This window comes from Eubalaena glacialis, chromosome 10 (assembly GCF_028564815.1).
Source record: "Eubalaena glacialis isolate mEubGla1 chromosome 10, mEubGla1.1.hap2.+ XY, whole genome shotgun sequence".
NCBI classification, from domain to species: Eukaryota; Metazoa; Chordata; class Mammalia; order Artiodactyla; family Balaenidae; genus Eubalaena; species Eubalaena glacialis.
This window is the reverse complement of record NC_083725.1, coordinates 5604779-5893136: the sequence shown is the minus strand read 5'-3', so window position 1 is coordinate 5893136 and position 288358 is coordinate 5604779. Positions and strand designations below refer to the sequence as shown.

Genomic DNA, 288358 nt, shown 5'->3' with positions numbered 1-288358 from the left:
CCGCACAATCAGAGAAGATAAGTAGCCACAAAGCTTCATTCTGTTATCAAAGGTGCAGTCAAATGTTACACTTCTTAATTGTGGCAACGAGACACACCCTGGAGAGAGCAAGCTTTACACCTTCACAAGAAAACAGAGAAAACAAGAGGTCTCGGGATAGCTTGTACCAACCAAGAAAAACGTGTCGTAACGTTGAACACCCCACTTGAGAGTGAGCAGGACCATGCCGTGATGACATGGAGAAGCTGGTCCGTCCTGATCCACTTTCCCCCTTTTTCCAAATGGACGTCTGAGCCTTTGAGCTACTGCACACAACTCAGCTTCACACCAGGGCCTCCCATCTCCACCTGCTTTCTTCAGTACTTCAGGCCCAAATTTCCTGACGTTGGATCCTTCACAAAGAACCTGCCCGAGGCCCATTCTCCCAGGACACAATTCTCCAGCCCTAGGAACCAGTTCTGCCAAACCATCCATGTCTATTAACCTCGACTGTGATATCCATCTTAGCGACCTGCTTTGTGTGTAACAAGTGAACTTCTGAAGATACCATCTTATGTGAAAGGAATGATTTTAGTTGCAGAAATGACACACATAATGGCAAGCTGGCAGAAAAGATTAGTTGTAGACAAAACTCTGAGCACCTGTAGAATCATACCATACAGACAGCTGCCCACCTGGCCCCGGCATGGATTCCGTGCTGTGGAAGAGGATATACTCTCACGCTGTTACAATTTCCTGGCGTGGTGGTTCAGTCAAAGGAAAAGGGGTCACTGTGCTGACACTTTCACCCTACGTCTCGAGCCTGTGGAAGCGTGAGACTAAACTGAAGGCGAGGTAACCAACCCTTTATGAGCAAAAGTAGAAAATAATATCTTGGTACACAAATGCTCTCAATTTCATGCCTCTCTCTCTCTCTCTCTCCATCCCCCCCACCCCCGTATCTATTAAACACTCCAACATTACTGCTGTACGAACATGACAACTGAAACCTGGGCTTAAATTGAGTACTAAATTGAATGCATTTGGGCATTCAGTTATTTGCTAATTAAATTTCTGTTACATAAGCATGAATTTAACCAATGCTTATTGAACACCTACCTTATGCTAGGCAATATTCTGGTCTCTGGGGATATAGAGATAACAAGGCATAGCCCTGTCCTCCAGAAGCTTACAGTCTACTGGGCAGACACGCAGGAAGAGCAGATTAAGATGCAGTCTTGATAAACTCTGGGTACAATGGAAACTTAGAGCAGGGGCACCTAGAATAGTCTAACAAGGTCAGGAAAAGCTTCAGATACAATGGGGTATCTACGTTAAATCCTGGAAGAAGCCAAGAAGGGCCTCCCGTGAAGACAGACCAAAGGTTTGATTCTTGGCAGTGAGTCCATCCTAAAGGTAAGCAAGATCAGATTACGTGACAGACACGGTGAGTTTTCCAGCATGACCGGACACAGTAGGACAGGGAGAATTGAAAGAGATGAGTTTGGAGAGAAGATCTTGAGGAAGATCATATTGGGTCCTGTGTGCTTTGGTATCATTTACAGCCAAAGGCCTGGCTGGGTAGAACTTCTCTGAGCGTGCAATTTGAATGACTAAGGTCAAGGAATTATAACGTTAGAAGGAGTTTAGAAGTAACATAACACCTGATCCCAGTGCGTAAGTACCCTGCATAACATCTCAACAGGTCCCCAAGCATCCTCCCTAGGAAACACCTCCCATGAGAAGATAGGAGAGTGAGCTGCAAATAGGATGAATGTTGAGCTACACAGAACAGGTAAACAAACCTTGTTGACTCTCGAATCAGCTTCAGCATCGCTTTTAAGTGAGGGTCGGGGGCCTCCCACTGGTCTTGGGATGGAGCAGCTCCTATTGGGGCACGTGTACACTCAATATTGCACCAACCAAATGGCACTTTGAAAACCTATTGGTAGGAAACACATGGTGTCTTTTATAAAGAAAATCACTCTCCCTCATTTAATGGATGTCTTTATGCTTTGAGTGTGTTTAAACAAATTCTTTTCTAGTAGGGATAGTCTCTGTAAATGATACCAAAACTAAGGAGATTGGGGACAGTCCTGGAACCCAGATACCGTGACAACCAAAAAAGGAAGATTTTAGGAGCAAATGAGACTATAAGAACATATCACATCTCATCCCATAGAAAATTGTTCATAGATTAATTTCTATCCACTTTCTATCCTCATTTTGGGTATAAATTGTGTGCCCATTGGGTCCTCCGTACCCATAAGTGCTTTTTGGCTTTTTAAGAGCAGGTCTCTGTGATCAAAATTAGCGTGGAGTTTCAAGCTCTGTAACTCCGTTCTTCTGCTTCAAGAGGAACTTTTTTTTCTACGGATGTTTAGAAAAATCAGCAGCTTGATTTGTGCCTCAAATAATAGGAATCCCTTCGCTTCTCAAATAATCCAGGTCTTCCACCCTAGGGTTTCAGAACTATCACTGTGTGACGTTTTGGATGGTATAGATGCATTGCCAGACACTAAGTTTGTCACAGCACTGGCTTCATGGGGTCCTGCCACTGTGTATTCATTTTTTATTGCTGCTGTCACAAATTGCCAAAAATTAGTGGTTAAAACAAAACAAATCTCATATCTTGTAGTCCTGGAGGTCAGCGGTCCTAAAGTCAATGTGTTGGCAAGGCTGCATCCCACTGGAGGCTCTAGGGGAGAATCTAATTCCTTCCCTTCTTCAGATTCCAGAAGTTACCTGCATTCCTTGGTTAGTGGCCTTTTCTTTCATCTTCAAATCCAGCAGTTTAACATCTTTCAATCTCATTCTCACCCCAACCTACCGCCCTTTTATGAACCAAATGGTAAAAACATACAGTCTGTGCCCTCCTGCCAGAATATAATCATTCTGGAGGGCAAGAGATGACCCCTGACTCTCTCATGTTCAGCATCATTCTGTATATCAGTAGCAGGTTTTCTCCATCACCAGCTTCTCTGGGCAGGTCACTAGGCATTTGCAGAACTCTGAAGGCAGGTCCCAGAATTCCTGTAAATGGCACCGTGTTCCTGACGACAGGCCACACTACAGACTGTGTGGATTGATACTTCTGTCCCAGCCAGTCAATCAGTTTATCGATAATCAAGAAATATGTATTAAATTCCTATTATTGTACCTAGCACTCGGCTACATGCAAGGGAGACAGTGGTGAAAACTTCAGATGTTCAAGCATGATCAATAGAAAGTATCAAATAGGCAAACAGAATAGCAAGTGAAGTTCAGCTTCTCTTCAGGCAGAAGTCAGACTGCAAAATAACATCATGCAAAGCATGAAGGTTGGTGTCTACCTGTATAATAAAACTACTGGGTTATGGGACTTCCCTGGTGGTCCAGTGGTTAAGACTTTGCCTTCCAATGCAGGGGGTGTGGGTTTGATCCCTACTCAGGGAGCTAAGATCCCACATGCCCCTTGGCCAAAAAACCAAAGCATAAAACAGAAGCAGTATTGTAACAAATTCAATAAAGACTTTAAAAATGGTCCACATCAAAACAAATCTTTTAAAAAAGCCAGAAATGTTAATAAATAAATAAATAAATAAATAAATAAATAAAACTACTGAGCTAGTTGCTCAACAATAATAGATAAGCATGAAAAGACTTAGACCCCGTGTGCAGAAAGTTTGCAGGGCAACTGGGCAGATTGGATGTTATCCATAAAGGGGCGTGAGAAGAATAAGTTAATTATAAGCACAAATCAAGAGCAGGAACGAAGGCACAAGAGGAAGAATTGTTTAGCAGAATGAAGGGGCACTTTATGAAAGCACAGGTTGGAGGAATAACGAAAGCAGGCTGAAGAGGTGTGTTCGACGCACAGGGGAGCCAAGGAAGATTTGGACACTCCACAAAGAGTTCTCGGTGTGAGGAAGGAATTGCTGGCACTCGGATTAAACTGTTCTGCCAACTGCATCCACGTGCGTGTGGACAAATCTAGATGAACGTTGCCCTAGGAATGTCAGGCGTGGTAACAAAATGTATGCTCCTTGAGAGATAGGACCGTGTCTCACTCTAGTAATAGGACCCAAAGTAGTGCCAGGCACAGAGCAGGCCATCAGTAAACAGTTGTTGAATGAATAGATGAATTAGTGAATGAATATAGAGATAAAGGGGTCAATAAGGAATTGCACCTCAGGTCAGGGACATTAATAGGCAGATCTGGCTACCTCTCTGAATGCAATATTACACGCCCAAAAGTGAGCTATGATCACTGCCTAGGGAGCCAAAGAAACCCAGGTCCAGAGATGGGGGGCTTTAAATCACAGACACAGCTTGTGCCTATAAAAGTTCTTATGGGCCTGGCTTGAGAATCCCACGAAAATGAGAATGAGTAAAGGAATTGGGGATTATTTCTAGAAATTCCCCTGCACTTCCAGCACCCCATCCTTATCTCTGTTAAGCAACCTGCTCTCTCCCCTGGTCTTTGTGGTATAACCTCCACCACCCACCCCACCGCAGGACTGAGAGCCACTGGATGGACCAAGCCATTGGCTGATGGAAGAAAAGTCTGCAGACAGGGAACTGACAGAGTGAAGTACATTAGACTAAATTTTGGCTTTGAATGAAGTCCCAAAGCAACTAATTGCCACACTCTTTTTTTTCTTAATTAATTAATTTTTTTTTATTTTTCTCTGCCCTGGGTCTTCGTTGCTGCGCTCAGGCTTTCTCTAGTTGCAGCGAGAGGGGGCTACTCTTTTTTTTTTTTTTAATTTTTGAACTTTATTTTATTTTTTTATACAGCAGGTTCTTATTAGTTATCCATTTTATACATATGAGTGTATACATGTCAAACTCAATCTCCCAATTCATCACACCACCACAACCACCCCTGCTGCTTTCCCCCCTTGGTGTCCATATGTTTGTTCTCTGCATCTGTGTCTCAATTTCTGCCCCGCAAACCAGTTCATCTGTGCCATTTTTCTAGGTTCCACATATACGTGTTAATATACGATATTTGTTTTTCTCTTTCTGACTTACTTCACTCTGTATGACAGTCTCTAGATCCATCCACATCTCTACAAATGACCCAATTTCGTTCCTTTTTATGGCTGGGTAATATTCCCTTGTATACATATACCACATCTTCTTTATCCATTCGTCTGTCGATGGGCATTTAGGTTGCTTCCATGTCCTGGCTATTGTAAATAGTGCTGCAATGAACATTAGGGTGCATGTGTCTTTTTGAATTATGCCTTTTTCTGGGTATAAGCACAGTAGTGAGATTGCTGGGTCATATGGTAATTCTATTTTCAGTTTTTTAAGGAACCTCCATACTGTTCTCCATAGTGGTTATATCAATTTACATTCCCACCAACAGTGCAAGAGGGTTCCCTTTTCTCTACACCCTCTCCAGCATTTATTGTTTGTAGATTTTCTAATGATGGCCATTCTAACTGGTGTGAGGTGATACCTCATTGTAGTTTTGATTTGCATTTCTCTAATAATTAGTGATGTTGAGCAGCTTTTCATGTGCTTCTTGGCCATCTGTATGTCTTCTTTGGAGAAATGTCTATTTAGGTCTTCTGCCCATTTTTGGATTGAGTTGTTTGTTTTTTAAATACTGAGCTGCATGAGCTGTTTATATATTTTGGGGATTAATCCTTTGTCCATTGATTCATTTGCAAATATTTTCTCCCATTCTGAGGGTTGTCTTTTCATCTTATTTGTAGTTTCCTTTGCTGTGCAAAAACTTTTAAGTTTCATTAGGTCCCATTTGTTTATTTTTGTTTTTATTTCCATTACTCTAGGGGGTGGATCAAAAAAGATCTTGCTGTGATTTATGTCAAAGAGTGTTCTTCCTATGTTTTCCTCTATGAGTTTTATAGTGTCCAGTCTTACATTTAGGTCTCTAATCCATTTTGAGTTTATTTTTGTGTATGGTGTTAGGGAGTGTTCTAATTTCATTCTTTTACATGTAGCTGTCCAGTTTTCCCGGCACCACTTATTGAAGAGGCTGTCTTTTCTCCATTGTATATCCTTGCCTTCTTTGTCATAGATTAGTTGACCACAGGTACGTGAGTTTATCTCTGGGCTTTCTATCCTGTTCCATTGAGCTATATTTCTGTTTTTGTGCCAGTACCATATTGTCCTGATAACTGTAGCTTTGTAGTATAGTCTGAAGTCGGGGAGTCTGATTCCTCCAGCTCTGTTTCTTTCCCTCAAGACTGCTTTGGCTGTTCGGAGTCTTTTGTGTCTCCATACAAATTTTAAGATTTTTGCTCTAGTTCTGTAAAAAGGGCCATTGGTAATTAGATAGGGATTGTACTGAATCCGTAGATTGCTTTGGGTAGTATAGTCATTTTCACAATATTGATTCTTCCAATCCAAGAACATGGTATATCTCTCCATCTGTTTGTATCATCTTTAATTTCTTGCATCAGTGTCTTATAGTTTTCTGCATACAGGTCTTTTGTCTCCCTAGGTAGGTTTATTCCTAGGTATTTTATTCTTTTTGTTGCAGTGGTAAATGGGAGTGTTTCCTTAATTTCTCTTTCAGATTTTTCATCATTAGTGTATAGGAATGCAGGAGATTTCTGTGCTTTAATTTTGTATCCTGCAACTTTACCAAATTCATTGATTAGCTCTAGTAGTTTGCTGGTGACATCTTTAGGATTTTCTATGTATAGTAGCATGTCATCTGCAGACAGTGACAGTTTTACTTCTTTTCCAATTTGTATTCTTTTATTTCTTTTTCTTCTCTGATTGCCATGGCTAGGACTTCCAAAACTATGTTGAATAATAGTGGTGAGAATGGACATCTTTGTCTTGTTCCTGATCTTAGAGGAAATGCTTTCAGTTTTTCACCATTTGGAATGATGTTTGCTGTGGGTTTGTCATATATGGCTTTTATTATGTTGAGGTAGTTTCCCTCTATGCCCACTTTCTGGAGAGTTTTTATCATAAATTGGTGTTAAATTTTGTCAAAAGATTTTTCTGCATCTATTGAGATGATCATATGGTTTTTCTTCTTCAGTTTGTTAATATGGTGTATCACATTGATTTGCGTATACTGAAGAATCCTTGCATCCCTGGGATAAATCTCATTTGATCGTGGTGTATGATCCTTTTAATGTGCTGTTGGATTCTGTTTGCTAGTATTTTGTCGAGGATTTTTGCATCTATATTCATGAGTTATATTGGTCTGTAATTTTCCTTTTTTGTAGTATCTTTGTCTGGTTTTGGTATCAGGGTGATGGTGGCACCATAGAATGAGTTTGGGAGTGTTCTTTCCTCTGCAATTTTTTGGAAGAGTTTGAGAAGGATGGGTGTTAGCTCTTCTCTAAATGTTTGATAGAATTCACCTGTGAAGCCATCTGGTCATGGGCTTTTGTTTGTTGGAAGATTTTTAATCACAGTTTCAATTTCAGTGCTTGTGATTGGTCTGTTCATATTTTCTATTTCTTCCTGGTTCAGTCTTGGAAGGTTGTACTTTTCTAAGAATTTGTTCACTTCTCCAGGTTGTCCATTTTATTGGCATATAATTGCTTGCAGTAGTCTCTCATGATCCTTTGTATTTCTGCAGTGTCAGTTGTTACTTCTCCTTTTTCATTTCAAATTCTGTTGATTTGAGTCTTCTCCCTTTTTTTCTTGATGAGTCTGGCTAATGGTTTATCAATTTAGTTTATCTTCTCAAAGAACCAACTTTTAATTTTATTGATCTTTGCTATTGTTTTCTTTGTTTCTATTTCATTTATTTCTGCTCTGATCTTTATGATTTCTTTCCTTCTACTAACTCTGGGTTTTGTTTGTTCTTCTTTCTCTAGTTCCTTTACGTGTAAAGTTAGATTGTTTATTTGAGATGTTTCTTGTTTCTTGAGGTAAGCTTGTATTGCTATAAACGTCCCTCTTAGAAGTGCTTTTGCTGCATCCCATAGGTTTTGGATCGTCATGTTTTCATTGTCATTTGTCTCTAGGTGTTTTTTAATTTCCTCTTTGATTTCTTCAGTGATGTCTTGGCTATTTAGTAACGTATTGTTTAGCCTCCATGTGTTTGTGTTTTTTTTACTTTTTTCCCCTATAACTGATTTCTAATCTCATAGTGTTGTGGTCAGAAGAGTTGCTTGATATGATTTCAATTTTCTTAAATTTACTGAGGCTTGATCTGTGACCCAAGATGTGATCTATCCTGGAGAATGTTCCTTGCTCACTTGAGAAGAAATTGTAATCTGGGAGTTCCCTTGTATGTTATTTGTTGTTTTTCCCTTGTTGGTTTCAATAATTTTTCTTTGTCTTTAATTTTTGCCAATTTGATTACTATGTGTCTCGGCATGTTTCTCCTTGGGTTTATCCTGTATGGGACTCTCTGCACTTTCTGGACTTGGGTGGCTATTTCCTTTCCCATGTTAGGGAAGTTTTTGAATATAATCTCTTCAAATATTTTCTCGGGTCCTTTCTCTCTCTTTTCTCCTTCTGGAACCCCTGTAATGCGAATGTTGTTGCGTTTAATACTGTCCCAGAGGTCTCTTAGGCTGTCTTCATTTCTTTTCATTCTTTTTTCTTTATTCTGTTCTGCAACAGTGAATTCCACCATTCTGTCTTCAGGTCACTTATCCGTTCTTCTGCCTCAGTTATTCTGCTATTGATTCCTTCTAGTGTGTTTTGCATTTCAGTTATAGTATTGTTCATCTCTGTTTGTTTGTTCTTTAATTCTTCTAGGTTTTTGTTAAACATTTCTTGCATCTTCTCTCTCTTTGCCTCCATTCTTTTTCCAAGGTCCTGGATCATCTTCACTATCGTTATTCTGAATTCTTTTTCTGGAAGCTTTCCTATCTCCACTTCATTTAATTGTTTTTCTGGGGTTTTATCTTGTTCCTTCATCTGGTACATAGCCCTCTGCCTTTTCATCTTGTCTATCTTTCTGTGAATGTGGTTTTTGTCCCACAGGCTGCAGGATTGTAGTTCTTCTTGCTTCTGCTGTCTGCCTCTCAAGTAGGGACTATTCTTCATTGTGGTGCATGGGCTCTAGGTGCATGGGCTTCAGTAATTGCGGCACGTGGGCTCAGTAGTTGTGGCTCATGGGCTGTAGAGCGCAGGCTCAGTAGTTGTGGTACACAGGCTTAGTTGCTCCACGACACGTGGGATATTCCTGGACCGGGGCTCAAACCCATGTCCCCTGCATTGGCAGGCAGATTCTTAACCACTGTGTCACCGGGGAAGTCCTGCCACACTCTTTATGTAAACTTTTTTTTTCTTTCCTTCCTTTTGCCTCAGCAGGTCTTATACTGTCCAGAGGCCCTTTGAAAATTGCCCTCAGCTTCTTTCAGTTTGGTCCCTTAGAACCGGGAATGCCTTTTAGCCATCATCACAGTCAATGGGGGTTTTTTAAATGGATTTTTTGTGAATGAAAATGTGAATTTTTTTGTGAAAAAAACCTCCAAAACAGTCAAATGACCCTGTTCTTCCAAAAAACAATTTTCCATAACAGGCAGGGAACTTAAAGTGGGAGAAAGTGGCAGTGATGGAACTAGAGGTCTTGTTCCACAGTCTCTGCTGTTTCCTAGAAGCTAATACCTGAGCACCTCCACCTTTTTCCACCTTTACATTCCTCTACTCCTTCATTAGGAGAAACCAAAATGTTGCCCAATTACACAGAGCAATTCCCAGCAAGGGACAAGAAGAGAAAATAGAAATGAAATGAAGACCTAAATGGGAGGGGACAGAAGGGTAACAGTTATGATGTGAACATGGAAAATAGCTGTGGCCTCAGGTCTCCCACCCCAGGGGCCTCCCCTTCCTTAGCCAACAGGCCTGGCAAAGGCAGTGGATGCAGCTTTGAAGGGGAGCCCTGGATGTAATTGCTGTAACGGTGTTTGTGGGCCCTTTGTCTACAGGGAATGAGTGCTGATGACCTGCTCATCACGGTCAGTGGCAAGAATCAAATACAATAAGTCCCCTACATACAGATGAGTTCTGTTCTGAGAGTGCATTTGTAAGTCCAATTTGTTTGTGAGTCCAACAAAGTTAGCCTAGGTACCCAACTAACAACAGTTGGCTATAGAGTACTGTACTGTAATAGGTTTACAATACTTTTCACACAAATAATACATAAAAAACAAACAAACACAAAAAATAAAGAAAACATTTTTAATCTTACGGTACGGTACCTTGAAAATACAGTAGTACCAGCTACATCACCGCTGCTTTTATGCTTGCTTCCGGACATCCTGGGCTTGAAATAAAGATACTGTACTACTGTACCCTACACAGTACGGTACAGTAAAGTACATAAAAGCACAACCACTTGTAGTGGATTCATGCACATGACAATGTACTCTAGACATGTGAACTAACTTACACAATTGGACGTGCGAATGCACGTTCGCATCTTTGAAAGTTCACAACCTGAAGGTTCGTATGTAGGGGACTTACTTTATGAGAAACTAATCAGGGAAGCCCATGAGGAAAAGTGGGACAAGGCTGGGTGGTGAGAAGGGAGGAGGAGAGCGTAAATGGGCACCCCTGTGAGGAAGAACCACTTCTCCACCAGCGTTTGCATCATCTCGCTATCTCTAGAGTGATGGATGAACCATTAACAGAATGACTCTGTTTAATGAATGTTTAGAAAAAGGAGGCAGCAGCCCCAGCAGAAACTGGCTCCATCCCTCTTTGGACTCAGGTCTTGCTCTTGGCTCTGGCCTTGAACAGCTGCTGACACTTTCATCTTCTGGACAGACTGAGGCTAGAAGTTCAATCCATGCTATCTGGTGAGGTCAGTACCTCCCCCTGTTTTCATTTCATTGGTCTCTAGCCTCACTTATCATGGTGCAATTAAAGGGGCTGTAACTTTGCCTGTCTTGGCTTGCCTACTCTTTGGGGATTTTCCTATAACTTAAGCATTTTTAATCAAAATTCAGTTACGTGGAATTTTTAATTAAAGTCCCTCCCAAGGGAAGAAGAGGGGTAAAATGAGGTCCTTGATAGTCTTGTGCATTTTAACTTGTAGAGGGTCTCTTTCTGCCTGAAACTCTTTTTTAGTGAATTGTCCTAGTTGACTAAACCCAGTGTTTTTTGCCCCATCACCACATACCCCTACAGGACTTTCAGAGAAATTCTTCCTTTCTGTACACTGATATAAGCATCATACAAGCCTAAGTTTTCAAATAAAACAAATAGCCTGGAATCATTTTAATTAGAAAATATCCTATAGGTACAGTGTATGCATTTAGCTTAGGAAAACTAACAAGCAGATGGAAAAAAAAGGGTTTAGGGCTCTGAACAAGGAATGCTCTATATAAGGGTATTTGTCTTTGCACATTGAAGAAAGCCTGGGAGAGCTCAGGTACGCATCCTAAGCACACCTGCTCCCAGCATGTGCTATTTTTATAATAGGTGAGGTTTGGGACTGGGTATCACCAAAAGGAGCCAATGAACAAGAAAATGCAGTGAGTTTGCTTGGTTCAAGGACACCCTGGAAAGTAGAACTTTAAAGACACTCCACAACTGTTTCTGGGTCCACAGTTATGCAGGGCATCAATTCAACACCATCTTAGTTCAAAACACACACTCTCTTGTGAGCCACGGTGGGGTAACTCACGTTATGCTCACGAGTCTAAAGGGAGAAAACACTAATCTGGGAGAGAGGGCACCAGCAGCCCATGAGCTCCTGTATCACACAGTCAAGGTCTAAATCCCAGCTCTGTACAATGCCCAGCTTGTATAATGCTCATGATTTGAGGCAAGTTACCTGATATTTGTATGTCTTAGTCTGCTTCTCTTGTAAAGATAACAACAGTGCCTACACTGTAAGTTTATTGTGAAGGTTATATATAAAGACATAGAGGAGAGCTTAGCCCTAGTTAGTATTCAATAAATCTTAGCTATCATTGTTAATCTCCCCAATAAGATTTCTTGTATAAGAAATGTTCTATTATCAAGTTACTCAGAACTCTATGGCATCATTTTCAGCTTATGTTCAATCAATGGAAAGTTTCAAGAGAAATATTTTAATATAAAAGTCTTCTTAATCCCTGTCCTCTGTCCTATTAGGCTGTAAGAAAACATTAGATTATCTCTTATAAGTTTTTAGAATGGATTCGGTTTTGCCACTGAATGTAACCTGCACCAGCATAATGTAAAAAGTGCATTGATCAACCATAACTTTCCAAGAATCTTAACAGCTTTACATTTTTATAATAGTGGACCCAAAGTAATCAATTTAAAAATGGAGATAACAGTTAATGACTGTCTTCTGTACTATACTCACTTTCGTTAATAATAAAAAAAAAAAATAGGAAGCCATCGTAAGCAGAATTGAAACCTGCAAAACACATTAATCTATATGTAAGGCTAGGGGTGCCTTCTACAATCTATAAGGCGCCGTATACGTAAGATTCTAAGTTGCCCAGTATAATATGATCCAGAGCAGCCAACACTCCCTTTACGTTATCTCGACACTTCCTCTGATTAGAACTCTGTCCCATCTGTGTCTCACTAACATTACCATTTACAAAACAGCCCTGTCCTACAGAGTCATCTAACAGCTGCTTTTCAAGGGCTCAGATCTTTAGACTGTCCGTCATCAACACCACCTGAAGGGTCACGGGGTCTAAAAGTCCATGGGTTCTTTCCTCCCAAGGAATTGGTTGTCTGAGCTCATGGGATGTGTGTTCTGGTCCTGACCTGGGGACAAGGCCAGGCGCCTACCCACGGGTCTCTGGCAAACTCTCCAGTCCATTCCCCCTACTGCAGCCATCGTGACTGTTTCAAAACAAAAATCATATCAGGTTACCTTCTATAAGACCTCAAATGTTTAAAAGAAACGAATCATCTTCCACGGAATCCCACTGTTCTTAGGATGAAAACCAAGTTTGTAACATGGTCTACAAATCCCTATGGATCCCGGCCTAAATCTCAGATTCATTTTGGTAGAACTGTCCCCTCACCCTGGCCAGACAAGCTATAGTTTCAACTCTTAACTTCACTGCCAAGAGCACTGACACATCTTGTTCCTCCCTCCTGGAACACTCTTTCCACTGCCCCCTTTAGTCCTGGCTCAGGGAGCTCGGGCATCCGTTTTTTTCTAGCTCAGGTCTGGTTTGGGCCCTTTGTGGTATGAATTCATGGCACCAATCTCAATGTTTAATTACATATTTATCAGCATAAGTCTTTAATTAATACATTAATACTCTCTCTAGGATACAAACCCCAGGAGAGAAGAGACTATTTGTCTTACTCATTATTGCATCCCCAACACTTAGCATGTGGTTATCCTTCACAAGCTATTTACTGAATGAAATAATTTTTGTCCTGATTCATTCAGTTTTATAGATATATACAACTCTTTAATTAAAAAAGTTAAATCAGATCAATTTATACATTTCATCATCAATCTTCTTTACTAAAATAAAATTGAAAATTACCCAAGACCATGATGTTCCTGAAATCTTGCCAGTGTGAGAGTCTTTAACCCAACATTACTTTCTCGGTGAGACTGCCTGGCAGCTATTTCTAAACCTTAAATTCCTGCCTCAATACTCTCTCTTCCTCTTCACGCACTTTAATTTTTTTCCTTACCATTTATTAACGTTTAAATAAGTTTGTCTATTTTATTGTCTGTCTCCTACTGATAGAATGTTAACTCCATGAGGGAGGAAATTTTGACTTTTTTGTTCACAACTGCATTCTCGGTGCCTAGAACAAAGCTTAGAACACATTAAGAACTCAATAAATATTTGTTATCAGATACTATATTTCAACTCAGCACAATTAGACCCACCAATTCGGGTACTAATATCTTCTCAACAAAACCATAGATACCATAAGAAAAACAGATAGCTTTCTCTGATGTGATGGGTTTTACAGACTGCCACTGTCCAAAATAGTAACCACCTGCACATGTGGCTGTTGAACTCTGAAATGTGACCCGTCCAAATTGAGATGTGCTGTAAATATAAAGTATACACTGGATTTCAAAGAATTCGTACAAAAATAAGAATACAAAATATCTCATAATATAATTTTATATTAATTGCATGTTAAAATGATAACATTTTGGATGTACTGAGTTAAACCAAATACATTCTTAAAATAAAGTTTTTTCTTACTTTTTAAATAAGCCTACTAGAAAATTTTAAATTACATATGCGGGTCAATTATATTTGTATTGGAGAGTGCTGTCCTTGAATATAATATTCCAACGCCTAAAAATATTTTTAAGGGGGCCAATTTAAGGATGCAAATCAAAACGTAAAGAGCCCAGTCTCTTAATCCTCTTTGAAGGAGTTCATATTATTTGCAGGTAAGGAAGGAAGGTTTTAGAAAATGAATTCATTTTACATGGAGCTTTAATCTCTTTCTTTCCCAGATATGAAACAAAGGAATTTTGGTCGAACATAGAGTGGGCTTTGGAGTCAGATAATGGTAAAAGGATTATTTATTTGTCCATTATCTGGCACATAATCACTGAATTCACAAACGAGAGTGACCTAGTTTGTCTTAATTCTTTATTATTCTTGTTATGTTTCAGAATTATATTCCTCCTAAAACATACATGTGGGTTCTTTAGAGGTGTTATCTCCATTTTATAGTCTGGACTAAGAAACTTCTTTTCTCATGGGCTACTCATCCAAAAAGAGTGGATTAAATCAAAAAAGAAAACACCTGTCAAGTTCATCAGTAAGCATGGCATAAATGAGTGTCCAAGGAATTTGTCTAGAGGTAATGTACTCAACACATTTGTAAGTACTTTTTCCACTGGTCAGTAGAGTTTTAAAATGATAATATATTAAGCCTATCTTTGAAGAGTGCAACCTTTTGTGTTTAGTGAACACATAAACAGTTAATTTCAACATCATGTGGTAAATTCTCTGATAAAGAGAAACACAGGGTACAATGGGTACACCAAAAAAAAAAGAACCAGACCCTGCTTGGTTAAGGCCTATGTGTGTGCGTGTGTGTGTGTGTGTGTGTGTGTGTGTGTGTGTGTGGTAGGGGTGGTGGGAGGGGTAGTCAGGGAGGAACTAGTGCTGTATCTCCAATTACAGATCAATGTTATTGATTACTTAATAATTAGACCTTCTTTGTTTATCGCCATCTCAAGACAGATGTGCTAGATTAGTTTGAAAGTGATGACTTCCTCCTTATCAGGACTTTCACTCTAACTGTCCTGAATGGTTTGTGCTAATAAGGAGTAATGAGATCAAGGGGATAAGACAGCTGTGATGAAGATACTCTACATTTTTTTTTTTTTTTTTTACTTTCTACGAAACTCTGCCATCCAAAAAGGGAAGCTGTCTTTCTTCCTTAACTCTGATGCCATAGTGTTATGGTTACTCATCTGTACATCCACTCAAGCACCTCTCTGAGCATTTGAACAAATCTAAGATGGCTCTTGAGAGAGTCTTGGTCTTGCCTGCAGGATTCCCCAGGGCTCATCCTCGGAGGGGTTGGAAGTCCTTTTATTTGGTGAAAGAAGAGGCCACTTTCTCAAAAGCCTAATAGAATGCCCAAACTTTGTCATCTGCATGTCCAGTATCAAAAGCTTGTGGAAATTATTCCTTCAGTCCGGAAGCAGCTCTGGACCCAGCTACAGATTTGAAATGTAAATTGTTGAATCTCAACTCCTATCTAAATCATAGATAAATGAATGAGTGTTCAAGGAAAAGGAGTTCAAGGTATTCTAAACTTAATAATTTTTATCAAATAGGATTATCAGAAAGCAACAGGCCTACTCTCCTTCCCCCCATGCAAAATGTCATTTCCTAAGTTAAGTTTTCAGGCTATGTCCTTGGCTTATGTCCAACATTTAATATAGTTAAAATATAATAATAGTAGTAATGTTATTATTATAATTAATTATATAATTATTATTGTTCTACATTTTCCATTAAGCCATTGTTAAATAGATAATTCATTATGTAGTTCAACGACCTTCTTACATCCAAAAAATCATTTTAACTTAGAATATGAAAAAACTAGGTTTTTATTTGATGAAGAAACTATAACCCATCATGTTTCTTTTAATTGCCTTGCCTGCCAGGGATCCCAGGCAGAGCTAATGTTCTAATAAAGCAACTGCATCAGCCTAGGTCAGCATTTCCCAAAGAGATGCCCTGTAGATCACTACTGAAGATGCTTTTCACAAAACACATCTAATGGCAACGAGTGTGAGAAAAGAGATTTACAATTCCATTAGCATATTAACCACCCTAAGAGGTCCAGCAATCAATGTTTGAATTTGTTTTATCCAACATTTCCTAAATTTATTTGATTACAGAATTCGGCCTTTGCGTAATTATCCTGAAGCACAGAAAGTTGGGAAAGCCTGACCTAGGTCATGGAATGACTTTTTTCTCTCCCCCTTCTAGAGGTGTTATTTTTCTACTTCTGAATCTACATTTTACATGTATATTATAAGGCACAGATGCTAAATAAGTTGTGAGTATGGGTGTGTCTACATGTGTATGTGTGTATATATGAACACACACATACAGGAAGGTATGACTTCTGTCCTTTTTCTTTCTTATCTCTGTAGCTATCTTTTACTTATGTGTTGTGTTGTATATATTTATTATATAGAAGGCCTCAGTTTCAAACTGGCCCGCCTGGCACTTGATCTGCAGTCTGTTCCTGGCAGGATCTGTACATGAACAAGAGCCTTCTAGGGAAAACCCAAAGCCCTTCAGGAAGTGGTCTGAGATGATGTGATGTAGTAGCTGGTGAGTTTCTTTCTGAGTCAGGGCTGCCACAGGGGGTCCCCAGGAATTGACACCTCTCTGAATAGATGTAAAGATGTTAGCGCTGAGGTCATGACCGTCTCTCCCTTTGTTAAGGGCCCTCTAGGGCTTTTCCCAAGCCACTGATATTAATAGAATCCAAACCAGATTTCAGCCCAGGTCCTCCTCTCTTGCTGAAATCCCCTGCTTTCCTGTTTCAATACTTCCTTGAAGTCTCTTGGGTTGCCCGTTTTTGGCTTCATGTGCTTCCATCATGAATGGCACGTTCCTATACTACATCCAGGGCAATATCATAAAGAAGTCCACCGACCCTGGGTTCATTTTACATTTTCTCCAACATCTTTTTCATGAGAAGACTGAGTTGAAATGATGCTTGAAGAATAGCACATGCCTGGTGCAGTCTTAATGAAGCTGCTTCACACGTTTATAGACCTTTATACTCTTCCCCACTATACTTAGTCTCAACGCTCGCCTTTAGAGGCTCCATTCTATAGGGCTATGTTGGGCTGGTTCCTACAGAAAATACTCCCATGCTGCTTTGTAAGTACCCAATGTTGCCGTCAAAGGATCCTAGAACTCTTGACATTTAGTCAAAACCACACTTAATTCATGCAAAAATCATTTGCAATTTGAAATAACCACTGCTCTCCAGTGTACTTAGAGGTGTCCTTATTTTTCCCCTGGCCTGCATGTGTTTGGAGGGCAGAGGTTCTTGTAAGCAAGCTCTGCATCCCCATTGCCTAGTAAAGCTCAGGTACATGCTTAGTTCTTAATAAATGTGTGTTGGGTAAATGAAGAAATAAAATTAGCATTAGTTACTTGGGAAACCACAGCAGATTCATTCACCTGGGAAAGCAGAACCAGGGCACTAAAGATTTGGGTCACCCACTGTTATATCAAGAAGTGCTTCAAGTCTAAAGTACAAAGTACAGCAGCCAAAGTGCATTTCTTCTGTTTCTGTCCTCTGTGATGACAGAAGGCAGATGTCACTTGTCTGAATGGACCCTGTGTTCTGACAATACCAGACAAACAAGGGGTAGAGAACCTCACCCCCCTTCGTAGTCCTTTCAAAGCTTTTCTCTGTTATTGAATCTGCTTCTAAGATTTCAGAAACTCTGACCAATTTCTCCTTTGTCAGCTGCTGTCTGGAAATTCCTACCTGGAGAACAACTTTACATCCAAGAGCTCCTTCTCTCTAGAATGCTCCAGATAACTCCAAGACGTCTATTCTATCATTCTTCTTTGAAAGTTGGGGAACATTAGGCCCAGTGAAAGGCAGTGAATCAAGACAAGATTCAGCATACAAACCCTCAGTGTAAGGCCAACTTTCTCTCCAACAGCCAGCACTGTTTCCTGGACTAAATCCATCATTTGAAAAAAATCACTATTTCTAAAACCTTGGCCCAGTGAACCAGAGTCTCCTGGGGTGCTTACTAAAAGATTGTATTTTAGCAGAAAAATCAGTGAAATCTGAAGAAAGTCTGTAGGTTAGTGAATAGTAACGTGCCATGGTTATGTAACAAATTAACATTAGGCTTCTGCGTACATACCCAAAATAATTAGTAATTGAAAGCAGAGACTCAAACGGATATTTGTACACCATGTTCATAGCAGCACTATTTACAATCACCAAAAGGTGGAAACCACCCAAGTGTCCATTGATGGAAGGATGGATAAACAACAGCATGTGGTGTGTGTGTGTGTGTATGGATTATTATTCAGTCTTAAAAAGAAAGAAATAAACCAGTCACAAAACAGCACATATTGTATGATTTCCACTTATATGAGGTCCCTAGAATGGTCAAATTCATACAGACAGAAAGTAGAATGGTGGTGTGTCAGAGAGCTAGTTGGGGCAGGGCAGGGGATGGCAGGTAAGGAATGGAGAGTTGCTTTTTAATGGGTACAGAGTTTCAGATGGGGAAGATCAAAGTGCTCTGGAGATGGATGGCGGTGATGCTTGTACAACCATATGAATGTATTCAATGCCACTGAATTGGATACTTAAAAGTGGTTAAGTGGTAAATTGTATGTTATATGTATTTTACCAAAACTTTAAAAAAAAAGAAATTAACGTTAGGGGAAATGGGATGACGGGTGTATAGAATTCCTGATGCTATATACATTTTTGTAAATCTGAAATTATTCCCGCTAAATGTTTATTGAAAAAAATAACCATAAGAAAATTATTGGGTGATTGGACGAACACCATCACCACCAATAACAAGAAAAAGATATTTCTGGCCTCCACACTTAACTGTATCAGAATATCTGGAGTGGAGCTATAGGGGTATAAAAAGCCTCATTTTTAATAACTTCTAAAATTTAAGAACAACTATTTTAGGACATTCCTAACAACTGTTTTTCAAATTATCTTCTTTCTTCCTGTCCCTTTTAGTCAGTGGCAGAATAAAATCTACACTGGAATTCCTAGGCAACCAATTTCTTCTGTGGGTATTGTTTTGCCACCATGCTCGGGTTTGGCTGTGAGCTTAACACAGGCCCCTGGGGTTGTGTGTAACCCTGGAACTAATGGTGTGGCCAGCTGTCTACCCCTTCCCTGGATCCTTTCTACTTTCCCTCCACTTCTACTTCTTGACCTTGTAAAAAAAGGCTCCAGTCCTGAGAAACTTAGTAACCATGGGCTGATTGGGTCATGACCAAGCCGATGTTCTCTTTTTCCTCACCCACTTTCGATGACCCTTTTCAACAAGGGTCAGAGCCAGATTTGTAACCGAATACAAGAACAACAAGCAGGAGAGGGTGACGAGAACATACAGTCCTGCCGGGCTGCTGTAAAGCCTTCCTGTTTGGATGCTACACTCCATAACGAGAAAGAAAGAGGCTGCCCTAATGGTCCTGGGCGCGTGAGGCTGGGAGCTCTGAGGCCAGAGAGCAGACCGTTCCCCCACCCCCCCACAAAATCCCTGCCACTTCCCTCTCCGCACCTCTGTTTACCATTTGTCAAGAGACAGAATTAGAAGAGACAGACTCTAAGGGCTTCTCCAGCTTTGAAACTCTGTGACTGAATAAAACAAGACCATCCTGACCTAAAATATTTGAATGGCCACCCTCCTTGGGGGTGAGACTTGCATTTTTTGCAGCTCAAATTTTTTGAATAAAGTTCTGGCCCTAGGATGACTCAAACTAAACTTCTGAAAGCCAGGAAATGATATAACTTACTCAACGTTTCCACTCCTCTGAAAGGGAGGAGTGTTGAGAGGAAAGAGGAAAGTGGCATTTGAGGGACAGTCAAAACTGACGCCTCTTTCATGTGTGTGTGAATGGCTCTTATCCTCTTTCTTATTATGCTTGAAGCAAAGGAAACTGTGACCAGAACAAGTTGGGTGTTCAGAGAAAACGGTGGAGGTGGGGTGATTGATGCCCCTGTGCTCTCTCCCCGCTTTCCTCCTGACCAGTAATTTCTGACCCTTTTTGCAAACAAAAACTCCTTTGGAGAATCTCATGACTTTGATTAAGGTGATCAATCTTTGTAACTTTGGAATCTGGGATTCTGAGATTTGGAGGCAGTCTAGAAAGAGGGAAATAGGCCAACTGCCAAGTGACCCCCAGGCCAAAGGAGAAAGGGACAAGAAATCAATGCAACAATCTCAGGACGAGGCTCCCCTTTGCTAGAGTTGCCCTTCACAGGATGAGCCCAGTGATAGAGGCATAGCGACTTCCTTAAGTATCTCCAAATTACCCTTCCTGGGCTCTGGGGTACAGCAGTACCATATGGCTTCCAGAATTCTGCCCACCACTCCTCCTGCTTCCTTGGTTCTCTTTTAGAATTGGAAGATTATTCTGCCTGGTTTATGGACCCCTGATTTCATTCTTGCTGCTACTGGGGCTGCTGCAATGGTTGGTGGATATCTTGGGGCTTTGGAGGATGGGCAGGGGATGCTTCCACAGTTACAAACAGGGTCATCTCAGGAGCACGGTATTTCTCTGACTCTGGGGACCAAAGGTGAAAACATGCACACTGGACCGACCGTCTGTGCCTGAAGACAGTGGCTCAGCCTGGAAAGAAGCAGGTGGCTGTAGCCAATGGATGAAAGGCCTCAGCACACCCCTGTGGGAATGGCTGCAGCTTCCCAGCCCCAGAAGATGCCCAGGAAAGAGGGCCCAGCTCTCAGGCTGGGACGCGGATGACCAGAGGCCCTGCTATGGGTTGCGAGCTCTCATCAGGCTGAGTTAGAGCCTTGTCTGTCTGTTTTGCATTTCAGACGTGGGGCGGCAGCGTGAGTGACAGTCACACACAGCATCATCCCCGTGACGACCCCACTACTTATTGTCTAGTGACCCTGGACGTGTTACTCACCCTCTTCAAGCTTTAAATTCTCCATCTATGAAACAAAGTGCAAAATACCTCAATTCAAAGTTAAGGAACCTAGAACATTGTAGATGTTCAATAAAGGCATTTCTCTACGCTTCTGTGTGACCTTTGATAATTTTGTTTTTCAGCATCTTTCTGAAAAAAAATTAAAATGAATAACTTCATCTCATGGATAGACGTCTTTTATAGAGTTAGGGGAAACACAGTTCCCTTGCCATGACAACTTTCTTTTATACACTCACTGTGTATCCCTGATCCAGTCAACTTTCTGCTCTTTGCCTTGATTTTCTCATCTGTGAAAAAAATCCCCGCCACCTACTATCCTCAGTTCAACTGAACAAAAGTCCCTGAGGCGTCCACCACACCTAGCCCTGGATCCCATGTCTTCTCCTAAGTACAAGTGATTTCCACGGGCTCCTGTGTCCGGGGTTGTCAGCTTCCTAATATCGAGTGTTGCACCATCAGGCCATGTCAGTTAGAGTTTACTGAGTATGTCTTTTTTGTCATAAAGATTAGATCCAAATGATTCCTGCCCACAACACGATTACTATCTAATCCTGCCTCAATCAAGGGTTACTTGTCTCTTTGGAGTCAGACAGAATCCTTATTAGAAGAAAAATAAAAGCTTGAATATCCTATCAGAAATACCACCAGCTGCACCAGCCCCCGAATGGGCTGCAGGGGCGGCCGGCCCTCCTCCCTCTGCTTTAGATGATGATGTGTGTGTGACTCTGCCCGCGAGCTCAGAGGCAGAGACGTGGCTTGGAGGGAATATTTGTAAACGCCTCAGCCCAGAACCTGGTTCAGTATAAACACTCACCACGTGGGAAATTTGTCTTGATTATTGTTATTAGCAGAGGAGGAGAAATAGCCAAGGACAGACATCAACAACGAAAGTGACAAGGTATCAGTTTTTCTAGGCCCTTTTCTGGGTCTGAAATGCACCCTCAGGCCCGCCCCCCCTGGAAACTCAGGCGTGCCTCTTACCAGCTGGGGGAAGGTGTGGGGCGCCGGGGGAGACCGGCACCACCAGCAGCCCCGTGTATGGGGCTCAGCATCACCTCGGTGCAGAGCACACTGAGGATGCCAGACCGCTCACCGCCTTCACGCTTGATCTTATCGGCCCCGCCGGGGAGGTGAAGTGCATGTGTCAAGGGGTTCGTGCCTGTTCATCACTGTGGTTGCCCCAAACTGGAGCAGGCAAGGTAACGCTTGAAGCCATTTTTGCAGAGAAGTGCATAAACAGCAGCGGCTGCTGACAGTCAGTGGTTCCATTGCAGATCGAGAAAACACCCACAGATGGTAAAGGCTGCAAACAAAACACCACAAAACACAGAGCAACGTACACACGTACACACACACACCCCCCAAAACAAAGTCTCAGAACTCAGAACCCCAGAGTCTCAGAACACCAGAGGAAGGGGTTCATGGGCCAATAGAGAAGCCAAAAATGGAGACGAAGGGCTGGCTGGAGGGCAGAGGAGTTGGGGGACTGAGGTTCCGCTGCAGGTCGGGGATGCAGGAGGGTTTTCTTTGAGGAGGGTAGTTCTGAGAGGAAAAGAAAACCGACAGTTCTCAGGACTTGAAACTGAGAGTTTCTACTTCAGAGAAATGAAAACGATTTCTTTCTGAAGATGAAGTTCGATGGAGAAAGAAAAGTCCAAATTCGGGCTTTCAGGGAGGCGATGGATATTTTCAATCTGCTAAGCAGTCGAGTGGGTGGAAACTGACCGGGGTTGATCATTCTTACAATTATTCTTGCGTAAATAAGATTTTTCCATAAAGATTGTATATACAGAAGTTTTTTGTTTCTCAAAGTAGAAAGGCAAATCATGGCTTGATTGGCCTTTGAAACATCTAAATGTAGGCTTGTTACCTTTGGGCATTCATCTATTTGGCACACATAGCAGCAAAGTGAATGAGACAAACTTAGCCTTATATAGTTTTTTTTGTATCTAGGAGGGGGTAAAGACATTAAAGAAGTAGACACTGAAATACATAGTTACAAATGGTGATTAGTGTTTCGAAGAGAGAGTGTGTAGCGCAATGAGAGAGAATATCTATTTTTACCTGGAGGTTTGAGTCTATTAAACAAGTATTTTAAAACCTGTTATTATGTGTAAAATGCAGAGATATATAGAAATGACTGAAATATGATCCTTACTTTCAAGGAGCTCAAAACCTTTTTAAGGGACTAAGGCATGTTGTTACATAAAGAATAATAATATTTGAAAGGAGGAGTGAGAGATTTATCATTAAGTTATTTTAGAAGCTACACTATTTTTTTCTAGAAAAGAATGCAAGTGGGCTTCCTGCTATAGAGATACCAGCTTCTTTCAGTTATCTAGGTCTGGGAGATTCTTTATCATTAAGATTAAAAGACGTAAAAGGCACCACCGTTGACCTGGTGGAAATCATCCAACCCATGGGCACAGTGTCTTAGAGCTGAGCTTCTCAAACTTTAATGTATGTACCAATCACCTGAGGACTTGGCTAAAATGCAGATACTGATTCAGTTGGTTTGGAGTGAGCCCTGAGATTTGGCACTTTTGGTAACAATTGCACAGATAATGAGGATGCTGGTGATCTGGGGACCACATTTTGAGTAGCAAGGTCTTAAAGGAAGGAATCAAAAGTCTACAACATTAGGTTCAATTAACTTCTTTCATTCCACATAAATTTACTGAGTATTACCTATGAAGTTGGCTCATATTAAGCATTAACCAGCCCTTCCTTACTGAAAAAAAACATGTTCACCAACGAGAGATTTCACAGATTACAGTTGTTTGGAATCTGGGTTACCATTTTATATCTGGTGTAAATACTCAGAGAATCTGTGAAAGGAAATCAACGAAGATGGCGATGGCAGTATCCAGACTTCCGGATCCCTCATTGTCTTTGTCAATGGTTTCTCTGTGGTGGGTGACATAGATTGATACGGATATACATTGATATGGCAGAGGTTGGTCTGGAACTCAACACAGCTACGTTTGGAGCTCAGTGACCTCTCAGTTACCGTCAGGTGAGACCCTTCTTCCAGAGCCCAGAGAGGTATTTGCCATTCTCTCCCCACTCCCCACCATGTCCTTCCACTTGGCCATCTCGTGGGCAGGCTGACGAGCAAGGCTGTGGGCTTCCCACCATGACATTTATCACCCAAATGAAACTTGACAGGAGAATTGTCATTTTAGTGAGAAGACGATAAAACTCATTTAACCTTTCCACTCTATAGGCTGACAATTCCCTCTGTGCCTGATGAAGCTTGGTGAGGTTTTCCAGAAGAACAGACTCAAGTTACACGGGGTACGCTGATGCTGGTCTTTCCTTTTCATGTTAGGAGCTCATTTCTACCCAATCATTTGCAAACTTCACCCAAATGGAATTTCCAAATTTGGATTGGAAGAAGGCACCTTGATTTCCTCCCACTGACATCGTGAAGAACATCAAAGGCCTTGGTAAGTGCTGAAAGGAAGTAATATTCTAAGCACAGATGAAACCCTTCCTCCACTCCACTCGGACTGTCAGGCAAGTAATTGATGTGTCTCCCAGAAGAGCAATAGCTTCACATCACCAAAGCCTTGTGTCCCACTGGGAATTAACCCTGTCACTTCATCTAATTCTCCATTGGAGAGAAGCATTCGCTGCCGGAGACTTGTCATTGAGGGTGTCAATGCCTGCACTTGATGACAATTGTAATATTTAATATTCCTCAAATGAGGGTCAATCCTGAGAATATAGGAAGGATGGAACATTTTTTTTTTTAAAGGAGCAATTGTTCTTCATTTTCTAACTCCAAGTGAACTGCTGTTTACACTATTTGAACTAACTGATTCAAACCCAAACCAGAGAGGAAGAGCCGGTCAGAGATTTGAGAAAACATTGGAATAAAATGCCTCCAAGTATGCTGTTGTTCATCCTCGTAACAAATATTTTATGAACATTTCCCATGGGAAGGCACTACTGCAAACCGCGTCCACTGTTTTAGGGGGAAAATACCCAGAAAAGGGGGAGGAACAACTAAGAGAAGACGCAAGAGATGTAAAATGCAAGAAGGAGAGTATGATGAAGTAGAAAAAGCCTTGCGTTAGGGGTGAGGGACTCCAGTCCTAGTTCTACACTTAGCTGGCTGTTAGAATTTGAGCTGGACTGACTTGGCTCCTAATTCCTTCATTTGTAATTAGGAGAACTGGGTCTTTGGTAACACAAAAGTTTTATGGCTTCATGTGGTTAAAACCTTCCCATCTTCTAAGGAAATTGTGTATCTTCCAGTCCTTTATCTTGCAGGTGATTGCTGCCTTGATACTAAACCACTCAACATGTGAGATCTGGAGGATGTGATGTGAGCTTCATCCCCAGAGCCCTCACAATATGTTCTGTCTGTCGCTCCTTCACAAACCAAGGGATAATCTTACACAATCGAAAAACAGATGTCTACGGAATAAAGACGCAGACCTACTAGAGAATGGACTTGAGGATACGGGGAGGGGGAGGGGTAAGCTGGGACAAAGAGAGAAAGTGGCATGGACATATATACACTACCAAACGTAAAATAGATAGGTAGTGGGAAGCAGCCGCATAGCACAGGGAGATCAGCTCGGTGCTTTGTGACCACCTAGAGGGGTGGGATAGGGAGGGTGGGAGGGAGGGAGATGCAAGAGGGAAGAGATATGGGGACATACGTATATGTATAACTGATTCACTTTGTTATAAAGCAGAAACTAACACACCATTGTAAAGCAATTATACTCCAATAAAGATGTTAAAAAAAAAACAAACACGTGTCTAGATATCTCTGAAGGTGTCTACAGAGGGCATACTCTTTCCATGTTAAGAAAACAAAAACTAACAAGATGACCATGTTCAAAATAAAATTATACTCTCCCAGTCATTTTACTCTGAAATAAATTTGAATGCTTAGGGCAAAGCAGCTTGAGACAAACATCTTAATTGTACTCGGTGTCATTTTTGGTTTCTGAGTTTAACAGGGTAGTCGTGGAAAAACATAGACATAATATAATACTAAATTCAAAATTTGTCTGCCCTATCTCATTTAACTTTCACAATAATCCTATGATGAAAGTTATATCCTCCGATTTGTAGATAAAGAAACTGAGCTTGGAAAGGTTAAATTACTTCCCAAATACCATGCTGCTTATATATAGTAGAGACAGGACTTGGACCCAGATCTAGCTATTGGGAGTCGACCTTGAATGTCTGCCTCAGCTTACTTACCTATAAAGATGCATCCATAACACCTAAACTACAGTTTTGTAGAGAGAGTTAAATGACATGATGTATATCAAGTGTTCTCCTCGGCAGAACCTGCGGCATAACAGGCACTCAGACTTCATTGTCTTCTCCAATGCATGGCATTTCGAAATAAAGATTCTCTCTGCAGCATGGAAAGAAGGAAAAGAGCACTGATGAGGCAGCTGGGTGAACTCGTCTAAGACCTTTCTCCAAGTAACTTATCTTTCCAAGGTTCCTGTTATTACTTTCCAAAGGCTTTGTGCTTATGAAGCAGATATGGACTGAAAGGGGTGGGCCGAGTCCTACGCTTGTTCTGCAGCCTTGCTTGTGTTGGGTCAGCAGGCTCATACCTCCATAAAGGGTGAGCACCCTTTCTGGAATCTTGGCAGGAAATGCACCCCCTGCAACTCCCCACCACTCTCTCCAAGAGTCATGGGTGATGAAGATGTTTCCTGCCATTCTGTACAGGACAGAGAGTCACTTAACCTTGCTTTCATTATCAGTGGGATAGCCGGCAATTGGACCTCCGCCCCCTAGAGCGAACGAGCTGCCAGGACTAGCCCTTTGGCATCACCCTGTCTTAGTTGCAAGCAAGCAAACCTGTCACCTTCCTGTTTTATCTACACATGGTGTTTGCTTCCTTTGACGTGGATTCTTACACTCGGGGTGGGAGGGATTTCTCGAAAAACAACATTTGTTGTATGCCTCTGATTCCCTGTCTCCCCACCCCTTTCTCTTTCCTTTTCAAGGCTCCAGGAATTGCTGAATGGCACGTCCTGAACACCCAACACTCTTGGCTAAAAATACCCGACCATGTGCTTATCTACATTGGTACTTCCTCTCCAGGGGCCTTACAGACGTTATCTCATTTATCCTTGAAAACACCCCAAGAGATAAGATGTAGTCAAAGAGTGCTCTTCCAGAAAGGTAAGGAAGGCTTTAAGAGGAAAGGTCAGCATTTGCGGTTCTATTCCGAGGCCCAGGAGACAAGCTCAGGTCTTTAACTTCTCAGTTTACAATCCCAGTCACTCTACATTCTACCCTTGGAACCATAGGAGTCCATAAAAAACAAATACAAACCCAAGGATCCAGGCATATAGGAAGAGGCCAGGTTAAGATGGATTTGGAAGCTTCTGTGTGTCTTTGGAAACTTCTTCTGATTGCCTTTGCTTCCACCGTATCTTTAAAGATTGGAGATCCCCCAGCCCTTAGTCATCACTTTAAATCACGCTACGTATCCTCCCCAACTGCCTCACCATGGTTTTAGCTCTCACCTGTATAACTCATGGTAACTATCAGTTTTCCCTATCCCTCACCTTCTCTTCTTAGCTGAGCATACAATAACTACATACTAGATGTCTTACATGAATTTGTCACACGCACTTCAAAACTGCGTTCCAAGCAGAACACATCATGTTCATCCTCATTCTGTACCTCTTCCTATATTCCCTATTTCGGGACCTAGAAATAATGACCCATCCGAAAAACCTGAGGCTCATGGCAGATTCCATGCCCTGCCCCTGCCCCCCACATTACTATCATATGTGAGTGCTTACTGAGCCAGACATCTTCCAGATGCCCCTCCATCCAGAATCACTCCCCGCTTCCAAGCATATGCCCGAGACTGACTTATGCAACATGAACAATAGAGCTCCCTTGACCTCTGGCTGCCAGTTGGGCTTGGCCTTTGGTGAGCACTGGCCAGAGATTGGAAAGAGGCAGGAGAGTGAAGGTACTTTATTTATTTCCCTCCTCCTTCCCTGTGGGGTCACCATGGACTGACCGTATCCTGGACATAAGGCCAGATCCCATCACAATTCCCTTTCCACACAGCTCTTTCTGGGTTCTAATAACCATCCCTTCCTGCTGCCCATCAGGCTTGGAGGTAGTAAAGCCTCCTCGCCCCTGATGTTACCAACCTCAGGGCACTGCTCAATCCCCACTCACACACTCTGTAAGTCATGCCTATATTGCCAGAGCTAGCCTGTACCACCTCTTTCCTGATGGGACCCCCAACTATTATATAGTCACCAATTCTATCTTTTCCATCCAACTCAGATGACTGCATTTTAAGCCCTCAATACATCTGACCTGATTGCTATGTTACTTCCACATCTGTCTCCCTATAGGCTTCTATCCACTGTTCAGACGGTCAAAGTGTCCTCTCTAAAATACCCCTGTAATAACATCAATCTGTGTAAGTCCACCAAGGGCTCTCAGTGCCCTTCACCATTTACTTACTTATCTGTCTGTCTGTCTTTCTAGAGTAGGTCTTTTATCACTCCTTCCAGGGCATCCTACCCTCTATAAATATTTATTTAACAAATGAGTATTAAATGGGTCTTAAGGGAACTCTAGCTATTTCCTTTTACAATACTATTTTCTATTTAAGTGCAGTTTCTTGTCCTACTGAATGAGTCTCAAGGCTATGGGAGTACAAACACCTGGGACTAATGTGATACCTTTCGATTGTTCAGAACTCTTATCAGTGAGGGGTTAGATCATGATGAAAAAGCAAAGGCTCTCAGTTGGATTTCCTGGATTCAATTCCCGATTTATCCACTAGTCCTATGACCTTGGGCAAATTACTTAACATTTTATGCCTCCATTTATTAATGTCTAAAATGAGGATAGTAATATCACCCAGCTCATGGGTTTGTCACAAGGATTAAAGGAATTAATTAACACATGCCAACACTCAGAAAAGTGTCTGGCACGTGGTGGGTGCACCATCGATGTTAGCTCTTATTTCTTGACCTAGCCTTGGTTCGCCAACATCATCCTATGGTGTCTGTCTGTTTGTAGTCTGTTTAGCTCACCCTTTCATCAAAACAGACCTCTACCTGAAAGCCTTCTAATATCAAAGACCATGACAACCCCTAGCAGCTGTGACCATACGTTCCTCCCTTCAAGTTGTCATGTGGCTGCCACTTCCCACAGCCTCTGCTAAAGACATTCTTCATTCACGGCTTAGCAGCAAGGGGGAAAAAAGAGTGTGGACACTTAGAATGTCTTCCTATTTTATAATTGTGATTCCCTCATGATCTTTCCCAAAACCAAAAGAATATTTCCTTCAACAACTGAGCCTCTCTCCTCCTCTCTTTCTCCTCCCCTTTTTCTTTTTGAAGAGACTCACTCCTACATCTTCATTCCTTCCAGAGATTCACAGAGAGACATAAATTTGGAATTTTAAAAGTAAACTTACCAAAGCAAAGCTTTTAAAAACTGATTATAAAATATATGTTTATAAATACAATTACACTTTTAGAAAAAGCAGAAAAAAATACCAAGAAAAAAATAGTAAACCACCTTTCTAACATCCTGAAAGCATCACCGCTAATAGTCTATAACACTGTTTACAGTCTTTTTTAGATTTATATGTGTTTTTTCATACTTGAGAATATATTCTGTATATATTTTGCAGCCTGCATTTCCCCATTTCATCAAATAATTTTCACTGATCCAAACTATGTGTAAAAGTTTTAATGATACCGTTAATTTAATTAATTTGATTCAATGACATCCTAATATTCTACTCTTTTTTACACTGGTATTTTAATTAAATATCCCGTTATTAGAAAAGTTATTTCCTACTTTTAAAATTATTACTGTAAAGCTATAATAAACATCTTTGGTTATAACTTTTGTCTGAATTTTTATGAAAGAGTCCCAGGATAAAACTGCTGGGTTGAAGAAGATGAATATTTTAAGGCTTTTGATATACCTTATACAAAATGGTTTGCTAGAAAGTCTATGCCTGGTTATACTGTCACCAGCAGAATATGTAGAGTTAGGATACTCTTAGCAAGCTCTAAATTTACATTTTGTTTAGTATCTTCTTATTGAAAGGCAAAGCTTATGGTTTCTTTAATGTATGTTTTAAACAATTATTAAAATAGATATAAAGTGGCTTAATCTCCATTTGAATTTCATATACCTTTTATTTCACCCCAATTTACACAATGCTTTAATTAATTATATATGTCATGAGATATTTAAGACTAGGTCCTCTGCTAGCACAGTCAACTCTGTGGTCCTGGGGGGCACTCCAAAGACATGCCCATGGTTGAGCCTTCCTGGATCTGGACCACTGTGCTGAGGGCCCTGTGATTAGCACAGCTCAGATCACAGGGTCCAGGAGGTTCCTGGACCAAGAGGCTGTACAGGGAGGGAACCCACCAGCAAAAAAAGCGTTCTTCCCCTAGTCACTCAATGAATATTAACTCAGGGCCAATTTCATGGGAGAAACTGTGCTGAGCCCTAGGAAAACCACATCAACAGGAGAGACCTAGCACCTGCCTTCGAAAAACTTACATCTCAGAGAAAGGGATGACCATGAAATAATTGAGTATCCAATTAAATGTTTAATCATATTTACAATGAAGTGCTGGAAAACAGAATAATAACAGAGAGACAGAACATTCAATCTGGTGAGTTTACAATGTCTACTTGAGGCATAGTCACATGCCACAACTACCTTTGTACATGGAAATTACCTTTTTACTTATAAACACCTGGTAAGATTAAAAATGCCATTTGATGACAACTCCTCTCCTTTATCCCTCTTTGAGTTTCATGCAATCACACAGGCCCCAAGAACAAATGGAATGTGTGATAGCCTCCTTAACACAGTCTACATGTCAGGACAAAAGATGAACTTCCAATGCTCCACATAGATTGCCTGAGCAAAGATGAAAAAAAGAAGGGGGTACCTAAAATACTTTTCTTTCCATAAATATAGCATCATGATCCTCGATAACATAGCCCATGTAGTGAGGGAGAATTAAAGTCCCCCAAATTTTCTATCCCAGTCATAGTTTATCATGATAAGAACTAGGAACTATCCAAAGAAACAAATAATCTAGGTCCTTTGGGCAGCATTACAAATAGCCACTCACTCACCTGCTTGACCAGCAAGTCACAATTCATGCTGGACAAGTGACAAAGACTCCTACTTCGGTTTATTGCCTTTCCCATAGCCCTTCACCTGTTTGGATTCATTTGCAAGGTTATAGTCTGTAGCTGCATCTCCCTATGTGGCAAATGAGGGTGATATTCTAATCTATCCGTCCCCATCCACCTCACCAAATGCATCGAGGGAGATTAAATCAATGAGCAGCTAGAGGAGCATTGCCTGTTACACTCTATCCCTTCCACAGTGGGCTTCTCAAGCTTCCTTTGGTGCCTATTTGCTTAAAAAGATGAACCCAAGGCAGAAAATGTGGCCAAATAGCCCACACTCACGGCTGGTGAGGGATAGCATCCTCTGAATCAGGAGTAGCTTCCGGTAAATAGAGCAAAACAGAGATCTTTGACACGTAGGGGTCAGGGAGAAGTTCTCCAAGGAACAATGGGACACACCGTGGACTATTTACAGAATCCGCTGCCCTGTGTTGTGGCTACAGAGTTGCCGGGCAATTTGTATTGTTTGGTTCACAACCCCCAGGCCTCCCTCTGCACCCGCATCACCCCCGCAGCTGCCTGCTCAGCTATTGTCATTGATGGAGTCATCCTGGCTTCCCCACCCCCAGCCCCACTGCCCTCCATCATCATTTCCCCTATTGTTCGCCGGGTCTGGCCCTGACCCCTGGGTATTTATAAAGGCCACTTCCCGCTGCATCATTGTGTGTTCGGTGGCCCTCAGCTCCCCACATTTCCTGACAATGAGGCGGGTGGGGGGGGCGCTCGGTAACAGCCCGAGTCCAGCTCCTGATTTCCGCCATGTCCTGTTTACTGCATTCTGCAAGCATCTCTCTGGCCACTCCTCCAGCAGAGTCCACCGGCGCTGATTTATCCCCGCCTGGGCTGCAATCAGTCTAGCAGAGCGCCTACACTAAACCAGCCCAAAGAGCGAAGGGCTTCCGTGTTGTAGGCTGGAACCTTGAAAGGTGTTTCAGTCTCTGGATTAAGTTGCTAAAGTCCCGAGTCAAAATCAAAATCAAAGATCTTGGCCTTGGAGAGATACACACACAGCCTATTTCCTTCCGTTTCTTAGTATATGAAACTGGTGACCATTGCAATCTCCATTTTACTCTTTGGGTCCTCTGCAGTTTAGTGTCTGATGGTATGTACTGCCAGAACCATCATAAACTCCAACAAAAAAACCCTTCTCTTGTAGACAAACATCAGGGAAGGCAAACATGTCCTTTACAGAAATATGGCATTTCTCTGTTTTCTAGGATTTGTCTTTGTTTCCTTTTATCCCTGACTTGCTCTCCTTAGAAGAATTGTCTCCGATGCAGGATGAGTGAATTCAATCACACACGCTGGTGAAGGGAAAGGGCAGTACTTTGTGTATCTGTGACTATCATATTTGAAACTTTTCAGTTCATTGTCTGTTTTCAAACTTAATTCGATGGGGATTTCCTTCCATTTCCCACAAGCAAGATGAGAACCAAAGCTCAGTCCGTGTGATTAACAAACTTGCACTAGGTCACGAGCCAGTTGCAAAGCCCGGGTCCAACTTAGAAACACGATGGTTTATCGCTTTGGTCATTGATTCGTTCTTAATCTTGCCCAAATCCTTTCTTCCCTCTGCGTCTCCACCATCTCCCCATCGCCTCCTCTCACCATTCATTTACCCTCCGGAACAGGATAGGATACCTGAGGTAATGTCTACCAAAGTACATGACCTCCTCTTGGAAGGATTTATCATTGAGTCCTCCAGGCCCTCAGCTGCTGGAGGAGAACTTTCAAGGCTCCATCCACTGGGACGAGCTAGCTCCTTGTTAAATGAGGTCCTAACCTGGGCTGGCTTTTTGTAATGTTTGATCTCTCCCACCATGGAACCCATCAGGAACTGAGATCTGGGCTGCTCCCTGTTGTTTATTATTGCAGTCAGAGCTCTGCATTAAAAGAGGAACACAGGCAATGGTGACCGGAGCCACCAACATATCAGCCAAGGTTGCCCCTCATGCCTTGACTGTTTGGTTTGGCAAGGCTATGATCTTTTCCTCGCGTCTGGGTACCAATAGCCAGACACTTTTCTCCTGGGGGCCCATCTGGCCACTGTCTTTGTCCGAGATCACGATGCATTCACATTTCCTCAAGCCCTCAAGTTGAGCACGTATGTGTGTTTGGTCCCGGCTGCATCATTCTCCAGTCTGACGGTCTCCACCCTGCCCCCTCTCCCAGCAAGCATCCTGTTTCATTCCTGGCCCAGCTGCTGTTCCAGACCGTGCAGCTCCCGACAGGCAGTGGGCCAGTCTCGGGACTGGTGACAGGGTGAGTAATGCACAGGGTCAGAGGGCAGCCGCTCCTGGGATTGCATCTCCTGAGATGAGGAGGCCCGCTCACTGCGATCGCCCAGTGGAATTAGTTCCCAGGGCTGATGGGCAAGATAAAGCACATTAGCGAAATGTGCCCTCTTTGATTTTATGCCACAAGGGCAAGAGCTTGCCTGGAGGACTTGAACTCATCACTGACCCTCTCCTAAGGCTACTGCCACGATGTGATCATCCTTATCAGCACCGTAGTCATCATATAACACTAGAGTGTCAAAGCTAGAGGGGGTGCAGTAAACCCTTCTTTAATAAATGAGGGAAAGGAGGTCCAGAGGGCTCAAGTGACCGGCTGGAATCTGCACCAACTCTCCTGTCCACCCCAGTGACCTCTTCAACTACATTATGTTGCCGTGTCTGGAAAAGGTCTCCTTGGGCAGGAGGGAGAGGTTGAAAGTATGAGCTACAGATACGGGGCTCTCCTTATTTCTCACTTAGCTTCAAAAGAATAAAAAGAATGAAATGCTGGAAATGAGCTCCCCACCCCAACTGACACACCCCTACTTGCAGGTAGGGGAGACAAGGTAGACCACAATCACCAGTCCTGGGGACCAGTTTCCTGTCTACCCTTCCCTTCACTCTAATCTATTCCATATAAAGCTAAAGTCATAGAGCCATGGCAATAAATACTAGAAAGAGGAAAAGAACACACAAAAAAGACAACAGCACCATCACCAAATAACCCTTGTTAAACCCATAAATATGTACCTACCTGTGTAGTCATGCCAAAACCACTCAACTCAAACGAGAAAGTACAGTCCCTGACATATAAGGTATTCACTGATTCATCCAATCAAAGAGTCAGTCATTCCTTCAATCCTTCACTCAACAAAGAGACATATTATGGTTCAGTCTACATTTATGTATAATACACTTTATGCTAGACACTCTACTAAGTGGCAGGGTAATTCTTCTGAGGAATAATACATTGGAGCCTACAGTTTGGTGGGGGTAATAGACACATTGAAAACAGTACAGCCTGGTGTGAATATATATATAAATTCACACACACACGTACATAAAATAGCGCTGTATGCAAAGAGCCTAAAAGTGCTTGGGATGGATGAGGAGAACATCAAAAATACCTTCATAGAGGAGATAATGCTAGAATGAGTTTTTAATAATGACAAACTCTGGGGGTGTAGGCTGAGAACTGGGAGGCACAGCAGAGAAAGGTGTTGCCTGTCAAAGGAGCAGAGGAAAGAGGGGCCTCAAGCTGCTCAGAGAGCCATGCAAGTGCAGCATAAGTGGGGCAGGAGAGGAGAGTGGCTCTTGAGGTGGAGCCCAGATCCCAAGAGGCCTGGAATGCCATGCCAAAGAGCATGGACGTTACCCTCAAGGTACTGGAGCTCCATTAAATAATCGAGTAAAGGGAAGCCTAGGATTAAGTTTGCAATGAACAAATATTCCAGGTCTCAAGCGAAAAATGAAGTGAGGTGAGACAGGCAGCAAGGAGGCTGTGGAACAGTCCAGATGAGCACTTTCATTCGCTGAATGCTTGACCGGTACCAGCATTGCTGTCAACAAATACTAATGAGAAGCTCCGAGTTCCCAGGCCCTGTTCCAGGCACTGTGGACACAGTGGTCAACAAGAGTGACGGAGTCTTCCTGACAGAGCACTTCCTGAGAACTCACCGTACATCAGATGAGTACGTTACATGTAATGTGGTACTCAGGCTCAAAAGAAACCACAATGTTGGTTACTATTATTTTTCCAATTTTCCTGATGGGGAAATCGAGGCTTAGAGAAGTTAAATGACTTGCCTAATTCACACAATTACTAACCAGTAAAAAACTGATCTACACCCAGACAGTTTAATTCCTAAGCTCACAGAGATATTTCCTATTCTATGCTACCCTTCATGAGAACTCTCAAGGGCTTGAACTTTAAATAGCTTTGTCTTTCAAGATTCTCACAGGCCTTGGGGGCTTTTATTTTCATAGATCCTTTCTTATGTTTCATACTAAAATACCCCTAAATCATACATTGAATGTAGTACATACAGAGCTATATGAATTAAGTTTCAGTAGACTAGATTTAAATAATGTAACACTTTGTAGATATTTAATTAAGCATTTATTAATTTTGATTCGACTCAGCTCAGATGCAGTCTGACATAAAAGAAATTGAATGTTATCACAGGAAGCCGAAGACCACTGTTTCTAGTGCCAATTGGTGGAGTTAGGGAGTGCTTCTTTGGAGATGTGAACAGGGTTTGGAAGCATGAAGAAGAATAAGTCAGACAGAGAAAGACGGCAATCGGTCCAAGAAGAGTCCAGGAAGGCTGTGACATGTGTGTAAAGAGAAAAGTATGAGAAAGTATGGTGGATCTGGGAAACTTCAGGAAGACACTCAGACTCTATGGAAATAGCTATCATTCCAAATGACATTTCTAAGCAACAAGAAATGCAGCTTACTTATATGGAGTTTTGTTCTTGAAGCCAAAAGTGCCAGAATAAAGCAGCCAAATGAGAGGGTTCCGCTCCAAGAAACAAGCTTCAGGGTATGTCATTCAGGGGTGCCCACGTTAAATAGGCTTCAAAGCCTGAAGCACATTTTTCTAAATCTCCTTAATACTGGTTCATTTTTATCCTTTTAGGTATGAATTTGATCTCTGGAGAGAGCATAAATCTCAGTTAGAGCCCAGGGTGAAGAATACTAATAGCAATAATGCAGGGCGAACAATTTTTGTTCAACAGAAAAACAAGAATTGCAATTAAAATTTTGATGAGTGCTTTCTGTGTTCCAGGTACCATACAAAATGACTTTTCTCCTTCAAAAAATTCTGTGAAGGAAATACAATTACTTTGATTTCTACCTTATTAATGAGAAAAAGAAGCTTGAGTGGTTAAGAACTTGCCCTAGGTCATATAAAAATTCTGAATCATAAGTAAGTGTGAATCCAGGACCTGAGTTCTTTACCTTCATGCTGTTCTATTCCTCTGCAATTTAAGATTTTAAAATGATGTCTCATCACGTAGGCCTGCAGCAGGGCCATCGTATAACCTTCCTACAAATTAAGCTTTCTAACTACTGGAGGCCCCACGTCGTAATACATCAAACATATGATAGTGTACCTACATCTTACATAACTAGGGCTTATAAACCATCTCTGTGTTGGATCGCTATACATTATTTGGCATAATAATTAATCCATTTATTATTTTTACTTATAATTTTATTTTTTCATTTGGAGACCGGGAACTTCTATCTAGTCTTAAATATTATCTTTTAGGGCCTTAAAAAACTTGTAGACTACAGGGGTACTATAACTGTGATACCTTCTCTGTAGTTTTTCCCAAGGAGTGGCCCCAGAAAAGTTTAGAATCCCATAGTTAGAATAAGTACATATTCTCCCAAAATGAATACTGTACTTTGAAAAACAACCTGTAGCTCCATTATTAAAAAGCCGCAGAATTCAGAGGTAGGATATCTCATACCGGGAGGAAATGCTGAGGCAAGTCCCTGGTAATTGTCTTGCTTGAGTTTCCTCGCCTTGGCTCTGTTGCCTGAAACCCCATCCAATGTGTTCTTTTAGTTCATCTAAAGCCATTCGGAAAGCAGACAGAATCGCCCTATCGCTCTGAATTATTCATGGGCAGAGCCTAGCGCACCCATCTCCCAAATCACACTTTAGTTTTAAGATTTCTACATTTTACCCCCCTACCTCCGCCCTCCCACCCCCCCGTGTATTTTTAGGAGCAGGGCAAGCCTGTTCTGCGGCTTCGTTTATTTGCTTTTGAAAATGGAAAGAGATTTCCCTAAGCACTGGAAAGAATGTGAGCTAGGAAAGAGAACACCAGAAGAGAAACAAAACTTCAGACGAAGTGTAAAGGAAGGAAGTGGAACCAGAGACCAGATGAATTCTGCTCCCCTACTTTCAACCTGAGACTCCTCCTGGAGCTGTGGATTCCCCGGGCTGCAGGGCCTCCAGCCTGGATCCATGTGCACATTTGCATTTCAAAAGGAAACACACGGACTGCAGGGGTCCTCAGCGAGAGAAGAGCTACCCTGGGAAGAGAATGTTGGGGGGCTCCTGGTCACACATTTACAAATAACTCCAAGCTCGAGAAGCTCAGACCGCATTTTTCTCATCCCCAATTGCAAATCATCTATTGACCAACCCATCAAGCCATCCCACCCTTGCAGTGTCACTTACCCCTTTAGGAAATACATTTCAGGACGGCTGGGCATAGCCCATGAGCAGAGCTAAAGTAAAACATCTCAGAAAACACAGCTCTATTCTACCTTTCAGGTCTCTAAAGGAAAACTAGTGGCTTCCGAGGCCGCCAGGAAGAGAAGTATCTTCCCTCTGCTGTTTACACTCTTGGGATGTTGGAAACAAAGAAGGAATCTATTTTCTGAACACAGAAATCTTCTGAAACCTTTCCTCCCCTCCAACTGGAGCTGAACCCACTCACAGTAAGAACGGCACAAGTTGGAAAAGAAGCAGGAAACAGCCTAGATGCAAGAAACCGGGCCACTGAGAACCCGTTTCTGAACACGGCTCCCTTTGGGAGAACGCACTGATGGGGTGGTGGAAGCATCGGCACAGCGGCTGCGTGTTGAGGTGGAAGGCGAGTGAGCCGTGCACAGCCCCCAAGGAAAATCTACATCCATCAAGGTGGCATTCCCTCTGAGGGTCAAAAAATCAACTTCAAAATAGCCTCTGCAATCAAGCTGCCTGGGTGGAGCATCCCCTGCCCACTCCAGGAAGTTCCCTCCAAAGCTATTCATTAAGCTGGAGCTGTGCAAATAACGTCTCCCACTTGCTTGTAACCCTCCCAGGCTGAGAGCCCAGGCGATGTGTCCAGGTGGGACCATCAGGCCATGTTTTGGGCAGGCAGCTCAGGCATTACCATAGAAATGGGAGGCTTTATTTATTTTACAAAAAAGAACAAAACACCAGACAGCTGTTCTTTAGACAATAGGATCAGGTCATCGGAGCCCCTCCGTGCCCAGGTGACAAGCCCAGCCTTTCCTGGGCCTCTCTACCACCGTCTGGAGGAGGTGAGCCCAGCAGGCTGCTCTCGGCCAGGCCGTCTGATGCCGAGAATGTGTCACTGAGAAGCTGCCCTTACAGATGTTTCCTGGGCTGAGCCCGAGCGAGGCTGAAAGCAGAGGTGTCGGCAACAGGAGGCAACCCTGAACTCTGTGTCCTGATGGTCTTCACTGAACATGCAGGCCAGGTGCAGGGGAGACAAAACCTGCCCTGAAAGGCTGTTGTTGCTTTGCTGAATAAAAGGACTTGGAGATTGAAAAGAAATACCACCTTTATGGTTGACAACAGACTGTACCATGTTGATGACTAGCTCTGAGAGCTTGGGGAAAACAAAGTACAATATGCCTTCTCCTGGTGTCCATTATTCAGGATCCAAACTCCTGTTCTACCTTCTGCAGGAAGCTTCCTCCTGTTACTCCGGTTTACACAGAACTTGCTTTTTTCTGAATTTCAACAGCATTTGAAACAAATTGCTAACTAAAGCTTCCTGAGTATCCACTGTACACCAGGCATTATTCTAAATATTCCACATAAATGAATATAACTACGCCCCCCAACAACCTCAAGAGATAAGTATTAATACTATCCTCCTTTTATGGGTCTTGATTCTGAGGTACGGAGAGATTAAATAACATATCTAAAGGTCACGCAGCTAGTATATGTCTGGATTTGAACCCAGATGTCTGACTACAGAGCCCTGATCTACCCACTTCACTTACTATCTCCCGTTCATTAATTGACTAAAGCATTCTCTCTTTTATTTTTTAGTTCACCAAATATTCTGGAATATCCAACATGGCAAGATATTTGGCTAGACACCATGTGAGACATGAAGATGGACACGGAACAACCTGAAGCATATACTCAAGGTCCTTACACTCTGCAGGTGCATGTGATACAGGCCCAAATCAGGACATGGTGAGGACAGGTGAGACCCACATCGCAAGGGATGGCTGTCACAGGAGATCTGTTATAGGCCTTGTGAAGAACCCAACGCTTACGCGGAGACTTGAGGAAAATAAAGCCAAAAGAGAAAGCACTTCTGCCAGGAACATGTCCAAGCATAGCACAGCATTATGCATGTCTGTGGAGAGCAGCTTTCTAGAGTGCTACGTGTGCCATACGTATGAATAGAACCGTGAGTGATAAGGACAAAATTGATAGGTTATGGCCAAACGATGAATATTACTTAGTTTAAGGTTTGTTTGTAGCCAAAAGGAAGTCAGTAAAGGTATTCGAGCAAAAGAATGATTCAACAAAATTGTGCTTTGGAAAGAGTAATCTGCAGTGGGCGTGATGATTGAGATGAAATAGAGAGAAAAAAATGGGGCACCAATTGAGTGACTATCACAGAGCTGGCAGGAAATAAGTCAATCCACAATGAGATGGTGATAGGAGTGGAGAAGAAGTGATGGGGAACACACAGGGGAGGCTGAATTAAAGGACCTGTTGACATGTTGCATGTACGGGCCCACAGAGGGGGACGGTACCCAACTAGGGAGCTGGGGGATACTGTGCTATTAAGAGAATGAGAAAAGTTATAAAGGTGATCTGGTTGGCGGAGGAGAGAGGAAGATATATGTGCATAGTCTCAGAGAGTTTGAGCTCAAGATACATGTAAGTGTGAAAAGCAGAAAGTTGAAAATCTTAGACCACAGCTTAGGAGAGATTTCAAATGTCCTGAAAGAGACTAAAGCATCATCCACATAATGGTGGCAGTTATGATGGGAGACAAAGGTGAAACTGACATGGAAAAGGGTACAAAAATTGCAGTAGATTTTTTTATCATAGAAAGGAAAATAATGCCAGATCTAAGCTCCCTGACGGCATCACATTTCCCTGTTGTGTACCCAATGCCTTAGATCACAGCTTGGTACAAAACAGGCACAAAATAGATATTTGTGGAAGGAATAAAGCTTTGTAGACTCAGGGCAAATTAGAAGAATAATCTATTTAGACAGCTGCAAAAACTTTAAATTCTGCCCTGTACAACATACTAGTAGTAAAACTAAGCTAATGTGTGTGTTTTGTTTTGTTTTGTTTTTTCAGAAAAAGTATTAGGAGAATTCATATTAGATCTAGAATCTCCCCTTATGGGGATAGCATCAGAATTCAGAGTTACGGGAGTTTCCAGGCCACACAACCACAGAACTGAAAATCAACGCGCTTCATGTGTGTTTTTCTCCTCTTAAGCCCTTAGTGATTTTCAGCTCTAAAACATCGGCGTTCCACATCCCATCTATAAAGTGGGGACAGAATTCCCAGCTTCAACCTGGCAAAAGAACATCTTTTCAGACTCCTGGCAGAGAATTTTAGATATCGTTCTCGATGACAGAGTAATCTTTAGATAATGTATTTGATATTTTGTATAACCCATTTTATCTCAGGAATCGTTCCTAAGAGTTGCTTGGCCTGGTTTACAGATTAAAGAGGGTGGATTCTGAATAAGAGCTCCAGCCAGCTTTCCCAAATCAAAGAAAATTCAGTAGGAAGATTGTGTGTACATTTGAGATGGGTGGGTATTTAACGATGGCCAAGATCACACTGTAAGCAATGCATAGCTCCAGTCACGGAATTTCCATCTTAATTTTCAGGTCAGCTCTCTAAGATATATTTGGGGCAACATGATGACTGTGCAGTGGTTTTTCTCTGGTGGTTCTGTGTAGATCGAGGGATGTTTCAGGAGATAAACAAGGAGACAAACAAGTGTTACCACAGATACCTGAATTTGTTTTTTCTCATCAGAAAGATACTCACCGCACACTGGTTCTTTTTCTCTCACTGGTCCCTACCAAAGGCACTGACATGCATGCTCACCTAATTCTCACATCAAACTTCTGAAAATTTAAAATTAAAAAAAGATTGAATTCACTACTTCATTGCACCATTCTGTCTCTTTCTGTTCTTGTCTTTACATTTCCTGCTTCCCTGCAGAGTAGATGATGAAGTTGCCTCACCTCAGTCTTATCTGCCAGGGGAAATGTTGAAATTTGCTATTTTGGTGGACCTAACGCTTCAGATGTAGATTAGTTTCATTGGTTTTCTTCTTCAGACCCAAAGGGAGATCAAAAGCCTTAACTAAGATCACCCAGCAATTGGGGAGCTATGGCAGGAAATATAATTCATAGCTACTGTATCCTACGAACACAAAATATGGGAAAATGAAGGATCCACCTCATTATCCTCAACTCCAGTAAGTCACTAGCTTAAAAGGTTAGAAATAATTATAATGAGAAGAATTTTTAAAACAAGGTTAAAGTGTGAAAGTGGAATTGGGTTTACTGTGTTTTCATAATATTTAGATGGGGAGAGGGAAAAGGGATGGTCCAGTAATCTACCCTGAGTCCAATTTAACCAAAATGTCCACACTTCTACAAACCCACTTTTCCTCTTCTCTACCAGGCATGAGAAACACACAAACCAGAAGTATGGAGTCGGCCTGAATACCCTGCCCCCTTTCCTTGTCCTTCGTATCTCATCATTTTTTTCCCCCAATGTACTCATGTTTGGTTTTAAGTTTACTTCCCAAACACACACACACACACACACACACACACACACACACCCTATCCATCTATCATGTCAAAACTATGGACACCAAAGGGGAATTTTGACCCAGAGAAAGGGTATTTTATATATTTAGAGTGTTGTTACAATTACATAATCAAGAATAACAGTTTGTATGTTTTCAACTTAAGACGTTTTCATTAAAGACACCCACGCCTACGAGTAAATGAAAGTGAACCTGTTTTTCCACGAAGATGTTTGAAATTCTTTCGACTTGCATTTTGCATTGGAGACACAGGTTCAATCCACACTTTGGGGTGAAGACCCCCATAACGAAGTTGTAGAATCTCATTTGAACTGACAACCAAGAATCCTACCCAAGGAAAATAAAAATTTGAATTTTCTCCTTGTTCTTCAGGACTGATGAATGTAAGGAACCCATACAGCATAACTTATGTTTCCTACATAGTAAATACTCCAGAGCTACACTGAAATCCAGTGTTGGGCTGCTTCCAATTTATGGTGAGAAACCATCAATGGCAAGAAAGCGCACTACCTGATTCATAGCCCATTTCCAGGCGTGGTGCAAATGGTCTTGTGTCCACACCCACGTGTACTTTCACACTGTCAATTGAGAGTGGTGAGTCAGGAGCTATAACTTTGCAGCCAGCTTGCCAGCAAGAATGACGCTCTCAGAAACTCAACAGCTTTTATTGGTATAGAAGTTTTAGCCTTACAGACCATGGGTTGGTCTGAGACAGAAGTAAGCCCTGTCGTTGTCTCAGGATCCTTAATGCAAGAGCGGTTCACCATGGAAAGTGCATTTATGACAGAGCTGTAACAGAATGTGACATCACCCCTGCACCTGAACCTCTATGCCTGGAAACACCAGACCACACAGAACAGGCTTTTGTCAACATGTGAAGGCCTCTGTTCATTTGAAGAAGAGCCTCAGGACCATGGAAGTGTGGGTGGAGCCTGAGGGAATGGTAAAATCTACCTGTCACTTTTGAATTCTCAGAATACAACTATAAATACCCTCAGAGCTTATGGGACAAAATGTGTGTAAGTTAATGACTGTATTGTTTGTGGATCTAAAGTAAAGCACATGAATCAAATCTCATCCGTGTGTGTGCTAATAAGGCTCAGACGCATTTCCCTAGAATCTGCACAGTCTCAGAGCTGAAGGGGCCATCACCAAGCCAGGAAGGGTGCTGCATGGTACTGTGCAAACAGTACTCATCTTAAACTTAGAAGACAAAGGTTGGGACTCCCACTTTACCACTATCCGCAAGCCATTTTCCCCTTCTGTACTCACTTTCCTATGGATAGAGAGGATTGAATTTGTCAACTTTCAAAATTCTTTCTGGTGTGGAATTTTGTAGCTCTAAGTCACTAAGTCCAGCCATGCTAGTAATACTACAATATTCTAGGCTAGTGGACTTCTATGTTTGCTCCTCCATCCTCAGGGGAAACTGACTGTAATCCAAGTCTTTTCCATTTTTTTTATTCTGTTTTTATTTATTCAACCATCTCCATTCAGCAAATATTTAGTCAAATGCAAGGCACTGTGCAAGATATTTTGTACCCAACTAAAAATTCTCCAAAGCCTGGCATATATGTTATTTTCTTTGTTCTCATAATAACCTCGTGAGTCTAGGCAAGTCAGACATGCCTATTCCCACTTTAATAATGAGAATATTACTAGGAACTGGTGAGATTAAATGATTTAGCAATGATTATATGTCTAAAAATTATGAGAGATGGGGGCAGTAACCACATCTTTTGTCTCTTGGACTAATTTCTGATCCAATATTCCGAACACTCTCAACAGAAAAATATTTTGCATTTTTAATTGAACATTATTCAATATAGAATACTCTCCAAAAACTCTCAATTGAGAGTATGAGTCAGTAGCCATAACTTTGCAGTAAACTTGCCAACAAGAATGATGCTCTTAGAAATTCAGCAGATTTTATTAGCACAGAAGTTTAAATATCTATTTTATCTTCACAAAAACCCCACAAAGCTCTATGATATGGCTCAACCAACATGACCAAACCTGAGGTAAAGACTTGAGACGGTGTTATGGTAAACTCAGCTACCGTCAGCCACAAACTCAGCTGAATTCTCACAGGCTGAAAATGAAGACTATCAATCATTTAGTTTCTAAAATACGTCAGGCAGCCACTGTGCTATTTTCTCTTTTTTAAAAAATTGAATTATAGTCGATTTACAATGCTGTGTTAGTTTCAGGTATGAGCAAAGTGACACAGTTATACATACATATGTCTACTTTTTTCAGATTCTTTTCCCTTATAGGTTGTTACAAAACATTGAGTATAGGTCCCTGTTCCAGTAGGACCTTCTTGGTCCCCTATTTTATATATAGTAGTGTGTATGTGTTAATCCCAACCTCCTAATTTATCCCTCCCCACCCTTCCCCCTTTTGTAACCATAAGTTTGTTTTCTATGTCTTAACATATATTTTTTTTAATGTCTACAATAACCCTGCAAAGTAGGTTTTATCATTTGACAGATGAGAAAAAAATCGAGGTTCAGTTAATTAATATGCACAAGGTCACAGAGTTAATAACTGACTGGAATAAAAAAACACAGGAAGGTCTGGCTGCAAAATCCAAGCTCTTCCCAGAGTTTGTAGGGAGATTCTATGATTCCAAATTGAGCAATTAGTTTGACAGCTATCCTTCAAGAGGCAATGAGTCTACAGATATAGAGAACAGACTTGTGGTTGTCAAGGGGATGAGGGAGGGGGAGGGATGAACTGGGAGTTTGGGATTAGCAGATGCAAACTATTATATATATAGAATGGATAAATAACAAGGTCCTACTTTATAGCACAGGGAACTATATTCAATATCCTGTGATAAACCATAATGGAAAAGAATATGAAAAAGAATATATATGTATAACTGAATCACTTTGCCATACAGCAGAAATTAACACAACATTGTAAATCAACTTTACCTCAATCAAATAAATTTAAAAAAAGAAAATAATAACTGTTAACCTCAAAAAAAAGAGGCAGTGATCTGAAGAGGTACCTAACTATGTTACATCTGGATTGGAAGTGTGAAGAGGTGAAATTTGGGGAAGAAACACATTCAGAAATAGGATAATCAAACAAGTTGGGTGATGAGAACTCAAGGATAAGTAAATCCTTATGCAGTCTTGTAGAAAGAAGTTATCCAGCTAGCAGTGGTCGGTATCCTTTCTTAAATGTATCACACAGCCTCCTATACTGGCAAACTCTTCTTCAGCAAAATGGTACCAGCCAATTACATTTTCAAGAGTTCAGTGCTTGAGGCTAGAAGTTTCCTAGCTGTGTTAGTCAGGATGATTAAGTTACGCTGCAGGAAGAAATTAACCCTCAAAATCTCAGTAGCCCAACCACAAAGTTTTATTTCTAACTGTGCAAAGTCTGTTGCAGGTCCAATGTCCCTTCAGGACAACTCTCCCCCAGGAGGTAGTTCAGGCTCCAATCTATTTCTCCAACACCTACAGCACACATGACCTCCAGGTTGCCAGAGCAAAGAAAGAGAAAGCCGCAGGGTCAAGTGCTGTCCCTTAAGTGCTTCAACCCAGAGGTCACATATGCAACTTCCGCTCACAGCCCATTTTTCAGAACTAGTCACATGACCTCACTTGGCAAAAGGGGGTTGAGATATTTGGGGAGCACATGTGTTTTCTGGAAGCTGTAAATATCTCTGCCAAAGTACTTTTCAAGGCTAGTAAATCTCGTCTTCGGCCATAATGAAAAATGGATTTTTTTCCTTCATTTTTTCCCCTTCACCCCTTACCCTTCTCCAGCCCTGGAAGGCTGAACCATGCACACTGCATCAAATGCTCACCTGCCCTGTGACATCCTCTTGTGTCTGACCAATAGGGAACACCTGCAAGAGAGGAGAGTGAGGTCAAGAGAACGATTCCTTTTTATTTTTGTGGCATCAACAGGAGTAGGGCTGAGATTCTACCATTCTCCACTTCAGCTCTGTGTGCCTGGGTTCCAGAAGACACTCCCACCCCTCATCTCTTTGGGGAAGCCAAAAACCTACTCTCATGAAGCTGAAAGTATTATGACATTTCTTTTGCTTTCCCCACACTCTGCCCACGTCTTTATGAGCTGTCTCTCTGCTCAACTCTAGCTGCCCAGTTCAAGTATTCCTTTTGTTTCCTGCTGAGATCCTGACTGATACAAGGAAACTCTGAGAAAGGATTATACATTTTAACTGTTGAGAAGAACCTTTAGTATGCTTTATTATACTTATCACTTGAATTAGATGTTTGTTAACCTTTAATAGAATCTACTTATAATAACCTCATAAATTGGTGTTCTTTCTCCATTTCCATCCATCCTCACCATCATCAGAAAATTGGGTTTTTTTTCATCTACGTGTGTCTTTATAAATCTTCTAGTGGCTTCCCATTACCATAGAAATACACCAATGATGTCCATCTGCATTGATGAATGTGACCTTCTTTACTCAGTCTTCCAACTTAAATAGTAATCTCTTCTGGAATCACCCTCACAGACACAACCGGAAATAATGTTTTACCAGCTATCTGGGCATTTCTAAGCCCAGTCATGTTGGTACATAAAATGAACTACCACAGACCCACACCTTGTCAGCTTGGCATCAGTACTTATCTCCTTAAACCATACTTATTCGCCAAATAAAAACAGTAAAAAGGTCACAATTCTGCCCAACACGAGGCAACTATCCTGTACACAACTAAAAGCACACGGATCTCTTCCCCAGAAGAGGCCAACTACTTGAATGACATTTACTTTTTCTTAATATCTCAAAACTTAAGTATTATGGTGTAAAATTAACAGCATTTAAATACTAATATAAAGTCATCTTATGTTACATGATAAAAAATGAGAGGAAAGAAAACAAATACATTTGCTTAATATATGTGTGTGTGTATATATACACACACAAACACATTGATAACAAAATAAGAGGAAATACTCATGACAATTACAATCTTCATTTGTGTAATTGGTCTCATGCTCCTAACTTGTATTTATAACTCTCTTCTTCTTCTACCCATTCTGTATTGCCTTTTGCCTTTAACAAGCACTTCAGCTAGTCATGGTTCTTTACCTGGTGGGGTGACCCAGACCTTCATTCCTGAAGGGTCTGGGCCATTAGTAGTCCTGCCTGGATTGGGTTGTTGTAGTTTTTCATTGGCCTTAGTCACAGGACTTGGTGAGCCCTATGGATTATTCCAGGCATACTCTTCCTTACCCCCATTGTGAGTAGCTGTCCAATTTCCCCCAGTAGTCTGGATCAATCACCCCAGCCAATTCCTTTCTTTGTCTGTTGGTTCAGAAGGATGAGGAGCCCAAAGTGGCCGGGGGGCCATCTTAACTTCTAGTTCAATGGAATCACTGTTGTGTCTCCCAGTGAAAGCATTCCTCTCTCTGGAACTAAGACCTCTAGGCCAGCAGGGCATAAAGTCATAAGAACAAGAAACTAAAATTTGGCTAGTGGGTCACTAAGGATAATAGTACATGGTGTCCCTCCCATTTCAACCCTTCAGTTCCTAGACCAGTGAATCCTGGCTATTAGAGAAACAGCCCCAGATACTGCACACTGTTACCAGAGCACACTCTTGTTATACCTTATGATGGATTTAGCTGTTTTCATGTATGTTTGTCCTCATTAGATTTGGAAAAAAAAAACCTGAACACAAGAATTTCATTTTAAGCATCTTTTAGTCTCCTTTGATACTTACATGGTGCCTGGAACACCTTAAGTGTTAAGTAATGGAATACTGAGTGAATGCGTGTCTACAGCAGGAGAAAGTATCCACTGCTCCCATAATCAAAAGGTTACATGGAGGGAGGAGGGGAACTGGAGGGAGGTGGTCAAAAGGTACAAACTTCCAGTTATAAGATAAATAAATACTAGGGATATAATGTACAACATGATGACTGTAGTTAACTTGCTGTATGATATGTAGGAAAGTTGTTTAGAGAGTAGACTCTAAGTTCTCATTACGAGGAGAACTTTTTCTTTTTTTTTTTTATTGTATCTACATGAGATGATAGAGGTTAACTAAACCTATTGTAATCATTTTACAATACATGTAAATCAAACCATTAGGCTGCACACCTTAAACTTATACAGTGATGCATGTCAATTATTTGTCAATAAAACTGGGAAAGTGAAAGTAACATGCTCGTGGGTCCTAAAGGTTCATGAAGAAACTGATGTCATTTGATTGTTCAGGAATCTGAGGGAGAGACAGAGAAAACGGTAGAAATTTTATGTCTTCAACACATAATGTTGCCTGTGGGAAACCAATAACCAGCTCTTCCCATCTACATCAAGGAGACAACAGAAGCCTATATTTGCACAGAAGCAAAAATAATGTATATTAATGTTGTGAAATAACCCCAAGACATTGTGGAGTGGTGTGAGCTGGAATCCATCAGTTAGGGAACAGTGGGTGACACTGGGGGATGTTCCAATATGTTTAAGCACCCATCACATTGTTTCCATTATTAGCTTCATCAATAATAACCACACTATTTTCCCTCCATGGAAATAGTTCTTTAGGGCTTTTGATGCACTTTCACATCCACTTCTTGCTTTAAATGAGAACAATCTCATACCTTAAGTAACTTGTTCTGATGTAGGGAAACAAATAGAAAATATCATAAAAATAAGATCTCAACCAAGTGCTCTCTGGCTTAAAACAGTTCATGTAATAGAAAATGGGCAGTGGGCAAAATTTGGAGCCTCTTGTCTATTCCACTTTTGATTTATTTGTGGCAGTGAAAGGCATTCATCTTCTGAACAAAAAAATATTTTGGACAAGTTGAATACTGAAAAAAATTGCAAACACCTCTTCTTTGCTTCACCCAATTCAGTTGAAACCAAAGGAATAAACGTTCCTGAGGGAAAAAGCAATACACACAATATGGAGGATGTAGATTATTAATAAAGTCACTTACCTGGCTCAGATTTGAATTCATTTAAAACTTTCTTATTTTTCCCACTGAAAATCCATTTGTAAAAAATTATTTTTCTCCTTTCTCCTTCCCAATGACTATACCCAGGTTAAAAGGAATAAATAGATAAGAGAAAGGTGCTGTGGATCATATAACAGGAAAAAACCTTGAGCTATTACCTAGGGTTGTTTTCCATTCTTCTCTCTTGTACTCATCACCTTATGCACTTTCCGCTTTTTTTTTTTACTGCCATTCTACCAGTAGTAATAATTTTATACATTATTCTGCAGAAAGCAGTTGATTCAGCTCAAATCCAAGGGTCAAATTCATGGCATTAAATTTGAAAATCTGCCCTGAAAACCCCTATCAGTGATAAAAGTATCAAAAGTCAAAGCTTTTGAACACATAAACCAACGTTTTGAGAGGCAGGAGAAAAAAATACAAAAGAGTGCATCATGATCTAATAACAATCTTCCCACTCAGAGGAAGATAAAATCTGACCACAGGTAAGAAGAGATGAATCAGAGAAAGGTGACTGGAATTTCAGTACCTCTCTGATAAAGAACTTCACAATTTGGAAAAATGTCCAGGGAGAGATAAGAGACCAGAATCCCCAGGGGAAACTTCAAATCCATCTGCTAGAGGTAATGAAGGGACAATCCAGAGCGACGGAATGACTGCCTAGCTTTCCAATGGTATAGCCCTGGGGAGCTGCAAGACTTAAAAAGAAACCCACTATTGACACGTGAGCTATAAATTAGCCATTATTGGCAGTCAATGACAGTTCCATATACAGGGCCCAAAGCAAGCCCAAACCCAACGAACAGAAGTGGTGGTTATCTAGAGAGTTCATGAAGTCCCCACCCCATCCTGAAGATTCCACCCATCTTTCCCTTTGCCCAACAAATAGACTTCCCTGGCAGTTAGCTAGTTCAAAGCCCTCTCTCCACATGGACACATTTTATCAGAGAATCCATGAAGCAGCAACTATCTTCAGCAGCGGGAACCCAGAAACATCTGGGTTGCATCTCAAGCTGTCTGTCTTGCTAACTTATTAATAACAGAGGGGGAGAACTAAAAAAACTGGATAAAAAGTTATCAGCTCCTCTTCTTTCCTTCCTAGCATCTTTCCGATGGCCTTGATTGATGCCAGATTGCCTGGCAAGGAATGGAAGTGCTATTTTTAGTTGGCTCTTAATCTGAGGGACTTTTATTTCTGCTTGTGAACCTTTATAAATATTTAAGAGAAAGGAAAAGCATGAATGGAGGAACATGTGGTCTCACAGATATCCATCAAAGCTGTCTGTAGAATCATAGATACGTATGTGTGTGGAGATGGAGAGCTGTCTGGAGGTACAGAACTGTGTGTGGATGAATAAAAGAAAACTCTCAAAGCCTTGGAGAGAACTTCAAAGTTAAGAGGAAATCAAGGCTAATAAGGTGCATATTTTGGGTTCCTTATTCAGCTGCCTTCACCACCTTCAGTCATAGACCAGGCATGCTTACCTTCTTCCTCCTGAGAAAGGTGAAAGCCTGAGTGTGAGAGGAGGTCAAAGAGTTGGGTTCAAGTTTGGGTTTGCAAATAAAAACCAAAATTGAAGTGTTGCACAGACACGTAAACATTATGTGTTTGCGTGGACGAGCGAAGCATTTCACCCACTGGGTCTCAGGATCCCCACATGTAAAATGAGGGTAGGGCTAACTTCCAAATCTAAATTTGTGCTTGTAAAGAAGCCCTCTTCCTTCTCATGACCTTTATCCAAATTGTTTCCTTCATTTCAGAGAAATCTCAAATGTTCTGCCTTTTGTTTTCTTGTATGGCACATTGAAAAGTCAAATCAACAGGCATTTCCTGAGTGTCTGCTACACAAAAAAACCCAGTCTTGGCCTGTGGTAGAAAGGAAGCTCAGGGAAGGATGGTGTTCTCTGGTAGAAGAATTAATGGGCAAGGTTCTCTTCTGGTCCCTCAGGTACAACTTCAAAAGGCAGCAGCTTCCTTCCAGAGAGAACATCCATCATATTCTTTTCCTCGGGGGAAGAGCTCCAGTGGATCCAAGTTTTAATCAAGATCTCACCCGTCGTTTCCATCTCAACAAAACCACCAATTACATACCTGCAGGGCCAGAAGGGAGAGTCAGGCCAGCCACACATCCATCCCATGAATTGTTCAATAATATTGATTGAGCACCTACTAAGCTAAGTACTGACTGTAACATCAAAGGAACAGCAGTCACAATTGTCGCTGTTGTGGAAGTTACAATCCAGTTAGGAATACAGGCTTTAAGAAATCATTACAAACTTGAGAGGCACACACAGAGTGCCACGGCATGGCAGCCCATAAAAGGGGTTCTAACCATTGGCCACAGGCAATTCTTCAAAAGCATCACAAGTATCTGAAACCAGCCCAGGAAATTCCTCCAGACTTGCCATCCTCTCCTATAGCTACTTCGAACTTCCTGTCGGTCCTGTCGGCTTAGGTTTGCGTCTTGGACCCCTTCTTTCATCCACTCCATGGTCATGTATTCTGGCTGCAGACCAGCCACTGTGGTTCTCATCTGTCATTCCTTGAAGATGCTGGTTCCAGCCTCCACCTCTCCACAATTCAGGTGAGTGCTAGCATAACTGTATATCCTGCCGTTCCACCAGCCCCAGCTCTGTGACACCACCAGTCTCAGCCACTTGACCTCCCAGCCCTGAGTCACCCATGGAAGAAGGCAGCACAGCAGTGAAGAACCTGTAAGTGGTGAAATAAAGGGTGTGGACTCGACCCTTCGAGGATCGGCTTTTAATGCCTGACTCAGACTTGGTACAAAACTCTTTGCTCACGTGGACAGAATGTCAATAATCTTCTGTGGGTATGAAGTGCTAAAAGGACAAATGGAAGAGAGAGATGAGTTCTGTGAAACTTCGTGGGACTTCTCAGAAACACAGAATCAACTCGGACTTCCTTTTATTGAGACTATTAAAGCAGTGACAGTTTGCCCCCGTATCTCTTGCTGCTTGATGGGCTTTTAGCCCAAACTGCAGGTTCACACCTAGGCGCTCTTCCCCTCCAACTCCTACACCCTGCCCAGTCAGCAAATCCCTACATTTCTAGCAACACTGTGCACATGTCACTCCCCTTGGGAATTCTTCCCTGACCACCGCCAGCCAAAGGAACAGCTCATTTCCCAGCAACATTTCTCCTCTAGCACTTTATACTTTTATTGGCATGAATTCAATCCTTCAACAGAGATTTATTGGGCCCCTACCACACTGCAGGTCCTAAGATGGGTTTTGGCAGGATGCTCTCCTCCACCAGGCTGAACAACTTGGGAAAGAAACCATGTCTTTCCTCTTGGACTAGTGTACATACCTCGTACATATTAGGCACTCAATATATGCCTGGCCAACCAATGGGATACTGCAAATTATTTTTCGAAGGGCCTGAGGGACATGAATTGGCAGAAAAAAGACCTGAATTGACGTCTAGGGAATTAGACTCTGTGAGCAAGATGGAACTAAATTTGATTAGATGAGTCTCTTGCAACATCGTAATTCCATTCCAAAGTAGAAGTCTCCACTTTAGGACAGCTAAGCTCTCGTTTCTAAGCTTCCCTCAGGGACTCCAGAAAGGGATGTAATCTATTCCATAGGCCATGTCCTCTTTCCCCTTTTGGCCTCTGATTCTTAGCATTGCAGAAATATTACTCCCAGAAATAAACTGACCTTTTGAAGAGTAACTGAAATCATGCATTCCAGCTGAGGACAAGGAACTTGATGTTTAACAAGAATATAAGTTTCTGTGCCAACATAATGAAGTCGTTGGCTACTACTATGTTCTCTCAATTTTGGAATAAACATAAATGTGACTCCCAAACATTTGTTTTAATAAAAACACTTGGTGTTTTTTCTGCCTACCTTAGGAAAATGTTATTGAAGGTCCAGGGGGTGCTTAAACTCTCCTTTATATCCCACTTTGAGAGTCATTAAGACGATGGAGTGTTCATTTCAGAACTGTGACCACCTCCAATGACTTGTGTCTTCTGAGATAGATTTGGAGGTGAGTGCATGTGATACAAATTTAATTCCATGATGATAAATGTAGAAGGGGAAACACAGGGTTCTTTGCTTTGAGTCAAATTGATTCTTTAATCGCTGATGAAAACAGCAATGAATATTGGCACAGTGCCTGACAGTTTACTAAACTGTACTTACTGGTGTCTTATATAATCCTCCCCAAAGAGGAAGGAGGTGTTTTCATTGTTACTATCGTCATCTGTATCTTACGGATACAGAAACTAAAATTTGGAAACATTATATGATTTGTCAAAGGACAAACGTAAAACAAGTTTGGAAACATGCATGGTGGCAGAAGGAGTCTGGCTCCAGCCAGACAGAACTTGGTTTGATTCTTGGATCCTCTACTTACTTACTAGTTTTGTGGTCTTTAACCATAATATTACAACAAATATTTATTTAGTGCTCGCCATGTGCCAGTCAATGTTCTAAGCACTTGGCATGTCTTGTATTACTGAATCTTCGTAAGAGCTTATGAAGTGAAATTCCATCATTATGCCCACTGATGACTGAGGAAACCAAGACACCAAGGGATGAGAAACGCACCCAGAATTTTCTAACTGATAAGTGGGGGGGGGGGGAAAACCATGATCTGAACCCAAGCAATCTGCCCCCAGAGTCTAGGCTCCTAATTGCTAGGAAGTACTTTTTCCTGCCAAGTGAGTTTCTCTCTCTTAGCCTCAACCTTCTCCTCTATAAAAGAGAGGTAATGTCCCTATTGCTCAGTATGGTTACAAAAATTAGAAATAATGTCCATCTAGTACCTAGTCAAATTCTTGAAACATAGGGAACCTTCAATAAGTTTTCAGATTTTCCTCACCCACATGATATTTTTTCATAATATGCTATGCCAGAACTTCTTATCCTGAACCCATAAATGGGTTCATAAATGAACTACAGAGAAAAAAACAGTCCCTTTGAAATAGCATCCAAAGTTCCCTCTCCATCGTGTGTGTGTGTGTGTAAGTATGCATGCATTTTTCCGGGAAAACTATCTATAGTTTTCATCAGACTTAAAAATAGCCATGCTCCCCACCAAAACACAGTAGCACCACTGTCGAATAACCTTGAAAAAATTCATACATGCTCTGCATCTATTTTTCCATGTGGAAAATTTAAATAATTTCTCCAGTCAACATCCTCAATAGAAACACATTTGCCACTTCTACTTACTGCTATCCAACTTTTAAGCACAGGTTATAACAGAATCCATTTCTTTAGATGGTGTAATAGAGTTTGAGGGTTTGAGAAAAGGAGTTTTGCTGTGTCTTTGCCTTCCATACTGTCCACTGGCTCCATTTGGTGGAGACAAGTTTTCATAAGCACATGTGAGTGTGTGTAAACACACAGGCCCTCGGAGTAAGTGATTGCCGTGAGACAGGCTAAAAGCCTGGTCTCAATTGGCTGTCCTCCACTTATCCGAAAGCAACGTGCATGTTTTTCCTGTTCCCTAATTAATCTCATCCTAGCAGACAGCAGACTACCACAAGCAACTTTACATCTCACGACATTTGGCCACCACGTGGCATGCTGGTGAGTCCTTGTGGCACCTGGCTTTGTTTGTTCCCAGACCGGGGTCACCGACCCACCAGAGACCGTGCCCCGCTGGGCTCTGCCAGACTGATGAGAAGTGGGTGTCAGTGGCCCTGCAGCCAAAGAGCCTCAGTTGGAATGGACAGAGCCAGGGAGTCCAAAACCTCACACAGTCAGAGGACAGCAGAGGCATCTGACGCTAATTTTTATGAGATTTCCAGAAAGTTCAAACCAGCCCCGTCCTATTTTTAGTGAAGAAGTTGGTGGTGTGATTACAAAGGGCCTTATTTAATAAATCACCTACTCAGAGAATTTGAGAGTAAACAAATGATATAAACAGTGTGAAACTGTGATCACCCCTCCTGTTTTACACTTGCTTTCTCACCTTTTCTGGTCTTCTATTTCTGCCTCTCTGTCACCACTTCTGCCATTTCCTTCAGCTAGTTCTTTGAGAAAAACAGCTGGGTTTAATGAACTCAGTGAGTAGAACTAAATATTCCTGGACAAAATCAAACTATGACATCCCCTTGAGTAAATATTCAAGGGTTCTTATGAGAGTCCGGGGAAGTGGATACAGGCTCTTCTCCAAACTCTCTTGCTCATCCATACTTAGTTAGCACTTTGCGGTTTTGATGTTGTATGCATTTTAACGTTAAAATTATGATTGTTCAAATGTATACAGCTCGATTTACCAGCGTCTCTGAAGTTATTGTAATCATCTGTAAGTTATGCAAAGGAGAATAAAATTGATGAGTATTCTTAAATGGTATAAAGCTTTAAAGATTTTAGACCCCCATCATATTTTCTAATCCATGACCTAAGGTGTCATATTTTCACATACAACACCGCAAACTTTTAATAATCATTTAAGATCCAATATTAATCGAAGAAGTCAGTTAATAAACAAAGTTTCACTCTTCTGAAATTCTAGATAACACTTAGTGGTGGTGAGAATAAAACTTCCAATTTCTGGTCTCCTTTATCTTCAAGAAACTCTCCCCAAATTTGCTTCCCACACAAACTGCTGTTTCACCTCTCACCTGCCCTTCTCAGCCACATCTCTCACTCTCCACCCACGTGTTCCCATACTCTTGTAACCAGGTTCTTCTTCTTTTTTTTTTTTTTAACATCTTTATTGGAGTATAATTGCTTTACAATGGTGTGTTAGTTTCTGCTTTAAAACAAAGTGAATCAGTTATACATATACATATGTTCCCATATCTCTTCCCTCTTGCATCTCCCTCCCTCACACCCTCCCTATCCCACCTCTCTAGGTGGTCACAAAGCACCAAGCTGATCTCCCTGTGCTATGCAGCTGCTTCCCACTAGCTATCTATTTTACATTTGGTAGTGTACAAATAGATGGAGAGATATACCATGTTTTTGGATTGGAAGAATCAACATTGTGAAAATGACTACACTACCCAAAGCAATGTACAGATTCAACGCAATCCCTATCAAACTACCAGTGGCATTTTTCACAGAACTAGAACAAAACATTTCACAATTTGTATGAAAACACAAAAGACCCCGAATAGCCAAAGCAATCTTGAGAAAGAAAAACGGAGCTGGAGGAATCAGGCTCCCGGCCTTCAGACTATACTACAAAGCTACAGTAATCAAGACAGTATGGTACTGGCACAAAAACAGAAATATAGATCAATGGAACAGGATAGAAAGCCCAGAGATAAACCCATGCACATATGGTCACCTTATCTTTGATAAAGGAGGCAAGAATATACAATGGAGAAAAGATAGCCTCTTCAATAAGTGGTGCTGGGAAAACTGGACAGCTACATGTAAAAGAATGAAATTAGAACACTCCCTAACACCATACACAAAAATAAACTCATAATGGATTAAAGACCTAAATGTAAGGCCAGACACTATCAAACTCTTAGAGGAAAACATAGGCAGAACACCTCTATGACATAAATCACAGCAAGATCCTTTTTGACCCACCTCCTAGAGAAATGGAAATAAAAACAAAAATAAACAAATGGGACCTAATGAAACTTAAAAGCTTTTGCACAGCAAAGGAAACCATAAACAAGACGAAAAGACAACCCTCAGAATGGGAGAAAATATTTGCAAATGAAGCAACTGACAAAGGATTAATCTCCAAAATTTACAAGCAGCTCATGCAGCTCAATATCAGAAAAACAAACAACCCAATCCAAAAATGGGCAGAAGACCTAAATAGACATTTCTCCAGAGAAGATATACAGATTGCCAACAAACACATGAAAGAATGCTCAACATCATTAATCATTAAAGAAATGCAAACCACGTTCTTCTTTCATCACATATAGGAACTCGCTTCTTAAGAGTGACCAAAAATAGAGTCACAGGTGTAGAAAGCAAACTTATGGTTACCAGGGGGGAAAGAGGTGGGGGTAGAGATAAACTGGGAGATTAGGATTGACATATACACACTACTGTATATAAAATAGACAATTAATAAGGACCTACTGTAGAGCACAGGGAACTCTAGTCAGTACTCTGTAATGACCCGTATGGGAAAAGAATCTAAAAAAGGGGGGATATATGTGTATGTATAGCTGGTTCACTTTGCTGTACAGCAGAAACCAACACAACATTGTAAATGGCGTGGACATATATACACTACCAAATGTAAAATAGATAGCTAGTGAGAAGCAGCTGTATATCACAGAAAGATAAGCTCGGTGCCTTTTGACCACCTAGAGGGGTGGGATAGGGAGGGTGTGAGGGAGGGAGACACAAGAGGGAAGAGATATGGGGATATATGTATATGTATATGTATAGCTGATTCACTTTGTTATAAAGCAGAAACTAACACACCATTGTAAAGCAATTATACTCCAATAAAGATGTTAAAAAAAAAAAAAGTGACCTAACAATCTTCCAGTGCCCCTTCCGATCTCAGGCCTCCTTCCCGGTTCGCTGCGTCTGAACAGAGGTGACTCTTCCCCCCCTTCCTGTCACTCAGCAGGGCTGGTTGCCCTGCCAGGTATTTTGACTTTTCTATCAGCCCATTTTGTTGAAAGCTTTATCTTACTCTTCCCATCAAATGTACTCATAATCCTCAGTTTCCGTTTATTCATTTACCCAGTAGTATTTATTAAGTACCCAATGTGTTAAGGCTGCTCCCCAGCCATAAGGCCAGCTGAGAATCTGAAAACCTCCCACCTACAAAACCCCTAGAAACACTGGATAAATACCAAAGAAATTGCTGAAATAAGGGGAAATTCCCAGGAGACTCAAAGGTAGGAGGAAAATCAAAATCAGTATGCAGGGTGTTAAATCATCCTGCAGCAGTTTTCTCAAAACCAAACTCATATTTTGACCACCTCCTGCACAGCCTCCTTTGACGATGTCATAAAAACCTCAAACTCGACATGCTGAAAGAAAGAGCTAAACGTCTCTCTCCCCAAATGTCCCTTCTCATTGGTTCTCAGTCTAAGCAAATAGAACCCCAAATCTTTCAGTCATTCATTCCCATAATTTCTGAGCACCCTTTACCTTCCTTCTCCCCAGGTTCTGCTATAACCTGGTATTCAGCAGACCTGAGAAGAGGCCTGGCATCCATATGTCTATGGGGTAAATTCCTATTAATCCTTCCCATTTAATGAGCCCATGTGGCTGGGCTTCTGCCTTGGTTATCTTATCCATTCTCCAAATCCTCTGATGAGACCAAAGTTCTTCTGTGCTAAGCAGGGACCCTGACACTGTCTAATTCTTACCAAACTCTTTCTTGGGGTCTTTTGTGCCAGAGTGACCTCAGTGATGCTGCCACGTCACTTTGAGCATCACATTTCCCTAAAGATCTCTACCAGTCACACTAAGCCTACAACTTCAGATCCCCAGTCCATAGTCCTTAGCCTGAACACTGATGTCAGCAAATTTAGCAGCTTGAAAGATTGCTGCCTACACACTTTTTCCTCAGTCCTAGAAGGGAAAAAGATATAGACTTTGTACACGTATTTCAACTTCAAGGAGTTCTCACCTCCCCCCTTTCCACCCAGTAGGCTTACGTCTCACTACGATTCAACAGCAGCACGTTCTCATTGCACCTTTCCCCACCCCAAAGTAGGTTATCAGCAAGAAGTTATGGCAATTCATGATGGAGTACAAGGTCATGCTGTGACAAGCTAATATAGTGTACACACATCCACAACCTCCTTCAGTGTGGTCTGGTCAAGCAACTGAGGATTGCTTAATTATAATTAGCTCCCCTTACCTGTCTTTCAGGTCCTCCTCTTCCTCTTTCATTTCTCTTTATTTTCGCACCGTGGTCAAAGGTGTGTTTTTCCATCACCATCCCTTCTACCTCTTCAACAATGTATGCATCCTCACCTGTCCCAAGATGACTCTTGGAAAATCAATATTGCAAGTATGCCATGAAATCTACTCTGATATCCTGCTCTAAATAACCAATGGATGGAATGACTGATCTAAAGGCCAGCAACTAGTTGAAGACAGAGCAGAGATGATTCTAAATATGTAATCTCTCCCTTAAGCAAAAGGAAATTGATCGTATATTGAATTATACACACTTGATACTGACAGAATAGCTTACTATGCATTTAACATAGTAGAGATGCTGAATGAATACCAGATGGAGTCATACTGTGGCTTCTGATCATAACTCCGGAGAATGAATGGACCCCAGTGTTTCTAAGCACCCTGGACAGTTCCTTTGCTCTCATGGTTTCTACCCCTTGCATCTTCCCATTTGGATAAATGGGTCATATTATCACTACATAGGTTTTCAAATCATTTGTCAGAAAGTAACTCAGCTGTCATCTACCAAAACTCCTTTTCTGGGAGGTGAAGACACTGAGACCCAGGACTGAATTGCTTTGTTCAAGGTCACTGCAATCTCATCTGGAATAAAAAACCCTCAAGTCTCAAAAGTCCAATTCTGAAACCCTTCTCTACAACATATCGAGGTTCCCTAATTCCCTCTTAATAATCACTTGAAAAATAAGACAAGCCAAGAAATTTAGGAGACTCTAAACGTATTTATTTGCCAAAGTTAACTTTCCTTTCTCACTCATCTTCGTAATCTGCAAGTGTGGTCTAGAAAAGGCATGTGTTACTATTTCCATGTTCTCCATACCTAGATGAGGTTAAAATTCATTCTCTGTCTTATTTATTTATACTTTTGTATACTTTTATACTTTTTATATTTTTCCCCCATGCCTCTGCAGATGGCTGGGATATTAAGTTGTCAGAAAACAAGTGTCTCCAAGAGGCATGACCTTTAAGAGATTATCTTATATGTACATAAGATATGGTTGATTTGAAATGCTCTTAACCTAATAATAAATCTTTGAATGCTAATTATGGCTTGATTCCCAGCACACGCTGGTATCAATAACCTCACTTTAAAATCACTAGGGTCTTTTGCTGCTGTTATTTTGTTGAAAGCTAACGCTGGAGATAATGTACCTGTAGGAGACTCTAAAATATAACATTTTTTATGTAGCATTATTTGCACCAATCCATTCTTTCCTCTCTGCATTGCCACCCCACTGACAACTTTTCAATCAGTTTCTATTAATGAATGTGAACACATCACATTTTAGGCTAGGCTAAGATAAAATACTATCAAAATAAATACATGTTTTCAACAGCCATCTTCACTTCCTCTCTCCCATATTTTCCTATTACAATAAAAGTTTTCTTCCTTTTCTTTAATGTCCTTGGTTTTGACATTTTCTTTTACTTACCGTATTTCTAAAATGCCATTTTTTTAACCAATATAACTATGCTAGAATACATTTATTCTCAATGTTTATAATCTTATATATCACCCTCCTAGTTCACATTTCATCCTTTTGGATCAACTAAATTAAAAGCCTCCACCAACTTCCCAACCCCTATCCCCACCCCCAACTGGCCTTTCTTATATTCCGCAGAACCAGAACTATCGCAGGAGTTCTTTCTGCTGCTAGAAAGAAGACTATAAAAACAGTGGATTTGACACAGTCATACGTTTATTTTGTAAGCCGCCCCTCCCTCCATCTAGAATCCAGACTATCTTCTTTGACTATAGTATGGAATACAGTCCTCAACAACACATACTTTTTTGAGCACCAACCCTTATATAGAGACACAAAAACTATAAGCCATGACATACATCACCCAAAAGCCATAGGCAGTGTATGAAAAGATAATTCAGTGCAAGGTAATGGAGTCAAAGGTGATTCAGATGATGAGTAATCCACGATGAATAAAAGGCTCAGAGAAATCCTTCCTGGTCCCAATAGGAAAATGTGGGAGAGAAGAAGTGAAGATAGATGTCAAAAAGGTGTATTTATATTGATAGTATTTTATCTTAGCATATGTAAAGCATCAGGCTTGAATTGGCCCTGAAAGGAGGAGAGGACATAGCCAAAAAGAAAGGAAGAAAGGAAGGAAGAGGGAAATTATTCCACAAGTTATTTCTTGCTTTTAAAAACTCAGTTTTTAATACAACATTGTAAAGCAATTATACTCCAATAAAGATGTTAAATTAAAAAAAAGAAGAAAGAGGATTAAAGTATGCTATTTCCTTTTCACCAATGATTAAGAAAAAATAAATTCATATGTAATTATTTGTACAGGTATATAATTGTAATGTGTCACAGTGACTTAGTTGAAGAAGAGCAGCGTGTACGACTTCCAAACCACCAGAAGAATCAAAATTTGATAACATTTGCATTATAATCATCAGGAAAATAGGAAAAGTATGTATTAAGAATAAAAACCAGAATGAGGCAAGTAAGATCAGTGGCATTTCTAATGACAATAGTATAAATAGTTAATTGGAAAAAAACATTATCCCCAAAAAATAATAATAGAAAAAATAATTTAAAAAAATAAAACCTAGGTTTTATAATATTGATAGATACATAAAATTGTTCTATTCAAAAAGACTTTCAAAATTATCTCTAAAAGGCAAAAAATCATATATTTGTGTCCATTAAAGCAAATATTTTACAACTTTCTTATACCAATTTTATGAACATGAAAAAAACTTTTGCAGAGTAATTATTCTTGGCTTACTTTTAAATACTTTAATCAGTTTCTTAGACATAGCAGCCTCTAAAACTGTCACAAATACGTATCTGAAGAATTTATTTTTATTACGGTAGTAATATTATTTTTAATTTTCTTCTAAAGTTTCCAACAGTCTTCTTAAAAGTTGAATTTTTATTAAATAACTTTGAAATCACTGGAATTGTCAATCATCTCTTCTTTACACCATATTATTTTTAACTGAAAAAACTCTATAGATGGTTGGGTGAGGTCAGAACAAATTCTGCTCCATAGGGGGATATTCTTAATTCTAATTCTTTGTAAGAAAATGTACAAATATTTCAGCTAAATTATCTTTAAAGTTTCTGTCTTTTGGTTTCCATCCAAATTACTTTCATTGATAAATATTTTTATATTACCAAATTCTTCGAATAAGATGTCTCTATCTACAACATTTAAAAATGATTCACAGAATGTAAATGCTGCAAAGTTTTCAGTCTTCTCAACTTCATTTCCATTCTGGTAGAAAATATGAATGCATCTAATTAAAAATAAAAGTTCCATGAAAAGAACCTTCTCCAAAATTGAAATATTTCAAGGTCTCATTGAAGTTCAGAATTAAGGCTCATACAGTTTGAGCTCTCACAATCTCATTGGATGAGATGTGCCCCTACATTCGTATGCAAGATCAATTCTTCTGCATTTGTATTAATGTTCAAGATCTTCCTGCTTGCAAATTTTGATTTTAGTAATTGCAATTTTCTAAACTTTAAAAAAGCTGATGTTTTCGAAGGCTCAAGTTTTCTGGTGTGCCAATTATTGAAAGCTTTAATAAAAGATGTCCAAATGATTTGGAACAAAATGCAATTAAAACTAGAGAACTTATTTACAAAAACATTTCATTTCAATAACTTTATGGGACATGTAAGTCAATTACATAGTTTTAAACATTTGTACATTTTGATTTGTGAAATGTAGCAAGAAAATACCTTTTATTTACATTCTTGAATTCAGCATCGGCTTCATAACAAAAAATTAAGTTTAATTATTTTAACCATATTTATAAAAATAGTTGTAAATGCTGTCAGCAATAGCTTTTATTTTGACTGTGGAATATTGTGGCTTGTTTGGATGGACACAATTTGAATAATACAATGCCTATTAATTCCATATACATTTCTGTTCTATAAGTTTCTCCATTTAGTGACAACACTGACTGTATCATGAGGGTGTGCTTCACCAAACTTTGAATTTGTAATACCATCACAAAGCACATAATTTTGTCTCAATGTTGGAATTTTTAACTGAATTTATAATAGTATCCAAAATAATGTCAGAAATTTCACCTTTAAAAGAATGAACCTCCAAAAGCTTTATTTGATTCTATGACTAGGTGGAAGATGATTTTTGGTATTTTGGGTATTATCTTTATGGATTTTCAATTTGAAACATGTGACTCAGGCTTTTTCAGCCAGGGTTCTTTAAGAGAATGAAGCTCTAATACTCCAAGGCATTGGTTGTATGTCGTGGTATGCACATCTGGAATGGCACTAGTTATGTACTACCTTTGGTTGAATTGAGAAAACAGTCTCTCAAATCAGTTTTCTGTGTTCTGTGGCTCAGATGAGAAACCGGTTGATCACAGTAATACAAAACTGTCATCATTTAACTGCTAGTGAGTATTTTCTTCTGTCAATGGAGCCAACACAGTAACAGTATTAATTCAGTTTTTGTACTATGTACAGAAGAAAACTAGGAATTAAAAAAATAAGAGAAATTAATTCAGAAGAACAATTATTTAAAAAGTGTACATAAAAAGCCAAGCTTCACATTATTATATGTGAACACACCATCTAGACTGCAATGATTAAATTATTGCGTTCAGGAACAGTCTTCTTAAGCTACTAATTCTCTTGTGGGTGTTGATGCTTATTCAGCAGATTTGTGTTTTTTTGTTTCCATGTGGTCAGTGATGGCAACACAGCTTCCGAGGTGGATGGTAACTGTGGACAAACATTTTGTGAAAGTTACACATTCATCATCAACTTTCTTGAGAATGAAAATTTAGTACTTAAATTTTCATTACAAGGGCACTTTTCTTCCTTTTGAACTTATTTCTGTCAAAAAGGTTTATTGCAAAAAAAAAAAAGTATCACCAAACAATTAGATAGTGGCTGTAGACCTATACCATACACGGGGTGACAAAATCACCATGGTGAAGACGTTCACCCTACTCACAATGCGATCTACACAGGACCGCCCAGCTTCTAGCTCACACACATTTTGTGTATGTCTAACAGAATTTCCCATGTTTGTCACTGATCCTGCCAACTGGTAACATGGTCGCTTGGAGCATCTCTCAGGCCTTGGCAGGAGTCCTGGCAAGCCATGTCATGACTGGCTGGCAAATGGAGTGGCCACCAGGGCAGCAAATTCAAATGCCTCTCCCAGCACCATTCAAGACCAGAAAGGCTTAGCCATCCCACACTGCTTGTATCTGAACACATTTCTCTTTATCAATGAGCACCTGACATTCCTCCCTTGAAAAGGAGACATCTATTTGTTGTGTCTAAAAAGAGTGATTTGACTACACCTTAAGCTAAGACCTCTGTTCACTATGCATGTAGCTCACATACTGCTAAAAAGCATCAGAGCAGATGTTAGACACAAAGCAGAGATCAACCAAAACCAACCTAACAAGATGGTATTATTCTGTTAATGCAGCGGTTAATACTAATACTTTGTTTGAGAAAAATCCTGAGCAAATGCTAAAACAGACAGAATGCTTGTCAACAGGCAAAACCTGGAGGCTTACGGGCAAACTGGGACATAAAATTACTTATACTATAAGCAAATAAACAAAATCATCTAAGCAGAATTTTTCTTAAAAATCTTTAAATTTCTACATTACAATGTTCAATAAAAATCATGGTTTTATTACATAGTTTCTCTACTTTAAGAAAAAAAAATCTCTGCTGAAATGTGTATATTCCAAATTGCTTTACAATGTATTAGATTGAACCTTGGCAACCAAGTTGCCATCTTCATACTTCAAAAACAGTTGAATGTCAGCAACTTCGTATTAATAATCTTAAGACTTTGAGACCACCCATAGTTCAGAAGACATGTTAAAGAAGAGCAGAAAGAATTTTAGAGAAAACGTAAAGCATTAAGAAAATACATTCCAGAAGAGACTTAGAAAAAAGAAGATGAAGAACTATGAAAGTTGTATAAAGGTTTTAGCTTTAATTGTGTCCCTAAACTTTTATTAAATGTGTCTTGAGCAAGATTTACCTTGAAATATTCTCAAGAGGGTATGAGTTCCGAAACCAATAAGAAACCAGAGGTTCATAGAGGATACCAGTAATTTGTCTGGCACTTTGCAAAGTGAGAAAGAGAATTGAAAACTGAATGGGATTGATTAAAGGAGAAAAGGAAGAAAAGCAAGAACAGATTCTCAGGGAAGATTGGGCCTTGCCCTGAGGTGTACCAGTCACGCACTTAAAACCTTTAACATCAAAACCCTGTTTAACACATGCTAACGTCCAGCTGGATATGATTTTCAATTCTCCACTTAATTTTTCTCAGGTGCTGAACTTGTAAGGACCCAGCTACATGGAGCTCATGTCGTGGTTGAACCGTCTAACTCTATGCCATACCACAGAGGTATTTATTGCAACAGTGAGTTATGAAGGACACTGTCTTAGTTTAATTGAGGACAGTAGACAGCATGCAGTATTGGGGGGAAAGGTACTGGTCTGAGCTCTGATCAGTCACAGATCTTTCACAAACTAGCTGTGAGGCCCAACAGATCACCTCCATTCTCTAGACTTCATCGATAAACGGGGTGCTTGGACCAGGTAAACTCTCAGGTAATAGCTCTGTGCTATTTTCCTGAAATTAGGATATCGCAAAACCACCAAACAGGTTCTGTTCCAGTATTTGTGTTCTTAGGTGGCTCTCTGAGAAAGGGAGAAAAAAGCAAAATCCCAGAAATCTTTAATTAATATGGAAGAAGTTACAGAATAAGCAGAGTCAGGGAAAGGCAAAAAGATGAATCTGTCTATTTTCAAATTACTTTTTACCAAACCTGCCTCTGGGAGCTGTGGAAAAGAAACATCATTTAAAGAGTTTATTTTTACTTCTTGCTGAGATCCGTGTGACTGAAATTCAGCCTTGTTTTTTTATCCTCCTGCTGTTTTTCTGTTTATTCAGAACTGAGCATTTGAGAGATATTTCAACTCCGAAAAAGGAAAAACAAACAAAAAAAAACCCCACCAAACTACAGAGTAAAGTTCCGTTTTTCTTATAAGTTCTTCTCTCTTTTTTTGTGTGTGCATATTTGAGGAACTTCAAAGCATGTGTTGGTAATCACTCTATTAGCATTTCATTAACATTTACAATTCTGACATTAAATCTAAATGAAATCCTTATTGCAGACATGTAAGACATTTAATACAGTATATAGCACAATATGCTATGAGTACAGTAAGATGTCCACAAGGACGGAGGAAATAAATTTCTATGCATGTCTTTCAGGGTCGCTTTCTTTTCCAGAAGGAGATCCTCCAGGAGCAAGAAATGTCATTGTTCGTTGTTTGTTTGTTTGTTTTTCGGCCACACAGATATTTCACCTGCAGTTAACTTCTTTGTGGATAAGGTCGTTTCGATTAGAGATACTAAATGGACCATAAAATGATTGTTGGCTCCTCACTGTCTAAATGGGAAACTGAAAGATCAAGAATATGGGCTTTGCCAAAGGTCACACAGGTAGTAAGTAACATAGTCATACCTTCTAACTTCTGGCCCTTGGTTTACCCACTACATAAACTAAATGATACTCACTTTTGAAGGTTCCATCCTAGATTTGCTGTGTCACCTTAGATCCCACAACCATTTGATCCTCACTGTTTTTTGGTTTTGTGTTTTGTTTTCCAGTAACTTGGAAGTTTTCACCTTTCTCAGCGGAAGGTGGAGAATTAGAACAAATGAGTTCATCTTTCTAAGACTATATGAAAGAGAATCAGGCGGGAGGGGCCAAGGAATTAGCTACTTTTTATTAAATGTTTTTTTATTGTGGTGAAAATCACATAATATAAAACAGTACTATTTTAACCATATTCAACTGTACAGTTCAGTGGCACGAAGTACATTCGCATGGCTGTGCAACTCTCACCATCATCTGTCTCCCGAATTCTTTACCTTCCTAAACTGAAACCCTGTCCCCATCAAACACTGCCTCCCCATTCCTCCTCCCCACCCCCCATCCCCGGAGGGGAGGCCAGGGAATTAGATTTAAGAACAGTTACCCCTGCCCTTTTTCCCTAAGGATTCTCTCTCTGGATACTTCTCCACTGTTCCTCCAAAGAGTAAACTATTGAAAAATATGGAGCCTGTTGGTAACAAAAGTCTATTAGCATTAATCCAGCCTCATTTTCACTAGTGTGCCTACGAGCCCTTATTTGCCATTCTGAAATCCAAAAAACAACTCTGAAACTAAATGTTATTTTTAGTAAGTGAGTCACTAAAACTCATTTGGCAACAAAAGCTGATATAGACTGATAAGTTTATAGCTAGTTTTTATTTTTCCTAGCGAGTAGGAATATTCAGCAAATACTGATGCATTTGTTTAAAAGGGTGTAACTCCAGTCATTGTCGGGGTGTAATATCATGGTACAGGCATCATATTATATTTCACAAAGTCTCCAATTACAAGGTATATCTGGCAATTTTGAATTTTGAATAAGAAATTGTGGACCTGTATATGAGAGTTCTGTGCTTTCAGAGCCTTGGAAAAATTCAAAGTATGATTTATGACACTCAAATGAGATGATCTAACTAAATTTTCAGCCTTAGAGCTAGGCAAATGTCTATTTTGGGTGACAGTGTCTTGTATGTATGCAGAGCATATGTTTCTGTATCATACAAGAAGAAATCATGTTGACTCTCTCAGAGGACATTCCAGGGAAATTCTTTCCAAGAACTGAAATTCTTTTTGGAAGAAATTCTTTCCAAAAGCTCCATAGCCTAGATCCAGAAGTATTTCTGCACTTGGAGCATACACTTATGAAAATTCATAAACTGATGGGACTCAGTATATACAACAGAGTTAACAATTACACTCGTGAAAAATTTCCCAAACGTTTTTCCATGGAAAACTGTACTGAGATGGAAAAGAAGACTGCAATCCAAAATGCTTGAGAAGCCCCAAATCCTCTATCCTGCTCTTGGAAACGGACAGTGCACATTAGCCTATTAAATACTCTGGAAAATCCTACAAAAACAATAATACAAGCAATAGCTGTTTAGCTCATTTGACCACAAAACTCTTCATTTCCAAAAATACCTTACAGTACCTTGAGGTACATTAACATTTCCATAAAACAAACACTGAAAAAGTTACTCACTGCCCATTGAACACTGCTAATAATTCTGAGTTCTCTGGCATTCCCAAACCGGATGTCAGATAGAGAAGGGCAAATTAAAAAAACAGGTTATGTAGAAAAGGTTATAGGCCCTTGAGTGGGGAGATTAGTCTGGAAAAGAGAAGACCTGGAATCTTCTGTTCCCTCACTGATTATTGTCTTCAAATGTCTCCATTAGTATCACAAGAGCTAGAGGTGTAGAAAGAGTCCTTTAGGTAAAACTTTCTGGTTGGCCTATTTCCGCTGAAACACATTTTTAAAAATTATGGTAAAAATACACATAACATTTACCATCTTAACCATTTTTAAGTGTACAGTTCAGTGGCATTAAGTACATTCACATTGCTGGGCAGCCATCCGCACTATCTATCACCAGAACTTTTTCATCTTCCCAAACTGAAACTCCAAACCCATTAAACAATAACTCCCCATTTCATCCTTCCCCAGCCCCTGGAAGCCACCATTCTACTTTTTGTCTCTATGAATTTGACAACACTAGGGTACCTCATATAATTGGAATCACACAATACTTGTCCTTTTGTGCCTGGCTTATTTCACTCAGAATTATGTCCCTAAGGTTCATCTATATTGTAGCACGTGTCATAATTTCTTTTTAAGACTGCATGATATTGTATGTATATACCACATTTTGTTTACCCATTCATCCATCCATGGACACTTGGGTTATTTCCACCTTTTGGCTCTTGTGAAAAATGTTCCTATGAACATGGGTATACAAATATCTGTTCAAGTTCCTGCTTTCCATTATTTGGGGTATATACCCAGGGGTAAAATTGCTGAATTCTATGGTAATTCTAAGTTTAATTTTTTTTAGGAATTGCCACACTGTTTTCCATAGCAGCTGCACCATTTTACATTCCTACCAACAGTGCACAAGGGTTCCAATTTCTCTATCTCCTCACCAACACTTGTTATTCTATAGTTTTTTAAGAGTAGCCACCCTAATGGGTGTGAAGGGGTATCTCATGATTACTTTGATTTGCATTTTCCTAGTGATAAGTGATGTTGAGCATCTTTTCATGTGCTTATTGGCCATTTATCCGTCTTCTTTGGAGAAAAATCTATTCAAGTCTTTTGCCCATTTTTAGTCAGGTTACTTATTTTTTGTGTTATCGATTTACAACCTGAACACAATTTTTAAAAATCATTAGCTCTCCCTAAAGGTTGCATTCACTGCCCCTGAAATGGCAGAAAAAGAGAAACTTCTGGCAGCAAAGAAAGACTAATTTACCCTATCTGAGAAAGGATCAGGAATTAGAGAAGATATTTCTGAGAATAGTGGTGGAAATAAGACTGAAAGTAAGATGTCTGATTGGAAGTCTTTATGCAAATAGATTCCCAGATCCCTGAATTTCTACCCCTTCCACTCAGCTGAGCATCTGCTCATCCTTTCTTCCAGCAGAAGAATAAGGGGTTGTTTTCTGTGTATGTTAAACCAAAGACATTCTAGAGTTGAAAACATGACAATCAGGAGAGTGTGGGAATACCATACTGAAAACAGGAGTATTAAGTTAAATCACACAGCATGATAAGAGGAACCTCTCTGTGTTCCTCCCCCCATCTTGGCTTCCAAGAGGTAATCCAATATATTCTTCCCCTACAAAAAATCGGAGGTTCCTCTTTGGGGAAACAACACTTAATCCATTAGAAAATATTCTGATACATGGGAAGTCTCAAAAAATAACCAATCAAATCACCCCACAGTGAAGCCCACCAGTCCAGAAACCCCACTCAAGTACAAAGAGATTATAAACAGATTTTAGTGCATTATTTTTAAATATGAATAGAAAACCAAGAACACCAGATAGTTAAGGCAATTCTGTAATCTGAAAGACAGATCAAAACAAACAAAAACAATGCAGTTAAAGAAAACAAAGTGTGTGTCTATAAATGAGATCCTAAGACAGATAAAAGTTAATGAAACAAAAACATACAGCTATAAAAAGAACATTCAGAGAGGTTTTTTTTTTGGTTGTGTCGGGTCTTAGTTGTGGCACACGGGGTCTTTGCTGAGGCATGTGGGATTTTTCGTTGTGGCGCAGGCTTCTCTCTAGTTATGGCGTGCGGGTTTTCTCTCTCTAGTTGTGGTGTGCAGGCTCCAGGGTGCATGGGCTCTGTAGTTTGTGACACACAGGCTCTCTCATTGAGGCACTGGAGCTCAGTAGTTGTGGCACGTGGGCTTAGTTGCCCCACGGCATGTGGGATCTTAGTTTCCCGACCAGGGATTGAACCTGCCTCCCCTGCATTGGAAGGCAGATTCTTTGCCACTGGACCACAAGGGAAGACCCAGAGAGTTTTTTTAAAAGAGCTTTTGATTATTAAAAGCCTCTACACTATGTTTAAAAAAAATATATCAATGGAACCATTGAATGAGATTGAGGAAATCTCTCCCAAAGTAAAACATACAAACTAACAAACGACAGAAATAAAAAATAGCAAATAATTAAATATAACTAAAAACAGTCCAGAAGGGCTGATATCCATAATAGAAGATCAAGGAAGAGAAAATGAGGGAAGGAAATTATCAAAGAAATCATACAAGAAATTTACAAGGGAACAAAGGACATGAGTTCCCAGATTGAAAGAGCTCATTAAGTACCCAGCATAGACACAGGCACACACCAAATCACACCATTATGAATGAATTTTAGAATACTAGTGGTGAGAAATAGATCCTAATAACTATGAAAGAAAAAAAAGTACAAAATAGGTCACCCACACAAACAAAGGATTCAAGTCAGAATGGCACAGAGATTCTAATGCCAATCTAACTGATAGAAAACAACAGGAAAAAATGCCTTCAAATTGTGAGGGAGAATGATCTTCTACCAAGAAATCTATGCCATCCATATTATTGATTAAATGTGAGCAAAGAATAGAGATACTCAGCATGCAATTTAGAACAAAAGTACTTCCAAATATTTTTCCAGGATCATGGGACTACATTTTTCCATCAAAATGAAAGGATAGATCAAAAAGGAGGAAGACAGAAGATAAAAGAAACAGACACACCAACAAAGGAGAGGAGACGGCAATTCCCAGGATGATATAGGAAAGCCCAGGAAGACATATGGTCACAGGCAAATAAGACAACCAGTCCAGACTGGAAGAGGATGGGAGATCACAGGAAATATTTCTCCAAAAAGAAGACAAAATTGATAGAGCATCTGGTATGTTTGAAAATATTGAGGGAAAATTAATACTCTTGACAGTGTTTTGGATTGGTTTTGTTCCAGGTATGCAGAAAACTAAACAAAAAAATCATAAAAATTATTAATTCCAGAGGAAGCACAAATGTATTGTTCAAGAAAGGAAATAAAATCATAGTAGTCTACATGGCTCAGCTGCACATAGTATGGGCACAGTCATGGAAAAATGTGGAGATCAAATACTGTGCTAACAAAAACTGTCATAGAACTATATTGCAAGAAAGGATGGGAAAATATGTGTATATGGGAGAGAGGGTTTGATGACTAAATCATCTTTCATAATAGGAAGTTAATAGAAAGTAGTTTAACATCCTAGAAAATGTATCATATATTGTATTGTCCATGATCACTTTGTCTAATTTTCACTTCCCTTTCATAAATACCCCAATACTAAAATCCAGCTTCCATAGGTGTCCATAGCAAAAGTCACCAATGATCTCTTTATTGCTGAGGCCAAAGGACACGGACATTTTGTGTGCCTTCTCTGATGCTTTGGACTCTGTTGACTTAAGCTCCAGTTATAAACATCCAACTGCCCTCTAAACATGTCATGGATGTCTCAGAGGCTGACAGATCAAAAACTGAATTCCTTGACCACACACCAATCCCCACCACCCCACTCCCAGATTTATTGCTTATCCCACCTTCCCCATCTTAATAAATAACACTATAATCCAAACCATCATGCAGCAGACCAGACAAAAAGTTGTTCAGAGAAAGAATCTTTTTTTTATTGAAGTACAGTTGATTTACAATGTTGTGTTAATTACTATGGAACATCAAAGTGATTCAGTTATATATATATATTTATATATATATATATAAATAATGTAATATATATATACATTCTTTTTTTACATATTTTTTTCCATTATGGTTTATCACAGGATACTGAATACAGTTCTCTGTGCTATACAGTAGGACCTTGTTGTTTATCCATCCTATATATAAAAGCTTACATCTGCTAAGCCCAATCTCCTACTCCATCCCTCTCCCAACCCCCTCCCCCTTGGCAACCACCAGTCTGTGAGAGAAAGAACCTTTTGCAATAGCTAAAAGATTACTGGAAACAAATGGAGAATATCCGCATCTACCAGATTCCCTCTCAGAGAGAAATGTCAAATATATCTCTTGTAGTAGAAGGTAAGTATTCGGGCTTCCCTGGTGGCACAGTGGTTGAGGGTCTGCCTGCCAATGCAGGGGACACGGGTTCGAGCCCTGGTCTGGGAGGATCCCACATGCCGCGGAGCAACTGGGCCCGTGAGCCACAACTGCTGAGCCTGCGCGTCTGGAGCCTGTGCTCCGCAACAAGAGAGGCCGCGATAGTGAGAGGCCCGCGCACCGCGATGAAGAGTGGCCCCCACTTGCCACAACTAGAGAAAGCCCTCGCACAGAAACGAAGACCCAACGCAGCCAAAAATAAATAAATTAATTTAAAAAATTTAAAAAGAAAAAAGAAGGTAAGTATTCAAAAGAGATGCTCACAGAACATCCTTCCAAAGAGAGACGGTTGCTTAATAGATGTCCTTTTTTATTTTTCTTTTAGTTTGGGTGGAATAAGATGGTTTGAAGCCAGAGATGACTTGCTTAGGACAGTAGAGGAAAGGCTGAGAGCATTCACGAGGTGCCCTACTTCTCCACCTAGTGCAGAGTTGTCTAACTAAATATCAAACAAATACGTAAAATAGATGTTTGACTGGACACTACATTATTCACCCACTGAAGACGTCCAGCTATCATAGTCTGGTTTACCATTACCCAATCAGTCACCTAAATCACAAACCTGAGAATTACCCTTTTCCCACAGGCTGTCAGTCACTACTGAGTCCATCTTTTCAGTCTCTTCTAATCCACCCAACAACTCTTTTACCCCCTTGACACGATTTCAGTTCCTCGGTTTCCCCCTCATCTTTCCCACAGATTTTCCAGTAGCTCCCTAACCAATTTCCTTTGCCATCAATGTTTTTCCAGTCTCATCTCCCCATCCATCCTTCATATAGGCTTCCAGTGATTTTTCTAAGATGCTAATCTGATAATGTTCCACACAATTTGTAATCCTTTGCTAAATGAAGTCCAAATGTCATTACAAAGAAATTAATGTTTTTCATGATTTCTACTGCTTAGTTTCACCAGAACAATTTATTGCCAATCCCTGCACAGATCTGTACATACTCAGTTTGTGCCCAGCTGTATATAGATACACACCTCCACCCAACCCTTTGATTGTCTAACCCCTGGGCATCTGGGCATTCACCCCTACCCACTGCCTTGAAGTGCTGCACTCACTTACACCTACCCCAGGTAACTTGTAACCTGATCCAAGGGACCGACACAACTGTCATGTCTAGAAAACCTTCCCTGTACCCCCAGCCTGTGTCCGCTGTCACTCTTCTGTGCCTTCACAATATTCTGAGTGTGCCACTATTTTATATGCTATCCCACTGACTTGCAATTTTTTGTTTGTTTGTTTGTTTTTCTGTCTTCTTCACTAGACTAAGTTCCTTGAAAGCTAAAGTCACTTAATATTCCCAGAACCTCATACAGAGCAATTAAATAAATTAAAATACATTGAGTGGACCAAATGTAAAATAGGTAGCTAGTGGGAAGCAGCCGCATAGCACAGGGAGATCAGCTCGGTGCTTTGTGACCACCTAGAGGGGTGGGATAGGGAGGGTGGGAGGGAGATGCAAGAGGGAGGAGATATGGGAACATATGTATATGTATAGCTGATTCACTTTGTTATAAAGTAGAAACTAACATACTATTGTAAAGCAATTATACTCCAATAAAGATGCTAATAAATAAATAAATAAATAAATAATACATTGAGTGGATCGTTGATCCTCACAACTTTGAAGGGTATGTAAAAATTATGTTTTAATATTTTAATTTGGAAGATGAGCAAACTGAGTTATGAGGAATGATGGGCCCCAAGCTAATAAAGTCAAAGTGAAAGACCAGAAATTGAGTCTTCTGATTCCCAGTGCAGGAGCCAGATGTTCCTGAATTGTGTGGAAGGCTACGCTTTCATTCTTTGGTTAATCAGTAAGACCGACTCAATGAGCTCTTGCTCTGTGCCAGGGGCTGCTCTAGACGTTGAGAGAAGAAAACCATCAAATCTCTTACTTTTCACGGAGCTTACATTCTAGAGAAACTCAAGGTTTCTATGCTTCTAAGATTTTGCACTGCGACACCCTAATTCAAGGATGACGCATCTCCAATTTGCAGAAAGAAGAAAAGCAAAATATCTTCCATAGCTATGGAAGCAGAAGAGTCAAGGAAAAGATTACTTTGTTTGGAGAAGCAAAGGTACTTATGCTTCCTGAATGTGCAGGTTTGTGTTGGTCAGCAAGCCACAGTTCAGGAGAATGGGACACACACCCAGAAACCACTGAGTCCCAAAGATGCTTCTACCAGGTACTCCCCGCTCTCCTCTTGGAAGCATGCCACATTTATGCTGGCCTCGGGGCTTTTGTTTATGATTTCCACATCTCTCCTTTCCTCTTTTCTATTCAAGTTCTACCCAGCCTTCAAGGCTTAGCCCACATCATACATTCTAGGCAATACCCAACTCATTCTGAAGCCTCAATAATGAACAACTCTTTCCCAAAACTCAAGAACAACAAAAATTGCTTTAATGATCTGAGTCCATTATGGGCAGGACTTTCTTGCCAAGTAACATTGAAGTTTTCTCAAGGAATAAATCATGTCTTCTGCTTCCTTAGCATCTATTACCCCCTGGAAACGTGTGGGACATATGGGACGTAACTAAACAGCACTGAATGAATGAATGATTCATGGCTGTGTTGCCAGCCATTTCCCATCTGATGCTCTCCTAGGAGGGATGTAAATGCCTCCTGGGAAAGGGATGCTCTCAAGACCATGGTCATGCAGAGCACCCCACTCCAGTGCTGTTGGCCATGACTCAGTTCTTCTGAGGGAAACATCAAAGGGGAGGCAAGACAGGCCTGGCACACAGAAGCCAGCCTCTCACTTGCTCTTGATTCCTCAGACAGCAAAGTGCCAGAATGAATCTCTCTTCTGAGCCATGAGGTTAATGTGGCCATTTATAGATAGAAGGGGGAGATTAGGTTTGTTGAAAGGGGAAGGTTTTTATGCTTTGCTTTTGATCCCGTCTGGCACGCCTCAGCGCTGCCATGTGCCCTACACCTGATAAATACTGTTCTATAAATGGCAAAGAAGGGAATCTAAAGCCATAAATCTATCCCCACCCGCCTCGATTTTGTATGGATCTAAAGGATAATTAAAGACATGCCCTTGCTTTGCAAATGAAGCCTCATCTTTCTGGCAGCCCCCATTTCAAATGAACTTGAGGCAGTGGTAGTGCAAAGGGCAGCCGTGGGTTGATGCTGTCCAGGCTGCCAGGGAACACCCTCTGGCCTTGCAGGTCTCAGGGGGTGCATGCAGCCCCCCACTCCAGGGCTGCTGCGTGAGCAAGGAGGGCCGCACTCCTCTGCCTGGGCTTTGAACTTGGTTAATGCATGGGGCTAATGAGGGTCACTTTAAGTTTTAGTTCTTTTCAAAGGAAAAAAAAACTTTTTTCTTCGGACATCTGCTGCTGCCCCCAAGCTTCAACTTCTTTTGGTTCTTCATAGACACTGGGAGACTGAGAAAACAAGAATGAACGGATCAGGACTTCCAAAGAAATAATGCAAAATACTAATACACAGCCATTAATTGAATCATTAGAAAGGTTACGTAATGTCAAAGAAAATGTCTAGGAGGCAGCTATAAGCAGAAAATGCGTACTACAAAATGTATCTACGTTATGGCAGAAAGTAAAAATAAATCATTTTTACAACATTTTCAGCTATCAAATGACAGTGTGTGCACAAGATTGAAATAAGAGATAATAAAAAGGGCTCACACAGGATAGGCCTCTGTCCCCATTCCTCCAGCCCACTTTCCCTCCCCAGAGCAAATATTTTTAACTCAGGCTGTTTTCTCCTGGGGGTTAGTGCCATATCTCTAGATTGTATGTTTTACCCCTACTTCTGATTCATTCTATCCATTATCTTTTGAATTGCAGATGCGATAATTAGCTCACATAACCTCACCCTATCTTCCCCTGCACCCAATATCTTGGTAAATCATTATGTTATTTCCTATATTCTTTACCTTTTTATCATTTCTTCTTCTTCTTCTTTTTTTTCTTGTTCCACCAACTAAAGAGAGTATCTTTTGATTGCTTGTCTGGCCACTCTGTCAGATAAGAATATTAGCATCCCTGCTCTTTCCTTGAGCTCTCAGGTCTTCTCCCCCATTTGCCTCTCCCAATTTCTCACGTGTGCACTTCTTTCATACTGTCAAAAGTGATTGCTGTTACCTTTCTTCTGTAACCAGCTTTCGCTGATGGATTGATTCTGGAAGTTGAAAGTAACCAATAGTGTCCCTGGTTTCGTGGCCATGCCAATATTGAACACAGCAGAATTAAGTAGCATTTTTATGGTTGTATTCCTTTCTTATAACACTTTTTCTAGAATTTCAAATGCCTATTTGTTGCCATTATCCTAACAAAAATTTTTATCAAAACTTATTTTCTCTTTTTACACAGATGTCTCCTACCTAGGCCCCTCTGATCCAACCTAGACCTGGGCTCTCTGGGTCTTGTGCATGGTTCTTCCTGAATTTCTCCTTTCTCCTTTCCTGGATCAGTTCCACCATACCTGGATCCTGTCTTCTTTATTGGTTTAATCCCAAATTTGCTGCTGCATTGTAGCAGACACACATCCCTCTTTCTAACGAAATCTTGTTTTTATTCCAGTGTCCCACCCTTCTGCTGATCCTACACTTTGCTAAGTCGATCATGTTAATACTTCTCCCCTTGCTAACGACTGGTTTGAGAGTGAGCATATATTCCATTCTGAACAATGAAACACGAGGGAAAACTTGCTGAGGGATGTCCCAATGAAGTATTTAATTAAAAAAAGAAAAAAACACCCATAGGATAGAATGTTCTTTCTTCCTCTGTCCATTATCGTATCCATATGTAACATCTAGTTGCAGAAATCATCTTCTAACAAGAAGGGAGCTATCCAAGGACTATGCAACTCATCAAGAATGACAGAATAGGAAGATGGGAAGAACTTAAACATTTGGTGATATAGTTGTGAATCGGAGAGGGCCCTATGGACAGACCCCCTCCGCCAATGTCCTCAACCTGCCTTTTGTCTGTAGAAAAACTTTAGTCAAGGAATAAATTTAATCAGACAAATGAGAAAATGCAGAAACAAAGGAAAAGCAGTCAAACAGGGAAAAATAATAATAGTTTAGTCAGTAAGCAAAGTCAAGGACTTTTAGTTCCTCCTCAAGGGCTGTAGACACTATTCTGAGCCATATCCTTTGAGCTGTTCTACAGATACTGAAACCCCTACCAGGTGGAAGAAGTTAACTACATGATGACCAGGCTGTAGCCATGACATAAGCTGCCACAATTCTGAGAACTGGCCTCAAAGAAATGGGAACAAACTGACCCTGGAACTGAAGACTAATTGTAATTAAATTTATTTTATTTATATTTATTTTTGGCTGTGTTGGGTCTTCGTCTCTGTGCGAGGGCTTTCTCTAATTGTGGCAAGCGGGAGCCACTCTTCACCGCGGTGCGCGGGCCTCTCACTATCGCGGCCTCTCCTGTTGCGAAGCACAGGCTCCAGACGCGCAGGCTCAGTAGCTGTGGCTCACGGGCCTAGTTGCTCCGCAGCATGTAGGATCCTCCCAGACCAGGGCTCGACCCCGTGTCCCCTGCATTGGCAGGCAGACTCTCAACCACTGCGCCACCAGGGAAGCCCGACTAATTGTACTTAGAACAATCAAGATGACACTGATCAGACCACTGCATGACCAATTTCAAGATGACTGTCAGAGCTGACTGTGCTGTTTCTATGTGTAGCCCCCTCCCTCCACTGGTGCACCCCTGAAACTCTCCTTTAAAAGTTCTTGCCCACTGATCAATAGAGGAGAGTTAGCCTTTGGACATGAATCTGCCTTCTCCCACAGTTGTCAGCCTCTGGAATAAAGCAAACTTTCCTTTCTACCAACACTTGCCTCTCAAGTATTGGCTTTTGAGTGGTGAGCAGCCAGACCTGAGCTCAGTAACAACTGAGTCAACCATCCACTTCTAGATTTCTGTTATTTGAGGTAATATGTGTCTTTCTGCATAAGCCAGTTGAGTTGGAATTTTATGATCTTTCACTGAAAGGCATCCTATCCAACAGAGGCATTTCTTCAAGAAGCTTCATAAAAATGAGTGTGTGAGGAAATTTTTCTTCCTTAAATTGAAAAATTATATTTATTTTTACCAGAACAATTTACTGTTTGTTTGGATATAGAATTCTAGGCTGAAAACTCATTTTCCCTAAGAAATATAATGCTATTAATGCTATTGCTCCAATATCTTCTATCTTGTTTCTTTTGGGGATAAACTATTCATGCGCTCTCTCTCTCTCTCTCTCTCACTCACTCACCTTTTATAATCTCTCTTTATTTTGGTATTCTGTGATTTCACAATAATGTGTTTAAGGATGGCCATCTTTTCATTGATTGTACTAGACATTCAGATGTCATTATAATTGAGGTGTATCCTTTAGATCTGGATAGTTAAATTAGTTCTTTGATAATTTTCCCTTTATGTACACAGTTCTCTCTTTCTGGAAACTTGTTAATCAGATATTGACTTCCTGGATTTATCTGTCATATCTCTGACCTTTTGTCATCATATTTTCTATCTCTGCATTTTATTACACACTCTTGGAGATTTCTTAGACTTTGCTATCCAATCTTTTTTAAACTTGTTATATAAAATGACATTTTTAAGTAATAAGAGTTTTTTCTTTGATTATTTTATTTTATCATAGCACTTGTTTTTGTATTATGCCATATTTCCTCAAATATTTGTTTTTTCATATTTAATAGAAAAGTAATTTTTAAAAAAACCTGATTGGATGTTCTGAATACTGTCAACCTTTGAATTAGGTAATCAAGCACAAATTGGACATTACACTGGGGGTCTCCTAAGTGAAAGGATGTGGAAGTCACTTCTACCAGGAATGATTTGCCCTCCAGGGGATATCTGGCAGTTTTGGAGACCTTTTTTGTTGTCAAAACTGAGGGGGAATAAATGCCAATGGCATCTAGTGGACGAAGCCATGAATACTACCAAACACTCCACAATGCACAGGGCAACCCACTGCAAAAAGAATTGTCCAGCCCCAAATGCCAGAAATGCCCAGTTGAGAAGTCCTGCAGCAGAGCCATTAAATTTCTTTAGAAAGGCGCCTCTCCACATTTGTTTGTTTGATCTCCTAGAGAAGAAAGCATCTGGCTTATGTAGGCTTCATTCATTTGAGAAGAGAAGAAATTATCCGATGTACAAACTACACGTTAATTTCTTTGTTTAGTCTGTATTCACTCTTGCTCACCATATTTCCAACATCTGAGATTCTCTGTGGTCCAAATGGGCTGATAACTGCATCCTTGTGCATTTTCATCCATACATAGATTCACTGTGGCTCCCTTCCCTGACTTCATCAGTTATTCTCCTGACATGTGCTTTCCATCTTCCAGAAATTTGTCAAAATCCCTGATAACCCTATTCCTCTTCCTTATCTTTTAAAAATTGTTTTATCTTAAGTTTCATATACTCTGATGAAATAAAAGACAAATCCATGCAATCAGGCCTCTATATTTGAACAGAAGGCTTCCCTGCTTAATTCACTTATTCCTTTTATTTAGCAGTGACAGTGTACTCGGTTTCAGGCAGTGTGCTAGACACTGGGCATGGGACGATACCCAAATCATACGGTCCACTTTAAAGATCTCTGTCTGGTGCAGAATTAAAGAAAATGCATAACAGTATAGTGCACAATAAAGAGCATGGAGTCTTAAACCAAAATATTTGGGTTTTAATCCCAGCTCTACTTACTGGCTGGCTGATCTTAGGCAATGCATTTCAAGCTATAGGATCCTCAATTTTCTCAAAAATAGAATAAAGATGGTAATAATATTTAACCTCCTTAATGGATCACTGTGAAGATTCAATGAGATAATTCACTCAAAATACTTTATAAAAATCTGGTGGGACATTATCATACCAATTCATTTTGTGCTCTCAATTTAGTTTACTGAGGCTGGGTAAAGGACCTCAATTGTATCCAATATTTAGTCTTACTTGTTTGGATATTTATCTTCACCCTAAAGAGTTTCCTTTAATGTAAACCTCATGCCATAGTTCAGACTGGACCATTTTCACTACTCTTCAATATTTCCCTCTGATCTCTATTTTACACTGAGCTTGGGATTTGATTTTTCTTCTGTATTAGGATTTTACTAACTTTGTACAAATGTGTTGGTCATTCCTCTCAATATCCCCCTGCCCAAAAAAAATAATACAGACCGGAGTATTATTATTCAATCATTTTATTCTATTACTTCTTAATCTGTACTATAGAGACACAGACACACTGAAACACACACACACACAAACACACTTACTTGTTTTAAGTTCTCTTTTAGTAATTATCTCAATGACCTGAACAAAGTCACCTAGATCCTCTGTGCCTCAGTTGTCTCATCTCCAAATAAAATTAGAGTAATATTTTATAAGAATTTGTTGAGATTAAATGAAATAATAATTACAAAAGCACTTTGCAAGCTATATGGGTGCTAAAAACACATCAAAGTTCCGGCTCTCGCCTTTTTGTCTTTTAAGTAATATATTGTTATGGGCTGAATTGTGTCCCCACAAAATTCCTGTGTTGAACCCCTCATATCATATTAGGAGATATGTAATAAGATTTCGAGATCCAAGCCCCCGCCCCCCCCCCCCCCCCCACTGCTCGGGGGCGCGCCCCCGTGTGCAGAAGCGGGCGGGTGGGGAAGGATCGCCAGCGAGGTTCCGAGGCAAGGCTCGCGCGCCCGTCCCCGCCCTGGACCCCAGCGCCCACCCGGTCGGCCCGGCCCAGCCATGATCAAGGCGATCCTCATCTTTAACAACCACCGGAGGCCGCGGCTCTCCCAAGTTCTACCAGCCCTACAGTGAAGATACGCAACAGCAAGTCATCAGGGAAACATTCCATTTGGTATCTCAGAGAGATGAAAATGTTTGTAATTTCCCAGAAGGAGGATCATTAATTGGAGGATCTAACAACAAACTGATTTATAGACATTATGCAACATCGTATTTTGTCTTCTGTGTGGATTCTTCAGAAAGTGAACTTGGCATTTTAGATCTAATTCAAGTATTTGTGGAAACATTAGACAAGTGTTTTGAAAACGTCTGTGAACTGGATTTAATTTTCCATGTAGACAAGATGCTTGGTTCTGCCTGGTAGACCTGTAATTGTTAAAAAGTGAAGTGTAGGACTTCCCTGGTGATCCAGTGGTTAAGACTCCATGCTTCCAATGCAGCGGGGGCAGGTGCGATCCCTGGTCTGGGAACTAAGATCCCACATGCTGTGCGGTGTGACCAAAAAAACCCAAAAAACAAAACAGTGGAAAAAAAAAAAGATTTCGAGATGAGGTCTTTAAAGAGGTGATTAAGTTAAAATGCTGCCATTAGTATGGGTCCTAATCCAATCTGACTGGTGTCCTTGTAAGAAGAGAAATTTGGATGCACAGAGAGATACCAGGGACACATGCAGAGAGGAACAACTGTGTGAGGACACAGAAAGAAGGCGGCCAACCATAAGGCAAGGAGAGAGGCCTGGGACAGTTCCTTCCATTGTGGCCCTCAGAGGAAACCAATCGTGCATGTGTGCGCCTTGATCTTGGACTTCCAGCCTCTAGAACTGTGCGAAAATAAGTTTCCATTGTTTAAGCCACCCAGTCTGTGTATTTTGTTATGGCAGTCCTAGAAACTCATACATACGTAAATGTTATGCATTATATACATTACTGGCTCCTCCTTTTCCCGCTATTGTTTCATCTCCCTTAGTAGAGTTTAGACCTTTTATAGCAGAAATACAAATAAAAAACAAATATTCTGTTTTTGAAATTTAAAAATAAAATTTTTAATAAAATTTTGAATTCTCCCCAAGATAATAGCCTTGAACACCTAGTATCATCATGAGAGAAAAGTTTTTTCTAAATTCTTTAAGCTTCTGTTGATAAATCACTGACTAAGTGACTTAACTGTTAAGTTGCCAAAAGCCAGAGTGAAAAGAACTCAGACGTGTGAGGTAAAGGGAGTTGGGGAGAAAATACAGAGCCAGGTGGAGTCCCTTCCTTTCTGGCTTTGGAGAGGAGAGGAGGAAGCAGGACGTGGATGGAGAAGTCACTGCTCGTGTCATCATCTCCACCTCCTGCCACAGTGAGGAACCTCCAGTGGTAGGCTGCACGTGATGGGAACACCTGGATGGGCAAGACATACTCCAAAAATGCAAGGGCTTGTGGCCCATGCCCTCATGTGGAGGCTGGGAGTCTCTGGACAGTGGTTCTCAAACTTGGCTGCCCATCATGTCCACGGATCCAGACACACCACTTACAGTGTAATATCTGGACATAGGATCTAGGCATCAGGATTTGAAGAAACTCGCCAGCTGATTCCCATGCATGGCCGAGGTCGGGACCACTGCTCTTTGAGAAAACTGGCCAGAAAGAGAAAGACAAATACCATGTAATATTGCTTATATGTGGAATCTAAAATACAATGCAAATCAACGTATCTATGAAATAGAAACAGACTCCCAGACATAGAGAACAGGCTTGTGGTTGCCAAGAGGGATGAGGGGTGGGGGAGAGATGGAGTGGGAGTTTGGGGTGAGCAGATGCAAACTATTATATACAGGATGGATAAACAACAAGGTCCTACTGTATAGCACAGGGAACTATATTCAATATCCCGTGACAAACCATAATGGAAGAGAATATGAAAAAGCATATATATATATATGTATATATACGTGTGTGTATAACTGAGCACTTTGCTGTACAGAAGAAATTAACACATTATAAATTAACTCTACTTCAACAAAATTTTAAAAATAAAAATAAATAAATAAATAAATAAAATTTGGAAGCTAGGAGCCATACTTTAATGTAAGTTAATAATTGTATTCTAAATATTGCTGGCATTAAATTTGTTAAGAATTTAAAAAAGAGAGTGAGAGAAGACTGGCAATCAGCTGAGGGTCGCTTACAAGCCGGCTTGAGAGAGAGAGCACACAGCGCCGGATGAGGCGGGTGGCTGGAAAGATGGGCTTTGAGACCCTGCTTCTGTCTCTCCTCAGTGTGTGTGTGTGGAGAACAAGAAGGCCTGAAGCCCCACAAATCTCAGGAGAGGAGGAACGAGAAAGTAGAAGAACATGGAGTTTCTACCCCCTAAGTAATGGGACCAGATGGCTGGGACCGTAGACTTTAGCAACGGGAGCCAGAACAAAGCTCCAGGAAATGGAAAAGAACCAGTCCTGTCTCAGGGGGGCATTAGTCCAGCCTGATGACCAGGCTGAACTCTTCAAAGCAGCCTGTTCTTAAAGCAGAACAGCAAGAGTTGAGGCCGGCAGGTAGGTCCGAGGCTCTCTTTTCCCCCCTGTCTTGAGGTCACAGAAGCATTCCCATATACTATCTGGGGAAGAAACAGGGAAAGGGAAAGGGAATCTGAAAGACCAGGTATTCAGCTGAAAGACTATTTACCAAAAAGATCCTCTAAACCAGAATTTTGATGCATTGTTTTCTGGCAAGTGTAAGACACACATACGCACGTGTGCACACACACACACACACACAAACACACACACACTGACCCTACTAAATGTACTAAATGAACAGTGACTCATGCAGAAGAATAGACTAGAAGCAATATTTTCCTATACATCAGGACACACTGCATAAATTTGGGATTCAGCCACAAATGCGTGTGCTTGCGTGCACACCTACAACCATATATATTCAGTAACACACCCCTCAGCCATGAACAATCAAGACCAAGCACTCGGGGCTGGATTCTTTCAGCGCTCCTAAGAGACCAGTCTGCTTCACTTGCAGGGACTGCTACCTACAGCAATGCTTCTTAGAGAAGGATCTGGACAATTAGAATATTCAAGCTTGCTTCTCAGCCAGCAAACAGATCTTTGTGTCCTTTGTTCCCTCTCGATTCTCATGTGAAAATGTCACTCTCTGTCCTGCTTAAGTGCCGCTCCTGGCTGCCCTACCCTTTCCATCTCTACCAAACCCTCACCCTTTGGACCTCAAGGGATAAAGGTTGAAAGATTCTATCATGCACACACTATATGCCAAGCTCTGTGCTAGCTGTATTACTTAATAATCTATTTTAACCACCTGGGAGGTAGTAATATCTTTATTTTACAGATGAGCAAACAGGCTTAGAGAGGCTAAATTTTTCCAAGTTCACCCAGCTGGAAAGTAGGAGCCCAGATACTTCTGACGCCAAAGATTTTACTAGTCAGCACTGCTTCCCTGAAACCCTCACTTATTCACCCGAGTGTATCCATCAGTTCAACAGAGATGTCTTTTCTAGAGCATATCTACTGTCAAACATCCCCTACCAATCTCTCCATTAGCACCTTTGTGCTGGTCCGTGTAGCCCCATGTTTAGTTTGAAAAATAGCCTGCTTGAAAGCAGCTCCACTCATAGCTTTGGTATACTCTGATTTTTTGTGTTTTTGATTTTTCATTTTGGTTTTTGGATTTTTGGTTTCTTTTTTTTTTTTTTTTTTTAATTCAGTCTTACTTCTTGTACAAGAACAGGCCAATTTCCGGAGGTAGAATCAGTCACGCTATATTTTAGAACTCCAATTCCTTATCCTTTATCCATCTGAATATTTGATAGAAGAAATCAATTTCTCTACCTTTCTTCTTATTTCTTCATTTACCTCTTTATTATCTCTCTCCGCAGTAAACTGTAAGCTCCGTAAGGACAGAGTCCGTGGCTCAAACACAATCACCAGGGTACAGATACACAGGCCTAGCATATAATAGACCCTCCATAAATGTTTATGGTATAAACAAACAGTTACATGTATGGTCTCAAAGGGCAACAAGGGTATTCTGGCGCTTATTCTGAATCTCACACACAGGGCAAAATCTTCCACAGATTTCCACACTTACTAGAGGAGCAACACGATTAAAGGACAGTTGTCCTAGCCAGTCATTCTGGCCCCCCTGCATTTCTCCACATCAGGCACGTGACTCCCTCCCGATGGCCCCTCCCTCCCATTTTACAGCTTTGTTTGGGTTTGACTTTGGGGGTGTGAAGGTCTGAATTGTTTGGCTTTGCTCAGCAATAGAGGCCTATCTCAGTGACCCTCATTGCTTCCCTGCACTCACCCCCCTTGCTTATCTGCAGCCCCAGGTTTTTGATCTCCGTGATACCAGCAGCACTTTCCCAGAACCCACTGGAATGAGAAAACTGGCTCAGAAAGTGAAAAGGGATCTGCGCTTAGCACGCGCTGCCCTGATGAACACAGCCAGCGACATCAGACAGCCCGGGCTTCCCCTGACAATTAGCAAGGGTTTACTTTTTGCTCCGCTCACCCTTCCCATTCAGCCTGATTTTTTCCACTCACTCGGCATCCTGTCACTGGGTTACAAACACTCCCTGTTCAACTCCGTGTTCACATCATCCTCCGTTCATCTTTTCTTCTCTTTCCAGTGCATTAATTCATACAAAATATATATTGATCACCTATGACTTGCCAGTCACTGTACTGGATGCTGAGGATATAATAAACACACACACACACACACACACACACACACACACACACCCTCCATCCTTACAGATCTGCCTCAAGCTCCATCTCCTCCAAACAGCTTCCTCAGATCTCCACAGCATCCATCATCACTTATTACTAAGTGCCACATAGGCACTTAATACTAATCTCTTTGACATGGTTTGCCATGGTTTCACATGGTTTAGTTCTGTCTTCATAACTAGATTATAAATTGCTTGAGATCACAAGTCACCTCCTTTATTCCTACTGTGTTTCCTTAATAACCACTAATGTAACTATGGTGGGCTGCCTTACCCCTCCAGCCAGTAAGCTTTTTCAGTGAATATGGTTTGTTTGTTTGTTTGTTTGTTTGATTGAAAGCTCTTTGGGATGAAGTATGAACTGCAGAGAAGGACGAGGAGATGAAAGAAGATTCTGTATCTCCCTCCCTTTTATTACAAACAATTCAACCCTGCATCTAGGCATGCACCCTCAACTACGACCCAAATGATTAAGTGGAAGGGTGGGGATGACAATTCCGGAAACCATGCAGCTGATACAAGGCTAGTGTCAAGAAGCCTCCCTAGGTTCTGACTATTTGGAGACCTAATGCTTCAAGCAGATTGGATTCCTTGGCTACATGTGCGTGCCAACATTCCAAGACCCAAAGGTCAGGATGAACACATGTGAGTAGCAAACAGGCTCTCACTGAGTGACAAGAGTGGGACCAGGCTGGTGAGAGCCGAGCACCCTGGTGCTAGGGGACAGCCTCAGACTCTGCAGCCACAACTGGCAGGGACCAGCAAAGTGTGGACAGGGAAAAGAGAGAGGCCCCGGGGGCTGGAAGAGAAGAGGAGGTCTCCCTGTCTTGACCTGGTGTGGGAACCAAGGTGAAAGGGGAGATCACTGGGCCAAGGCAGTGACCCAGAAGGCTTAGCCAGAAGTAAAAACAGATGTGAAACAGAAGCTGTCAGTGTCCTGTGGGCCACGGGGCTCTGCCCTGAAGGAGATGACCCCAAGGAAGATGTACTGTCATTGATGAGGCTTCACTGAGCTGGCACTTAGCAATTAGGCTGGACAGCCATGGGCTTGAAGAACTGACCAGAGCACACAAGATACTTTGTCCTTTTAAATCAGCAGGGAAGGGAATATGCCCTATAAGAGTCTGGAAGAGCAGCCTCCTTTCCAATAATTCATTCATTTGACAAATACATGCTGTGCTCATTATTGATTTAGGATTGCAGGGATTCTGAATTTATAAGACACGGTCTTTGTCCTCAGGTTATTTATTAATCAGCAGCACCAATGACAATAGAAGAATTCAAAACTGCTGCCTCTTGCCTGAGAATAATAAAGAAAACTGCCTCTGTGGGGTAAGGGCTTTGCAAGGGAGAACTGGTGAAGCTTGACCACAAATCTCGAAGGTCCTATAATTTATATTGCTTAATCAAAGATCAGAGACTCAGTCTCACTTCTAGGCTGTAGTAAAGCATTGGCTTACTTCTAAAGAAAAGTAGAATGCAGCCCTTCCATTCCTGATTTTCCTCATGCACCAACCCTGGGCCAGCCCACCTTGTACCCAATGTTCCTTCTGTTCCAGAGATTACTATGATTATTAGCAGGATGCATGTCAACAGGACCCCCAGGAGACATCCCAACTCTCACGCCAAAATCTGCAGAGTACTCCCCAGCTGGGATTTAGAGGAATTTAGGCCTGAAGTCCCACTTTCAAAAATCATTAATGTTTAGTTAGTGCTTTATTTAGAATTTAAAATATGTGTTTCAAATCCACTATTTCATGTAATGGTCATGCTATTATATTACTATCCCCATTACATAGAAGAGGAAACTAAAGTTAAGAAAAGTAATGTACCCAATAAGTAGGTGACAAAGTTAATTCTAAAATCTAGATTAGAGGTCTTCATAGGTCTCCATTCTTCTGCACAAATCATCTCCTCCAGTCATGGTTTCCTCCTTTCTCCTGGTAGACATTTGCTAATCCCAGGTTAAATACCCAGGGTAAATGTCACCTCTGTGAAGATTTGCTCAACTTTTCCTCCAGAGACCTGCTTCTTCTTTTAGATCTGCACCCTTATTGGATTAAAGTATACTGGCTAAATTTCAGATGACATGATTTTATATATAGAAAACCCTAAAGACTCCACACATACCAAAAAAAAAAAAACCTATTAGAAATAAAAAATACAGTAAAGTTGCAGGATGCAAAGTCAATATACAAAACTCTGTTGTATTTCTATATGCTAGCAATGAGCTAGCACAAAGAGAAATTTTAAAAACCACTCCATTTACAATTGCAACAAAAAGAATTAAATACTTAGGAATAAGTTTAACCAAGAAGATGAAACACCTGTACACTGAGAACTGTAAGACATTGTTGAAAGAAATTGAAGAAGACACAAATAAATGGAAAAATATTCCATGCTCCTGAATTGGAAGTATTAACATTGTCAAAATGTCCATATTCCCTAAAGCTATATATAGATTCAATGCAATCTCTATCAAAATCCCAAGGAAATTTTTCACAGAAAGAGAAAAAAAAAAGTCAAAAATTTGTATGGAAAAACAAAAGACCCTGAATAGCCAAAGCAATCTGAGAAAAAAGAACAAAGCTTGAGGTATCACACTTCCTGATTTCAAATTATATTACAAAGACATAGTAATCAAAACAGTATGGTATTGGCAGAAAAACAGATACGTAGACCAAAATGGAACAGAATTGAGAGTCCAGAAATAAATCCACACATATACGGACAATTAATTTATGACAAAGGAGCAAAGAACTTACAATGGAGAGAGGATGGTCTCTTCAATAAATGGTGTTGGAAAACTGGAGAGTCATATGCAAAAAAAATGAAACCACTACTACCTCACATCATTCACAAAAATGAACTCAAAATGGATTAAAGAATTGAATGTTAGACCTGAAACCATACTACTCAAAAAAACCATGGGCAGTATGCTCTTGGACATCAGTTTTAGCAATATCCTTCTGGATATGTCTCCTCAGGCAAGGGAAACAAAACAAAAATAAACAAATGGAATGGAATTACGTCAAACTAAAAAGTTTCTCCACAACAAAGGAAACCATCAATCAAATAAAAAGACAGCCTACCAAATGAGAGAAGATATTTACAAATGATATATCTGATAAGGGGTTGATATCCAAAATATATAAAGAATTCATATAACTTAACAACAACAACAAAAAAAACCAAACAACCTGGGCTTCTCTGGTGGTGCAGTGGTTAAGAATCCGCCTGCCAATGTAGGAGACATGGGTTCGAGCCCTGGTCCGGGAAGACACCACATGCTGCAAAGCAACTAAGCCCGTGTGCAACAACTACTGAGCCTGTGCTCTAGAACCAGTGAGCCACAACTACTGAGCCCATGTGCCACAACTACTGAAGCCTGTGTGCCTAGAGCCTGTGCTCTGCCACAAGAGAAGCCACCACAATGAGAAGCCCTCACACCTTAATGAAGATTAGCCCCCGCTCGCCGCAACTAGAGAAAGCCCACGCTCAGCAACAAAGACCCAATGCAGCCAAAAATAAATAAATACAATAAATAATTTTTTTTAATCTTAAAAAAAAAACAACCTGATTGAAAAATGGGCAGAGGAGTTGTATGTTGTCTACATGCTTTCCAAAGAAGACATACAGGTGGCCAACAGACCCATGGAAAGATGTTCAACATCACTAATCGTCAGGGGAATTCAAATCGAAACCACAGTGACACGTCACCTCACACCTGTCAGAATGGCTATTATCAAAAAGACAAGAAATAACAAGTGTCAGTGAGGATGTGTAGAAAAGGGAACCCTCATACACAGTTGGTGAGAATGTAAATTGGTGCAGCCACTGTGGAAGACATTATGGCAATTCCTCAAAAAGTTAAAACTAGAACTACCGTATGACCCAGCAATTCCACTTCTGTGTATTTGTCCAAAGAATATGAAAACACTAATTTGAAAAGATATATGCATCCCTATGTTCATTGCAGCATTGTTTACAATAGCCAAGATATGGAAACCACCTAAAAGTGCCCATCAATGAATAAACGGATAAATAAGATGTGGCACATATATTCAGTGGAATACTACTCAGCCATAAAACACAGGAAATCTTGTCATTTCCCACAACAGGAATGAAACTTGAGAGTGCTATGCTATGTGAAATAAGTCAGATGGAGAAAGACAAATATCTTAAGATTTCACTCATACGTAGACTATAAAAATCAAATAAACAAAGAAACAAACAGACCAAAATATAATAAATAAACAAATCAAACTAAACAAAAACGAAACGAAGATGTAGAGAACAGAGTACTGGTTACCAGAGAGGAGAGGTGGCGGGAGAGCAAAACCAAGTGTGGAGTGACAGATGGAAACTAAATTGTTGGTGGTGAGCCTGCTGTAGGGGATATGGAAGTAGAAATATAATGTTGTATACTTGAAACTTATGTAATGTTATAAATCAATGTTACCTCAATAAAAAATAATAATAAAAGAATAAATAAATAGTCAAGTATCCTGGCTAACAGTGATTTTAACACATTGTCTTGTTGCTGTATTTTGCACAACTATCCATTTTCCTGCTATAAATTTTCTGAGAATGTTGGCTGTGCTTTGTCTATCCCAGTGTCTATCTCTGGTTGACACACAATAGGTGCTTAATACATGTCTGTTGAATCGACATCTTTCTGGCTCCAAATCTCAGGTTCTTTCCCCAACAGAAAACTCCCTCCCCACTCCCCAAAGGAAAGCAGAGATAGGCCCACCCAGAAAATACACTCAACTTATTCCTTCTGAGTTAGCTCAGCAGATCAAGGGGCCTGAGTAATTACAGCAAATCTTCCCCAGCCTCTCTTTTAACATCTGGGGGCTTCAGGCAATAATGTAAATGGAGAGCAACACACCATAAGTTTAAATATTCAGACACAGTGTATCAAACTAACTGACTGCCCATCCTTCTATCCTACCACATTTACCCTCATAACAACCTACAAGACCTGGATTAACTTGAGTTCTCAACCTCCGCCAACTTCTGCACCAGGACATGGCAGCATGAAGAGTCCACCACTGGCCCACGCCCATCTCTTCCTACCCCTTTCTCTGTCCTCCAGCAAGGAAGCTCAGCCTCCACCTGCATCCCCACAAAGGGCTACCCATTGGCCACCCGTCAGGCTTAAGATATACACAGCATCCATCCTCCAGAGAACACACCCCAGGAAGAGGCCCAGAAAAAACTCTTCTAAGCAGGCTAAAGGCCATTTTGGCAAGGAATTCTGGGGCCACAAATATCCGGAGTGTGACCTAGAAGGGGTGGTGTGAGCTCCAGGTACAGGGTCAAAGCTGAGCCCTCTAAACAGGTCCTATTGCCCACACAGGGGTGATGCTGACTCCCCCTTCCCTTGAATGTATATCCAAAAAAAGTCCATTTCTCTTGGAAATGATTGACAGAGTATGGCCCAAATTCCGGCTTCATTTCTGGCAGAGCTGAATTCCTGAAAAAGCCCAGTTCCTATCCCCTGAGAGGAGGGAGAGTCCACCCCTTCTCACCCTGGGGGCAGATTGAAGTGAATGCTGGTTAGATTTATGTTATCTAAACCGTTTTTGTTACTGTGATAATAGGTCTGAACAGGGAGGGAATTTCAAGAGCCAACAGCCTGGGCATACAATCTGTTTTTCCAATGTTTTTCCTGATAAAAAAGGGGTGGAAAGAGCATAAATGCTTCATATCATTCCCAATAAGTTTCCATCTGATTTGGGCGTGGGATGGGGGAGAGGCAAAGAAAATGCTATGAACTCAATCAGCAACATGGTAAAAACCAGCTATCTCGTGCCCTGGAGGCACTTTAGAGTTGCCTCCAAATTAAAAAAGAAAAGAAAAGGGAAAAAATTAATAAAGGCCTGAAAATAAGTCACGATAGAAACTGAAATCCCAGAGAACAGGCCTGCCACCATCTCTCTTCTGCCACAAGGCCACCCTGCTCCCATCTACACCTCACAGGGATAAACAGGGTCAACCCAGGGCAGGGAGGGGATGTGGGTGTGGCCTGAGTACAACTCAACTTTATCAAAAACCGAGTAAGAATTTGAGCCATACTCTTGGTTTCCCAAGAAAAGTGTCTCCTGAACCTTCTCTATAAATACCAGAAGACTCTACTGAATTTCAGTGGTCCTGTTGGACTCATTGAATTTTGAGGATATTTTGAAGGGCTCATCAGACAAGCTCCTAAGGCCTTGCCAGGCCATGAGTCACTTCCTGTTAGATGATCATTATCCATATTTTAGAGATCATTCCCATTACAGAGAAGAGTAAGAGACAGAATATTTATGGAGTTGTGCCCTACGGTACAGTATGGTCATTTCACAGTATCTACCAACTATCAAAACCCTTTAAATCAATTCACATGTCAAAAGGGAAAGTCTGCATAATTAATTACTTAGCAGAATGATTTGCATTTTTTACTGTTCTCAGTCTTTTAGTTGGTTGTCATGTTCATACAAACTGAGTGAATTTTCACTTGACAGTTCTCCTTGAAAGAGACCAATGGCAGGACTCCCCATATTTTAACACTTTGTTCTTCACGTCCTTCTTTAATTTACTTGTCGGTCCCCCATTTAGAGGGGCAGTGTGTCACAAAACACATAGTGTTCTGCTTTTTCTTCTGCTTGTTGGGTTGATACTCAAGGCAAGCTAATAGCAGAGAGGACTTCGTGCTTCCGTAGAAGCTTTTGCTCTCTGATTTGGCAAGAACGGGGAGGAGGGAGAAGATGAGGATAGAATAACCCAGAGGCGGGTTATTGGCAAGTTATTAAAAGTCTCAGGACAGTTTGGGGGCTAGTGGAATATTTTTGGCAGAAATTAACTTTCAGAACCATTTATAGGACTGATTTCATTCACTCCTAAAATATGTATCATGTCTACATTAGGTAATAGATCTACAAGAGGAGAGAAGGCTTCATAGAGGAGCTTTGAGCTGGGAGTGGACGCATGAGTCAGATTTCTAAAGTTGGAAAAGAGAATTCCAGCCAGAAGAAATAGCTGGCCTGGAGGCATGGAGGCTCCAACGTTCTTGGCATTTAAAGCAATACTGAGCAGTAGTGAGAGGGAAATTATCTGGGTATTTTTGAAAGCCAGAGGCTTCTGACTTTGGTCCAGAAGAAAGAGCAGTTGTAGGGGTGATATTTTTGCTCCTTGTACAGCGCCTCCAACCCCAGCCAAGAAAATTAAGCAGTCCCTTTCATTCCTTTGGCCCTTGTTGATATCTCCCTCCCAAAACTATTTATGTGCATGACCACACACACACACACACACACACGTGCGTGCACGCATGAACACATGCGCACACACACATTGCCTTGTACTAGTAACCTGCCCAACATATAAAGTTTTGTCATTGTATAAGAGACAAGTTTCTGGAAGACAGAAGTCAGTAACCATCTCTCATCCAACTGTAAACTCTACAGTCTCAATCAGTTTTAAGCGCAATCATACACTTAATAAATATTTGGTGAGTCGAAGTGAATGAGATCAGCTGGCAGGATAAGACATTGTATATGCAAAGCCTTCCCTTGGGCTTCCTAGATTTGTATTCATGTCTTGGTTCCCAAATACACAGAAGACTGGTGAGAAGCCTGTGTAATCCTTTGCCTGAGTTCAAAAGCAAAAGAATGAAACTAATAAATATTGAGTGTCTTCTACATATTTTACTTGCACTCCTTTCACTTTATTTACCTAAAATTTTCCCCGTGTGATAGTCAAGAAAACTGAAGCTCATGAAGGTAAAGCAACGTTAAGACTGCACAGCTGGTCTGTGATAGAATTAGGATTTACACTCACATCTGCAGTTTCCGAGGACCCTTGTTGCCTTGGGCTTTGCACCTTCCTCCAGGGCTTCCTGGGAATCTAAGCAGCCTTTCATTTTACTAAAATGAAATTCCTAAAGTTCCCTTTTCAAATGAACGTTTTTATCTCCATTCACAAAAAGGAAAAAAAAAAAAGAAAAGAAAACTTCCTCTGACCAATGGAAAAAATATTCCATTGCTTTGCTTACTGGCAAAAAGCCCGATCGTTTGGGCCAGGCTGTGAAAGAGAGGGATGGAGATTCTCATGGAAAGCAAGCACTCCACCCACTCATATTTGTGTTTCTCTGAGGTTAACCCAGGGCCCCCCACCACCGCCCAGTACATCCCTCTGGTGACTGTTCCCACCATCAGCATCCAGATAGCACAGAGGGCTGAGGCATTAGAATCTTATCGTCCCTATTAAAAGATAAACCCGAAAATTCAACCCTTATCACTCTAAGCTTTGTGCACTCCGTTCAGCGCTTTCAAGGAAAGCAGACAAAACGTTTCTGTTTGCAGCTCAAGTTAGACCAGGCAGCATTTGCATTGCTAGTGCAGCCTTGAAAAAGGTAATTAAAAACAGAGTAGAGTGCTTTGTTTTGATATTGGCCAGACCTTCTCTTTAGGAAATATATGGTAATAAAAGGGATGAAATAAGGAGTAAAAGGAATGAAACCAACATCCCTTCTCAAAGTCAACCAAATGCTTTGTGAACGTGGACAGTTCAGTTAAATTGTGATCCCAGCCCCATGGAGCTCATTAGCCCATACATGCTTCATCCATCCATCCAACGGTCATGTTGTCACTGAAATAGAAATCTGAATAAAACAAGATCTTTCTCTTAGAGAGAGGAGAGGATAAGGGATATAAACAAATAATATTTTTGGAGTGAATCTTGGGCAACCTCTCCAGGTTTAACTCACAGTTACCTTGAGCCACTCCCAGCCCCCATCCCTGCAATGTTTTCACACTATGTTCTCCAACCATCTTCATGGTTTGCAGCCTCACAAATGTGTCAACCCTTCTCTTATCACCAAGGTGTGCCCGCTGTTTCTCCTTTTGCCATTTGCTTGCTATCCTGTCCTCTCTTCCCGTTTAATTCTTCTTCATCCTTCAAGACTCAGCTCAGAAGCAATTTACTCAGAAGCCATTAATGACATCTTCTCCCCATAGGTTAAGGGTCCCTCCCGTCTCCTCCCAGAGCATCCCTAAATTTCCCTAACAAAGCCCTTAATATTTTACAGTGTAATTATCTGTATATTTTTCTTTCTCCTCTCCGATATCAAGAAAACTAAGAGGAAAATGGGCCACGTTCCAATTTTCTGGAGCCTAGCAGAATATCCAACATGTAATAAGTGCTTAATAAATATGGGAAAAATTGTTTCTGTATATGGTATAAATATAGCACGATGGAGGGAGTGGTCAGCTTTGGAGTAAGGGTCAGAGAAGGCTTCACAGAGACTATTGAACTGAATCTTGAAGAATTAACATGAATTCACCAGATGAACAAGTTTGTAGAAGAACTTTCCAAGGGGAACAATATATGCAAAAACAATAAAGAAAGACAACATACATCCAAAGAAATGTAAGCAATCTAATGTGGCTAGGGTGTTGATGTGGAAAAACAGCTAGAAATGAGATTGAAGAATGGGAGTGGAATAGACTATAGAAGGCTTTGAATATAAACATAAGAAGTTTGTATCTTATCCCATATGCATGCAATAGAGAATATAATCCTTACTGTTTCTCCCTGCCAGCATATACCCATAAGATCATTTTAACACCCATAATACAACATGAAAAGTAAATCTAGTATAGGAAAAATAGCCTATATTTTATTTTGAAACAAAACAGATACAACCTTGGATTATTCACTGATTTGATTATCTACTATTTGATATTTCTACTCAATTCCAGCAACATACGTAATAATAGATTTTTTTTTTTTTAAGCTGTTTAGGCTCCATCCTGAATCAGATCAACCGACATGCATGCTTCAGAAAATCTTCACAGGTAATTCCATGCACAAAAAATAATCTTCACAGGTAATTCCATGTACAAAAATTGAGAAACACCTAAGCAAACTGGGCCCACGAGAACACACTTTCTGAACCCATTGTCCTATCATCTGTCTTCACTGATATGTTAATTGCTTTAAAGTGATGGGTTTTGAGTCTTGCAAAATGACACATTTTTCTCTTGCTTACTCTTTGTTCTCAAACTAGGTTTTAACACAACCCATTTGATATTTTAAGAGGCTGAGTGAGACAGACTGTCAAGGTCAGAACAAGCAAACGTCATTTTGGGAACTAAAAGATGGATGCGTGTTCAAGGGAGATGTGATTCTCTTTCTCATATTGGGGAAGAGCCATTAGACAAACAAACCATCGGGGCAAGTGCAGAGGTGCTGGACTGGGCACCATCTGCTAATGTGCTGATCACTGATGGACATCAGCCAGCTGGCAGGCAAAGGCTCCAGTCTAAAGGGAATACCTTACACTCAATTCCTCCTCAACAGAGACTGCCAGCCTCTTGTACAGTCAAGGACTCAGCTAATTAAATTTTCCTCTATAGGTTAAAGCTAAACTTTACACATATCTCTCATTGCCACTTATTCACCCAACCCACACTTAGGAATGTTTGATATACTTGCAATATTCCATAATTCTTAATGCCAATGAGGACAAATGATTGTAGACCTATCATTAAGATAACTAAACAATGAGGTCATTAGACTGAAGTGGCTTCAATGCCTTTGTTGCCTGCGTAAGCAAACCAAAACCTAAGCCTGAGCCAATTCCTATAAATGCACTTGTTTCCGAGAAAACAAAATTTAAAGAACGACCAATCACAAACAGCCAAATAAGGCAACTGTTTAAGCTAGAGCCAATCAGGTTATTTCCTTGCTTTGCTTCCACATCTGCTCTATAAAGACTTTCCCCTAGCTCCTGCTGGTGGAGTGTGCCTAACAACCTCTGGTTTGGCACAGCCCAATTCAAATCGATGTTTTCTCAAATAAGCCTTGAGAATTTTAACGTACCTCAGTTTATCTTTACAGTATAATGTTCTTTTAACAATACAATATTCTTTACAGGAACCATCAGAGAAATGCAAATCAAAACCACAATGAGATAACACCACACCTGCTAGGATGGCTAGAGTCAAAAATATGACAATATCAAGTTCTGGTGAGAATGCAGACAAGTGGGATCCCTTGTACATTGTTGATGAGAGTGTAAAATTGCACAGCTGCTTTGGAAAACTCTGAAAGTGCCTCAGAAGTTTAAATATAGTTACCAAATGACCAAGAAATTCTACTCCTAGACATATAACTAGAGAAATAAAAACATGTGTCCACACAAAAAACTTATACAAGGATATTTGTAGAAACATTACTCACTATGACCAAAAAGTACAAACAACCTAAATGTCCCATCAACTGAAGAATGGATACATATAATGTGGTATATCCATAGAATGGAATATTATGCAGCCATAAAAAGAAATGAAGTACTGATGAACCTTGAAAACATTATGCTAAGTGAAAGAAGCTGGTCACAGAAGACCGCATAAGATTCCATATACATGAAATATTCAGAATTAGCAAATTTGTAGAGACAGAGAGTAAGCTACTTACTGCCTAGCCTGAGGGGAGGGGAATGTTGGGGGTATATGGGGAGTGATTGCTAATGTGTACAGGGTTTCTTTGGCAGGGGCAGATGGACCTAGAGACTGTCACACAGAGTGAAGTAAGTCAGAAAGAGAAAAACAAATATCGTATATTAACACATGTATGTGGAATCTGAAAAAATTGGTACAGATGATCTTATTTACAAAGCAGAAATAGAGACACAGACGTAGAGAACAAACGTGTGGATACCAAGGGGGAAAGGGTGGGGTGGGATGAACTGGGAGATTGGGATTGACCTATATACACTACTAATACTATGTATAAAATAGATAACTAATGAGAACCTACTGTCTAGCACAAGGAACTCTACTCAATGCTCTGTAGTGACCTAAATGAGAAGGAAATCCAAAAAATAAGAGATATATGTATACGTATAGCTGATTCACTTTCCTGTACAGCAGAAACTAACACAACATTGTAAAGCAACTATACCCCAATAAAAAAATAAAATAAAATTGATTGAGATGTTGGTTGCATAACTCAGTGAATATAGTATAAAAAGAAAACATTGAATTGTAGACTTTAAAAAAATAAACTAAGAGAGTTGTGAATTTAAAAAATAATAATAATAAAAAGGTAGCTACATGGGAATAGAACAGAATATTTCAGTTTAGCTCACCGATAAAGCAAGGTTCATGGAGTCTCCGTAGATAAACATGATAATGACCTCCTCCCCTGGCCTCCAAAGGAGCCAGAGGACCACTGTTCTTTCTTACTTTGCATCCCGTTTTGGTCAGCCTTCATGACGCAACATCAGGTCTCAACAACAACGCCTCCAATCAGATGTTTCTTCAACAACAGATACAAGTAGATGAAAAACTTCTCACTTTGAAAAAAACTCAGGGGTAATATTCCAACAGCCACCAGCCAATCAGCACAGATTCCAGGCAATCAGAACAGAAGCCCAACTAATCAACACTTCCACATTGTGAAGTGCATGCCAGCTGAATATCAGTCCTATAAATAAGATTGATTTCTCATAGAGAGTGGACATTTTTAGAGTAGATGCTATTTGTCTCTTGGAAAACTATTCATCTTTTATGTCCCTTTAAATTATTAAGAACATTTGAAATTGTGTTCATCTGTATTGTTAATTTGTCCCTCTATGGAGACCAGATCTGACAGCAGTGTAATAATGAAGTAGTTGGCAATTGTTTCCTTGAAAGAGTCATTCTGAAAAATCTTGTACTAAAGTAACTTTTTGTTCATTATATTCAGTTAAATATTTTGAGAAAAACATTTTTAAAAGATGTATTTTCAACCTAAAATTTCTTGAGTACGATGTGTTTTTTTAAGTTTATTTTCAAAGTTTTGCCAGATTTGGATGTGACAAATTTTAGGCCACCTCAATAGAATTCTAATCTACTATAGAATATAAATTTATTCAATAAAAATTAGGACCCATATCAAAATATCTCTCTCAAAATGTTTAACAGGGATATATTATAGAATTTCAGAATTAAAACTTGTACTTTATTCAAATTCTCATAAATCATTAGTTTTTTTTCCTCTCTTGCTTTTGAAGTAATAAATTTCAAAGTATTTCTGTAATATGAGCTTGTTTACAAGCTTTTTTTCAAAAATTACAATTATCTGAAAGCTACAAAAGATGATTTGATTTCTCTCTTTTGATTTTTGGTTCATTGAATTCTTTGATTGAAGATTTACAACTAATTTTGAATCAAATGTGATCAAATGTAGAGGACTCACATATGAAAGGTTCAATAGAATTTTAGCCTACTGAAGTTGACTTACAAAATACTTTTTTGCAATTTCAAAAACTTTCTAAAATGCATTTGTTGCCAGGCAGCAAAAAGTGAAAGTGTGTATCACTGTGCTAAAGAACGATGATGATGATAATTCAATATCAGCTTCATCACACACACAAAAAGATATTTGAAATAAAGATATGTTTTTTCAGACGCAAGAGGGAAGAGATATGGGGATATATGTATATGTATAGCTGATTCATTTTGTTATAAAGCAGAAACTAACACACCATTGTAAAGCAATTATACTCCAATAAAGATGTTTGAAAAAAAAGATATGTTTTGTCTTGTTTTATTGTTAAATTACCCATAGTTCTAATGATTCAAAAATGCTCACTATAAATTTTATTGTATTTCCTTCCAGTCTTTTTCCCATTACATAATCTATTTTTAACAAAATTACCAATTTGATATATACCTTTCTGCCTATGTTTTTTTCTTATTATATCACAAATATATTTCATGTAAGTACATACTTTTCAAAAACATAATTTTTATGGGTAGAAGAAACATCATTGGACTGCTCCATAAATTACTGAACCTCTGACTTACTTCGTTATTTTAGGTAAGTGATAATTTTCACTATTTTTATAATACTATAATAGACATCTTTAGGTAAAAGATGTTGGCTTTGTTTTCAAATTTAGGATTATTTCATTAAGGAAGAACTCTAGAACTGGAATTGCCGTTATCATTGTTAAGGGTGAATTTGGACACATTATAATAAATAGAAGGCTATCAGGTTGATTAAATAAATCCTGAGACTCTACTGCTTACCTTAGGTGCCTCACAAAATCAGCATAAAATTCAGCATTAAACCCCAGACACTTGGATCTGGAAGGGGTATTTATTCAAGATCACTGCTTGGTTGTTGGTGTGTGTGTGTGTGTGTGTGTGTGTGAGTGTGTGTGTGTGTATGTGTGTATGGTTTGTTTTTATATATAAATATAAATAGATAGATGTACATATGCATAGATAGAGAGACATGCAGAGAAATACAGAGGGAGAAACAGAGAAAGAGACAGAGAAAGAGAGACAGAGATAAACACTGAAACCTTGAGTCACTGAAAGCTTGAGTGACCCAAAGACAAAAGCAACTTAGCAGACTTGGATCAAAACAAAACACTATTCTTTCTCATCCTGTGTTGTTTCCACTATATCACAATACCATGTTAAACAATTTACTTTGAATCACACATAAGGAGGTAAATTTACTCAAATATTTAAGAACAACAAGTGAACTTTCACAGAAGAACCTAAAAGAGGAAATTAAAGATGCAAATTGTTTAAGAAAACCTGTATTTGAGTCAGAAGCTTGAAACCAGTTTCTTCAAAAACTTGTTGAAAAATAAAAGAAAAAAGAAATATATGTGGCACTCAGGGTGTATTAGCTTTCATGATCATAAATGCTATGCCAAGTTAGACCTGCACATGCCTCATCATTTCCAGATACATTAGCTGAGGTTTAGATTTGACATTTATAGTGATTGATCTACAACTTTTGCCCAAAGAAAGAAATGCAATGTTCCAGACATTTACTAAATATTTTATATTATTCTCTACAATAACTTTAAGAAACCTTGACTCCGGTTATGTAGACCAAGGTGACAAGAACCCTTTGCATCATCAACTGTAATTAAGTGAAATTCTCTCTTCAGCACATGGTACCCATCAAATGCAACACAAAACAGGATATGACTGACTCAGTATTATTTCATTTCCATGATTCTAAACCAAGAATCTCCAAGAAAGCCTGGGCTGCAAGTTCCAGGGTCAAGTTGAAGACCACTTGCAGAGAGCTGGCTCCCTGGTGTATTACAAGCACAGACAGTTCTCCAGGGTAGTCTGCTTTAGATACGATGATCATATGTCTTGGATTTCCCATGATGCCTATTTATACATTTTGCTCCAGAATGTTTATGATGGTGCCCTCTTTCTCACTCAAAGCATTCTGTTTTACCACAAAAAACAAATGTTGGCAAGAATGCAGAGAGAAGGGAACCCTCATACACTGTTGGTGGGAATGTAAATTGGTGCAGCCACTATGGAGAACAGTATGGCAGTTTCTCAAAAAACTAAAACTATAACTACCATATAACCCAGCAATTCCACTCTTGGGTATATCTGAATAAAATGAAAACACTAATTGGAAAAGATACATGCACCCCAATGTTCATAGCAGCACTAATTACAGCAGCCAAGATATGGAAACAACCTAAGTGTCCATCAACAGATGAATGGATATATGTGTGTGTGTATATATATACACACACACACACACACACACACATATACATGCAATGGAATACTACTCAGCCATAAAAAAGTGGAATTTTGCCATCTGCAGCAACATTGATGAACTTGAAGGATATTATACTAAGTGAAATAAGTCAGACAGAGAAAGACAAATACTGTATAATATTACTTATATGTGGAATCTAAAAAAATCAAACAAACTAGTGAATGTAACGAAAAGGAAACACACTCACAGATGTAGTCAACAAACTAGTGGTTACCAGTGGAGAGAGGGAAGGGGGAGAAGCAAGAGAGAGAGGGAATTAATAGGTACAAACTATTATGTATGAAATAAATAAGCTACAGGGATATATTGTACAACACAGGGAATATCACCAATATTTTTAATAACTATAAATGGGGTATAACCTTTAAAAGCTGTGAAACACTGTGTTATACACCTGTAACTTGTAGAATATTGTACATCAAGTATACCTCAATTTTTAAAAAGTGTTCTGCTTTGAAAGGTGAATTATAAGATATTTATCCTAGCCGCATGGAGTATGGTTACTCATTTACAGTCAACATTTAACAAGCCACTCCCACACACAGCCCTGTGGTTAGGGCTTAACAGAGGTTATTAGGCAGACCTAGTTTCATTTTACCAAAGTCATTCTATTTTAAAAGAACTCAAAACCTGTTTGAATCTTCAGATTAACCCCACAGCAGACACTGGGTGGCTTCTGGAAATTATTTATCCTCTACTCTTTACTCACGTAACTGTGAAATGGGAATAATTGCATCAACCTTGCTACACCAGGTAACAAATAACGGTCTAGCAAGTAATGAGGCTTAGGAATTGGGTAGAAACTGAGCAAAATGCTTAAGTACTAATTAGCAATATAGCTTAGCAGAGTGTGGTTGATGGATGTCCAAATGCATACAAAGTGAGTAGCACCTTGTTGCTTATCTTGTTTTAATTATATATGTCTCCTAAGTGCTTTCTCTTTAGAAATGATCAATGCTGAACCGACTGGGCTAGATGCTGTGTTTTTTCCATGCTTTGCTGGGCATCTGTTGACCCTAACAGTAAAGGAGTGTTAGAATGGCCAAAGTGATTCCATATCATCATAAATATGATTCTGTCAGTGTGAAATACCTTACATTTTCATATCACATATGTTTATATATGAAGTTTGAGTGAAGAACAGCTTTGTGTTCTTGGGCCGTGTCAGCCTTCATGCTTCTGAGATGCTTCCCAAATAAGACAAAATCTAGAATCAGCTAACCTTTGTCAAGTGCCTGCTGTGTTTTGGGGTTTGGACTAGACAGATGATTATGTCTTTTAATCCTCATTAAAATCCTGTGTGGTGAATATTCTGATTCTCATTTTGCAGATGAGTTCACTAAAACTTAGAAAGAAGGTAAGTACTTTCCCCAAAGTTACAGAAATAATAAAAGAAAGAAGTATAAAATTTAAACTCGGGTCTTTCTTCTAACTTCAAGACTAGTTCTCTGTCCTCTGTAACACGTGGCCGACAACAGTGTGGCTGAGACGAGCAACTGAAGTGAGGAGGTAGCCCCCAGATGGAGGGTGTGTATTTTCCAGGTTGAAATAGTTAAATCTCTTGCTACAAGAATGGCCTATAAATAATAAAAAGCCTTTTCTCAACATGCTGCTCTAGTGCAGATGCTTAGAAGTTCTGATTCTATTTTTAATTCTTATGTTTTTCTGGTTACTGAATTCCTGTGCAATTAAAAAAAAGAAAAGCAAGGGGGTTGGCGGGGGAGGAAAATATGCTTTGGAATTTCTTTCATGCTCCATTCCCAGCCTGCGTGTGTATTTCTTAGTGTGTTTGTAAAAGGTTGCATTGACTCAGCCACAGGATAGCCAGCTACGTGACAGTTCATCTCTGGTTTCTATTACCCATGATTAATGCCAGGGATCGTGTTTATACTCGGAGTCTACACACCAGTTACAGGCTCAGTGAATTTGGTTCCAGCTCTGATAAAAAAAAAGAAAAGAGTGTAGGGGTGGGGTGTGTGAGTAGTATGGGGCCAAGCAGGTAAGCAGAAGGCTGCAGGCATTTCACTGGCCTTAGGGGTGAGAGCTGATGGGCAGGGGAAGGAGGAACTCAGTGATCCTGGATTCTGAGTGAACAGTGCATCCTACCCTGTTTTTGAGGACTGCCAGACTCCATTCAGGGACACTCTTAGGAGAAGATCATGGAAGTCAGAGCTGAAAGCTGTGTCCTTGTCAGATTAAAGGGGCCATAACGATCATGCAATTAATGAATGAGTCCCTCTGCCAGCCATGAGTTCATTACAACCAAAACTCAGGAGTGGGGTTTAGCGGTTGCTGGGGGATAAATGACTGTTGAGAGGCTGCTTTGAAAGGGCACCAAACTTCATGTTTGTTCTCTGGGCACTGGTCCTTTCGATGGTTTATAAAATAACTCTATCTCAGTGTTGATACAGACTTTGAAGATCTCCTAGCCCAGCTCACATTTCATATCTGAATGTCTTCTATCATGTCTCACCAAAGATCATGTCTGGATAATTCCAGGAATAAAGAAGCTCAGTCCATTTTGAGGCAGTTCTTACTGCTTGAAAAACCATTATTCGTACTCATTCAACAAATATGTCACTAAGTGACAACTAAGTGTCCAAGCTGTATTTTAAACACTAGAGAAAAGCTGTAAACAAGCAAACAAACCAAAATAAAGTCCCTACCCTCATGGACTTGACTTTCCTTACATTAAGCCAAAAGTTGGTTAAACCTCTTCCCCACTGGGCTACTTATAACCCTCGAGGTCCTCTTTTTAGGAGAAAAAATATGTTTAATTATTTCTCTTGTAAATATTTGAAGACAATGGTAGTGTCCCCATTTGGTTTTGTCTGTCCATTTCCCTCAACTATCCCTAGTTACAGAGTTCCAAGACTCTTTGCTACCTGCTTCCAAATTTCTGAACTTGTTCTGGTTTATCGATGTTCCTTTTAAAACGTGATGCTCAGAAATAATTAAGATACTCACTCTGAGTTCTGACCATCACGGGATGCAGCAGGCACAGCATTTCTTCATTCTAGTTCTCAGTTGTCCATCATTATGATGAGTTTACATTGCCATTTTTGATATCACATCTTACTTCTGACTCATATGAAACTCAGCTAATTTTTTAAACCCTGTTATTACGCCAGGGCATATATCTGAATTGGAAATAAGTCCTGTTTTCACTACTAACCAGCAGAGATTAAACCACACAATGAGATATGCCTGAAAAACGAGATTGGGGCCCCTCAGAGGTCTACACTAGATTTTCAAACAGCCTGAGGACCACAAGTGTGCCCTGGTGCCAGAATTCTCCTCTACTGAGTGAGAAGTTGCAGATCCCAGTTGTAAATGTCAAATCTAAACCTCAGCTAAAGTACCTGGAAACGATGGAGCAAGGGCAACTCTAACTTGGCATAGCATTTATGATAGTGAAAGTTAATACAAATGCAAATATCATTTCATTTAATCTTCACAACTGCCCTTTGAGGTGGGTACTAAGTTTACCAATACCCTGATTTATGGATGAGAAAACCGAGACAATGAAACTAATAACTTGCCCACGTTCAGACAGATTTTACGGGAGAAACAGGGCTTAAACACAGATTGTTGGACTCCAAAGCCCATCCACCTGGCCGCTATATAATCACCTGCCTTGTCACAGCCATTGCTGGTGGTCCAGAAATGTTCTTTGAGAAGGAAGGAGACATATCTGCCCTAACACATTATTCTTAAATTCTCTTGAAAAAGGTAATCATCAAGAAGAAAAGAAGGAAGGAAGGAAGGAAGGAAGGGAGGGAGGGAGGGAGGGAGGGAGGAAGGAAGGAAAGAGAAAGAAAGAAAGAAAGAAAGGAAGAAAGAAAGAAAGAAAGAAAGAAAGAAAGAAAGAAAGAAAGAAAGAAAGAAAGAGAAAGAAAAGAAGGAAAGAAAGAAAGAAAGAAAGAGAAAGAAAAGAAGGAAAGAAAGAAAGAAAGAAAGAAAGAAAGAAAGAAAGAAAGAAAGAAAGAAAGAAAGAAAGAAAGAAAGAAAGAAAGAAGGAAAGAAAGAAAGAAAGAAAGAAAGAAAGAAAGAGGAAAGGCCTTAAAGATCTATGGCATTGGAGGGAAGAGACTGGCTTCTCCCACAGGGTCTGATCAGCAAACACACTATCTGGGATCCTTTTACGAAAAATCCTCTGATTCTGACCTGATGAATTACAACAGTCTCCATTTCAGATGTCAAATAGGGATCGAGCTTGACAATAAATAGCACTTTCCTTGTTTCTGCATCTTTTCGCATAGTTCACAACAGGAGTTCACTGCATTTTATCTGATGGTTTGACTCAGAGGATGGGCTCTAGATTAGGTGGTTCACACCCAGACGGTGAGCTAGCCGAAAAGTTCTGATGTCAGTCTGCTCAGCTAGACCATGCAGCCTGACTCTGTCCTGACCAGGCAACAGCAAGGCTGTAACCCTCTCACCAACTTCAGGGCACCCAGGCACCGAGGAGGGACCTTTCACAGACTGGAAAGAACCCTCCATTAATCAGCGGTGAAGAAGAGGGAATCTTGGATTCTATCCCAAAGAGGACAGATTCAGTCATGTACCGAATCTCATCCCTCCCTCCCATGCTCCCCACCGCCCCCGCCCCCGCTCTGTTTCACAGGGGAATTCATTTTCTTTTATTTTTCCACCTATATATGAGGATTCATTTTTTTCCTTCTTATTTTTTCTGTGTTGCTTCTCTCTCTATGCCCTCTTCCTGTACTATGTACCCCCAACGGAAACAACCAGACCATGTAACAATAAAATTAGAATTATTAGTTTGCTGGAACTTTTCTATTGATTACTGAGATGCCTGATGGCCAAAATAATTGAGAAGCAATCTATGTTATAACAAAAGTAGAAAACAACAGTACATTTCTTAAACATTTACAGAGAGTTTAGATATAATTTTTTACCTCCTTTTTATTCAATTTAAACTGGAATTCAAGGTCTTTTCTCATGAAAGAGCCCCAGTTTGCTTGCTAAAGACACTATGCTTGGTTACTAATTGAGACCCAAAGGAGTTGATACCACATAGACTGACTTATTCTTTCAATAATTTTGCTTTTGTTTCTATATGGAAGTTACTAGATAAAGTGCCGTAATCTTACAGACTCAATGTGGCATAAAGTCAGATAAAAATAATATGGGTTAAATGCAATTCTTACAGAGATCTACAATCACTCACTCAAAAATTCACTCAGACAAGAACCAAAGTATCTTTTCACTTGAAAATTCTTTCAATTTATGTGGTAAAAATTCTGTGACTATCTAGAATAGCAATGCTTCCTTTAGAATACTAATCACATAGTATTTCCCTATGAGGGAAAGCTCCTCACAGGGGATGAGAAAGCCACAGGGAATTCTTGGCAGACTCTAAAATCTAGCTAGTTCTTGGAAGGACTTGTTCATCCCAGAGGTATTGCAGATGATAGAAGAGTTTTCCCACTTTAGGGTAGCTGACCGGGCAGTAACAGCCCCAGCGGAATGCAAGATGTTGAAGGAAGATGTGGTCCATGGTGACAGCAGTGTGGAATGGGAAGGCAAGTGACCCATGTGAGATTTTTCAGTCTTAATCTGTGCCATTTGACCCTTGATCCAAAGATAGGGGTTTGTGCCACTTGCTCCGTGAGACAAATTTGTTCAACTGTCCCCAGTCTGTGCACTATTAGCCCCTGAACTTGGTTCCTTAGAAATGCTATTGACTGTCACCTTACAGATGCTTTGGTCCGTTTTAATGGTAGATTGATGATCTCCAAGCTTTGGGTGGCTCAGAATCACAGATAATCATGATGATGATGGAAATAAAATAACCTGAGTGTGGCTTGCATATGAACCCCATTCTCTCAAGCCAGCAAAGAGATCTTTCTGACCTCAGATGTGGCTTTCCCATTCATCCTAAGGAGGAGTCTTCTTTCAGTGGTTATCTCCTAACCCAAGACTACAAGAGTTCCTTGTGTACTTTTCCTACGTCTCAGTGTGGTTTTGAAAGATCTTTAGTGAATTTAATCTTTTTTAGGAAGCCAAACTTACTGAATCTGGACCAGAACCAAACTTCCCAGCCAGTTCTGCCCAGAATTCAGTTACTTCCTGGGAGTATGGTACATCCTTCTAAAAGTCAAAGGCATCTTGGAGACCAGAGAGCCTTAGACTGACAAAGATTTTCTATCCTCAAAGTTGACATGTTCTAGTATAGTTGCCAGGAGTAAGCGGTTGAAGTAGTACTATTCCTTTAAATACTGACTTCTACCATATGCATTAAATCCATTACATAACTTAACTATTTCTTCCTCCCAACAATTATATGGAATTAGTCCCACGTTACTGATGAGGAAATATTTAGGATAAGTAACTAAAGTCACAAAACTGGGAAATGACAGAGGCTGTATGAGCTCAGGTATTTAACCCTTATGCCAGTGCTGCCTTGAAGATGCCTTCAGATGGCGGGCTCACTCCATCCAAAATCCTCTTAACCAGTCATAGGCAGTGACTTGCCCAAGGAGGCGGTGGTGGACAACGTCTACCCTCTGAGGAGGAGCATTTTGTCTCTTAAATTGTTTAGAATTCCCAGTGCATGGTGGTAATAAAAATGCAGATTGACTTGTAGTGAGTTTCATCATTGTTTTTAAATTCTTGGTAGAAAATGCACTCTTTTATTGCCTGCCTCTGGGCAGATGCTCTCATTCTCCCCTCAGCCTTGCCTTGGAGTGACTCTAAGAATGGCGAGCGGGTATTTTTTTAAGGACTTTACGTCTGGATGATATTTGGACTGTATCATCATGCAACTCTTGCCTTGGACCTGCCCATGTTTCCTGGACCAGCTCTTATTTACAGGCTTTTCCTTCTGAACCTTTGATGGAACCACCTTTTGGAGGGTAGGTTATACTTCAGGAGCCATGTGTTATGATCATCAGGGAAGGAGTTTGGGCTGTAAAGAAATATTTAGCCTCAGTCTTTTCTCTGGGGCTATAGACCTGACATTTAGCAAATCAAATAAAAGCTATGAGAAACATCGGCCCAACAAAGTCAGTTTCCTATCACTGAGGTTGAAGTTCCATTTTACAAAGTGAGATAACTTTACAGTAGAAAATCCTAGCAAACCCTGCCTTAACCAACTGATCGAGGTAAACTTTGCCAGTGATAAGACATATCGATAACATGGACCCCCTACTATGATGATGAGGAGAGACTGTCAGCTTTATGGTATTCTTCCCCCAAACCCATAATCCCAGTCTAATCATGACTAAAACAGCAGACAAACCCAAATTACCTGGTCAGTACTACTTAAAACCCTAAAGATCATGAAAAACAAGGGGAAAAAACTATCACAACCCATAGTCAACTAAGGAAACATGATGACTACATGCAATGTGAAATCCTGGATTGGATCCTGGATGAGAAAAAGGCCATGATTGTAAAATCTGGCCAAATCTGATGATAGTCAGGAGCTTAGTTAATAGCAATGCACCTTGTTGGCTTCTTCATTTTGATGAATGTACCATGATAATGTGAGATGGTTAGCATTAGGCGAAACTGGATGAGGGGTAGATGGGAGCTCTCTGCATTATCTTTACAACTTTTCTATAAAGCAAAGCCATTACAGTAACAAGTTTATTGTATTTTTGAGTGAACCCTTGGCAAGAATAAGGAACGCAGAATAAGAAAGCTGGGAGTCTTAGTGTGTAAGGGCAGCGATACAGCCCTAATGTTGGCCGTGGCAATCAGAGTATAGGCTTATTTTTCTGTTATATTATTAATAGCACCAGTTTTCACACTCAAAAGTATCTTGATGGGTGATAAAATCTATGGTCATCTATGATTGATTTCCATGTCTTTGGAGATATCTTGCACACTAAAACAAATAAAAAAACAAACTAGATAGATAGATAGAGATAGATAGATATAAAATAGTACATATTATACACACACGGAACCAATAAACAAAAAGATGTTCAGCAGTTCTCTAAACAATTAAATAAATGCAAATGGGTACCAAAAGTGTGATTATCATTTTTAACCTCACAGATAGACTGAACTACCTCTTGAATGACATTTTATTTTTCAGGTCTTTTGTATTTTGTTTAGTTCGCTATAGCTATATATGTAGATTGCATCTGGTTCTCAGGTTTTATAAACAATATTGTCAAGACAATTTTATACCTAAATCCATGATTATTTACTTAAGAATAGCTAAAAGGAACCCCAACAGCAAGCACTTGATCTGCAGATAATCCTTTTACTAGTAAATAAAATCCCTGAATCCAGAGAAAAGGGACAAACAAAAAAAATATATTCAGTAGAGGAGAAGCCTCAGAAGAGAAATGCCAGAAGCTGCTTCAAACAGTCAAAAGAGAACAGTTCAAATTTAAATTTGTATGTTCTTTCATTTGATCCACCCAGTGGGCCTGAAACAAATTATTCTTCTATAGATGAGAAAGTGGATGTTCAAAGTAAATAAACAACTTGCCAAGTGTCTTCTGACCTCCAAACCAATATCTCTCCACTGACATTCCCATCCGCTGAAGAACTGACATGTGAGCGGTGAGTGTGGCATTGATCTCTCGGGGCCCTTTGTTTAAAATGCAAAGGGCTGGTTCCTCCTTATTGGTAGTCTGATTTTCTCCATCCTTGCACTCTCCTCCCACCTTTCCCCCACCCAGATTCTGGCTCAGAAACACCTTCTCAAGGGAGCACACAGTATTTCTACTGCATAACTCGACTTCCTAGGCAAATACCCTTAAGAAACACTCTATACGTTTGCACTTTGGCAGGCTCCTTTGTAATTCCTAGTTGTTCTTTCAATCAACAAACGTGGATGAAACCAATACTACTGGAAAAGCAGCCTTGTGTTACATGTGATGGGAATGTAAAGACAAGGTGTAATCCCAGCCTACAGTAATTTCTGTCTACCAAGGTAGATTTATTGATCCATTCCACAAATGTCCATTGAGCATTTATTTGCATTCCTTAGCCTAGGCACGGAGAGTTGCTGAGTTAGAAATTAGTTAGCTATGAGGAACATGCAGGCTGGGGAAGGAACCAGATGTACAATTTACTTTATACACCCAGCCACCACGATACAAAAGGCCCTGTCATATCTATAAGAGACAAAGACCATGTGGAAGGAGTTTCAAAGCCACTCCTGGGTGAAAGGGATCAAGAAGAAGAAGCATTTGAAATGGATCTTGAAGGATAAGTTGGATTTCAACATAGGGTATGATTACTCCGTAGGGAAAGTGACTAGAATTGGGGATGCAGGGACTTTTCAGGGCACCTAAAATTGTCCATGCAATCGACACATGTAAATGAGTAAGGGGAGTAAGAAGATGATGGGACCAAGGAAAGGACCACTTTGGACATCAGGTTAAAGTTCTTGGATTGTATTTACTAAGTAAGTGTGATTTTTGAAGATCTTCCTGTATAAAGAAATAAAAGGATCACACATGTATTTCTTACACCTCTTATTAGGCTATAAGCTACAGGAATAAAGGGGAATACGCTTTACATCTTTTATATCTTCTTAAGAACAGAGTTTGGCCTGAAAAAAATCAATACGACTCAGCAAACATAGGTCCTGGTCGTAGGAAGTTGAATACGACATGATTTCAATTTTCACAACTAGTGGAAGAGGCAGAGTCACAAACAGATGAGTTCAGTGTCATTAGAAAAATGATAGAGTTTTTCATGGGATGCTTGGGAGCATGAAGGGGCACTAAATATTTACTCTCAGTAAATATCTGTGGCCTAACTGTGTGGGAGTGTTTGGAGACTTAAAGTTGGCATGAGATGTACAAAGGCAGAGTGTGATTCTGAAGAGACCACCTAGCATCTGTCATTTATGAGTGACCCTGGCTCTGCCACTGGTTATCTATGTGAACTTAAGCAAGTAAACCTTCTCAGAATCTGTTTCTTTTGTTCACAAACTTAGGAGTCGATTGATAATCATTTCAGAGTTTAAATTTTGATAAACTCTAATTTTTAGCTCAGGGATTTTGTAATTTCTCTGGTTCCAGACCCCTTCTCTCTTTGCCTTTCCCACCCTGGCCCTGGTGCTGGGTAGTGTGGCCCCTGTCATCTGTCCAGCCCACAGGGCAGTATGGGAAAATCTCAAGTTCCCGTTTCAGGAGACGGAGGGTAGGGACAGAGCAGGGCCTCGCTAAGCTCTGTGCATGCAGTCAGCCTGCTCTTAGGCTGCTTGGTGGCAGCAGTATCTCCACCCACTTCATGTACAATGACCCAGCCACTCCAGTGCCCTCCCTTGAGGCCCAAGACTCTTGTCAGCCCCCTCAGATAGCTGAGCCACTTCTCCCACGCCCACCAGTCTCTAAGAGAAAGAAATTCTGTACAATGTCTAATGTTATCTGGTCCCTTTTAAAAATGAGCCTAGAATAACCACGACTCCTCCCTCCAAGGGAAACCCTCCTGGCATTATTTTCACTGCGTGATGAATTAAGCCCTGCTGAACTGTTTTCATAAATCAACTGGGACCTTAGGAGGGAATATGGAGTCAGGCCTGGGGGCTCTGAAAGTCATCTTAAAAGACAGGAGGGGAAAGAAAGCTCGATCAGCGTCAAGCCTCAGAAAAGAGTCAGAGTCAAGTTAGCCAGAAAAATGGAAGAAGCATAGACATTTCTCTCTCTCAGAGCCTGGTTATTGTTGGCAAGCACCAGAGGTTCTGCTTCAAGGACCTCCCATGATGTCCAACAGAAAAAATTAAAAAAAGATGAGACCGTGTGGGTGTTTTCATCTTAATTAGGGTTATTTATAGAGCAGAGGATGCTGTGTTTACCTACTGTGCGTTTTCTTTCTCAATGGTCATCCTCAGCTTTTTCTGGTCTTCTCACTACAGAAACAGAGAGGCAACCCATCGCTTCTGGTTAGTGCCCATCTGAGACTTGGTCAGCACACAGAGGGGAGATTCCAGAAACCTCTGCTGAGTCAGGTAGAGATTGAGCTGAGTGGTGAGAAGCGAAAGTTCTTGAGGCCCTGCCACTTCTGTCCCAGAAGCGAAAACTGCTGACAAGCCCTGATGCCCCGGGAAGGAACTCTCTGGGGTTAGCAGGGACTAGGACCCAGGAATCTCAGGAGACGGGAAGAAGACATTGCGGATAAGTCTCCCGTGCAGAAGCTGAGCGGCCTGAGAACCGAAGGAAACAACTGGGTGTAAAGCCACCATATCTGTCCCCTGCCCGCCAACAGCTCTACGGTTTAGGGAGGGAGAATGAGGGCCCCTGAGTGTACTGCTGTTGACTGAAAAGAGCCCCGGACCAGGAATCAGGGATTGAAATGCTAGTCCCAGCTCTACCATAAAATAGGAGTCCTGGGCTGGTTACTTCTCTGGTCCTCAGTTTCTCTTTCTGTAAAATGAAGAAGCTTGGACACGGTGGCCTCGAGGGGTCTTAACTGTTCTTCCATTTTATGAATCAGGAAGTTCTGTGAGAGGAGGTAAGAGCTGCCTCACTCCCTGTTTCTTCAAAGCATCCTTGGCCAAGGCGTTTGGCTTTCCCAGCATGCCTTTGCCCAGAAGCCTGGGAAATGGGACCTACTTCTGAAGAAAGCAGTGGGGAAAGCAGTGTAGCAGGTCAGATCTGCCCACGTGACATCATGTATCTAGAGATTATTAACAGATATGCTATGAATATGCACCCCTGGAATGCCTGAGCCTGTTGTTTGAAGTGAATAAGTCTTTATTTCTCCGTAGAGAGAAGCGTGCATGCCTCAGAAGGTAAGAAAAGTAACATGATTATCCAATAAAAAATCGCACAAATTTAAGAGCACAGTGGCAGAAAACAAAAAGGCAAGTTCATGTCTACCAAGCCCCTCGTGATCTCCATGCTACGTTCCTTATCCTCCCCGCACCCCTTCCCCAGTCTCCCGCCCATTAAAAGTCCTCTAAATACACCTTGGACTTTGCCTTGGACGCTGGTGGGAAAAAAGAAGAAAGGTAAAAGATCACAGGGGAAGACTCTTGAGAAATGAATGACCAGCTAAACAAGAAGGAGAGAGAGAGAGAGAGAGAAGGGGAGGGAAGGGGAGACAGAGGCCAGAAGAAAAATTCCTTGAGGTGGACAGGACACCCCTAGGTGTCCCCCTTCAAACTGGGGACAGTTGAGCAAATTTGTCTCCTGGAGCAAGTGGCACAAACCCCGTGTCTTTGGATCAAGGGTCAAATGGCACAGATTAAGGCTGAAAAGTCTCATGTGGGTCACTTGCCTTCCCAATCCTCACTGAGGTCACCATGGACCACATCTTCCTGCAACATCTTGCATCTTGGGTTGTGCAGACAGTTTCTAAGTTGCAGGCTGAGCTCTGCAAACAGCCCTTCTTTCCTTGGCCATGAGCAGAGGACCCCACCCTTGGCCCCCTTCCTTCCCCCTCGCATGGCTCTCCCGTAACCTCCACCCACATCTCCCTATTCTGTTTCTGAGCAACCACTCTCATAGCGAATAGTGTCCCCCCCCATAGACTTACACAGATGTAAACAGTTCTCACAGTCATGCTGACTGCAGACAGACCTCATTCTGTCTGCCTCCTTCAATCTCTGCTGAAGATAAAGACGAAAAGAATGGTGGGAAACTGTTTTTCCAGGGACCCAGCAACCAAAGACCAAATCTTCCGATTGGGAGCAAGCCTGAGAAGAGGTAGAAGAAAGGCTAGCAATGCTGTCAATGAGCTTATATGAGCTGGTAGATACTCTTGCTTGTGGTAAGGAGAGTCCCAGCGATTCACTGTGTTTTCCCTAGGAATTTGCTCCTGCCTGCCAGTTTGCTTCAAGACCTTTGTAACTTTCGTGGTTCCCATATGCTGAGAAAGCCATTCTTTAAGACAGAACAGTTGTCCTTTCCTCAAGTTGTGCAATCATCAATTTGCAAAACCCAAAGCCCATCGTTGCTCTGCCAGATTTCATCTGACCCCAAACAATTAAGGGACCAGTGCTGGTTATTGGTATGGTATATGGGATCCCCAAAAGAAATATGAAAAGAAGCACTCATCCTTGAAAGACTGGCTCACACAACCTCGTAACAATTTTTCAGCTCTCTTGGCCCACAGAATTCTTACAATTCTCTTCTGCCACTAGACACAGGCCAGTAACGATATATCTAATAGAAATTGCCCAAAGGAGTTCAGTATCAAAGCTCTGGAGTTTGACCCAAATTCAAAAACATTACAGCCTGATTTCCTTTCAGTCAAGCCTAATGTTTTTCTATCTCTTCTTTTTCTTGCCAGCTTTGAAACAATAGACATGATGGTAGAATAGTTTCTTTATTTAGTTCACGAGTTGGGGGAGGGGGTAGCCTTACCACAAAAAAGCAAAGATACTTACCGTATACATTTAGACACACCTGTTCCCAAACCAAGGCCCTTCTGCACACAACCCTAAATGCTAAAACCTTCCATAACTTTCTTGCCAGAAACATTCAGAACTGGAGACCTTAGCACACATAAGCCCAAGGAGCGAGGGTCATCTTGACCTTTTTCTCTGGGTGGATCTGCACTAGGATAGCTCTCACCTAGGTCTTGTTATATCTCTGTTTCTAAGATCTCCACTTACATTTTCTGCATTTTTGATTCGTAGGACGCTGGGGCTCCATTCAACATCTTCCTACACTCCTAAGAGACTCGTCTATCCATTAATTTACATTATTTCCTTTTTTTTCTTGTCCAAGACATCCTATATTTCTGAATCAGCAGCTGTACACATCTGGCATAAACAAGACTTTTTTTTTTCAGTTGTTGCTTCCTAGTTGTTTTTTTTTTTTTTTCCAGTTTTGCTGAGATATAATTGACCTATAGCATGTGTTAGTATAAGGTGTACAACATAATGACTTGTTATGTGTAAATCTTGCAGCATGATCACAATAAGTTTAGTTAACATCCGTCACTTCACGTAATTGCATTCTTTCTGAGAAACAACAGACTCTGCCAGTTACAGCATCACCCTTAATTTTTCTGCCATTGCTTCAGTCAAGAAACGCTTAGGAAAATATTGTCAAATCACTGTTGCTAATCCTGATTCAGCAAGAGGATCCACTCCATGACTTAAACTCCTTCCAGCCTCTCTCTGTAACACTTCTTTCTGATTATTCGATTTCCCCTTAGAAAGGAGGCTTTTATCTCATCTTGATGTCGTTGGGATACAGATACTGTTCAGTCATTAGCTTTCTCCCTACGGTGTCGGCAGCAAAAGTTCTTGGTTTGGCTCATCGCCACAGTAGCTTTTGATCTCTTAATAATCTGGAGAATGGTAAGGTGAAAAGTTTGGCAGCAAAATGAAGAGAATTCTCCTGCTGACGTTTCTATTGCCTTCTGTTCTCTAAAAAGTTTCTGTCTTCCAGGATAGCATGATCTCCAAGGAGGATGCAGCCATGCCCTGACCCGATGATTTGGCCCCTACACCTCATGTTTGGTGAAATGATAGCTGTGCTAAGACATTGCACACACATTCTCCTCTTCTTAGTATTAATATATAACTGTTGCTTAGAACTGGCCCAGTTCCAACCACTGAAAGATAAAAAAGTTATTTGAAGAACAGTGAGTCTAAATCAAAAGAGAATGATGATAATATTGTTTCTCAGTATGTTAAGTCATAGCCCATACCCACTAAGTATCATTTTATCAGACATCTCTGATGAGCACAATGATTTCTAATGCCCAGCTAAGGGACCATTTATTTTAAGAAATATTAGCTATATCTACATTCAAGTACATTTTTAAAAATGGGCAGACCCTTGAGATTATAATGGAATGTTGTCCATGGAATATATAGTCACCCAGGTAAATTTCCTTTCTTTCTTTCTTTCTTCCTTCCTTCCTTTCTTTCTTTCTTGCTTCCTTTCTTTCTTCCTTCCTTCCTTCCTTTCTTTCTTCCTTCCTTCCTTCCTTCCTTCCTTCCTTCCTTTCTTTCTTTCTCTTTCTTTCTTTCTCTTTTTCTTTCTTTTTTTCTTTCTTTCTTTCTCCCTTGTCTACCATTCCTTGATCCAAATGGCTAGATTAAAACCAAAACAAAGGCTCTGCTATGACCGACAAGACTTGTTATAATCTGATACCTATGACATTTCCAACCTACTCTCCAGTCTCCCCCCTCCCTTTATCACTTTTTTGATCATATTGGCCTGAAATATATAATTTTCTTCCCTCTAATCTTTCACACGCTCTTCCGTCAACCTGGAAGGTTCTTTACCATCTCTAAACTCGAACTAACCTCTACAGATCTTCAGCTCTTCAGATCACGGAGATACCATGTCTTCCGAAGAGAAGGCTTCCCTGTTATCCCCAGACTAATACACTCATGGTGAACAGCTGTGGCTTTTGTGCCCCTGTATCCATTCAACCTTCTAAGAATAAGCCTATCCCATCCTTTCTGGGGACCTAGGCTCACCCTCACTCATACACCACACATCTCATTCTGGTGGAGCTCCGTGGGGCACAAGCCGAAGCCAAAGTGATTGGCATGGAAATGGGCTTATTACCCAATCAGACCTTTTTCTGAGAATTCTGGTATAAAGATTCTCACTCTTTTCCACTGGGCTTGAAGTTGAGATGTAAGATCTAGAGCTGCTGTATCTACAAGAGCCTTCTGTAAACAGCATGTGGCATACACACAATAGAAGCAGAGATGGGAAACCAGACCTGGATGGCTCTGGAACCCCTACTGCCAGATATGCCTCAAGACGTCAACTCTTTAATTATGTAAGCAAACAAAATGCTTTTTTTTTCTTAAGCCAATTTGATTTGGATTTTCCCTCGTTTTCAAGAGAAAAATTTCCTGAGAGCCCTGTGTTTTCTTGGATTTTGGCAGCCATGATAAGGGCAAGCATTTGTTCAATTTCTGTCTTTCACACAAATTAGAAATTCCATGAAAGCTGGAACCCTACGAATCTTATGTATTGTTGTTTTCCAGTTTCTAGTACAATGTGGAACACATAGTAGAATATCAATATTTTTGAATGAACAAAGGAATGAATAACACATGAATGGAAGATTCTAAGATCCCAAGGCCTGTCACCTTTTTGTTCCAAGGTCCTGATCTAAAAAGTGATTCTAGTTCTCTGTGTCTCATGTTGGACTCGATGTTCTGGAAAGAGTTCAATTAGAGGATGTTCCCATTTTCCTGTTACTCCTTCCTTCCCAAGAGAGTAACTTACCTGTGTGTACCTTAGTTCTGTATCTTGGAAGACTCTTCACTCCCTCCACCACTGCACAATTCCTGGAAACTCTGCCTCATGTGTGAGGGTAGTGGAAGAGGAAGCCTTCATGCAATGCAAGTCCTTACAACCTTCTCACCTGAGCCGTGGTCTGCAACCGCTTCATTCAAATAAAGATGCTATGTCCATCTTCAGCGTGTCGACTCCATAGAATATCTCTCAGTATCCAAACGGGGGCAAGAAAAAAATGGGATGCTATTTATTTTCCTTATGAATCCAACATTCAGTTTAATGAGCTGGAAAACTTCAGAAATAGAAAAGGATTCGAATTTGGAAAACTAATCAGCACCTGTAGATTAAGGTTCCTGATGGTGCCTTGATTGCAGGCTTTAGGTCATAGATTTTAGCAACCATGGGTTTTGTGGAGCTTTGACCTTATGCCAGGCGGCTGGCTGTTATAGTTGTGGGTTGTGAGGCTTTTGTCTAGTGCAGCTTGTGGAGGCAGATTAAAGCCTCAGGCTTTAGAAGTCAACCAGATGGGATTTTGATGTTTGTAAGTCACTAGAGTTGATGGCACTTTTGTTCGGCAGGTTTGTAGCTTTCCTCAACACCCACACACCATAGCAAAATGCCCAACAAATGGGGGGCTTAGTGAGCACGTGCAAGCTGTGCCTATTCTAGCAAGAATTTGATCACAGGAAAAAGTCTTGCTAATACAGCCCTGCAGGCCTTGTGGTGGCTCAGCGAGGAGCCGGGCAGTGTCCAGGAAGGGACCCTGCAGAACAACATTGGCTGCCTCTGCTGCATTTCTCCAACCAGAAAGGAGGTCTAGACTTTACACTTCAAAGGTAGACACTTTTCTAAACAGCAAGGACCTCCTGCAGAGCACAGGGAACTATACTTAATATTCTGTAATAACCTATATGGGGAAAGAATGTGAAAAGATTATATATATATAAATGAATCACTTTGCTGTACACCTGAAACGAACACGACATTGTAAATCAACTCTACGTCAATAAAAAGTAAATAAATATAAAAATAAATTTGTTTTAAAAAAGTAACCACTTCCCACCTGTGCTGCAGAGCACTGTGATGTGACACGCTAGCTTTAAGTGTTTAAACCAGGAAGAGTTAGTCTTAGATCAGCTACCCATAATTTTGTTCATCTTTCCAAGTTGTTTTGAAGCCCTTTTAGAGCCCAAAGAGGAAAATGTGGAAGGAATAACTTTGAATTCATGCAGCTTATTTTATCGAGAGTCACCCCAGAGTAAATGGCGTAACTTAGTTAATCACATATGTTTAGAAGGAGGCTTTAGACGTCGGAGTCCCAAGCTACAGCTCCTCCCACGGAAGAATATGATTATAGATTGTTCTAGAAAACAAAGAAAAAGGAAGGAGAGTCTTTATTATTAAAAGAATATACCATTATCTTGGGAGGACATAAAGAGAAAAAAAATCAATGGAATCATTGTAAACCCAAATGCTAGAAGAGAATTTGAAATACCTATATTTAAAAGGCTTGACCTCTAGAAATCAAGCCTGCCTAGGAAATTCAAGAAGAACTGTAATTGTTTGCAAAATCAAAACATGTTTGAGTCATACAAACAGAACAGGGGCAATAAAAGATTAAGAAAAATTGCCCAAAACCTGTAAAAAATAATCAAAGGGGAGGATGGTATTTTCTTTCAATATCATACAGAAGCATTGAATAGGCCTGCCCAAGGATTCTTTAATTTTCTTGGGGAATTTGCTTATGTTTGACTTTCCTATTACAATTTGATTATGGCCCAGATGCTGTAAAGTTTCAGGTTAACTAGCATATTTCTGTCTACTAGAGAAGATAATCCCAAAGGTTACAGTTTTATTGTCCTGTTGAACATTAACCAATTTGGTACCTATCCTAGCAATCTTATTCTAACATTCTTTTTTATTTTTTAATGCTTATAAAATATCCAGTTCCTCAAAGCTGTCCTCTCTGAGGCAGCTTTACCGTCTTACTGGTTTCCTCAACGATGAAAAATTATGAATAATGTTGGAGAAGTAGTCCTTCCATATGTGAATGAGAGTCATGTGTTTAACTTTTTGAAAATTATACTTTAACAGTTGTGGAGGTCCCACTGAGATGCCTACAGAGCCAATTAAACTGAATTATCTAAATATTCATTTCATGCAGCAAGTCCAAAAATCTCTTTTCTTGGTTCTTGGAGTGATTCTCAAGGGGCACAACAACTTAACCTGTCCTGACTCTTTTTCTGGTTTTTTCCTCCAGATTTTGTGTTTTTGTTTTTGTTTCTATACTTAGCCAAGTTCAGTTCTGGGTCTGATTTTTGCATGGCTGATGAGTTATTCCTTATCGATGGCAACAAGATTGGGCATCTAATTTTATTAATCTGACCATTTGGTGATTTCTCTTGGATGATGGGGATCTATTCTAAGGTGAGAAACAGCAGAGAATCTGGTTTATTAATTTTTGTTTGTCTGTCTACTTGTGAGCTTAAATAAAAATTATATGTCCTCTGAGAAGGAGAACTAATCTTTGAGATCTAGTCTGGTGAGTCTTTTTGTTTACTTTGACCCATGGTTAAAGTTGTAACACTGAAGCCAGGGGATCTCTGTGTATAAGGGAGGAAAGTCTTTACCTCTCAGTGTGTGAATGTGAAATATTTTTCTACCTCTAGAGTATATTAAGAAATGAGATCATAATGTATTTTAAATTAAAAGAGCTATGTTTTAATTAGTTTAGCGAGAATAAGTGTTTATAAATATATATATAACAATTTCCCAGAATTCAGAATATTTTCCCAGAAAATAAAGAAACTAAACACCTAATACTTTAAATATATATTTTAAGGGAATAAAAAGTTCTTTTCATAGAAACTGCTAGCCCTGAAGTATTTCTATGTAAAAATCCAAGTTTATATAATTAAAATGAATCCATACTGATTTGGTCATTTTGTTTGAAAATAATCATATTTTCAAATCCTGATTTTATTAATGTTAAGTATAAGCATATATCTTGTTTGTATAAGATTTGATGTTCAACTAAATTAAAATATAATTTCAACAAAGTTTTAACATGTTCCGTAATGTTTCAGCTTAAAAATAAGTGTAAAGATTCTTAACTTTAACTAGAACTGATATTAAATTAATTAATGACTAATCTCTGTACACCTGAATAGATTCTAAGTAAAATAGAATACTAAAACATTGATCATAATATGTATCTAATCTATATACTTTTGTTTCTTATTTTTGTATGTTATGGAGTGACTATACCTTTGGGTCATGTTAATGGATATAACTATTTTGACACTTTAGGAAGTTGTAAAATGGGTGTATGTGACTGTGGGTAGTTGTACCATGTATATCATATCCTAGCAATTCTGCTAAAATGCTTGCGAATGGACAAATAATTATCAATCACCTCCCTCCCAGTTTTTTTCCTATGAAAGTAGAAGTTAGTTAATTTAGTTAAAGTTATAGTAAATATGGGTGATTAATACTATATTAGCAGAGATAGTGGCAAGAAAATACAACTGTGTTTTCATAATGATGGAAAGTGTTTTGGTTTATCAAGGAAAACATGAGGGCGGGCCAGCAGGCTGGACACCCAGGGAAGAGCTGATGCTGCAGTTCAAGGCCACCTGTTGGCAGAATTCCTTTTTGCTCGCGAGAGGTCAGCCTTTTGTTCTAGTCAAGCCTACAACTGATTGGGTGCAGCCCACCCACATGGTGGAGAGCAATCTGCTTTCCTCAAAATCCACCAACTTGAATGTTAATCTCATCTAAAAACACCCTCACAGGAATATCCAGAATAATGTTTGACCAATTATCTGGGCACCTTGGCCCAGCCAAGTTGACACATAAAATTAACCTTCACACTATTGTTTCTCAGGCACCTGTGATACTATCTTAATCAAGCCACCAAATCTACTTTTAGAACTCTTTTGAATTTAGTTTGCTAAGAGAATATCCCAAATTTGAAAAACAAACAAAAAAAAGAAATTGCAATTTCTTTTACACCCAAAACTATTTTTGAGATTTCCCAGAAAGCCCTGGACAGTCACAACGGTTTGTCCTTTCACCTTCTATAAAAAGAAATGCTAGAAATGATTAGGTATACTTGGTATGATCTGTACTTCTTAATTAGCTCAGTGCTGTTTTCAGAGCTGCATGGGAAGAGTTGTTAAGTCAAAGGATAATTTTATGTAGGTAAAATGTCATTAATATAAATATTTCTGAAATTGTACACTTTTTGAATTGGAAGTACCTAGAGATTTATTAATGTCTTGACTCTCTATAATATGTTCTTATCCTCAGGAGAAACATTTGTCAAATCTTTATGAAATGGTTACTTATTGTCTCCCAGTAGAGAACTTTGTACTTCTCCATCTGGATATTTTTGATGACTGTAATAAATTAACGACACAAACTATGGTTAATTTTATCCACACATATTTTCTGCTTTCCTCAGATGCTTACCTGAAAGCTCACAGCTTTCCATGTATTCAACAAAGGACACTCTCAGAGCTTCATGCAAAAGACTCTACCAAGTACTGTTAACTATTGTTATTTCAAGGAGTAGAAATTCTAAAGGATGGGCTTCAGAGCTTAAAGCTGACAGTGCTGAGCCAGTGTTAGACTGTACCATGAGACTGTACCAGGAGTCTTTTTAGTTCAAAAGCAGATAAATTCAAGAACATAGACTGCTGTCCAAAATCCAGCAGCACGAGAATTAATTTCACAAACAGAATAAATTGATGAGGGATATTTAGTGACGATTATTTATTTGGTAGATGACTTATCTCTTAATGTTTACATTTTGATGGAAATATTGAGAAAGATCATTCCTTTCCCTTCATAATCTACGACAGATTTTCAATTTAGTAAACTATGTTCTTGCAAACTAAAGTAAAAACATGTGTAAATGGTATCTGATCCCCAGTGACCACTCAGAATTCAGAAATAATTTGAGGCTTTGCAGGCCATATGGCCTTGTTTGCAACTACTCAATTCTGATGAATATATCTAAATACTGAAACAGCCATAGATTATATGTAAATAAATATTGTGTTCCAGTAAAACTTTGCTTACAAAAACAGGTGTGGGCCTGATTTAACCCAGCGGGCTGTAGTTTGTCAACACCTGATCTGGAGTATCCTGAAATTTCTCTGTTTTCTGTCCTGGATCTTGACTATTCCAGTGCCAACATATTTTTTAAGTCTAAAGTGTATCAGGCATAAGCTTTCTTTGGTGAATCTTTTTTAGGGTCTTCGAGTTGGTGAGGCTTTTCCTCCACCTCTGTCTAAATGGATATTTTATCTCCAACATGGCAGAAGCTAAACAGCACCAGCACTCTTCCACCCAAGTTGGAATTAATTAAGAGAGAAACGCTGGCATTAGGCATGTGTGGATCCAAATGTCAGGCTTTTTTACAGATAAACTCTATTTTGGAGAATGCAGCTGAGGTTCGTAGCCAAGTGGGCACGCTAATACCTCATTCTGAATTAGACAGTTACTTACCCACTCACAAGCACATCCGGATGCAGACCTCTCCATGTGGACCTATCCCTGTGAAAGTCAGACTGCAAGTAGCAAAGAGACACACTCTGCAGCAGTATCTTAGGAGAGGAGTAGGAAGGGGGCTGAATAACACATGCCCAGGTGTATCTCCCAATTTCTCAGTTAGAAAAATAATTCCTCCTTCCCTGGAGATGTTTACATTAGGGGATTCAGAGGCCAGGAGTATTTCTTTACTAGATATTTATCCACAATGAGATATAAACCAGGGTAAAAAACCAAAAGGTTTCTCCCATTACCTAAATAACCTTTGATCCTTTCACTCTCCTGATCAAAATGTTCAATGACCCCTCTTTCCTAGAGCACCAGGTCTGATATCTTGCTATGGTATTGGAGGTGATTAGCTATGAGGCTATAAATTGCCATGGTTATATTACTATTAGCTACTACCTAGTAGCACTCTGGCCAGATGAGTCTATTCACAGTCTCTAGAAGATGCCATTCATATTGCTGCCTCCTTTTTTTCCGCATGCCATTGTTTCCACCTGGAATGCCCTTTCCTGTCTGCTCCAGCTCTGTGAAAACTTCCTTGATGACTCTAGTTCTCAGTGACCTCTTTGCCCTTGAACTACGAAAGCCTTTAGTGCCTGTCCCACTCATTAGGCATTTGCCATTTATGTTGTCAGTAAATTTTGCACAATTACATTCTATCTCCAAATTTAGACTTTTACTTCCTTTAAGATCAGAAACATTTAGTAAGATTCTTTGTATTCTCAAAACAACCAGCATAGTGATTTCACCTAATGCAGGTGTTCAAATATTTGCTCATTGATTATATACCCTTTAAAATGATTTGTTAAATGTTATACAAATGTCTAACAACTAGGATTCTTCACTAATCCAAACTACTCCCGTCAGTAAAAATGAATGAGGACTCGCTCTGTTCAGAGTAAGTCTCCAGGAAATTTCACAGGTTGTATGCTGATATTGACCAAGAACCATGAAATGAGTTTTTAGCTGGGCTGTTCCTACTTCTGTGGAAATGTGGGCTTCCTGGGCTTCCAGACCACATCCTTCTTGTGCACGGCACAGATATTAAGGGCATTTGCTTCCAGACACAGAAGTGGTGTATTCAGATTCTTTCTCCTTCAAGAAAGTCTGTTGAATCCTCTTTTGCAATTTTACCAAAGTAATTTGAAAGTGTTAGAACACTTGTGTGGAAAGCATAGGCTTTTCAAATAACACTGTTTCATAAAACATGAAGGTGAACTAGTCAAAGCAGGTTTTTCTACATCAGTAGTTCAGCTGCTGTGGTGCCACACTGGTAAAAAAGGCTTAGAAATTGAAAATGAATTTTGCATTGTCACACTGTTGCCATTTAGTGTGGAAAAGCCAGGGGAACTAGGTATCCTAGATACAGAGGACATTCCCAGGCAACGAAAAATTACCCCACATTCCACATGGTTTGTTTTCAGAAGTCCCTTCGGACATTCGTGTGGGTGAAAACCTATTTATAACTATCTGAGCCTAATACTTAATTCCATTTACATATAAACACATAGGACCTAATTTTTGTACAATTTTAAAGCACGGTTTTGTGCAGTTTGCATTTTCCATAAATGCAGCTGCTATGTAAATCGAGGGAAGACGGCCTTTTGTCTTGTATGGAAAATTAACAAGCTTTGTTAATCATTCTGAAAAGTCATATTGCCAAGGGCAGCACCACTTATGGCATCTGGATGCCCATGCTACACACTCATCAGATATAGAATCATCTTCTCAAATATTTTCTCCATATAGCATTTTCCAGAAACCTTTTTTTTTCCTCTAGATGTATTCAACCAACTACTCTATCCTTCTCTCATCAACACTTAAAACATCCTCAATTACACTTATTAGTTTGGGCTACACTTTTTATTTACACACGCATGCCCCAGCCTTTAAAAACGTGAACACCATAAGAGCAAAGTCTGCGCCCCATTCATTCTTATATCTTTAAAATTTTGCCTAGTACCCAATATGTAGAAGGCACTATAAATGTTTAGTGAATGTATTCATTCATTTTGCATTTGTTTTATAACAAATATTTATTTAGCATTTACTATGTACAAAACTGTGCTAGATGAAAAGAGTATTTCAGGGGGCAAATCTGATCTCATGGAGCTTAAACTCTAATCAGAGAGAGAAAAAAATTCTTAATTGCACGATTTTTAACTGTGATACAATTATCATAAATGCCAAAATTTACTAGAACAAGGTGCCATGAAAATGGACAAATGGGAGAACCAGATCTGGGTTAGAAGAGAAACAGGAAGTGATATTGAAATGTATCAGCTATGATTTGCTGCATAACAAATCAACCCAAAACTTAGTGGCTTAAAACACCACCATTTATTATTGCTCACAAGTCTGTGTATCAACTGAAAGAATTGGTTGATCCAGGCCAGGCTCTGATCTCAGTTGGGCCTCCTCATGAATTTGTGGTTCATTTCCAGATCAGCTGGGGTTAGCTGGTCTGAGATGGCCTCAGATGGGATCCACACGCAGGCCAGACCAGGCTTGTTCATATGGTGACAGTGGGGTTCCAAGAGAGGAAGCAGAAGCCTGCAAGACTGCTGAGGCTCAGGCTCATCCCTTCTGCAGCATCCTATTGATGGAGGCAAGTCACAGGCGAGCTCAGATTCAAGAAGGGGGAAAAGAGACTCTGCCCCTCCACAGGAAGTTACATGGCAAGAAGTGCCGATGGAAGAGGGGTGAAGAATTGTGACTACTTTTATAATCAGCTGCACCAAGTTAAGACCTAAAGAATAAGTAGAAGTCAATCGGACAAACAGGGAACGGAATTGTGGTCAGCATGTAAAGACCCTGAGGCAGCGAGAAGCCTGGAACATTCCAGAAAGTCCAGAAGGCCCGAGTGGCAGCGTGCTGAGATTGCAGCTGGGCTGTGTGAAAGGAGGCTGGTAAGGAGGGAGGGGCCGGTGTCACAGAGTCAGGGAGGGAAGCCAGGCCATGAATCAAGGCCTTTATTCAGGAAAATGTTTAAAGCAGGAGAGGGACATGATCAGAATTTATATATACCTAGCTTCTGCCTGGACCATATCTCAGACAAGTTAAATGAGCATCTCTGAGTCTAGGCACGTGTAGTGATGAAACTTTTCCAGGTGATACCAATGTACAACCAAGGTTGAACCTCTGTGTATCAGAGAAAGGAAAGACTTAAGAAGATATTATTACCCGTTATCCAGGTGAGAGATGACGGTAGCTTGAATTAGTATGCTTGCTTAGTGAATGAATGAATGAATGAATGAATGCAATTGAACCTCATGTGAAAGGCGTAAGATCTATAGTAAAACTGTCTTATCTCAAAGCACAGCTCAACCATGAACTAGCCGGGTGAGCTTGGGCATCATACTTACTCTCTGGGGCTCAGCATCTTCATTTTCACAAGGAGGACAGCAGTAACCCCTACCTGCACAGTGTGTTATGAGGACTAATGGGGTCATCCTCCCAGAGCGCTGAGTACCGTGCCCGGCAAATAATGGGCGCTCGATAAACGTCAGCTGCTGTTACCATCATTGTTAAAAGGATGATGTCGGCAACATCACATGGTCTCACGCAGTAATAGCTTTATCCCCATCAGTCTCCCGAAGGAAACTCTCTTCTAATCCCAGTTCCACTCTGTAGCTCTGACTTAGCTCATGTGGTTACGATTAAGCCAAAGGCCGAGCAGGGACCAGATATTGTCTTCCTCCGCTTGGCTTGCCATCCATCCTCCAGCTGCCCCTCCTCGGGTCTGTCTCAGGCTCTGTCATCTGGCTTTAGCTCATCTGGGGGAGGACAGGGAGAAGCCAGACGGCCGTGAATCTTGCTGTCTGCTCGTGAATGTCCGCCATCTAGGGAGGACGAAGAGGAGCTCCTGTCAGGGAAACGTATAGCTACAGTAGCAGGGGCGGACGCCCTTTGGCTGTGCCAGAGCCCAGGGTCAGTGAAAATCCTTCCGGAGACCACAGCGCCCAGCCACAGCCTGGCTTTACACAGACTCCTGTGCAACCCATAGGTGATGGGCAAAGGGGAAAGGGGAGCCCTGTGAGCCTGAGCCCCAGCTGTGATGTGGAGCTGGGGTCCCGGGCAAGTTCCACTCACAGAAGGAGGTGATCTTGCATCATTACATGTAAAGAATTTGTTTGACTAAATTACATATTTTAATATGTATATGCTTTGTTGAAATCTAGAAAGAAGACAGGACCCTAAGATAGCACAATGGTAATAGTGATTGTCTTGGGTAGGGTTAGAGATGTTTTCACTTTACTTCACTCTTTTCTCCATGTTCTCATTCGTTGTCCATAAGCCTATATTTTAATAATCAGAAAAAAATGGAAATTAAAAAATCAAGTGTTAAGTATGTCAAGAGTTCCCCCCACATTCTTAGTGAATTCATGAATTGCTTGTCATAATTCCATGGTACAGTTCTGGACACAAAAGCTTTCGCTTAGCGCCAATCCCAATTTACTCCCCTTGGGTGTATTAGACACCCACGTGGCCCAACAAAGTGGACCCACGGTCTGCTCCGCCTTTTGCCCTTTGGCCTCCTTTTCATCAGCTCTCCCCACTTAAGACTTCCCTCACCCATTCCTTAGGGCTTTAGAGCTCAGTTTACAGTATAAGAGGTGAGTTGAATCTGAGTCAGTTCCTTCTTAGTCATGTAACCTCGGCTGGGTTATGCAACTCAAGCTCACCATCTGTAAAATGAAGATAAAAGGAGAATCTGTATTAGAGGATTTTTGTGAAAGTTCAGTGAGATACTAGATATGAAGTACTTAGCAGAGTGCCTGGCGTATGGGGACATTTGAAGAAAACTTATCATCATTAGTCCAATCTCCCTGGCTACAGCACGCTTGATGTTGACTGTAATCTCTGTGCTCTGGTCCTTTGCCTGATATGACATATAAACAGGAAATAAAAAGGAAGTCAGATCATACAAACAGGCCACTGTTTTTATTATGCCAGCCTGTGCCTTATTGAAATCTGCTAGGCGGGATTGGCAAATACCAAATGTTTCTTGAGGAACGTAAGGAAAGAGGACCCTGCCCCTCGTATCTCCCCACCCGATAAGATGTCTCAGTCTGAAATTGGGGGTGATTAAAAGCAGATCTTTGAGGGAATTCCCTGGCAGTCCAGTGGTTAAGACTCAGCGCTCTCACTGCCTGGGGCCCAGGTTCGATCCCTGGTGGGAGAACTAAGATGTCGCACAGCACATGGCATGGCCAGATTGAAAAAAATGGAAAAGCAGAGATTTGACAACAGACCTTGGTCTGCACCCTTTCTCTCCTACCTAGAGCACTGGGACTTGAGCAAGTTAGTCGCAGGTTTTCTCATCTCTCCTTGGGGAGCTGGGGTGCACACCCAAAGCCATGATGTCATCCAGCACAGGCCCAGGAACCACCAGGAGGGCTTCCTCACTTCTTACAGGCTCTGATCCAATGGCAACTTATTGAAAGCCTTTCTCTGATCAGCCCGCGTAAACAGGGGCTCTGCTCCATCTCCGACACGGACGCACACTGGCTCTCCGCAGCCCACAACTCTGCTTCACTTTCTCCAGTCTTCTTATCCCCAACTGACATCTCACAAGTATTTTTCTGTCTGTCTCCTCTCAGAATTCAGGTGCCATGAAGACAGGGTGGTTGCATGTTTTGGTCACTGCTTTACAAGTACCTGGCATGTAGTAGGCGCTCCATAGTATTTGTTAAATGAGTATAAATGAGTAAGTTAGTAGGTGACTGGATTAATTAACTTAAGGACAGCAGAGTCCTTGGGAAAGAAGAACGCGTGAACACCGCAGCTTGATGTGGGAAGAAGTCCTAAGATGCATCTCAGTCAACTACTTATTTGCTGAAGTGACCCTGGGCTTGTAAATTTCTCCCTGAGCCTCAGTTTTCCCATCTCTAAAATGGAGACAATACCTTACTTACCTCAAACAGCTAGTGGGAGGATAAATTTCAACCGTGGAAATAAATCTGTTTTGAACACGGTCAATCACCATATCAAAATGTGATGTTAGTATCATTTTTTTTTAAGTAGCGCAGCAGTTTATTTCCAGGGTGACACCCAAAAAGAAAAACAGTTCCAGTCAGAATGGGATAAAGTCAAGTCTTCATTTGGGACCCATGTCTGACTTTAAGCCTTGGTGCCCCTACTTGACTCCCCCCCACACCCTCACTGCCATGGCCCAGGGTCCCAGCTCCACGGGCACTGCAGAGGGTACGGCTGGAACTGTCCAGGCCGCCCTCCCAGGCAACACGCCTTTGGCATGTCCACAGCCCTGGAGCCAGCCCAGGCTTAGTAATGGGATACAGAGCTTGTCGCCGGGCAGAGTAGGGCTTGCGTCAGGAGCTGTCGCTTTCTGGTGGTTGCCTGGTGACCTTAATGGAAAATGAGCTGTGGGGACCGAACCCCAGGAGCCACTCCCGGGGCTGGCGGGCCTGTCGGAAAGCCCGAGTGCCACAGCAGGGGGAGGGGCCGCCTCCAGAAGAGCTGTCCCCGGCGCCTGTGTGTAGGTGGCGGCGGGGATGGGCAGAGAAGTGCAGAGCCGAAGGAGGGCTTGGACCAGGGCCTGGATCTCCTTGCAGCCTGAGTTGCTGTTACTCATAAAGCACAGTCATTAATGCTGGTCCCAGGCCTGACTTTAGGTAAAAAACACAGCAGAAAAATCCCATCCGTGCTCCACACCCGACAGCTCCCAAAACACATGAGGATGGGTTCTGAGTTTCTACGAGGTACTCACTCAGACCCATTGCATCGCTGATTCCAGGAACCATACAGGGGAGGCTGGGGACACTCGGAGGAGGTAACCCACCCAGGAGAAGCATCACACACAGGACAAGAGAAGCTTCCTGGCTCTGGGCCTATAAGAAAGAACACCGAGAGGAGAGTGGACCCTGGCTGGTTGGAAGATATACGCTGAGCTCCATCGGTGGGAAAACAAATGGCCTCATACATTTAAAAAAGATTGAGCCACAGATTCAGCCAAGCCCACTAAAATGCCAGCTTGTAAAGGGTGTGCAGAGGCCCTGGGCTGGACACCATTAGGCTCTCTCCCATCCCTGCCTCATTTCATCCCAAGGTTACTATCATCATATTTGTAGGTACTAAACGTCTTGTTATAGAGATGAAATTGAGGCCCAGAGAGACTGAACAATTTGGCTGAGGTTGCACAGCTACCGAGTGACAGAGTCAGGATTTAATCCTTGCTCTTCTAAATTTTTTTTTTTTATGCAACTGTTGAAATAACATTGTCAAATATTATTTAAAGACATGGGGAAATACTGATTTTAATTCTAACGTTGCCTCTGCTAACATCCCGCTAGCACCCCCGAGGGGAGAGCTCTTCTCCACCAGCACACCGACCCCCTTTCCGGATTCTATTCCCCTTCACCCAATCTCTGGTTTAGTATGACCTCAATGAATCAAGAACTAATTTCACTGATTTGGTCATTCATTTATTCACCAACAACTATGCACTGAGTAGCTACTGAATTTTAGGCATCAAGCTAGGTGCTGGGGATGCCACAGAGAACTTAAAGATGTGCTCCTAATCCTCAAGGAGCAGAGGTATGGACTTATCCCTTGAAAAGAGAGTTTACAGAGTTATAAAGCAGCTTAGCAAATAAGACACAGCAAATAGCCTTCTTTACCCGGTGCTCCCCATTACTACTGCTATATTTAGAAGTAAACAATCTTCATTGCGTTTCATCCTTCTCTGTTCAAAGAATGGCCTCAGTCGGCAATCTTCCCAGTCACGCTAGTGATGAAGGTCCATCCAATGTAGAGGTTATGAGGTTAAGAAAAATAACACATAATGTCTCTCTCTTTTTTTTTTTTTTTTTTTAACAAATCTACCCAAGGTAGCTCAAATATCTTACTGAAAATCAGAATAATTAAGAGTAGTTACCACAACAGGCAATTTCCCAGTTCTTGGTGCCTTAAGTCAGAAGTTTACCTTTTTACTTATGTGATGGTGTGCTTTGGGTGGCCTCTGTTTTGCTTTTGTTTTTGTAGCTTTGGAACAGACTTATTATTTTTTTTTTTTATATAGATGTATTTATTTATTTATGGCTGTGTTGGGTCTTCGTTTCTGTGCGAGGGCTTTCTCTAGTTGCGGTGAGCGGGGGCCACTCTTCATCGCGGAGTGCAGGCCTCTCACTATCGCGGCCTCTCTTGTTGCGGAGCACAGGCTCCAGACGCACAGGCTCAGTAGTTGTGGCTCACAGGCCCAGTTGCTCCGCGGCATGTGGGATCTTCCCAGACCAGGGCTCGAACCCGCGTCCCCTGCATTGGCAGGCAGACCCTCAACCACTGCGCCACCAGGGAAGCCCCAGACTTATTTTTTTTAATTTTTTATTGAAGTATAGTTGATTCACAATGTCGTGTTAGTTTCAGGTGTACAACACAGTGATTCAGTTATACATATGTATAAATATATATATATATATATATATATATATATATATATATATATTCTTTTTCAGATGTTTTTCCCTCATAGGTTATTACAAAATATTAAGTATAGTTCCCTGTGCTATACAGTAGGTCCTTGTTGGTTATCTATTTTACATACAGTAGTGTGTATATGTTACTCCCAAACTCCTAATTTGTCCCCCGCCTTTCCCCTTTAGTAACCGTAAATTTGTTTTCCATGTCTGTGCGTCTCTTTCTGTTTTGTAAATAAGTTCATTTGTATCTTTTTTTTTTAGATTCTACATATAAGCGATACCCTATGATACTTGTCTTTCTCTGTCTGGCTTACTTAGTGTGATCATCTCTGGGTCCATCCGATATTGTCTTGATTCATGCATTACTTTCTAGGAGTGAAAAAGATTTTGCTAAAACTATTTCAATGAATGTGTCCCCGGAACTTACGGGTAGAATGGGCTGAGTGCAAGGAAGAGTGGCTGAGACAGCTGAGATCCACCCCATTCATGAGAGAACGAGGCAGAGACCCGGCCAGGGGTTCAACCCTCCCTGTCTACCTCCGAGCCCCTGTGTTTGGAGCAATCCTCAAGTTTCTGGGTGTTTCAGCTCATCTGTACTTGGCTGAGGACGGTTTCCTGTTTCTAAGAAAAGGCTGCTCGGATATCTTACCAGGTCCCTCGGACAGTGAGTCCTCCTGGTCGAGGCATGACCGGGGGTAGAACCAGAGGGCAAGGACAGTCCCCGGGTGGCAGGGGGGCTGGTCCTCATTAACCGCCTCCAGCCCTAAGGTGTCCTGAGACTCACAGAATGAGGCTCTTACAAATATTTGTCAGACTGGCTGAAAAATGAAGAGAAGTTTACAACAGGGCTGAATATGCCCGAGCTCTCCGAAGAACATCTGGATTTGCTAAAGCCTGAACCAGGAGACAGGACATGACAGGGACTATGGAGAGGGTCGTGTGTGTAACACCCTTGAGCCCTGGCGTGGACGCTACCCTCTCCGCCTCCGGCTCCAGCTCCCACCCCGTCTCTCTCCTTCCAGCTCGGTAGTCCTGCAAATCACTTTTCCAGTGATATCACAGGCGGTTACCATGGAGGCAGCTGTTATGGCAAAACAGAAGTGGCCGATCTTCACCCCCCGGCTCGAATCCTGAGGCAGAGCGAGGAGGGCAGCCAACCTGCGACCACAGGCTTCAGTGGAGCGCTCGGTACAAACACAAACAGAAGCCCGGGACCCGCTGTGGTGGGGAAAGGAGACCCTGTGACGAGACGGGAAACTCCCCCGGGAGGGTGGAGGGAGCCTCCTGCTGCGGCCTGGCCGGCCATCCAGACTGAGATGCAAGGAACAGCTGCCTTCCCCACCACCAGCCCAGCCCCGCCGCAGCTGGACCGTTCTCCCATCTCCACTGCTCCCTGCACCCGCTGGTCAGCCACAATGAACGGCATCACTTGCAGCGGCTTTCAAAGCCCTTTGGGAGGAGGAGCAGTCTACAGAAAGCTGATGAAGCTGCCTGGGCTCCGTTCCTGCTCCCACACTCACCAGCGTACGACCCAGCAAAAGCCACTCAAGGTCACAAAAACTTCAGTTTCCCAATTAAGATGATATGGCATCATCCCTCACCAAGTTGTTATGATAATCAGTTGAGATATTGTAGGTAGTTTCCTCCTAACAGATCTCCCGATTTCCCCTCTTGCCTCTTTTAATGCTTATCGACCAGCAGCCAGCACTCTCTTGAAAAGATGCCTCAGACAGCAATGCTTCCCTGCCGAAGCCTTCTGGTGGTTTCCATAGGGGGTGGGATTCTCACCGTGGCCCACAAGGCCACGCCTGCTGGAGGCCCCCATGAAGCTCATCTCCTGCCCCAGCCCCAGGCCCAGACCACCTCCAACTGCCAGGCCCTCTTTCTGGTCCTCAGGTTTGCTTCTGCCTCAGGACCTTTACACATGCTCTTCTCTCCCAGGAACACCCCCCCACACACACACACAAGAACCCCCCTGCCATGGGTGGCTTCATCCAAGTCCAGCACATCCATCACCTCTTCAGGAGGCAACCATCTATATAAAACTGTTGTATCTACCCTCAGAGACTCTCTTTCCCATTTTCTATATTATTCACTTCACAGTACTCATTAATGTCTGAAATTACCTTCATTGGCTTCGTATAATTGTTTACCGTCTGTCTCTCCAGGAGAAAGTAAGGCCCAGGAGAGCAAGGGTCTTGTTTTCAACTGAATTGCCAGTTCCTAGGACAGTGTCTGGCACCTAGTGGGCCCTAAATAAATATTTGTTTTATTAAAATAAATAAAAATATTTAAGGCAGTGTCTGTTAAATAAATACTAACTGCTTGTATTATGAACTGATATCAAAATGAATACATATTAATAGCATACTACCTTGTTTGGGTAATAATAACAGAACCTCTCACTCGGGAGCAGTCCATTACTCTGGATTGACTGGACGTGTTGGTACTCTCACCTCACCTGAGTCTCGGCTAGCCTACAAAACAGCCAGCGCTGCTCTTGCTTGTATTGGGATGGCCGAAAAATCCATTCAGATTTTTCCGTAAGATGTTACAGAAAAACCCGAACAAACTTTTTGGCCGATCTGATAGATGGGGCTTGAGGAGATTTGGCCACTTGCTAGACTCAAAACCTAGGCCTCCAAACTCCAAGACAGAGGCTCTTTCAACCACTGAATGACCAGCCTTCAGATGACATCGCGTCTCAAACCAGGAAAATGTACGCCATCCTCTCAGGAGGCCTGGAGGGTGAGGCGAGGAGGGATCCCAGGCCCTAGGACAGGCGGCGGGGGGACCCTCAGGCCACCTTCAAAGCTCAGGGTCCCTGAGAAGGGCCAATTCTGGCTGCTGTCATCCTGGTTGACCCACCTCCCAGCGCCCATTGTCTGAGATACGGATTCCCTCCAGGCCACAGCTCCTACTTCCCCGCCCTGCTCTGGTGCAGGCAGTTAGAAGATAGGAAAACCACAGGCCAAGAGAGCCTATTGTGGGCTCCAGGCCCCAAGAGCGCAGAGCTCGTGTAAACGGCACAGCAGCAGGAAGAGGGTTTGGAACCCACCCACCTACTCAATTCCTTCTCTTCCCCCAAAATGTCAACAGGGTTTTCCCCATCCAAGTATGGGGCATTGGGGCCAAAGGAAAAGGGGAGGCCTTGGGACTACAGCTTCTGGGCAGACTGAGGAACTGGGGTATTTCCTTCTCCAAAGTGTGGGATTTGGTCGTAAGAATTGTCAAAATAAGAATAATAGCCAAGTCTGCCCAGGGTAGCCACCAGAGAGGTGCCCCACTGGGCTCTAGGAACTGTGGGAGAATCCAGGTGCTTCTGGATGAGCTGGCTGATCCCAGCAAGTTCTCCTCGTTCGGCCCAGACCTGGCACGTCCATCACTGTTCTACGTCATGCACAGCCTCCTCCTTCTCTCCATCACATCAACGTGGGAGGGGAAAGTTGGAGGAATGGAATCACCTGTCCTCTTCTCACCTTTCCTTTGGGTTTGCTCAAAGAACGGCCTATCCTGACATTTCCCGTAATTTGGACACTCCTTCACACATTTTCAGTGGGTACCAGTAATCATGTGCACCCTTTCCCATTCCCACCTACCTCTTTACATGGAAATGGAATTAACACGAGTACCAAGACCACAAACATTGCCAGGAGTGATTCCCGGGAAGATGGAAGAAGAAAGGTACTAAGGCATCCAAGTCCTGGAGACCTGCCTTCTTAGTGCTCCAAGTATCAATTGTGTGTACTAGTTAGGTCAGCAAGAGTATGATAAGCGATGTCCTAGGAGGTGCTGGGCTGAATGTTGACTTACATCTCAGGCTCCACTGGCTCCACTGCTTCAGAGAAGCAGCAAACATGGTAGGGGCACGTATAGACTCTGCAGTCAATCAACCGGGTACAAATACCTCAGCAAGTATTAGTTGTATGAATCTGGGCAGGTTGTTTAACCTCTTTCCCCAAGCCTCTGTTTTCTCACATGCACAATGGGGGAAATAAGAGTAATTTCCTCTTAGCACTGTTGTGACTTAGGCCGAGTGATTGGCACAGTGCCTGGCACAGAGTAAGAACTCAACAAATGTTAAATGTTGTTGTTTTTACTATTATTTTTCAGTCTAGGCTGCACGCACGGCTGAATTCAAACATGTTTGTGCATTTCTGTCAAATTCATAGTTGAGGCCATCCGAAAAATTTTAGTTTTACTAGCCCTGTGGGGTCTCTCGGAGAGAACTCATTCCAAAAAAAAGTTGGAGCTAGGTACAGGTATGGTGAATCATCCCAGGAGCAAAGCTTTAGCCAAACACACTGTGGGGAAATTCCCAGATGTTCCTATAAATGGAATCAGGTAGGTCTCTCTTATGGGACTTTGCACTTTTGTTTGTAGTAGGGGGTGGGGTTTTCTGTTCAGTTCAGTTCAGACACTCAAACTCTCTCTCCACTGCCCTCAGGCTCTGATATTAGTCATGCACCTCTTAGTATGAATTCCACCAGACTATTGCCTCTCCCTCACAGCAGAAGCATTGAAAAAATTATTCTAAGGGTTAAATGGAAGTCTGTAGCAAACGTTGTAGAAAGCCGGAGGTTCTTCCTTGGAATCCTAAAAAATAAATTGGAAAGGCACTTGTGCAATGGGAACTTTTAGACCTAGGTTGTCAGGAATGGTCTCAATTTTAAGTCATCTTATCTGTTATTCTCATAAACCATCCACACTTTTCTGGAAACTACATTTCCCAGGCTTTTTCTCACACTTGGATATGGTGCAGAAATCCTTTTTTATGCTTGTGAGGCTCAAGTTTAGTCTGTTAAAGTGGGCCGAGTCACTCATGGGAAGAACCCTAGACAGAGAATCAGTTCTGCTGTCACTCTAGGACTTTGATGGGCTGGCAAGTGGAAGAGACCACAGATATTACCAAACAAAGCACTGTACCACAAAGGCCCATTCCAGATCGTTTCAAGGTCTTCAGAAGGCTTGAAGTTCCAGTAAAAACCTCCCCACATGAATAATGATGTTCATAATAGAGAACTATTATTAACACCATCCCTTGAGAATCTCAAAGCAAAATCTAGTGATTCCTAATACAGCATCACCTGACTTCTCCATGCTGATGAAACAAAGACCTGGAGGCTAAATGATCTATACAAAGTTTCCGTGTCTATGGGAGAGCTCAGACCGGAACCTGATTGTCCTAATAGGTTCATCTGATTTTCTTAGCCTGTGGAACCTTGTGCCCTAACCTGGCTCTCACCAAACATGGATGTGAAACAGCTTAATTGTAGAAAGCAGCTTAAATTTTAAAGGCAACACTGTGATAGAGAAACTAAGTTTTACCACCAGCCCTAAAGAGATTCCAGAAGAGGGCATTTCCTACTACTTATTTTTTACGGGCTCACAGTCTCCCCTGCCTCAGTCTGTTCCCATTTGGCTACTATTCCCTCGGCATCTGGGCGTGGTCTCCCTGCCCCCGTTTACTTTCCTGTGAAGTCTGTGGGCGGTAAGTGAAGAACAGGAGCTTTGGCTCAGACCCAGGCTCTGCAGAGACTTTCTCATGGAAGGACACCCTTGTCCTTATCTGGATGGGGCCAGGAAGGGTAGACACGACTGCCAAGGTTCAACCACTTAGAGGCTTTGCCTACGGAGAATGGCAAGGAAGGGTCTGAACCATCCCTGGACCTGCACACTGCGTGCGCGCACACACACACACACACACGCGCGCACACACACACACACACACACACCACAGTCCGCCCACTCACTCCCTACTCGTTATGCAGAGAAGCAACAGGACCTGGAGATATCCCAGGCCACCTTTCTTTACCAGCCCTTGCCACCCTCCCCTGGATTTGGCTTTTTCCAGTGAAAAATGAGCCCCAAAGCCCTGGAGGCTTCTCGGTGATTTACCGAGAACTTTACCTCCACAAGGGCTTTCCGGCTGCAGCCAACTCCGAGAGTCAGAGGGAGGAAGAGGGAGAAAATCATAAATGGATAGTAAGATGGGAAACAGATGTTCGGAGCCTTCACTGGCTGGGAATTCTCCACCTCGACCCCCTCTCTTCATGGGATTAGTGGGGCTTAGTCCCTGAGAGCAGACTCTTACTCTTACCTGCATTTCACCTCCCACCCTCTGCCCCCCACCAACTCCTACTCCAGCTCTCAAGGTTCATCCTGACGCCCTGCCACATGGGTACCTACCTTGTTGGATCATTTCTTCCTGATTTTACCCAAAATAAACAAATGCTAGCTGATCAGACCACAGACAGGTATAGACATAATCCTTTGCCATCAAGGAGCTCAAAAGGTAGAAAAGGAGACAGAGAAATGAATAGGCAGTTCCAAGTGGGTAGGGTCCGTCCTGGGACAGAGGTCAGCGCTGGACACTGTGGAAGCAAACAGGAGCGGCTCTGAACCCAACCTTGGGCTCAGGTGAGTGGAGGAATGTCAGAGGATATGTGCGCTGAGTTTGGAAGATATTATTCAATTAAAGGTGGATGGAAGTTGCTTTGGAGGTATTAACTGAGCCTGTGTCGATAGTATTTATTCAGTGTAACGCAGTGGTGAAGAGCAGCATCTCTGAAGCCTGAACTTGAAACCCAGATGGGCAACTTATTATCCCATCAGGCAAGTTAGTAAATCTCTCTGTGCCTCAGTTTCTTAATTTGTACAGTAAGGATAATAATACTTATCCTGGAGGGATTGTTACAAGGAGTATGTGAAATAATATTTGTAAAGCATTTAGAGTAGTACCTGGCACATAGGAAGCACTATATGTTTTTTTTTTAAATGAAAAATTCAGAAGTATTTTGAGCCCACTATAGAGCAGGCAATGTGCAAGGCTTTCTGAATACTTAAATAAAAGTCATAGTTCCTCTTTTTCAGGAGATCACAAACTAGTGCGGCTGAATTATCAATGAATTATGAGGCAGTATTTTAGGTGGTCAGATAGAGGTATTGATTGGAGGCATCTCATATGATCAAACCTGAAATCTAGGAGCCAGCATAGACCCTTATCTGTCACATTCAACCACCATGTCCTACAGAGTCCACTTCTTTATGATCTGTTGAATCCCTCGTCTTTGCTCCTTTCCCACTGTCATTGCTTACTCTGGTCCCTCATCACCTGTCACATGGACTCGTGCAAAACCAGTGTCCATACCTCCAACCATCTCCTTACATCCACCAAGTCAGTTTCTTTTTTGTTTATTACAGTTGTATTGAGGTGTGATTGATACACAAAAAACTGCACATATTTAATGCATACAATTTGATGAATTTGGAGACATGTATACACTCGTGACACCATCACCACAATCAAGGTAATAAGCATATGCATCACCTCCAAAAGTTGGTCTCTTTGCTTTTTTTTTCTTTTTGTAGTAAGAATGCAACATGAGATCTTCCCTAAGCTCACAACATCACATCGTTAACTATGGCACTGTGTTGTAAGCAGATCTCTAGAGCTTATTCCCTTGTATAAATATAACTTTATACTCACCAACAATAACGTCCCATTTCCCCCTCCCCCATCCCCTGGCAACCACCATTCTATTTTTGCCTTCTGTAAGTTCAACTATTTCAGATGCGTCATATAAGTAGAATCATGCAGTATGTGTTCTTCTGGAACTGACTTATTTTACCTAGTATAACGTCTTCCAGATCCATCCACGTTGTCGCAAATGGTAGGATTTCCTTATTTTTTAAGACTAATATTCCATCATATGTATATACCATATTTTTTTAAAATCTATTTGCCCGTCAATGGACATTTGGGTTGTTTTCACATGTTGGTTGTTGTAAACAATGCTACAATGAACATGAGATTGCAGATATCTCTTTGAGATACTGATTTCAATTCTTTAGAATACATACCTAGGAGTGGGATTGCTGGATCATATGATAGTTCTATTTTTCAGTTCTGAGGAACCTCCATACTGTTTTGCATAGTGCTTGCACCATTATAGAGTCCCACCAACAGTGCAGCACGGTTCCAACTTCTTCACATCCTCACCAACACTTGCTATCTTTTGGTTTATGGATAACAGCCATACTAACAGGCATGAGGTGATATGTCATTGTGGTTTTGGTTTGCATTTCCCTGATGATTAGTGATATTGTGTACCTTTTCAAATGCCTGTTGGTCATTTGTATATCTTCTTTGGAGAAATGTCTATCCAAGTCCTTTGCCCATTTTTTAAATCATGTTATTTGGGTTATTTGCTATGGAGTTTTGGGAGTTCTTTCCATGTTTTGGAAATTAACGCCTTATCAGATATATGGTTTGCAAATATATCTCCCATTATGTGGGTTGACTTTTCACTCTGTTGTTTCCCTTGCTGTGCAGAAGCTTTGTAGTTTGATGTTGTCCCACTTGTCTGTTTTTGCTTTTGTTACCTCTGCTCTTGTTGTCATATCCATGAAATCGTTGCCAAATCCAATGTCATGATGCTTTTCCCCTGTGTTTTCTTCTAGGGGTTTTACAATTTCAGGTCTTGCTTTTAAATCTTTGATCCATTTTCCATTCATTTTTGTGCATGGGGTGAGATAGGGGGCCAGTTTCATCCTTTTGCATGTGGATATCCCATTTTCCCAATGCCATTTTTGAAGAGACTATCTTTTTCCCATTGCACATTCTTGGCACCCTAGTTGAAGATCCATTGACTGTAAATGCATGGGTTAATTTCTGGGCTCTCTATTTCATTCAATCGGTCTACGTTGTCTGTCTTAAGCCAATACCATACTGGTTTAATAACCAATCCTGTTTCTTACTGCTGCTAGAGTCATATTTTTGGCACCCAAATTCCCTCATACCATTCCTCAATTCAAAATTTCTTAATGGATCCTTCACTGTTATAGGAAAATAACCAAATTTCTTAACATAACAGAGCCCTTTGTGATATGATTCTTATTTTCCTATCGAGTCACATCTCTGGAAACTCTCAGCCCTTCAACTCAGATGACACATTCTTCTGTGAAATCACTGTGCTAATTTTGTGGACATGTTGCCCTCCATATTAGGAATAGTTTCTCTGTCCTGTCCATCCAGCACACTCCTACTACTTTACAGAGTTCAAGCATCACCTGCTCTGTAACAACTTATCTGATTCCTCTTTGAGGGATCAGAACATAGCACCCCTTTTTCCTATCTGAGCTCTGAAATAAATTTTTAAAAAGATCAAAAAAAAGAAAGCAGATGGAACAGGATACCAGAATATCACCTTTATTACTGATAAAGCTGACTTAATAGTGTGGAGCTTATACCTATGGGCAAGTGGACAAAGGAGCTTCCTAAAGACCCAGAATTTAGCTAACTTACCCTCTGAGGCACAGGCTCAGATGGACGGGGTCAGACTCCCCCACTGGAAGACTTATGGGGTGGTCTAACGGAAGAGAATATGAATCCGCTATGAGCAGGACTAATTTCTTCTTTCAAAATTCACCAATCAAACGCATCACTCCTTGGAACAGAGCAAGTAAAGGTCAGAGAAAGGCTCAGAGTGTTAGGCTAATGGACCTCCTTCCACATTTAAGGCAGCACCAAGAGCAGCTCTGGGAGCAGAGAAGATAATTGCCTATCCCTTCCCCTATACACACATCATAACTCTCAATCATGTTATATGGTGTTTTTCTTTTTTGTCTCTCCATGAGATTAAATGATACTTGTAGTCAAGAAACATGCCTTTTCATCCTATATTTTCAATCTATACAAGTCAAAGACTCATACTTGGCACCAAATAGGTGTTCAACCTATTTGTTAAATGTTGCTGAAGGGAGAGGAGCCAACGTATAGCAGGTTCACTTAAGAAGGAACAGCTATATCAGCAGAAGTGGAGGAGAAGGAAAAATGGGAGGCGGGAGAAGACTTCAAAGAACAGGAGATATTTGAGCTGGACTTTGGCAAACAGGTAAACTTTACCTACACAGAAAAGCCAAAGGTGACAGTTGCATAAACCCAGAGGCATGAGATGGTATAGCAAATCCCTGGATGAAAAAAAAAATCATTCATGAATGTAGTACAGAACGTGGGAGGTGAGGGCATTCCCCACCCGGGAATACTTAATAGATATGCCTGAATACTGAACAGCCAAAAGGGTGACTCTCTCCTTGAGTTTATTCTTTTTTTCTTTGAATTGAATTTTGGTCATTAGTGCAGTAGGGACAATATTATAAGCTATAGAGAAGTCTCCTCTTCCTGTCTGCTTACACTTTCTTATCTGAAAACAACACGTATTAAGGGTACTAAGAGTCTCTGGGCTCACATCTGGGAAAACCCAGAGTGCTGATGTCACCCCTGTGGCGCTGAGCGGCAGGGATTTGGAAGCCACAAACCTTGACGTCAGGGGAATTGCATACTGCATGTCTAGATGATGAAAAATGAGCGTCTGAAAAGGCTGCTGATGGCTGGTGCTGTGATTTTTCTACTTAAATGAAAGCCAGGAAGATGCCTTTCTTTGCACTTTTCAGGATTTTTTTTCATGAAATAGTTATATGAAAATTTCCAGCCTAATATTAAGGTTTATTTACTTAGGGAACTCATATTTGAACCTGAAGTTCATCAACCTTATGTAGAATATATCCCAAATTCTGACTTCAGACAACGCTTAAAGCCCTCTCCATGATGTTTCAATGACTCGTGTAAAGGCCAACTATAGAGTTTTCCTACCAGACCCTCTTTTTTGGGAACAACACTCCCCATCCATAGGGCTGATAGCCTCTCATGTTTCTGCTGCATGACCCTGACCCCCGGCTGTATGTAATTTGTTCAGAAATAGGAACCTGACCCACTCAGAGACTTTGGAATTGGGACTGAAAGATATAGTCTGTCTTCGTATGCGCCTTAAATCGTAAAATCTAAACTTGGGGGCTGAGGATCTGCCATTCATTGCCTTCACGTGGATTGAATAACAGAGATAGATGGTGGACAGATCAGAAAAAAAGATGCTTATGCGTACGGCCAAAACCTTGGCAAAAGATTGGATACAGCAAAGGAGGGAAATGCAGAAGTCCAGGTTGATGTCTCAGTTTCTGGCCATAAATATTATAAGACTTCTGGTTCTAAGGATAGAATAGAAGAGCAGTTAGGAAGGGGCTGTAGATATTGAAGATCATTATTACAAAAGTACTAAATGACATCATGAAAGTTGGTGAGCTCCCTGAGAGGAGGAAGGTCCTGAACGCTGAGCCCAGATCCTTGAGGCCCCCCAGAATCAGGGGCAGAAGAAAAGGAGACTCCAGTAAAGGAATGCAGAAATGAGTTGAAGACACAGGAAACATGCTCCATGGTAGGTAAAAGGCATAACATGAGCTTCTGTCTCTCCAATATTTCATTTACCTAAGCTGAACGTTATATTTGCAAAGCTTGGATGTAGTGGAACAGACAAGAGAGTTGTTCATTTATTTATTAACTTATTTTTATGGCCCACATTTAAAAATTTTATTTTATCGGAGCAGAGTTGATTTACAATGTTGCGTTAGTTTCGGGTGTACAGCAAAGTGATTCAGTTATACGTTTGCATACATCCATTCTTCTTCAGATTCTTCACCCACACAGGTTATTACAGAATATCGAGTAGAGTTCCCTGTGCTATACACTAGGTCCTTGTTGATTATCTATCTTATATATAATAGTGTGTGTGTGTTCATCCCTAAGCTACTAATGTATCCCTCCCCCGCCCCATGTTTCCCCTGTGGTAACCATAAGTTTGTTTTTGAAATCTGTGAGTCTGTTTCTGTTTTATAAATAAGTTCATTTGTATCATTTTTTAAATTAGAGTCCACGTATGAGTGATATCATATGATATTCGTCTTTCTCTGACTGACTTACTTCACTTAGCATGACAATCTCCAGGTCCATCCATGTTGCTGCAAATGGCATTATTTCGTTCTGTTAATTTGATTTAGAAAGTGTTGCGCTTATATACCATTTGTGGGAATGTAGGCCATTTGAAGGAATTAAAATTGTCACGTACATAAACTTTGACCCGGGAGAGTGGAAACACTGAGTTGCCTGCCCAGACACTGCTCTCTGGACCCCCACTCGCCCTACCACAAGTGGAGCTCCCAGCAAGAGGGTGTCTTTCCCCACAGCCGGAACTAATGGTCAGGGGTAAACACGTGACCCATGAAACAGAGCCCTTTCCCTGGGATTTTTAAATTGTGACAGAGGAAGAGAGATTTGGCCTCTTGTTGTGTGGCAGGGTCTATGCCACGTAAGCTCTGGAACTTTCCCAAAGTCGTGTTTCCTGTCAAGAGGAGAGAGAATGCTACAGAAGAAATACAGAGGGGAAAAGAAGAGATGGATAGGAGGTCCTGATGACTTTTCAGTCCCTGGTTCTGGAAACTTCACAGTTCCAGCTGCCTTCCTGATAGTCACAGAGGCCCATCACTGAGTCCATGAAATAGGTGTTTTCCTTCAGAGAGCTCAAGATGCCTCCTGTTACTTGCAAATTAAATGAGTCTCAAAAGTAGTTCCACTTCTAAGAGTTTGGCCTTAAGGAATTAGGAAACAGTTGCAAAGTTATATATGTAAAGATAAATATCAGTGTTGCATGTAACTGTGATAAAATGGTCAACAATTCCAATAACTATCAAGTCGATCTGGTAAAATAACACCTAGTAGTAGCAGTAGTAGATCAATATTGTTAATTAATACCTAGTCACTTACTTAACATTAATTTTGTACCAGGAGTTGAATTTTGTTATTTATCTGTTCGTTTGTTTGTTTTTTAAAGAATTGGTCACAGCGTTTTTTGTTTTGTTTTGTTTTGTTTTGTTTTTTTGGCCTCGCCGCGTGGCTTGCGGGATCATAGTTCGCGGACCAGGGGAACAGTGAAAGCGCCGAGTCCTAACCACTAGACCTTCAGGGAATTCCCTGTTTTTCACATATAGCATCTGTTTTAATCTTCATAGCAGCCCTAGCAGATGGGTACTATTATTTTAAAATAAGCATGCAAAGTATTTAGCACATTGCTTTGCCTACAGCCAGAGTTTTTTCAAAATACTAACTACTACTATTCTGATTTTATGGGGAAATAAGAGCTAAGTTTTATGACCCAAAATTCCAAAGATGTTATTCAAATTAATGTAGTGTGGAAAAGGGTATAATGGTTGGGAAAGTGAGAAGGGTGGAACACTCAACAGGTACCCTTCCCTAACTATTGATCTTGACAGTGAGCATCCGATAGGACCAACTTTGTCAAGTTGTAAGAGCTAGTACTTTTGTTTGTGATGTGTAAAAGCTAACAAAAAGAATTATTTACCAAAAAAGTTACACTCAAATTATGGAATTAACTACACAGAGACACACAAACACCTTTCCAAATGACAACAGAGCCACAGATTGTTTTGGCAATTGTTACCCAACTTTGCTTCCTGGCAAAGGGAAACCTCAGCTCCCTGACTCTGTTTCCCTTTTTTCACTGCCACTGAGCTGCTTCTGTGTCCCATGATAATCATTACTAGTGAATGTCAGGATGGTCATTTCTTTGAATAAGTCCTTACTAACTGCAAAAGGTCTTCGGTAAGTGCCCCAAGGTACGGTTGACTATTTCTATATTTACAAGGTACCTCACAAATATGAGAAAACGCTGGAAATGTAACTCTTCTCTAGTAACTACAAGTATGCCTGCTGTGACTGCTTGTTTGTGATATTTGCACTGCAACTCAGAGCTGGACGTTTACAGTTTTGGGTGAATTTTCCAGACTGAGTTGGATCTTAAGATCTTCTTCATTACACAAGAGATTATCACTCAGTGGTTATTTTCCATTGCATGTTATGGAAACCTACACTGCCATCAGAAGCTGGATTTTTAAAACACCAAACTTGTGACTTCCCTGGGGTTTTTTTGTTTACTGTGTTTTATTCACTTATGTGTAAGATACAAAAGTACCTTCAAATTCATAAAATAGCATGGAAATTATATCACATGCTATACACTCCATTACTATATTCTTGGCATACAGATGATATTTGTCCATCATGACATTAAATCTATTTCTAGGTATGAGAGATTAATTTTTATCACTGATTTGACTTATTTGATGGTATATTGAATACAAGTCAGGGGATGAAGGGATTTCAAAATATTAGTGAGAGCCCATCTCACTCTTGATTATGCAAACTACATCCCAGAATCATCAATGACCCTAAATATTGCAATAAGGCAAAAAAAAAAAAAAAAAAGGAAATAAAAGACATATTTATTGGAAAAGAAGTAAAACTGGCCCTATTTGCAAATGATATGATTTTTTTAATGAAAATAAAATCTGAGGGGATCTACAGAACAACTATTAGAACTAATAAATGGATTTAGCATGGTTATAAGATACAAAATTAACATATAAAAATCAATGTTATTCTTACACACTAGCAACATAAAATGGAAAACAAAAATGTATAAGTTCCGTTTGTAGTTTTGCCTCCAAATATAAAATACTTAATACTAAGTCTAATAAAAGAGGCCCAGGACTTTACACTGAAAGAATAAAATATTCCTGAGAGACGTTAAAGAAGACCAAATAAATGGTAAGGTATACCATGCATATAAGTAGGAAGACTAAATATTGTAAAGATAGTAGTTCTTCCCAAATTGGTCTATATATTCAATGCAATATCAACCAAAATTCTATCAGGCTCTGTTGTAGAAATTGACAAGGGGATTCTAAGGTTTATATGGAAATACAAAGGATCAAAGTAACTTTTATTTTTCAAAAAACCCAAATGTTGGAGGTCTTAGCTGTTTATTGATACTTTCAAAGTTTATGATAAAACTACAAAAACCAAGATAGTTTGGTTTTGGTAGATAAAATAGACATATAGATCAATGGAATAGAATGGAGGGTTCAGAAATAGGCCCATATGTATTTATTCAATTCATTTTTGACAAATATACTGGAATTTTGTTTGGATAAATCTTTTCAACAAATGTTAGTGGTAGTACAACAATTGCTTATGTGCCTGCTTGTTTGAACGATGTTTGACCATACACAGAAATTAACCCAGAGGAATCATAGACCTGAACAGAAGAAAAGCTAACATAATAAATTTTGTAATAGCCAAAACTTGTAAACAACCTAATTATACATCAACAAATGAGTGGATAAGTAAGTTGTGGTACATCTATACAATGGAATACCACTCAGCAATGGAAAGGAATGAATTGCAACAGTGTAAGTGAATCTCAAAATTATTATACTGCTAGAAAGGAGCCAGACGCCCCCCAAAATTTCATAGTATATGATTCCACTTATACAAAATTCTAGAAAATGTAAAGTAATCTACAGTGATGGAAAACAGATCAGTGGTTGCCTGAGGACAGGAGATGGGGTGAAGGATTGTGTAGGAGGAAGGTATTACATAGGGCTTGAGGAAACTTTGGGGTGATGGACATATTCATTAGCTTTAACGTGGTGATGGTTTCACAAATTGTCAAACCCTGTAAAATTGTACATTTAAATTTGTACAGTTTATTACATGCCAATTATACCTCCATGAATCTACTTACATTTTATTTTAAAAAAAGAAAGAGGAGAACAGATATTTAGATGCAACGAAATGACATGAAAATATAAGTTTACACGTGTAAGTGACAATTATTTAGATCTTTAGTCTTAATGTTTAGATCTAGTGTTAAGGGATAAAGTAAAATTCAGAACTAAGTAGGATTAGTTAGAAATCATTTTTAGAAAAACGAAAATGTAGTGCTCTTCATCATAAACCCAAAGGTTTGCTAAGATCCATTGCCTATATGTAAACAATTTACTTGGAGAAATTATTTTTTCCCTTGTAGTGGTTGTGGGTTTCCCTGAGCCATCCACGCTCAGATTCAATGACCTTAAAATTTAGGAAAAAGAGGTACATTTTGCTGCTATTGGAAATAGAAGCTAACTGACCTATGACTGGACTCAAGCTTATGGTCTTGGCCTCATTGACACTGAACATCAACCAAATGAACTAACCAGCCTCTGACAGCATTACAAAGAAACTTTATTGAGGTAAAATTACAGTGCACTAAACTGCACACATATAAAGTGTACAATTTGATGTACTTCGAAATATATATATATATACACACACATGAAACCATCACCAAAATCAAAATAACAAATATTTAATCAACTCCAAAATTTCCTTTGTGGCCCCTTTGTAATCCATTCCTCCCTCCACCCTCATCCCGAGTAACTACTGAGCTGTTTTCTCTCAGTACTGAATAATTTTCCTTTTTCTGTAATTTCATATAAATGGAATCATACCATGTATACTATTTTATCCCTTATTATATTTAGTATCTTTAGAAACTAGTTATGCCACCTCTCTCATTCCCGATATTAGTAAATTGTGTCTTCTCTCTTTATTTTTTTCTCATCGGTCTAGCTAGAGGGTTATTGATTTTAATGATCACCTTTTGATTTCACTGATTTTTCTCTATTGCTTTTCTGTTTTCTAATTCATTGATTGTGGTTCTGTTCTTTCTGTGTCTTTTACTTTCTTTAGTTTTTATTTGCTTTTCTTTTTCTAGTTTATTAAGTGGGAAGTTGAATTCATTGATTTAGACCTTTTTTCTTTTCTAATAAAAGGCATTTGGGGCTATAGATGTCCCCTTAAGTACTACTTGAATCCACTTATTTCAGGGTTGTGTTTCCATTTTCTTTCAGTTTAACATACTTTACAATTTCTCTCTGGATTTATGTATGACCCATGAGTTATTTATGAAGATTAGCTTGAACTACTTAGAGGCTTTCCAGCTGTCTTCCTGATACTAATTTATAATTTAATTCCATGTGGTTATAGAACTGATTTTCTATGACTTGACTCCTTTTAAATTTATTAGGATTTGTTTTATTATAACACATGGTCTCTCTTGGTAAATGTTTCATTGATTCTTGAGAATGTATTCTGCTGTTGTTGGGTGTAGTGTTCTAAAACTGTCAATTAAGTCAATTTGGTTAACAGTGTTGTTCAAATCTTCTAGATACTTACCTTGCGTCTACATTTTCTATCAATTATTAAAATCTCTGACTTTAAGTGTGGATTTGTTTGTTTCTGTTCTCAGCTCGTCACTTTTTGTCTCATGTATAATGAAACTCAGTTATTTGTTACGTAAACATTTAGGATTGTTATATCTTCTTGGTGAATTGACCACTATATCATTATTAAATGACCCTCTTTATCCCTGATAGTATTTTTTGTTCTAAAATCTACTTTTTCTGATATTAATATAGCCATTCTGACTTAATTTTGACTAGTATTAACATTGTATATCACTTTTCATTTTAATTTTAACCTATTTGTATCTTTATGTCTGATGTATATTCCTATAGGGAACATACAGATGGGGCTTTCTCTTTATCAGTCTGATGGCTCTGCATTTTATCGGGGGTAATTAAACTATTTCTACTTAGTGTGATTATATATTTGGTGAATATGGTGATTTAAAATTTACCAGCTGGCTTTTTTATTATTATTATTCGTTCTGTTTTTTGTTCCCTTTCCCCTCTCTTTATGCTTTTGGATTAATTGCATATTTTTTATTATTCCATTTTATCTCTTTTTTTGTATTATTTTAATGGTTGATTTAGGGTTCATAAACTATGATTTAACTTATTGCAATCAGCCTTCAAGTAATATTATACCACTTTACATATATTAAAAGAATTTTACAACAATGTACTTCCATTCTCTGACTCCTGAATTTTGACTACTGTTGTCACACATTTTATTTCTACACATGTAATAAGCCCCACATTACACTGCTCTTATGCTGCTTCAAACGATAAATTTTCTTAAGTAAATAAGTCAGAGATTTAAATAATAAGAAAAAAAACGTATTTTCTATTTCTCCACATAATTTTCATTTCTAAGCTCTTAATTCCATTGTGTAGACCCAGATTTCCACTTAGTATTATTTTCCTTCAGCTTGAAGAATATTCTTTATGATTTCTTATAGTGCAGTTCTGCTGGTGATTAAAAATCCTTCAATATTTTATTTCTGAAAAAGTCATTGTTTTGCCTTTGTTTTCAAAAGATATTTTCACTAAGTATAGAGTTCTAGGTTGACTGACCTTTTTCTTTCAGTACATTAAAGATATTGTACAGGGGGCTTCCCTGGCGGCACAGTGGTTGAGAATCTGCCTTCCAATGCAGGGGACACGGGTTCGAGCCCTGGTCTGGGAAGATCCCACATGCCGTGGAGCAACTAGGCCCGTGAGCCACAACTACTGAGCCTGCGCGCCTGGAGCCTGTGCTCCGCAACAAGAGAGGCCGCGACAGTGAAAGGCCCGCGCACGGCGATGAAGAGTGGCCCCTGCTCACTGCAACTAGAGAAAGACCTCGCACAGAAACGAAGACTCAACACAGCCAAAATTATATTAATTAATTAATTAATTTAAAAAAAAAAGAGTGCCGTGATTATATTTAAAAAAAAAAAAAAAGATGTTGTACACTGTGTTCTTGCTTGCAGTGCTTTTGATGAGAAATCTGCTGCTATTCTTGCTTTTTGTCTTCTGCATAGAATGTGTCTTTCTTCACTAGTTACTTTTAAGGTTTCTTTTGTTTCTGGTTTTAAACAATTTGATTCTGATGTTTTACTGTATTTTTTTTTTCAATTTTCATGTGCTTGGAGTTTGTTGGACTTCTGTGTCTTACACCTGTGTGTTGATAGTTTTAATCAAATTTGGAACAATTTCAGCCATTAATCCTTCTTCATGTATTTTTTTCTATCATACTTCCTGCCCCTTTGGGGACTCTGATTACATGTTTATTCAGGCATTTAAATTTGTCCCACAGCTCACTGACATTCTGCTCATTTTCTGTTCAGTCTTTCTTTTCTATGTACTTAATTTCACATATTTTTTATTGCTATGACTTCAAGTTCACTATTTTTTTCTTCTGTAGTGTTAAACCTGTCATCAGTCCCGTGCAGATCTTTCATCTCGTACATTATAGCCTTCATCTCTAGAAGCTTGACTTGGGTCATTTTTTAATATGTTCCATATCTCTACATATCATGTTCTCACAACTCTTTGAACATGTGAAATTGTTACTCTCTTTTAATATCTTTGTGTACTAATTCTACTACCTGTGTCATTTCTGGGAAATATTCAACAATCTGATTTTTTTCCCTCATTTTGGGTCATATTTTCTTGTGCCTTTGTATGCCTGGTAATTTTTATTGAATGCCAGACATTGTGGATTTGCTGGATATTTTTGTATTCCTAAAAATATTCTTGAGCTAAGTTACTTGGAAATAGTTTGACCCTTTTGAGTCGTGCTTTTCAGCTTTATTAGGCAGGAGTACAACAGTATTTAGTCTAGGGCTAAATTTGTTCCAGGACTGATGCAAAACCTTTCTCAGTACTCCATCCAATGCCCCATGAATTATGAAGTTCAAAAACTGGCAAAGCTAACTTATGGTAATAGAAATTAAAATAGCGAATGCCTACAGGGTGGGAACTTTCTGGATATGCTGCTTACACAGATTTGTCAAATGGAACAATTAAGATCTGTGCACGTCACTGTATGTAAATTTTACCTGAGTAAAAAAGCATATTTAGTATCAAATATAAATGCATATCTATAAATTCTGAGAGAATTTATACCAAAATTTCAATAGGGAAGACTAAAGGTGTTTATTAAATTACCTCCTGAATATTTTTCAGTGTTATCTAAATTTTCAATAAATATACAACCTTTTAGAAAATATGTAAAATTAATATTTAAAAAGAATGAAAGTATCCTCAGGGGATTCTCTACCTTATAGAATGGATGACAGAGAGGAAACTAACACTTATTGGGCATTTGCTATATATCAGGTCCTTTAAAAGCCACTTTACTACATTATTCCATTTGATCATATTATCCTATTTGCAAAAGAAGAAATGGTGCTTCAGACAGGTTGTTATGTGTCAAAGGTCCCCCAAGTTGATCTTAGGGCTGCATACTTCTGAAGTCCATGTTTTGATTTTAAGAGAATTAAGCCCCTGAGATGGATTTTTGAAATTCAGAAAGTAAAGAGTACTGGGCAGGATGGAAAAGTCCCAGAAATTTATCACTGTCTACAGGCTTAGGAATTGCCACACTGGACTCTGGGATTTCACTCTTAAAAAGGCAAAGCAAATTATTTGTGAAGGCAGAGTCACAAATCAAGCATAGTTCATCTGAAACTCAAGGAAGTCTGGCCTGAGAAAAAAAGAGAAGTGGGTGGCTCGGAGAATATCCATGAGCTCTAGACCCTACACGGCAGGTGGAAGGAGAGGGAAGGAAGCTCTGTTCCCTCCTTACAACCTGTGGGCAGCTTATAAGGACAAAGGCTGCTTTGTCCCCAGATGGAGTAACCCCTCAGAGGCCAAGGGGTCAAGGCTGTCAGGTTACAGGAATAGGTGTATTCTCTGTACCAGCTGCCTCCTGCCCAGGCAAGCCTGACTCACAGGTTGGTCACCTGTCTGGAATGGACTGCAGGACAGCTCACCGGTGAGGTCACCCAGAGAGCAACGGGCCAGAGCAGTTTCCGTGTCAACCCCTCAGGTCACACCAGCTCCCTCCACTTTTTGCTGGGGTCTGTTTCTTTGCGAAGTGAATCTCTTCCAATATCTATCGATACAACATACTTTGAATGCTAGGCTTTAACAACCTCATTTGCTTTTTCTTGCATCTCTCAGCTTAGAATTGTGAACGAAACATTCACGGTTCGTTTTGGTAGACTCTGAAATGGAGTTTCTGACTCCCCACGAAGCTCTTCCAGGTCCAATTACAACGGGGTGGAGGACCTGAGATTCAGACTTGAGCCTGAAGCTCTGTTTAGAATGGGGGTCTGAGGGGTAAAGGGCATCCATGTGTACGCGTTGGTCGATGTTCTCTCCAAGCTGGCACGTGGCCTTTACGAGATCATCCAAATCCTAGTTAGGTCAACAGTCACGGGTGACAGTTGGTAGAGAGGAAGATTATGGCTCTCACACTTTGATGGCTTCACCAATCCTTCATCTTGAATCCTCATGTGCAAAATGGGAGCCGGGGCGACGGACCAGAAGGACCGAGACCACTGCCCACCACAGCCCCTCACCCTGCTTCATCCGTAGCACAGCTGGGCGGTGCCAGACCCTCTGCCAAAGGCCGGGCCCCAGGCTCGGTGTGGGCTTCCTCGTTTCCCCCCATGAATGAGTGAAGGCTCATTCACGTCTGAGATCTTTGGCTGATCTGCATCATGGTGGGGACTAATTACTGCCAATTGTAGCACTCCTGGGTTCTACCTTCTGACGTGGAAAGATGGTCTGCTGGGAAGCCAACTAAAACTAACACAGAGCCATTTATTGCACACTTGTTAGAAAGCCACCAGGAAGGCCTACCCAGGCTGGTTTTTAAACACATACACACTCAAATCTTCTTTCCTCTTGCAGCCAAGAGCAGCCAGCCGTGGGTTGAAAAGCACAGGCTCACCTTCTCAGTCACGAGGGAATGCTCCCTGAGGGTCAGAGTGGGATCTTGGAGAGAGTGAGCTCCATTCCATCTTGAACTGTCTGACCTTCCCCGGTCCCAGCAGAAGCGAGAGGAGAACGAGAAAGGGGACAGGACCGCCTCCTGTATGTTAAGTAGTGTTCTACGCACTTAACATGAATTATTATATTGATCCTCAAAATGGACCTATGAGGTAACTGTTATTATTGTGATTTTGTGGAAACTGAGATGCAAAGATATTGAGTAGTTTATTGAGTGATGGAGTCAGGATTTAAACTCTGATTTTAACTGATTGCAAATGAGCTTTTTTCACCATAAGCAGAAAAATTGCTGGCTCACAGCAAATATTCTTTTAGGGCAGTCATCTCAAAATTTTTCTGGCCCTATACCCCCATCAGTAAATATCTTCAAGCACCACCTCTAATAGATGCATATTTATTTGTAGATTAGATGCACTAGCTAATATCTATTAGCATTGATTGATAATAATATTAGTGCCCGGGGCACTGATGCTTATTGACGACAATGAATGTAAGTCTATATTTAATATAGTGTTGGTAATTTGGAAACTTTTTTGGGCCACATGTAATTAAATCATCGTTGTCTTAACCTCCCTATATGGATGACAAGTAATCTGTTCCACGGGTTGAAGAAGTAATCCGGCTTTTCTTTCTTGTCTTTGTGTGCCTGACTTGTTCCTATCGTCTACAATCCAGTTTCATCGCAGGAAACATTTTAAGCCCCTTGTCCATTTTGTGAGGATCGTTTGGTTAAAATTAGATATTCTGCGTTGTAAATCTACTCGTTATGTACACGTAAACCTTAAAACACCATAATTTGCTGAAACAGGGGGCAGCAGTGTAGACCCCTTTCTATGTTGCATGGTCCCACCTTGGCCTGCAGAGCTTTGAGTGCCTGCAGAGAAGCCAAAGGAGGCTGACCAAAGGCACCGAGGTGGATAAGCATATTCCTTAGTAGTAAATAAAAGTGTGTCTCCTATTTTCAGAGGGAAAATAAACAGGAATCAAAGTCCTCCCATAGTCCATGCCTTATTCTGTGCGATCCCTGGAGTGTGCACTCCCCCACGAGACCCCTGCTCCGGAAGAAGTGGACATGATAGTCCTGAGTTGCCCCTCACTGAAGGCTGAGGGCCTGGGCGAGGAAAGCAGGCTGTGAAGAGCTGGGCGGGTCGGTGGGGTGCGGGCACAAGAAGGAGGAGAAACGTCAGTGCTCAAGCATCGGCAGGAGCAAAGCTCGAGGGCTTGGAGGCCACACCAGCCATAGGTTTTGGCCCAAGCCCAGCAGACCCCCATCCTGGGAGGGTCACGTGGGCCCCGACGGCCTGGTGTTCTCGACTTCATCCTTTCTGAGCCCCGCTCTTTCAAAAGCCTCCCTGGCAAATGCTCGAATCCCAGGGCAAATGGAGACGCTCTCTGCAGCACAGTGATCCCTTAAGGTTTGTTTTCCAAGATGGAAAATAAAGGCATTTCAGCCCTTCCGTGGATAAAAATAACTTGCCGTTGATTTTGAAATTTCAGAATCATTTGTCTCCCGCAGACCAACCCGTACAATGGCACTTTGTGAGCGAGAGAGCCCTGTGCAGGGGCCACCAGGCCCGGGGTCCTCCGCCTGCCGACGGGAGGAGACGGGGAGGGCTTGGAGCCGGCCCAGCGTTGCTGTTGGACGTCATTCAGAAGCCCCCGCTGGGCGGGGGGAGCCCACAGAGGAACACAAACAGAGAGAAGAGTAGTGGAAAACGCTGAGTCCTGGAGCTGGCCAGAACAGCGTCCGCCTTTCCAAGCCCGGAGCCAGTGCTCTGCCCACCTGCAGCTGCGACAGCAAGCTGGCCGTGCCAGGCAGGGGAGCCTTGGCACTAGAACCTTCCGTCCTGAGGCCTGGGAGGGCAGAGCAGACACACCCGACTCTGCAGACAGCCCCTTCAGGGCCCTTACCCTGAATGCCGAAGTCTTCTCCTTGTCCCAGGAATCCAGGGGAGAAAACCGTTCTCCCAAGAGGGAGAAAAAGGCTTTCTCGAGCTGTAGTTTCTCATTTACTACTGGGTCCCCTTACATAACACTTACTACGTGTCAAGCGTCAGCATATGTTAAATGGCAACCACCATACCAACCCTGTGCCGTTGGTACTATTATCCTTATTTCATGGATGAAGACATCGAGACACAGAGAGGTTCATTAACTTGCCCAAAGTCACACAGCCCCAAAGCAGCTGGGCTAGGACTTAAAGCCATGCAGTTTAGCATCAGAGTCCCTACTCTTAAAAGTCACTGCCTTTTCTCTGCAGCCTATGACATTTCCTCTCTAGATATATAAGATAAGAGAGACAAAGAGAGGAAACTCAGGTGGAGAATAAAGGGAATGGGTGAGAAAAAGAGGAGGAGTTACCAAGAACTGGCATAATAGAGAGATTTAAAAAAAAAAAAAAAAAAGCAGGAGCCTGTCAGTCTCAGAGAAGCGGTGTGAGACAAAGATACAGAGATGGTAAGATGGCCGGGTAGTGAAGGGAAGCTGTCACAGAGCTGGTCAGACCCCTGCTCTTTCTCCCACGCCAAACGGGATTCTGGGAATAATGCTCAGCGATCGCGAAGCAAGGGGGGCTGAGACAGCTCCCAGCGGGCGGAGGAGTGACCACTGGAGCAGAGAAACCAACACCTCCTCTTTCTCTTCAATTCCAGCCTGGGGTGGAGGCGGGTGCCCAGGGCTCCATGGAGATCAGCACCCTGATGAGGGGAGACAGCCTATGTCATCACACGGGGAGGCCTGTCACACCCATCTGTAAGCGAAATAGCTCTTGTTCTCAGAAGGAAGGGAGGGTAGGAAGGAAAGAAGGAAGGGAGGGAGGGAGGGAGGAAAGGAAGAGGTGGACTCTTTCTTGCCTGTGTTGGAGGGACAAGCCCTCAACCTTCACTGGATACCTAGGATTGGCCTTGGAGTCAGCAGAGCTAAGACCTAATTGTGCCTCTGTCACCAGTTAGCTATGGGACCTCAGACAAGTAACCTAAACCCCCTTCATGTACACCATGAGGGGACTGGACTTACCTCTAAAGTTCTTTCCGGATCTAACATCCACGCACTGGGGATGTGGTGGCCGAGTGCAAGGACAGTAATAGTCATCCTTGGGTACCACCCAAATCTCAGTGCTCGCACAGCAGCCCACCAGCCACCCACCCAGTCCCAGGGACTCCATCCCCTGAGCACCTTGCTCATCAGCTCCCGGCTGACACTCCGGCAGGCTTCTCTTCCCAACAGATGAAATCGTTTTCCAGCTGCTCTCTCTTCCTCCATCCTTGTCCCCTCGGATCTGTTCTTGCTCTACAGGCAGAATAATCCTTCTAGGCACAGATCGGGTCATGTGACTTAGCCTGTGGGAAGATCCTCAGGGTCCCACCTTACTCTCACCTGGCTCACAAGGCCCTGAATGATCTCCTCCCCCTTCTCCCCTCCTCAACTGTCACCACGACTCTGTCGCACCCTGTGCTGTTTCCACGGAGCCACTTCCAGACTGAGAAATGGAATATTTCCTGCCAGGTCAGTAAACAAAGGATGTGGCAGTCATCAGCCATTGCGGCCACAGCCTAGGTGAGCTGGCGAGCCCTGAGGGAACTCAGGGAGGAAAGAATACCTGCCATCCAGCAGCCATCAGGCTGCAGCCACTCCCCACGGTGCACCCTGAGGAGACTCGGGATGAGAAAGCACAGGATACTGGCCCCAGAGAGCTGAGGTGCACATCAAAGGAATGATTTCAGTGATACATAAGCCTTCCACCCTCCCAGGATCCAACCTGAACACTGGCATTTAGCAGACTGTTGGAATCCATCAGAACTAATAGAAATTACTGTCATGATCAATTCTGAATCAATTTTATGCCAGGATGTTTTGCCTGGAAAGTGGATGAGATGTAATGAGTAGAGGAAGCAGTTTGGGGCTGGGAGGAAAGGGCATTAGAGTCAAGACTGAAATTTCAGGATTTGCCTGTACAAAGGTTAAACCTAGCCTGTTCCTGCCCAGGGCCGGCGTCTTGAGCTGACAGTGTGGAATGGGCAGGGAGAAATTGGCGGCATTCTCTTGAGCCCCGGTAGCCTTCACAAGTGGCTGCTGGAAACCTCCTTGCTCCACCACATGCTATCATATGGAGAGACCAGAGCCAGCCTGACATCAGAGCTCCGAAAGATGCTACGGCTGAGAGCCCACTAGAGCCTGGACGGCAGGATAAGAGGTTAGCCGCAGGACCAGCAACTCACCAAGGCTTCGGGGATTGCCCAGCAGGCGCTGAGAGCGGCCACTGTTGAGTCCCCAGCACAGCTCCGGGCAGGTGAGCATCACTGTCATTACCTTGGGCATCAGCACACTGAGGTACCCCAGGCAATCGAATGAAACTGGCTTTCCCAGGATGGAAATATTTTCCAGGGAAATGGAAAAAAACGAAAGGGATTGGGACATTCAGTAACACGGGAAATGGCAATGACCAAGGGGCAGAGAGGCCAGAGCCACCTTCCCCAGCTAATCTGAAGTTCTCAATTCCCAATAAATGGGATATTTTTCCCCTCAATTTCAAGCCTTTTAAAATTTTCACTGGTCAATCAACACCTGCTTTTATCAGACTTTCTTAAATCCCTGCCTCATGGCAAGAGGAGCCAAGAAAGCACTTTTCTCTTCTGATATTTGTGGTTCTTAGGAGAGGATTCCTGTAACTGGGAGGGATCCCAAACAGCAGTGGACACCCAGCTGTGTGCTGAGTGGTGAGCCCATCAAAGGGCACAGGCCGGTCCTCGGAGGGTCAAGTAGCCCTACATCTGAGCTAGAGAAAGGCCTCTGTACAACTGAAATTGCACCACAAACCACCACCCAGAGCAGCGCTGGGGAGAAGCAGAGGTTGGAAAGGGCTGTGGGAGCGGGAAAGCTTCCTTACTGAAAGAAGACTGTCCTTGTTCCACACTCAGTGTATGAAGCACCCCTCTTAGTAACCAGGGCTGTGGCTTCCATGGAGGGTGAGCCATCAGCCAGCATCATCAAAGGAGACCTTTCAGAGTTCTTGGGTGGTAACATGGCGTCACGGAGACAACAAGGGTTTAGAAGTCAGATGGTTCTGATGAACCCGATGACCTCTTGTGCTCTCTTCCACTGCTGGTTTCCAGAATAAAATAAGTCTCATGCCAAGTAAACATGGGAGGTGGAGAGATACCTTCACGGGGTTGACAAACTCACATTCTACAGCAATGAGGCAGGGATGTAAATGTGTGGGGCTGAGCCACTGGAGACAAAACAGGAGATTCATGCGCATCTCAAAGGGGGCGGCCTCCACTCAGCATCCATGGGTGTTTACTTTACAGGAATGACAGGATTCCAAGACCACCCCATGGCCGTACTGCCGGACACTGTTCACTTGAGCTGCAGAAGTGAGTCCCAACACTGTGAAGGACACACTGAACATCTCTGAGGCACAGACTCAGTCCTCAGTCAACCCGTGTGTACCCTGTCGTCTCCACTGCCTGGCTTGTTTCACTCAAAGTACAAAGCACAATCCTCTTCCTTTTTCACGTTAAAATAGTTATACTTCATTATACAGGTAAGCTCTTTTTGGTCATGATTTATTAATTTACCTTTAGCATGGGCGCTATAGCTTGCTGCAAAGCCGTAGCAGTCTGGAGCCAGACTAGGCTTGGGCAATTACTTTATCCTACAACCGCCCAAAAGCCTGTCAAAATCTGTAGATTTTTGACCACCAGCTTCTTTTGAATGATTCCTCTTTTCCCTGCATCTCCTTCTCACCTTATCCCGTTCCCCCAAATCTGGAGGGAGTTTCAGAAGATACTGTCTCTCCACCACCCCAACTTCAGTACGGTGGTCCCAGCAGTGTCATGAAGAGAGAGCACCAAAGCCCAGGTGTCTGAGAGTCCCCCAGCTAAACTCTAGCTCCTAGTTTGAGAAACAGAGACCTGTTTTCGTTCCAGTGTATCTTGTATCTTTTAACCTGGTCAGCATGAAATCACATACTTTGGGGGAATAAACAGCAACTTGCCACTGAAGGAAAGTTCTCTGACCAAATCCTAGACTGAGGCAGAAACCTATTCTCTGTGTTCTGTGGATTCAGGGGGAGAAGAGCTTAGATGTGGCCTCGGGTTGGCTCCAGAGTTGTGGCTTTGCCCAGGTTGGCAGCTGAAGACTGAAAAATGTAAGGACCTCCAGCCGTCTCTCCACAGTGCCCCAGTGAGTGGCGGTGGCTTGACTGGCTTGTAGACCCGAGCCCTCCTCGCGGCCAGGCCGGCTCCCTGACCACTGGACCACACAGTCGGTGTTTAACGTGCACTCAGCAAACCTCAAGCTCCAGGCCTGAAGAAACCGATCTTCCAAAAACAGAGCTCTCTTTGTGAACAATTCAGCAAAAATTCTCTTTCCAGCTGTGAGTTGGGATTTGTGTTGCAAATGCTGGTGTTAATGTAAAGACATACACCTTCCACAGTTCTGACAACGAGAGAAAAGCACCACGCAGGATGTATTCCTAAACCCTCCTCCCCAAAGCACCTATAAATACGATCGGATTGATGACACTGGCTGCTGGGGGCTCGGACGGATATTATCCTTCCCAGTGTTCAGCCCCAGTGAAAGAGTTGGGGCCAAGGAGATGACGGGATGGGTCCACATTGGCACAGGACAAAATGAATGTCAGAAGGAGTGAGAAGAATGCTGTTCCTGATCATGGACCAAAGATGTTCGACCTCCTGTGTTACTATCAGAAACCTCACCTAGTTGAAATCAAATGTTTATCTGCTGAGTCATTAAAAATTTTCTTCACGTGCCTCTTAGCCCTCGAGACACGATCAAAATGCGGTATGATGAGGCCGGGGATATTCCACAAAGGATGATACCACCTGTTTCTAATTGGGATGTCACATTACACTTCCCCCTATTCCTATTATAGTTCTCACTCTGTTAGGAAATCTTTACCTGAAATGGTGCAGAGCAAGTGAGATCAGCAAGACGGAGTTGCGTTCCTTCCTGTGCTTGCCTCTGGTTGGTGAATCTGTCCTGCTTTCACGCGTGAACCAGACAGGAAAGACTGAAGCCAAACCCACATCATTATGAATGAATTTCTTTGCTTTTAATCTCACACAGTTTAAAATACAATATGAAATCAGGCTACAGTATATAAAAAATTCTCCAGCAAAATGATGTGCCAGCATCAGCTACTAAAATAAACAAACAAAAAACTCCCCCATAAGAAATTTTTTTGCATTTAAAAAAAAAACACATAGAAACTTACATCGCTACATCTCTAAGCTACCTCAGTTCTGATTTTTAAAAAGCACCTGCTTTTCCTTTTTTTCATCTTGCTTTTAAATTTTCAGCTTTTAAAAAATATAAATTATATGAAAATACAAGTTGGAAAATAGTCAAACACAATATAACATCTTTTTCACCCCTATACTTCCGAGCTTAAAAAAAAGTATTCTAAAAAAAGTTCAATAACTGAGGCAGTATTCCTGATAGAGATAATTTCCTTTTAATATATATATTTTATATATGTATATGTATACATATATTTATGGTTCCTCGAAACTTCTTTGGAATGTAGGTAAGAGTTCAACGCATTTATATAGACCCCAACAGAGAAAGCAGCATGCCCAGCATGACTAGAATAGAGAAGGTGTCATTTCCACCATGAAGATTAGGCAGGTTAATGCTCTAAAACCCAGAGTGTTCATCTCCAAAGTGAGGAAAAGCATATCTGATCTTTGAATGCTACCTCCAATCCCCAAAGCCACAAAACCAGGGCTCTGTGTAGGGAAGTCCCTCCCCTGAATGCAGAAGGGAACAAAAGTGACCCTGAACCCTACAGCCAAAACCAACACAGGTTAAGGCATCTCCAGGAAAATAAGAGTTTCACCCAGCTCAACCAGATTTGCCCACCCTTCCTCTGAAGTTAACATGTGTTTGTTTGTTTGTTTTAAAGCAGAACTCCAAGAATTCTGCTACATTTCCAGTGTATAAACCACCCACCACTCTTCCTGGGATGGTCTCTGGCCTTTGGACAGAAGGAGAAAAAAGCATCTGGCCAGATCGACAAAGCTGTCTGAACTCATACACTATCTACAAATACTGAAAACGGTGCACTGAGAGAGAAAGGGCATCTGAGCAAACAAGCAGCTGAAGAGCATGAGGAAGCACTTGCTTACATCTTATCTGCGAGGGAATTACGGCAGGACTCACACAGGGGAGTTCTCAGCATCAGTTTACAAGGAAAGGTTGTTGATGAGTTGAGAAAGTGATTTTATGCCTGGTGGCAAACAAGCAGTGACCGATGCCCGGCCTTGGTCCTACGCTCACCCACCACTGAAATGTGGAAAGACTTCACAAGAAAGCCCCGGGATTATCTCAGCTGCAGTTTTGCATGTCTGCAAACACACGCACGCACACACACACACACACAAACGCATGCACACACACGCAGGCGCACACACATCTTTGCCAGTGCCCAACAAAGATCACATAATCTAAGAGAAAACAATGTAGTCCAAACAGTTCTGCCTAACACTCCCTGAGCAGCTCCTAAAATATTTCGAGAGCTTCATTAAGGCACCTGCATCCGGAAGAAGATCAAAATACACAGCTGGGCTAAATTCAGCCTTTGCTTTCCAAGCAGACGCTCCGATTTCTCAGCATGAGGAAACACGTGAATCACAGAGCTAAGTTCCTGATAATTCGGGGTCTGCAAGAGGACCTGGGAGAAAACAATCCACTTTCTTGAAGCTACGCTAGAAGGTAGTTAGTACTTCCAGTTTCTCAGCTGGAGCCCGTCCTAAATGTTTCTTCCTCTTCCTCACTGAAGCCCGAAAAGCCATCCCTCTGTCACCTTCCTTTGAATCAGGCACCTGTATAGCCGGGGAAGGGGGGGATCCTAGTTGTATGAGGCACTTTTCCTCAGTGGTCAGATGTTGGTCCTCCCTCCCCAAACTCCATTTTCAGATGACCCTTTGCAACACCACAGTTGATTATGTTTGTAGTACAACTTTGGGAAAACTAAAAATAGATTTGAATCCCATGGACCACCTTATTCCTACACCCTAGCTCCTTTCTTAATAGTTCCTATGCCTTCAAGTCGTCCTCTGCAATTACTAACCTTCACTTACCCTGTGCCAGAATAATGGATCCAAAGCACGGGGCCCTCATCGCATCTGCCCTATGCACCTTGCCTGCCCACCCAGTCTCACCTGACACCCGACTCAGCTGCCTTAAACTCTTCAAAGGAAAGCCTTGCACTTCTCCCAAAGACAGCCAAGCCCCATTTTATTCATAGGCTCCCTTCATTTCCATGGCTCCTAAAACTCAGGACATCTAAATGGCTTTATCAGACGCTCTCCAACTCATGCCATGTCTGTAGTTACTCTTTCACTCACCCGTCAGAAAGCTGTACATCTCTCTCTACTGAACAACAGAGTGGGGGAAAGCAATAAATGTGGGATGCTGGGAAAATAATACACAAAGGAGAAAGTACAGAGTGTTAGTTGGGAATGACATGCATTCAGGACTTATTTCTTAAGGCCTGAGGGGTAATGCCCATGCATACAGATTTTATTCCAAGTCATGTACGTTACAGGCCTAAAACCAGTAAAGAACCAGGTCAATCTTCCCCCTTCGATCCCCTTTCCATGACTTCTACAGTGCTCCTACATTTACTGTGGTCCAAAACCAGGGCTGCAAAATACATTCAGTTCGAAGACTTAATGCTTAGCTCAACGTTAAGTCCAAACTCTGAGAATCCACTAATGACAAGTAAGTAGAGGGGTGTGATCACAAACTTTAAAAATTATCGGTGAAATTCACATGCACAGTTCCCTTGTACCCAAATCAGCCTTATTTTTTCCTCCATACATCAGTCACATGAATTTGGGATCCCTGATCTCAGTGACAGCGCTTTGTCTTTCCAGTGGGGTCTATATAAACAGTTTCCTTTCACTGTGACAGAATCCTCAGCCAGCAAATGAAAACAAAATTGCATGGTACAGCAACACTGAGACCACTTTAGAGCTTAAGACGATTTTTAAGAAAAAAAAAAAAAATACTGGCACAAAATTTAATAGAATAAATTTTAACACAAAAACAGTTTTGGTCCCTCCCCACTGAAGTCCATCTTTGTTTGGAAAGTAGAATAAAAGGTAAATAGTCCTTGGTTTTTAGTGCATCCCCCCAAAAAAGGCTTTACCCCACCTCCCTCTTTTTCACCCTCCCAGACCTAACAACAAAAGGAAATTAATTGCCTTTTATTAGTCTCATGACTCCTGATGCATCAATTTCTTTTGCTAATAGGTCCGTAACTCAAGACACATTTTTTTTTTATGGATGATTTTTTAAAAAATGATTGGACACGTTTGTCTCTTCCTCCCTTAAGCCAGATCCTTCAAGCTTCTAAGAAGGCCCTTGTCTCTCTCCTGAAAATCCGCTCAAGAATTTCCTGTCCCACCCACCCCACAAGTCCTGGTTCTCCTCCTCCAACGGCGCACAATTGATTATAGCTGCAGCTTACTTAGCTCCCACCCCTGAATGTAAAAAAATGAGTTCTGGAAAATTAAAAATAGAATAACAATTAAAAATTAAGAGTCCGACCAACGTGGTTGTTCTTTGAAATGTCTCAGCAGAGTTTCTCCGGCCCCTCGGTGTCCATCACTCATCGGCGTCGGGCTTGACGTCCAGCATGGCGTGGAGCTCCTCGGGCGTGTACCCCAGGAGGCTCTGCAGGTCACACACAAAACGGTACACGTAGCGTTTACCCGCCGTCTTGTGAATGATGTTTTTGTCATAATAGTAGCGAAGGCCACGGCTCAGTTTCTCATAATTCATCTTAGGTTTGTTTTTCCTTTTTCCCCATCTCCTGGCCACCTGCAATTTAATTTTAAAAAAAGGAAGAGGGGTAAACATCTACAGGATAATCCAAATATACATGTTTATTTGCTTGCACCCGTCCATGGTGACCCATGATGTTCAAGAGAGGGTCAGAGATTCAGGTACACAGAAGTTACTTCTCTGACCAATCTTTTCTGAATTCCAAATCTCAAGAGTTGGGCAACGATGACAGTGAAGTTGATTCTTTGAGTTGATGAAAACACAGTGACCCTGAACTTCTAGGGAATGGAGTTAAAGCCTCTGATATTAAAAAATAGAAAAAGAAAAGCAACACTATAAGTGTCTCCTCTTACCCTGTATTATTAATAGAATGTCCTTGCTTTGAAAGCATGAAATCTAATGCAAGGGATGGACGGCTGAGCTGCAATCACACCTGCCTTTCATCAACAGGAAGCATTTTTTTTGTACCGGGCACAGGGCTCCTCACGTCTGCCGGAACAGAGAGGTTGTCTCTCTTGTTCATTGTTCTTTATCCTCAGAATTGGGCGTGGCACAGAGCAACCACTCGCCAAGCGTTTTTGTTTTGTTTTTGTTTTTGTATTGAAGTATAATTGAGTACAATGTTGCGTTAGTTTCAGGTATACAGCAAAATGATTCACTTATATATATATATATAACATATATATATATATTCTTTTTCAGATTCTTTTCCCTTAAAGATTATTACAAAATATTGAGTAGAGTTGCCTGTGCTATACAGTAGGTCTTTGTTGGTTACCTATTTTATAAATAGTAGCGTGTATATGTTAATCCCAAACTCAATTTATTCCTCCCTCCCCTCACTAAAGCATTTGGTAATGAAAACACAATGTGCAAATTGTACCAATCTTCCAAGGCCTCTCAAATTGTCAGACCCCTCCCATATTCACAGAGTCACAAGACCAGGGAGGGTGCAAAGTCACAGAAAGCAACTCGTGTCTACAAAGGGCCTACTAGGTGCCAGGCACTTTACGGGCATCAGATCAATTAATCCTGGAAAACAAATGGCCAACGTAGATATTTTCACTATTTTCCAAATGATGAAACTAAGGCTCAGACGAGGTCACCCAAGTAGCAGGTGGCAGAGCTGGGATTTGAACCCTAGAAAATGTCATCAACCCCACAGAACCCATCTCCAGAGCTCTCTCTCATCCTCCCTCAACACGAGACTCTGAAGTCACTCCCTTCTTACCTCATCTGGGTCAGAAAGCTTGAATTCCCAGCCATCTCCTGTCCAGCTGATAAAAGACTGACAGGATTTATCGGTGAGTAATTCCAGAAGAAACTGCCACAGCTGGATTGGGCCACTGCCTGGAGACACAAGCCATCGTGAATCATTACACCAGACGCTCCACACTCTCAGCAACTAATCCCATCACAGGGCACTCCCGACCCCTCCTCTCTCAGCCCATCAGCCAGGGGAAAATGAAGGCAACACAGAGCACAAGCGGTACAGGAGGTGCTAGGAGCTTGAACAGACTGAACAGGTGAAGAATTCCTACCAAAACAGCCTTTAAGACAGAACTGCAATTGCCTTATTGGATCGACTTAAGGGTCAGTCCATTTTCATTGCTAAGCAAACTCCAGAAAGAAAACACTCTATTGCTCCTCTGAGATATTCTAAGGCAGCATAATCTTTTTTGCCTTCAAAAATGAAGTCATTATTTTTGCCTTACAAAGTACTCAAGGTAGGAACCAAGGAATGCCTTTGCCAGTTCCAATCAGAAGTCAAAGCCCATAAGCACCCTCTAGATTAGGGAACCTCTGGCCCTGATTTTCGAGGGAGAAGGATCACTACCCTAGGGTGGTCTAACAAGGGAACAGAAGTTAGATGTTCTTTTGGTCATAATATTCCTCTCTCCCACCATCCCGTCCCCCAGGCCACCTACCGGCAAGCACCCAAACCAAGAAAGGGAAGATAAGCACTTCGGGAGGAACTAACTTGAAATCTTCAGAGGTCAGGTGAGGACTGTCTCAGAAATTCTCCATGGGTTCGGTATACTCTAATTTATACACACACACACACACACACACACACGTCTCTTGTCTTAGTCATCAACACTACCAAGATCTTAGTTCTAGAAGGCCTGACATACTCTGATTATCAATTTATCTTATGCTAAAAGCTTTATGCTACATAGATTTCCTTCTAGGACAGCTTTCTACTCAGAAATGACAATGCTGCCTGTGATTCCTACCTAGTTTACGCGTGTAGCTAGAGAGACAGATATGGGTTCAATAGTCCATGACGCTTGTTACAAGTCTACACTGTGCTTTATAACACCATCTCAGAAGCAATCTGGACACAGTGTGGCTAGGAAAGACCCAGTCCATGTAGATGAAGAAAGCCTGGCATGCTCTAACTCACACAGGAAAACTTGACTTTTTTTAGACTCTAATCCTCAACCTGAGTTTCAAATTTGTCTGATCCAAAGTAAATTGAGATTCAATAGGAAACAAGCTTTACGTTGCCTCTCAGTCTAAAAAAGAAATGTCCTTTATGACCTCTAAGGGCAAACTTTTGTTATGTCTTACACGTCTATAAGGCATGTTCACATGCACCATTTTGCTTGCTCCTAAAAGCCACTCTCTACCCTCCTCATAGGCAAGGCACACTGGGCTGACTGTTTCCATTCTACTGGTGCAGAAAAAGGTGCTCAGAAAAGTGATGTGACGTTGCTCCAGGCACAGTTAGAAAATGGTGGCCTTGACTCCCAGGCACCAGGGTAACCTTGATGGACGCCTATGAGCAAACAGCAGCTGGTCTGGGAGCTTCCTTTGAGCTTTGGGACAGCCAAAGGAAGCAATTGCTATAGCAACAGCTTCCTAGTGGTCCCTCCTCAGCACAGCCCAAGCTCAACAGGGAAAATGAAATATCTCTATCTCACCCTCACTCTGAGTACTTTAAACCCATCTGCCAAGAAATACCTTACACAAGTTCTAGAATTAAATGATTCAGCAAATGCCTACAAAATATATTAACGTTTGAGGAAACAGTCCCAGGAACTACACTGGTAAAGCCTTACCCTTCTCTGTTTCTACCCCTCGCTGAAAAACAATTTCATGGACAGCTTGGACACATTTGCAGGTTTCTTAGCAGTTGAATAGTCACCAGCTACCACCCTCTGCCTGGAGTAATGTCCTAAAGTGACTTCCTACGAGGAATCACTAAGAAGTCATCCGGATGGACAGCAGTAAGAAAAGAGATTTCTATTAAGAAATGCTATGGAATTTTTGGTGGCAAAATAATAAGAAAAAAGCAGTTATAATAGCCCTTGTGACATAACAGGTTCCCTGAAGAAGTGGAGAATGAGCATAGGTACCCACAGGATCCCTGAAATGAGACACGTAAGGAAAAATCAACTACTAAAGTCCAAAACTATGTAAATAAGCCAGGGAGTTCACGGTCCTCTCCTGGGTCGATACCACATACCACAGACATGAGAGAGAGCGGGGTGCTGCTTTCAGACACCTGGCAAAGGAAAATATGAACAGCAGCTATGATTTATCGTGTACCTACTATGTACCGTAGTAACATGTGATGCTTTATAGCATCTTATTTATCCCTCACAATAAGTCCATGGGTGGAGGCTGCTGTTATCGTATTCGTTTCTCCCACTTTACAGCAGGGAAAACTGACCCACTGTCAGGCTATATAACCTGCCCAAGGCCGCGCAGGTCAGAAGTGGTGTGGCTGGAACCCAGGCAGCCTGACCCCCAAATTCTTCATCTCGACACTCCATTGCCCCTAGGCAAGACCAACCCGGAAGCTGGCATCTAAGCTGCCCGCTGGCTGCAGTGGTCCCAGGGATCAAAGGACCCGGCTTTTTAAAAACATCTCTTCCCCGCCTCTCACAGCAAGCAGTCCAGGACACTGGGTGGCCAGTGGTTCTCCTGACAGTCGTCACTAGTGACCTTGGTGTCCACCGCCACAGGTGACATTTCCAGCCCAGTCAGGTCCCCTCCTGGTCGCCGTTAGTCTATGTACCTTCATTATTTCTCCCCCTACTAGTTACCTTAAAACCTCTCTCACACTACTTGTCTTAAAATCCCTTTGGGGAGACAAGGGGGCTAATTATACCAAGCTGAGGAAAGGGAAAGAAACACGGGGATTCTTGTCCCCAGGCAAGTCCTGGCCATTGGCTGGGAACAGCAAAGCACAGCCCGAGTCCGGGGAGGGAGGTCCAAGAGCCACCTCCGTCCCCCACCTCGAGACGTGCGGCCATCAAGTGGGGAAGGGGCTTTGATTAGCGTCGCTGGGACCAGCTCATGAGGAAGGAACATCAGACAGAACTATTCCTGCTGCCACTTCCCGAACTGAGATGTCCGAGCCGCAGGCCCTGCAGCTCCAGACCGTTCTGTGTGTACATCTGACCCCTGGTGTCTATGGATGTGGCCGAGGGCGGGGTGAGGCCCTGCATGTGGGTTTTTTCGCTTTTCCCTCATTGTGAGTCTTCCTTTGTTCATAAGGAACATAAAACTGAAATCTGGGAACTGGGAGCCCAGGTCCTAGGTGTGGTGTCCTCTAACTCTTTTTTTTCCTATTTACAGAAGGGAAGAGGGAGGATAAATACAAAAACCAGATGCCTAAAGAAAGCACAGGCCTGGGATGGCGAGTCTCTGCTGGGCTGCACAATAGCAAAGTCAAAACAGCGGTGACGTCAGCTCAAGGCTCCTTCCTCAGTTCTTGAGGAAAAATCCAGCCAGCCCACCCAAGCCAACCGCGCACACAGGGCTCCCACCCAGGGCTTTCTGGAAGTTGCTGCTAACCCTTCAGAAAGCCCTCACGGTGACCCCGGATGAAAGGGATCCGTGATGCCTCCCAGAGATTCCTCTCTTGTACACTTTTGCTGACACCCCGACCCTCCTTTTGGTTGTGGAGGCAACAGAAATGGGAAGGACATGGGGTTCTTTTGCCGGCCAGAAACGCTGGGTCAGGGCAGGAATGCGGGCATCAGGATGGCTCGTCCACCGGCTGGACCAGTGGACAGTCCAACGCGGGAGCCTGTTTCCACAACAACGGGGTTGTGGGAGGGCCTGGGAGGGGAAATCAGGGCCACCTGACAGGCCAGCACTTGGAGGTGGCTCTGGGATCCCTGGTGACACTGACCTCCTGGCCAGCACCCGAGTCCAGGCCCAAGGGAAGTTCTCAAGCCCCAGACTTGTGCAAACAATGGCTGAGGCTGGCCCTCCCGGTCCGAGCTCTCCCAGGGGCTGTTTCTGCATCACCTGGAGCTGGTCTGCTCAAATCCTCAGGGCCGGGCTCCATCCCGCGCCCTCCCTCCGACACGCCCTCACGTGGTAAAGCCTTTTCCTCTATTTTCCTGGCACCTCCTCTCCGCTCTGGGCTCAGGCCCACACACCCACCCAACTGGACCGTGGTCCCAGTGACCTCTGTCCCAGGGAGCAGAGAATGGTACTAAGAATAGTGCCAGTCATGGGAAGGGGGAGCTCATACACCAAATGTGACTCACAATGGTGTCCCTGTCCAGGGGCCCCGAGGCAGTCAACGGCGGCCTTCACCAGGCTGCCCTGGGGTGTCACACTTCAGGAATCCAGTGGCATCACTGGGAAACTATGCTTCAGAGCTCTGAACCGCAACAACAGAGGGGTCCCTGTTAGAAGGAAGTCTCTCCCCCAGGCGGTGCGGGAGGCAGGGCCCCTGCCGCACTCACACCCCCCCCTGCCCCGCCGTCGGCCCCCTCCCTGGCCGCAGTGGGGAATTTCCTCTGACTGCTTTGTTCTTCTCGGCTTCTGGGGGGAAGAGGAAAATTCTTAGTACAACACTGACAGTCCTGACCTGAAGACTATGACACAATCTCAGAAGAGATGATATCAGGTGGGTACCTGGAGGGACCCCAGGCCAGCAGAGCAAGTCACACGAGGATGCTTCCCTCCAGAGGGGACCCTCAAAGCACTTCAAATCCAAGGCTACCATCTCTTTTTTTGTTAAGGCAAAGCTTGTCAAGTAAAGTCTTACTCATTTGGTTGTTTATGTCCCTTCTCTTTGTCTAGGGACTGGGAGATCCCCATCTATCTCAGTGAGACAGGGTTGGTTATTTAAAAGCCCCTGCTTTTTTACTCCCTTGCTCCGAGGCTAAGAAGTGAGCAACTCAGGTAAAAGGAAAGCAACAGGCTAGGATGGGATGTTAGATGCTCAGGATCGTAATTCTTTCCATGTGGCCATGTATAGGTATCTTCTCAGTTTCTAGGCTTGGGGGTTGCCTGCCATGGCAATGAGCTCGCTGCTCATCAACCGGGGTCAGGGTGGGACTTCAGTGTTTCCTTTCCAGTTCAGCTGCCAAGTTCTCACTCTGTCACCTGTGCCCAGAGCGAGGCTAACACACAAGAGTGGAGCCCGGGGCAGCGGCTCTCTTGGACAGCCTCCCATCATGCTTTGCTTGCACCAAGATCAGCTCTGACAGCTCTGTTCTCCCTGCATCTCTCTCACCCCTAGAACACATGCTCCAAGGGCGGGGACTCTGTGTTTTCACTGCTGTAACCCAAAGCCTGGGATGGTGCCTCACCAACAAACACCAGCTATCAAAAAGCTATTTGTTGTTAAGTGACTCCAGCTGTTGGCTCCCTGCAAGCCTGGGCTGCGTCTGATTGACCCTTCTGTGTTCAATGCCAGGCCTGGGACCTTGTCTCGGACAGGTGCTCGGTAAACATTTACTGAACTGCATGATTCAAAACAACCCTCCTCTGCAGAAAGGTGTCAGGGTTTAAAACAGTGACCCAAACTGCTTCTCTCTATTGAACTATATTTGGGGCCAAACAATATGGGTGACTCCCAGGCTACGTTTCATCAACATGGGCCCCAAAATAAAAACGACCACACCTCCTGTCCTTTGGGGAATTCATTTGCTACTTTGAGAATCTAATCTCTGTAGCTCGACTCTCAAAGTCAAATACCTCAGTGTGGGCAGGACACCACATTTATTTTAACCTATGAAACTCTCATGGTTGGTCACCCTTGCAACAGGGTTCACTCTGCCCCAATAGCACACATCTGACAGGTGGTCCTAAAACAGAGGAACGGGACTGACTGGCCCCTCCCTTTCACCCAGGTGTCTCTACCCACAGCCAAACGATGATGGCAAAAACAGAACACTCAAATCCAGAAATGACCCATCTGTTCACAAGTGTATCTGTCTTTCAAACTACTGCAGGAGTGCCCACCTCTGGGGGTGGTGGGTCACCCCAGAGTCTAAGCATCACCCCCTTCTTGTCAACCCCCTTCTAAATTATCATTCACAAAAGATCTCCAAGTCCCTCTGTTTCCATTCAGTCCTTATGAAATGACGTTTAATGACAAATTGAACAGAAAGCATCCTGTCAGGCTCTTGTCCTCTGGGCCAAACTCAACACGAAGCTGCACCGTCTTCTGCCTGAGGATGAATGAGCCACGAGATGTACTGCGGGATGGTTCGGCACCCAGAGCACTGGGATTTTCAAAAGAAGGAAGAGTAGAGACTGCTTGATACTTTGGCTTGGCTTTATGCCTGTGGGTGCCTTTTCCCATTTCTTCTGAGTTATGTCCCTCCTTTGCCCTCAACTCAACCCAATTTCACCTCATCCCCAACACAATCTGTATATGTACGATACATTCTGTAACTGGCCAAGGTGCCTTGGTTCAATGAGTCACTGTAGATCAATATGTTCTATACACATGTTCCTCTATCAATGGCTAGTAACACAAGGGCAGCAATCAGGGATGTGAGTTCCAATAATTCAACTCATAACCACAAACAACAGTCTAACAGGCACTTGAAAAACACACCTCATGAACGTCATGAGGGACAACATGTTCATGCCCTTGTGTTTATGCATTGCTGGTATAGCCAGGATCTAACAATGGAAACAAGTTAGAAAACAATTAAAACCAGCTTTTAATGTCAAGTCCATGTCTCTGACACGTTAGACCAAAAGAAAGGAGGAAGCATTTCAAAAAATTTAAACAAACAAACAAAGATGTCAGGCATTGGACATACTGACAGAGAGATAGCAGCAGATAGTATCCTATAAAATGAAAATATATACAGGATGGTGGGAAATGCCCAAAACAGGGAGCCAAGTGTCTAGAGCTTTGATCCCAATTCTTCCCTGATTCACTGAGCGATCTCATGAAGCTGGTTAACCTCTCTGGGCTTTAGTTTATCTATCCCTAAAATGAAAATAGTTATCCCTGCTCCTCTCTATGTTATAGAGATGTAGATTAAGTCCCTATGATTAAAAATAAACATAAATATATGCATATATGTAAAGAGCTGACCACAGCGCAGAGCAGTTTGGGAACAATATAAAACACGACAATGGAGGGAATCCCCTGGCGGTCCAGTGGTTAAGAATCTGCGCTTCCACTGCAGGGGGCATGGGTTCGATCCCTGGTTAGGGAACTAGGATCCCACATGCTGTGCGGCGCAGCCAAAAAAATAAAATAAAGTAATAAAACACAACAATGGAAGAATTAAACAACAGAAAAAAATATTTTTCAAAGCAGACTTTTCAAAAGGAAAACAAGAGAAAAATAAGATGGAGTTGAAAAAAAATACCAAAAGCACTAGATCAAATTCAATTCTTCTTCCAAGAATTCAACTGGCCTTTTATATGGCAACTTTGAAAAAGGAGAAAGTTAGAAGCTAAGACAAAATGGTTAAAGTAGGTAAGTGTAAAATGTTTTAAACACTGTAGATGAGAATAACCAGTTCAGGTTTTTGAAAGTGAGGGATAACTCTGAAGTTCTTGCTCTAATTCAAAGTAGGCAGGCACAAAAAGACAGAGCAGATGCAAACTGCTTTGCAAGTGAAAGTATCACCGACATTTATGGTTTGGGGAAATCTTGGCCACAGACAGACTTAGATCCTCTTTCCCGCAGTGCACGTTTTCCCCTCCTAATCATTTATACTCATCACCGAAGCACACTCCACCTCATAATTATGTAGGGCTGAGCTAGAATGAGTCCAGCATTCCCCACAAATGTCTGTGGTTTGGCCCTAGACACAGATCCCATCAGTATTAACGGAAGGAAGAGCAGAAAGTCTTGTCCAGCTATCAGTGTCCAGGACAGTCTGGGCAGCGAGTCTGGTTGGCTGGCAATGGGTCGGCCGGGCTGCCCCACCTGGGAAAGACGAAAGTGAGGCTCACTGGAGTCTGCCTGGGGCCTGAGAACAAGACAGCTACACACTTAAGTGTCTGGAGGAAAGGCCCTTGTTTTTGCCTGGGCTCCTCACACCTGCATGTGTGCAAGTACACATGTGTGGGAGTGGCCGCAGGGAAAGGAGCCGGTTCCTCTCTTAAAGGGGCAGCCTGTACTCAAATGCAGGCACCTTTCCTGCAAACCCAAGAACTCTGCCTAACCATGTTCAATCTGCCACTCAGACACACACTTGGACGGTGAGGCAGCAAAGCTTAAGCCAGGAAGTGGGTTTCTTTACAGCTTTTCCTCCTGATGTCTTCGAGGTAACTGATTGTTTTAAGAAGTCATCAGAAATGGGTAAGGTTTGGATTTGAGGGTACGGAGTGAAAATTTTGTTTAGAAACCAAACAAACAAACAAAAAGCTTTATGTCACTAATGTAAATGTCAAAAGAAAATGCCTTCCTAAGTATGTAGGTGACAAGAAGAAAGAAGGATGTCTTCACTGATTAGAACTAGAAAATAGGACTTGAGAGTTCTGAAGCCTGGACCTTTTCTAGTAGGTTCTCAAATGCAATCTGAGTTTTAGTTTATCCTAGGGAGTAAAGTTTCCCCCTCATACCAAGTTTCCCCCTCGAGAAATGACTAGTTAACGTATTCAAATTCTTGGGGAGGTGACTAGATCCTAAGCCATCATTTGAGCATATAACTTTTCAAGTCTTTATCTAGCAAATAATTTCTGAACACCCCTCAAATGTTAAAGCATGGTAGCCAGATTGGGTGGAATAACAGAAGAGGGTATTAAAAGCAGCGTAGAGGCAGCAGCAGAAACGCTTCTGTTCCACCATAATGGGATGAGCTGAAAAGGCGCTACCCACGCCTTTAAAGAAGGAAGGAGCGAGAACCCACGCCTTTAAAGAAGGAAGGAGCGAGAACCCAGCCTTGAGGGGCCTTCACGAGAAACTGCACCCATCTCAGCTCTGAAGGTCAAACACCTCCACGGAGCCCAGCCCTAAGAGCACCTCTCCCGCCGAGCAAGTCCCAGCCTCCTCACCGAGTTCAGACTTTCACATTCACCCACCTTAGGACAACTTTCACTCTCATTATCTCTCAGGGAGAGGTGAGTCACACAGCAAACAATGCAGTTCGGTAAGTTAAAGTCAACAATAGGCACTGAATCCAGAAGCCTGTCATGGGCCACCAAGAGCGTCGGGACCGTGGTCTAGAGTCCTGCTGTACGACCAGCCAGACACCACGCTGATCAGTCAGGGATGATGGGGCCATGACCACATGCTGCTGGGCCCTCTGGCCACAGGGAGCATATGTGACCCCATCTACCCTGTCCCCACCAAGGTCAGGCTTCCTGGGGCTGCTCCAGCCAGGGATGGCACAGAGGGCACATGAGGCCATTCCTGCAAGACAGAGAGCTCCCCCACTGGGCAACTCTGACGGAGGATTCCCATCAGCCTGGCCACACCTCTCTTGGAATTGAGCTGCAGTTGGAGGCTCTTCCTACAAATCTCCTTCCCACCTGCGGCACAGCCTGAAGGCTCCCCTGCCTTCTCTTCCTCTTCCCACTGTGTCCTTCAGATGTTCTCCCCCGAGTCTAATCATGCCTTGGCATCTGCAGACCCAAACTAACATGCTACTAATGTTGGATATTTTCCTACAAATTGTCTGACCTTGTGAAAACCTGTGAAAGGCCTCTCCTTTGTTGTTTGCTGTGTGACTTTGGGCTAGACTTCTTCCCCCTCTGAACCTCAATTTCCTCCTTTGTACAATGAGTATAACAGATTTTTCCTCATGTGGTCATTGGAGACAGTTAAAAAAAAAAAGAATGCGTATGAAAGAGTCTAGCACATAGTAGGAGCTCAACACACATGTGGGTTGAGCTGAATAGCTGAAGTGACCTAATCTGATATTAAATATTGGCTGTGCCCCCAAGATACTGCCCGGAATTACTGGAATTCTGTAAGTCAAATCCATCATCCCCTGACCTCGAAGAATGTACAACTGTATTGAAGGATAGAAGGTCTGGAGAATAATACGAAACAGTGGTAACAACTAGCACCTAGTGGGTGCTTCCTGTGGACCTAGCACTGTGCTGGGTGCTTTCCATAAGCTATTCATGTAATTCCCACAATAATCCTAGGAGATAGGAGCTCCTATTATGACCACTTTGCAGATGAGAAAACTGAGGCACAGAGATGTCAGCTTGCCCACAGTCACGCAGCTGATCAGTGGCAAAGCCAGGACACACTCAGGCTGTCCATGCTCTTAACCCCACCACGATGAAGCCTCTGCAACATACCCAGTGGTCAAACAGCTTGGATGGTCTCCTCTCATGTGCTTAACCTGGATTTAAGTCTGAAGGCATAAAAGTGACAGACAGGGTGCTGATAACCATCCCATCTGTAAGCATCACATGAAAGTCACTTTAGGGAGAAGAGGGAGGGATATACAGAGGCCCTTGAACAACAGGGGTTTGAACTTCATGGGTCCATCTATACGTGGATTTTTTCTTTATAAATACATTGGAAAATTTTTTTGCAGATTTGCAAAAAAACTCAGTTTGAAAAAAACTCAGACAAACCGCATAGCCTAGAAATATGGAAAAACTAAGAAAAAAGTTAGGTATGCCATGAATGCATAAAATATACGTAGATGTACATAGAACAGACAAAACATGCGTAAATCGACTGTTTATGTTAGCAGGTCAACAGTAGGCTAGTAGTTAAGTTTGGGGATTATACTCGGATTTCTGACTGCGTGGGAGTCGGCGCCCCTCACCCCCATGGTGTTCAAGGGTCAATTGTAGCACCTCTTGAATGGAGTCTCCATGCCGAGGAACCACTGGTCCATCAGTGTCCAGAGCGGCAAAGGCATCCAGGGAGCCAGGAGATGCCAAGGGGCGAAATCGGGGCCACCTAACAGAGCCCTTCCCAGCAGAGGCTGCGGCAGTTCCCAGGCCAGCTGTTCAAGGCCGACAGGACCTGTGTGGATGCCTCGGCAACACACTGGCTGAATTTTGTTCAGTGGAAACATCTGACTTCAAAGACAAAAAGGTGGAGCTTCAAAGTGGAGACAGAGTGGAATTCCAGAACCGTCACCGCCCAGTTCCACCACTTGGAGTTAGATTTTGTTAAAGAAACAGTGACCCAAAAAATGGGAGACTCAGAGACTCCTTTAAAGCTGGGGGGCTGGGTCCCCAGAAAAGATGGGTCATCGTGTAAGGTTCCTGCCTCCTAATCCAGGCACCCACAGGCCTCAGGGAGTTGGAACACCAGGGTCTGAGATCTGTTTTGTAAAGGATGAAGGGGCCTCTCTGCCCCAAAGGCAGCTCGCCGGAGCTACTGTAGCTGCGTCCAGACCCCGGGGTGGCTCAGCCAGCTGCGGTCTTCAAGGGCAACTGACGGAAAGGGGGAAACTCCCTGTCCATATTTTCGAAGCCAGTTAGAAGAAAAAAGTGAATAGTGAGGCCAAATCCTCCCACCGTGTGATCTTTTCCACGGGTGGCAGATGATTAGGAAAAACGGTCCCGAAGCGAACCAGCCAGGAGGCGGAAGCAGTGGAATGCCCATGCCGGCAACACCAAGGGGCTTCTGCCCGCCCCCCTCCTCCAGCCCAGAGCTGCCAGGGAGTTCTCCTTCCCCGGGCTCCAAAGTATTTCCCCAGCAGCCTCATAACTGAGCAGCATGTTAACCGGTTACTCCAGTGAGATCCCAAATGCACTCCACACACCCCTTTAGGGCCCAGTGCCAAACACAGCACAGAGAATGAGAGTCCCCCCGGCTTCCGGCAGCAAGCCTCCATTTAGGCTCAGGGGGTCTGTCTGGTTTCCTACAGCCTGCTACCCACAGGGGCCTGTGAGCAGGAAAGGGAAGATGCTCTGTCTCTGCCTTTCTCACTGCCAAGCTCTTTTCTTCCCAGCCACCCAGGTGCTGCCCAAGGATGGTCTACACCAAGACTGTGATGCTTCCTGCAAGCCTGAGGCCAGGCCCAGCCTCGCCTGGGCCGAGAACCTCAGGGCCCCTGTAACAGGCAGTACTGCACAAAACAGGCACCAGAGTTCTACACTCATGTCAGCAAGCTGGTTCTTCTTGACTTTAGTCAATTCACACCCTTATCGCAACAGCAGGGACATGGAAAGACTGTATTCCAGAGCCTGGCCCAGGGAATAACCACCCTCCCCACTTATAAAACTCCAAGCTGTTCCTAATAACATACCCACCTGTAGAATAGAATTAGAATCTTCTGCACAAATTCACACTCTTCTGCTCTGGTGACGCACCACCCCCCTTCCTCATCAGTGACTTAGGCTCACACCAGAAGCTTCCTCGGTGGTTGTTTGTACCTGAGGACACTGGGATGATTTTGCAATCCAGCTTTCCGTCAGAAAACTGTGATTTCAGGAAATGCCATCCAATCTCAGGTTTCATTCTGAACTGAAGGGCTTTGAAGCACTTCCTTCTGCAGGAAAGTTGTTTATTTTCAAATACATGTTTTAGCAGCAGCTTTAGGTTCCTGAACCCTAAAACTCAGTGACCAGTCAGATGCCCCAGGTTCTGGGCATGGCCCAGGGACTCTGTTATTGTGTGACGGCGGACGGGCTCTAATTTATCTACAAAATAGCAAGAAGAAGGTTTATCTCAGGCCAAAAGCAACAGGGGAATACCTAGGGCTTCTCTTTCTACAAGGCTGGTACGGCTTCGTGTGATGTCTCACGCAAAAATATTTGCAAGTTGAATTCCTGATAGTCCCATATTGAGCCTTTAGGAGACTTGAAGGATCAACTATTCACAAATCTGCCCAGCATGGTAAAACATAATTTCGTTATAGTTACTGACTAGCTTTGGGCTTAGCTTTTCTCAGGCTCCAGGATAAAGAAGAGACCCTCACCACTTCATCAACAATTACAACACAAAGCTGGGGCTTCTCCTAGACAATGACAACACGACAGTTACCAGCAGGCCTGCTCCATACCAACTGCAGAAGTGATAGGAAAGGATTCCTTATTTGTAGCAACAAAAGTCTGGCAATCTGGAGTGAAGTTCTATAAAGCTGATTTACAGACCAATAGCTCCACCCCCTCCTGCCCCCAACACCCCCCCTCCCCCGACAACACACAGTGTGAATTAGTGACAAGCAAGAGACAAGACTCTTAATCTACTCTATGGGAGCAACTGAGATAACCAATGAGTGTTCTCATTCTTTAAGAGGGAGAAAGATTTCGTACTCAGGTGAGACATCTGGCACTTAAGGTTCAATTCAAGAGCTACCTTCCCGCAGAAGGCCTAGAATAAGTCCTTTTTGGTGCCTCAGTTTCATCATTGATAAAAGGGGCCTGGAGGGACAGAGAGGAAGGGAAAATACTCTTTGACAATCCAGCATATTATTCTACACCTGCTGAAATGGAAAAAAAAAAAAAATCAGAGATGCCCATGTTTGTCAAGGATCTACAAAGCATTTTGTTTAGGTCCATCAAATACACAGAAAACACCAGGCCACTTCTCTCAGTTTGTTCTGTAATCAGATGGGGTTCATAATGTATCTTCGAACAAAAGAAAATGGAGCTCTCTGATTGTATCAGTTTGATAACCATAAGCGGTCCCAGTAAGGTAAGAAGGTGCATTCTTGGCGGAAGCCAGCACTGCATTTGATGTATTCTTAACTCAGCTAACAGGCAGGCTTTCAAGCCATGTTATCTGCCCACACATCTTGACCTAATTTAACAAGTTGCCATGGGAGCCCCAGTGAAGGTTGATGCAATTTTCTTATCTTGGGAGGAAGAATGCAACTGTGCAAGAGAATGTGAAAATTCAGTTTCTAACTGATTTCCACACTTTCAGTGCAGTAACTAAGACAGCATCGGAAGAAGTAAAATGTATTCCTTTGAGAGTGAGATGAACAGAGACCTAGGCTCCTAGTGCGCTGGCAGGAAAATGGATTCACACCCCAGCACAGGGAATCTATACATACATCCTTTAGTTCAAGCCAAGTAATAGTGATGTAAAAGGTACACGTGCTCCTACCGTGTGGCCACACATACTCTGGAGTTAGTCGAATTTTAAGGAAACAGACAAAAAAAAAAAAAAAAACAAAAAGAGCTCAGAACTTGAGATAGAAAATAGGTGTGACATTTATGAGCAATGAAAAGTTTTGCCAACACTTATACAATGATTTCCACTTTCCAAAGTACTTTTCCAAACTGCAGCTCATCTTAGCATGTCTGCATAGACTCAGAGATCCATTTATAAAAACGCCAGTCACTACAGGCTCCCCGCGTGGTGGAGGGGGCTGAGTAAGCATGTTCCATCCTCCTTCCCCGTTCCCTAGGATGTATGTGAAATGATAAGGGGTCACAATGAGGGGCAAGATATAGTTTGCACTGCAGACAGGAGAAGTCCACCAGGCACTGAACACAGGAAGAAAAGCCACCCCAATTTGGACCACTCCCGACATGCCTAACAAATTCCTGACCTTCATCAAACCACAGCAATAAGAAAATCCAGTTCAAGTCTAAGGACAATGACAATGTCTTGAATTCGTCAAGATAGTGAACCTTCCAAGGCTACGAACACTCGTCTGCACTCAACATGTGCTCAGAGTTGCTGAAATAATTGATTTGTTACGAGTGAGCTCTCTCCCCTGCGTCTAGCACCATGTCTAGCGCTCATTTGTCTCGTTAATTGAGTTAGCTCAATTACATTTTCACAGATCTCCTACCACCAAGAGAGGGAGGGACACTTCCATTTCACTAAAAGTAGAAGAGGGTACAAGGTAAATTTGCCTAAAATCACACAGTGTGTTAGGGCTGGGAGGAGCACAGAGGACTTCTGTTTTCTGGGCTATTGTTTGCACCTCCATTTGAGATGGTTTGAAAAGTTAAATCCCCAGTTATAAAGAAGAAACAACTGAATGGTAAGATACTTAAAAAAATGTTTTTTAGTTCAAATGACTACTTGAATTTTTAAGATCTTTAACTGATAAACATCCACTCTTTTCTTCCATTCACTGAATGTTTTATTCCCCTAGAAAGAAAGAGATAGAGATAGAGATAGAGACAGAGACAGAGATAGAGAGACAGAGAAAGAGAGAGGAAAAGAGAGAGAGGGAGGAGGGAAGGAAGGAAGGAAGGAAGGAAGGAAGCAAGGAAGGGAGGGAAGAAGGAAGGAAGGAAGGGAGGGAGGAAGGAAGGGAGGGAGGGAGGGAGGAAGGGAGGGAAGAAGGAAGGAAGGAAGGAAGGAAGGAAGGAAAGAAGGAAGGGAGGGAGGGAGGGAGGGAGGGGCACCCATTAAAAATAATCTATCCAAATAAGGGATGACATCAAACATAACTCAGAGCTCCAGGACATTCCTGTATTTGTCCTGAAAAGAGCTTTTGATGTTCTCATCTGTTTGGCTCTGGCTTAGGATTGCCAGAGAAGCCTCACAGGCGGCATTTTGGTGTTGGCCCTCTTGAGGGCAGTTCATGTCCCTAATTTGTACTTCACACTCATTCCTAGTTCTTAAAATTTCCAATTCAACCTTTTCCTTCTCTTCTTGAAACTGGGACACGTGGAGAGATTCCCAACTCTCAGATAATTCTTGCCAAGGTACTGAGATCATCTTAGTCAAAACCCTTTAAATCACTCTTGTAGACTATTAGCTCTGCAAGCTTCTCCCATCTAGGAAATCCAATAACTAATATATATACCCCTTTCAGAGGAGTTTCTATTTGAGGTGGAGATGAGGCTTTCACAATTTCTAGAAACTTCTAGACTTTCTGTAGTGTAGCCATGAATCCTTAACAGAATCTTTTCCCATGAAGGCTGACCTAAATCATAAGACTCTCTTTGGCCATAACCCAAACTTTAGAACTTAAAGTCAGTTTATTTAATATCATTATCCACAAAACCGCCTTAACTAGCAAAATTTTCAGAACTGTACACCAAGCTAAGAGAGAACGATGAAAATTGTCGTGGGAGAAGAATTATAATCGTGCCTGGTAATGGTGGTTATGGTGGCGATTATGCCAGAGGGAATAAGGCAAGACCTTTAATAAGGAGAAACTAAGTTGAGGATTTGGTCCTGGAAGCTAGGGCAGAAGGAGGAGAAGAGGTGGCCTTTACACTTGGGCAAATGACAGAGCCTAGTGTTCCCTGCACCATAAAAACAGAAGCAAACACAGCCACTTAGAGATGTCTGCCACCTCCACAGCCCAGAGTCATTTCAGAGCTACCCCGGCCTCTCCTCCTCCTAATTAAGCAGCACTTCTCTCCTCCTCCATCAGTGTGTCCAAGTGGAGTCCAGTTCTTACAATACCTAAGAGTTATTACAGGAGCCAGCACTCCTGTGCATATTGAAAGAGACTTTATATACTTTCCTTATTCCAGGTGTCATTAATGGAAAAGGGCAAACTTTCATTGTCTGCTACCCAAGATGGGAAGGAACTCCCTGGCAAAGCAGCAAGTTCCCACCTACTCGTGATGTTCCAGCAAGGACTTGGGGAATACTGCAGAAAGAAAAAAGTAGGGAACCTTTAAGCTCCTTTCTGGCCCATGATGCTATATATAGACTTTGTCGCTACCTCAGAATCCAGAGACATAACTCCTGAGCACCTATCCGTGCACTGAACTGCATGAGGAGCTGGAAGAATGCAACGTAAAAGACACACCCCTGATCCTTGAAGGAGGAGGAACTTTTCTAAGCATGTGAGTTGTTCTCAAAGGCCAGCTGGCTTTCCTAGTAAAGACCTGAGGTTTCCCTCACACAAGAACAGGGACCCAGCACTCTTCAGATCAGACAGACACGTCACTAGAAACACAGATTTTGCTGTGTGTCTTCATCCACACAAAGGGTCCCCACCAGTGACCCGTCCAGGGTGGATAAACCGTAAGAGAAGAGAGGGCAAGATCACAGCTGTGTCATCCAAGCTTAAGATAAGCTCTGCTCGCGACACAATTCCTAATTTTTACAAAACACTACAATCTTACAGGAAGGGTCTGATCATTAACATACGCCTGCTCCTTGGATAGTTCTCAGTTATACTCTTCAAACCCTTCCAAAGTTAGACAGCCTATGGGCCACACCTTGCTTGGACAATGAATCATTTTGCTCAATTACCAGATTCTCAATCAAAGCCCAGACTCTCAACATACATCTTCCTTTCTCTATGATCTTTCTTCGTTCACCACTACTACAACTTTCACTCCTGGAAAAAAATCAACAATAAAGCTAAGTGACAAGAAAGGTTTCCTATATAGGGCAGGATCTGGCCAGAGTGTAGGGTGACTGAGGGCACTTTTCCCATTGGAAAGACCAGCCTAATAATGAGGATTCCACTGCAGATGAGTCCAGGGTGTAGGCCATTCAGTGATGGCTTTGAGAGATGCCACTGCTGGTTTTGGGTTTAGAGAGACCTCGCAAGAGCAGGCGAGAAGTCCCTTGATGCTAGACCACAAGGCAGAGCTTCCAGAAACACCAAATCAACAAGAGTTCCCTTCTCCCAGTTACGGGTAAATATCCAAAATATCAGTTTTCCCTACCAATCTTGGAAAGGATCCCTTGGGATAGAATGACACTGCTTGCTTCCAAAACCCAATGGCTATTCCCAGAGTGGCTTGAGAGGCTAACCCAACCTCTCGGAGTCTACTTCTCCCCATCCCCCCCCAGAAAGAAAGAGGCTGACTTCAGGGGCTGGGAATGTGCACAGAAGCTTCCAGGGAGCCCACCCTCAGCGACCAGGAGGCAGGGCAGGTGCCTACCTGTGTAGCCAGCCAGGGCCGCAGCAGGGATGACAGGCTTGTCCTTGTTGAGGTCAGCACGGTCACGCACATAGTCCTTGAAGGTGCCCTTGGGCTTGTGGTTGGGCAGGGCGGCTGGATAGTCCTCTGAGTCGAAGCTGTCGTAGGACGGGACGCGCTGCAGGCTGTTGAAGGATGACTGGCTGCTCCAGGACTGGGTGAGGCGGTCGCAGCTATCGTAGCTCTCTATGCTCTCAAAGGAGTCCTGGCCCCCGAGCTTGCCTGGAGGGGGAGGAGGAGGAGGAGGCGGGAGGAGGGCAGGGAGGAGGGATGGGAAGAGACACTGTGAAACCCTCTCGGTGAGGATGCGCAGGAGGGATGGAGGGAGTGGCCGGGGGGGGGGGGGGGATGGAGGCGTGTGGGTTTGCTCCCGGGAGGAGGGGCTGCCTGGGCCCAGCCTCCGAGCCCCCTGCATGGTCTCGTCTTGCTCCAGAGCCCCTAGGACAGAGATTCAGAGTCGGGCGCAGCTTACATCTGCCAGAGGGAGACAGCAGTGTTGGGGACCGCAAGAATTCTAGAGCCAGAAATCTACAGGCTGAGAATCCTGTCTGCTATGATGGGATTTCTGGCTGATGAATTAGACCCAATGACTAGATGAAGAAATCTGAGCAGTTTCAGGCTCAATTCATTCCCTAACCTAACTCAAGCCAGGGAGACGATTTCAAAAGGCCCCATTTGGCAAAATATTCTGGTCATAAGAAAAAAAAATTCCATTAGACTAAGAGCAGATTGACCTTCCTTGACCTTGGAACTAAAATATTATTTTTTAGCCTTTTTTCCAAACACTCTTTTAAAATGAAATACATGCAGTAGTGCCTCTATGCCTTCTCAAACAGAGAAAGAAGTTATGAGATGCTTTTTCCAGGAGGTTAAAAAAAGAAAACACTATCACTCTTCTAAATAGAAATCCATATTCTTTATCCTCTCCAAGTGCAACTTTGTACTTGAAATTTGTACTTTATTAGGGAAATGTAGGCAATAAAAAACAAAGAAGTTGATTAAAGAGTTAAGGTCCATAGCAATGTCAGAAATCCTTTACTCTATGAGTTGCTTAAGGCATTCTTAACTGACCACAAGATCATGCAAGTTCATTAATTTCCCAAACCAGGTTATAAACAGCTGCTATGATTGCATAATAGCTGCTAGAGAAATTTCCATTGGCAAAAATGCCATTAAAAAGAAGCCTAAAAAAATGGGGGGGACAAAAATAAATGCATCTAACTACTGAAAAGGCTCACAGGAATATTTTTTTATGTTTTATTTCCAGATACTTTCCAGGCAACCTAAATTAAATCATGGGAGATCAAATGGCCACTTCAGCAAATTCAAGAAGCCAAAGGATGTGACAAATGTGTATGCAGAAATACCTGTGAGTCAGGGCTGGCTGGTCTACCATGAAATTTCAATCCCAGAATAAGGCTGGCACACCATGTAATACTAATGTGTTTCTGGTGTATTCTCCCCTTCATAACAGAGGGAATTCGTTAAACCAATGAAATTCAAATATTTAATCTTGGTGTCCAAACCAAAATTAAATATACAGTAATTAAGAAGGAAGATACACTGCTTCCAAAAAAAAATTTGTTTTAACCCCAGATAAAAGATACTCAGTTAAATATGTAATTTTTGCATAATCTCCCCTTGCAGATTTCCTGAACCTCTTAACCCCTCCAGTACTGCCTGGAACAGAAACATAGTTATTTAACTGCTTCATCTCATTCCTTCTTCCAGTCACTCATTCAAAGAAGGGTAATCCCCAGAAGGTAAATGGAGGAGCCCCAGAAGGTAAAATGGAAGAGGTTCATGGAGTTATCGGCCCCGCCTACCCAGTCCACTGTCATATTTGCAACTTTTTATTATTATTATCTACTCAGTACTCTGTAATGACCTACATGGGAAAAGAATCTGAAAAAGAGTGGATATAGGTATACGTATAACTGATTCACTTTACTGTACACCTGAAACTAACACAACATTGTAAAATCAACTCTACTCTAATACAAACATTTAAAAAATAAAAAAAGAAGGGATTGTCCCTTCCAGAAATTCACATTAAAAGACTCAAGAAAACAGCCCCCAACCAAGAATGCAACAGCTTCTTTTCAACAGAACAGGAAATTTTGTGGTCTCTCATAAAAAGGTGTTTGTTCATACCAGCTATCCATCTTACACATACCAAAAACCTAAGAAAGAAAGTTTATATTTTCATGAAGAATACTCCCACGAAGTCACCGATGTTGAGGCTGTATTTATACTCAAATGTCCCTGAGATGATTCTCTCAGTCATTTTTATATTTGGAGGGCACAGAGACTGGAATTTTCACATGCAAGACAGCTGAGCTTCCAAGGAGTCCCAATAAGCAAGGGCACTAAACGAGGCCAGAACCACTCTCTGGCAGCCTCTCAAACACGAGCCAAATGCAAGTCTGTTGCGAGTTGCAGTTTATAGCAGCAGGCTGCTTTCATTTTAGCTCTCTTTCACAATCCTGGAGCTGGGAACCATCATTTACGGGTATTTTCTCCCAAAATGGGTTGACTCCAACTGGATTAGACACTCGGTTAGGCTACTGTGCTCACGCAGGGAAGCTCATGTCCTCCACGCCATCCATCAGCTGGCTTTCCTGAGAAATGTCTCAGCGAGGTCCTTCCAAAGCTATTCCACCACACAGACCTCGGAGCACTCAGAACAGTAGGTTGGGGAGGACAACGGCAGCCCACTGAACAGACCAGCACAAAGAAGACAGCTCTCCGAGTCCACAGAAGTGGGACATAGAAGCACTCTGTATACCCTAATGCAGTACACGAACACTACGATGATTGTTGATAATAAGCAGCCCACAGTGATGCTTTCAGTCTAGACCGATCCTACCATGTCACAGCCAATCAGCCCCTGGAATACATCCTGTTTGCGGCGCTTCTAACTCGCAAGAAGCAACCGTGAACAGACCGGTCTCCCCCTCAAGTCTGTGTGGTGTGAAGCTTGGTGCGAGTGAGGGAGAAGGAGGCCAGAGAGAAAGCCCTCCTGTCCTTTTGTACAGGTCACGGTCTGGTCCATCGGGATTCATTTGGGGTCGCAGGGCGGGTGGGGACCAAAACCAAAAACCAGGAGAAGGAGAGGGAGAAGGGGGAATCACACAAATGCAAAGCCAGACGCAACTGGAAAACGACCTGGCAGCAGATCTGCCCAAAGTGACACGACGGCTGAGTCCCCACGCACACTCGGCCTCATCACACACGCACAGGAAGCCCCGTGAGAAAGAAAGGCGCTCTGTTGCTGTGACCCGCCTGAGAAAAAAGGTACACATGTGTGTAAGTATTTAAATAGACCTGCATCCAAAAATAAAGAAGAAAGGGGAAGGCGAAGCTGGTCCCACCCATCCCCTTCTGTCTGAAACACAAACACCCCGGGGCTGCAAGAAGGCAGATTACAGGTTCCGATTTTGCTGGGGACTTTCCCTCTGCAGGCCTGCTGGTCATGGCGAGGCCTGCTGGGAGGAAGTAGGAGCCTGGACACTCGAAGGAGAGGACAGTGTGTCCGGCCCACGAGGCCTTGGGGCCTTAGGATAGGAAGCAGGGTCATCACTGAGCAGAAGTCACCACGAGGCGGCCAGGCCCGACTTCTGGGGCCAAAGGCCTCGCAAGCACCACTTGGAAGGGCTTTCTCCTGTCCTCTTCCTGTCTGTAATTCCCTCCCATTTATCCATCAGAATAGTCATCTTTTTCAACTTGTCAGAAATCAGCTAGTCCTTCCTGGATGAACAAGTCCCTCTTTACGATGGACTGCACTTTTGTCAGAAACAAAACAATCTGGACACCTCACTAGGTGAGCCGCGCCTCTGAGTGTTTATGTCCTGATCTTAAAAACTGGGCGTATTTAACCTTTTTTGCTTTATAGAGTCAGCCAGCTCTATTTTGAACCATTTATTTCACTGTCAGTGAATATTTTATCATTGTCATAACAGTCACGGCAACAAGAGTACCTTCTTCTGGAAGCCTCTGGCCGCCTCTTTCCCTGGTCCTCTAGCTAAATACACACTTTCACCACACTGCTGAAGACTGGTTCCAAATAAGCTGTTGGTTAACCATCTTCTATCTTCACAAACCAAAGAAGTCACAGGAGGCTAGGAAGCCCAGGCTGAGAAGCAGAGGTCATTCAGATACCAAGCCAGGATGTGCAGGATGACCGGGAATGCTCGGAACACCAGGATGACACAGAGATAAGGGCTCTCCGGGAGGGTCTCTGAATCATTTTTATGTGATTGTGTCCTCCTTAAGCAAAATCCTCTCCAAGAAAATAACGCATACCTTAAAAAACAGCCACAAGCGCCTAAAGTTATCACGTGGTGAAATGTTTTACCCAAATAAGAAAGGCGATCGTTCTTCCTGCCAGATTGCAGTTCCACCATGGACCCAGAGCCTTTGTCATCATGAAGGACTTGGCTAAAATTCCATGATACAAAGTTCTTAATATCTAGACATTCTAAGATGGAAAGGCTGAAACTCAGGAATGCCCGGGCCTAAGAGCAAGGGGGAAAAAGTGGGACCTGGAGAGCTCACAAAGTCAGGTAATTCTTAGAATTTTCTAGAGCAGAAATCCGACCTACCACGACTGGTCCTCCCCATGCACATGTTGTCTGGGGTCACCACTTCTTGTTTGATGGCAAAGTAGTCAGTCTGCAAGGTGTCCGTCTGCAGAGGGTCCCGGAGGATGACCGAGGGGTAGTCGTTCTCATACTTGAGGGAGAGGAGCTCCTCCGAGCTGATGGGATGGAGGGTCTGGTAGGACTCTGTAATGAAGCTGGGCTCGGAGAACTCCGAGGGAGGGACACACTGGGCATGCTCGATACCGTAGCCTGGAAACACAGAGCATGTGCAATTGGAGAGAGGAGAGATGAGTACCGGAAACAGGCCGTTCCTCCCCATTTACCAGGGCCCCGCAATGTCAAACAAGCTGACTACCTTTGGGAATGCAAGGAAAATATTTTAAGTGAAAAGGGCCTGGGTTTTCAACCTTGCTCCACTACTCAAGAGCCGTGGCCCTTGACGAGACACTTCCCTTTTCTGACTTAATTTTCTCATCTCGAAAATAGGGATGGTGGCCACCTTCCTCAGGGTGTTGTGATGAAGATCCAATGACAGCGTACATGGAAAAAGCCTACCAACATTTCTAGCACACAATAAGCTCGTTGTTGCTGTTAGGATAAAAATCATAATAGTAAAGAGATAAAGTGAAAATAAACCTGCTTAAGACACCCTTTGAAAGCAAAGCCATCAGATAAGCACAGCCCTACGCTAATTCTCTCCCTCCGGCCACCCCTGCAGCCTGGTGAGGGATAAGGTACTAGGAGGAGAAGGCTTTATGTTCCTGAGGCTGCAGGGCATGCTGTGGAGGAAGGATTTCAGAGGAAATGCTGTCACATCTACCAGTAAAAAGGAAAGAACAAGGTCCAGGGCAAAATCCCTAGCCCGAACCTCTGATGGCCACCACGGGGCACATAACTGTTTGGGGGCAAGTCACTGTCTCTCTGTGTGACCTTCATGCTGAAGACATGGGAAAGACCCCAGTGTAGGAGCGTGCAGGTGAATAAAACGTGCAGATAGGTTGAAGCCTTGTGCTTTGTGGGAAGAACAAAACAACCAAGGGTCTACATTTAAGAAAATATTATTTTCTGTGGAATTACCAGGCAGGGGCCTGAGATGGCCTAGGACAGGGATCCCTTCCTAAGTTCCCGTGACAACGAGCAGGAAGTGGGGAGAAGGGCAGGAGGCGAACTTACTAATGAAGTAATCCGAGGTATAGCGGGACTCGGGGTACGGAGGGTTGACTCCATTAACTTGGTATGGCTTCACATCCTCTGCAACAGACAGGGGAGGAATGAAACAAAGAGGTCAGCCTGCAAGCAACGCTCAGCCGAAGAGGACCTTGGACAAAAGGACCACAGTGATCTCAGCCCCTCTTCGCAGAAATCTGCATGTCCACTAACTGAGCTGGTGTCTGAGTCTCCCCTGACTGGGGCCTCGTCTAGAGACGAGCTCACTAAAGTATGGCTAAGTTTATGATTCCGGTAGCTGCGGAATGGGATTTAATATCTTAGAAAGCGCATTCTGTGAGTAATCTCTAAGGGGTGGGAAGGCATTCACCCTCTTTCTGATGCATGCGTGTGCCGCCAGCAGCCGAGGCTTGAAGACATCTTGGGAGGTTACCAAAATCAGTCGCCAACACTCAAACTGATCAGGTCCAAAGCTTTTCAGAAATATAGGACAATCCCTAGGCAGGTAGATTTTTAGAGCCTCCATTTCTTCCAACAGATGTCTGGTTTTTGTTTTGTGCTTTTTCTGTTGCCCTCAAATGTCAAGTTCAGGCCCAGATAAGATGCTAGTAAGGTGACGCTACTTAGTGAAATATGACAGGGCTCATACAAAGAGAGAGAAGAGGCACATAACCAAACTCCTGTCCAGATGCCAACCTCCGCAGGAATGAGAATGGAACACAGATGAAGGTAAGCAAGCAGAGGAAGGCTCTCTCCGTGGAACTAAGGTGAGCTTGTGGATCCTCTAATGACCCTGGAATCTGGTGGTGGCCCCGGACCATTGTATGGAACAGTCTGATTACGTTTCACTGTAAGAATCAGACATAAAGACAGAGGGTTGGTTTGGGTTTCTCCTCAGGTATTTGATAGCTCGTTGGGAGCAGAGACTGCTGGGAAAACAAGTTTATGCCTGCACAGAAAAACAGTTCCCAGCTGAGATAAAATGATTAAACTCTGCTTTAGCAGCTTATCAGATTGAAACATCCCCTGTACCTTTGGCCTGCCACCCCACCCAGAAAAGCTATGTTTTTTCTGCGCTGGGTTGCCTTAGTTTAATCACAGAACAAAAGCTGTAGCCTCAATACAGACATCACGTTCAGCTCTTCAAGGACCTGAGGAAGGACGATTCTCCTGCCTCTCTCCCTTGAAAATGGGTGAGATGTTCTCAAACCCACTCCATTATTTCCTAATTCTCCTAAATTTGCTTGTATTATTCCTTTGCAGGAAGGTAGGCCAGAAGCTACCCCATGAGTCCGCATCATTACACAAAGAACGCAGGACAGGAAGTTCGACTGAAAAGACCTAGGTTTAAGGAAACAAGTGATGTTGAGGAAACCACCTAACCTGTCCTCATTTTACAGACAAGGACACCGAGAGAACATGCCCTTCCCATGTCCCAGGGTTGTTTTGAGAATCCAATGAGAAAAACGTAGTTTCAAGCACTTTGGAAACAAGGAGGTGCTGTACAGATGAGTTATAACTGATCAGAGGCAGGTTTAGACACTCCAGGACAGCTGGCTGCCCCAGGGTGAAGACTGGAGGGAAACGGTGAATTAGCAGCATACATTGGGGCGACACGGTCTGGTATACCCCACTGCTGTGTTTATAAGCCAATGCTTGCATCAGCTCTGTTCTGAGCCTGCTGTATCTTTCCCCTCTATACACAGGTGCTCACGTCAATACGTGCGAGTGGTTTGTGGCAGTTACACCGAGATCACGGCGTTGCTTCGGGGAAGGCCAGACTCACCTAGTTCTCGACTCTGCTTATTTATTTCTTTTTCAGCAGAAGCTGAAGAGAAGGGGAAAAAAGAAAAAGATAACACTTCTGTGCCCAGAGGAGTCTAATTTGGGTCTCTCCTGGGCATTGCAGAGTGGAAAATATCCTTAAACAAAGGAAGGTATTATATGGAATAAAGTGCTAAGCCTGAGTTCTGCTGCCTGCCCCCCTCCCCCCGCCACCGCGTCTGCGCCAGGGCTTGGAGCTGGTGACCACAGGGAAAGGGTGGGCCTGGGTCAGAGAGGGCAACAGGCTTCTAGGCTTACAGTCAGCTGGAGGGCACTGCTGACTGCTGGTAACTGCCATTTATTTTAAGAAGAAATTCAGAAAAATAAGCGCAAAAACACCCAAGTTTGCCGCCTGCTGCTGTTTCTGTACTCAGCCAGGACTGTGGTACATGAGTCACTTGGTCCAAAAAGGTTGGAAGAGGCTGGTAGGAGAGGCCATGTCATTACAAGGTTGCAACACGGCGTCCTGACATAACCCCGGTTTCTGCTCCAGATGGAAAAGGTGTACCTCGCGACTGCAATTCCAATCCAGTTAGTGGGTAGAGAAGCCTGCTTATTAAGAAGCTCTGAGAAACGAACCTTGGATGTGGCCATGGATCAAGAGAGTGTGTCTTAAGATTACCAAAAAAAAAAAAAAAGAGAGAGAGAGAGAAAGAAAGAAAAACTCTCTTGTTGCTGGCTGTGGGCACTGCTTGTTCAAACAGTACGTGAGTCTAAGATAAGGATTGGGACCAGAACTTTGCATACCAAGAAGCTTCAGGAGTACAGTCTAGCTAAAGATTAAAATTGGAACCTCCAGTACACAGAAGAAAAAGAAACTAACATTTATGGAACACTTGCTATTTACCAGGCACTGTCTACGCCGTAGACCACACGTGCTGTGATTGGATGCCCAGGTGATGGCATCGACGTTGCACCACTGGGCACGCTCCCGGACCTACTCTCGAAGCCACCCCATACGGCTCCCACCTCACCCTGCCCCCATGCATTTACCTTTCTGCAGGATCTCCAGATGCTCCCACAAGATGTCCCCAACGAAGTCTGGGGCCAGCTCGAGAAAGCAGTCTTTCCCCAGCGCACAGAGGGCTGCCCCGTTCATACAGAACTTCTGGAAGTCCACACCCTTTAGGCTGAACTCATTGACAGCCCACATCACCCAGTCCCGAACATGGGTCTCTGTCCACTGCCGGGGGTCTGCGGGGAGAGATCAAATGACGTTCCAGCAGATCGGGCTCTTAACTCTTCCCCAAGCCTCAGAGACAACACGAAAGCATCTGACCTTCACTGAGGATGTTCTCGGATTCACAGAATTAGGAATGCCCGATGGGGCATCTTCCATAACCCTCCCCCCACCCCCCACCCTGCATCCAACAGCCCCATCTTCTCTATCTTGCCAGCTAGAAGATCACTGTCATCAGCTAAAAAGTAGCAGAGTATTTATTCTCCACCCTTGGAATCTTCAGACCAAGATTCCAGGAATCTCCTCTTTCACTGCCTTATTTCCATCAGACTTTTTTAAAGCCTGGGACAAGGGAACAAATGACTTCTTTAACAGCAATAATAACAAAGTCTAGTGTGCTCTGGACGTTGCACTCACCTCTCCCTGCTCTTAACTCTTATAATTTACTTGAGACCATTATGCTTAATTATTTTTATCTTAGTTAATCATGGTTAGCTCAGTTGTCCCTGGGTATCCAAGGAGGATTGGTTCCAGAACCCCCTCGGATACCAAAGTCTGTGGATGCTCATCTCCCTTATATAAAAGGGCAGGGTACAGTCAGTCCTCTGTATCCGTGGGTTCCTGCATCCGCAGATTCAGCCAACCGAATCTGACCTGTGGTTGGTTGAATCTGCCAATGCGGAACCCTCGGAGGGCTGACTGTAATAATCACAGCAATTAGTAATAGTAAGCCATTCAAATGCTACTTAGTAATAACGACATTATTAGGTACCTGTATTATACCAGATACCCTTCAAAATATATACACATCACAGACCCTGCATTGAGTAGAAGTGTAGGACAGACAATATATAATCTTCACACATGACCCCTGGCTTAACATGACTACACCAGCTAATGACACTTAAAGAGCTCAGATGATGGCAGGCTGTGATGCCCACAGCATGCCTGCTCTCAAAGTTACCCCCTTCAATCTAGACCATGACCTTATGAGATGTTGGAGAACCCAGTGGTCAGAATTCACTGTATTCTGCCTTGTGATTGGGCATTGCTGTCAGCTGAGGTTTGTGGGAAAGTAGAATACATGGAAGGGTAGACAGATACATTCACAGAATCTACCAAAGGCTTGCGTCTGGCAGGATGGAAGCCTCTCATGCAGCAGTAGCACTGGCCTGGTCTAAAGACAGCTTTTGTTCCTCTTACTCAATAGAAAAGCGCTCTTTCTGCTCTCAATTGTTCAGGAAATGCTGCTTGGTCAAGGCTTAAGTCTTCCCCCATCATGTTTCCTTTCTGACAACTCAAGCCACTTCCCCTTACATTCCCGAATAAACCCTTTTGGATGAGAACACCCAAAGGTAAACATATTTCACCAAAGGACATGGAAAAGAAAATGAGTAAATTCCCAGAAATGCTGCTCATCGAGTTCATCCAATGGTGGCCCAGAATGACTCCAAGACCATGCCTTCCGAACTTGTCTGTACTATGGAGTCACTTGAGAAGCTTCAGAATTACTGATGCGACCAGCAATTGTGACTTAATTGGTCTGGGACCTGACCTGGACTGTGGAATTTTTTGACGATCCCCTGTCTAATGTGCAAACAAGTTTGGGCACCACTGCCCTAAAACCAAGATGGCAGGGGCAAGCCTGGGAGATGAAGGAGCATTGGCATGTGTCTACGCTTGTTCCAACAGATGTCTGCAACGATCTGTGGCTGCTGACTGAAGCGTGGTGAGTAATAATGTCTATCTCACCCAACAGGTGAGAAAACTAACCATGCCTCAAAGTCTGATCCCATCCTCTCTCCTTCCAACTACAAAACCTACCTTTTGGAATTCCCAGGCGTTGCTGCTCTTTAGAGAAACCACTGAAAGTAGCTTTCAAGGCTTGAGACATCATTTCTTTGCTGCTTGGAGTTAAGAGCGGAACATCTGCACATTCCATATCTGTAAGGAAAAAATAGCACATGAATACTAACAAAAACGAAATAGGTGATGGATGCTAGCTAGACTGATGGTGGTGATTGTTGTGCAATAGACACAAATATCAAATCATTATGTTGTATACCTGAAACTAACGTGAGGTTACATGTCAGTTATACCTCAGTTTTAAAGATAAAACTAAGTAGGTAATTAACCACCCATAAAATATAATAGAGCATGAATGGTCTGAAGAAGAAGACAAGCTGAGAAATAACTGTAGTAGCATCCTCACCAGGGCAGGTAAAATTTGGGGGGCTTTCCACAATGTGGTAGGGCCCATAAAAAAAAACAAAAAACAAAAAACCTGACTCTTGCCTCATATGCCCTGCCTCTCTGACAAAATACGTTTATTCTTTCTGTATAGCTCTACTAATTCCCCCATAGCCCCTACCCATCCTTCACACTCACTGAGAATATTAATGTTTCTACGCACTTGCTGTTACCTATGAAAAGGAAATAACAACATTCGTTCAATAAATAATTATTTAGCATTTGTCACATGCAAGGGATTAGAGAAAGAACAGTGAACAAGACAGTAATGATCCCTACCCTGATGGAGCTGGTTACCAGATTCTGGCAGGGAAATCAGTCATTAAAAAAACTATTTACACAATTAAACGTTCAAATACAATGTCAGTAAGGGCTTCATAGGAGGAGTAGAAGATGAAGTGTTAACACATAACAGGGAGTCCTGCAGGTCTGGAGGAATCAGAGAAGGCCTCCTTTAGAAGTGAGATGTTTGACCTGAGACCTGAAGGATACACAGGAGTTTTTTAAAAACTACTCCAGACCAGTGGTTCTCAAAGTGTGGTCCCCAGACCAGCCATATCAGCATCACCTGGGAGAACTCAGCCTCACCCAGACCTCCTGAATCAGAACCTCTGAGGGGGCGGAGCCCGGAAATCCGTTCGTAACACAGAATCCAGGTAATCCTGATGAGCACTGAAATTAGAGGGCTGTGATCCGAGATAAGAGAATAGCACAAATGAAGGTCCTGAGATGGGGGAAGAGGGCAACCTTGGCCTGTTTTAGTATCAAAAAGATCAATGCAACTGGAGCAGAGTGATCAAGGGGACAGCGGCTTGAGAGGAGGCTGAAAACGCAAGTAAGGAGTGTGTTAAGGAATTTATAATTGTACCCTGAGCAAAATAGGCACTGAGAGTTTCATGCAGAGGAATGACATGACTACATTTTGTTTGAAGAATATCATCTTACGGTAAGTCTATTTTTATTTTATTTATTTATTTATTTTTGGCTGCGTTGGGTCTTCGTTGCTACGCGCTGGCTTTCTCTAGTTGCGGCGAGCGGGGGCTACTCTTGGTTGCGGTGGCTTCTCTTGTTGCGGAGCTCTGGGTCTAGGCACGTGGGCTCAGTAGTTGTGGCTCACGGCTCTAGAGCACAGGCTCAGTAGTTGTGGCGCACGGGCTTAGTTGCTCCACGGCATGTGGGATCTTCCCGGACCAGGGCTCGAACCCGTGTCCCCTGCGTTGGCGGGCGGATTCTTAACCATTGCGCCACCAGGGAAGCCCCCGGCAATTTTATTTTTAAATTTTCAAGGAACTGCCATCCTGTTTTCTCACAGTGGCTGCATGATTTTACAGCCCCACCACAGTGCACAAGGGTTCCACCTCCTTGCCAACACTTATTTTCTGCATTTTTTATCGTAGCCATCCTAATAGATGTGAAGTGTATCACACTGTAGTTTTGATCTGCATTTTCCTAATGATTAGTGATGTTGAGCATCTTTCCATGGGCTTATTGGTGATTTGTGTATCTTCTTTGGAGAAATGCCTATTCAAGCATTTTGATCATTTCTAATAGAGTGATTTGTCTTTTTGTGTTGAGTTTTAGTTCTCTATATACCCAGAAGAGCTGATAGCAGGGTCTTGAAGAGATATTTGTACACTCATGTTAATAGCAGCATTATTCACAGTAGCTAAAATGTGGAGGCAACCAAGTGTCCATCAACAGATGAGTGGATAAGCAAAAGGTAGTATATACACACACAGTACAATATTATTCAGCCTTACAAAGGAAGGGAATTCTGACATATACTGCAACATGGATGAGCCTTCACATTATGGTAAATGAAATAAGCCAGTCATGAAAAGACAAATTATATAAGGGACTTAGAATTCTCAAATTCATAGAGACAGCAAGTAGAATGGTAGCTTCCAGGGCCTGGAGGGAGGAGGGAATGAGGGGTTGTGTCCCGGGGACAGAGTTTCAGTTTTACAGGATGAAAAGAGTTCTGGAGGTGGATGGTGGCAATGGTTGTGCAACATTATGGGTGTATTTAATCCCACTAAACTGTAACTTAAAAATAGTTAAGTTGGTAAATTTTAGGTTATGTTCACTTTACCACAATTTTTAAAAATGGGTTAAAAAAAATAAAAAGATCGCCTGAGCTGCCAGTAAAGAATGGTTTAGGAGGTAACTCCAATGGATGCAAGAAGACTTGTTAAAAAGCTCTTGCATCAGTTGTGGTGAGGTATGATGGTGGCTTTGGCTAGGAAGATGGCTCTGCAGAAAATGTAAGTGGTCAGATGTGACATGCATATAGGAGGTAACACCTATAAAACTTGATTTGTGTAGGTGGTGAAGAAGAATGAAGAATCAAAATCTGCAGATTCACAAATGTGACCTCCTTTGCTATTGCCACGTGCATCTTTATCTCTGCTGTGTCCCTCTTGTACTTGCAGACCATGTTCAAAGCCAAGATACATAGATATGGTTCAAGTTAAAAATCCTCCAAATTCACCTCAGGCACAACTTCCAACAAAAAGCAAATAGGCAAAGAAACGACTTGAGAATTCCTACTAGCTGCCCTGTGACCTTGAGACAGCAATGCACTTTACTGCAGTAATTTCCAGAAGCCCTCTTGCTCACCCTGAATCTTCAGTGTATCATAGGAAACTGACAGAAAATGGTGGGGCCACTGGAGAAGTTCCTCCACCAGCCACCTCTAAACCCTGGCTAGTTAAAAAGTTCCCTGGATGTAAGTAATGTGTTATTGGCTGGATAAAATGGAAACATAGGAGGGAAAAAAATGATAATTGGTGACCTCTGAAAAAAGAAACAAATATATTGCCTCTGAACATCAAAATGAATGGAAATTACGTGGCGAGAAAGAAGGGCAGGCAGCTCTTTCCCTCAGTTTGCTTTGAACGGTGCTACCAGGAAACTGCCCAGAGTCTGCCCTGTGCCCTAGAAGAACAGAAGGGTTCACTGCTGTGGCTCTCCCAGGCCCTGCACTGAGGGGGATCTGAAGTTACAGGGAGTGGAGAGTTTGGGTTGCCCTGGGACATGCCCAAAAAAGCCTAGTGGAAAAATCAACACACCTCCAGGAAGGTTGACAAAATGCTGGAAAATCCCAGATTGTTAAGGGGAAAAGTAGGGGGATGGGATAAAATGTTGATTACATAACATCCAGCCCTTTGAACAATGGAATAATCATCACATGAGTCACTAAGAAAGACATCAGTGCTCCCCCTTCGTCCCCACTCTCCTCGCCCAAGAACAGCTAAGGGACAGGTCCAGGAGATGTTCCCTTAGAGTGGAAGTCAGTTTGACTTTAGAGAAAAGGGCTCTCTATTTAACCAAGAGTATCGCTTCTGAAAGAAGGAACAAATGCAGCAACCCCAGCTCCCAGCACAGGAGTCAATCAACAAACGCTGGATGAATTCAATGTCTTCCAAATTTGAATCAACTTTCCATCCCTTCGCTCCCATCCAACACCAGTTCATGAACTTGAACTGTGTGGGTTTTGTTGTGTGTGTTTGTTCCCTCCATTGGATTTATGACTCGATGAAAAGGACTCTACTGATGGCAGAAGTGGGCCAGGAAAATGCATGTGGAAAATGTGGGCCAGGCCAAACGGACCAGCAGTGGTTCTGCTGCAAACTGGAACTGAAGGATGAGGCTAGGAGGCCCCAGACACCTTGTGAACAGGAAAGCCTGGGCAGTTGGATGCTAGGGTGATGTGAAGGCTGAGGATGACAGCGGAGAGCCCGGAGTCTGCTTCCTATCACAGCAGTGCCCCAGCAGTCCGGCCAGGACAGGGCCTCTGGGCTGACAACTCCCCATGCAGGTTCCCACTTCCTGTCAGGGAGCCGGCACTTCCGGGTTCTGGCTTGTTCTCTCCAAGGGAAGCAGCTGGAATTAACTTGTGCCTGTCCGCCTCAATGCCATTCTCAAAAGCCTGGTCCACACGCCAGGCTTTAGGTGCTGCATGGCACCCAAAGGCTGTGCCCCTGACTGGGGACTCAGAGCGCTGGGTCTCTGGAAAAGGTGCTCCCAGCCCAGCTGGGGAAAGCCAACACCACACACTTGGGACACCTGGACTTGATGAGCTCAGGAGAAGGCGTATCAGTGCCTTTGGACCCAAAGCATTCAGACAGGAAAGTCAGAGCTTTATCTATTTTTATGAAGTGTGGAATTGAAGGTTTAAAAACAAATCAAAACTCCTCTGTAAGAGAATGAACAATCAGCCAGGATTGTCTTTTTTAGTAGCACAGGCACTGCATGTAAATGATGATGAATAATCACTTTCAAAAGTGGTATTAACATAAAACATTAAACTCTCATCATGAAGAATATGAATGCAAAAATGCCCTCTGTGTTGCTCGTTCATGTTTGTGGCAGTTCTGTCAATTACACTGACCAATAAAAATAATGAAATCATTACACAGGTGGAGAAGCTGACATGGTTTGGCCCAAGCAGGCATGTCTGTTATTCTGACCACACCTTATCTCATTACCTATTAAAATATATGGAGGTTCCTTAAAAATAGAACTACCATACGACTTTTCTATTAGGTACCAAAAATATTTCTAATTTTAGCAACAGCATCTATAAATTAATCAATGCTCCATAGAAGTTAACTAATTGTATTTTACGGACAAGAACTAAAATTGCCTTTGTGCTAATAATTGTACTTGCAATACCCTGAATTGCAATAACACATTTGTTTCAAAATGCTGAGCACCTGACCTGGAAATATACTATGCTGATACGGTGGAGGCTCTAAGTATATTTATGAAACATAAACATATTACAAGTATATTCGATTTCTGACCCAGGGATTATTCCTCAGGACCCTAAATCTGAGTTAATATTTATAGGAATCACCCAGATTTCTGAGAGGAGAGCTGTACAGAAGCTAGTGAGCAAATAACGGTCCCAAACTCTGTCCAATCAAGACTGCACAGTATCAGAGTAGAAATTAGCAGATAGTTTTTCTTGAATCCGTAGGAACACAATGAATTGTGGCCTTTTCAATGCAGGGAAACATCTGCTTTTTCACTGTGACCTAATCCTGAACAAAAGCTTATACAGCCCAAGGATGTTTTAAGTCAAATGTAGAACAAGGGTTTCAATTCACTCATAATGGAACTCAAAGTTAAGGACTGCTCAGTGCCCAAGAACCCATCCAGGACATGTCACGTGACTTTTCATACCATTCTATTAAGTCGTTTGAAACCCAACAGCTCATATCAGCAACGTTACCTAGAATCTAAGCCTGAAGTGGCGTTGGTTCCAGGAGAAGTTCAAGACCTATGGCCTTGCTGAACTGAGATGTTCCTCCTCTCACCATCCTCAAATAAACGGCAGGAAGACTGGAGCATCTGGAACCCGAGGGTTAGGCAATGGACTAGAAACCCAAGGTGCACATTCCAGTCTTGTGCAGCCACTGGATTGGCCAAAGCCTGGTGGGTTACCATGACGACACCAGCCACGGTGGTGGGTATTGCCCCAATCAATAGCAGCGGGAAAGAAACACCAGGAAGGAATGATACGCCTTACATCTGAAAACCACTACGGTCCACCGAGACCCTTCCCGTATACTGTTCCCCAATATCCTCACAACATAAAGCTTCCGGGGGGCCTGGGAAAGTATTACAGGACCCCCACTTCACAGATCAGAAAACCAAGACTGCAAGAGATCAAGAGCCTGCCTTAAACTCCATCTTTCAACTCTCACATCCAAGGTCTTTCCATTCAATTCCACTGCTGCTGCAAAAAGGAATGGACCAGAAATCCAAGAACACTAAAATTTCTACAGCTGAGACACAGAAAACGGGACTTTTATTTCTCAGTTTGAAAATGAGATACACTTGAGTCAGTAAATTAACAACTTAAACAAAACCATTTCTGGATCGAAGAAATCCAGGATTTCATATAGCTCGCCCCATAAAGACATAATTAAAAGCCATTTACAGAACCGACTGTAATCTTTTCCTTTCTTGGAACTAAGGGTATTGAGGCTTCCTTCCTTCCATACAAAGTAACACACGGTAAATGACAACCTGGCCTCCTTCCCTGTCTGTGTTCACCCCTGAGTCACCCTGATGGGCAATTGTGCACATAATATAAGGTTAATTAGTTACATAAAGTCTGGCTGAAATAGGTTTCTTAAAGTGAAAGGACCAAGAAGAAACCTTCTCATTCATACAGAGAAGAAAAAAAGGACACTTGTCCCAAATGGAAAGATAGGATTCTGAAGACAGGGGGAAAAGACACAGTGGGACAATGCACCGGGCTTGCTGCCTTAGCTTGTTGGTCAAAACCCACAGGTTCTCAGTTTTGCCACTTACGTAATCACGCTGGGTAAGTCACTCCATCAGTGCATTGCTAAAAAGAGGTCTGTTGATAGGTAGTGTCTATATCCCTCACAGGGTTTTAAATTTTTCATTACGCCAATTTTTAAACATACACCAAGGTAGAGAGACTAGTATAATAAATCCCTATTCAAAATCCATCAACACTACCAGTTTTTATTTCGTCTCCTCCCCACCAACACAGAAGAACTGTTAAGGCTAATCCCAGGCCACATGCCATTTCACCCACAAATATTTTATTGTCACGAGGATATTTTTGAGATAAAGGAGGATCATACTATGAAAGCTTACAAGAAACAGATAAGCTCATGGAAAAAGAAAATAAGGCTTCAGATTACTTTCCACGGTGCTTAAATCTAGGTCTACATCTCATTCACTGGTCCACTCGAACCACAGAACTTCTTTTACAGCAACATTATCATGATCTGGAGAGTGATGAAGTTGGATCAGAGAGGGATGATTTCAAATCAGGGCAGCCAGCCATTCCTTTGACCACCACGTCCTACAAGCAAAAGACTGCAGAGATAATTCCTCCTGACTGTTTAGGTCCTCAGGAACTTACAACTGGAACTAGGAGTGGGCGGAAAAAGCCGAGGATTTTGGCCAGCACCCAAAGGGCAGATGTCAAACCGCCTAGAATAAGAGAGGAGGCACCTTTACTCCTTCAGATCAATAGAAATAGCAAAATGGCTGTGGTCAGTGACCGATTCTGAACAATCAACACTGTCCTTGGAAAGTTGTTACTGGTCCCTAAGACAATTTACCCAATGAAGACACTAATATCTCAGAAGGCTGTGAAAAGGAATCTCATTCAACCTTTCTCTCATTCATGCAAGGATGGATTGGAACTAGGAAGGAAGGGTCCTCTTTGTCCTACACGCCTGATTCCAAATCCCGTTACAGGCGCTAGAAACTTGGCAAGGCAGGGCTTCCTGTTGAGGAAGTCAGTATAATCCACAAAGCTTCTGGCTGAGGCTAATGCAAAGAAGGGAAATGTGTCCCTCCTCAGCCCCTCGACCCCATTTTCGCAAACCTAATGAAGTGGCAAAGCGATGAGAGACAAGCGGGATCCTTGGCTCCAGCAAGAGCTAAGCGAGAATAGGTCAGCGTCGCGGTTGGGGACCACCCACCCCAACCAAGCAGCCCATCACTGCCCCAAATGACGGGACACCCTGACCCCAAAACAGAGTTTTCTTATCAGTTAGGGAAACACAACGGGGCTTTGGTCCTTCTCTTGATACCAATGCCCTTGAAGTCACCAGCAAATTAAAAAAAAAAAAAAAACTCTGAGGGATGGAGAAAGAAGCTGCACAGAAAATCCCCAATTCACCCTCCAATGATCTGATTGACCAAAAATTTGAGCCAGTCTCCAATTGCTGCCTTGGGGAAATAAAGCACGCTGCTGGGGTACAGCACACCAACTCAAAGGTAGATGCCTCTTCTCAGAGGGAACTTGTCCCAGGACAAAAGAGATGGTGCTCTGAGAGGCAAAGCAGGCTGCGAACTGCCCAGGGAAGCCTGCCTCGGGCCCAGCAGCTGGGCCTGAGAACCAAGGCTGCAGAGACAGCCAAGGACCCTGAACATCTGTAGGAAGTGACTTCAGTCCTCTCCCTTCTCCCCTCACCCACCCCCATCCCATCCCCCAAAAGGAGTTTTAACACATTATTACCACTGAAGTCCTGAGGATTTGGTGACTCACCAGGCTCACACATGGTTCCAATGAGCCCTTGACCATTACATGGTAGGGGAGCAGGAAAAACAAATGAAAGCGGTTGTAATTCGGCAGCGAGGAGCTTAGACCTGCCAGACAAAAGGGACTGTGGGCGTGTTCTCCAATTCCTTCAGGCACCTGACATGCACAAGCTATTTTTAATCACTGGATTTATTTCTTTCCTCCCCAACCCCTCCTCCAACCTCCACCTCAGCAAATGTTTCCAAGTCAGAGCAAAACCCAAATCAATCCCAGGTGTTCAGGGAAACCCAGAGAGGCTCTTCCGTTCCAGGAGCTGCGCCAGAAAGCAGAACTGCCCCCTGGGTCCTGCAGCTACGTTTTCTTGCTCTTTCCTTACTTAGAACAGTTCAGATCTCCCACCCCAAACATTGGGCACATGGCCTGAAAGAGGAAATATCTGAATGAATGGGCCCTGCTGGAACGGCTCCTAATTCTGTGTTTTCTCCAGCAGCTCTGGCAAGTGAGGGTGTGTTGGAGAGTCCTCGCGGACCACTGAGAGCTCAGGAGCATCCTTCACTCGCTAGGATTCTCTACCTACCTGGCAGTGAGGATTAAATTAAATATGTGTGAAAATACCAAAGCCTAGTAGGTGCTCAATAAATTATTGGTGACTTGAACTGAACTGAAAAGTGTCTTGTAAAACAGAAAGACTAAAAAAAATATACGATTTTATTTCCCAAAGCTTAGAGAGACAGCAAGGAGAAGGAACCTGGAGATTTCCCCAGGTACGTAGGACCAAGCAACTGAGAAAATGAGGAAATGAATGTAAAAATCAGATTCTGAGATATAAATAGAAATTGACATCCCCTGAATCTGGCTCTTTGTTTTAGCAGACAGACTGACTCCTTACCTATTCTGTATCCTCCAATCCGCTATGGGGGAGATCTTTTTTTGTAGCAGTAATCATCTAGAATATGTGTTTTGCCATGACAACACCTCACAGCTCCAGGATCCAGGGAACCTAAGATGCCTTTTGGTTTTAAAAACTTCCTAAGAGTGCCAGCTTAGAGTCTATATGGCACAAAACAAAACTGTAACTTTGTGCTCAAAACTCTTTTCTTCATGTTTGGTATTTATCAGAACCCAAGCTGCATTTTACCCAAGCCATACATATGCCCTTAAACGAATGACATGCTCACAGTTTAAAAGAATGTTTTAGCTATTCAGATTAGGATTCCTGCATAGAAGGCCCGCCTCAATAGGGTACTTTAAAGAATAAAGTTCTTTAATGGTCATTCAAAGCCATTTACAGAACATATCACATGTTTCAAATCATTTCCTACACAGACAGTTACACTTGACTCCACACCAGGCATTTTACAAGTCCTGGATGTCCCAGAACAGTGTCACTTCTTTTGTCACGGAAAACACAGAGGCAAGGTCTCTATATTACTCTGGAAGAAAGTATACATTGGGCCCTTTCAGCTCCAAGGTTTGCAGAGAGCCATGGTGCATCTCACTGGTTCCTCCCCAGCCTTGACTTCTGAGCCAGGGCAAACTCCTGCCCTGTCCTGCCTTCAATTAAAATACTCATGACAGGGTCAGAAGGCTTTTGGCAACAACATGGCAAAGGATAACCCCACTCAAGAAGACTATGGAAAATAACTGACATCCTACATCTTGCTATTATCCCAGCTTCCGCGATTTCAGTTTACATATTACTCTTTGATGCTTCACTCTCTGAGGCCCCAGAGATGCTGCTTAATCAGGCTGACCAATTCATTTCCATGTCACTTGATTCCCACCTATAATTTTCAGTGCTGCTTCCTGAGTAGAAGTTTACATTTTAGAAAATGTTTTCTCCCCCATTCTACTATGAGCCTGAGAACAACCAAGGGTTTAGTATTCTCTCTGTCACATAGGTGAGGGTATGGAGGCTCACAAAGGGTACTTCAGTGACTGAACCAAGATAATCAGGCCAGTTGAGTGATCTTACCAGCGCTCAAACCCAGATCACTGGGCACGAAAGCCGGATATTTTCCACCCGTACCTGGTAACAGAGTTAAAAGCAGGGGAGGCAGAAATGGACACAAAAACATTTCCTTTCATTTTTCTCCATCATTTTCATTACAGAGAAAGTAATGACAAAGGAAGCGCCTCCATCCCTGGGACTCTCTTCGCAGACAGCAGCTGCAACACCAGAGCTTGTGGCTCCCACCCAGATCCCTGAGTCAGAGGCTCCCCGCAGGGCCCCCTCCGCACTTGGCCTGGGGGCAAGACGGGCATGGAGGGGGCGTCTGAGCATCACCAGGAAGACCGGGCTGGTCAAGGTGGAGGATGAAGAGCTTTCTCAGTGGGCAAAGGAAAAATCTGGGCAAACAAATGGAGTGGAGCCCGTTTATTTAGGCTGGAAGAGGTGGAGTTTTTCTGCACTTTTGAACTGTTTTCTCAAGGCCTGCCTCTCCCTCCCACGCAGGAAACAAACACAGAGACAGGCCTCTTCCAGTGAGGGCTCTAGTTGCTGAGGGCTGCCGGGGAAAGCAGAAGGAAGAGGGGCTTAGGAGCAAGGCAGGAGGAGTGGGGGGCAAGTGGAACAGACATGGGGGAGCTGGGAGAGGAGATGAGAGGCAGAGCGGGCAGTGAAGATGGGGGGGGGATGGATGGATGGATGGCAGAGAAGGGAACAGAGGGAAAGAAAGGGAAAAGCAGAGGAAGCCAATATTGGAAAACTTTAAACCAGAATAAAGGGACAGATGGCAGAGTGGAAGTGGGCTGGGAAGGGCCAGCAACTTACTCCCAATTAGTGATGTTCAGAAAGCAGCATTTTTCCATAAATTTTGAAAGGAAATTCTCTCTCGTCTTTCTTATTTATTTATACATTATATAAATATATTTTCAAACCAAAAAAATGGGCTGTTTTTTCCAATGGGAAAAAGCCTTGTTTGAGATGAAAGCCAGTCTTCAAAAACCCCTTGGAGGAAGCTGAAACCCCACATGTCTCGGTGCTACAGAAAGAAAAACAAAGTGGACATTCTTCCTGTGTTCTAAGGCTTTTTTATGCAGATGTGTTTTTCTTTTAATAAATAAATCTGGACAGAGAGGGCAAAAGCATACTCATAGACATTCACACAGTGCAACTGTCTGTTTTCAACCCAGGGAAACCGCAGTGAAAAATAAGAATATCTATGTCCATTTTCCCAGTACAGGGACAAATGATCTCAAAATGCCAACCGTTTTCCAAATGCCAACCGCAGGCACTGAAGCAATACGCTCTATGTGCATGACCCCCCCCCCCCCCCCCGCCAAGCTTCCCAGACCCACAAAGGTTTATCTGCAATAAGTAATGACAATCAGAGGCAGGGCAGGATCTGGAACGGGATGGCTACACTCCCCAGAAAGGCCTGGAGGGGTCCTTTAGTATAACTCCTCACTTAAGACATGCAGCCACTCTCTACTTTTTGAGCCACTCAATTCCACTTAAGGACTGCAATAATTATTGTAAAACAGCTGCACACACTGAGTTAATGTCTACCTTCTTATGAGTTCCAACCATTGGCTCCAGTGCTGTTGGCTGAAATCACACAGTACAGTTTTAATCTTTCTTCATCTATCAGCTTTTCAATATTTTTACTCATCCCTTTATCATCACTTCAGTCCAGGTATTAAAATTCCTTGGTTCCTGCAACCATTCACAATGGCCTGGTTTGGCCATGCCTCCACCCAGGGTCATCCCTGTATGTCCGTGTCCCTAAAGAGCATCACGAACATTCACAGGTGAACCAGACTTCTCAGGAGACAAATGAGAACACGGAGATGACCAGCCTACTCCCTCATTTCTACTGGTGCAGACCAACCCCGATCTTTCTAACAGCCATACTGCAAAAGCCACTCACTCAAAGTGCTCCGCCAGACCTTCTCCATAGGCGCTGCGATTGAGCCAGTTCTGCACTTATTGACTGAGTCTTATTCACCTCATGCAGAGGCTGCATTTATCCATACTAAACTTCACCTTGTTTGGATCCATGTTTCCATGCCTAGAGACCTTTTTTGTATCATGAATCTGTCCTCACCCTATTAGCTTTGCACCGTTTGAAATTTACTAAGTATACTTTCTGCATCCCTCTCTAACCTGAGCCCCTGATAAAAACGCTGAAACGTCAACGACCAGGTACTGTGACCCATAACATAACACCAGAGACGAGGCATCATTCCGATACTGACACATTAATCAAGACCCTTTGGGTTTAGTTGCTCAACCAGTTACAAATCCTCCTGCCTTTCCTGTCATTGGATCCACAGGTCCACGTCTTGGCCACAAATCATGGAAAGGCTTGGACAAAATCTTCAGTGGAGTCTGCTGATCTACCCGTTGGGGAGCTCCAGACAAGTGCAAAGGCGGCTGAGGGAAATGGGGGAGCCGGGACTCAGATCCCTGCACAATGAAAGATGGAAAGAGGGAGGAGAGGGGAGGGGGGAAGGGGGAGGGGAGGGGGAGGGGAGGGGGAGGGGAGGGGGAGGGGAGGGGGAGGGGAGGGGAGGGGAGGGGGAGGGGAGGGGAGGGGAGGGGAGGGGAGGGGGAGGGAGGGAGGGAGAGGGAGAGAGAGAGAGAGAGCACAGAGCTTAAAGCTCTAGAGCTACAGCCACTTTGCTTCCAGAAACAATGGGCACTTAGAGAACAATGGCTGCAAAGTCTTGGTCTATTTTTATCTGCCACTGTGAGTCCCAGACAGGAGGAACTGGATTTCTGCCCTGTACGCACAGCTCCAACTGGATCTGGGCTGGGAGGAAGATGAGGTCACCCAGAACACTGCCTGCTTAGAAATAGGCTCCTTTTTCACTCACAGAGTAGTTTCTTCTTAGCCTAAAGGATCTCTTTAGCCAAGTGAAGAAGTGTGCGTGCCTACTGCTAAAATACAGCCACCATGGAGAAGCGGTAGGTCCAGGCTGTAACTGCTGCTCAGCCCAGCCCAGAGCAATGAAGGCAGGGGTGCACGGAAAGCCTGACCACTAGACGGAGGTCAACTCCATTGTTCCCGAGACAACAGTCCCGTCGGTCCCGTCGGGTCTGTTAATGACACATGGTTGGAGCCCCTCTCGGAGTGCTTCTTCATGGGAATGTTCCCTCCTCATTTCTTTGGCGCATAAAGAGGCTGAGGGCTGATCTTCACATGTATGTGTGCCCCACGTCTCAATAAAGGCCTCTGACTCCCCTTTAGTTCATCCTCTTTGGACAGTTTCTCTATTTTCTGGAAATGCCGTCTTTTGCTCTGACATAACTTTGGAGTGACAATTTTAATCCTTCTCAGCTGCGTTACTTATAGTCTAGAGGCTTACTAACAAGGACCAGCAATGGTTGCATAAGCCTGTGATAGACACCAAACCGAAAATGAGCAGAGCCTGGGCCTGGGCTGGGGAAGGAGGCACAGGGACCCTGGAGCAGGCCCTGCAAGCAGCCCTCCTGCCGCAGGGCTTCACTGTGAGTTTCCACCGACAGCCCGGCACTGACCGGCAACTGACAGAGTCAGTAACTTCACCCCCTGGATCCAGTCCAAGCTTACAGACTTCAGAATCCTAACTGCAAAGCTGGAATCTCCCAAAGGCAAGACATCCAGGGATTCATACAGACGCCCCCGCTAAGGAAAATCTTCAGCTCCCCACTCATGCCTACGAGTTCCTGCCATCAACCTCCTTGCTCCTGGAAAACCAACACTAAGTAGGTAGAAAGGAACCTGAAAAAGATGGTTTTCGTCCCTTCTATTGAAATAGCTTAGGGTGTTTCACTGAGAACATCCCAGGTAATGTCACCACAGCGGGAGGGAGAGGGAGGGAGCTGGAGACAAGCACTTAAATGTCGTATAATTTAAAAGTTTAAGCACAGAGCAGGCAAGTGCTGCACACAGCTGGGACCAATGTAACCAACGAGTGATTAAAAGTGACGCACTGTGTTCCTTCCCCATCCCCACACTCTCTTCGCTGACTTCAGAAGTGCAGGGATCCAGATGTTCAGGGGTCAGACCATCTGTAGAGTGGCCTGGTGAACCTGAAATACGAGGATATCTGAGATGCCACCTACAAGGCCACGACAAGCAAACACCCCTATACACTGTTGTCCTAAAAGCAGATGGTGGAGACTGAAACCCAGGTGAAACATATGACCACCTAAAAAGGCACCAAACTGTGAAGATCTAAGTGGGTACTTGGGCCATCCAACCTGGTCCAGGACCTCATTCAAACACTGCTTCCTTGACTTCTCCCCCACTCCTTGCTCCCAACAGGCTAAGTAAGCATCCCCTTCTTCTCCAAGGGCCCTGCTGACTCATCCCAGTGTCATTCAAGAGAACCACGTGGGAGCCACATGGCAGGAATAGGGAGAAGGCAGAGGAACACACGTTCCTGCCCCGAAGAGACTGACATCAGAGAAGATGCAAAACTTCCCACCCATAGTATATTTGGCAAGCATATGAGACAGCGCTTCTCTGGACCTATCACAGTCTTCAAAGACGGCTGCTAAATGCACCAAAATGCACACCAGCTACATGCACCAAAAACCGATGCCAGTGCCCTAACGTGGAACATCTGGAATTTACAGCATCAGGCTTTATATGTTCAACAACTCGTGAAATAAAGGCCCCACTCAGCTCAGTAAATCCAAATGTACATCCCTAACGAGGAGTCAGAAATCCTGTTGCTTTAAGCGTTTTAGGGAATAATGTGAGTCCCAGCTCAAGTTTCCTGAGCTGCTAGGGAGGTACTCAGAACCCTGAGAGACAGCTTCAAGGGATTATGGGTCCTCTCCCTAAACCATTAGGTTCCCTGCTAAACCTAGCATCTGAGGCTGCTTCCAGGTATTCCTGATCTAGAATTTTGACCCCTATATCTCTTCAGCTTTGGCCTTCTCCATGGCCTTGGGTAGGAGCTAGCACCCCGCGCGCACCCAACTTGCGTGTTCACACTTTCCCCTGCCTCTGCTCCGCTGTGTTGCCCTCACTGTGGTTATCTGATGCACACAGCTTATCCACGGCCAAAAAGGGAAAAGAGGAATTCACAGAATTTGCTATAAAGCTTTAACAAGTCCTTGGAGGGATGTTCCCCTTCCTGGCAACTCGACGTAATTACAAGATGAATGAGAGGAAGCTGCCATAGAGATGAGGGTCGGTGAGCGCCCACCCTGGTCAGGTGGCCCACAGGACTCCCGATCCCGGAACACGCAGGATTAGAAGGGACTTGAGACATCACCTAGTTCAACCCCTTTCTCTTACTGATGGGGAAAACGAAGCTCAGGGAAGTGACATCACATGGTTACTAATTCGAGACCTCTTGGCTCCATGCCAGTATGTTTTGTCCTCTGCACCACTGCTGTTTCTTTATCGTGGTGGATTGGGAGGGAGACATCTCCCTCCTATCTTTGCTGCTATCAAGCCCTGGTCATCATTCAGGACAAACTCTACTGCTCCCCAGGTTCGTAAGAACAACAGAGGAACAAGCCATCCAAAGATCTAATCAGCATGGAGTATAACGGGCCCATGATGGGATCTGCTCCTGCTCCAGGTTATAAGTTTTCAATCACGATGGCCAGGCTCTACGGTAGAAGAGCTTCCTTCCAGCAGGGATCCCAGTTGAATGCCAGGGATCATAAAGCAAGAATCTCCAACACCCAACTTCAATTGCACGAAACCACTCTGCGTAACAGGTCTAAAATTTGAGGGTGCTATTGCTATCGATCCAGAAGGAGTGAAGGCGGCAGTTAATTTCAGTGATCTAGTGACCTTCATCTAAAAAGCACTGAAAGGAAAGGAGAGCACCATCGTGTCATGATGCACAAGGTCTATGACGCCACCATTCCAGTCCTGCTGGAAGGGTAAGGAAGACATGGTGATAGCCATGAGGGGATACAACCAGCCCCACTGACAAAGGCAGAACAGAAACTCAGGGGCGCTGGCCTGTAAGTTGAACCTGATGCATCTAATTAACAAGGCCATAAGTCTAACTCAAAAAGGCCGGGTCCTGCAGCGGTACAAGCAGCTCCTGTTCTAACTGCAAATGCTTTCAGAGTGCAGACAGCTAAGGGCTGTGCTGTGGTCTCTTGGAGCCTCCACAGGGTTTTTTTTCTCTCCTTTCAGAATGGGGCCCCAAACACCCAGTCCGGGGCATTCTGGCAGCCCCAAGGTGACCCCAGAGTCTCGCCCACCCTGGCCCAGAGCAGACAGCATCGGAGGCCTCTCCCAGGGGCAAACCCAAGAGGCTGAGAAGTCACCAGGCAGACCCCATCTCCAGGTCAATGGGCCTGATAGGCCAATGGGTGGAGAGCAGAGGAGAAATGATCAATGCAAAAGGGGAGGGGGCAGAAGCCACTCTCCATCCGCAGCCTCAGGTGGGAAAGGGAAAGACCCGGGTGCAGATACGCAGCCCTCATCCGCTGCTGGTAAGTGGCTCTGCCTCATCAGGAAGCCATTAGGAAACTGCAGCCACCACAGCCCCAAGCTCCGGGACTGAACAGCCTTGCAGCTAGTGAAAGGGCTCATTATCTGTGCCCAGACAGACACAAGCTTCCTACACAGCAGAGCCAAAACAAGCGAGCCCCCAGCTTCCCGGCTCTGTGGGTCCGTGCTTGGAGCATCAGGGGAGAGCGGTGGGGACTCCCGTCAGGAGACACAGATCCACGTCCTCCTGTACCCTGCTGGACAGCCTGACCAGCACGCCTTCATGCAGAAAGAGCTACTGACTGCGACGGGCGGGGGGCTTCTTTCAGGGGTGATAGAAATGTTCCCACGTCAGTTATTGGTGATGGTTGCACAACTCTGTGAATGTACGAAAACCCACTGAATTGTACTCTTTAACATGGTGAATTTTATATTATGTGAATTATATCTCAGTTGAAAAAGCAATATTTTTTTTTAAAAGAGCTAATGAGCCACCTGCTATGAGCCAAGCAATGGGAACACCTCCCGGTGACTGGGAGACATGGACCCTTCACAGAAGCAAACAGACAACTGCTCCACACTCACAACTCCTGATGATGACTGAGACTGAGTGATGGGCTGGCTTCCAGAAGCACTGGGGCAAGGGTGCTGACGTCTGGAGTGTAGGGGGTGAGGAAGAGGAGGGGCCAAGGTGTCAAGGGCAACTCCAGTGGCAGGTGGGTGGCATTAGCGAGAGGGAAGAGACATCGTTGTGACCTCGGCCACAGGGAAGCCTCATGAGATGCAGACAGGCCCACTTACTGGGAGGCCACGGAAACGCTGGGAGAGGTCGTTTCCAGAGGCGGACACCTGGAGTCTACAACTTCTGGGACCACTTACAGGAGGACAGAGAGGGAGGCCACAGACTCCCAGAGACAGGCAGAGACCATCAAGCTCGGCTCACCCCAAGCTGTCCCCAGAAGTGGCTGCCCCAGGGCCCACATAGAGTGACATTAGCATTTGTATATTTCTATGTTGAAGGCTTTCAGGAGAAGGAAATCTCTATCAGACCCGGCTCTTTCTGAAGGTTTCTCTCCCAACCCCGGGGGGGGGGAAAAAAGGAAGGGCAGACAGAAAAGGGCTTCAGGCATACAAACACGGGACCAGGCTCACTGGCCATGAACCGAGAAAAGGTGCAGTCACAACACTGTGGCCAAATGGGACCTTTTGGAAAATTCTCTTCCAAGAGGGATCATGAGTTTGGGCCCCTGGAATGCCCCAGAGCAGTTCTGATTGATTCCCCAGCCCTGACTCAGATGGAGCACTGGCTCTGCCCTCGGATGAGTGAATAAACTGACCCAAGGTCTGGAGGGAGGGAGCAGGCGGGAGCAGGATGGGAATCCGGAGAACGCAAGTGCTGATTCTGGAGCAGGGAACGGACAGATGAGATGTCCAGTCCGTTCCAGAGACGGGTGGTGTGGCAGAATTCAAGAAATAATTCCCTGAGCCTTAACACACCACTCCAGTTGGGATCCAGCCCTGCCCTGGCAGCCTGCTCGTTGCTGCTTTATAATATACTGAATTAGTCACTGGATTAGCAAGCACATTTACACACACTGAAGCACAGCTGTTTAAAGACACAGGATCCCCTTTTCCAGGTGCCAGATTCTGGCTGTAAATCAACCACTGCAATTGGCCACAGGCAGATTCCAGAGACGGCATCTTCAGCTGCGAAGCACTTCAGCGGAAGTCTGCTTAGTACTGCGAGGGTCTACTGGGCATTTGCTGGGGGACAGAAGGGACACGGGGTGTGGAGAAGGAAGCAAGGCCAGTGGGCTTCTTCCGACCCGAGGCTCATTATCTTTAGGAGGGCGCCAAGTGGACTCACTGACCTGGCCCTTCCCAGCAGCAGGCTAACGTGGAGGGCAGCCTGAAGGAGGCGGCTCTACTCCAGGCCAGCTGCAGTGACAGGTCGGTCAGTCCCAGAAGAGAAGAAGAGGACAATTAAAATAATTCTATATCCTGATAACGACAATTCCAAGAACCGGCCCTGTTGACCTGGCCAGGGCCTGAACATGATGCTTTTAAAGTCGGACCCACGACCTGAGGCCAAGCTCAAGTTTGGTAAGTGTGCGTGAGAGGAAGAAAACACTATCATTGGCCACAGGGACCGCTCCGGCCCACTTGGTTATAGGGGTGTCGAGTGGAAAATTTTCTGTAACCAGGTTCACAGTAACCACAGTCCTAACAACCACTGAAGTAGCAACAGCTATGTCAGCAAAGAGCATCTGTACAGAAATGGCGGCCTACGAGACAGAAGGATAACACACCATTTACGAGACCCTGTGTCAGTGGAAAAGTATCTTACAGGAATTATCTCAAATCCTTGCAAGAGCCCTGAAAGCTCTTTATGATTACCTCCATTGTAAGAATTAGACAAGGAAGGCTTGGGGAAGTTAAATACTTTGCCGAAGGGCAAATTAGCGAGCAGAAAATTCAAACGCAGGGCTGTCTCACCTCCAAACCCTGCTCTTTCCAGGACAGGGCGGTGGCTGCAGGGAGAGACGTCATCACAACCAATGTCATGAATGAGAGGCTGTGGGATTCACGGACAAAGGGACTTTCTATGGAGCCACCCAAAAATGGATCCCTCCCCTGTGACTATGAGGTCTCATCTACCGAATGGGAAGAGGATGCATCTGTATCTTAAGATGATGCTAAGAAACCTTTGGCATAAACAGACCATCTGATGAATATAAGAACCAAACTCCAGTGACTAAAAAAGTGGACCGCATTTAGGCTCCATTAGAACAGGAATTTGAAGAAGATTCTCAGATTCCTGGCTGGTCTGTGTGGGAGAAGCCTCCTGCGTACCTTGCACCAGCTTTTGGAAATTCAAATACTAATTCCTTGGAACTGGTTTGCCCATAAAAACACTGCGAGTGTTTTCTTACAAAGCAAGGCAGTTGGGGCCCCTGGAGACTGGACTCATCCTCGGTCGCCGCTCGTTGTCTGCAGCCGATGCCTGTGAGTAGCTCACGCTAACCCGACCCTGTGAATCCAGCAGCAAGTCGCCGGGGCCCGATCTCACCTAAAACACGAAGTTGCTGTTTTGCTCATCCAGCACCCAAAACCCTTTGCAGCCAGCCTGGACTTTCCAATTTCTCCCATCAGGCCATCCATCACAGGTGAGGGCATAGAAAAGCCACAAGGCTCCCCTAAGAGAGGCCTTCAGAAATCCAGAAATAAAGAGATTTTTTTTTTTTTTTTTTTTTTTTTAAAATCTCCAACTGAATCAGAGGCTAACTCCAGGTCCATCATGCAGACATTGATTCATTCCATGTGTGTGTTTATTTTTCTACAAACATTCCTGTTGCATCAAGTGGCCTCAAGGCCTAGACGTGTGCTTCTGAATATCCACTCCCTGGAGGATTCTCAAGAATGGGTGGAGCCCTTACTTCATTCCTCGATTTCCCAATCTGGAAAATGGAGCCAAAAGCACCAACTCTCTCTATGCATTAGTAAATTTAGGTACCTACGTTTCATGTGTCCACTTTGAATTTGAAAATGCACATGGAAATGATGGGAACTCTGTTTTTGGCTTCCGCTCTATTACACACCCCAGTGGTATATATTTATAGATATACTGGATGTTTTTCTTTCTTAGCCTGAGAATAATGAGGAGCCCAAAAGAGCACACTGCACAGAAGGACGCACCAAGAATCAAAGCCTCTGATGAGAACGTTAGCAAATTTTCTCTCCAAACAGATTCTAAGTTGGTAGGACTTTGTAATTAGAAGGATCTAAGTTTAAATTTGTGACTTGAGAGTTCTATGGGTTTGGGAAAATTATTGGAGCCTTTCTGAGACTCAATTTCTTATCTTTGTAATGGGGGTTAAGACACCAACCTTGGTACAAACTCTTAGGTACGAAAAAAGCTACAAGGAGATATAATACAACACAGGGCATACAGCCAATATTTTATGATAACTATAAACGGACTATGACCTTGAGAAATTGTGAATCACTATGTTGCACACCTATCACTTATACAATATTGTACATCAACTCTACTTCAATAAAAACAACTTTTTAAATAAAAATTTAAAAACATTGAAAAAAATAAAACACCAACTTCATAGAGTTGTTTAAAGAATGTGATAATTTGTGTGAAGCACTTTGCAAAGTGCCTGGCACATAGTAGGTACTCTAGAACTATTAGTTTCACTTCTCTTATGCCTCCAAACTGAAGCACAGATATGTACAGAGACCAAAAACAAGCACCCAGCAGTTCTGGAGAATGTTTCATTTCCATTAGGAGGTAAGGAAGGTGTAAGATTGAACTCTTGATCTGATGTGAAATCAAGGATGCATTTCCTGTACACACACACGATTCACCCTTACAGAGTTCCTAGGTATTCAGCATCGCCACTCTGTATCATATCTCCCAGTAATTTAATAACACTCCTTATATCACGGATGCCCCCAGAGTTTTCTGTAAACGTGAGCTCATTAACCTTCCCACTCTCTCCAAGCAAAGGCAGCTCACTCACCAGGAACGCCCTTCTTCCAGAAGAATACGGAGCTGACGGAGGTGACAGGTGACGCAGAGATGTGGCTAGAATCTGGCAGCTCAAAGTGAATCATGTATCCTGATTCTCATGCCAGGCAGCAAAAGGTAAAGGATGAGCACTATCTGTCTGGCTACCAACACAGAAAATGCTCAAACCAGGAAAAGGGAAGACCAAGGACTCCGCAGGCCTGACCAAAACGACTCAGAAGTGGAGGCCTGAACCCCATTTTGAAGAGGTGACACTTGGCAGCCACACTAAGATTTGCTTTACAACACTAAATGTTCCTGACAAGACTAAAGTTAGTGCCCGCATTCAAAAATGCCAAACTCAAACCTATTCTCCATTATGGCTGCAATCAGGTATACCGAGCTCTACACCCGTCCCCACTTCCTCTTCCCCAATAATCCAGAAGCCCCCGAGGGCACTGCTGGCCATTTAGAATTAAACTCACTCCCAAGGAAACAGCCACATGCCAAGGGGCCACTTCTCCGTGTAACAACCTGTCATTTGGCTTTGGAATGCTCTGGCTTCCAGAATGACCAAAACAGGGGGAAGAAGACTTATTTTTATTGCTAAGGAACAACACATTGTATTAGAGGGATAATCTAATATAACTTCGCTAAACTCCAAGTGTATACACCTGGTGCCATAGCAGATGCCCCTGCCCCAAATGGAAACTAACAGGGGAAAAAAATCACTCACCGAAAATGTAATTCTTGTACACCTCTCTGGCACAATTCTTTCCCATAGCATGCAGTATGAGATGCAAAGTTTTTTGGTTTTTGTTTTACTTTTTATCCTGAAGTGCTCTTCTGGCTACCCGAAGTTCCTGCTCATCATTAAAGTGGACCTCATTTGCTAAAAAGGGTAAACTGAGGCTCAGAAGACCAAAGCAATGAGCATATATTTCAATATAAGGAAACGGGTGTTGGACAGGAATTCTTTTCAAAACTCTTTAGATTAAAAAAAAAAAAAATGCATTTCTCAAAGTCCAAAGTCAGCCTACCCCAGAGGAAAACTGCATCTTTGTCTAGAAGCCTGTGGGGTAACTCACCTTTTTTTACTTCTTGAGAAAGAACTAACCTACCATCCTACTTAAAGTTTGGCCAGTGGTTTGGCATCATGGAAAGCTGTGCAAATTTTCCAGATCCCATATCATAGTGATTTGTGCAACCCACTCGAAGCTCAATAATTTGCCAACTGTCTACAGGGGACCGACTAACTATACATAGAAAATACGCAGGGAACTCAATCTCTAGCAAAAGAGCAGAGGATGCCTTGTTAACACTTCTACCTCAAGCTAATGTTTAGTAGCCATAGTAGTAATGTGAATGCACTATGTATTCATCCAATCAAGGAAATATTTAAAATGTGTGTAGCCGAATGGAAATGTCAAGGGGTTTGGAGAATTCCAGCTTCCTGTTATAACTCTGCCACTTACTTACCAAGTTACCTTGGGGAAGGAACTTGGCATCACAAATGGGCATCAGTTTCCCTACCTGTAACATATTTGTAACTCAAGGGACCGTGAAGCTAAAAGGGGGAGTAAGTCACATGTCAAACTGCGAAATGCTACCAGATCACAACCAAGTAATAAGTGAAGTGGTAAACAGTAGGCACAGACAGACCTTAGTATTTCCCCGAAGTCAACAAATATCCAAATATTTCTGAGAAGAGTGAGCTTTGGAGTGACCTACAGCTGGGCTTGAATCTAAACTCCGCTCACCCGCTGTGTGGCCTTGGGCACATTGTTTAACCTCGTGGTTTCTTCATCTGAGAGATGAGAATAATACTTAGCTAGTAGGGACAGGGGTAAAAGAATGAGGCTCTTGGCACGTTAATAAGCTGGCATCCAATAACTAATAGAAAAGAAAAAAACAAACAAAAGAAAAAGGTAAAAACGAGATGAGAGATGCCTACACAATTACGGATAGATCAACTCTGCCCTCTTATCAGTGGCAGTTTTTCTTGTTTTTCCCCCAAATTGGCACGCTGATCTTAGGTCCCTGCTCCTGAAAGAAAAGGGCAACTGTGTCAGACCTTTCTCAAAACATAGCAATAACATCAAGAACCTGATTTTCAGATAACAACTGCGTGCGGGCGCCGTGCTTCCACTGCCGTAAATGCAGCCTTTGAAAGGCCGGCAGCCTGTGCTCACCACACCCCAGCACACACTCGCAGCTTCCTGGACCTGGGGAAACCAGAGCAGGTGGGCTCTCCTGGCAGCCAGCACCTCCGGGAGGGCCAGACCCCATTCCCGAGCGCCCAGCAGCCAGGGGGCCGGCCCCTGCCTTGGTACAAACAAGAGGCATGGGCCTCACCAGGGTGGCTTTGAGCAGAATGCGTTCCTGCTGCAGGAGGGGCCTTTTATGCCCAGAGCAGCGCCCTGAGAAGGAGTGGCAGAGATGAAACAGCTCTGGCTCAGACCACACGCTCGGCTCTGAGGATGCAGCTGGGGCTGCTGGCTGCTTCACCTACCGGACCCCCAGCCTACATCTCCTTCCTCCAGAGCAGACCCCCCGTGCTGGAGCTGCTTTCCGCTGCAACCGTAGCAAAGGCTGATGGAAAAAGGAAGCTGTTTCATGGAGAGGGACCAAGAGGAAGGTATGACGCCTGGTCCAGCGTCACCCCAGGGACGATGTGTTTCTCCAAACGTAGGCAAGGCCTGTGACAATTCCTAACGCCTCTCCCCATGAAAGGTAATCTTCACAAATGTATTCAAAATCCTCCCAATGATGGAACGGTGATGAACAGAATATGGAGACCAGGAGAAAAATATCCCCATTTTGCCTACCTCTTCAATGACATTGCATGCTCTCTCTAAGTCTTAATTATTTTAAATGCTGTCTAGATTCATACACTATCAGCGTTAAGAGAAACCTTACAGGTCATCTTCTCCAGTGAGTTTATTTAACGATGAAGACCTGGAGGTTCAGAAAAAAGAAATGACTTGCCCAAGGTCACACAGACAAAGAGCTGCAAAGCCATGGCTAGAATCCAGGCCTCCTGGGTCTCCAGGCAACGATGGGTTCCCCAGAGTGGACACTCAGCTTAGCTTATACACAAAATGTATTCCTGCTAGGCTGATAGATCTCCCCTTATTAGTCCTGAATCCTCACTGCATTCCACGCATTTAATTAGTATTTCAATGATATAAGATAACCAATGCATAATGTATAGAATTAAAAAAAAAAACCTAGGCAGGGAATCTCAAATAGATAGGAAAAAGAAAAATAAATACTGTAAGTATAGAAGTCAACACATGGAAACTCTTCCACTGAAAATGCCCTGTAGTGGATTTTCTGAAGGGTGTTTGAAAATCAGACTCAACCACACACTCTCATGAATGATAAGTAATGATAGTGATTATCCCAGCACAAAACTCTAATTGCACAAAAATATCATTAATTGAGAGTAGGTATAGTACCCGGCACATAATAGGGGTTTCTAAATACATACTTCAAAAAACCATGTATCTACAAACACCCACCAGATTAGGAACCCCCTGGCCTAACCTAGATTCTTATTTTCCATTTGTACCCTGCAAATATGTACCTGATTGATTTTGTCATCTTCTCTGAGGTTTAACGCTTATTCTGATAAACTGATATAGAGGTTTTAACAACTAACAGTATGACTGGGAGGTGAAGTAATGCTACCAAAAGAAAAAAAAAATCACCTCTCTCATAAGCCTTTTCAATAACACTGCTCTGTCCTTAAAATCTCCCTACTTTCAAAGGCAAAATTCATCCTGAGATGCAAAACGCTCTCACATAGGTCCTGGTCTCACACTTCCAACTCTCTTCCCTTTCTACAATCAAGGTGTTTTTCTTCATATTTATGTAAGCCTTTCTTTCACTCCAAACTTTCAGCATTCTCCCCATGCTGTTCTCTCTAACTAAAATATTCCTCTCCCTGTTTTTAACCACATCTTCCAAATTTTTCTGAAATACCCATGGTCTCCCCGAAGCTGACCCAGGAAATTAGTCTAACCTAGAACTGTTGGAAGAAAGCGCCCAGCAGACACAGAAAATAGAATCATTGATCCCCATGTACTGCCACAAGTTCAAATGATGCTCCTCCTGCACTTTTACCCATGAAAGCACCTAGGGCACAAGGATTATTCCATCTGGGTTGCCCTGACCTGCCATACAGCCGTGCACGATGTAAAGTATTCAGAAATGATTACAGAGACAAAGAGCGGAAACAGATTACCCACCTGGCCACTTGGACTAGAATTCCTACCCAAGTGAAATGTTTGGTCCATGTGGGGGTTTTTCCAAAAGTCTAGGAAATATCACTTAAATTCTTTGATCGTTTTTTTCACTATCTCCTCTCATTCTTTCATTAGTCCTTTCATACTTTCTAACTCTTCTCCTGTCACCTCTCTTCTTTTTTTTCTCTTCTTTTTTAGCCAAACGGGATGTTGCAGTTGAATCCACCATTCCATTCCCTTCCTCCCGTCCTAAAAAATTGAGGGCTTGCTGCTTTACTTTTCTTTTTGTTTTTACGCATTTTAATGGTACAAAAAAAAATTTTTTTTTTTTTTGCCCCTTTTGATCCCAACGTAAAACTTCTCATCTTGGATAAACGTTAAAACAAAACAAAAGAAAAATGTCATTGCCTTCACGTGTGTAATGATGGCATTTCCCCCTACTCAAAAGTTCATTTTCACACACACACACACCCTACACGCAGAGAGTTTACAGTTCCTCCACAGAACTTTGCAAAGCAAAAATCGACAGCTTAGCATAGCTCCTCAAAGCTACCAAGAGGTTTCAAATGCTTAAAGTGAACTCGTTTGAGGTTGATTTTTAGTTGTTTCCCAGGTGCTGAGAAATATTATATTATGTGTCAAAAAACACATTTACAAATATAACTCATGCTTGGGGGAAACCACACTGAACTTGAATTTCTTCAAACTCTTTATTTGGTCCTTTTAGCTTACTCTGCATGGCCTAAGTAGATATCATAAAGAATATTATTGTCCAAAATCAGTGTCTAAGTAGTGTGCACCCCATTTCCAGGGAGAGTCCTAGTCTATCTCTCATTGTGGTGTAATTATTAACAGCACCCATTACACTCTCAAAGGTGTCCCAGTTTGGATGGTAAATTACAAGCACACACCATCAAGATCTGAAATCCAATACCCTAAAACTTTCCAATGCTACATTGGGTCTTAAAGCACCATCTGGGTCAATATCTTACAATTCTGAGACCGAACGAAACGCTACAGAAAAAGGACAATGGGGAAAAGGTGATGGGGCAGTAAGAAGCCACCTTTCCAGTGCCCAGTGACAGGCCTGCCCCCAAGCAGCAGAAACTGGAAAGCACCTGAGAAATATGAAGAAGTTGGCCGAATAATCAATAAATATTTATGGCTCAAACAGCAATATTTTGAGTGTTTCTGTAAGCATGGCTCCTGCCAATGATATTGGATCTGCTGTAACCTACACTACAGACCAATTTCCTTCTGGATCTGCATAGAGACTATAAACTACCCAAGTGAAAGAAAAAGGTAACATAGGTAGGCACAGAGCTTCAAGAAAAGCAGCCAAATAGCCTGTTTCTGCAATGTGAAAAACATCTACTGAAGTTCTGGAGAAAGAGCTCTTCAACCCAACTGAAAAAAAAAAAAGCAAAATTGAGCTGTAGATACCTGACAAGGAAAAATGATAGATTTGGGGATTGTCTTCACATTCCTAACTCAGAGTTAAGAAGAGCTTAACAGCTGTAAGCAAAGGGTGGACCTAGAATACTGTGAACAGGGAGGCAAATCCCATCTGAGACTCTGTCTGGGCAGCGGGATGGGGCCCACACTTCATTTGGGAGCAGCCAGATAAAAACACGAGGACTGTGTGGTGAATATACAAATTCCTCTCTGTGATGACCGTGGGACCCAAGGGTATTAACTGTTTGGAAAAAATGCTCCCCATAAGGCAGTGATAGAGGAACCAAGACCTCACCCATGGACCAGTCGCCAGGGAGTCTGTCGGTTTCCCTCTGAGTTGTGGGCCAGCGGGGGGCGGGGGGGGGGGGTGGCGTGGGCAGGTCTGCAGGTAGCACCCTGGGGCTCAGCTTCCCTCCTTGTGCCAGAACAGCTACACACAATGTGCCCTGACCCATGACATGGGCTTGAAAACCCTACATTTTAGGCAGGGAAAAAGATAAAACTTATTTGCTGTGCGGACAATAAAGGCAGGTACCTCTGGCCTCCTTGCAGGAAGGAAAATTAAATTACATCTGTACTAAGAAAACAAACTGCTGCTGATCTGTGTCTCTCGTCGCCCAGATTGCGAGTGAGATACATGCAGAGCTGTGTCCGTGACGAAAGAGGTAAATCAGGCCGAATGAGGAGGCTCCGGGGAAGGATGTGACCTTGGAAGTGAACACAATCACGTCCTCACCTGTGAGAGAACGAACTACATCTGGAAGACACTGGAAAAACAAGAAGCCTGGTTCTCTGCTTGGTGATCTCAGGCAAGCGTCGCTGGAACCCTCAAGCATCTTCTTAAAGCAACACACCTCGACTGCCAGCCCTGGAGAGAGCTCATGGGACAGACAGGCCCTAACCCCAAGCTCAGAGGAGTCATGCAGGGCGGCAGGGGCCCCCTGCACCCCTCAACCCCCAAAGCACCGACCACCAGTGCCGCCTCGTTTCCCCTCTTTTAATTCCCCGAGTTCCTGTGAATAACACGGTGCTTTACATTAGGTATAAAATGCTCGCAACGCTCATCAGTTTATAAATTTCTACCAGTGCGGCCTAGAGCAAATTATGCATCGCTCAGAATATCCTCTTCCTCATCTGAACAATGGATATAATAATATGTTCCCGTACCCCAGAGTTAGTAGCGTGAAGTGGGAAAGAACCTGGCACGTAATGCAGGTTCAATACGTGTTTCAGAAATATCCCTACAACTTGGGAATGGCAGGAATCTACCTTCATTGCAAGCTCAGGGAATGCCACCACAGCCATGGGTGATTCATTCTGCAAACCAGAGACGGCTATAATTATACTGTCGCTGTCGCCATTGTAGAGTTATCTGTGCTCTTTGCAATAGGGAGCCTCGCTTTCCTGAAAAAATCCTGACCTACACTAACCAGCTCTCGGTTTTGCAGAGATTTTGATGGAGCCCAGAGCAAGCTGGGCTCTGGGAGGTTGACCGCAGGCTGGTTTGTCTCCTAGGGGGAGGTGATCCCCCTACAGGGTGGTCTGGTCTCTTTAAGAAAGAAAAAAAGTTACACAGACAAAAAAACAGCAATACAAACCAACCAAAAATGCCAGGAATGCAAGCTCTGCCAAACAAATAAATAAATAAGATGTGAGATACTTTATAATAACTGGACATGATGCATTTCCCAACCCTGCATAACTGAAGAACTCTACATTTCCATCAACCCTGCAAATGTTCCCCGGCCCCTAGTCTTAGTGGCCTTCTGGCTCTGAGGCAGCACTGACAATCTCCATCACCCACAGTAACTGACTGATCCCTGAGCCTGTAACTGACAGCCGGGCCCCGGAGATGCTCTGACACTCTGAGAGTTACCTGGCTCGCTGTTTGCTGCTAGGGCACAGAATGGAGTGTGAGATCTCAGTGAGGCAGGTGAAAAGGTTCTCTTTAACTTTACTCTTCTTTCCCTCTCAAATAAGCGATTAAGGGAGGTGCATAGGAAGCTGTAGCCCCTATAAAACACTTCAAGGGCCCCTAAAAATTCTACAGCCGTCGTCATTTTGTGTTGTTATTATGGATCAGCACTGTTTTAAGATTTGCACACAGTAATAGATTTAATTCTCCTATCAACCCTATGACGGAGAAGGATTATCGCACTCATTTTACAGATGCAGGAGCTGGAGCACAGAGAGAGATGAAGTAATTCGTCCAAAGTCACACAGCTAGTAAGTGGTAGAACTGAGATTCAAACCCAGACAGGCTGGCTACAGAGTCCCTGCTCGGAAACGCTGGGCTCATAGTCACTAATGGCGCGTGGTCCGTGGGGGTCTGGAAACACAGTGAACAGGCGATCCTAAGAGCCCGGCAGCTCTGCCCTTCTTTCTTGTCTGCACAGATGAAGATACAAAGACTGACCAAAGACACTGGGAGAGGGACGGAGCTTCTTCCTATTTCTAAGGGCAATACAGGTCCCCGAGGGATGGACATCCTTTCCTAGAGTAGGAGGGGGGCTGATCCTTTTTCATTCTTGTAAAAGCGCAAACAACCAGAATTAGAATTCCTGATCTTCCCTGGGCATTATGCTCACCTCACCAAGAAAGTGGAGTGGGAAAGGAGAGGAAGAATTAAGCGGCTGGGGAATGTATTTGCTTTGGCACCCAGCCTCCACCCCTTCTCAGCAAACTCCACACCAGGAGGGAACTCCATGGACACTCTATGGCTTTGCTTGTTTTAACCTATTTAAGCTCTGAGAACCTGGCAATCATGTGTTACAATCAAAATGATACATCCAACTTCACACCTACAAGGAAAATTCAATGCCAATGTTATTTCCAAGTATGGTAATTTGGCACTTAAAGCTGCCAAAACTCCTGTGAGGTCTCAATCCAGAATCAAAGTGAATAAAGGTTCTTGATAAGGTCCTAACCACTGAGACTGGCAAATGACCCAGGCTCCTGCTGGGACACCCACCTCCCTCTTGCCTCTCTCCAGCCCTCATAAAAGGTGGGGGGGGGGCGGGAGGGAGAAATCCTGGTTTAATTATTTAAACCAGGTAAGTTCCCAAAATAGTTGTCTCCACACATAAGAAACTAAACAACCCAAAGAATCATTCTGACAAATACTTGTCACAGCTGTAGACACAAAGCCACGTTATGAGAAGTTAAACTTTAAAAATGTCCTGTATGGTCTGATGGGCAAAGCAAATCCCCACTTTGCCAGTCAGTGTCTTTTCCCACCAACAAAAGCAAGCAGCCCTGGTCAATGCTTCCTGCATCCTTGCACCTGCAAGTTTAAGTCTCAACTGAAGTTTCTCTGCTAAGCTTTACAGAGGTTAACTTGCAGTATTACTCAAGGCAACTGTACACTGAGATGGTAGAAACCGGGATGCATTTTACTTGAGCTGCTGGCTCACCAGACATTCTTAGGTAAGTAACTTACCTTCTCTGTGCCTCAATTTCCCTTTCTGGGGTATGGATATAATATTCACGTATATGCTACTAAACCTCCAGGAAAAAATGAGCTCAAACTTAGTTGATAGCGCCAGAAATCAAATCTCATTACGATGAATGGCAGAAGACTGCCCAATTTCTTTGATCAGTTGAAATTTTCTTGTATTGAAGGTTGCTGACAGAATATTTTTGCAAAAGAAGGGCACTGTAAATTTGCTTATTATAATGGGTATGACTGCAGCATTAGGCCTCACTGTCCCCACTTTACAGATGGGAAAGCTAAGAATAGTTACTTGCTCAGGATTTCTTTTTATCAATAACCAACAGAACAGCACCACATACTTAAAACCTCTAATATTTACTAAATTACTCCCCCAAAATGCTTCCGCTGTTTACTGTGATCTAAAACATGTGTTGCTAGGGCTCTTTTTCCTTCCCAGCATGCCAAATCCATCGTAGGTTCGTGGACTGACATATCGACACCATTTCCCAGATGACCAAATCTGTCTCTTCCCCATAAACACACATATAAACAAGCCATACTTAAGGAAAGGACCTATTGGTTGAGATCTATCTTTGCTGGGAACTATCCTTTCACTTCCTCTATAAATGGTCTGAATCAATTGTGACTAACAGAATTTATTCTGGCTACCTTGAACTCCCCCAAACCACCATCACAGCAGCATCATTTCTGAACTGTAGCTCTATGTGCCCGAAATGTCTCCGAGGTTCCAGGTCATCTCAGCATCCTTGTGACAACAAACAGCCTTAGTCTTCCTGCACCTCCCAGGGAGCAAGCCTGGGCTTGAGTGTTAAGGGGTCTAAGAGGAGAAGACACCAGCCACTACCATGTCTATTAAGATTTCTGCAGGATCTCCAAATGACAAAACGTCAGCTTGGTTTGTGTTGAAAGTTTAAGCAGATTAAGAAAGGGTTAAAATAAGCAACTAATTATGGCGGAAGCAAAGAAGTGTTAACCATGGGGAGCAGCCGCTGAACTTATTGATAATCCGATACAACAGAGCAGCACGTTACTGCGATTAATTTTTTTCCAAAAAGCACCACCTTCTCCCTACATCTTTCTATATACCTTTACCTCCAAAATAACGAATCTCTTAAGGATAGCTGGCAGTTCCCTATCCTACAAGAAAGCATCTTTTCTTCTCAAATTGCATTTACTGCAGAAATTCTGGAGCTCCGGCGTCCATTAAACTGCTTAGCACCAAAAACTGTGTCTAAGACAAAATGAAATTTCTGTCCTACCCTTTTCCTTTTCAAATCCTACAAATCCAAGAGTTGGATAACACACCAACCAAAGACCCAAAGTCACGTTTGGTGTTGGGAGGTTTTCCCTCTTCTAACAGATCTTTGGTACCAAGGGACAAATTTACGGCAGCTTAGAAAGATGGATAAAGTGAGTAACCTGCATGAACAGAATCGGGATGTTTCCTGGAGTTAAGATGATCATTTCAGCTCTGCTCCCATCTCCCTATCCTCAACCCAGAAAAGAGAAGCTAGATAGCAAAGGGACATGTGACAGGGGAGCTCAGGAAGGCAAGACATTTGAAAATGTGCATGAAGGCCGGCCAGTTAGACACCGTTTGGGCTCTTCCTACCCAAGGCCCTCCATCCGGCTCCAGTTCTGGGGGATGACTGCAGGGTCAGGGGATGATGTCCTCGGCGGCAGTGTCCACCCCCCTAACGTTAAGGAATAAGGCCAGAGGGTTCCCGCTCATTTGGAAAAATAAAAAAGCAGGAATGGGAGTGCTGGCCATTCTAAAAGCTTTTTCCCATTACTCACAAAAACACAGCTGTGAAAATAAATACCACCCCCCAAACAAGGGTCTCGGGCCACCAACAGTCCTCCTCTTCTTCCTCTCTACCTCTCTCCAGCTGCCACCAGCATCGCCTGCTCAGGCAGAAGCTCCGGCAGAAACGCACCACTGCCTGGAAGGGAAGAGCGAAGGGGGTAGAAGCGGAGGGGACCCCGGCCTCTGGCCGAGAGCTGGAGTGGGGGCTTCGGCAGTCACCACTCACCCGGGGATGGGAAAAGCTCCAGATCCACTTTTTCCGTCTTGATGATTGTGAGAGTCGGTTTGAGATCGACGGCCGCCTTCATGGTGCCAGGAGTGGGGGGACAGACGGCACTAGAGCAAGTTTGCTGTTATTCTTGTTGTTTCTCTTTTTAATGGGGATAAGTAACAAGGGACAGGGGACGGGGGGATCGGACCTTCTTCCCTAAAATCTCAAATTCCCGCTGACTTTCCCCGGCGCCCAGAAGGTGAGCGGCCGGAACTCTCTCCCGGTAAGTTGGCACTTTGCGGGAAAGTGCGCGCGCCGGGTCCCCGCCTCGCCTGCGCCCCGCCGGCTACCTCCTAGTCCTGGCCCGGCTCCCTCCTCTCCGCGGGCAGCCGCCTGCGCTCGCCCTCGCCCTCGCTCTCCGGAGCCGACTCCCTCCCTCGCCCGCGCGCTCTCCCCTCCTCTTTGGGGCGTTACTCAAGGCGCCGAGCCCGGGCCGTGGGTCTGCGCGCCCGGCCCCCTCCCCCAGGATCTCCGCGGGGGGGGACCGGGAGGGACGAGGGGCGGGGCGGCGAGGGGCGGGCACGGCCGGGGGCGGGGCTCTGGACCCGCGGCCAATCGCCGGCGGCGGTCCAAACCGAAAGCAAGGCTGGGCGGAGCTCGGCGCCCGCCGCGCCCTCTGCCCCCCGGGCACTGCAGCCGGGCCGCAGAGGAGCCGCACGCGCAGCCAGGGGGTGCCGAGGCCGCTGCGGCCCTTCGGGGAAGTGCGTCCGATTCTCCACGCATTCTTGAAGACTTGGTCACCCGCTCCCGCCCCGTGCCGGGAGCGGCATAGTTCTCCAAGTGCGTGTCTATCATTCATTCACGAAGACTGACACACAGGACGTGAGGCAGCGGCTGGAGGGGCATGCGTGCGAGCAAGCGCAGGGGGCTCCGAGCCAGTGTCCTCAAAGGGCTCTGGGAATACTGGACGCCAGCCGATTATGAGTCAGGATCGGGACTGGATTGCTGGAGGAGCCTTCGATTTTTCAAGGGCCAGCAAGTGTTACCGTTAAGAAATTAGTTAAAAATGACCTGCCCTTGATAAGGATCGAGCCCAAGGCAGCCTTCTGGAGACCCAGAACAAAGGCCCAACGTCGTCTTTATTACCGGGAGAGTCAGGAACAGGGCCCCCAAACTAGCATCCACTCCTGGGCTTCCTTAAGTTTCCAGTTTCCCTACAGCGGTGGTTGGGTGGCAGGGAGAACTATTATTCTGTTCCTCTAATTATGTCACCATTGGCCAAAAGTTTTGTCTTTCCTTTCACAGATTCTCCTCTACTAGATAAAACTGACAACCCTCCTATCACCACCATCAAAAATGTGATGCACAGGCTCTGTGGTTTCGAATTTCTGGAGTACGTCATTCGCAGCCATGACAGAATCCCAGTACACAGACCCCTTTTCCATTTGGGAAGCCCAGACACTTCAGACACCATAACGTGATCCTGCATAATTAATGGTTTGCCACTGGCACACTGGTTATCATAAATGGAGAGAGTGGGCCTGAATTAACAAATCAAGCAGTAGACATAGAGGTGCAACCCTAGACACATATGTATAGCTGGAGCCAGGCACTGATAGCTATCTCTGATGAACTAAAAGATTAAACGTAAATTTTTCTGGGGCTTCCCTGGTGGCGCAGTGGTTAAGAATCGCCTGCCAATGCAGGGGACACGGGTTCGAGCCCTGGTCCTGGAAGATCCCACATGCTGCTGAGCAACTAAGCCTGTGCGCCACAACTACTGAGCCTGCACTCTAGAGCCCGCGAGCCACTACTACTGAGCCCATATGCCACAACTACTGAAGCCCGCATGCCTAGAGCCCGTGCTCCGCAACAAGAGCAGCCATCGCAATGAGAAGCCCGTGCACCGCGATGGAGTAGCCCCTGCTCGCCGCAACCAGAGAAAAGCCCCTGCGCAGCAACGAAGACCCAACGCAGCCAAAAATAAAGTATATAAAATTTTTTAAAAAACATAAATCTTTCTGAACAACCTCAGAGAAAGCTATTTTTAATACTGTTTCCTGATTTCTAAGCATATGTTGAGCTCCCACCACTTGGCTGTAACTGTAACCTCAAGCTCTGATAAGTTTTAACACACCTGCTTACCTTCATCTAATTCCAGTTCTGTCCCCTTGAAGTATTAGTAACTTACAGGTTTCCCACAGGCAAGGAGGGAAGGAGCCAAGAACAGGAGATAAATCTCAAATCTCAGGCTCCTGGTTCAAACTGCGGATTACGCTAGTCTTCCAGTGACCAGAGGGAAGTATTTGTATGTGATAATCCTAATTGTCGAAGGAATGTTGTCATCCAGCTGTGTTTCCAGAAGGTATCAGAAAACAATGCTGGCCCCCAGATGACGAGAACAGACCCGTCTGATCCTGGGAAAAGCTGAGGGAAACAACGCATGAATGAATTGTGCATTTACACATTCAAATGAGCAGCAAAGAAAAGGATCGCGAACCAATCCTGTCTTACCCGCTGTGAATACATCAGCAAAAGAACTGTGCAAATCAGGAGTTGCTTTGGGGAGTTTTGTTTTATTGATGTTATGTTAAGGAAATGCTGGTATTTTTTTTTTAATCCAGGTGTGAGTGCTCTATTTCAAACGCAGCTTCCTCGGAGCAAGTCCTGTCTTTCTCCCTCAGTCGGTTTCTCAGCTTTCTTTCCCAGGCTAGCCTAAACACGGCTGCTGCCTCCCTCACCCCCAAACTAGGCCCGCCATGATGAATCCGAAAACACTGTCCACTTCAGCAATGGGGGAATTCATTCCTTCAGTTCTTCAATGATGACAGCTCAACTTGTCAATCATCCTTTCTAACCCCGTCCTGAAGCACAGAAGCTTGAAAGGTTTGACTGTGCAAATCAGGGAGTGGGGTTTGGAAGATAGCCAGAGGCCACCACAGACTTCCAGGAAAGTTACTCCTGCAGGAGGCCAATTGTGAGTATTGATGTTATCAGAAGTTATGCATCTAACCTCGGATCTGGTGGAAACAAGGAGCACTTAATATGGACAAGTTAAAGTATTTTTACATATTTGGGATATTAATGATCTGATCAGGCCTGCAATGATCCCACTTGATTAATCTGATCAATTTTGATCAATGAAGTTTTTATTCTCTCTAGGACACAAGTAGGTTTTTCTAAATGTTCCTATGAACTTTAGATGATATTTCTATCTTACCGTATCCTAAAAAACAGTGCCTTGCCCGGTGCCTGACTCATTGCAGATGCTCAATGAATATGTGTTGAATGGTGAGCTATCACCTTCCTGGTCACTAGGGGCTTTTACTTTGCCACCATCGCTTTCCAATTCAAAGGTTAAGTGAGTTTGATATGCTAGCGCTTGCGAAAATGAGCTAAACAATGTCAGCCACTCTGCCTCTAGGTCTGGCCTTGGCCGACCAGAAGCTCTGTTCCCCAGCACTCCTCTGCACTGGGTTTCATTTGCGCCTCAGTTTCCCCACTAACAAGACAAGATCAGCGGAGCTTTGCCTTCCATCCCCTTGGGCAAGTTGTTTCAAGACTATGTCTAATTTTTAAGGCACTCAAGAAAAATCAACCAAGGGACAAGTTTTTGTTTTTGCTGGTAATGCATCAGCCTGCTCCTCCGGTACTTGGGAGAAACCAGAATTGTATTTTCAAATATTCCCAAGACTTGGGACTCACAGCCAGCAAGGGCTGAAATTCCTTAAACTAGAAGCCTCATGTCAAAGGGGTTAAAAAAAGACAGCAGGAGTTGAGGGACAGGGGTGTGAAGTTAGACGTAAATGACATCAAGAAAACAGTCACATTTTTTATAAGAATTCCCTCAAAAACATAGAGTGTGTAAAAAACATAAACTTTCTCTTTTATGCTCCTCCCTCAACTCCTGCTCCCACCTCAGTAAAAAAGAAATATAAAAATACACCTAATTATAAACAATCCTGAAAGACAGACTCTCCTCCTCCAGAAGCGTGCTAGAATAAGTTACTTTTCTATTTCCCACATCTTGAGCGTCAACAAACCGAAGAATCTCTGAGTTTTGAGCTAAAATATGCTTTATTAGAGGTAGGTGCAAAAACATTCAGACCACTAACGGCTGATCCAGAGCAAGTTTATGACTCACAGATGTTGATTTACTGGCTTAAATGTAAGATTGAAAAGAAAAGAAAAAAAAAAAGTCCTCGATTAACAACCTGCCCGCTTTGCATTTGTGGTTGTTTTTCTCTGAGAAAAAAAGCAGCAGTCCCCCATCGCACACAGAAACAGGCTTCTAAAGCTTAACTCTAAAGCAAGTGGCTTCTGTGTGATAAGTTGAGTCACTGAAAAGCACCGTGGGGGGAGAAAGATGCCTGGGGCTTAGATATCTACCTAAGTTATGGAGCTGCCATAAAATGGAAAATTGGAGAAAATGAAAAGAACTCTCTTAATTAAACTCTGATGCCAAAAGGCCTTAGGGTCAGTTCAGGAACCCAAGTGGGGGATCGGAGCTGCTGTCGCCGACTGCAGGCTGGCTCTGTGACCTCACCAAAGCCACTTAACCTTTTTGTGTCACAACCTCATCTCTGTTTCAGGGAATAAAATCACCCCTGGCTCTCCCCGACCGTGTAATACAGACTCATTAACTATTGTTTAGAGGGTACAATAAACAATGAGCGATAAGTAAGGAGGGAAGCCAGGGAGGAGAGGGTGGGCAGGGAGAGGGGAGGACCGGGGCCTGTTTGCCCTGGGAAAGTTCTCCAGGATAAAACCAAGATGAGCGTGAGTAGTGTAGGCTCTGGAATAAGGCTCAGATTCAAATTCCAGCTCTACTCACTAGGCAGCTGAATTACTACGCAGAAGTCATTTAAACAATCTTAAACCTCAGTCCCTCCCTGCTTAAAGTAGGGTCCTTGGGAGGATTAAATGAGATAGTGCATGCAAAGCATTTAGCACAGTGCCTAGGTCAGAAGAGGAGCTCAAAGTTAAATCAGTGTTACTGCTATGAAGAGCCAGTAGACCATAGGCTATAGGAGGAACCACATAAAAATCTTCTGCATGGTCATCCCCTTTACAGAGTAACATGGACCCCCTATTCACCTGAACTGTCTTATGGAGAGATAAGGAGAACGATCATATCTGATTGAAAAAAATCTCTCCCAGCCCCTCCCCTCAGTTCCTGATTTGGGAACCTGCCCAGCTTCGGCCTCAGTTGAGAAATTCCAGCACTACCTGGTTAGGAGAGAAAACTGCAGACTTGTATTAAGAGTCACCGAAAAGTTGTATTTCAAATTCAGAAGGAAGATCACGTTTGTGGTGACAAAACCTTAGGTCTTGGCTTTGTCACATGTTAGAGTTAGATGGAGACTCAGAGATAGTCAAGGTCAGCCCTCTTAGTTCCAGAGGAAAAAAATGACTGTGAGAGAGTAAGTCATTCTGCCCAAGGCCACACAGCCTGAAAAAGACAGTGTCACTTCCAGAATGGGATCCCCTGATCCTCTCTCCGGGCATCTCCTTGGGTTTACAGATACCACAATGCAGGGGAAGTCACTGCAGTTCAGCTTGGTCTGTTCCCAGACACTCTTGAGAAAGGAAGCAGGATACAGTGCACACAGGAACAGATAGATGATCAGCCTCAATTTCTAGAAATCTAAGAGTCTCCTCTGCACTGGACGTGTTGTCTTTGGGCAAGCGCGCTGCAGGGTAACCACACTAGCATTCCCTGTGGGTGACAGCTTGGCATGGGCTGTGAGGAGAGAAGGGGCCTGGGCTGGCTCTATTGCTGTCTGCAGTTTCTTTAGACTGTAATTATGAACCATTCAGCTGCATCTGCAGCCCCAGCAATGTGGGATGGATGGGCCTCATCCACAGACCAAGCGACATTTGAAAATCCACCCGTTCAGACAGCACGTACCCCTCTTGAAGCAGCTCAGGCTCTGCTCACACAGAAGGAGGTGAGGAGCTGCCGATCAAGGCTGCAGGGTCCGCAGGCTCCCTCCACACCATGGCCAGCTGGCTTCCTTGAAGCGAACGGAGCACACTTCCCAGGATTTTTTGCTCCCTCCTGGGCCTGGGTCATGCAGAATGCAGGCTACCCTGGAGCCTCTGGGATCATGTAGTATGAATTCCAATGTAAGTTGTCCTAAATTGGCCTCTGGAGGAGGTAGAGGGATGATGGCATTAGCACAAATGGCAGGAGACCCAACATTCTTTAATAACAGGGTGGAAGCAGAGAACCAGGCTCCTGGCAGGGAGCTCCGAACCCCAGGAGGACAGGATCCCGGCTCCTTCCCCACACGGCAGGTGGTTTCTTCTGGTGGAAGGCTAAGGCCTTCCTCTGATCTTACCCTGCTTCTCTCTTGGGTTACAAAAGCAACACCAGATTTCAAAACAGATGTTCTTTGCAGTTGTGGTCTAAATCTTAAGATGATTTTATTGTGGAATCTTCCCCTTTCTTTTCCCCCTTTCATTTTGAAATGCCAAGTCCATTGCCCCAGAGGAGGAGCATTTACCACCCTAGAGATGACGGAGCGGGGATGGGGTGGAGAGTTTCTCCATCCAGTTCTAGATGCTGGAAGTTAGGCAGAGGAAGCAGATTGTACGAGAAGAAGAAATAGCTCTAAGAGAAAAAGGAAAGATAGTACAGGAGGAAGCAGTAGATGGGAACTTTGCTGAGAACAGTGAAAGGATGGGCGGTGAGGGGGGACACGAGAAGGTAGAGTTACCAGGGATTCTATGTCCTTGTCATTCTGGGACTTAAATCTCCAAGATTCCAAAATGAAACTGAGGCCTGGGCATGGATCCAGTACCTTCACAGAGTCAATTTCATTGACTTGCGTGGCCAACAGTCAAGGGATGACAGTCAAACAAATCAACAGGAGGTCCTCAAGCTGGAAGAGTTGCAAAGGATTCAGAGCAGAATGGTGGTGAAAGGAGGTGACCACAGAAGATGCAAGGGAAGGTCAAGCTGAAAATATACACCAAACACAGAGGGTATTTCTCAGTATTTCCCCAACATGGACATTTTCTGTATGCAAAGAATTTTCCTCCCCACACCCACAAGGTGCCCCAAGGTGCTTGGGCCCAACAGCCCAGGCACACCCCAAGGGAATATTTGAATACGCACTTCCGCCTCCTACACTCCCTCAAGGCAGTGATTAGTTTCTGTCATCACCTCCAGTGCTCAGCTCAAAACAGTAGGAGCTCAATAAATTATGCTGATTATTTAATTAATGAACCGATAACTTCCTAAAATTCCAAATACAGATCTTGAACTCAAATATCAGTCTGTTTTTTTTTTTTTTTTTTTGGTGTAATGTGAAACTCAAAGTTGCCCAAAGTTTAAGACTAAAGAGATAACCAGGTGACTCTTTTCCAACTGAAAAGGTCTTTGTAAAGTTTTACTCTGCTGTTCTCATCACCTGCCTCTCATGCCCTTAAAGGAAAATGTTGTTAAGGTCACCATATTCATTTTATTTTTCATCTGAGTATATACAGGTATAGCTGTTTGTGAAAAATGGCATTTGGCTTACCACAAAGCAAACCAGTCGTTTTGTCATCAGTCTGAACTTTTACACAGCATACTGTTCATATTGTCAGAAGCAGGCTTCAGGAGTTTCTGAACTTTAACTTGAATCTTTTATTTCACTGATTATCATGAAGGTAAGATGTAGAATCGCTATATCCATTGTTCGTAAGATAAGAGAACACATGAAATGAACCCAATTTTCTCCATCTTTGTGAGGAAGAACAGTTAGACACTTTATAGGCAGTCGAGTGCCTGTTACAAATCCCCTCCACCTTCTCAAATTTACTATAACTTGTCAAGTCCCCAGAAGCAATGCATTTTTTTTTTAATTGTTTGGCCATGCTGTAGGCATCCTCTCCAGTGAGAAAGGGGATATGTTGAGAGATGATGGGAAAGGGGAGGGGAGGGAAAGTCAGATGAGCTGCTACCACCTAGCAGGCGGCACAAAGACACACAGAGAAGGCCTAACCGCTCTGGCTGGCTGGACCATAGCAGATGACACCTCCCTGCACTTAATTTGTTATATCTGCTGATGCATAATGGAAATGTTGCAAGGGAAACGCAGGCTGATTTTAAACCATGGAAACCAAGGAAGTAATGGGTTTGGTTAGGGTCCACCATTGCCACTAAGCTGTGAAGAGAATTAGAGACACACATCATTTTACGTCACTTTCTCTGAGCTAGTTACACATAATCGACCCAAGAAAAAATGAAATGTGTCACACTGAGAACGTCTTACTAGCCAAGAAATATTAACATACTTTGAAGCTGTCATCTACAAATATCTCACTCAGACATCTATCCCTCCCTGGCCTTCAGCATCCTCCAATGCACGACATCACTGCCTCATAATGAATTTATACGAATTCTCCGTTTGTTGATGCTAAATCTAGTAACAGAGGAAGTGGGATGCAGAGCACTTTTTAAAGTCCCTTGCTGTTGCAAATCTCTTTTTGTATGTGTACTGTCCCGAAAAAAAATGTGCACAGAATCTAAGTCTCATAAATATGCAGGAACATAAATCCATAAAAACAACTCTAGGGTGTCCTAATTATTCATATTTAGAATGTACTGAGCCCCAAATATGCCACTGATAGAACAACGACAGTTGAAAAACAATCTCGAGAAGGGATATGTCAACCTCTCCGGGATTACAGCTCCCGTTTAATTCTCTGTTCTCCAGGGCCAAAGAGATGAAGCCGTCTTTAATTTACAAGAAGACAGCTGGGCTCACTAGGCACATTGCATCACCCCTTATGAAGGTGTCGGAATGTAGCGGATGGTGGAAGAGACCCCAGCTCACATCTCATCTATCTGGATTGGCTCCTGTACAACGAAAACCTTTCTCCCTTCACATTGGTGAAGAGGAGAGAAGCAAATCAAGCATATGTGACGTGCAAGAATGCGCCATGTAATCAGTCGGGCTGGGGAAGTCCTTTCCAGCCTCCAGGGCTCGAGATGATGGGTACTGATAGGTAAGGTGGAGAAGGAAGAAAGTAGAAAACAGAGAAGTTATTTCTTAATGGAAATGTATTTCATCAGATTGATCAGAAACATGTGTTTTCCCCAGACAGGGAGACCATCTTGAAAGACTTCATCACACAAAGGCCTTGGGTGGAAGCAAGCACCACCAGGGACCCGCTGGGGAGGGGAGGGAAGGGGAGGAGGGAGGAGGAAGGTCCAGCTGGTTGGGGAGCTGGCAGCAGAGTGTGGGAGGGAAGCGCAAACGGCAAGCCGCTCTCTTGTGGCAGGTTCCCAGGAGAGGTCCCTTTCCAGGAATTAAAAATTCTAAATAATGTTCAGAATTTTGAAAAATCAAAAAGATCATGGACTTTTCTTTCAGAGAACTCCACAACCTTGAAAGAGACCAGATGGCTGGCAACCACCATTCCAGATCCAGGAAAGGCCCAGCATCCACATATACTCCCCATTTTTATTGAGCTAACATTTTCTCTCCCGGAGGGTATTTTTTTAATTGAATGGAATGGAGAGGTGTGGAGATAAGGAGACAATTCCAAATAAATGTCCCTGCTTCCAAGGAGCCCATTTTTTTGCCAGATCAACTATCAGGCTTTGGTTTCCTAACTACAAGGAATGCCCTTAAACTCTAAAAGAACTGAGGAGGCAGTGGGGTAGAGTGGTTAAGAGCACAAGCTTTGGCCGCAGGTGAACAAGAGTTTGAGTCAGCTTGGCCCCTCTCCAGCCGTCAGTCCCTTGGCCTCAGAAAGCCTCAGTTTCTTCATCTGTAAAATGGAGCTGATCATAGTGCCCAGCTCACAGAGCTGATCTGAGGATGGAATGAATTTGAGCCACGCCATTTGCACTATGTCTAACGCAGAATGGGCACTCGACACTGCTTCGCCGCTATTAATAATTTAAAAAATCGGAATCGTGACTTTGGATTTGGTGACCATAAAATTCTCATGGAAGTTAATCCAAGCTGTGGTAGATAGTGTTCTCACCAAGAGATGAGGACATGGTGGTCCCATGAAAGTCATGACATAATAATAAAGATAGTTTTAAGACTGAGTATGTAAATTATACAGATCCGCACACCAGGCCCCTTGGATGAAAGGGAGTTGATTCCCATTCTATAGACATGAAATATGGTTATGGAAGTTCTAAACATATGGTCACAGCTACATCACACACTAGCAGGGCAGAGAGGAAGATACACCCTCTAGGACTCCGTCCAATACTGGGTTCTCCCCACTCTGGGTTGTACGTTTGATACCCATTCAATGATTTCATACAAACTGAGCAAAATAAGATCCCAAGCAAACGGCCTCACTATTTGGCTTCCGAGCTGATCACTAACTTAGCAGAATCTTACACACACTGTCCAGTACTTACCTTGTGTCTTGCTGCTTGAAGTGTTCCCCAAACTAGCACCCCACCACCCCCCACGCACACACCGTTGCAGTCACTTCACAGAAGTCTTTTCTTACGTTATCCCCTCTGATTCTGACAGCTAGAGGTTTCCTAACAACTTAACTCGTGCTGTAAACCTGAACCTCTAACCATCTCTAACTGTGCCGTACCCATGCATTTTTAGCTACAGAATTCTGGGCCCATGTAGCAGCCCCCCTCTGAGCTTGGACTTGCCTCCTGGCATTCAGATGAAGTGTTTTACTTGCTGTGCCACTACCTGTGCCGACCAGCTGAACCCTAAGGGAAGGTAGCCCACCCTGCCCCTCGTGCTGCCAGTCAGCAACACAGATTTTGCTATTTAGGGGCATCCGCTACATCATTCATACTCTGGCATCGCCAATGCCTGGCATGTGGCCATGAAGACTGGCAGCATGGAACACACAGACTCTCCTTGCGAGTTGCCTGCTCCATTTGGCAAGATTAATGCCATATCACTGGGAAAGTGGACTTAATTGGATTTCTGAAAGTGTTTAGTTAAGTCACCCCACCTCAGCTCCAAGTTGATTAAAGCATGGCTTTGCCCTTTCCAACAAACATAGCAAATAAGTGATGGGGAAATACTCTAAAATGCACATGGCTGGCTCCTCTTACTCTCTCTTTTTTTTTTTTTTCCTAGTGACTTTGGGGAGGTTTGGGCACAGATCCTGCATACACAATACTGTTCTTGTTCTTCTTTTCTCTACAGGGCAGCCTTGAATAGCTCTGTCTAAAATTATAAGCAGGGGCAGCCCTGGGCTCCAAGAGATCAGAGCCCTCATGCTGGGCCGGAACAAAGACCCTGCTTTTTCCCAACAATTAGCCCTGCAAAAAAGGACATCTATCTGCCTCTATTAAAACCACCACGTGCCTTCAAGTCAGCCCATTGTAAAGCTAATTAAATAACACGCCTCTCTCCCCATGCAGGTCTCCTGATTAGCTTTCCTCCATCCAGAGCCTCTGCAAAGCGCCTAGAGATAGACAAGCTAATGTTCCACTTCTCCTACTGTCCCCCATCGCAGATCGCTGGCCTCTGAAAAGCCACCGCATCAGTATTGCCGGGTTTGTTCAGGCTCCACATTCATCCAGAGCTCAGGCTTGAGTTATACTCAGCTTAAAGAAAGAGACAAATTTTATATTATTTTGAAAATAAGGGACTTCCCCGGCAGTCCAGTGGTTAAGACTCCGCACTTCCACTTCCACTTCAGGGGGCTCAGGGTTCAATCCCTGGGTCAGGGAACTAAGATCCCACATGCCCCGCGGCACAGCCAAAAATAAATAAATAAATAAATGATTTGGGAAGGCAACACTTCTGTCACAATGCAAAACCTTTGGTGGGAATCCACCCACATCGCAGTCTGGAAGTGCTACCCCAGCAGTGGAGGTTTCCGAAGGACTTTGCATGGAAGTCAAGGAGCCTCGGGAGGATGCAGCCAAGACATCCGCCCAGACCTGCATGAAACAGAAGCACAAGCTTCTCAGAAAGATACTATATAGGAAAGCAGAGGTACGAGAGAACATCTCAACCCATTTTTTTTTTAACATGATGTAGAAATAACAAATTCCTTCAAAGACTCTGGAGGGCTAACCAGATGAAATCCAAGCATGGGCCAAATGGCCCAAATTGGCCCCCGCCCATCTCTCAGACCAGTTTCACCTTCTTCCCCTGCTCCCCAACAGTCCTGGACTTGTTGGAATCCCTTGAACATGCCCTAGTGTTACACCGTTTTGTGTACTTTTACAGGCCTTTCCCTTTCTGGAAAGCCCTGGTCCACCCGTCCCACTCATCCATCAGGAAACAGCAGCAAACATCACACCTACCCCGCCCACCCTACCCCCACCCCCCTGAAGGTCTCCTGGGTCTTTGGGATAAAATCAGGCACTTCCTCCTTTGCACGCTCACAAAAAACTGACTTCAAGTCAGTGCCCACGGGCTTCTGACTGAGCACTTACTACCTGGCTTAAAATACTCTCAGCCCTTCAAGGTCAGGAGTCATATTCTACTCAAATTTTAATTTCCAGCTTAAAACACAGTGACTTGGACCTGGTGACATCGTAAATGCTTAATAAATGTTGAAAGAATAGATAACTGAATAAACGAATAAGTGAATGAAATCATGAAGAAATGGAGGAGTGACTAAAACAACCATTTGATATTAAAAGTAATCTGAGGGACTTCCCTGGTGGCACAGTGGTTAAGACTCATGCTCCCAACGCAGGGGGCCTGGGTTCGATCCCTGGTCAGGGAACTAGATCCCACATGCATGCTGCAACCAAGAGTTCACATGCAGCAACTAAGGAGCCTGTGAGCCACAACTAAGGAGCACACCTGCCACAACTAAGAACCAGCACGACCAAATAAATAAATATATTTTTTTAAAGTGATCTGAGATGGTAAAATCAGGCCCACTTCCAGCTTCACTATAGATGGCCCTGCGTGTTTAGAAAAGGGCATTATTACCTTATGACATGGTTCTCCCCGTTTGAAATTGTCCAATCTCATACACACACATACACGCGTTTCAGACACAAAAATTTTTTTAATAATAAAATGAAAGGAGACCAGCCCTTTTCTAAATCTGTTTAATAGTTCTAGAGCTTAACTTTTCAAATCAACTCCAGTCTTTGAGGTTTGTAGCTCATTTAATCATCAGACCATACCAACCTTTCCTTCTAAGTGTTTTTAAGAAGAGTCACCAATCTTCTCAAATGTCCTATACAGATGAATGGATGGCTAAATTATAAAGTAATCCCGTATACAATTTGTTTCCCATGTAATACTCATGGACCTCAAAATTAGCGGAAAAAAAAAATTAAAGCACTTGGAAAAACAGATTTTGAACTCTGCCAAATCCACAAACATTTAAAAACAGCCAAAGTCACTGAATGATTCCCATCCCTAAAACATAAAGCCTTATAGTCACTCCCTGATGGTTCTTGTATAAATTCACTTCCATGCGCAATGCCATTTGGGGTCAGTTCTTCCCTTGTTATTTTACCATCACAATCTCAACATTTAGAAAGATGCGTTTTTCTAATATTTGAGGGTACCTTCTATAGAGAGAGAGAAAGCAAGGGGATAAGGACACAGAGGAAGATTCCATGATCTTACAGCAATGAATAATCATATCAGCGAGTACAGAAGCTCCAACCTAAGACCAAGGGAGAAAACACTGCCATTCCTTTGGCAGCCACTTTGTTCTGGCAAGCCTCCTACTTGCTAAAGTGGAATGCCCACTTTATAATGATCATAATGGATTGAAAGCTGTAAAATTAGATTCTGGCTGGCAATAAGCTCTTTATTACTTGCCTTTACCACAGTGCGCCTCCATCCTCAGGTCTTGCCTTAAGGAAGACTCACCAAGACATCTAAGATTTGTATAAAGTAGGATAATAAATGAAGGCAAATCGATCTGCATTTTTATAGCGATCTTTTTCCGCAACGTACCACTTGGTATGACTACAAAGCAGCCACTGAGCGTCGAGAGTGTAAAAATCCCACCTGTTAATTTATCAAGGACAGATCAAATAAACTACATGGCAGAAATAAACGGCTAACAACAAAGATAAATAGAAAACATGGTAGAAAGAGAAGAATGATTGGAAATGAATGTAGGTGTGAATGCCAAAGCATTAATCAAATAGAACTATCAGATGTTCTATGCACTTTAATCAAAGAATAGGAACATATTCTAATCAATGCACTTTAATCAAAGAATAGGAACATAAGGAAAGAAATATGTATTGTAAATATGACTACTGTCATGAAGCTATTGGGTACAAGAATTAAGTACAATGGGTAAACACAATATTATTAAGGTCTTAGAAAATAGCATACATTATGTGTGATAGCAATAGCTGCTTTCTAAATCCAATTGTGGTTTGGAGCAATATTAAAACGCACAATATAGACAAATCAAAACACACAAGGAACCTCTTATTTGGAGCAGGAAGAGCTTGGAATTGACCGTTGGGAGAAGCTGTGTTGATAGTTCATGTCAATACATTCCAGTTAGCAGGTTATTTAAGCAATGACTTCAGGGTAAGCTGGCCATGTAATTCTGCAAATGGGGTCCCTTAGAAGAGCAACTAGGAGACATCCCTTTCACACTATCTTCATAGAGTTTGGGTCATTTTAAGTCCTTTATGTGCCAAACCTCAGAATTAAATGTGAGTAAGCACGGTTCCTTTCCTCTGATTGAAATAACAGCAACGTTTTACCTTATAGCCTGGAAGGTCACTTCCATCAACATCTCACAGCACCTCTGAGAAATGTCCAAGAGGAGGGCAAGTCTCCTGGCCCTCAGCATACAGCCTCTGTCCAGGGTATAGAGACTTTCCTAGTCTGCATGATTCTGATCCAAGTCAGCTGTGCAAAATACTGAAGGCACACATTCGTGCAACTCTTTCAGATTATTCCTATGTCCCGAATTACTCTCCTCTATCACTCGGGGACTTTCAAATGTGGTTTTCTCCTGCCAAGTCTTTTGTCCTCATTTGTTGGATTTCTTATTAGACCTTTTATCACTTACATATCGCAAACCGAGTCATCATTTTCCCACCAAGAAAGTGTGTGTAGGGGGAGAAGGAGGGAAGGCGCGGTGTGGCGGAGAGAAGACGATTCATGCATTAATTCCTACCCATCTCCACTCAAAATAGAATTAAGCGAAGCTGTCATTGGGAGGAGGATACAGTGATGCATCTGCCTGAACTCAAGGATGAACCAGGGGAGGAATGAGATCAGGATTGGGGATTAAGAAGTGGAGGATGGCGTCAGCTCCCTTCCCGCGGGAACTACGGGGCGAGGGAAGCTGACAAGAGGATTCCTGCACCCAGAACGTTCCAGTCGAACTCCCATCTCCTTGCAGCTACAGCAGGAAAATGTGGGGACGCATTAGCAACAACAGCAGCTGGTCACAAAACATATTTCTAATAGTTTTTTTCCCACTTATGTATGTTTATTGTGATTTTATAATAACACGTTCCAGTAGGGACTTCATGACAAGTAGGACGTGGCATCACAAACACACAAACAATACATCCTGGGAGACATTCCACTGTTGTAAAGTCACAGACCCCAAATTCTTCACCAAAGGCAAATGAGCACTGGAAAGAAGGGAGAAAGAGAAAAGAGATGGGGGAGAGGATGTGGGGGTGATTTCAGGTCTTCTGTGTACTGACACTTCCAATACTACAGGTGTAATACAGTAGAAGTACAGGTGTAATACAGTAGAAATACAGGTGTAATACAGGTTTCTACTTCCCTGGGCTTCACAGTGGTTATTCCTTCAAGATGCCCAAATTGAACATATTAATTTGGTTAAAAGTCTTTTGTATGGTCAACTCTGTAAGTTCAGGGTGTTCTCCAGACAACTGTTAGTAACTTTGTTAGAAACTTATCAAACATAAGACCAAAAGGATGAAATAGAAATATCGACGTCTTGGCAAACACACTTGCATTAAGTTGAGATTTATACAATTAATTCATAAAACCATGATGACTTTTTCCTTAAAAAGTCTGCTGATTTTTTTTTTTCTTCTTGGAGTTAAAATACACAGTAACTTCAAAATTAAATACCGTTTGTCTTGGTTTAACTGTAACACAGGAGGTCAGGGGAAGGTGTTATGTTCCTATTTAGAGATGTGGAAATTGATAATCATTTGGCATAACTAGATTTTCAGATTTTGCATTCTTCACAAATTGCACACATAGTGGCTGCTTTCTGTTTCTTATTCCTGGTTACTATTACTTCACATAACTTGCTCAAGTCCCAGCACGGTGTTTAATACTAGGCTGCAGAGTCAGGCTGACCTGAGCTCAAATTCGGGGTCTATAACTTACTAACAGTGTAACTTTTGGCAAGTTACTTCAACTATGTAAAGCTCAGCTTCCTCATCTATGAAATGGAGCTAATAATAACTCACAGGATGTTTTGGTAAGATTTAAATAAGATTATATATGTAAAATATTTGATAGTATCTGGCTCAAAATAAACAATAAATGGCAACTTGGGGTATTTTTCAGGTTCAAAAAAATCACATTTCAAACCAGACTTAGAACTCTGGTATCCTAACCCACCAAGTTCACTATAAACCAAAAAAATACTGATTTATCATAGTGAACAATGTTGAAAAAAACCACTTAATACAAATTTTTATTTATTATTTATTTATTTATTTATTTATTTATTTTTGGCTGTGTTGGGTCTTCGTTGCCACACGTGGGCTTTCTGTGGTTGTGGTGAGTGGGGGCTACTCTCCCTTGCAGTGCGCGGGCCTCTCATTGTGGTGGCTTCTCTTGTTACGGAGCACGGGCTCTAGCTGTGTGTGCTTCAGTAGTTGTGGCTCACGGGCTCAGCAGTTGTGGCACACTGGCTTAATTGCTCCGCAGCATGTGGGATCTTCCCGGACCACAGATCGAACCCACGTCCCCTGCATCGGCAGGTGGATTCTTAACCACTGCACCACCAGGGAAGCCCTACAAATTATTATTTATGCCATAGATTAAGAAGACAGTTCATAAACGTAGGTGGCCTATGTATTTAAAATTTATAAGAGGGCCAAGACATTGAGGAAAGAAAAATCTTTTAACAAATAGTGCTGGGACAATAAGATATATATATGCAAAAGAAAAAAATCGGATCCCTTATTCACACTATGCACAAAAATGAACTCAAAGTGATCCTAGATCTAAACCTAAGAGCTAAAGCTATAAAACTCTTACAAGAAAGCATAAATCTTCATAACCTTGCGTTAGGCAATGATTTCTTATATATGACACCAAAAGCACAAAAAACAACAAAATGAAACAAACAAACAAAATAGATAAATTGGGCTAATCATAACTAAAAACTTTCATGCTGCAAATTATTACATCAAGAAAGTAAAAAGACAACTCATACTAGTGGAGAAAATATTTGCAAATCATATATATATATACCTGATAAGGAACTTATGTCCAAACTACATGAAGAACTCAACAGTAAAAAGACAACTCAATTAAAAAACGGGCAAAGATTTGGATAGACATTTCTCCAGAGAAGATATACAAATGGCCAATAAGCACATGAACAAGTGCTCTAGATTGTCAATCATTAAGGAAACGCAAATCAAAACCACAGTGAGATACTACTTCATACCCGCTGTGAGATCTAACCAAAAGACAGACAATAACAAGTCCAGGTGAGGATATGTCATTATTGGAACATTTGTATATTGCTGGTGGGAACGTAAAATGGTGCAGCCAGTTTGGAAAATGGTTTGTCAGTTCCACAAATAGTTAAACATAGAGTTACCATACAACCCAGCAATTCCACTTCTAGGCATAAATCCAAGAGAAATGAAAACATGTTCACACAAAAACTTACACATGAATGCTCATAGCAGGATTATTTCTAACAGATACAAAGTGCCAACAAATGTCCATCAAATGATGGACACGTAAGTTGTGACATATCCATATAACAGAAGAGTATTCAGTGATTAAAAAAGAATGAAGTACTGATATATGCTGCAACATCGATGAACCTTGAAAATAGTGAAAGAATCAGTCACTAAAGCTCCCATATGGTATGATTCCATTTACAAGAGAAGTCCAGAAAGGGCAAATTTAAAAAGACAAACTTAGACCAGTGGTTACTAGGGCATGGGGTGGTGGTGGACGGGAGGGAGGAGGGAGAATAGGACTTACTGCTAATGAGTATGAGATTTCTTTTAGGAGGGACAGAAATGTTTTAGAATTAAATTATGGTGATAATTGCACAATACTATGAATATATTTAAAACCCTTAAATTTTACACTTTAAATGGGTGAATTGTATTGTGTAATGAATTATATCTCAATGAAGCTTATTTCAATAAAGTTGTTTAAAAAAGAAAAAAAAAAAGAAAACAACTCTGCTTTTCCAGAGGTGAAGCAAGACAAATAAAAGAAAGAGAAAGAAGTTCCAATCATCCAGTAAGTCTGCCCAGTGGAGTCTGTGAACATCACCCAAGACCATTTGCTTAACCAAAGTTCAGTGGAAAAACATCTAACATTGCTGTGACCTTCTTTTCTAAACTTCCTAAGTGGCTTAAAGAGAGGCTGCCCGGGAAACTCCAAATGGAACCTAAAAATATTATCTCCTGGCTTTATAAACATCGGCAAGGCTAATGAAGTGAGGGGCAGCAGACCCAGGGAATGGAACGTTTCACTCAGGTTGGGAAGCCCGAGTAGAGGATAAACTCATCTCTGGAGGCAGGCAGATTAGGGCCAGGGAGGTGAAAATCAACAGAGGGGAACGCAGGAAAGACTAACAAGGAACCAGGATACATAAAGCAGAACAAGAGTGGCCACTATTCTAAACATCAGTAAAACAACCCCTTTTCAAATTGAACTCCCTGTCCTGTTCTGCTGACCAAGTTTGGACAAATGAATGAACCTCAAGATGAATTCCCCCCGCACCACCTTCCCTTTCACTCAATTTGGAAAGAGGCCCCAGGGGAGCCCGGCTGTGTTGGTCTCTCCTTACCTGGAGTCTGCAGCAAAAATACCGTCCTTATCATCCCCATTCCTCCCAGACTCACCCGACTGCCCGGCGTAGCTGTGTCTGCCTTAGCTCCCCACCAAGGCTGTGCTGATGTTCCTTGAAGACAAGTGTGCCACCCTACTTTGTGGCCCAATATCCCATGCAGAATAAGAGCGCAATATGTATGTGTTGATTGATGAAGGACAGAATAAAAGGGCTCTAACCAAGGTAAACTTAGACCCTAAACCAGTCCAAAACTTCGAATTATTTCTGATCCAGTTGACTACCAAGCCACCAACCACCCCACCACAAGCTGTGGTGAGTTTGGACAAGCAGGATACAGATACGGATCAACCCTCTGCTCCGTGGCAAGTATTAGGCTAAGTATTGGGGACACAGGAATAAATGGTAAAGTCCCTCGACCTTCGAAGGAGAAGAGCCGGAACACAAAGGGCCTTCTGGGACAATCTTGGAATTTTCTTTTGAAGGGTTTGGGGGGGGTTTCATTGTTTTTTAATTTAGCGACTTAATTGATTTTAAAGTCCTGGGTAGTTTTCACAATCATCCTGACAGATGAATTTAATAACCCTGGTCTCTTTACCCAACAGACCTGAATTGAGTGCCTATGACAGTTCAGGCCCTCTGCCACGTCCTAGGAACATGACAAGGACAAAGTCCTACCCTCAAGGTGCATGTAGACTAACAGGGAAAACAAAAATCAGTGACTGCAACACAGTGTGATGACCTCAACAATAAAGGGTTAGCTCACCGATACTGGGACCTGAACCAAGGTATTGACAATAATAAGAGAGAAGATGGGATAAATTCAGGAGATATTTAGAAGATAAAGTTGACAGACTTGGTCATCTACTGTTTTTCTCTCCCGAGAGTTTCCCCCTCTTCTTCCAGCACGAGACCCCTCCCAGCTCCCCTCTACTAAAGCAAAGACGTGAGCTAAAGAAAGAGGAGAAGGAGGAAGGGAAGGATGGAGGAAGGGGGGAAGAGGGGGAGGAGGAGGGGGAAGGGGGGAGGGGAGGAGGAGGGGGAAGGGGGGGAGGGAGAGGAGAAAAGGGGAATTGACAAGATTATTTGATTTTCTAGAGTTCCCCAGGCTGGCTCTTCTACTGGACCTCTCAGTTCTATAACTCAATAAATCCCCTTCTGAAATTGGATAGTTAGGGAGTTTGGGACTGACATGTACACACTGCTATATTTAAAATGGATAACCAACAGGGACCTACTGCATTACACAGGGAACTCTGCTCAATATTATGTAACAACCTAAATGGGAAAAAAATTTGAAAAAGAATAGCTACATGTATATGTATAACTGAATCACTTTGCTGTACACCTGAAACTAACACAACATTGTTAATCAACTCTATTCCAATATAAAATAAAAAGTTAAAAAATAAAATAAAATAAAGCCAGTTGAGCCAGGTTTCTGCCACTTGCAGACAAAAAGAGCCTTGACCAACACAAGGCTTAAGGCACAAAGCAGGGAGTGGAATAATAACTCCCCGTTTTCCAGCCTGGTGATTGGTAGAGGACGTGACCCTGGGGTAGAGGGTAAAGACAGGCTTCCTACAGAGGCAGAGGAGTAAGAGATAAGCCCAGTGGTAACTGAGATACCTGTGTGATATCCAGGTGAACTGGTCACAGAGAAAATATCCACGGAAGAGACTTCAATGTGTTAACCATTAGTGATGGAACTAAACTGCCTCCCCCTCCCCTCCCGACTAGTCTTTAATTTACACATTTTCTTTAAAGAGATGTATTATTTTTATAGTGATTATTACAACAAAATAAACAAAGCCTGGTATATACGCACATGGCAAAGTACAGGTACACAGCCAGGAAGAGGGAAAAAGTTAGGTGTTTTAAAGCAACGGAAACAGCATAGATTCGCTCTTGCCTTTCCAGCAGATCTTTCACATCCATTAGAGGGGGGGAAGAATGATTCATTCCCACCTGCCCACCCTGCCATAGACTTTGGGAAATTTGGGAAGCGGAGGGAGTAAGGGACCAAAATGGGAGAAATTCAGAATTACATTTCAAACGCTCTGTCCTCTTCTTTTCCTATCTGGCCTACTCTTACCCACTTGATAGCATCCTGAAACATTCCCTTGAACTTCTCTCAAAAGTTTCAAAATTTTTGTCTTATGTGACAGAAGCAGAAGGATAATCAAAAATTACTTAAACTACTTCTGAAATATCCTGAAGGATATTTGAGGGGAGAGGCAATTTGCAAAGTCCTTTAATAATAGATTTCAGAGTTAAATTTCACCGTGGCTAATCTAAATCCCTCTTCTTCCCATTTTTTTCCCCTGTCTTTTTCTTGGATTTCAATGGATCTAAAGAATCGCTGGTAACTCCCCGATGATACTTTAAGAAGAGTTAAGGCTACGCTAGTATTTAATCTTAATCAATTTTATACTTAGTTCCAATTCACTGATTACCTGAAGCTAATGTCTATGGAAGGCAATGAAAAATTTGAAGAGGAAAAGTAATTCAAGCAAGGGAAGATGAGTGGATACTCTGTGAAGCACTTAATGTTCTAGCAACAGTAAGGTCAAATATGTCCTAATTGTGGAAACCGCCCTCAACTGTTACAAGAAAGCTGTTTTCTTTGTGTCTTTTACACTTTAAAGTTTTTAAATGCTCCTTGATATAAAAATAGGTATAGAGCAAAACAAGGGTTCCTTCAATGCCATTAAAAACTTGTGAGATCAGGAAGGAATTTTGAAAGGGCAGATGGAAAAGTGATTAATTGTTACTAAAAAAATATATGGAATTTCCCGCCTCCATAGCCCAGCGAGTAGGTCTGGGAGATGCAGGCGGCCCTGGGGAAATGTGGATGAATGTACAGAGGCTGGAGGTCTGGTCCCTGAGCCCCTCACCCCTGCCTTTCCCAGCTCTGCTCAGACATTTCCATCGCATTCTTCTCCGAGGCTCTCCCTGCCATCTCCTGAGCAGCAGCCCTGCATCACATTGAGTTTAAAATAAAGAAATGCTTTTCCTAAAGAATTCGCACACAAATAATCTCATTACCCCAGTGCTTAGGTTTATACAGCAGACGTCTTCTGCCAGGAAGAAAAAAAAGCACTCCACTCACTCACATGGAACAGCTGTGAGGAGAGAAATGGTATTTAATTCATTGTGAAATATTCAACAATGGCTCCACTGCACGTTTGAAAGCCTTTTGATAGTAAAACCCACAGAGAAGAGCCCATCCTGTGTGCTGAAAGGCAGCTTCCCCACAATTAGTCTCTCTATTCAGAGGTCCGGGGAGTCTGTGTAAACTTCAGCACGTGCTGCCTGCACCGTGGAGGGCTTCAAGGGTATAACCTTTCAGAAGCTTCTCAGGGTTGAGTTGGGCTCAGCGACTCTGTCTGCTCACAGAGCTGGCTGATGGAGGAGGGGGCAAGGGGCAAGGGGAGTGAGTGCCATGCTTCGGTGACAGACCCGAAGTGGATGCCAGCAAAGGAAACCGTTCTGCAGGGCAGCTCTGCAGATGGCCTTGCTCCTTCATGCCCTTAAGGAACCAATGTGGAACCAAAAGAAACCAGAGAGGAGGTCCAAAAAGTAGACCACAGAAGCTCATTTCCTCTATTTCACCTCTGCAAGGTTTTTAAGGGTCTCTAGTTTGTGGGGAAATTAGGAAAGCGCATATTATCCTATAGGGTGGAGTGGACATCAGCCACTAGGCAACGATGCAGACTTTAAAAAAAAAAAATGTTTGGGCAGCAAAGTTTGTACAATGCTTAAGAGCATGGGCTTTGAAGGAAGATCCCAGTTTGACTGACCCGCTCGCCACCTCCCAGAATTATAGTTAGACTTATTGGGGGAAGTAACTGAGCCTCATTCATCTCATCTGTAAAATGGGAATAATATCGCCCTCTTAGGAATATTGTAAGAGTCAAAGAGACCACACGTGTGTGATCCTTAGCCTAGAGAAAGTATTTCATGAATGGCAATTATTCTACCTCTCAAGTTGTTCTAGAAAAAGGCAGACCTTCTCCTGGACTTCCTACAATAAGATTATTTTAAATTGAAGAAGAATGAGATAGGAACTATTTTTACTCTACATTTTTAATTTTTTAATTGATTGGTAGATAAGCAACAAGGAAGAGAGATAAGCACAGATATCTCACTGAAAATTCTGAGGGATCTGAACCATGCTGAAAACAAAACAAAACAAAAGAAAACTACCACTAAACGTCAACCAAACTTTGCACCATGGTAGGCTGGTTTTGTTGTTTAGGAACTTTAAACTCAAATTTCTCAAAGCACAAAGTACTGATGAAATGCCTGATTATTTTGGATCTGGTTGAAGGAAACACGACAACTTTTCTGTAATTTCCAATCTTTACTCAACAGACCAGGAACAGGCTACAGACGTTTCAGCCACTTTCATTGTAAAACCCAATATTCAGCCTATCAACGGGATGCAGGCCATAGGCCCTGCTCAGTTAAGAATGTCCATCTTTACTGACCAAAGGAGGAAACGCTGAGCCATCACTGGGCAGCTCCAAATAGCTGACCAGTGTGGGGTAATGCCTCGTGCTCGATTTGAGACTCTGAAAATGGTCTCCACTTGTCTAAATTAGTTTGTGGCAGCGGATATAACAGCCAATGGTTCCAAGAGAAGGTAAAGAATGGAAATTAGAGCTAAGACTCCAAAGGACAGCCAGCATCAGAGGCAGTGGCTGGGGGAGTGAAGGATCTCTACGTGCCGCGGTGGCTTCTGCCCCCATTGTGGGAGGGGTGTTGGCTCTGGATTTCCATCCCCCTTCAGAGGCACCGTCCGTACCGCTCATTTTTCCCCACTGCATGAGACAGCGATGCTGGGAAAATCTCTCATTCACTGGCTAGTCCGTGAGAAGCAGATCACAGTGTGATGCGCCTGTGCTGCTCCGAAGTGGCCCAAGGGCTCTGCCCCATCCCGCCTCCACCTCCCAGCAGAGACCACAGGTCCCTACCCTTCATGGGCGTTTGGAGAGATCATTCTGAGGAGCCTGAGATAAAGGGAGATGTTGAAAAGGAAACAGGAGAGAAGTGGCCGGACTTCAGACAAGGCGTCCGTGCCCAGTGCCTCCGAGACAATGGGATGGAAACAGTTTCCAGATTTAAAGACAATCTCTTGGGACTGACCAGAGTGGTGAGAAGGGATTGAGAGGAAGGAAGCTTTACAAGTGAATTCAACCCAGTTCAACAAAATATGCTTGGCACACTCGCTAAGTACAACATGCTAAGTGCTGCCGGGGGGTACGAAGGTACCTTTCCCTTGGTAGTTCTTAACCTCCTGGGGATCTCAGACCACTTGAGAATCAGAGGAAAGCTACAGACCCTTAGCAACATCCTTGCACACAGTTTCAGAGGGAATCCCACATTTCTGAAACTCATCTGCATCAAGCACCCCTGCTCTCTATGAGAATCTGCAGGCCTGAGACTCAGCAGAAAGTTGTCAGCGTTGATAGAAAACATGTCTGAAGCAGGTAAGAAATCAAGTGACAACTGCAAAGGCAACTAGAACCCTGGTTCTGTGGATATTGAAATCACTGGGGTCTGTTTCTTAAGGTCCACTTCAGCAAGTCTGAGGAGGTATGGAAAAGACTGGTAAAAACAACTTCAGGAATTGGTAGCTCTGTTTTTTGCTTTTTTTTAAAGATTTTTTTGATGTGGACCATTTTTAAAGTTTTTATTGAATTTGTTACAATATTGCTTCTGTTTAATGTTTTTGGTTTTTTGGCCTGGAGGCATGTGGGATCTTAGCTCCCCAACCAGGAATCGAACCTGCATCCCCTGCATTGGAAGGTGAAGTCTTAACCACTGGGCCGCCAGGGCAGTCCCCTGTTTTTTGTTTTTTTAATGCCCCCTGCAAGGATGAACAGAGGTTCCGAAGGTCTGTTTTCTTAAATAGCAAGGAAGTCCAAAAAAGAGTCGAACGTTTCTGTGGACGTGCTGAGTGCACCTAACTGGGCTGTTCAGGAACCCAGTGGAGGAAGGGTCCCCATTCCTCATCCTCACAGTGAAGGGGGGTGGGGGGCTGGGGAACGGTCAGCTGACTATACCATGGTATGGGGGCAGGGTCAGAACCGAAGCTGATGGGCCTCTCACACTGGCAGCCTCAGAGAGAGCCAAAGGTTGCCCTATACATCAGTGGGAAGGTAATTTCTCTCAGAGTGCAATTAGGTCCCATGTTTGACTTATGACCTCTGGCCCATGCGATATTTACGATCTCCAGACAGGCAGCAAGGGGGCGAGTGAGTGAAGATGGAAGCTGAAGGCATTGAATAGGGGACGGAAGGAAGGAAGGAAGAAGGAAGGCAAGGGGGGCGGGCGGAGGGAGGAACCTGATCAGTTGAAAGTAATCTACGAAATCATGAATTGAGAGCCATGCTTTGGTGCTTGCCGTTTCCACGTTCAGTACGGTTTCCTGTCCCTCACCGTAATTCTGTGAGGCAGGCACTATTGTATCACACATGAGGACGCTGAGACTCAGAAGGGGTCAGTGATGTGGCCAGGGTCGCTGAGCGGGGAGGTGGCCGGGCGAAAACCTCGGTCCAGACGAGTCTCAGCAACTCCCGTGCTCGTTTCCCAGCAGTATCCGTGCGCACGTGCGCGCCGGGCAGAGCGTTGTCTCCCTGAGCCACCTCATCGATCTCCCCAACCCATCTGGAGATCCCTCCAGCCTCTTGCAAAACTGAATCTACGCCCAGAATCTCTTCTGTTCCAACCGTCTCTTTCTCAAGCTCGGCTCGGGGCAGATGCGCTACCCCCGACGGAATGGAAAGGCCGTGCGCTCCTCGCGGCTCTCCTCCCCGCCTGGACCGGGATCTGGCAGCCCGTCCTCCCGGACGCCCTGCCTCCCTCCGGGCGGGCCCTGCCTGCGCCCGCCTCGCTGGCAGCGCCGGGGTTAAACCGCCGGCCTGCGGAGCAATGATTTCTGTTTTATTTCAGCAGGGGAAGTGTGTGCCGGCCTGATTAGCCCGATGGTTTCCTCTTTTCCCATAACCTCCAGACCCCCACGGCCCAAGTGTTTACTCTCTGAAATAAAAAATCTGCTGGTGTTTTTCTTTTTGTGTGCTCGTGTATTTTGGGAGGATTGCAGAGGAGGAAGGCGGGGAGGGGGTGAGGCGCGCGGAGGCGGTGGGGGGAGGGGGGTGGGGGGTGGGGGGGTGGGGGAGTGGAGTGGGAGGGGCGCCTCCCCTCGTCCCTCCTCCACCGCGCCTCTCCCAGTTGCAGGCTGGGGCTGAGACCCCTGGCCGCAGCGCAGGAAAGAAACTTATTAATGAGGGAGCTGGGTCTCCTGCTTCAGCAGCTATAAACACAGCGAACATCTGGAGAGAGGAAGAGTCGGCGGCCAGACGCTGAGAACAACAGGCTGCCTCTGCGCATCCCTCCCCCCGCCGGACTGCAGCCCCCGCTCGCTCACCCACCCAGCGCTTCATTCACCGAGGGCGGCAGAGGGAAGACTGACGCCAGGCGGCTTCCACCAGGGTCGCCAGCCCCCGCTACCCCCGCCGAGTTCCTAAGCGGGGTCAGACCGCTTGAATCAAATAAGAACTCCGTGCCCCGGGGACCTTTTCCCAACTCGGACCAAATATTTGTGGTTTGAAAAAGTTAAGAGAACTTTTTTCTCCCCAGCCCCCTGGGACTTCGAGTGCAATGCTGTTACTTCCTAGGATTTTTGAGAAGCGGCGCTGGAGGACTGCCAACTGAGAGCTCGCATCCTCCTTGTAACTCACTAACCGCGGCCCCGGTCTCTCCCACTAGGTTACCTTCCCTCCCGCGGAGCTACAGAGGTGATTTACATTTGTGAAGGTCTTTACCATCCTTCCTACTCTGTGCTGCTGGAATCACTCCAGAGAGACACAGGTCTCTAACCCGCAGCTTCTCTTTCTGGCCCTCACCCGGCTCCCTTCTCCTTTCACTGGTAAAATGGGACACAAGGGAAGGTAAAACTGGCAGGTGTCAGAAAATTAGTCTGGGGCAGGGTGAGCGTGGGCAAGACTCATGAGATAAGGGTGGGACACCAGGTTTCTTGGGTCACTTAAATTCACACTCAGATCATGGTGAAAGGAAAAGGTAGCATCTACTGATCACCTGCTATAAGGCCCTTTGAAGTATAGCACCCCATTTAATAGCACAAGAACTTCTTGAAATAAGTGTAAGGATCCCACCTGTTAAAGGTGAGGGGACGAGATCCCAGGTGAGTTCTTGCTCTTTCCACCACGCCCCCTAACCCTTTGCTAGGACCCAATACCTTTCAGCTTATACTCAAAAACTTATACTGAAAGTGACTGTAATCTGAATATGAAATAGTGTAGGCTGGAAAGCTACCGAGGTGGTGGTGGAGGGGTGGAATAGGATGGATGCGACGGTGTCACATTGGCAAATAGGAGCAAATTCAATCCATAGCCAGAGAAACATCCTTCACTTACGGAGAAGAGGTTCAGGCATTTGTAGAAATCTCATGATCAGAAGAACAAAATGATAGAGCAAGGGCGTAGGCTAGTTTTTGTACACGGATGCTCTTCGTAATGCACTACTAGGGCGAGGCAGATCCGTGGCTCTTCCCCCAGCCTCTCTTCCTTGCAGTCTTTGGTCCTCTCGGAGGTGGGACGCGGGTCAGGAGAGGGTTTTCTGCATTAAGCTTCCATCGGCGCTGTCCCCTGGAGGCTGCTTGTCAGGGCAGCTCGGCCCCAACGGGAGCCTCCCGTGAAAGGCTGAAACCTAAGACAGGGCTACAGTTTCCCCCTTCTAAACACAACTACCAGGTCCGATTCTGAGAAGGTCGAAATTTTCCCCGAGAGGAATGGTCCCCATTGCAACATCCCAGACAAAGGCACGTGCACACACACACACAAACACACACACACAGGATCAGAACTGTTTTGAAGAACAGAGAACCTGGAACAGGTCCTTTAGAAAAGGAAAACATACCCCGAATGAGGAAAGAACAGATAATGGGCAGCAGACGGAGTTTAAAAAACCGTTTTTTTTTAAGCCACAGGGCCGTCTGAGATGGTCAGCTGAAAGAACAAGGCTGCTAAGAGAATAAACATTTCAGAGCAAGGTGAATCTCCATTTAACAAGCCTCCCTGGCATTCCCTCAATGTTCTCAATGCTTAAAAGCCAAATTAGAGGCGTCTGTTTTTCCTGCTGAAACTTCCCACCTGGTTGTCGATAGCCCTTTCCAAACACTGGCCCAGGTTTGATCTCTCCCAGCCGCCTGGCCGTCTGGCCTGGGAGAGACCATGAACTCGGACTCTCAATACATCTCCCACTTGAACTTCCAAAGTTTACTTGGGAAAGACACTCTTTTGTTCTACAACTTTGCTAGTAAATTTCTTTTAGAAATTTTAAATACTGTAGTGAGAGCCAAAGTCACCCCAAACTTCATCTCGTAAGTAAGTGTGATATTTCATCTAGGAACCATTTCTCCTCATCACGTAAATGTAGCCTCACATACACATCTGAATAAAAGTTGCTGAGAGACAAGGCATGAATCTTCCCCTTTCTCTCTCTATCTTCTCAGTTTCCAGTGCCTGGCACTGGCCACCCAAAGTGTTCATCCCATCAAGGGGTCACTTTCTGATTCAATGATACCCAGCCATTTTTGGACTCTCAGGCACTTTGGGACAATGAGTTACAGTGGCAAACGTTCATATCGTGCTTGCTTAGTGACGGCACTGCTTTACGCTTGACATACATTAACTTAGTGGTTCTCAACGTGTAGTCTTCAGACCAGCAGCAGCCATAGCACCATCGGAGAACTTTGTGAGAAATGCAAATTTTGAGCCTTACCCTAGACTCAGTGAATCAGAAACCGTGGGGACAGAACCCCACAACCTGCATTTTAACAAGCCCTCCGGTGACTCTGACACACTTGGAAACACTGGTTTAGAGGAGGAGACTGAAGTACCGGGATAAAGTAAGTTGTCGAAGGTAACACAGTTAGGAAGGGCTGACGGGCAAGCCCAATCGATCTGGCTCCAGAGACTGGAGTCTTCACCTTAGACTGTGTATACGTCCTCTCTCATGAAGAATGAGAAGTATGAATGTGGGTAGACGAGATTTTTACTGTGACCCGTGACAAAAACATTCCAAACTGCATGACACAAGAAGAAAAAAAGTATTGTCTTGCTTCTCAAATCAAGGACCACGGTAATGAGACCATAGGTTCAGTCCCACGAGGGTAAGTTGGGTTTACTGTGTTCTGAAGCGGCAGACTGCTTTCCAATTCTAAGCAACTATTTTGCACAAGTGAACTTTGGTCAAAGAGCACCTCTGTAAGTTTAGCTGTTTCAAGACAGATCCATCCCTGAAATGAAAACTACTTTGATGATAGTCTATCACTCTGAAAGTGTGTCATAGTTTCTGATACACACTACTGTCATTCACGGTCATCCTAGCTATGAGGTCAAAGTCAAATACGGACAGCTGTCAGTGGATGGGATGGACCGCGGTCATGTGGCCGGGTGCTCAGTTGGGTCTCTGATGTCGCTCTTCTGGTTCCCTGTGGAAAGCAGGCATTGCGTGACTGCTGGGTCTGGGCACCACTCTGAGCTCACTGCCTCTGTCTGAAAATAGTTTGCCATCTACACCATCCCTTCCGTGGGGCCGTGGATAAGAACTAGTCATGACAGTTAATGGTAGTGAGATTCTGGTGAGCTCCTGGGGGTGAGAAACAAGAGACTGACATTTTAATACAATGCTTCTTGCTATGATGATTGAGAGAAAGGGCTGAGGTTGGGGGACAAAACAGAGGAAGGGAACAGAGGGGAGGCAGGGCCAGTGGACTCCACTCTAGTCAGACTATACCCAGCAACAGACATTTCAGCCGTGTCTCGTGTAAGGGGCTCCATTGATTCACGAGTCTCCCCGACAGAGGGATGAGGAGAGGCTTAGACAGAAAGAGCCCATTCATTCATGCAGAACCCCACTCTCCGTCCCCATTGGCTCTCGCTAATGGCTCCAGGCTGATCCGGAGGAGGGGGAAGAGGCGAGCCGGAGGAGGTAGAAATGAAAGAAAATGATGACTACAAGATTGTCATGAAGAAATGTACAGCTGCACAGGCAATTGCATGCAAATGCGGCTTCCTTTTTTAGCTGTGGAGTTAATGTCCTCAGATTCATCTCTTTTTCTCTTTCATGTTATCCTCCCCTCCCCTTCTTTCCCCTTCCCATTCATCTTTCAGTCTATCTTCCTTGTATCCTCCATCTCTCTACTAATGCCCACTTTTTCTTTTCTGTCCATTTCCACACACCATTTCTTGCTTCCTCAGAACCAGCTATTCTGGCCAACCGATTATCAACTAGTCTCGATAACTGAGTATTCTGTCCCACTCGCCTGGTAACCTCTCCCCCACTCACGTTCTCTCTCAGCTTTATTCTCTCTCCCCCCTCCCTCCCTCCACTCCTCTCCCCCCTCTCAGCCTCAGTCCCTTAGGGAACAGGAACAACATTCAGAGGAAGGACCCTAATCCTCGATGGCCCCTCCTGCCGGGCATTCCAGGCACTGACAGATGTGTAGTCCTTACAAAAGAAGTGCCTTCATCCCTTCTGAGAGCACAAACGTGAGATGGAAGCAGGGCTGGGGGTGGCCAGGAGGACAGGAAGGAAACTGAAGTTATAAATAGGATAAAAGAAGACGACAAAACTGGAGAGTATTTTTTTCTCTCTTTTCTTCTTACTCAACACATCTCCAAGGAAATGCGCTGCAGCTGGAGAAATCATCGATTGGTCTATGTCTTCATCTTCCTTCTCTGTAACCCCAAGATCTCCTTCCAAAGGACACCCATCACTGAGGAGGGCTGGACCACAGCCCAGAAATAATCATTGCAACCCCTTCGTCTGGACAGCTCAAAAGGCAAAGGAGGGGCTGGGAAAGCTAAAGGTTCTTGCGAGATATTTCCATCAGAAGAAGCCTAGGACAGAGAGAACTACAGACATCACGTTTGCCACCAAAGCACCACTCCCACATGGAAGCTTGCTAGCATTTCTAGGCTGCACTTGGTGACAACCCAGGTCATTTTAGGACTGGTTATTATGTGCCCTCGTCGTGCCATCCTACCCAAGAACCATCAGTCTGGGTGACCCCGGCTTCCTCCTTCTTGAACAAGTAAACTGTGGAAAGTAGACTCTATTACACGACTATCAGTCCTTGCATTTTAAAGCAGCTTCCCCCTGAGGTTCTTAAAATTCTTTACAGACACTGTGTCTCATTGGCCCTGAAATTAAAACTCTTTTACCTCTGAGAACCTTGACAAGGAGGAGAATGAAAAATCATCTTCACTTGGGAATTTATGTATCAATACTTCTTAGCTAAAAAAGAGAGGAGCCAAGACTTTTTGCTATGAAAATGAGACATTCTGATCCTGAGGCTATGGGTGAGTGTGGAGATGACCTCAGCTACTAATGACATGTATTAATGAGATGTAGTAAGATGTAAACTGGTAGCTATAGAAGCACCATCCAGAGCTGAAAGCGTTAAGGCAAGGGAGCTTTAATCTCTGTTGCACTGGGAGATATAAGACTTCAAAGCCTAGTGGCATGAGCTCAATATCAAAAAAACAAACAACCCAATCCAAAAATGGGCAAAGGACCTAAATAGACACTTCTCCAAAGAAGATATACAGATTGCCAACAAACACATGAAAGAATGCTCAACATCACTAATCATTAGAGAAATGCAAACCAAAACTACAATGAGGTATCACCTCACACCAGTCAGAATGGCCATCATCAAAAAGTCTACAAACAACAAATGCTGGAGAGGGTGTGGAGAAAAGGGAACCCTCTTGCACTGTTGGTGGGAATGTAAATTGATACAGCCACTATGGAGAACAGTATGGAGGTTCCTTAAAAAACTAAAAATAGAACTACCATATGACCCAGCAATCCCACTACTGGGCATATACCCTGAGAAAACCATAATTCAAAAAGAGTCATGTACCACAATGTTCATTGCAGCTCTATTTACAACAGCCAGGACATGGAAGCAACCTAGGTGTCCATCGACAGATGAATGGATAAAGAAGATGTGGCACATATATACAATGGAATATTACTCAGCCATAAAAAGAAATGAAATTGAGTTATCTGTAGTGAGGTGGATGGACCTAGAGTCTGTCATACAGAGTGAAGTAAGTCAGAAAGAGAAAAATAAATACCGTATGCTAACACATATATATGGAATCTAAAAAAAAAAAAATTGGTTCCGAAGAACCAAGGGGCAGGACAGGAATAAAGACTCAGACGTAGAGAATGGACTTGAGGACATGGGGAGGGGGGAAGGGTAAGCTGGGATGAAGTGAAAGAGTGGCATGGACTTACATATACTACCAAATGTAAAATAGATAGCTAGTGGGAAGCAGCCGCATAGCACAGGGAGATGAGCTCGGTGCTTTGTGACCACCTAGAGGGGTGGGATAGGGAGGGTGGGAGGGAGAAGCAAGAGGGAGGAGATATGGGGATATATGTATATGTATAGCTGATTCACTTTGTTATAAAGCAGAAACTAACACACCATTGTAAAGCAATTACACTCCAATAAAGATGTTAAAAAATAAATAAAAGAAAAGAAGATAATTATTGATTAAAAAAAAAAGCCTAGTGGCATGAATAGGATTCATGCTTATACAAACAAAATCTATATTTTGTTTAGCATTTTAAAGGATCAGCTTTTTCATCTGTTAAAATTTTAAATCCTTAAGTCTAACCTGTGAACAGCTACAAAATCCTCTCTGCTGCCTCATGAAATGGGCAGATAGCTGAGACCTTTGTATTTATGCTTGGGGGAACTGAGATGCCAGGCAGAAAGTGGCAGCATAAATGTTATCCTGTCTGAGATCCAAGATAGTACCAAAGAATACCTCCAAGATCAAGGGCTACTGAGTCAAGACAATATGGAACACAGGAGTCGATTTCATTCTGCCCCGGAGAAGCAGACTCCCATCCTTCTCAACCTCCACCAAGCGCTACAGCATCTCACTCTGTGTCTGTCTATTTTCAGTGAAATATACAGCATGGACAACAGAGCAAACATTTTCTTTATTTCTCCACTATTATAAAAGAAGCTTACCATATAGTTTTATAGGGTAAAGAGATACTGAACAAAAAAGATTGCATTTAAGTTAGTTTCCAGTGGCTTTTCCCCTATGCACTTCATCAGAATTACATGTTTTCAATCTGTAAGAGTTATGAAATTTCTTATGCTAAGAATTCATCCTGGGAGAAAACACTGGCTTTTTGGTATTTGGATATATTATCATACCCTGATCTCATGAAACATTGAACTTAATGTCAGAATCAATCATTTCAGAAGCCCTAAATTTATGTTTTACATTTTGTATTAAAAATAAACCAAAAAAAAAAAGCTGGCAGGTAAGCAAGGGCTAATGGAATTTGTGAGAAACACAGTGACTCTGGCAAAATAGAATGGGAGTAAAGACTTGGAACTTCTCCAGTCCTTGGGAGAGTGGCTTCTGTTCACCAGAGGGCAGCACCATGACCAGCAGGTCAGGAGTGAAGGGAATTCCAAGAGGAGCTTCTGTGAGGAAGAGTTGAAGAGAGAGAAAGGGGACGAGGGAAAAGAAGACAGATGCAGGCGGGCCTGGGCAGAGCGGGAGAGGATGACGGAAAGAGAAGACGAATGGAAGAAAGTATGTCCTGTAAGAAGGCTGACTAGTTCACACACCCTCTGTTTATCTGTCACACTTCATGACTGCAAACCTTCTAGGTCCTTTGTCAACAGCCAGGCTGAAGTGGATAAGGCTCGGGACAGGCACAGTGGAGAGAACTATTTACAAAATGAAGACCTAAAGCAACCTCGCGTGGGCCCATTCCTAGAGTTTAGTCTTCCTGTCACTGGAGAATAAAGTCACTCAAAGTGACTGAAAAGTCCTGGGACTTTCCATAGAACAATAGCATCCGGTACCCACGTGAGCCAGGGCAGCTGTGACGGCAGAGGATGCAGGATGCAGCCGTCATCCAATTGCCATTGTCCTTCAACTCCATCCTCAGTCTCAGCCTCTGTTTATGTTCCTACCTGAGCCGCAGTGTTCAAGACCAGTGGGCACTTCCTGAGTGGCCATCTCATCCCAGAAGGGGTAGCAAGCTCTTGGCGGGTGATAAGCAGACTGGAAACCACAGGCCATTCGAGGATCTTCGTAAGAGCTGAGAGGTCCCTGCCTCTGTGACCAGGAAAAAAAAGGAAATATATTAAGATTCCTTAATGGAACAGCAACTTCATATCACCCATAAGTAGGAATCATCCACAGATGATAACAGAATAGAACCAACTACTGATCACCAGCCCCCATCCAAAAAAAAAAAAAAAAAAAAGACACAGGGAATGGGAAGGGTTTCTGACTTAGACTATATATACATTTATTTTCATCCATTTCCCCAAGCATTTGAAGAATTTTTTAAATTTTCAAATAAGGACCCATGGTTAATAGCAAGGCAGAATCTTGGTCATCTTTACACAATCCTGGTTTTCTTTTTTTTTTTTTATGTAACCTTACTCTATAAAAACACCGTGAAAGGATATTCTTACAAGACTTTCCATTATCACAGAACCAATAGGTGACAAATGCCAAAGGAAAAACAAAAAATGGACCTAAATGATACAAATCACTCTTTTTTCAGTTAATCAATGTGCATAGGTTTTAACGATATTGATTGGTAGACTGGAATTCTCAGTTTTTCCCAACATTTGGGTACTTGTGCAACTCTCTTAGCAGTTTTATAGAATCCACAAAATATACTCTCCACCCAGTACTCTCTAAGGAGGACAAATATACTATGTGGGAGACCATGATTTGAAGTGTTTAAGACCCTATTCTTTGAAGCCACATATACATGGATTCAAAACCTGACTCCATCACTTACTGATGAGGGCCTGGGCCTGTTCCTTTATCTAAACCTCAGTTTACTCAATTATAAGACGGGAATAATAATACCTACCCCATAAGGTAGGAGGATTGAATGAAATAATATGTGTAAGAAAATAATACATAAAGCAAAACAAAATATGAAATGCATGTCATAAAATTATGTATTACTATATGAAATGCATGTAATAAGGAGTGTACATGGAGCCTAATATAAGTAGGTATTAATATGAGACCCTTAACATTCCTGGGATTAGGCAAGAAGGTTAACAATTAAGACACAAAAGAAGGAACAAATTCATGGAAAGAAGATTTCCTAAGAATAGGAGTCTAGTCTACGCTGGCCCACCCTCAACTTTCTTTTCTTCATTTTTATTCTTTCTCTCTTCTGTTTGGCCCCTCCACCTCCATAAAAACCGCAGTTAAGAAAACGGAACTTTGCTAGAATCTGATGTGATTAAAACTATCAACGTTAAGGTGCTAATTAATAAATGTAACCCCTCAGGTGGAATTCTCATCCCTGAAGAGTAGCTTGCTAACCCGCAGTCAGAGCCTCTAATTGGAGCACCTCTTACATCCTCGCTCTCCTTGAGCGGCAGCCCCATTACATTAGATTCAATCATTCACTGTCTACACTCTGTTCCCCATTTTACAATCATCCATTCGCTTAAGCTCAGTAAAAATAACATAAGAGGGTATATTGGCACAGAGGAAAATGGCAATCAAGACCAAAATGTAAAAGGAGGTTTTGTGCACATTAATTTACATGATATTTTTCATAATATTCATAAAGTCATTCAGACTAGGGCTGGATGAAGTTTGCTTCGGGGCTGTTCCTCTTCCAGGTGGGTTAAAGGTGCTGAGAATGGAATAAGACCCCGGGGACTGAACGGAGTCACACTGAGTTGTTGTCTATCAAAGGCTAATGTCCTTGGCTTCCACTACCAGGAGGCCCTGGTGAGAGCCACAAGATACAAACAGAGCAATGGCAGTCCTGCCATTTGCGTTTGGGACGGAGATTTAGGGAAATCATCAGAAAGAACGCTCAGCTGAGCTTCGGTCAGAAAACGTTTCCTTAATTCTGGCATAAAACCATATTGCTGACATTGTATTTTAATACTGTAAGCTCCTGAAGCAACTACGTTAAGATTTCCTTTGTGGATCCCCAACAATCCTTTGCAACAGAATCAATTTCAAGCACATTTCCTAGATGAGCTGTGTGCTCTCAATGTCTATCCCCCTTTTTTCATATTTCTATAGAGTCTTTCTCAAAATTCAATGTCAAGTATCAGAGTTGTAGGAATAGGGTCTCGAGCGAGGAAATTTTGTATGTAAATGGCATAAAGGAGCGCTCTTAAGTGACCTGGCCCCATCTTCTTTGGGAGCAGTGTGTGCATGGTTTGCCTAAACCACAAGGTCCTTGTAAGAAGGCAGTAGGTGGTACCACTAGGATCCTTGTAGACAGGTGGTGGGTGGTTTGGTGCAGGCCCTGCTAGGATGGTGGGAACAAGAGGAGAACTTGAATTCAGGTGAAAAAGTTGAGGCTTTCTCTGCTAAGGAAAGGCCACTGAAGGTGAGGCATGATTTGCAAAGAGGTGTTGAAGGAAAATGATCTGAGCACGCTGTAGAGGGGAGATAGAGGGTGGGAGTAAGTGGTGGGTTAGGGATAAAGCAATGAGGTTCCAGACCCGGGCGATGACCACGTGGCTATACAGCGAGTCAGCCCACAGCTTTGACCAACGACCGTGTATAGCATCTCCTTGAGTTTCGTGATTGGCATTTTTCGTGGAGTCTCTCCTGCTCCCACAGCAGGCTCTTCATTGTCAGGGAGGGTTCACTTATTATTTTATACAGGGAAGTCTATTTTTAAGACATATTTCCTCCTTAGCTGTCCTCAGTGGTGCCAGGGGACCCTATTTTTAAGAACGAGAAGGAGATAATGCACCAAGCCTACCATGAACCACGAACCTCTTTGCTCACAGATGCTCCTGGAAGCATCATGACGCTTATCACCTAGACACCTGCCTGTTTATTAGACATTTCACAAATTGACTGAATACCTATTTCACAGCGTATGAAAATAACATTTTTACTCAAGAGAACCACAGAGCCAGTTCCAATTCATTATGAAACCTTCTCAGTTGAGGAGAAAGAAGCTGCTTATTAACAAGTCAGAAATCTGGGAAGCAAAGCCCCCACCTCCATGCTTGACAAGGGCACCACCCAAAACAAGTTCAAGTCAACATCTTCCTTTCCTGGCTGCTGGTGAATGGGGGTGAGCTCAGGAGATGCAAGCAACCCTCCCAGCCCCCATCACAGTTTAGGGAACCCATCTGATGGGTCCTCACTCATTCATCCCACAGGGGATTATTGAAAGGAACTAACGTACGTCACACACCAGCCCGTGCCCATCAGTGATCTAAGCATGATGGAGAGACGGTCACGTTTAATTCTCACCATAGCTGTGCAAGATTGGTATTCTTATCTTCATTTTACAGAAGAACAAACTGAGGCTTTCAGAGGGCAAGTAAATTTCCAAAGACCACACAGCTAGTAAAATAATGGGGATAGAATTCTAGTCGAGGTCTACCTGATTTCAGATTGTCTTTTCCTGTATCTGTGCCATGTGAACCTTGTGTGGCTCGGATTGATCAATCAGGGAGGCTGCCGTCCCATGACAAGTACTAGATGGATTATGATAATGGACACTTGTGAACAAATCTGTATCACACAACTAGTCTGTGCCAACTATTATGTTAGATGCTCAGAATACAGTATGAGCAAAATATGAACTTCACCCTCAGCAGTGCGCAGACCAGTAAACAGGAAATTACAGCAAGGAGATGTGACAGGGTTAAGTACCGATGTGTAGGGGGAGGAGAGTGACAGCAGGTAAGACTTCCTAGAGGAAGCAGATTAAGGTAATAACCGAAAGGTCAAGTCAGATTTAGCCTAGAACATTCGGTGAAGGTCTAGAGAGCAAAAGAAGATGACACACCTAAATGTGCCAAGGAACGTAGATGGCGATGGAAGGAAGGATCAGAAAGACTCGGCTTGGGGATATAGAGAGATAAAGACTGCTGTTTGGTAGTGACAAGCATGAGGGGAAAGTGTGCTCTTGGCAATGAGACCGCTTGCAACGGAGAGCAATTAGCAAGAATGAGAGCTGGAGGGACAGTGTTGAGGGCCAGAAACACAAGACCAGAATTCGGCTGCAGGAGAAAGGCATTAGAGGTTGTATTAAAGCTAGTAAGAGTGACATGGTGACTCAAGATGTCCTAGAAGGACCCGTTTGATAGTGCTAAGTAGGATGGACTGAGAAGGAGCCGGTGAGGAGGCTGACAAGGCAGCCGCGGTGCCCTTCAGAGCCATGTCAGAGCCGGGGGCATAAAGGGAAAAATCAGTACTACTGATCCTAACTGTATTTATTTATTTATATTAATTTATTTTTTTAATTAATTTATTTTTGGCTGCGTTGGGTCTTCATTGCTGCGTGCGGGCTTTCTCTAGCTGCAGTGAGCAGGGGCTACTCTTCGTGGTGGTCCACGGGCTTCTCACTGCGGTGGCTTCTCTTGTTGCGGAGCACGGGCTCTAGGCACGCGGGCTTCAGTAGTTGTGGCTCACGGGCTTAGTAGCTGTGGCTCGCGGGCTCTAGAGCGCAGGCTCAGTAGTTGTGGCGCACGGGCTTAGTTGCTCTGCGGCATGTGGGATCCTCCCAGACCAGGGATTGAACCCCTGTCCCCTGCGTTGGCAGGCGGATTCTTAACCACTGTGCCACCAGGGAAGTCCCCCTCACTGTATTTAAATTTTTTAGTTCTTTTAATAATTTTTGCATTCATTTTGATTGTCAAAATTATTGCATTAAGATTTACGTAGCTTGAGTACTGCGTTTGGGGGCGGCCCTTCGGCTTTGCCCCCATTTGAATGCTTCCCCTCAGTTCCGGTGCTGAGCGGTAGCCAGTTACGGAGAGTCGGATTAAGGTCATGAATGTAGAGGTGAAGAGGAAACAAGAAGTGTAAGATACGTTTCAAAGGAAGAGTCAACATGATTTTATGACTCATAGGAGATGAAGGCAAGGGGGGATCCAAGATCATGCTTAGATTGCTTGCTTTTATAATAGTGGAAATGGTGAGTTTAAGTACATAAGTAAGGAGGTTGGAAGAATATTTCACTTTTGGCTGTGTTCAGATGGAGAGATGGCAGAGCAATTTGGTGGAGAGGTCCCTAAGGTGACAGGAGAAGACAGGAAAGGATACAGATAGATCTAGGAGCGCAAAGGATCTAGTTAAAGTATAGAGTCAGGGAAAATGGCAGTTAAAAAGAAAAGAGAAAGGATCAGAAACGGCTCTACCACACCATCCAGCAATTGCATTTCTGGGTATTTATCCAAAGAAAACAAAAACACTAATTTGAAAAGATATGTGCACCCCGATGTTTACTGCAGCATTATTTACAATTACCAAGATATAGAAGCAACCTAACTGCTCACTGATGGATGGATGGATAAAGATGAGACACACACACACACACACACACACACACACACACACACATAGGAATACTACTCAGCCAAGAAAAAGAATAAAATCTTGCCATTTGCAACAACATGAATGGGCCTAGAGGGTATTATGCTGAGTGAAATAAGTCACACAGAGAAAGACAAATACTGTATGATTCCACTTACATGTGGAATCCAAAAAACAATACAAATGAACAATAACAAAACACAAACAGACTCACAGATGCAGAAAACAAACTGGTGGTGGCCAGAGAGGAGATGGGGTGGAGGGATGAGTGAAATAAGTGAAGGGGATTCAGAGCAGTTATCAGATAAGTAAGTCATGAGACTACAGTGTACAGCTTAGGGAATATAGTCAGTAATATTGTAATAAGTTTGTATGGGGACTGACAGTTACTAGACTCATCGTGGTGACTTTTTTGTAATGTATAAAAATATTGAACCACTATGTTCACTTGAAATTAATATAATATTAAGTCAATTATATTTCACTTTTGAAAAAATGGATCTATAAAGTTGCCTGTCGTTGGGAGGAAAAGTGAGGGAGAAACAACAAAGAAGGGCCAGTTAAAGACACAGGAGGAAAAACACAAAAGTGTTCGGTGTGGGAGACACCAAGGGCAGAGCTTCAGAACCGTGTGGGTTAGCAAGCGGCTGCTAAGGAGAGGGTGGTATCCACGCAGCCCTGGAGGGCCTGGGTCCCCTGGGTGTCTCAGGAGAGCACGCACTCCTGCCCTGCTGTGTCACATGCTGTGATGAGCCGCCCCACCCCATCTCCAGGGAACAGCACTGCTGTCCTTGTCCTCTTAGAGGCTTCAGAAGACTCGAGCCTGCAGCCTAAATGCTTTGCCTTTCCGATCCTGGAAAGAAATAGCATAAAGCTCTGAAGTCTGGAAACTACTAGGACGAGGGACACACACTTGTCTCTGCTCCAAGGTGAGCCAGCTGTGACGTCACCACCACAGCCGACCACTGTCCCCCTGCTGCAGTCAGGGCTTCATCTACGGTATTACGTCTCCCTTGTTCCCCTGTCCCGCCGGTTCCCCTCTCGGATGCTTCCACCGGGGACCTCCGTCTCCCCTCCCCACCCGCGCAGCTCCCTCCCTGTGGCCGCTCTTCACCCGCCCCCCAGCCCTGCCAAACCTCACAGCATTGCTTTTGCTCAGAGCCTTCCTCCCCTCTGCCCCCTCCGAAGACCCCCCCATTGGAAAAGAGGGAACAGGGGAGTAGTTTTTCAACACTAAATCGCAAACTAATGGCGGCGGCGTTTCTGTAAGTGTTCGTTTCTGTCTTGAGCCAAGCAGCCTTCAATGTCCAGGTATTTGCTCCTCAAACCCTTCCTGACCCTTCTCGTGTATGTGTTACTCAGAGCACGAACTCTGTGGGAGTACATCTGTCTTTTCTTTAACCGACTTCAGAATTTTAGGCTTTAGCCTTAGTACCGGGCCATAAACATGTAAGACACATAAATATTTCTAGATGCTGCTGTGCTTAAAAAAATATACATGCCCAGATGCAAAGCTGAGTTAACCCTGGCTGGATGAACACAGGGGTTTGCCATCCACGGGGATCACTCTGTATCATTCCAGGCCTGGCACAGATGTTCATACACTCCACTAGGAAGACAGGAGACTGGAAATCAGGAAGCCTGGGTTTGAGTCCTGCTCTGCCCCTAAGGAGCTGCGTAGCCTCCAGCCCGTCTCTTAACCTCCTTCAACCTTTGCTTCCTGAGGACGTTGGCCCCAATAATCACCAAGTTCCTTTCCAACTGCAAGTCTCCTTTTTGCTGATCCATTCACATTCTTTCTCCTGACCTTGTAACTGACAACCTTCATTTGATAAAAAAAAAAACCACCCCGGGGTGGAAAAGCCTAGAGAACCAGAAGTTGTCATCATTTAGATTCATGACATACAATGTCCCCTTGAAATGTATGAACGCCTTCATGTTGTTTGCCTTCATTCTTCCCTGAAATGTGCTCCCATGCCGTTCTGCCACCACCTTTCCCATTTTTCAGTAGAGAAAGTGAAGTTAGGAAGTACCTGCCTAGCTGCTGAACTACCCAGGGGCTCTCGCATGCTAGGTGCAAGTCTGTGCAATAAATGGGGAGTTTCTCATCTTAAAACCTTTCCCCTCGTTGCAGGCAGTTGCCCTTCCAGGCTGGCTGGACCGACTCCGCAGACCTGTCATCGAGCCTGGGCTTCCTCATCCTCAGCAGGTGCTAGACCAGCCAGCACCTCTTTACATTCATGGAGAAGCGCTTTTGGCATCGCTGGGGAGGAGTCTGGGGCAAACTGTATCTGGGGCACCTCTGCTCCAGGGGGGCACATGCATCCTGCTCCCTCGAGAAAAAGGAAAGAGGCGACACGGAAACACCCCTCAGCTCTCCCACCAAGGGGGAGGGGGCGAGGGTGGTGCAGCCACAGGAGAGGCAGGAACAGACAAAATAGGAAACCCTCAAAGGGCGATTTAATTTTAGACTCAAGGCCAGGAAATTCTTTTTAAAACAATAAGAGTGATGGGCTTGGGCCCTGGCGAAAGGGCAGGCCGGACCGGTGTAGGTTTCTGAGACAGAAAAGAATCTGAAGCACAGAGAGAGCAGAGGTGGGAATAGCGGATTCTGCTCTCCATGAAAAGCTGTGCTTGGCCTCCCCACGGGCCATGTGGACCACAGCTGAGGCCACCCTGAGACGCCCCCAGGCCTGGGGCTGCAGACCAAGGCGGGGGAGGGGGGCAGTGACTGACGCTGCAGCTTCTCACGCCAGCCTGAGACCACAGTCCCCTCCACTCAAGACATTTCTCGGTGGGACCTGCCCCAGTCCTGGGCGCCCGGACTTGACATTCTCTTGCTGAGAGATATGCGGTGAGATGCGTGTCACACATCAGCTTCCACTCGCTTAGCGGGAAGCCTTCAGACTCCCAGTGACTCCATGGGGTGCCAGCCCCAGGCATCCATCCCAAGTGTGGAGACGGAGGGTGAAGCTGACTCAGAGCCTTCTGATAGGACATTGTGAGAACCTCCCATGGTCGAAAAACTGGGCAAGAATTTCGATTTGCTCAGCGCTCTACAAAATGGAGTTCTGGGGTTTTTTGGTCCTAAATTCAATTCAGCATGAATAAAGCATATGAATCCATGAATTGTCATAAATTCTTATCCATCCCCACATTTCTTAAGAATGATCAAGCTGCATTTGATGGTAAGGAGTGTCCTAAGCCAGGAGCCGGGAGATCTGGACCATACTCCAGATCATACTTCCAGGCTCGGGCAACTTAATTTAACCTCTCAGGACCTGAATTTCCTAATATTGGGAGATGGCCTCTAGGTTATAGTCTGGCTTTAAAATTCTCCAGTTTGTGCTAACTGAACCCAGTATCTTAGAAAATCCCCACTTTCTAAGATGCTGGAAAAATACAAAACATCTTTTTTCCTTCACTTTTTCTGACTACCACTAAGAGTTATGGCTATAGATCATTTCTTAAACATAATGTTCCAGCAACCTCTCCAGAGGTAAAGCCATCACCACCCCAAGCAACAAGAAAAAATTTTCTTTTCCAGTTTCCATTTACATTCTAAATTTCTTTTTCTGTATTCTCATTTCTCTAATCTGGAATACCTTATCCACTGCTCTCCAGGATTCCCAGAGAGAAGGAAAAGGCATGTGTGCTAAGCTTCATAGAAACAAGCACCAGCCCTTCCCAAATTCCCAAGAAGTGCAGGGACTGCACAGACACCCCTGTGAACACATCCTAAGGCATGTGGGGTGGAGGTGAAGAGTGCGAACAGCACTGGCTAAGAAGGGAATTGCTTCCCAAGGAAGCCCAATTAAACTGCAATTACTCAAGATAAGAGAACCAGGTCTGTTTACACAATGGGGTTGTAAACCACCAGCCCATTACAAGAGAACTTTGATCTGGTGGCAGGGGAGCTATTTCTAGTGCAGGGTAGTGATGAAGCAAAGAGGTTTCTCAACAAGAATGTCTCCATCTTGACCCCCACAGCCCCATCTTGTTCTAGAAACACCCTTGTATGGACAATCAGTGGAATCATCTCCACTCCTCCCTCTATGTGTCCATCTCACATGACCAAATAATCCAGAGAAAAATAGAGAAGAGGTGCTAAACACAGGGAAAGGGAATTAACTGAGGTCATATTTGTGGCTGGTATCACAATGACCTGATATGGTAGGTTATACTCTGTGCTTATTTTGCAGATGAGGACATTGAGACTCAGAGGAAGTAATTTGCCCAAGGTCACATGGCTGCGGAGTAACAGACCAGAATTTAACTCAGGTCTTTCTGACTCCAAAGCCTAAGTGCCTTCCATGGTGCTTGGCCGGGCTGCGTCCCACAGCTGCCTGGCCCAGGATGGAAGGCTTGGAGCCTTCCATGTGGTCTGGCCCTCTGGACAGTTACTTGCCCAGCATATCGTTATATTCCCAAAGGCCTGAGCGCTGAGAGCAGGTGAGTGGGCAGTCGTCTATTCCTTCCCTCTGTACAGTTCAAGGTGCTTCCTAAGCTCACATGGCTCAGGGGCCATCGATCCTCAAGGACCTCCTCCGCATCCTCCTTGCTGGTGAGGTAGCCAAGGACAAGGACGTGTTTGGTCAAAATTAGGGGCAGCCCATCCTCCTATGCCTGCCCTCCCCCAGCTCTGCGGACTCAGCGGCATGAAGGGGAGGATGACACAGGAGAGGACCAGGGCTTCGAGGGACTTCCAGGGGGCACGGCGGGCTCGCTGAGCCAGCATAACAGGAAGGAACGCTTCCTCCCCTTGGATGAAAGGGTCCCTGACACACAACCCATATTAAGCACCTGAAAACGTCACCCCCTCCAACACAATGGCCAGACAACTTCCAGAAGTGTCATTTCCCTACCACCCCAGCTGTGATATCACTTCTTTCATGAAGGTCTCCCGAGAGGCTGACCTTACGAGGGAGAGAACTTGTGTCCTGCTTTTGACAAAGGGGTCCCGAGGCAGATACTGTGAGTTCTGTGTACAATGGCCAGTACCCGAAGTATGGGATGAATTTTACAAGTGTTGCTGTGATTATTTTAAGGCTTCCCCTGGTACAGCAAATGATCAAATCACACTAATGCTACCTCTAACACACAAATAAGGAATCTGAGGTTTAGCAGTCTTCAGAGCCTAGAAAATATTCGTGTCCTAGTTTAGAAGATTGTTTCTTGGACAACTAAAGCAGCCTGCTTAGCAGAACCCCTCATAACATGGATGTAGTCTCACTTTTATTTTCTTTTTAAGATTTCCCTTTCTAACGCAATAATTACAAGTAAATACACACAGTACCTACCACCCCACCTTCAAACCTGATCTTGTATCTATTCTAGGGCAGGGCTTCTCAACCTCGGCACTACTGACATTTGAGGCTGGACAATTCTTTGTCATGGGGAACTGTACTGTGCAGTGCAGGATGCTTAGCTGCATCCCTGACCTCTACCCTCTGGATGCCAGTAGCTCCCCCGCCCATCAAGTTTTGACAACCAAAAATATCACCAAATATCCCCTGGGGGCAAAATCACCCCCAGATTGCAAAGCAATTATACTCCAATAAAGGTTAAAAAAAAAAAAATCACCGCCAGACTAAAAACCCACTGTCCTTATGGTTTTCCTTTCACCCTCAAACTTCCCATGCCTGGGACAGTTTCTCTTCTTGGTGGCCCAGGCCAACTAACCCAGAGACCAGGGCGCCGGGCAGGAGGACTTAAATGATCGGATTAAGTACCACTGGTTGAGCTCCAGACAATGAGGCTCCAACAGAACTGAGAAGCCTCAGGTGCCTGGGACGTTAAAGTTCTTGTCTGGGAAAGTCAATGAAGCTGTACTCACTCCTCCGTGAAATCTTAGATTGGGATTGACAGTGTGAGGTTTGCTAGCTTCTCTCATATGCCAATGTCCCAAGGTTATATTCTGTAGACAGTGTAGAAATTCTTTGACTGTTATTACAGCCCAGCCTAAAGTTGGGTGGAGGTTGTCTGTAGGAGCTGGCTCATTGAACTTGAGCTTGTACTCATCAATTTTATTTGCCTATTTTTTTTTAATTAAAAAGGATGTCAGTGAAGAAGTCAGAGGACTCTTCTGCATGTTCTATGGTTCTGAAAGTTTGCCTAACCAGTTCTAGTGATGGAGAAACTGAGGCCCAGAGAGAAGTTATGAGCAGAAGTGCTAGAACAATGACATAGCAGCTCTCCCATGTCACTTTCTGCTATTACCCAAGCAACTCTGAAATATGGGAGTGAAAAGGATCCCACGTGCTGATAACGTTTTTCAGGTATGGCTGCTGGGGATGGGGATAAATGAATTCTTTGTTGTGAAACCAGTGGAAACCATTCAGAAGGCCTTAAAAATATCCAGGGTATTCAGCCAGGGCTGGGGTCTTCAGTTGAAAATACCACTTAAGAGTTGTTCTTGGTTTTTTTCTAAATCTCATACAATTTCCAGATGCCCTGTCTAGGATAACTTAATATTATACCTGCAATGTGTATACCTGGAATAAAATTTATTTCAGTGCCTAAAATAAAATAAATACAAATTCGCATGGCATCGCTTTTTCCGACAGGTTATTAAACTTGTTTAATTGGATTACAATATGGGCAAAAAGAATTAACATAGGCTGGCTTTTTTTTTTTTTTTAATTCCTGTCCTGCCCCTAGGTTCATCAGAATCATTGTTTTTAGATTCCACATATATGCGTTAGCACACGGTATTTATTTTTCTCTTTCTGACTGACTTCACTCTGTAGGACAGACTCTAGGTCCATCCACCTCACTACAGATAACTCAATCTCATTTCTTTTCATGGCTGAGTAATATTCCATGGTATATATGTGCCACATCTTCTTTATCCATTCGTTTGTCGATGGACAGTTAGGTTCCTTCCATGTCCTGGCTAGTGTAAATAGAGCTGCAATGAACATTGTGGTACGTGACTCTTTTTGAATTATGGTTTTCTCAGGGTATATGCATAGGCTGGCTTTTAAATCTACCTTTCCAAGTCAATGACACATTTTGCCCTGAAATCACAATATCCTTGTTTACTTTAACAAATCTCTACAAAATCACCTTCAAGAAAACTTTAGTGTCATTTGTACTGACCTTAGATGATAACCTTTGTGTGAGAAGCAGAAGGAGACTTTCCCTGGCAAGGTCTCCAGCCCTATGGACCTCAGCAAGCCTCTTGGCAATTTCTAAGCAGAAGGGAATAAATTTTGGTCTGGACTTGTTGTGTGTGTGTGTGTGTGTGTGTTTTACACATATTTCTGAAGTAAATTGTACTCTAAACGTTTTCCTGATTCTAATTTTTTAATAGTGAATGGTGTTTATATGAAAACAGAGGCCACTTAAAAAAGAAGAAATAGGTATTACAGAACAGCCAGTGAAGAAAGATGTGTTAATCATTCCTTGAACATAAAATACCTTTTTAAGTAATTATTTTTTCAATGCTACAGAAAATAATTTTCAAACACATCAGATCTTTTGATATACAATTACAGTGAGAGGTCATGGCAAACTGAAGGGTACCAGTTAAAAATTCTGCAGAACCTCAGACTGGACAAAGCCTGCAGTCAAAAAAGAGCTCTGGTTGACTGGCGTCTATATAGACCCATAAACGTATTTGGAAGAGTTAACAGTAAACTTATCTGTCCATTTCCAGATTAAGTAAAAAAAGTTCAACATTTATGATGGCTATCTTTATACAAAAACACACAGAATTTAGAATCAATAGTTAATGATTCAATGCTAATATTAAAAGTTCACTTAACATTGGAATTGATGAATAACAGCATTATGGGATCTCTCACACAGTAAATTTATAAGAAATTTAGCTGAATATTTCTACTGATCAGCACATAGCTTGGGTGAAAGCCTTCTTTCCTAAGAGCAAAAGCCTTTAGTCCAATTTTAAAGTTCCTTTTACCCCTCTTATTCTAGGACTCAGGAATATTTCCTACTAATTTGTTGTCATATTTTATTTCCAGTTTCAAATTCTGTGATTAGAAAGCTTGTATATTTTAGCTTTTATGTATGCGGAGAAAAATAAGTTCAATTATGCTAAGAATAGGTCTAAGGTACCTCAACGTGCGAAAAATCTTCACCAAATGAACTGAGCTGTGAAAAATCACCTGGCTTTAACCGTTACTCGTGTTTGAGTCATATGCTCTGCAACACAAAAATCTTTCTCAGCAAATCCATCAGTCTTGGATGTTTTACTTTATATGGTGATAAAAAGACAGATAATCTCACAATGTAGCCCCTCCAAAAAACTCAGAGCTCATTCCAACTGTGGAGTTGGGTCCCCAGCTGCTTCTGTCTAGGAGAGATCAGAAAGCAGGAACCGAGGGAGGAGAGGGGAGGGCACGGTGGGCAGGGGGAGGGCAGGGAAGGGGGCCCACTTACCACTGCTGCGGGTCGCACCGCTGAGTAGGGGGCGGGGCCACTCACTGCAGACTCCACAAGGTAGCTCATCACGCCGTCAGCACCTGTGTGGGAAAAAGCATTCACTGGGCCACTGGGTGCAGAACATGCGTGGACCAGCAACCAAAGGAGGGCTCGGAGCAGGTCTCCTTAGGAACCATGGCGTTCACTTCTTTGTGTTACAGAGAAAGAAATTAAAACGTAGAAAAACAAAGTGGCCAACAGAGAGTAAGGCAGACCCCAGACAGAGCCAGTGCCCTGACTGCAAGGTAGCCTGGATGGTGATGCCTGCTGCAGACAGTAAGCAGTCAGAGCCCATAAAAAGACCCTTTAGAGGGTTTCTGGGCAGGAATGGGTCTTGTGTGTCTTTTTTAGAAACATTTCCATTCCTATTTCTCCCTCCCTCCACCCCCAACCGGGTCTGGCCCTCCATACGAAGTGTGGCATTTATCAACTGATGAAGGACGGAATAGAGAAAGGATTGGAGAAAAGAAGGATGGAAAACCTCCATCGAGGAGGCATGTCAACCAGGACCCTGAGACAGATAAACAGAGAGAAGACCCGAAAAGGGGAGTGAACATTATCCATCTTGAAAAAAGGAGAAGGGCTAATTAAATGTCTTGTTGAGAGCTACTATCTCCATTCAAAGTCTGAATGACCATCTCGTTTAAGGAATGTTCTAGCTGAAGGGACTTTCCAGCTAGCTGTCGGTCATCAGGAAAATCGTTTATATAGCAAACATTTCTGTTGATCCAAACGCTCTCTAAAGTACACTAGCTCACACACTTTCATAAGTTCAATATTACACACTAAAAAAATGTCTTTCTTGAATGATTTAGAAGATTAAATTCCTAGGTATGCCATTCAGAGGCCAAATTCCTATTGTTAGGGAGTGACATTTGAGTTTCCACTTAGCTACTTTCCACTTTGTATTTGTCTGTCCTTTTCCTTTATTCTTGGGAATAATTAAAGCCACTGACCCCATTTCAAGAAATATAAAGAATACGATATGTCTTATGTTCAATTTACAACTTTGTTCACCATGTTGATACAGCTTGACAGCCAATGAGCGTATATATCTTCTTTCATATGAAATGTATTTAAATAACATAGTTAAGGGACTTCCCTGGTGGTCCAGTGGTTAAGACTCCGTGCTTCCGCTGCAGTGGGCACAGGTTTGATCCCTGGTTGGGGAACTAAGATTCCCACATGCCACACGGTGTGGCCAGGGAGAAAAAAAAAAGCTAGACTTCAAAAATAAATAAATAACATAATTAAAGTTCTGCACTACAAAGTTATACTGACTAAGGGCTACCATCACATAGCAACTAATATCATACAGTCGAGAAGTAAGTTAAAAATCTTCTGAAGACGTAAATTATCCCAGAGCTGTGCTTATTGTTTTTAACTAAAATGGCACCTTTTTATAATGTCTTTTCTCCCCAAAGTAGAAGCAGTCAAATTAATATTAATTTTAAAAAAAGTAAAATAGCTAAGGGTACCTATGTTCATCAAGATGTTGTTTTCTAGTTTTTCAGGGACTTGATTGCCAAAAATGGCCCTTAGGAAGAATTCCCAGGTGGCAAAGTGGAAGAGTAGAAAAAGATCAAAGTCTCTAGTCCAAGGACACTGTTCCCATCTGGAGCCGTGGTCCCCTCTTCAGTGTTTCTTTCTAAAAATAGTGAGCAGCTACCAAGTATCAGACCCTGCGTTGGGTAGAGGGCCTGGAGTAAGAAGAAGCCTACGACAGGTCAGTGTGGACACCGCCCATATATTGTACAGAAGCGTTGCTGCTTTTCGTCTTAAATTCAAATTTTAAAGTCCTAATGAGTCATCATTCACCCATCCACCTGCACTTCACAGTTTTGGATCTACTCAGAGGTGAGACTTAAAAGTTGACAACATAGATTGTGTCATACTGAGAACAGCTCAACCAAGATCTGATTCCTTAGGGAAAAGTTGCATCCCTCCAGGGACCCACAGGGCAACCTAAACCTTTGGGAAATGTCCAGGTGTGGCAGTGCTGCTTTGTGCAACCCATCTAGCCCTCCGATTTCCTCCAAAAAAGCCCCCCCCCGTGTCCCCTGAGTCATCACAGACCCCAATTATTTATTCAACAGGCACGTCAAAGGCTTCCTTTGCCAGGAACTTGTTAATCATTCAGTAAACAATTACCCTGTGCCTGCTATGTGCCAGGCACTGTTCTGAGTGCTGGAGATACACAGGTAAACAAAGACCCCGGACCTCGTGGACCTTACATTCTATCAGACCCGGGACAAAGCTGAGAAAGACAGATCTCCATCTGCAGGCAGTGGGGAAGACGGGCTCCCATAGAACTAAAATACAAGGTGAGGAGGAGCTTACCAACAATATGGAAAAAACTAAGCAGCCCGTTTTGCCGAAGGCTGGGGAACAGGAAACCACGGAAGATCGCACAGTGCGAGGTGTGACCACGTGGCCCTATGGATCCTCCCTAGACTCTCACGAGCAGCAGAAGACCTTTACCCTTCTGAATTCCTGTTACACTTATACCTTTGTAAAAGAAAGCACTTTTGGAATCAGCAGCCTTGTCCTGAAGCCCAGATCGAAGGCACCAAGAGCAACGCACCTCCTCCTAACAACTCTCCACGCAGCTGGGAAAAAGGCTTAGTGGAAATGTGTTTTCTCTTTCTGATGGACAGAGTGAGGAACCCCGTGGGCCCACATACGGTCCATCCTGAGCTGGGCTGAATTCTCGAAGCTTCATGCGCTGTGACTGACGCTCCCCTTGGGGAAAAGTCCTTTGCCCATGGAGGAAGCTGGAAAGAGGGAGTTGCCAGGGCACTCAAGGGCTCTCATCTCAGGAAATAACTCTGGGACAGAAATGGACGACCGCTTCATTATTTTCTGGAGAAAGAAAAAAAGAACGCGCCCTGTTTCCACTTGTAGATGGTGACACAGACCAGCTGCTGTAGATGTAAACCCTTTCAGAAAAACTGTTTGGGTAAAAAAAAAAAAAGTTTTTTGACGTGTTGGCCGAGGAGAATTCCCTCCCACATGACAGCTATTTGGACATCGGCTGGACCGACTTTTTTGTCTTGGCATTATAAACATTTATGCCTAAACACAAAACAACTGTGTGAGTTCAGATTTACTCCCCAGCCTAGCGGCATCCGGAGGCCTGTCTGAATGCAGAAATGGTTTGAACCCTTGGTAACAGAGAGCCGTGAAGAACTGAGTTCATTTCCTTGAACGGGACCAGCAGTGCTAGAGCAGCAAAGTAAAGTTGTCCTCAGTGAGTCTGTGCTTAAGAGGCAGCTGGGCTCCCAGCTGCGGTCCTCCCTGGCCTCCAGGACCCAAGGGGAGCACTGTAGGTCCATTCCTCACCACCCCACTGACCTCTCCACTCCTCTAACTAGGAACTCTGTTGTTTTCTTAGGCACCTGGTGCTGTTTCCCACGTCCCTACCCTTCTCCCCGATCACCTCTGTGAGAAATGCCCTGTTACCCTCCTGCTCCTCAGGACTAACTAACCCCTTCTCCTGAAGCTTTTAGATTCATCTCAGAAGTTTTAGCCACCAGGAAATCCTTCTTGAACTGCTGTTCATCCCAGCCTGGGCTGGCTGGCTGTCCCTTCTCTGTGTTCCCCACGTGTGTCTCCATCACTGCACACAACATACTGTTTTACAAATGCCTGCTCCTACCCGCCTCTCCCACTAAACTCAGAGCTACTTGAAGGCAGACACTATGCCTTTTTCATCTTTGTCTCTCCAGAATGTAAGACAGACTGAGGGGGTATCATGGAATTCTTTTTTTTTTTTTTTTTAATTAGTGAATGAATGAAAGAATGAATGAACAAATAAATTGGTCTCACAAGACTGAAAATGTAAGAGATAGATCAGAAGTAAATGTATTCGATTCTCAAATCAGAGACTCTGAATAGATGGCAGATCTGGATGGAGATTCACTGGAAATAATAGGTTTGTTTCGTGATCCCTTTCTAAGTGAGAACTCTTTCCCTTTATTCACTCGCCATTCAATGTCACCTCATCCAGAAGCCTTTCAACCACCCCGTGTAAACAACAGCTTCCTGCTCCTGATCTGACACTCAGCTGCTTCTTTCTTGTGTCCACGACTCCTATCCCACTAGAATTTAAGTCCATCAAGGACAAAGTTTAGTGTATTTCTTCACTCCGAATCCCTAGATCCTAGGCCAGTGTTGATAGGCAGCTGGCACTCAAATAACTGTTGACTATGAGAGTGTAAGTTACAAAACTTTTACAAACACCTGAACTCACTTAAGCCCCTTTTTTTACGGGGGTGGGGGGAAGACTCGGGCCAAGCTGAGACTGACACTAGCCCACCAGCCACCTCTCCTGTCTATCCTCATCACCCTGGACTTTCAGGATAAAAATGGGCAAACCGTGCAGAGGGAAAAACAGGTAGCAGTTTGGTTTACATGGGCATCTCGCATCCAGTAAAGCCTTTGGGACTCTTGGGAGATCTCGATTCTTCCTAAAACACGTGACTGCCTCTGGAGACTCCTGCCCCGAGCAAGCCCACGACCCAGGCCAGGATCTACAGGCTGACACTTCCTTCCATCCAGGTCTCTCCAGGGGCGGGGTGGGTGACACACAGAAGGAAGGGAGGAGGGGGACTTGGAGGGGTGTTTCAGGCCAAGGCAGCAGAAGAGCAGGGAATCCCAGAGACCAGGCTTAGTGGAAGCTGAATCCAGTTCCTATCAACTCTGCCCCTGCTTGGCTGCATGTCTAGGTGATAACTGTGACATCACTTAAGGGTTTTTCATTGGGGTTATATGCTCTTCAAAGAAAGACTATGCCTTTAGGTAAATAACCCCATAAACCACACTTCAAAATTTTTTCTTTTGCAAATAATTTTTGCCAAAATATATATATTTATTGAAAAAATTACAAGAAAAATACAGAAAAGTCTATCATGAATGTCAAAATCACCTGAAATTCTACCATCTGGAGATAATTGTACTAATACTTTATTCAACATTCTGCTGGGTATTTTTTAATGTGTCCATACAAATATACACATGATCAGAATTTTACCTTCACGATGTTATTCTCTACATGCTGTTTTGCAATCTGCTTTGTTCACTGACATTTGACATGATGTTATGGATAGTTTTCTATGTCAATAAATACAGTGGTACATCCCAAAGTATACAGCTGTCGAGGACTCTATTGTATGTATGCATCATACTTTTCTTAATGAGCCTCTTATTACCGTAAAATTTATTTGTCCCCAATTCCTTGTCATTATAAAAGTTCCTAAAATATTTCCTACTCCCATTAAATGACAAAAGTGGTATTTTGGGGACAAAGAATATGTACAGTGTACATTCTATATTTGAATACATATTGACAAACTTCCTTCCATAAGAGAGAAGCCAGAATTATAGTGCCACCAACAAACCCATTGTGATTTAAATTTGACCTTGCCCTCTCATCTTTGTGTTAGCCTATAGGTCAAGAATTATGGCTATAACATATGAAGACTGCACACGGGGAATACAAAAGTGCAATAAAGCTGTCACAGAAAATATAGATGATGCATTTTTTTCCTCTTTGCAAGTCGGACTGGAATGCAGGAGAAAAAGAATTTGGTTTCCAATAGGACTAGCCATTCAAAGGACACTTTCCCCGAATGACAGCACCTTTGCCAAACTAAAGACAACAGTGTCACCCATGTCACCGAGGCAACATCTTTCATGTGCGATGGAAAGAGTTTGAATTTCTTCTTTCCAAATGACATGTAAATCTGTTTTTAAAGAGTCAGACTGAGTGTTACCTCTTTCAGGGAGCTTTCCCTAAAACTTCTTGTCAGTTAGATAGACATTCTCAGTCCTCCAGCATGGGATTCACTTTCACAAGGTACCGACCAAAGTTCAGAGTACTTCCTGCGTCTCAGTTTCTGCTCCTGCATCATGAGTTACTAGAGAGTAGGGACTGTGTCTCTTTAGCTGGCACATCATAGACGTGCAATACTCCTGTTGACTAAATGAAGGAAAGACCTGTACGTGAATAGTTAGTATGTGAAGAGTTATGTCTCAGTGCTTGAGTTTATCCAAGAGTTATGTCTCAGTGCTTGAGTTTATCCAAGTGCTTGAGTTTATCCAAGACAGTGCTTGAGTTTATCCAAGACAGTGAAGATATCTCCGGGACAAAAAAAAAGGGACATCACCTGTGATGACATGTGTCCGTATGCAACCCCAAGGTTAGATTTCTTTAATGTTAACTGCAAGCAGGGTCATATTTTTCTCTAAACTAACAGACATACCCCGTTGATGAGTCTATTATCTTCCATTATCTTCTTTCTAATTCTCATGAGTAGTCCATCTGTATTTTTCAAATCATTTTAGAAGATCTCTCCCCTGATCTGGCAGTGTAACAAAAGCTACCGAGTCCTGTTCTCCAAGAACTCAAAGGTAAGCAGCTTTAGATAGCTGAACAATCCTCACTCCCCCAAGGAAACTCTGCTGTTACCATAAGTAGAAAACAAATTGGTAAACAGAATTGAAGATGGTTTCTCTCTCTCATTCCTAACTCTGTAAGAACCTCATTTTCTTGACTGAGTATTCCAACATGACCGTAATAAACATTCCTTCTTATTTCAAGGAGCCGGCACCCACCCATAGAGGCCATGTTCTGATCCATGTGCTATTGGCTTCTGGGTCTTAAACTCAATTCACCAACTCTTTCACTAAGTTCATGAGGCATCAACTCACAGATTAGTGAACATGTCAGTCTTGTTTCTCCCCACCTTTACTGCTAACAATCCCCCAACTCTTACTTGAATAGAGGCTTGAAAATGACTCATATCCATCTCCTATTTCTCTGAAAACTCTCATCTCCTAATTAAGCATAATGCTTTCAGGTTCTGTATGAATTGACATAGCTCAACTAACCTTTCTTAGAATACTAAAAATGGACTCCTGTTATTGTAATATTACGAGTCACTCACTAATATCTCCTGAAAGAGACAAAGAATATAAGATGGTTTTAAACTGCTGAACCATAGCAATCAGGGGATAAGAGTGCCTCGTAGACTACTTTATGTTTCCTCCTCCTGGAAACAAATCCCTCTTCATCACTCTGCTGGAATGGCACTGTCAACATTGGGCAGAATGGTGCTGTCTGTCATAAACATCAAGGGAATACATTAAAACCTGTCCAGGAATTTTATGAGCACAATGCCAATCCTAGTCTCTGAAACTTCTCAGAAACTAATGCTCTGTTCTTTCTAGTGTGGGAACATCTTCTGGAAAACTAAAGGTAACATTCAATCAGCTGTTTGACAGTAAAAGTGGCCACAGCCTTGTCTTCAAATGCTATTCCTCAAATCCTCTATCGAACCATGAAATACAGCAAATAACCACCATTGTCCTTCAGACATCCTCCAGGGCCACGCACACAGTAGGCACTCCATAAATAACTGAATAAAAAATTGGGATTTTTATCTAGCTAGCTGGTATTGAACAGCTGCACAGCCCTGTATTAGGTGCTATGGTAATTCCAAAAGTGAGAATAACTCACTTTTCTTCTTTATATAGTTATTTTTCTAGTTGATGAGATGAGAAAAATGATGACCTCGCTACTCAACAGTGGGGTCCTCACAGACCAGCAGCATGGACAGCACTCGGGAGCTGGTAGAACTACAGAGCTCAGGTTCCACTCCATGTGGTTCATATGCACATTAAAGTTTGAGAAACGCTGGTGTAGGTAATGTATTATGGGTACATAAAAGATGAAGAAATGACTTACGGAAGGATGCTAAAGGAAAACTTCAAGAGAAGGTGGCGCTGAAATGGGCCTTGAAAAATGGGTAGCTAGAGGTATGCACAAAGATTCAGAAGCGAGAATACAGTAGATTAGAGAACAAGGAATAATCCAATAAGCAAACAGATTGTGGGGAAAATGGGAGATGAAACTGAAAGAGCCTTTAGGGCAGATTACCAAACTAAAAGCTTGGGCTTTTGTAGGATAGATATAAAAGCATGATTGCTTGAGTTTTAAATAGTAATAATAATACTAATAGTAAAATTAACAATAATACATTATTAAAATTAAAGTTGTAGGGCTTCCCTGGTGGCGCAGTGGCTGAGAGTCTGCCTGCTAATGCAGGGGACACGGGTTCGAGCCCTGGTGTGGGAGGATCCCACATGCCGCGGAGCAGCTGGGCCCGTGAGCCACAACTACTGAGCCTGCACGTCTGGAGCCTGTGCTCCGCAACAAGAGAGGCCGCGATAGTGAGAGGCCCGCGCACCGCGATGAAGAGTGGCCCCCACTTGCCACAACTAGAGAACGCCTTCGCACAGAAACGAAGACCCAACACAGCCAAAACATAAATAAATAAATAAATTTATTTTTAAAAAAAAAAACTGAAATTTAAAAATATTTATAAAAAAATTAAAGTTGTAGTATAAAAAATTGGAATTGTTTTCTTACTAAGAAACTAGAAACAAAAAAGAGTAAGCTGGAGGAATGATGTGAAGCATCTTGCCTTCACAAGGGTGGCTATAGCAGAGGTCATGGTATATGAGATTCTTGGCCACATCGAACCCAGAGAAGACCTGCAAGCTAAATGTCAACTCTTACCCCATGGTGGCTGCCAAAGAAATCCTTCAGGAGCCTAGAAGTTTAAAGAATTACTTTTCAACTCACAGTGTATGGAGTTATGTCAGATATAATCTAGAATTTAGATATGGTTCTGGGTCTTAAGAAGCTCTCAACAAAACTGAGAGATGCCATAAATATAGAGATAGCTATTGAGAGAGCAATGAACGGTGCCAGGAGTGTTTTAATAATGCCCTTTAACATTGAACTAAAGCACACCAGCTGCCTGAACTCTCTCAAATCCAGCGAGCAACTTCTTGCACTATGTCTGATGGTCATTTTTCACAGTGAGGTTTCATTTGTTCTATTGCCCAAATTGTAAGTTTCAAATTTCCCAGCATACTGCTACACAGCTTCCTGGCATACTTATATAAAGAGGGATTTTGTAAAGTCAATGAATTTGGGAACTGGAAAAATCTCATGAAATCTGCCCATCTTTTATTTGAATGAACTGAGCCCAGAGAGGTTAAGTTGTTTAGCAGAATGATAAAGAACTCCAGGTGACAGACTATGCATTGACCGGGAGTTCCTTACTGAGTGTGGGTCATGGGCAAATTTCTTTATCTCACAAAGTCTTAATTTCCTCCACTGTAAAATGGAGACAATGATACCAACCCTTTCAGAATTATTGAGGAGGGTTATATAAAATAAAACCCTTGCATATTACTTTATACATGATAAAATAGTCAATAAATAATGGTTATTATTATTATTATTGCTATTTTATCACAGTGCCTGGCATTAGTAAGCATTGACTAATTAATAGTAATAGTGGTTTTTATTCATTATTATTTTACTGCCCAAAGTGGCAGAGGTTATTTATTCAGATATTAGAGCCAGAACCCAGATAGCCTATATCCCTTACCTCTTTTTCTAAAAGACTTGCATTTAAATAATCAAAAAAGGATCCGCTTCCATAATCATAGGTTGAGTAGCCTAATCAAGAATTTCACAGGAGAAAAGCGCCACAATTTCTATTGAATGGCAGCCTGTTTGTACCATTGTTATGCCTAAAACCAAGAAGTAAGCATTCTTCTTACAGCGAGGAACAAACTCATTGAAAGATTGCGTAGCACACATGGGGAAATATTGCAGCTTCCTGAGTTAAACCGATATCTTTTTGATAGAAATGTGAATCTTTTGTGGAGTAACACTTTGGCAACTAGATACAAATATAAGGAAGTCATAAGCTGCAACGGAAAATATCGCGAGAGGTTTTGTTTGTTGGGTTTTGTTTAAATTTGTTTTGTTTTGTTTCTGCTTTTTCTTTAGCACGGTGCTTCCCAAACTGATTTGCATAGGAATCACCTAGGAATCACCTGAGAATCAGGTTACAAGGCAGAGACTGACCCAGCAGGTCTGAGGTACAGCCAGCCTGAAGGTCTGCACTTCCAACAGGATACCCGGACATGCTCATTTTGAGTAGCAAGGCGGTGTCTGGACTCACTTGGTTAAATTCATGAGTGGTTATAACAAGAAGGTGTTTGGATGGCAGAGGCCACCGAGGAACAGGCAAGAAGAATCCGGGCCACACGCTGAGCAGAGGTTTGGGTTGATTTTTATCTTAGCTGCAACACAAGCCCAGCCAAGGAGAATGTGCAGCTCAGCACCCGTGCCCACCTCTCAAGCCACGTGCCAGGTGATGGCTGCATCTGACAAGGCTTCCTGCCTTTCCTAAGAAGCCAGGGTTTGAGTTATTTCACCTCTTATGTCAAGAAACTGGCATCACTGCTCTTCCCCTACCAAGAGGAAACCTTTTGGATTAAGGATCACTGGCGTCACCAAAAGGCACTATATTTTTCACAATTTTAAGGGACTTAAATCTTTTGGAAATTCTTTGTACTATGTTTTGCAACTCATTATGCACCGAAAATTATTTCAAAATGAAAAGTTAACACATTTTAAAAATGCACAAAAGACTAAAACCCTGGGAGTTTCTACTTTTCCACATCTCTTGAAAATATAGATTGCATTTCCCTCATTGAGATTATTTTCTTGACATCTTCACTAAAAGTTTGCTGCTTGACTTCATTCTAGTAAGTGCTGTCCAAACTGTCCCCTCTGTTTTCTGGATGCAGCACCAGCACGTGGTCAGCAGGAATATCGAATCTACCTTCTTCTCTGAGAAACAAGATTGATCAAAAAAATCCTTCCCTCACTGCCCTAGGTAACTTTTTTTTTCCATCTTCTCTCCCAAAGCATTCACAGACTGCATCACATCACTTAACAATTATCTTTTATTTTTAATCTCTTTTCAGGTAACATCTTGCCTCCTAAAATAAATTATGTTGATTCGTTTTTAAAATGAAACATATATTTCTCCTTCTGCGTCTGTCACAGCGCCCCACGAGGCTGGGCACGAGGGAGAAATTCAATCAACATCTGTCCCATTGAGGGAGAGATTTACTGATCCCGTCAACCCGACCTTGTAGCCTTTCTTCAGAATCTGTGTCTTTCTAACAATGAATCATTAATCCACAGATTCCCCTTTGGAAAATTGGCCTAAGCCACAGTATTCTCCCAGATAAGCAAACCATCACTTCAAGCAGAAAAATTCAGCCTAAATTTGTGTAAGTGCCTCAAAGCTACTGAGGTTCCTATGAGATATGACTCCAGCCACAGCTCTGAACTCACATGCCTTCGGTTCTTATCAGGTCCCACCACCAACCAAGTCGTTCATGGTACCAAACCTCGGAGTCCTCATTTGCTAGATGGGGATAACAAGACCGCCCACCTCACAGACTTCATTGTAGATTAAAGAAGGAGCCCATGCAAAGCACCAAGGGCCCTGAAACATACCAAGTGCTCAGTAAATTTTGGGGATGAGTATCCTTCCTTGGGTGGAGTGGAGAAGACCAGGTATTATATCCAGAGAATCATCTAGATTAAAAAGTTTGAGTTCCCTAAAGCTACATTTTCAGTACAGCAGGGACAAAGGAGATGAAGGGCAAAAGAATGAGTTGTCTTCATACCTAAATTGGCCCAGGATTGAAAGACCTCACAGGATTCCCCTCAAATGCCACTAACTTGCTGTTCACCACATTTATTTTGCTCAAATACTAAGTACATTTTAATTCCCATAAAGAAGGAAAGAGAGAGATAGAGGAGGAGGAGGAGGAGGAGGAAGAGGAGGGAAGGGGGGGAGGGCAGAAAGGAGGCTCCAGCTCCCTTCTGCTGGTTGATGCAGAACTGGGAGTTTTGAGTGGGTAATTAGAGAAGGAACGTTGCTGTGGAAAACAGATCTGATCACCAATCAATAAAACCATGAGGAACAGCAGAACGTGAATTATCAGTAAGAAATCAGGCAAACACTTTGAGGCAATCAGCAAGGGAAATGGCAGTGGCAACTATTTGTTTCCAGAGCATTTATTTGCCCTCCAACTCACCCTCCCTGGGGACCTGCACCCACACACCCAATTTGTTACAATGTTACTTCAGACTAGCCTTCAACCTTATTGGCACTATTTTTGTTCTTCAAAGCTCTATGCTATTTACAACTATTCTCTCATCTTCATGAAATAGGTGGAGTACAAATCATTATTCACATTTCTTTCATTATTCACATTTCAGAGATGAAGAAAATAAAGCACAGTCAGGTCAGATAACTTGTTCTCAGTTCCAAAGCCAATGTCTAACAGAACCCAAGCACACTCTACTTTCCTAACTCCAAAGCCCGTGCTGGTGCCTTTGAACTCCATTATCATCTGAGGCAGGGAACTGGCCCAGATCCATGCTGTCAACCGGTCTCCAAGGTCACAGCCGCCCAGATGTTGAAGCGTTACACCCTGTTATCCACCCTCCCCTAGGCTCTACTCTTGGCCTTCTTCGCACCTCTAACCAACTAGCACCTCGGTGTAAGGAGCCGGTAAGGCAAAGATGCCCTCTCTGTAGTCCGGCCCTCAGCTTCCCACATCCTCAGCGGCAGAACCAGGACGGAAGAGGCTGCCTGGCTGCCTGCACTGTTTGTTTATTCACTACTGAGTTGGCAAGGATGTTGATTTACAATTAGAAGCAGCATGCTTCTTCAAATATTAATATTAATAACTACAATGCAGAACACATGAAAAGGTCTTTTCATCTTCAAAGCACTTTGCAGACATTAACTCATTAGCTCTCCCTCCCCTCCCTTCAGAAACAACAGGTAAGGAAGAATCTCCACAGTGATAGGGGCCACCCAGCGCCCTCCCTGCCGGGCCCACGCCTGCAGAAGCAAAGGGGTTTCTCTTTAGATAAAAAGAAGGCAGGCGGTGCCATCCAGAACCACAGTTGTTGAAAGAGTCAGAGTGCCAGGCATTTTACAGATGAAATGGAGCTATCAGAGTTACTGTTTTAGAACCTGGATTTCCTGTTGTTTAACAAATATCTCTCTTTTCAGTTGCACAGTAATGGTATGAAGTAGGAGGGAAAATGGCCTTGTGATTTAAAAAAAAAAAATCTTACCCAAAAGGTAATAAGGAAAACCTGCAATCGAACGCCTTGATCTTGGTAACCCAGCATCTTTTGAATAGTTCGCCTACATGAAATGCAACTTTAAAAGGGGGTAACAGAGATGTTTTAATAGTAGAGGATAAGCCCCCAACAAAGTGAGATTGCCAGATATAAAATAACCAATGGAGGAGAGCGGCCATCCACACCCCCCCTGCTTGTCCATAGTGCTGCCCAAGGATTCAAGCTCTGTGGTGGAGGTAAAAATTACCCTCCTTGACTTTCAGAATCCCCCTGCCTCAGGTACAGTCCCAAGGTAAAAGTACAGTCCCTTGGAAAACTGTGAGTCACAGGACAGGGAAAAACACCAAAAAGGCTAGTTTGACCTGCAAGACTCAAACCCGTAGCAATTTCCTCAAAATAAGGGCAATTAATTAAGCTACTGAGGTTAAAATAAAAAGTTTAAAAAAGTAAAAAGTAAAACAATGGCTCACTAGGAGTGTAAGAGAAAAAAGGAAAGAAATGTCTACATTTAACTACAGCTTTATTTCTTTGGAAGTGCTCCAGTACGTGAAGAAAATTCAGTTTCTGACAAGTACTCGGCGAGTGCCTAAAACGTGCATGCTTTTGGTCTTACAAAACAGGGAAAAGAGAGAAAAGGTCTTGATTTCAGACTATTCTAACAAGGTTAGGAAGTATTTTTGAAAATGGTTATTAAACAATTGAATTGAAAATACAGAAAAATGTGAAAAGAGAAAGCCGCTTGTATCCTGGAAGTCCCCATCAGTTTACCGGTTAATTCCACCAAATGAAAAAAAAAAAGGAAAAGGAAAATGGACTGCAAAGTTTTAGGCAGAAACTCACACCCCACTTACCACTTTGCCAGAGAAACTGGGTGAAGAATAGGTCCTGAGTGAGCTTCCCTCAAGGTCTGTGGTCTCTTTCCAACTACCTGCGGGAATCCTCTGCTCGGAGGCTAAAGAGGATGCGAAGACCATAATGTTTCTAATAGAGCTGCCTCCTTAAATTAGGGGGTGTGGTCAAGCCCAGAAAAGCTGGAAAAAAGGCAGTGTTCCACTGGCCCCTGACTCCCCGGAGGCAGCCACTAGGACAGGCTCTGTGGTCTAGATGGAAAAGCAAATCATGTTACTGGTTAAGGTAACACCGGATCACACCTTAATTTATATCATTGAGATTACCCTTCTGTTAAATGTCACTCAGCCACCAAAAGTAGCCAGGAGGGAGATGAGCAAAAGAGAATTCCCTCAGTGGGATAACTCATGTTTCAGCCTTTGCTATTGCTTTAG

The 288358-nt window shown here is 43.0% G+C and overlaps 1 protein-coding gene across 4 annotated transcripts; it reads right to left on the bottom strand.

Moving 5' to 3' along the window:
• Positions 1-160365: 160365 nt before the first annotated feature.
• On the bottom strand, positions 160366-287998 carry ETS1 (ETS proto-oncogene 1, transcription factor). Of its 4 annotated transcripts, XM_061203129.1 has the most exons (10): positions 287927-287998; positions 273986-274068; positions 260209-260353; positions 193647-193766; positions 191636-191836; positions 188825-188902; positions 187652-187900; positions 183009-183269; positions 165319-165437; positions 160366-164123 (listed from the first exon to the last, which is right to left on the bottom strand). In XM_061203129.1, exons 2-10 carry the CDS (start codon positions 274052-274054, stop codon positions 163908-163910), a joined length of 1458 nt encoding a protein of 485 aa, XP_061059112.1. In that variant the 5' UTR covers positions 274055-274068; positions 287927-287998; the 3' UTR covers positions 160366-163907. The 4 variants fall into 4 exon arrangements, with proteins under 4 accessions (XP_061059112.1, XP_061059114.1, XP_061059116.1 ...); XM_061203131.1 differs by lacking the exon at positions 183009-183269; XM_061203130.1 differs by lacking the exons at positions 260209-260353; positions 273986-274068; positions 287927-287998 and adding an exon at positions 226227-226708 and having other exon boundaries at positions 160367-164123.
• Between the last annotated feature and the right edge of the window lie 360 nt (positions 287999-288358).

What these genes read in the sequence shown, in the direction of transcription:
- ETS1 (XM_061203129.1), bottom strand. Translation starts at nt 274,054, where the DNA reads ATGAGCTACCTTGTGGAGTCTGCAGTGAGTGGCCCCGCCCCCTACTCA. An exon ending in CGGTGCGACCCGCAGCAGTG is followed by an intron (nt 260,354 to 273,985) that starts GTAAGTGGGCCC and finishes TCCTGGTCACAG; the next exon opens with AGGCAGGGACCTCTCAGCTC. An exon ending in AGCTTTCTGACCCAGATGAG is followed by an intron (nt 164,124 to 165,318) that starts GTAAGAAGGGAG and finishes ATTAAATTGCAG; the next exon opens with GTGGCCAGGAGATGGGGAAA.